The following is a 268,904-nucleotide window of genomic DNA, read 5'->3' on the forward strand; positions in this document are numbered from 1 at the left end:
TCCAATTCCATTCTCAGGAATGGAGATTTGCGATAATTCCATTCCTTTCAATTCCTCGGAATGAAAAGGTATGGCCAATTCTCACTCCTGGAATGGCTTGGCAACCCCATTCCATTCCTTTAATCCCATCAATAAAAGAAAAGGGACCGGTAACCGTGCTGGGTAGCCCAGCAGTGCTATAGAGGAGGTTGACATTACCCATAACGGACAAAGCAAAAAGACGAGGTTATTTCGCCCTTGACCGTGTGGCACCCAGACCAGTCCATTCCAATTCCATTCCACCTTGCGAAAAAAAAAAAAAGAAAAAGAAGCCTAATTCCATTCCATTCATAGGACAGTTTCCGCCATTCCATTCTAATTCCCCTCCGGGCTGTGATAAATCTGGAATGATTCCGGAATCATTCCAACCCCAGAGTGGCAACTCCGCAACCCTGCTGTAGACACACCGAAATTTTAACAATTTGAACGAACCGTGCAGCCAGTTGCGATATTATTATTTCTGGTCCTGCGCAAAAAATCCCAGACCTCGCAGCATGCTTTGTGGTGCGGTTGCAACCGCCGTTTAATCCAACATGCACCGGCCGCGTCCGCTCACTCCTTGCTTCCCCTCCCCCCTTTTCGCCCTCCTCTTCTTTTTTTATTTTTTCAAATCACACGAACGACTGACTGCGTGCGCTCGTGTCACTTGGAGCAACAGCAACCTGATCCCGAACTCGCACTGTCGGCGGCGCGTCCCAGCAAAACCTCGCGGAGAAAACTCGTACCCTCCTCCCTCGGTTGCCGCAGGAGGGCGGAGTCTCTCCTCTCAACCTCCCCTTGGCTGATCCCGCTCGCGGCGCAAACGAGGGAGCGTCGCGACGTTCGTAACGTCGAACGCCCAACGCAGTTCCAACGCGTGCGGGCTACAGTGTTGGCTTTCCCCCCCCTTTTCTCCCTCTCTCTTTCCCTTCCTCTTCACGCACTCGCTGGTGTTTCTTTCTCTATTTTTTTTGTCCCTTTTACTTTTTTTTTCTCGTCTTCGCTCGACCGTCCTTCGCGAAGTTCGCACGCGAGGAGTATTCGGTCTGTGTGATCGGTTGTCTATCCCGTGTGAGCGCGCGAGCTCGCGCAGCCGCGTGCAAGTTATTTTGGTTCAGTTTTTTTTTCTTCCCCGTGTGGTGTGCTGTTGGAATGTCTCATATCTTCGTGGTTTGAAGAAGCAAAAAGGTTCGAGGTAGCTGTGTGGTTTGGTTTGAGTGGTGGAAAAGAAGTGGAGCTTTCTCTGTTTTTTGTTTGGTGTCGTGAGGATTTGTTGTCGACGGCGGAAATTCGGCGGCGTCAGCGGTGGCTGGCAATGACGACGTCGTCGACTATGATCTCGACGGCGTCGGATGTGGAGTGCGATGTGCTTCGTAAACGTCGGAGGCGTCGAGAGTGAGAGGGTTCACGTGAGGTAAACGTCTTTGTTTTTGGGGAAGCAAAATATGTGCGGGGAAGGTGCTCTTGTTTATTCCGGTGGCCTTGTCTGCATGTAGCGTTGCGCGATGTATGGAGATGAGTTTTCAGGCCTCACAGTGTCTCTTTCAAATATACTGCATCATGCTACACTCTTTATATATATATATGTAAAGAACAACACATAACACATTCTAGAGAATCATACCGCGATCACTCATTAGTCATGATGCAAACATACATTACTTTTGTAGAAAAAGACGGTAAATGCGAACGCTGTGCGGCCAGTCAAAAGTAGGTGCTAATTCAGTGCCACAGTGATCTTGTTGGTATGCAAAAAAAAAAAGAAAAAAAAAACTGAAAAGGGAAAATGGATATTTGCAGAAAATATCCGTTACTCCTCAGTTTTTCTTTCTTTTTGATAGCCTACAGTTACTGTGACTTCTTCCCATTGTCTTTGCAACCGCAGTTTTTTTTAAAAATATCTACATCGTATAACGTAGCTTATATCACAAACTGTGGGTTCGATATTGATGAGGTGGAATAGAGCGAAAAGGTAGGGAAATATCTTACCGTTCTGTCAAAACCTGTTAGAACACAACAACGTACTGGAACAAAGAGAAAGCTTCTTGGTGAAAAACGCACATGTGCATGTGGATGGTCGGACGTTTGTATAGCAAAGTGCCGCTCGAAAAGCAAATAAAAAAATCGATCAACTTGGACATATCGATAATTCCACATGACTTGTACTCTTTAAGATAACTTCACCGCATAACACGCTCGGAGCAAACCGCCATATAGAACTGTCTCTCTTTCATGAAACGTTGGAAGTTAGTGACGTACGCCTTTTTGTGGCAGTTTTGATGCATGCTAATTGCCGCAAATCAATCCTCAAATCAGAAGCGACAACTGCCATTCGAAGCAATAGTTGGCGCAGAACGTGCTATGCGATGAAGTTCCGCTTTTGGTTTGTGCGGGAAAGAAGTTCTTTTGCCTTCCCTCGCGACAGTCTACTGACTATGTCTACAGTCTAATGAGGGGGGTGGGACAAAGAAATAAAATGAAAGAAACGTGTGCAACGTCTCGTTCATCTTGTTTCTTCTTTTTTTCTTTCCTTCCCTCATTCATTTGTTCTTTCTTGTTTTCATGTATCGTTAATTCGTGTGCAACATTTGGTGGTAATGTTTCTGGAAAGAAGGGAATCTGAAAGGGATCACACGCATACCTAAGCAGAAGGTTATCGAAGTGCATATTTTCGAACAAGAGTTTACACTCACATCCTCTCACATCACTCTCCCGATATCAGGAAAATTATATCGCAAGATACTGTTTTTGTACCTGCGAGAACTCCTTTTTGAAGCTGACAGAGCAATGCAGACTTGGCTCGTTGATTCATGATTCAACTGGAACTCAAACGCTTTTAAAATGTACGACCAAACAGCCCGGTTTTTATCGCTTTTTAATAAAACTGGAAAGGCTGCAGCGCAGTGGCCTATAAGTGAAGGGAGCGGTGTTTTTGAAGATTTTGAGGGTTTTTAAGAAATGGTCCTTGTCAATAAACTTCAGTGCTGTCTCGTGTGATTAGCCGTCTTTTCCCGTCTATCCCTGCGCCAGCCTTTCCAGTTGAGTGACAGAGCAGTTCACGAAGACATGCCACAGTCCGAGGTTCGTCTGTGCATGCAGCGTGCATCGTGTTGCATGTAAAAACGAACTCTTCCTTGGTACACATGCTGCGCTTGATAACGCATGGTTTAGTAACTGAATTGTTCGAATGCACAGTTTAGTGATGGCTTTGAAGTAAATTCTTTGAGGGTCCACTTGACATCGCGAGAGCATGCTAATTCGACGTTTCAAAGCGTGTTAGAGAAGCCTTAAATCCTTGCAACGGAAAGCCGGTTTCGTCACCACCACCACCACCATCACCTTATAGATCCTTGCGATATTATCACGCGTGGGAACCTCAAAGGAATGTGACCACGGTGAAACAAGTACACGTTTACGAAACAGAATTTGCTATCTGTACCCCAAACACAAAACTTTCCCAAGAAGCACAACATCATGACCCAATATCAGGCCGATATTGGCAATGTCGACCCAGTATAGGACCAATACTGCACTCTCAAGACAGCACTTCTCTGCATAGCACGCTATGTGCCAACCGTTGCCAAGAATGATAGGGTTATCGCTCCTGATTCAAAGCGAGAGGGGCGTACGTCTTTATGTGGCAATTTTCGTATATCTAAATTGCCACAAAAAGGCGTACGCCCACATCTCTTTTCGAATCAGAAGCGATAACCCTATCATTCGTGGCTATGGTTGGCGCACAGCGTGCTATGCGGTGAAGTTCTGTTTTTAGAGTGTGGACCAACATGGGACCAATATTGGGCCAATATAGCCAATATTGGCCCAATATTGAACCAAGTTGTTCTGCTGCTTGGGATCATGAAAGCTAACCATTGCACAGACTGATACCGCTGTCACTCCTGGTTTGTGGAAACGCCTTTTTGTGAAAATCAACGCTACTACGCATATACAAAAAGGCGTACGCTTCCCGTTTAACACAACAGGTGTTAAAGAACGATGTTATTCGGGATTATGATTGTTGTGAAATACTATTTCAAGAGTTTGCTTGTGGTTCCCTGAGGACATGACAACGAATTCCTCACTGTCGTATTTCCTTGCAGTTAGTGACTGCACAGCGTCAACGCGTGCAGCAGCTGCACGTTCACCATGCAACACCATCATCCGATGGCGGACGGGTACGGCGCTCTTCCCATGGACCTGCACGTGTCTTCACAGGGGTACCATCCTTACTTCAGGTATGTCCCGTCCATCACTGAGCATACATCCTATAACTCAAACGCTTTTACGCGCGCGCGGTATATATGGGTGCATAATCGCTAGCACTGCTCTCGAGACGAATCGAATCCGAATTCATCCGATCCGACGTTCTCAGAACAGGACTTCACTACCTAACAGGCTCAAGGCACAGAGTGCACTGTATAGAATGATAATAATTGTCGCTTTTGCAGAGAGAACTTCACTGTATAACACACGCATAGCCAACCATCATCCTGATTTAGTGAAAACAGGAGGAGGAGGAGTATCTCTTTGTGACGTTTACGCAGCTACGTAAACTGTCACAATTTTTTTTTTTTTTTTGCGTGAGAGTGAATCTATGGATACCTGGTACTCTATTGTCGAGCGGCCTGCCTGCCGGTTTGGCGGCATATTACCCGGACCGACTTTACAGAGAGCCGTGCGTCTACGGGTTATAATAATATAATTATAATCTGGGGATGTAACCATACCATTTCGGGGACTAGTTTACATTCAGCGTGCCAGGTGGTTAAGCTCTGTTTCAAGTGTGTGTTCGAACAAAACGGCGTGCATTCAGAAAGAAGTGAGCGGAACGTTGAGCAATGGAATGAAAAGCCTTGACGCAGTCCAACAGTTTGTCTCATGGAAGGTCGACATTCAAGTACCGGCGGTATAGCGAAGTTGTGAAAAAGAGACAGAGCGAACGAGGGACATATTCCACGAACATGCGCTTCTTGCATTGCAGAAATGAGGAATGTTTGAGATACCTTTGATCACTAATAACTACAAATGTAGGCAATACACATCTAGTCTGGTTTAAGAAAAAAAAAAAAGTTGCACTAAATGTTGTACGTTAGATCGTACGTAATTTTTTTGTGAAATACGTACTTGATTCATGAAATGTTCGCTGTGTGACAATATCACTCGTATATACTCCTGGCACAACTGTTTTGTTACCTTTAAACTGCACAGCACTTCTCAGCAGAACTACAGTGCTAATACAGATAACTTATGTGACGTTCCCTGGTCTGTTGTTCCAAATATCCTCTCCCCACGCCCCCACAAACACAGAAACCAGCTAGAACGTTCTATTCCATCTCCTCGTCTTCTTCCCCTTACAACCTATTGATAGCTATGATACTTATACATGGTTGCAAAATACTTAATCCTCCACGGTCACTGATGAACAAGTATATACCTTTCGTGACTGGCGTACCTTCATCAGCTTTGTACTTATCCAACCGCACGTAGCCGGTTCCCGATTCATAATATCCATAATGGGTAATCCTGCTCTGCATTCATAACTATTCTCCGATGTCGTGTTTTCCCCCATATTTGCCGAGACTATACAGTTGCGCACATTGTGCAAAATGTAAATCCACGTTTCGTGAAGGCCTCCAGTAAAGGCGCACGTGCGTTCGGTTTAATCCGATTTGAGCATCGTGTCTACATGTCGGTACCATATCCGGATGACGGCACACAAAAAATGGCTAATCCACGACTGACCCCCCTCCACTGGAATCCGGATTTGCGGAATCCGCCTGATTCGCGGATAATAATGAAACATATATTATATACCGGGTCTACGGAGAAACGGAATCTACTTCTTTTTCAAAGTCACGTCTTGATTCTTGTGTCGCGTCCCGTTGGCGATGCTATCGCGTTATACGTGGTGTCACGCACCCTCCTCAGTTCGAGGGGAGAGTTTACGGCTCATGAAACGCACTGACATTAGTTTGCTGACACCGTCCTCTTCAGGTACACCTCCATTGATCTGAAAAGAATACTTCACCTCATAGCACATTCCTACACTCTAAAAACTGAACTTCACTGCATAGCACGCTCTGCGCCAACCATGGCCACGAACGATGCACTCTTTAAAATGAACTTCACCACATAGCACGCTCCTAGCCAATCATAATCTCGAATGATATCGTTTTCTGCCCTGATTTGTTGAAAACGGGAGGCGTACGCCTTTTTTGTGACAATTATGAACAGCATAAGTGTCACAAAATGGCGTACGCCTCCCGTTTTCAACAAACTAGGGCAGATAACAATATGATTCGAGATGATGGTTGGCTAGGAGCGTGCTATGCATAGGCGCCGACTGTGGGGGGGGGGGGGGGGGGGGGGGGCGGGGGCCCTTGCCCCCCCCCCCGGAACATGAACTAGGGGGGGCGCCGCCTCCCCCGGGAAGTCCCGCTAAGAGACTGACACCAACCTTTGGGGCTCGGCGCGCCCGGGTCAAAAGAGCGAAGAGACACCAACCCAAAAAATGCATCTTGCAATTTGTAAAATATGTATCCGCCCACCATACTCATTATCACAGTAGAAAGTGAGGCGAAGAAACACAGAGGATGACACAACACATAGCCTGAATTTCGCCCAAAGCAATCAGAAACGAAGCAGTCGGAAAGGTACCAGCAGCTGCCAGTGAGGTGTAACGGTAGAATCTTCGGAACGCATATCCGTTGGGAGCGGGTTCAACTCCCGCTGCTCCATTTCATTGACCATATTCATAATATTGCGCGCATTTCGGGTCAAACACCGAGGATTCAATGCATTTTGTTCCTTTTGCAGTCAGTTTTCAAAGGCGTAATGCCTTCAGTTGTGCACATGTTCACTGTTTACGTTCTCTCTGTTTTTTCTTTTTTCTGTTCTTCCTTTCTCTTATTTTTATACCAGTTCTGCATACATCATAAGATCCCGCCAGAGTGTGTGATTCTTCAGCTTTAGTTTTGTGTTCTTCATTTTTACTTTCCTTCTTTTTGTTTTCTTTTGCTTTCTTTTTTCTTTGCTTTTTTTGTCTTCCCCATTTCACTCTTTTTCTTTTTGGAATACAACAACGACATCCATCTGGCTTACCTTTCTTTTTATCTTAATAAACATATCCCCCCCCCCCCCCCCCGCCAGAGTACTTATTTCGCGGTGAGCCCTTGGCCCCCCTGGGAAAATGAAAACTCTCCGCCTCTGGTGCTATGCGGTGAAGTTCATTTTTAAGAGTGTAGGGTTATGTCGCTTCTGATTCGAAGAGTGAATCTGGTTCTGATTCGGGCGACCGCCCCCCCCCCCCCCCCCTTGGGACCGCCACTGAACATGACCCAACGAGCTACGTATATGTGTACTATTTGTAGACAACACTACGGGCATGAATTTACAGCAACCTAATTAAGAGATTTGGACTATGTAGTCATCCTGATCGTGATCATCTTGCTTTCTTGAAACGGGAGGGGAACTCCTTTTTGTGACACTCGTTGAAGTTGAGGTTTATTCTGAGATGAAGATAATGAACATCATGATACATATGAGGACCCAGACGAGCATAATCCTTTTCCGAAGGATCATCCCTGATAACAACGCAGAATAATATGTTACACAGATTCACGTGAGCAGAAAATGATAACCATGATAAAAAAAAAAAAGGAGTACTACAGCTACTAGAATAACACAAACTGTATAGTACTACAATAGTACAAACTACAATAGCTCCGCAATAGTACAAACGAACTAGTATATGTACAACAGTGGAATTGTGTATAAAGGAAAGCTTTAGTGCTTAATATTTGTTTTGAACAAGGGTAAATTCACACAGCAGTTTAACTCTGGTAAGATTCCAATCTGAAACGCTAAGAAAAAGAAACGACAGCTTTCCGAGATTAGTTTTAGTGACGGGTAAATTAAGTATGGCCACTGTTCCTGCTCGAGTAAATCTGTAGTAGTCAAAAGCTCAGAGTAATTCAGCACCGGTGAGACAGTACGAGCTATAAGAAAAGTGTAAGTTATATTTAGTACGCTGTAAGAAATCAGTTGCTGCACATTAAGTATGCCGGAACTGAACATTATATTCGATGTACTGTATGCGGTTGGTATGACATATCAAAAAATATTCTTATAGTTCGATTTCGCAATACTTGTAAGGAGTGTAAGTGGGACGTATACGTCACGCCCCATGGGCACAATAGGCAATATGAGAATGCATAAATGCGTAATACAAATTCAGGAGGACTGAAAGGGGGAAAAGTATTGCCTTCCTTTATGAGGGTACTGATACCGTATGAAATTTTCTGAGAAATTTCCTGATGTGTGATTGAAATCGTTGATGTGGATCTAAGTTAATGCCAAGAAATTTTGCTTCATCATGAAACATTAGCGGTGTGTCTTGCAAAAATAGTGAAGGGGAAAAAAACTAACTGTCGCTGGGGGGTGAGCGAAGTGTCGTACAGACCGTCTTGCTCGGGTTTAAACTTAATAGATTAATGTTACACCAGTGGACCAAGCTATCAATATCTTTTCGTGGGTTTAAATCTGTAGTGTTGTCTGAAGCCTTGTGTAGGTGCTATGCAGATGCTGTGTGGTGCCCGAAAGTAAGCTCCGTGAAAGTGGTAAAGAAAAGTTTAAGAGCGTACAAGCTCCATGGTGTAAGCGATTTTCTTGGGACTCTGGTCACGAGCCTATTTTTGGGGGATGGGCAATTTGCTCGCGACTTCATCTGAAGATGCGTCGAACGGGGAAGCCGTGTAGTTCATCTACAAGTGTGGTGATGTGTTAAAGGTACTATGAAGCGGCAGGCAAGCTGTTAAAGGGAGGCTCCTCAACAAAAACGTGTTGAGGTAACAGTGCGAGATCAATCCCTACCTTCAGACAAATGCCGGCACAATTCCCCCTGAAGTCTGCCCAGGTCAAACACTAACCCCATGTCCGCCACTCCTTCCTGCTGCCCTCTCTCCATTTGTCCACGTCTGTATGCCACTCATAGCCACAGTTGCCTCGCGGCGATAACACACACACACACACACACACACACAAGAAAAAAAAAATCCGTACCGTTCTCAGTGAATACAATTTCTTACACCCAAGTGGCACAGATAATTAGAAAAGGAATGTGTTCCTTTGAGCGATTAGGCGCTCCTCCACGAACAAGCAGTCCAGCAACACTGGGCTTCACCTCACCAGTATTCCTCGTGTGCGGCTTTCTGTAAGTTTTGTTTTTACCGCTGGCGAATATTTTAGAACGAAATCGAGGAGGCAGATGACTGGTCATCCACGTGGGAGGAAGAAGTTACAAAGCACGTGCCTGAAAAACAGTCGGTGGCCCACACGAGACTATACCGGTGACGTCACGCATGGTACAAGAGGTAGGAGAGGGAACCTTCAGAAGTTTTAGTTTCGTTTTCAGCTTCCCAGCTCTTTTGGCAACTAACGATTCCTCGACTGCCAAGCAAACTTTATTTCTCATTTCGGAAGAATGTATCGAACTAATTATAATAGTCATTAGCATAACAGCCATTATAATAGTTTAATAGTTTCGGATTGTCCCGGAGTCTCCCTTTAATATTGGCGGCGGCATTTGAAAGCTTATTCCGAAAGAAACGCACACTGCAAATTTTATGTGCGACAGAAAACTAAATACTTTTGAATCATGACTGAAATTGCGGTGAAAAGAAGCGGAGCGACGCCTGGTGGGAAACAATCGCCCATTCGTCGAGCAACAGTGTTACATGTCCCCCAACCCTCTATCGGCTAAGTCATGGGCTAAGTAGCCGGCTTCTTGAACTTCCTTTGAAAAGTTTGTTCAAACGAGATAGTTCCTGACATATGTGCTCTCAATATGCAAGAGCATTGGTACATCGTGGAAATGTGTAACATAACTGTTTGCAGATTCATCATGAGAGTCACCTACGCAAAAACGCACCACGTCCGGCGAACTGGCGTGGTTAATTAGTTAGGTAGTTCCTGTTCCTTAGCCCTTTTGAGACAGGGCGGGCTCTTCGTTAAGAGCCTCAGGGTAGGTCTCTAATCACCTCCCACATGGACGGGTTGGTATGATGGTAGCCGGCCACAGATGTCGATGTATACTCCCATTGTTATTGGCATGTTTACGTTCGCCGCCCTGCATGGCGGGAACTGCGGAGTTCATGATGATGTTCGTGTCGGGTCTTATAGACAGGGTTGCCCGGAATATTAAATCTGAATTTTCTAAAAAAAATACGAGGTGGATTTGAACGAAATTTGTGGCGTTTGTATACTGAGCACCCAGACTATGCCAAATGAGCCAGCAGTATAAAATTGTATACGTGCTGTTTTACAGTACCTGTAAGCGTATACTATCATGTATATACGGTTTTATAATTGCCATACCTGGTGCAAAACGAGAATATTACGAAAAGGAGGATGCACGAAAACGCAGGAAAAGAAGAAGAAGAGGCTAGATTAAGGTCCCTGACGAGAGCAAACAGCCTATCCCGAGATCTTCGGCTAAACCCCCGAACGGGAATGGTCATGGGCCAAAGAAGGAAGCAAGGCATGCTTTCAACACGTTGGATTAGACTCGATTTGAACGCGGGCAGATCAGATCGCGTGTGTATTTTTAAGTGGCCTAACATTATTTGGGATGGGTAGCGAGATGTTCGGCTATACTCATCCAGAAGAAGCACCTTTCTCAAGTCACTTGCGCGCCTCAAACATTTTCTACCACACGAAACCTGGAATTCTGAGTCGCGATAATAAAGTTAGAAAAGCGGCAGTGCACCAGGTGTCGACATGGAGGCTATACGAGATGCCTGAGATGCATGTTGGAATTCGTAAGAGTTAGCACTCGCAACGTCTCAGGTATATACCGTCTTCGTCAGCTGATGTCAGCTGAACGTCTTCGGTTCTGCCAGGCATCACAAGAGCCATATATATACCTATGTCAGCATACTGTACTCTGAAGCTGGGCTTACACGTGGATGCTAGAACCAGTTTCGTTCTATTGTCTTCCTGCGTTCTGTGGCGCCATCTCGTGCGACACGCAAAGCTTCACAAGACGGTGCCACACAAGTGTTGCATCTTGTCCGTCTATACGAACTTCTTTCCCGTCTTGACTTGAATGTCATGAATGTGCAGTCACTGAGTAGTTATTGAGGCAAGCGATACCTTCCATTCGGAATGCAAGTGCCATTCACCTTCGGAGCTGCTGGGAAGTCTTGCAAGACATCTCTTCATCGCTTCTGCATGGTTCTTTTGAGAACGACAAGGCAGGGCTCTGGAATATACTATCTCAATTGTCTATTACCATTTTGCCGCTCCACTGTCGTATAGTACACGTCAACTTTCTGTTGGAACACCTTGAGCTTCATAAAGTGACTCCTTGGCTTCGCGTGTGTTCTCGAGTGCTGACGTCGAACCGTCTGTTTGTAATATTGATACGGGCAGCACAGCGTGATGATGGCAATGGTTAAATGAGCAGAATGAGAATGGTCGTGCGTGACACGCGCCCGTCCCTGCCGACACCGTCGTCGTCCTCGTAACATTGCCCCCCTCCCCGAGGCGTGACCTCCGGGACACTATAGATGAAGAATGCCATGCTGCCGGGGGCACAATAGATGTACTCGACGAAGAGCGAGGCGACGGTGTGGTCGATGATGGGAATGGCTCGATGCGGTGACGTTCGAAAGATGGACGGGTGGGCGACGATGGGACGATGGTGGAATGACGCTGTGCTGCCTCCACAGGGTCGGGGCCGTGGGTATCCTCCACTGAGCGCTGTCGTCGCGGGCGTCGTTGGGCGTCTTCGAGGCTGGGGGCATCTTCGGGGCTTTCGGCATCTTCTGGGCGTCGTCGTCTCGTCATAAGGTCGGGGCTGGGGCGTCGATGGCCACGACAAGAGCGCTTGCGAAGGAGGATAGCCCGCACCTCCACCAAATGATACGGGCAGCACAGCGTGATGATGGCAATGGTTAAATGAGCAGAATGAGAATGGTCGTGCGTGACACGCGCCCGTCCCTGCCGACACCGTCGTCGTCTTCGTAACAATATCATGAGACCTGCCCTGCAACTGCATCTCATCGACGGTTACAGTGGTGCCACGTATTTGGATTCCTGGGAACTCTGGCTATATCAACTCAACAATATCCCAGATGGTTTAGCCTCACTTGTCTTCCCACACGCCCGCGATGAACGAGTTATAGGAGTTACAGGCGCTAGAAACGCTTGGGGCATACGATTCTGCTCACGTCCAAGAAGATGGTCAGTTAACCCAACTGAAAATGCATAACCAATCCGGTTATGCACTTTCTGGTGCCGTGTGCACAGTCCACCTTCTTTCACCTTCAACGTGCGACACCAAGCGTCGCTCCAGACTCGGCAGAACACGTCTTCGTTCTGTTCTTTTTCCACCGCGTCGTCGAAGGTGCCTGAGGCGTACAACCATGCCGTGACGCTGCGCTTTGTCCGAGTGCAGGCGATAATTTCATTATCATCATTGTTCAGGGTGATGGACTGCAGCTACTGACCACGCCGACTTTTTAATTCATATGATGACCCATTGATCAGGTCTTGACCTGCCTCCTCCTGTTCAAGGTGTCGCAGATACTGGTCAACACATGAGCAAAGATTTGCTATGCCGAGGTACTCTGAAGCGTTCGGCAAACTGAAATTGAACTCCAATTCAACAAGGAACCTGCATTTCATGTTCGTGGGGAAAGTCATCGTTTTGTAAGCCATGTGGTCGGGCATTGTGCGCTGGATTATCCACTATTTTCAGTCGGAGAGTATACTTATTGAATGAACCAGTGTGCAAAGCTCGGTAGTTGGTAGACTTTTGACATAGCTGTATCAGCGCATTGAAGCGCAGTAAGTAAGTGTTTTATTTGTGGATTCAGCATTCATTGACGTCCCGTCCCTGTTTCAATGCGCTGCTATGTCTGAAGTACTTGTTTTACGCCGAGAATTCAAACCCACCTTCCCAATGGTCAACCTGCAAGTATAGTGGATAGCTTAAAGTGACCCGGAGGTACCTAGGTTCGAATCCCGGTGCCGGCTGTGCTGTCTGGGTTTTTCCAGGGCTTTCCTCAGACGGGTTTCAGACCCGTCAGACATATGTCGGCACAGTTCCCTTAGAAGTTGGCCCAGGACGCACATTCTCCAGGGCATCAGTCGTGACGTTGCCCACCTCTGTGAGGCCGACAACGGCGAGTCCTTTCGCCACCACCACCACCACCACCACCATCTACGTTACCTAGTCAAATGGGTAGCGTGACCACTGCGGTCACTATTATACTTTCGGTGTGCTAATAACAATACAATGAGGCTGTGTCGGAACCGCGTTGAAATGCGTGAAACGTATACGACGAGCATTTTAAGAATATCTCACAGGCAAAGGAAGTTTCCCTTTCTCCTCTTAACAGCCACGATTCTCAATACGAAGCACGTATTGTAGTCGTATAATACGATGTCTCTTATATATGTACAAAGCATTGTCGCGAGGCGCATTTGTATACGGGGGGGAACGTTGTTGTAGTACACAATCAATATCGGCTCGGAACAGTGCAACGCTCATTCTCCAGACATGTGCGTACCTGGAATACGTGAAAAGGGTGACAGTGCTTCGTCGCCGTATGTGACACTGCACTGCAGCTGCGATTTCCTGTTGTATGCTCCTGCTGAGGCCGCGTTATCGTTTTCACCGTCTGCTTGTACATGACACTATACAGCCAAGGCTCCATTGTAGTGTTGATATTACTCGATTACCTTGGGTTCGTCGCATTCAATGAATTCGTTGATTGCAACCTCTGTCTGCGGCAGTTACCGAACTCCGTGTGTGATGTGGTACAACTTAGGTTTGTCTTGTTCGACTTTGGTGCCTCCAGAAGGCAGTGGTGTGCTTTACGCGAAAAAGCTGAGCAGGTCATGGTGAAGTTAAATTTGCGTATCCACGTGTTAATTTCGCGCATTTTTCTAAGCTTAACGGTGATGTAGAAGAAGAACATTATCGTCACATCTGTTTTTGCCTTCGCCGTTTCCGAACATTTCGTGACACCCGGACCTCACCCGGACACCGAACAGAAGACTACAATTTCCGAACTGTCCAGGTGAAATCTGGACACGTGGTAACCCTATAGATACAAGATACTTGTGATATACCTAGAGAGGGCGGCAAGATGCTTCAAGAAACAAAAGAAAAAGGACGAAGGAAAATAAAGCACTGATAACACATAGCCCAAACAGAGAAGTGCCGTGATTGGACAGTTACAGCATTCGAGCGGCTTTGACGTTGATCAGGAGGAAATTATATCCCTTTACGTAGTTGAGTAGGCACTTGGAATTTCGCCATTAACTTTAAAGGACTCGTGTGAGGCGAAAATATTGCAAGAAATATAAGGAGGGGAGAGAACACTCTCCGTGGGTAAAAATAAGACTCTGGCCATCAGCACCCTCGCTGGAATACTAGTGTATACCCCAGCGTCAAAGTTCAGCGGTTTAGTTCATTTTTAAGAGTGTACACTCTAAAAACGGAACTTCACCGCATTGCACTCTGTGCGCCAACCATTGCCGCAAACGATATGGTTATCGCTTCTGATTCGAAGAGGGAGGTGGGCGTACGCCTTTTTGTGACAATTTGGATACATGAAAATTGCCACAAAAAGGCATACGCCCCCCTCTCCCTTCGAATCAGAATCGATAACCCTATCATTCTTGGCAATTGTTGGAGCACAGCGTGCTATGCGGTGAAGTTCTGTTTTTAGAGTGTACCATAGTGGAAATTATGAGATGGAAAATAATCTTGATGTCATTCGGTGGATCGCTTCTGGAATATCGTTTGTGGAATGCACAGTATGAAAACACCCGTTTCACGTACAATATATGGAGTTTGTCAGTAAACGCTTAAAAATCTTAAGGAAAATGAAGTCACCACTTAGTGACACATACAGGGTGTTTCAGTTAAGTCCCCGGGCTAAATAATTCGCGAATGGGTGCACCAATCGAAGAACTTTCTTTTTTACAAGTATCTGTCCGATACCATCTACACGCTGCGCACCGTGTGAATGTGTGCGAGGCGCTCATTATTTAAATACAAATTCGAATGAATTCCGTGAAAAAAGATAACTTCTAAAGCAGGGCGCTGTTGGCACTGAAATGAGTACTACCTCATTTGGGGCCTTCAGTGGACACCTTTTTGAGAAAAATCTGCCACCGAAGCGGGTCATTTGCTGCAGTAATTAATTGGTTTCGGAATACATATTTTTGTCGCGGCTGGTCGCGGCGAAGCGCAAAATGACGTTATTCATTGGTGTAAGGAAGTATAATTCATTGGCGGATAAGGGAGTGGAAGAGCGTCCTTTTGCGCTTCACCGTGACCAGCCGCGACAAAAAATATGTAAACCGAATCCAATTAATTACTGCAACAAATCACCCGCTTCGTTGGCAGATTTTCCTCTAAGAGGTGTCGACTGAAGGTCCCAAAAACGGGTAGTACCCATTTTAATACCAACGGCGCCGTGCTTTAGAAATAGTTTTTTTTTTTCACGAAACACATTTGAATTTTTATTTAAACAATGAGCGCCTCCCACTCATTCAAACGGTGCGCAGCTTGTAGGTGGTATCGGACAGATACTTGTAAAAAAGAAAGCTCTTCGATTGGTGCATCCGTTCGCGAATTATGTAGCGCGGGGATTGAACTGAAACACCCTGTATATACGCATACCACACAATATACATTCATGTTGGACCTCACGTTAGACTTATGGAATTTGCAACAGAAAGAAGACAGTTATGCAATTTGGTATGTTTCAAGGCGTCAGCATTGTGCTGGTTCGCCATATTTTCCGCCATTCTGTATACAAACAACAACAGCAACAACTTTATTTTAAGATGATGAATGTGTATATACATGTCATTGGACTTCGTCTGAATGTAGAGAACCCTATCATTTGTACAGCGATGACTAGTGGCTACTTTATGCTTCCAGTATTAAAGAACATGCGCGGTATGTCGTGGCAACCCTCTGGCTGATGCTTCTGTCCGTTTCCGCCAGCAATCAGTTCTTTTTCACAATTTGTAGCATCCCATATAACGTATCTCTCTATACTAGATCCCGTCGTTCTTGGCTTAGTGCCATTTATGCCAGAAACAACAAGCTACTTGGTTTCAGTTTTCTTAGGGAGAGAGGGAAGGCCAGTCTAAGTGGCTGCGCAGTTCCATCTGGTATCTGTTGTAGACGGGGACCTAGAGCCATTCATGCTCGCAACATGTAGAAAATGATCTAGAATGTATCATTCCGGCCGGCAGCACCCTCCATTCCTGTCGATCCCTGTGGTCCAGTGGTTTTCCGAAAGGGACGGGTGGAACTATCGACCGTCAGCTAGGCTGTACCAGGCTACACGTCGTGTGCTGTGAGCTGGCGACCAACGTGTTACTCTTATGCCTGTTTTAAAGGTGCCCTCGACTACAACCTCTGTCAGCGTTATGATGGCACAACTTAACATGTTGCATAAGCACATTTACGCAAACGTCCTTATTATGTTTCCTGCTTTGGGCGCCGGGAGCCATGATGTCGCTGAGTGCTCGCGGCAGCTGTCTTCGCATTTCAACATGGAAAAAAAAAAATTCACCGTAACGCTAACACATCCGTTAATAGCTACGATGTCAGTCCAGATGAACTTGGACGTGGAAGAATTCATGTGGTACCAACGAAGACGCTGCGTGCGTGCACGGAGATAAGCGTATTCGCAGCAGTGAGGTGCCTGCTAACGCTTCATGAAAATGGTTCGGCAACGGTTAGCAGAGGACGCTCATGTGTCTGAACCGTATACTTTTCTACGATCCGTGATTCTATATAGGCTACGGAATTCGTACGGTATTTTCATGAGTTTCGGATGTTTCGAACAGACACCGTCCTTCTCCTGGACTGATCCCAGTACATCTCCCTTCACCAGAGCGCTGGAGTTTTCACTTTCTAAGGTTCCTATAGGTAGCCCTAGAAAGGATCATTAGAAGTGACTGACTGGCGGGTCAGTGTTTAGATTTTCTGTTAGCATGGGCACTGTGCACGCGCTCGACCTGCGCCTACACTGTGATCTGCGAACCATATTCTAGGTGGCTTATACGCCTGTCAGACAGTATTCTAAATGACAGTTAACCAAAGAGGCTTCCGATTTTGAAATGGCCATTATGAGGTATCCCCTGCCAGACCAGCCGTAAAAGAGCATCTTGTTGTCGGCTCTTAGCGCCATCTATAGTTCGTTTCTGTTTGATTCTGTACCCCCATATGCTGAAGTTGTCATCTGACCAAAAACCTTGCCAACGTGGTTATAATCTGCACCCGGACTCTTCCTGTCACATTTAGATGTCTTATCTTTCGCTTGACCATTGTAATAAGCGATGTGGTCGGATGCTGTTGTCAAGAAGTTGCCGTTTCGAATCGCAAAGGCCGTTGGGGAGTTCCGTTGGGCGCAACGGACAATTTTTAAAAAGGGCTTCAACGCTGCCGTCTGACAGTGTGTGTCAAAGATCATTCCTTCGGAAAGGCCAATTCCCCAAAAGCCTTTGGGCTTGTCTTCTGACAGGGGTATTGCTGACTTAAGGCGCAATGCGCTTGCATCGAATACTATAGCGCATAAATAGCTTTCAAGCAAACGTGGTACACGAACGAGCTTCTGCACTGAGCTCAGAAGAAAAAAAAAGTAAATAAGTAAACAGAAATGGACGCGCTTTGTTTGGAGAGGGTGCATGGTAAACCCAGCGCCAGATGGCCGAGGCTCACTTGAGGTGTGTATGTTCCCCGAGACGGAGAGTAAGAAAAGTGCGCATCAAGGCAGAAGGAGAAGAAAGTATATCGAAGAACGGAGGAGATGCAAAGTCGAACTTTGTAACCAGTTTGAGTGGCCTGTTTGGCTTACGAGGGGGAATTTAATACGTGTTTAGGAGAAGAGGCACCAAAGCCGGACGTGCTTGGAGCCCCGTTTGGATTTTGTGTCTACGCGAGCTTTCACTTTATTTATTACCGACGAAAGATTGGAGTCTCGCTCGAGCTGTAATCACCAGGTGGAATGCCATATGAGGTGTCTTGAGACGCGCTACGATGTACAAGGTGTATCAGCTGGGGAAGTCGTTGCTCTTGTCGAGCTGGTGAATGTCCTAGGGTACGTAACGTGCCAAGCAGCTCAGAGACAAGGACGGGACAAATGGACCTACCAGCTGCTCGGAGCTAAAACGAAACTACTCGAGGTACACAGTTTGGTTAGTTAGTTAGTTAGTTAATAAATTAATAAAATAAAGTAACCTTGTAACACACACCTGTACACAGTTTAAATATTTTTTTTAGTTGCGAGTAACAGTCGGGTTCTCCATTCCTGTCGTCCTTGTCTTTGAGGTAGGAAGGGAGTTGCCTCAGGACAGAAGCCGCCGATATTTCGAACAGAGACTGTTCTTCTTCTGGGGAGAAGAACAGAGGAAACAGAACAGTCTCTGTTCGAAATATCGGCGGCTTCTGTCCTGAGGCAACTCCCTTCCTACATCTCTACCGGTTCGCTGGATTTCTACCCATCTACTGTCAGACGTAAGACGTCATCTAAGGTAAGACGTTATGTATCGTCACCCTATAGTTCAATGTGTTAGGGGACCTCGGACATTGTTTTGCCGGTAGTTAAGTGACAGTTGTTGACAGAAATTCAGCAACCTGATTGACCCGGGGGGTAAAGTCACAATTATGGAATAAGATACACAATGAATGAAGATCTTCGAATACTGTACATGCTGCATGCAGTATGTAGATGTAGGGGGACACAGCGTCGATCAGTGGAATATGCGCAATATTGCGCGTATACATACTGTTGCGCATAGCTGAAGTCGTGCGGTTATATATTTGCGCGTGACACGATTCATCCATCCGGTCTCGTACCTCATCTCTCTCATTATCGATCACAGCACACAATCATAGTATTTTAATCTATACATTCTTCACTGTCGCGACTCAATTTTAGCAAGCCGCGATCACACCGTCACCCATATAGACCTATAGAGACGACGAAGAAGAGCCCAACAACGCCCAAAACGTACCGTCCCTTCTTCTATATAACCCTTCCTCACTTGTGGTGTTCCTCCTACGCCCGCGCAAGCGTCATCCTTGCCCCCGCCTAACCGTAATCTCAGACTATTCACCTTCAACGGCGACCAAACACGTTCCACCCTTCACTAATAGAATACCTGTCCTCTATATTCATCCACTATACATGTTCGGCTCTGTATAAACGTTCCGACTATGGCATAAGGCCACACTCTGTACAGCTCCATAAGGCCCCTTGGGTGCGGCCACAGCGTAGGAGCGCGCAGGCCAAGGTAGCTTTACGTTCATTCACGCACCGCGAGACTTGATTAGAACAACGTTCTGCAGAGGGCAGAATAATACCGGCATCTCGAACGGGGTATAAATTACCGGCGACGATTATAGTTTGGGGTGGGGGATTATAGGGCGTTATTAATTGATAACGACTTCTTTCTTACACGATGTTGCAGCTTGTGTGTGTGTGTCCGTCTCGTGTAATGGTATACGGGTTTCGTTGGTGTTTTTCGTTCGCTATACAGTACGCCGACCGTGGGTGTGGAGAGTGGTATGGCAAAAAAGGTGTGTATTTGTGTGTGGGCTCCGGAAAGAGGTGGTGGTGGCGTATGGCATCGATGGAGCACTGTTCTGCGTGAGCCGGCTAATGCGCGGGCTTGGTTTCGCAATGTTGGTTGTTGCGCCATGCTGTGGTCAGTACAACGAAGAATATGTGTGTGTGTTGGACGCGGCATTCAAACTCGAAGCTGTACTGTTAATGATTGCGTGGTTGGAATCTCTTGAGCTCTCATTCTCTCGGTTGCGACTGAGGCGCTAAAAGAAAAGTATGAACAAATTAGCTTCTGCAACGCACAAATGGGAAACCCAGAACAGGACTTCACCTCTCTGCATGAACTATATACTTCACGCCAATATTGTTTGTTCAGGGTGTTTATCCTCTGTTTCTTTTCGCGTTCCTGTGGTTGTCGTCGGATGTCCTGCGGTCGTCCTGCGGTTGTCGTCCAACGTTGTACAACTACAATTGTACATTGTCGATATCATGTGCATTGCCTATATGGCCATGACATCTTCTACATATCTTTATTGGATGCTATCCATCTAATGTCTTGCTAATGTTACCGGTTTATTGTGATGCGTCAGGTGCACCATATAACCAAGACGTCCTATTATCCACGGGCACCAGAAAATTACCCAACAACACACTCGATTTTGACGATTTTGGTCCCCATTTATACCATGCACTAGCTAACCAGGGCCATACCAGGAACGGTCCAGTCCGAAACATTCCCAGACCACCCACTCTGATATAAGGCCTTCTTCTTAAATGCGCAAATGATGCGCGGGTGTTTTATTAAAGGTGCAGCAGATAACAATCCCTCTTGGTCAGAGGCAACCCTGCCACGGCCACTGAGGAACCCGCGAAACAATTAGGACTGACTCTGAAGAAGCTGTGACGGGAATCCGCCCACAAACGGAAGCAACAGCCACCGACCATCATGGACAATGCACCATTAAGCAAATGAGACGGGGCGCCCACCGTCTCTGCGTATTATACTTTTCGCGGGAGGTTACGACGCCCACACAGCTATGTTATCTTATTCCGTGCACTGTGATGAACTGCAAGTCCTGAATGATGCTGTTTACATCGCTTGTTCAACATCCGCGTCCAAGTTAAGTGGGCTTCTCTGTCCTGCCGCTCGTTTTCCTGCGATCGCTGGGCAGCAAAATGGAACGACCGGCTTGGAAGGAGTTACTGCCGCGAATATATTAAACCGTATCGTTCTAAGCGGGGAAGATGCTTCAGCTTTATTAAAGTTTCTAGCCGCACTTGTCGCACGATTCGTTTGTTATGGCTTCACATTGAGGATGCGGTTATATTGATTTTCTACCAGGTCGTTCCGTTATAACGAAGTTGACGGGACCGCGGGAAATTTGATATGGGCGGCAGTTCGATATATGCGGAATGCTAGAAAAATAACAGTGACGGGTAGCCTCAGAAGCGCACGGACACACCGGGTATTCAAGCAAGAAAATAAATCTTGGTGGACGAGCACCTTGGCACTCTTGTAATTTAAGTGCAGAAAAAGACGTTAGCTGGATTTGCCATCGCTCGAATAATCCCATTGGAAACACATGCGTTTTGGCCGAGACTACGCAAAACTTCCAATGCAACAGTGTCGTTATATAAGTATAAGAGGCTTTAGCTTCTCAGGATTTTCACTTTTGAGTGGGTAGGGAGGGTTTTCACTTTTTGAGTGATTATTAGCACTTTCTACGTAACCTAAAGACCACTTTGGAATCCGAAGTATGTCATGAGCTGCTACAATACAGTCAGAAATGTCGAGTGTCAGCAATCAACTCAAGTGTCCTTCTGCACACCCGTGTGCGGGGTCAATTTTATGAACTTTAGCACATGACGTTCGACCCCACGTCACCAGTGTATATAAGTGCGTTCCTTTTGTCGGGTTTGTCTCTCAAGAAGACACAATATAGCCTTGGAGGGCGCAAAACGTGCGGAGCCGCACTCCGGATGCGGCACCTTACACGAAAGGTTAAAGGGATTGGGACGCTTTCATACATGTACTTCATTTCATCATGGACGCATTGTACTGAATGCCAGAATACTGAGGAAAAAAGAATCAATCTTCTACGTGTCGTACTTAGCGAGATACAAGCCCTCGAACACACTCCCGAGCGAAGCGCAGACGTCACAGAGCTCAGAGCTGCGCCCATTCACCATTGGCAGCCGTAAGCACGTGACTTCTCGTGCGCTGCCTCACTGGCGGCGGCGAGCACTGTGATGTCAGAGCCGCATGAGTTTCGGTATTGGCGGTGCCCATTTTCTCCGCTTCTATATTGCCCTCTTCGCTGCGAAACTTTCAATTCAGATTAACATCGACGCAAAGAACCGTCTTTTACGTTTACCTGAGATAACCTGGGATGACTTGTCGCAACCCCTTTACTCTTTCCACCGTGTTAACTCATTCTATCCTTTCGGTTTACATCAGGCTGCGCGCGTCATTTTTCACGCGCACAAAAAAATGAGAGGTTTATCGAAATGAGGGAAGGTTCGCATGTCTTCCCCAACAGGAGGAAGTGTCACGCAGCAAAAGCAAGAAATTTATAATCACTGGCTGATAAGAGGGAAGTCAGTTTTTGTAAGAATAAATTGCCGAAAGCGCGTGTCTTACATCATTATAGTCTCGGCAAATGTCTTCCTTTAAATTGGGAAGATCTCGGTTAAGGTTTCCTCGTTGCTTCTGTGCGGTTTGCGCCATACACAAAATTCCTCATAACGGTAGGGTCGACGGGGTCAAGATAACTAGGTCTCGTGTTTATACTTGAACTTTTATGACGGAAAATTAAAGTACATGGCTGCCAGCAAACCAGTAAAAATCAAGAAAATGAATGCCGAGAATGTTATGGCGTTCTAGCGATTGCGTCATCTATCTTCTTTTCCCTGCGCCATGTATCATGCAACCTCGGTTATAGGAAAATAAAAGTGGCCGTGTCGCCAAGTAAGCTCTTGTGATTGATGAATGTTGGCTACGTAGAGGCAATATTCGTACCACGAGGCAGCTCTAACGATTCATCAATAGCTTATCTCACTCTTGTTGGGTAAAATTAAGGTTATCGCTTAATTGGGAAACCGGCTGAGACGGGAGCTTCATCCTGCTGTTGCTTTCTTTCCTTCTATACCTTTCTGTCCGTAAGGAAAGTGTGGTTTATAGGATTAAAACTATAGGACCTCTGACGTTCAAAACGGAACTCGGCCCATTTTTTTATTTTTATGTTTTTATTGTCACGCAAACTGTTCGATGTGTCTCACGCGAACAGCCTTAGCGAGTTTCTCTTTCTAAATACAATCATTAGAAAAAAAAGAAACAAGATAAGTACTACATCTTGGTCTCTTTCCACTTTTCTGAAATGAACCCCGCTGCGGAAAACCTCTGTGCGTGGCACCACGGTCGGATGCCCTTCGTCGTCGCTGTCATGGTGACGTCAGGAGTGGTGCAGGCACGGAAAGCGTTGCGGTGAGGGTCAGCATTATTAGCAGGTTGCGATGGACACTTCGTATGAAGCACAACGAGGAATAATATTACGCGTAGTAATTTATGCAGGTACAAAAGCTCACCGTTTACGAAAGGACTGATTGCATGTCAGTCCAGTCAGCAGTCCGGGTACCGACCAGAGGGCCTAGTATTTTTCTCGTTGAACACGACGGCGCCCTTTCAGTTCAGGTCGTCGTCATGTTTAGCGGAACAGAAACCGGAACTTGACGACAGTGTCGTCACGCCAGCGATGTAGGGCTGACTATAAAATTCAGTTTTGAGTAATTGGCTGCGAATTTAATTGAAATATTGGCAAGATACCCTGAGCATCATAGGAATTAAGCCACGTGACAGGTTCTATACTCTAGAAACAGAACCTCACCGCATAATACGGCGGGAACAAACCATAATCCCGAACGACATCGTTCCCTGTCTCCTGATTTGTTCGAGAACGGGGGCGTACGCCCTTTTGGGACACTTTTGGAGTTATGTTAAGTGACACGCAAAGGTGTACGCCCCGCACTTTCCAGAAATGAATGGCCTAGCGTGTTATGCGGCAAAGCTCTGTTTCGAGGGTACAGGCAGTTTATGTATACTGCTTGGATTGAACGACTTCTTGTTTTCAAACCCAGCACAACAAGTTATACATGTGTTATTTAGAACACTTAATATTTTTGAACATCAGCATTCATCATCTCACAATAAAGTTGCTGTTGTTTAATTTGCTTGCACGGTAAAACGCGTCGGCGCGATGACGTCTCGTGGCAAATAATGCCCAGTTCGTCAAGCAACACTTGTTCCCGACTGCTTTGCTGCTCCTGATGGCTACGTAGCCGACACGTAGCCGACTTCTTTCGTTTTAGACACATTGTTCTCCGCATGCAATGTAGCAGGTCCCCCAAACTCACCTCGGAAAAGCGTGCAACGAAGAAGGCCGCCACTAGATACCCCACTGTTGCCGTTCCGGATCACTTCAGCGCGCTAAGTTTAGCGGCAAAATGTTTTTGTTGTTTCTGCGAATGAATCGAGATTTTATATGTCCAAATAAAACGCGTATAACAACTTTTTCTGTCGTGTTTCACTTTTCGGTCCCGTTTTTAAACGTGTTGAGCGATCGGAAGGATCTAGTGCACGGCTGCGTGCATCACATAGCGTACCTGTCGTACCAGGCGCCGCAGGCGCTGCAGTTGTCCATTTCTCCTTCGGTGACTTGGCCTGGCTTGGATTGTGCTTCAACTGGATCTTTAGCGCGCTACAATCCCCGCAAGCCAACGTCTGGTAACAATGGGGTATCTAAGGGCGGCCTCCGGCATTGCACGCATCGGGATAGGAACAAATACATGGGAAAATGGCGACCTTGGGGGACCTGCAATGTAGTCTTGCCGCCATACTTGGCGAGCAATGCGAGGTCGGTGACCACTTGGACACAGTGTTGCTGTAATTTTAAATTTTATTTATTTATTTTTAAACTATGAGTGCATTAGGGACGAAAACTGTGACGTAAGAGGCTCATGCTATCTGATAGATAAATTTTCTGAGATTGCACCTCTATATGGGTTACCTTGAAGAGTGTATTTAGTCGGCACCGGATCATCGTTTGTGCGCGCGAACCAAGCTGTAATGGCCGTATCCCGCACACGTAGATAACGTGCGGCAGACGAATTAGACAAACCGGGAGGAGGCTCTCAAAGACCACTTAGGCGGAACCGCGGCCGGATTGAGACGAACCGAGCGGAAACGTCTGGCAACATTTTCGCGCGTACGGCGCTTGGGCACGCACGCTTCCTCAGATTGCGTTGCAAGACGGCGAATATAAACACAGAAGGTGTTACAGGGAGACTCAGCCTATACGAAGGTGAAAGGAACGACCCAGACGTTCGTTACTTTACGCTAAGTGACCATCTTAATGCTTTCACACAGTTGCGAACGAGTTTTTCTTGCGTAGGTATCAGTGTTTAGCTATAGAAATGTTGTAAAGAGATAGAGCTAAAAAAAACCTGTCGGACGGTAGAATAACATAGCATGGTTATAGCCTATCGGCGCAAAAAAAAAAAAAAAAAAAAAAAAACACGAAGGGGATAGAACGCAGACGACACGCCGTTGACACTTGCCACCGCTCGCAGAAGACAGCAGTTTGCGGACCATAGCGATTGTCGTAGTATCTACATTAAAGCATGGCGCGGATGATCTTTTTGCAATTCCATCCGCACCCGCAGTGCTGGCATACTTTCATGTCCGCATCATCACCGAAGGCAAATACAGAACGATCAGATGATGTGTTGGACGCAACTAATGATAATTGATGATCATGGTCGGATCGGATGCAACAGGTCCATATTGCAGAGACACGCTCTTATCTTGCATAAACTCTTTTGGTTCCTATTGCTTGTGTTGTACTGCTGATAATAATAATATAATAATAATAATAACGCAATGATTATTTATTCATCTTTTATCCGAAGCCACAAGTCGAGTTTTCACTTGGCAAGTGCATAACATGCTGCATTGCGTGTTCTCAATATTTCTTTACTGCACCGATAGCGTTTTCTGCACTTTTCAGGAGCGTTTTAGAATGCGCTGGTTTAAGTTCGTAACAAAGTTCTACCATCATCTACCATCTAACGAAACAACTTCACCACGACAGCTTTCTCTTCCTTTGGCCGGTTCGCTGGATTTTCCGCATTTCTTCATTTAAGAAGGGTAGAGCCACACAATATGTGACAAAACAGAAACAACTAAAATATGTGTTATAGCGTGAACCCATCAAGCTTTTGCAGCGAAAAAAAAAAAAAAAAGAAAGCTTTTCTTCATTCAGTTATTACACTTTTGAAATTCTATCCGCATACGTGTCGTATTATGATACCAGCAGCGCTTAGATACGTCTGCTGCCTTGGGACTTTGATGAGCGTTATCCCCAATTGCTTTCGCCCCCTCTTATGTTGTCTGTCGACACTGCTGTCCGTAACCGGATTAGTCAAGATCCCGGCTCCCGCAGTTCCCTTTCCTTTCCCCCTTGACTGCTGCGGCGGGAACAGACATGATGGCAGCACTGCGTATGATGCCACCAGAACGCATCAGTGTCGCCGCGCATGACGCGCGGGCGTAAAATCCACTTACCGTAAATCAGCGATGGCGCACGCGCGGTTGAAATTGAAGCGGGGGCGGGAAAGCAATGAGGAGCAGCGCCCTAATTGAAATGCGCTATGTAGCAGTCTGTGATTTTGAAGAGTATGGATTTCAAGGCGACTTACTTGCTTAGAATGCGGCTGGGAAGAATTCTGTCTAAATTACTGGAGCGTGGACAGCGGCGCCGTTAAGATGGCGTGCTGAGACTGTCGTCTGCTAAGAATATGTTTCAGGCGAGTAAGGAGATACACGCGGCAAAAACATCCAAAGGGAGAGAAGATGCACCAGTCGATGTTCCTTCTCGATGGATCGTCGTTCGCTTTGGATATTTTTCCATAAATCTTTGACGATAATAGGGGGTGCTAGTGAGTCGTAAAAGCGTGAACCGTTCTGAAGAAGTAATACTTCGGCTCAACCGTTTAGAGAAATCGTATCGTAGGTGTGATCTGAGGGATTTTAGTGAACCGTATAGACCGTTCCGTTTCCCGCTGCTTCTGCACCGTCATCATTTGCTTGAATAGTTTAGCAGACGGTAAACATGAACTAGAGTGGTATAGGCATATTGCTATAGATCAAAAGAACGGAAACATGCTTCACGTCCCACATCTCCATTTTTTTTTCTTTTACAAATCAATCAATCAATCTCAAACATGTTAGGCTCCAGTCTAATCCAGCGCATGAGCACATGCGTCGATGCCACAACCTTCACAAACACGATTAACTAAAACTTCCCTTGTTCGAAGGGAACGTGGGAGACGCATGCTCAATTTACTAGCGCATAGAGCACACCCTAATTTGGACATTCCAGATGATGTCTGGTATATTATTTTTGTATTATTTGTGCATACCATCGGCATGTTAGAATCAGACAGGAGGATCCAGTTCGTGCTTGGAGCGTCAAAGGAAATAACACACACACACACACACACAAAAAGACGAAGAAAACTTTTTGGGTGGAACAGCACAACGATTCCTACCAAACATGCGCGCCCCGCCAAAATGTGACGCGGATCTATACAACGGACTCGGAAAGTAAACCTTGTTACCGTAGCATTCACGCTCTTTTTCTCCAGCTCTCTCAGTGTCTCTTCGCCCCTTTTTTGTGTTTATTTTAAATTAATGCGGGCAGAAAAAATGGAATTACTGGTGTATGAAGGAAGCAAGAGAGCCCGCGCGGTTGGAAGGAGAAAAAAAAACATATGTAACTGGAAACAGTTCAAGAAAAAAGAAAACAGCGCTGAAAAAAGTAGTAGACGGGAGGGGAAGAATTACGGGGCTACTCATGCTGCGGCGGCGGTGGTTGTAGTAGCGCGTGCATTTTTTTCGGCGGCGTCTGTCCTTCCTGTATCATTCCACCCCGACTTCATTTGCATAAACAGTTTTGAATGGCATACGCCGAGAAACCCCAAAGTGAGTTACGGAACATTGCCACCGTATGTTTTACGCTTTCATTGCTTTTCCTTTTGTATATATATATATCTCGCTTTCCCGCATACTTGCTTATACGTATATATTTTTGTTTCTTCTCATTAAATGTACTGCGGGGAGAAGAAATTATATTTTACTTTGTCTCCGACTGCCTCGCCCCTGCGGAGCCATGAAGGCTCTAAAGGACTCCGCACCGTACTCGTCTCTAAGGTTTTTGTTTTCTTCTGCAGTGGAACTTACAGGGGCTTGTCTTAGTGTTATGATCTGTGACGCCTTTTGCTTCCTTTGCGGCTCCTTTCCAGTGAATTCGGCTCAGTGTATGTATATCTTGGTGCGGTATATTTAGAGAGGGGTCCGGGGACGCCGTCACGAAAGAAGACGTGTTGGAAACGAAGTTACACGGTGGTGCAGTTGTAGTGGGAAGCGGTGTGGGACCAGAAATTGGATTGAAAACGGCGCGTCGAACGCGGGTGCAGTATACGTGCAGTCGATACCGTGCTCTAACTTAGTTATACCATCTCGCTTTTAGCAGGCGGTGGATTCTTTATGTTGTAGGAGCATCGTATATATTGCGAGACGCATGTTGTCTGCTGTATCGTGCGCTTCGCGTTTCAGCAAGAACAGCCTTTTTATGGGACAATATTTTCCTTGGACGCAACTATAACAACCCCAACAACACCGAATATCCGCTGGATGTACAAATAATGTCCTGATGGATTCGTACGTCCGATGGATATCACTCGGATGCCCATCGGAAGTAGGAATTCGTCAGGACATTATTTGTACATCCAGAGGATATTCGGTGTTGTTGGGGAACAGGTATGATAACTGACAAGAGTTAATGTTCGAGCTTTTACGTACGCTCCTCCTGGCATTTGTGCGCGGGGAAAACTTTGAAAGTGATTGGTTGGTTGATCGATTGATCGAAAAAGAAAAAATACGGAAATGTGCATCCTCGCAGTGTCCGGACAGGCTTTGCCGGGATACATAAATGATGGAAGAAGAGGTAGAAGAACGACCCTTAAACGCAGCGGAAAAAAGCAAATCGAAGGCAACCCAAGATGTCAAAGACGTAAAAAAAAAAAAAAAAAAAAAAATAATAAGCGAGAGAGAAGACGGCTTGCGTCGTAGTTAACTTGAACATCGTTCCAGCCTGCGAAGCGCGAAGAAAGCCACCCTGGCAGCGCCTAGCAGAAAACAACGCCTTTATTGGGGGGGGGGGGGGGGTTACCCCTTTAACTGTAAATAGATGACCAAGACACCCTCCTCCGTGTATTTCTGCTAAACGCCGCCAGGGTCCGCGGGCCGGAACGGCGTTCAAGTTAACTCTTATGCGAGCTGTACACATGCTCTAAAAACAGTGCTTCATCGCATGACACGGTACTACACTCTTAGAAATGAACTTCACCGCATGACACGCTCCTAGCCAACCATCATCTCGAATGATATCGTACGCCTTTTTTGTGGCAATTATGAACAGCATAAGTGTCACAAAAAAGGCGTACGCCTCCCGTTTTCAACAAATCAGGGCAGATAGACGATATCATTTGAGATGATGGTTGGCTAGGAGCATGCTATGCGGCGAAGTTCATTTTTAAGAGTGTATAGTCAACTCCCGAATGACGGCCGTATCTCCAATTGATTTGTTAAAAACAGGAGGCGTATACGTCAATTTGTGACACTTATGATGTGGTGTCAGTTGTCACAAAAGAGGCGTACGCTCCGCACTTTCCACAAATCAGGAGCGTTGCCTGTGTTGTGCGGTGAGGTTCTGTCCTTTTTTAAAGCATTATCACCTATATACTGTTGCGTACTTATTCTCTTGAAACTTCATTGCACCTTCTTATATACACTCCATGAGGAAGAGAGAGAGGGGGAAACAAAGACAGCGAAATATATACGTATGCGTTTGCTTGCATTTTTTTTTTCTCGCTGAATAAAAACCACGTGTCTCTCCACCTTAATAAACGTTGTGCGCACATTATTCATCACCTCCCCGAACGGGCGCAGTTTACCGGACATAGTACAGGATTGAATTATAGACACGAATTGATATTCATAACACGCGACGGAGGAGAGATGTACCGTTGTACACAAATATCCCCCAGATCATGTACGTATATGTGTAATCAATATAGGGGCACTCAGACTGAGTCGCCACGCAGTTGCCTTGTATGTTTTTGTACCGAGCGCCGCATAGCGGTGTCTTTGGGGAGCAATTTGAAGAGCCCGAGATTTGGCGCGTCTCTGCCGCGATAGAGCGTGAATAAATGATGCATATTAATCCAGTAAAGTGCACCGCGCACACGTCTAGCTATAACCGCCGTGTCTTTTGGGGAATCTTTGTTTGTATTGCGCGTGCAATGCATGCACGTGCGTGCCACAAATATATCTACGGCAGCCGAAGGAAATGACATTTGCGGTTGAGTGATGGAATGTCCTGTCCTGGAGCATATGGAACCAGTGGTTCGAATGCTGCTGCCGTGTCGTTCATTTCGTTTCGCCGATGGCTGTACACTGTAGGCCTAGTTACTATAAGGGTTGTGGTTTCCGTGTTCGCGTTTGTGTAGTATTTTAAATGTGGGAAAGGGAGTCTCTGAAGGAACGTAGCATTTTGCAGCGCTGAACAGTACGTGCGAAACGCAGGACTTTAGGACGTTAGTAATGTACCACGCAGGAAACAATGTTGAGGTGAGCGAGCATGCATCTTTGAGATTCTGCCAATAAATGCCTGAAAATGGTTCAAAACGACGCAGGAGGGGGGGGGGGCATTTTTGATTCCGAGAACGAGAGGGACACCGACAGCATAAAACACCTCGAACACAGTTATGAGTCCCAAAACGGCATGTTATTTTTAAGCTATGGCGAAATTAACAGCTCTAAAAACAAACGAAGACACGGAGGCACAGTTAGCGCACTACCAACAAGTTTATTGTGCACGAGAGACAGGCTTTAAAAGCTTCAGAAACTGCCCTTCATTTGTGACGCATTGTTGTACCAACAGGCCCAGTTTGACGCTTTACTTATTTTGAAGCTGTTTTTACGTGTTGTGTTGCCGGTGTGCACCTTTGTTTTCGGAATAAACAGTAAACATTTTTTGGCATGTGGTATCGTTTCTGCACCAAAGCAGGACAGTACCCTTCACGACGTTTCTGGATATGTCTCAACTGTATGAGCTTTTTGTCCAGAGGCTCCGAGAGCTGCGACGCGTCCGATAGTTGCTACTACATCAGTGAAGTATATCGTACGCAATCGCCTCTTGCGTACGCAAGGGATAGAGTTGGTCATGGCCGCTGCCAGGACTTTTTCCAGGAAAGGGGGGGGGGGCAGGGCAGAAGGTGTCGGGTGGTGGTTTTCTCGGTACGGGATTTGCATCTAATTCTGTGCGTGAACTGCGACCGCAACTACATTGAAAAAATGGCTAGGAATCAAGCGAGCTGGTGAAGATGATGCATAATGTAAATGTGTTTGTGTCTGTCCTTTCGTGTTCCCTATAGTCTCGGGGTTTTACATTATGCAACTACATTGTTTTGGCTCAGAAACCCTACGTTTCTGGAACGTAGAGAGAAAGAGGAATCATAATTTGTGATTGTGTTGCAACGGCAATGTTTACTTGCTGAAGCCAGATGGGGCAACGGCCCCCCCTTGCACCCCCTTCCATCCCGTGACTGCGCCCATGACGTTGGCGGCTGTGCGCATGCGCGAGACGTCAACAAAACTTTGTGCATTGCGCAGAACCACCACGCTATTCCTTAGGCACGCAAAAGCAATAGCGTACGATATACTAAAACACACAAATGAAAGGACCAGGATCCTATTCAGGGTACAAACAAATGAAGTAACTATGAAGACACTATTTACATAAGTACAACAGTTGGATGATACAGAGAAACTGTCGGCGATCCCCCCAGCCTGCTCATCGTCGGTTGAGAGAAAAGACGCCAGGGCCACTCTGGTCTCCGCTTATATCTCTTCGGTCGGCACGAGAAAACATTCCCTGAACCCTTTGTTGGGCGCGATAAACTATGGCAGTGTCTTGGAGTGAATAACGTCTTGCGGACGGGTCCCCCAAAACAAGGAAAGGCGACACCTTCGTGGAACTGAGGGCCATCTGCAGCCCATCCCGGCGACGAAACGTCTTCCACGAAGACTTGCGCAGACCGTGTTACACATACACTTTTCTGCTACAGTGCAGGAACGTAACAAGAGCTTTTGCGCATTGCGAAGAACCACTACGCTATGCCTTACGTACGCAAAGGCGACAACTCACTATTCAAGCTTCTGTTTCCAACTTTTAAGGCGAAAGCGCTTGTCTTTCCTGCCTGTGGCGATGAACCTCCCCATTCTCCAAAGCCAAAAATAAAGTTATTGTTGTTGTTCTTGTCTCAGCGTGCACATAGAGGAATGTGACTGATACCACAGAACTGATCGTACCCGATGTCCCAATATGCTCGAGGCGAGAAAGAGACAAGGAAGAGGAATCTTCACCTTGCGTGTCTCTCAACGTTTTATTTTATTTTATTTTATTTTATTTCATTTATCTCACATCCTCTAAGGTGGACCCGCTTTTATATCAAGCGCACATAAGCAAGGTCACATATCTTTCCTTCCTATTGATGACGGAACATCGATAGCCGTTGGCACCGATGGGAGCATATCACCTGTCCATATAACATCCGATATAAGGTCTCGATCTTTTATCACATTTTCCTCCTACTCTCCAAGCATGTTATGCACGCTGGGTTCTATGCATGAATAAGTGCGCGACAGCGAAGGTCGCGGCAGCTGCCAGAAAGGCCAGGGGCTAAAATGCATTTGGAAACGATACGATGTATACTGGAGAGGCTCTGCGGACAGGTATTTTCCATGTTCCCACATGGCGTTACCATTAATTTCAAACCTGTTGATAGCGAACTCTTTGCACGCAACGTGTATTTTAAGCGTTGAACTTTGTAATGCATGGTGACCAAAAAAACGTCGGTGAACATAAGTCGTTACCGTCTTGAATAATGAACAAGGGCGAAACTCTCAGCACAGATAGTATACCTATATCGTAATTTGCAGGCACTGAATCAATAATTCGGAGAAACGAAACGTTTGTTTGTTTGTTTGATTGATTGATTCGAAAAAGAAAAAGTGGAGGTGTTAGCCCTAAAACACCCGGGACTGGCTACTTCATGCACATCTAAGCCTGACCAACGCTCAAGTTGCAATGATTTTCAGAGTCGGCAGCTGAGGAGAATTGAATGAGGAGTCAATGAGGGCTGGTGGCGGGAATCAGATCCCCAACCTCTCTGATTGCTGTCCAGCTGTGCTTTAATTACCATTATTTGTTCTGTATTTTTAGTGTCATTTTCACCTTTTTTTATTTTTTGTATGTGTGTCCACTTATATGTTTGTCCTATATCTGCCCATCTCTAATGCTAATGAGCCCTAAGGGTAACAGAAATAAATGAATAAATAAATAAATAAATTACACTATGCCGACTTCCCGCTCTCAATACACGTCTCAGCGCGAAGCACGTCTTCGACACGTGACCAAGCGGTTCTCAAGCCGCTGATATTTCGCCGTTGCATCTTCGGGCATTGTGCCAAACGTCTTTAAATACGGTAGCTTTAAATCTAAAAGTTTTTGGGCCTAAGACCTAAAAGGCTGTTTATGACCATTGTTCGCGCGGAATTTGTGGCGAAAGTCTTTCTTTTTTTAAAAATTTCATTACATTTTTATTGATAGCCTTTTGAAACTTCGTGACAGTGTTTAAATTTCTTTTTCTCGCATTGTTACTGCGTTGGTTACACAATTTCGGCGTAAAGACAGCCTGTCACGTGGTCTTATATATACCACGCTGAAAGCCAATCTTCCCGCAGAATGATTTCGTTACCACTCATTATTTGTGGAAAGCGGGCGACATACGCCTTTCTATGACAGCGATTTATAACTGCATAAGTGTCACAAAAAGGCATACTCTTTCAGTTTTCAACGAATCAAGGGAGAGAACGATGTTATTCCGGACAATGGTTGGCTAGGAGCATATGTTATACGGCGAAGTTTTCTTTTAACAGTGTACAGTATACACATTGGCCCTATAAAGCTATTGGCGCCGAGAAGTTTAGGAGTCGCCCCCTGGTGTTCATTGAACGAACCGTGTCGTGGGGAGATTTCGTTGGGAGATAGTATTCGCACATTGCATTGCGTATCAAGGCATTGCACGTGTAAGAAGCTGTCCAGCGTTGATCTTACAGGTCTGATAAAGCATGACCAAAGCGACATGTGTGTTCCATGTAAGTCGCATTTTCATTCCAATCTAACAGTTTTTACTGTAAGAGAAACGAAACCGAAACGAGGATCCCCGCCGAGAGGAGGCACAGTTGCGCCCCTAGTGAGGGTCTCGCCGCCACGCCATTCTATAAGCTCTATAAGCTAGCATGGCATCCGCATGCGTACGCATTAGGGTTGCAATCTCAGAAGATTTAATAAATTGGATAGCCTGGGCCCTCAGTAATGTTACGTCGCAATTTTCGTCCCAAAAGGCGCTCGTAGTTTTCCAGAAACTTAAAATTGAAAATTACGGGCAACACTGTGTCGAAGTGGTCACCAACTGCGCATTGCTCGTCAAGTACGGCGGCAAAACTGCATTGGATGCGCATAACACTGTGTCTGAAACAAAAGAAGCCATTCGGGAACACATGGGTGACATAACCCCGCAATTTTTGTAACTACCCTCAAGCGGGTGCTTTTCGCAAAACCGCCATCTTGTCCTGGTCACACGTCATGGAAACGTCATTTTGAGGTCACGTGACTTTGTTTACATGTCGTTATAGCATTTGCTGAGATATAGCGTAAGCTATACGGTGCCTCTTCCGCGACATGGTAGCCTATTTCTCACTAGTTTAAATAGATCGCATCGGCTCAGTGTGTCATAATGCCCGGTCGTCATCGCATCTTTGTCAACAGTAGGCCTCATGTACAAAACGGCGCGTTTAATGCGAGATTATCGGATAAAAATAATTACCTGGGCCGAAAGACGTCCAAAACGGTGCACACGCACGCCTGGTTTACGAACGAATTTGCCTCCGATCATGGGCGCGGCCATCTTTAAGGTCACGTGTGCGTTGACGTTTGCTGTGACGTGCGACCAGGACCTGTCCAGAATGCATTGCGTTCGCCCAGCACGCTTTCGTCTATGCCGCCCTTAGCGGTTTTTTTTCTTTTTTTTCTGTACCTCCTTTTTACCTCTGTACCTGTGTCGTCCCTAATTGTGGACTATACGTCGCTCGATTCTGGTTGTTTACCCCCTTTTTCTGCGGAAATAAACAAAGTGAAAGTGAGCAATACATTGGAGGCCACCCTTGTGGTCGGGAACGTAAATCACTGTTGCTTGACGAAATGAGCATTATTTCCCAGGAGACGTCACCACGAGCCGTTTTACACATAATTTAAAAATACTAAGCGTTCTCTGTCGCATTTTGTTACTTGTTTCGCTGGTTTGACAAGCAACAAGCTGTTAAAGTACTCCGTAAACATAAACTACCTAGAACAGTCTCTGTTCGAAATATCGGCGGCTTCTGTCCTGAGGCAACTCCCTTCCTACATTCTACCGGTTCGCTGGATTTCTACCCATCTACTCTCTGCTTCCTGTACGGTACATTTAACGAATCTAAACAATGCTTCGCTGGCAAGGCAACAGCGACACCTCTACTATAGTTTCGGGCGAATTTACTCTGGACGCATGATGCAAAGCAAACATTTACCCCGTTTAACGCACCCTTCCGCCACAAGTGCTTGATACTGTGCGAGCACCAAACAGAACTCAGCAGGGGAGGCCACTCAGCGACGATTATTTACGAGCTCGTAAAAACTTTGCCCGCCCTTCGTAAAGCTCCAGTCTGCGTCGACTGTTCATAAAACTCCATAATCGGTCATAAACTTGCTTTCAGTGCGCCATACATGTTAGGTATACATGCGAATGCCGAATATAGCAGACTATGCTGCAGATCCGTCTTTTGTGTTGCTCTTGGATTCTCTTTGTTCTCACGGATACACGCGTTGGGCGTGTCACCCGCAGGAACTGTAAACGTCTTTGACACCGGGACGAAGAGAGGTTTAGGCTTAGCGGGTTGGTTTCGGTTTCGGAAAGCCGTTCCATAAACTATAGGAAAGCGTAAGAGAATGCGTGTACGCTGTGCGGGTAAAGGATATTTACGAGGTTTACGAGGTTTTAAGAGTTTCTCAAGACCCCTTGGCTTGGTGTTACCCCGCCTGGTATATGCCTGACCCCGCGGTTTTCGATATCCGAGTTAAAAAGAAGGGTGTACACTAACTCATTTTTGGGAAGTACACCCTTGACCCATATATGACTCCCTTTGGAGTGTACAATTACTCTCCAGTAGGGAGTTAAAGGGTCTCCTCATTCCCTAAAAAAATGTGTACTTTAACTCATTTTCCTTGTCACATATATCACTCCCAGCTCAGTGGCGTTAGCGCTTGAGACAAGTTGACTCTCCCACCTGCTGCCACTGTGGTGTGCTTGAGAATCTGGAGCATATTCTTCTTCATTGCTCCCACTACCAACCTTCCCGAACCACACTTTGCGAGTCTCTTCGTCAGCTGGACTTCGCTCGCCCCTTCTCCCTATCGAAATCTCCTTACTCCCTTCAGGGAGTGAGGAGACCCTTTAGCTCTCAACTGCATGGAGAGTAATATTACTCTCTGGTAGGGAGTAAGGGAGTAATATTACTTCCTGAAGGGAGTGAGGAGAGTGAGGAGATCTTTCTGAGAGTAATGGTACTCTCCAAAATGGAGTGATATGTGCTTCATACTCGCTCACCGATTCGTAGTGCGCATGCGTGACATTTACAATCATGGGTATGAAAGATGCTGCTCGGTCCTGCTCTTTTCACTGGGCCTTCCAAATGTGTGCCAGTATAGTACTAGGCTTTCTTCAGAACATGAAAAATACAATGACAAGCTATTTTAACTGGTATACATATACCATCAGGTTCAATCAGATCTTCGCCTTGAAAGGGAACGGCCTATACAAGAATGCTCGAATTAACGCACGGCGAAAAATACAACGTAAAGGTATCAAAAACGCAACATTTTGAAACCTTATCAGTATCCAGTCAGTTAAGATTTTTGCCTTTCTCGCGGGGGCCACCCTACACTCTTAAAAATGAACTTCACCGCATAGCACGCTCCTAGCCAACCATAATCTCGAATGATATCGTTATCTGCCCTGATTTGTTGAAAACGGGAGGCGTACGCCTTTTCTGTGACAATTATGAACAGCATAAGTGTCACAGAAAAGGCGTACGCTCCCGTTTTCAACAAATCACGGCAGATAACGCTATCATTCGAGATTATGGTTGGCTAGGAGCGTGCTATGCGGTGAAGTTCATTTTTAAGAGTGTACCTCTGGTTGAGAAAGAGAGAAAGAGAGAGACACGTTCAAACTCTCTTCACCACGATTGACAGGAAGTTCAGAATTCTAGATACGCGTGAAGTCAACGTGACTAGTCGAGCAGAAGCGCACTTTTACAACATTGACATCGGGAGAGTCAAGAAATAAAAGCAGGAAAAAAAAAAGAAAAAAGAAAACGGATCTATACACTCACAGAGGCTTCCGTATCCCGCGACTTTTTTTCTTCTTAATTGGGATCCTGCTGCCGAAGCGCCTCACGTTTCGCATGGTTACTCTTTTGTTTTGCTAGCTGATAAGGGGACACTTATTATTCTTTTCGGCGCCTAGGTCTCGGAATCTTATCGGAGCGCGTCCTTGGCGTTATGTTAAGAAGGTTTCAGATGTGGCTGTTTCAAAATGTTTGCCTTTTGTGTCATGTATCTCGGTTCGCCTCTTTGTTTTGCGCAGCTGCTACTTCTTTTTCTTGTTTTAATAAGTGACACGAGGAGAGAGGATTGTTTGTCGCCGTGGGAAACGTGTTGAATGTCGCAAGGATGAAGCACGAGTACGTGAGGTGTTGTCTCAGCGCATGTCACGAATGAACTACGTACACTGTACGCTATGCAAGCAGGTCAGCTTCCTGCGCAGCTCCCGGGTTTCTCTCTCTCCCCTGTTGCCTGCGGAGCCACCTGATTGGTCCGTTCTCCAATTAAGGGGATAAGATTTCAAGGTTGGGGCTCAGGTGTTTTTGTTTTCTTCCTGTGGACCCATATTGGTCCTCATATTGCTGCCTTGTGATTGGACAGCAAGGATGGGCATAAATACATTTTTTGAGTATTTAAATATAAATACAAAATAAGTTGTTGAAAGAGGTATTTAAATACTCTGCATAAATACTTTTCGATATAAGTATTTAAATACATAATATAAATAGTACAGTATTTATATACCCTAACTACTACCATAAATACTGTGAGGACTATGCCATCTGGAAATAATGATGATCATAACAACAAATCAGCAAGGAACAATAGCATTTATTTGTTAGATTATCATAGCAATTTTAATATTAGAAGATTCTCGATAACTGCACCTTCTAGGTATCTTCTGTTCGGCACGTATATATTATATGCATAGATTCGCAAAGGCGACAACCTCTCCACAGGTGCCGATGAACAAAGGCTTGTATTAAATTTGACGAAGATGCTTCGCACGGCAAGGTAGTCGGGTGGACCCGACCGCTGTGGGCGCTGTCCCTAACAACAGCGAAAAACTCTCCATCTATAATGGTTTGTCGCACGTGCGTGCTTGCGAAAACACAGCATAACGGCACGGCTCTCCAAACACTGCTTTGCCCTTCTTACCGAAAGGTCAAATGCAGGGTCACTTTAAGCTATGAGTCGGTACCTTGAATGCTTAGGAGTATTTATAAAATATTTAAAAAAATAAATACTTATTTAAATATAATTATAAATACATTTTTCAAGTCTGTATTTAAATACAAAATATAAATACATGTATTTATATTTTAAGTACTATTTTAATTACAATGTATTTAAGTACTGCCCATCCATGTGACAGATACTTCGTCACGTGATTTCGCCAACTTTGCCCTCTCCCCCGCGCAAAGACAAACTATCGTAGCGCGTTGCTTTGCGTACGCAAGAAAATAACGGGCGTAATAACGTAACTTGGCGTGCAGACGTGGACAGATGGAGAGAGGACAGCAGGAAGGAGCGGGCGACACTGGGGTTAGTATGCGTCGTGGGCCGACTTCGGGGAGAACTGTGCCGACATTCCTCTCGAAAGTCTGCAGGAAAACCACAGACAGAACAACGGGGATTCGAACCCGCTTCACATCCCTGTCTGCTCGCTTTCCACGCCGAGATTGGGAGGTGGTGCGGGTTCGAATTCCCGTACCGGCTATGCTGTCTGAGGTTTTCACGCGGGTTTTCAGGCAGGCTTTCCGGACAAATGATGGCACAGTTAACCTCAGAAGTCGTCCCAGGACGCATGTTGTCGCTCGTATATCCCACTCCTTTCTGCTGTCCTCTCTCCATCTGTCCACACCGCTCATAGCCACGGGTGCTTCGCGGCGCTAACAGGGATGGGAAACACGCAAGCTACACTCTTAAAAATGAACTTCACTGCATAGCACGCTCCTAGCCAACCATCATCTCGAATGATATCGTTATCTGCCCTGATTTGTTGAAAACGGGAGGCGTACGCCTTTTTTGTGGCACTTATGCTGCTCATAATTGTAACAAAGATGGCGCACGCCTCCCGTTTTCAATAAATCAGAGCAGATAACGATAGCATTCAAAATGATGGTTGGCTAGGAGCGCGCTTTTGCGGTGAAGTTCAATTCTAAGAGTGCACTTTTGCTGTGATGGTCGCTACGGTTGACTGTCTCTGGCTTCTCTAGTTTCACAATTCCATGGTGGTTCGCAGCAGTGCATTGATGATGACGCTATACTGCCGGTTCTAGTGAATAAGCTTCTATGGAGCATCGTTCGAATTACATATCTTATACTTTGCTAAATTAGCTCAAACCGTTTTGTATGGACGCAAGTTACGAAAATGCGAAAATTCTCTCAGTATAGGTGTCATTTTTGGCAAACCATAGGAATATTTATTAACCTGCACCAAATGACATCACAATGAAATCAACACATATCATAGGCGGAAACGTTGACCTCAACTGCTTCAGTGTTTACTATTGGTTACTTGAAGAAGTCGGAACGCAGCCAAAATGGTTTATTTATATTTTGCGCATGATTTGAATTTGGTTGGGTATTTAAATTTCCGATACACGAAAGTCACTCTCGTAACTCGACAGATGGCGCTGCGTGATCGTGAAAGCTGAATATATTTTCGTTAAACTCCCCCTTCCTGCTTTCCCATTCGAGCGTAAAGAGCCGAACTGGTTTCCTACACGTTGCTTCGGTTCACTTTTTTCTTTTTCTTTTCTTTTTTTTTTTTTCATTCGTGGATTTTACGAAACTTTTTGTTTTTCGTTTTTCGGATGTTATATCGGCAGTATACGACCGGAGCACTTTTCAGAAGTGGATAAGGATCAAGGTCGAGAAGGAGAGGTTACGAATGTCGAGGTCGTTGCGTTTTGGGTGTGTTTCAGCTGGAAATGTCAGCTGCTTCCACGCAATGGCTGGCTCGACCTCTTTTGTCAGTTTCGTTTTTTTTGTCTTTCTCTCTTTCCTGTACGCGCGGTTTTCTTTTTCTTAAACTTCTGCAAATTGGCATGACCAATGTATGTGACCGTTGCACCAATGTTTGTGTCGTACCCTGCAGTTAAAGGAACACAAGTTTTGTTGTGTGTCATTAAATACTGGACATGTCGGGTCTCCCTCCAGAAGCTGATCACCTAAGCTTAAATAACAGTACATTCGAAATGTAGTCAAGAAGATATTGACATTGACTGTGAATTAAAGCGCCTCTTTTGTGGGGTAGCTTCACCAATCATCATGGCGGTTACCTTGGTATACCGGGAGCACCCCAGTGAAGGCTACTGAGGGATGCACGCATGTTGTCTGTGGTGGGTAGTTCTCAAGAGGGACAGCACACCCCTCACTCTCCTGTGCCACCATCATCTCTCCCCCCCTCGCCTCTTTCACCCTTCCCTCTTTTCCCTCCCTGGGTGCACCTAGCCGCCATTCCAGACTGACCGCACCTTTGGCGTCGTTGAAAGATCCGCTACTTGACGTTACGTGTTGGTATCACCTCCAATTCGTTACTGCCTTTCTTTTTCCCGTACTTTTCTCACATGTACACAATCGCCAGCTGAGAATCTATAACCAAATGTGCTCCCATTCCTATTTCTGATCCCATGTTATTAAGGGCTTAGAAGGATGCTCAACCTCTATATGCACTCGATGCGGTCTGTACTTGCGTACCGACATCGTGGTTCGTCGTGCCCTTCCTTGCCGGCAGCCTTCTTCAAAGCGATGGCAGGACGACGAACCATAACCACGAAATATAACGTACCAGATTTTTCGTTTTTTTGACACCACCCGCCGAATGTTCAGGTCAGCCGAACACACAGCCTTCCCGCCTTTCTCCAAGAGGCACGCTTAACAGCCGGCGCTTAACGCTTAACAGCGTCGGCACACGTCACTGTAATCAACAACAATACTAAGGTCGTGCTAAGGTATCATTTATCCTGCCCTATCTTCCTCAAAAGCAGCGCCCTCTACAACCATGCGTTCCAAAATTCGTGACTGTATACCTTTTCATCTCTTCTTCCGTTCGTTTTTCTTTTTTTTTTACAAGGTTTCGTTTTCGTTCATGAAGGCGTAAAAATCTCGCTCCGTAAAGTAAAATAACGCGAGCATAAGCTTCCTTCACTTTGGGACAGCCATATCGTCATCGACGCTTCCTGTTGGAGCGTACGTGCGTGACGCCACTTCCGCAACTCTCCTTATACCTGCGCGCTTGCCTGATTGATGTAGGTTTGTGACGCCTCGGAAGGATGGGTTAGGACAAATATACAAACGGAAAAAGGTTTGTTTGGATCACAGAGCCTTCATAACGACAGACGTCGTTGAAGTATATCTGACTGAAGGCGCCATGTTCCATGCTGAAGATATTGTTTCACGAGTTGGCTTGATATTGTAGATATTGTGGTCAGTTTACCTGTGAACTGTTGATACCTGACAGGTCAGTACAGACGATCAGTACTCAGTCTTATTCTAAGAAGAAAATCGAAGAAGAAAATTTTAGTGGAATGGGTTGCAGTGACAGAGATACGGGAATATTTGGAAGTTCTGATGCCAACAATAGAAAGGACAGTGAGTCAACTGTTGCGTCTTCGTAAGTCCTCGTCGTGATGTCACATGCTAATGTCACATGCTGTCCTCCTAATGACTAAACAAGCTATACCCGCTTCTACTTGATAGAGCCATAGTTTGATTATGTTGCAACACCCCCTGTAAAAGTGCTTCCACGTAAAATTACCAGCGACCCGATCACATAACCCGATCTTAGCGTTAAAGGAAATGAAGGCCATATTTTAACCGCTACATGGGGTCGGATATAATGAGTTAAATGATAAAAGACAGGGCACGCGGAAATTCAGCTCTCGAACTGGTGGCAAGTCCGACACCCCCTCAACTGGTTTTCCTCTTCGCTTCTCTTTGAAACGGCGAAGAAACAAAAACCTGCGTAGAAACCGGAGCTGCTTAATAGATCGACTTCGTTGAGATTTCTTCCTTCCATCCTTTAAAAAAAAGGTCAGGTTATTTCCATTTCTTTCGACATTGAGGTCACCACGTTATTCGGATCCGTTCAGAAAGTTATATAGTGTTGGGCTGTTGAACTACAGCGGTGACTTGTGAAACACCCATGGTCGCCACTACCGCACCTGATATGTGAATGTACACATTAGATAATGTTGCACAACTTTCACCCCGCGCTGGTTTCGGAAAGGATAGTCTCTCTTGACCCCTGGCGCAGAGAAGTGTCAGTCATTATCGATCCGGAGTAAACTTGACTCTTTCTTCCTGACGAAGACTGAAGCTGACCTGAGGCATCTGATTTAATTTACCTTTACTGTATATCGCTGGATTTTCCACATTTCGACGATACTGTCCAAGCAGCACGACATCTTGGCCCAATATTGGATGGATATTGGCAATGTTGGACCGGTATTGCCAATATCCAGCCGATGTAGGACTGGGATGGCGTGCTGCTTGGGTACTACCATGGTGCACGTAACGCAGACGCTCTTCACTGATTTGCTTGGTCACAATTTTGCTGTCGCAACCGTTGATCTTATCAGGTGGCAATGAACGTACGCGTATCGAACGCAGGCTCGTTTAAGTTTCTTCAAAAAGGTACAGTTTCTGTTCATCAAAAGCCTATGTCCGGTCGTTCGAGTGACTATCCGCAGATCATTGCACCATCTCTCTCCGCATGTGTCTCACCCATTTCCCTGTTCTATAGAGCTCCCCTTTTACACGCCTATGTCACGGAATCAAAGAAGTCCTAATCCGGTACCCTGTTATATACTATATAGTGCAAGTTCTGCGCAAGGCTCCGACGACAGGTACAAAGGCGTACGCAGTTCAACGGCGGAATTTTCGTGCCTCCCCTTCTAACTGGTTTCAGGATACACTTCTAATCCGGACCTGTGTTATCTACAAGGTGTCCTCGACATTGACGTTTTTTTTCTTCTTCTGAGTTTCTCTCTCGCTGTTTTTTTATTTATTTATTTTTTCTCGGTGACCTTCTGGCTACGCGTAGGAAAGCGCAGATGTATTCGAACGAGGAAGGCTGTTATCGACGAAGTGGCGTAATCAGGTTTAGCAGATAAAAAGAAAGAAAGAAAGAAAGAAAAAAAAATATTCAAAAGGTCCATCCGGTCTCATCCCCAGGTTATTATTATTACTGCGTCTTTTTAACACTTCGGTGTGTGGTCGGGCAAAAAGGATATTTTCAGAATACTTTATTATAGCGTCTTTCTTTCTTTCTTAGCAATCCAAAACAAAAGAAAACATGTAAGGAATGGGACTGCAGAGGGTATATAAACCCCGCGACGCAGTCCCAGATACAAAATATTACAAAGTGTCACTGTCTTGTGAGGATACAGCAAAGTAACAACAAGCATACTTCGAAACAGCAAACATAAATCTGACAACGTCGAAAATTATGGATTGCCGTTACCCGAGTATAGAAAAGAACACTGTGACTTCCTGTTGAAATTTACGAATCGAGACAGACTGACAAAGGCAAAAAAAATTCCAGGCCTTGGTACAAAAAAATGCAACACTAGATTGCCCGAAATTGATTCTGGGATGATGATGATGATGATGGTGGTGATGATGATAGGAGGGGAAAAATTTAGGTGGTTCTGAGATGAGTTGCACAGCTTGATAACTGATTGTGCGCTTCAGTCTCTGGGAGGTGCTGGGTTGGACTTCTACGGCCGGCTGGTAGCCGGCCTTGCTGGGTTTTCTGCGGTTTTGCCTTGATTTGCCGATGAATGTCGGCGCGCTCCCATGGAGGACTGCGACCGGTTCATATGTGAACGACGGTGCTTCGACGCCAACTTGAACTCCATGACGACAGACCATTCAGCTTGTCCAAAGTCATCGGCCCATGAAGCACCCCTGCGCGTTTCGTGCCGGGCTCTTCGCTCCCTCTTTACTTTCGTTCAAGCTACCGGCCTCCTTGAAGAGCTCCTCTAAACAGAACTCCACCCTGTCACCTCTTCGCGCTCGCAATTAATTCATCCTTTTTAGAGTGCACTCTAAGAAAAATAGTTAAATAGGGAGTAATAGTTAAATAGGGAGTAATTGCAGCTTCTAGTCCCCTAGGTTGCAATTACTCCCTATTTTAGTCCCCTAACTTCGACATTTACTCCCCAGGACTGCAAATTTTCACTGAACTTCGCAAATGGTCTTCCGGATGCAACAGGCTACGTAAATATGTGCTCTTGCTCAATTTGATGGCGTAAAGCTTTATAACTAAGCCAACTTAGAAATTTTCCACCCGCACAGAGTAATTAAGAAACAGTTAGGGCTTCTTTCTTCGCAAATGTGCCCTATGCATGTCGCAAGATTTTATATCACTCGATATATCACTGTTGTCGGTTTGATTCGAAGTATTTTCATGCATGCACACCGATTTTGTACATGGAACTGATAGAACAGAGCGTGAAATGCAGTCTCCACTCTGTGACATTCATTTACTCCCGTGCATTTACTCCCGGAAGGGACTATTTTTTTGTGGCAATGCATTTAGTCCCCAAAAAGAGTAAAATTACTCCTTTTTTTTCTTAGAGTGTGGGTTCCGACCGGGTTAAGGCGTCGCGTTCGTTGGTGGTAGCCAAGGTCGTGCTGAAGACTGGGAGGTGGTGGGTTCGAATCCTACCACCGGCTGTGGTCTCTGAGGTTTTCCCTGGGTTTTCCGAAGACTTTCCAGACGAATGTCGGCGCAGTTTCCCCTGAAGTCTGCCCAGGACGCATACAAACCCCCCGGTCCTCCACTCCTTCCCGCTGTCCTCTCTCCACCTGTCCACGTCAGAGCCGGGTCCACGTCTGTACGCCGCTCATAGCCACAGTTGCTTCGCGGCGCTAACACGGACTTAAAAAAAAACTTTTCCATCATTTATTGTCGTTGTTCTCCCCTCTAAGATCTACTAACTACGTACATCCCCACTTCTTTCAGCAGTTCTATCTGAATGTTCCCACGATTGCACGCTGGACATGGCCAAAGTTGTTTCGCGGTGCTAGGACGGCGTGAAAATGGTTATTGCGTTTTCTGTTGCACCTTAGGTTTCCTTGCTTTTTGGTAGGTTCGAATAGGCGTGATTCTCTCTCTGTGGGTATGTTAAACTCCGATGAAGGCTCCAACTCTTCTATAGCGATACTGCGTTGTATGCATCTGTTACTTTTCGGAACAAAAAATAAAAATATAGGAAATGAAATGTGCACAGGTGGTATTCACTGTCGTCTGTGTAAATGGCATCCACCGCTTTTTGCACCGGCGGACCTTATTTTTCTTTCTCTCCCTCTCTCTTCTCGTTCCAACGTGATTTAAGTTTCCGGGAAGGAGCAGCTGCTGTTGAAGTCTGTTTTGTCGGTGTAAAATTCGTACTCTGAGTTTGTCTACTTTTTTTCGCTTCGGGTTTCCTGTATCTTATTTTAAAGCTCCTCCAATCACGTGATCTCAGTAAATTATTTATTGCATTTATATTCATATTTATTATTATTTACATTAAAAAAAAAACTACAGTACTTGCAAAGTTTAAACGTAAATCACCGTCCAGGTGGTCCACTTCGGAATCGACATATAGCTCAACGCGCTGTTTCCACTGTTGGAAGCAGTTCTCGAAGTACTCTTTCGGGAACAGTAAAAGGCGGTATCATCACATTTGTTTGAATCTCCAGAACATCCTGTGAAATATTTCCTTTCAACAACGCTTTGATTTTTTAAAACAATTTTTTGAGTCACCAGAGGTGACTCCTCTCTTTGCCATTTTTCCTTGTAAAAAAGAAAAGCAAATAATCAACATGCAGTTGAAAGGAAAAATATTCCAGGACGTTCGGGACTCATATATTCCTAGTTTTCTTTTTCCAATCAATCAATCAATCCATCAGTGAACCAACCAATCAGGACGTTCGGGAGATTCAAGCGAACGTTACGAGGCAGCTCTGCTGCTTCAGAATACGAATTCCAAAAATTTTGCTCGAAATTTGCTGTTTCCGAAGGGAACTAGCTACCTCGATGGTGATTAATTTTCAAATTTGTCAGTATTTTTGGTTTCTAAACACAAATCCATTCTTGATAGACACTTTTTATTAGTCCTCGTACAACAACGTTGATGAATAGTACAGCAAAAGCTTCGGAAATGCCCGTCTGGTTCATAAGCTTACACAGAAAAACTCCTTGCAAGCTACGTAAAAATTACGTGCCGCTTTAATGTCACAATAACACGCATGAATTATCCTACATCCAATCAGCGGCGATACCTACCAATTCCACTTCACCTCTCGCATGTTTGCAACATAAATCTTTCACTTCATCTTTGCTCTAACCTATTCTCTTCCATGGTCGCGATAGAGTCAGTGTTCATCGTGTGTACAGCCATAGCCCTGCCAGGGTCGTAAAAACTGACTCTATCCCACCTCGCGTGAGAGGTGCTACTTTAACAGCGGGTGAAATATTTATGCCGGTTTTATGCGCGCTCATATCCCAGAGTCCGCCGCCCGCACACAGTGCAACCGATGTGCTGTTGGTAGTGTGGTGGTCATATAATCTGTTGTCCGTTTTGCGTCTGCTTCAGGAAGGCGATCTGCGGAGGTGGATATGCAGAGTTCAGAGTGGCGGTAAAAACAAAAATAAATTGTTGGTGCTGCAGTGGGTGGTAAAATGAAAAGAGTTGTTCAATCTTGCGGCTTATGACTTTGCTCAGAATTGCGATTTACGTGTCCTTCTGAGTCACTAAAAATCCCGTCAGGCTTAATAACGGTGTAACCTTATCAGCATAAATGTGATAGCATAATTATAAGTTTCTAACACGACACCATGTATTGCTTTGCTGGAAACGTCGGCAAAGCCGTATTTGGAAACTTGATAGTAAATTGGCAGTAACGAAGCTTACTTGAAGTGTCGGAAACTGGGTGTAGTACTGCATGACGTAATCGCTCGGGCTAATCAGCAATCAGGCGTAATCGCTCGCCTATCATGGAGTTTATCCACCAGCTAGCCCGCATCTATCTTATTTAAAATTGTGAATTTAATGTAAAAACATGGTAGCCTCCTATGGTCTTGGTATTGATGATCATGTTGATGTTAGCAAAATAAATAAATAAATGATATTGATCACTGATCCGTCTGAGTATTGCGTGTGTGTTTTCATAACTTTAAGTAGACCAACCATATTGTCGTGTTGCCATCTTGATTGTATAAGTATTGATGACTAAAAGCTTTCTTTTGTCATTCCAGGTACCTCGACTCATCCATGGTCATGTAAGTTGATCACTATTTATTTGTTGTTCGGTTACGTTTGCACGGCGTAACCATGTAGGAAGCTGATACAGTAATGGGTATAGGCATGTGTGAATATTTGAACTTTTCGAATGCTGAAGTGAATAAATCTATATTCGATTCGCTTTCGTATCGGATACGGATTTCTATATTCGAATTTCGAATGGAATCGATGTCTGTTCCAAGCCGAATATATTCGAAGAGATCCACAAGGGGCATAAGACAAATTATGTTTGCTAAACATATTCTCGCCAAAGCAAAGTAAGACTCCATACTCTGATATGTATCGCGCGTACATGTTGCACACATGTTTATTCAGTAAATGTGCTTCATGTGTATATACGGCCATGACGTTATAGAACTATTCTATTCGTATTCGATTCGGTTTTATAACTATTCGCATTGTATCATCATGGCCATCACGGGACATTCACCATCACATCATGGGGGAATGATGTGATGTGACGCTGAAGCTGAAGTGGAATTTGAATTTGACATCGAATGATGGATTATGATGTTCATGTGACGTGATGGGCTGTGAGTGTGGCCCACCAGAGAGAGAGAGAGAAATACATGATGACGATGATATGGGGATGACTTCCGCTCATTGAGCAGAATGCTACCCCATTGCTATTGGGGGAAAATGAGAGGATGGTGATGAGGATGATGCTGACGACGCTGACAGGGTTTTAGAGAGAGTCGATCAGGCCGGTGGTTTGCAGGAATTTGATGAAGGGTCGTAAGACGGACATCTGCGTTCGTGTGTCCCATGGTCCCAAAATGAGCCCACCATGATGCGATGTTGAATGGAATTCTAGAAGAGTACCGTCCTATATGACCACCTGTCTTGTGCTTGCTTCGGTGGCTTCCAGTAGCGTATCCGTAACAACAACAACAACAACACGAGAGGGAGGGGAAGTTTTTGATCCCTCGCCTTCGTTTTTTTTTTTTAAAGTTTCTTCTCTCTTCCATTGCCCTTCCGTTTTATTTTCCTCTGGTTCCGCGTTCCCTACTTATTTCTGTGTCTGAGCCCTTCCTTTTTCACGCCTCTAATGGTTAAGCGTGTAGTTTTCAACACCTGAGTGCTAAGGACACTATATCGCTTCTTTCGCGCGACTATATAGCATTCCTCAGCGATCGGTATGGCGGTCACGAACCTTTTGGGCGGCGGAAGACCAACATGAGAGAATAGGAGAGAAAGAAAGAATTATATTGAAAAAAAAATCTTGAAAGACGAAAAGAAAAAAGAAAAGTTAAGCGAGCGGTGTTCTCTTACTCGTCAGGGTTGTGGAGACAAAGAGCGTGAGGTGAAACAGTAACCGCATAGTAATTTCCACATTCAAAAGAGAAAAAAAAGGAAAAGAAAGTTTAAAACAATAGGAGAGAAAAAAAAAGGAGAAAACAGTGCGTAAAGAAGACAATGAAAAAAGATATATGTTCGAGGAGGACAGCGGGGCGAAGGGAGTGGATCGTTATCGTTAAGAAAAGAAAGAAACAAAGAAAATAGAAAGCGTGAAGAGGAAGTTGTAGTGAAAGTGCATTGTTTTGCAGGTGTGTACCGCATAGTGTAGTGTTGCTGCAGGTTGCTGGCATTGTGTTGCCACGCATGAGGCGGTGTAACATGTATAGTAATAGTTACTGTCGATAACGAGTATACGACGTGTCAACGCGACTGTGCGATTGTTCGGTGCAACCTTTAGTTGACTTGTGAAGAGTGCCGCAGTCTCAGAGATGTGGAGGAGGCAGGATGTTTCTGAGGTGTCACTTTGCACACTTCGTGCATGTAGTAGGTAATCCAAGCGGCGCAGTTTACAGTCACGACGCTGCCCGCCTTGCGGTACCTACTACTCGGGAACTGATTTGTTAATGATATTAGATTAGGGGGAGTAAGAAGTTGTTTTTGTTCTTGTGAAACACCTAGGCTTGACTAGAAAATATCTAATGTTTTAGAAGAGGGGGGGGGGGGGCAAAATTCCCTAGTAACTGCCAAAGCCTACAAGCGTATACCCAGCTCGTTAAATCCCTCTCGGAAAACAGAGAGAGAAAAAGGGAAAATAATTCGAATATGTATCCAAATAGCTTAGATCTGAATTGGATGCCACGACGTTTTATCTCCGAAGGTATACTGTGGGCTCCGCAATATTTCTTCAAATTGGACAGCAGCGAACGCCGGTTGCACAAGATCCCAGACCTGTCACAACTCCACAAACCTCGTATCGGTAACATAGGTGGCGCAAATGCTTTGACCCTTTAGTCCCTCCCCTTCGCCCTCCTCACTGGAGTGAAAACATCGACGCACTGCTACAAGTGCTCTTGTTTACGCTAATTAGGAACACGCGAGTCAGCCTCACGCAATGCTCTCATCCGTTTTCCCTTCCTCTTTGACAGCTCGATTTAACTCGTGGGAAAGGGAGATACGAGAACAGGATGTGGGACACACAGAGAAGTGGCATTTTAAATTTATTTGGCAAACCTTACGGCGCTGTAATTAATTAGGCTGACACCAGAAAAGGGCTTAGGAGATAAAGGAGACCAGAAGACATAACCGGAATAATTAACGGAGTCGGAAATGGAATATGTTAGAGAGAAGCGCAAAGGAAGATAGAAGTCTTTACATTTAATACCAGGCTAGGGACTTTCAAACAAGTACGAAATGTATTAATAGACAGGTGTGGCCGTAGGTAAATACAAAAACTGAAAAACTAAACGCGGTTAAACGTTTCTCATTCCTTTTACTGTTTTTATTCATCTTTTCGCGAGCATGCGGTCTTGGTGTTTTGTTCTGCGACGTTGCAGATGGGAGAAGGGTGGGCTTCCGCTGCTATAGACAAACAGACAGAAATTTGTGTGGATTTCACGTGCTCACAAGAGCCAATAGGAATGACCGAGGCTCTCTCTCTCTCTCTTACTTGTGACGTCAGAGCTGAACGCCGACGTTTCTCCAAGAATCCATTTGAGAAAGCATTCGCCCAAATTCCTGCTGGGTTTGAGCTATACAGTGTCCTCACTAAAAAACTGAACACGAAATTGGTGGTAGTAGTTTTGTAATAGAACCTGTAAGGTTTCTATCATGCTGCGTGCCGTTCTATTCCACTCTCCAGCGACACTCTCCAGAATATTCCAGCGGAAGATGCATAAAACGTCATATACCGAGCTGCTGCCACGTCAGCGCGAGTGCTCACCGTCGTCTCTTTTCGTGCTCTTCGGCAACCATGGGGAACATCCTGCGGCTCGGCCACAACATATTCGGTAGCAGACGACATGGAATATACCGTGTGTTTATACGAGCGACACCCTCGCGGAAGGTTCTAGTGGAAGGAAAAGCGAAAACACCGATAGTTACGTCCCGTGTTATACGTTGAACATTCACACGGGTGCCGGAATATAACATCGGGAGTGTAGTATATACTGCGCACTTCGCACACGACACTTAGCAGACGACGCCGTCAGCGTCTTTTCCTGTCGTCTGCTACGGAATATCTCGTGGCTGTGTCGCAGGATATTCCCCACGGTTAGCAGTGTGCGTGTAGACGCGACGCTGAGCGCTCGCGCTCATGCGACAGCAGAAAGCTATGACGTTTTTCACATCTTCTGCCGGAGTATTCTGCGGAATGCCGATCGTGTGAATACACGGATAGTGTCGTCTGCTATGTGCTGGGAACGCCACTCCCGACATTCCGGCGTGATGCGAATGCTCAGCACGTGACGTGGCGGAACTTCTGCCAGGTGTGCAGCCTTTTGATGTTTCTTCCATTAGAATATTCCGTGGGGCTGTCGCTCACTGTGAACATACAGTACACCTGGCGCCCGTACAACCAGCTAGCTGAAAACGTGTGCTTCCGCTTCATTTCTCACTTCATATTTTTAACTCTTCAGCGACGCTGCGCTATAGTACCCGGTGTGTTCCGGAGGGAATATCGCCTTTAAAGAATTGCATCCACTTCCGTTCAGCATTGTGCCGCAACAAAAGGTTCACAGGAATTCTTGTTTACAATTGTCTCTCCTGCCAGCGCACCGCCTCACTTGTCTCGCAAAGGTGTCGAAATGGCTAATAGCCCTTGTCTGTGCGCGGCAGAAAGGACTACCAGCAGTTCCACTGTCTCGGAGCGGAGTGACCATTGTGTCCGTGCGCCGCGCGCAACTTCTGGTTGCGTGTTCAATGCATTGTTCCCTATTCTTTCGCGTAATACGGTCCTGTGGTTTTCGAAATACTTGGTTAAGGTAGCGGCACTAGGCTATGCAACGAATTTGTAGCAGATGCGCCGACAAGCGGAAGTTCCAATGAAATGGTATGTTCCATACATCTCATTCCATGCATCGTCGTTAATATACATATATAAGGAAAAATTTGTATGCAATAGTAAAAAATAATAAAAGACAGTGCCGCTGTCGAGACGTCGACCCTTTTTCAGTTAATTTTTAATTTCTCCCTATTAAATAAACTGGTGCTCATAACTTCCCTAAAATCTGTTGTCTGCGTCTTTTTCCTTCCACAACTATATATATATACCTCACGTGGGCAGGAGGATAGCTTAACAGCGTTGATATCAACAATGTTACAAGCAACCTTCGGACATACACAGGACATATCGGACATTAGAGCCGGGTTCACGGGTTCCCCGTAGTGTAGATGTATTTCTGTCGCTTGACGTTTAATATCGTGAGTAGGCAACTTGAAGCACGCCTGCGAAGTTTTAAAACGTTTTTTATCGTACCTCTTCCGATCGTACAAAGAACATTGGTGTGGTAGCCTAAAGAGGAACGTCAGGTCGTTAGCCGACGATATTTCGAACAGAGGCGGTTATTGTTGCTATTGTAGTCGTCTTCACCGCACTATCTGCCTGAGACGCGGAGAAGCCACAGTAAAGGAGTGGTGGCCTCACGGAAACCATGACAAAAACTGTGCTAAGGAAACCTCCCCCTAATGGGCTTATAAATATATTATACGTGTTTATCTATGCAATTTCTTTAAAAAAAGTATCGCTTATATATAACCTATTGAAATTGTTACGTAAACATATTACAGTTATTATCCCTCGTGACTTTTAGTATTGCGTTTCCTTTGTCAAATGCACAATTCACACACATGAAGAAATGTAGTATGCTACATGAAAGCTTGTGTCATTAAATAAGTTGAAAACTTCAGCGTTGGATTTTTGTATCAAATGCCCAACGACGGATACTTGATGATGATCACGCATGAGGTGCCTCATAGCAGCTGTACCTTACCCCATTACATTTAGCTGATTATACGGGTGAGATGTGAATCAAACGGATGGAGCACACACAGACATCAAAGCACAACTTGTAACGGAGCGAGTGCAGTGTAACAATCTAGGCGCGTCTTTCTTCAGTGCAGGACGTTTCTGTACACGGGAATATAACGACCTAACTCGTCGGTGGTAATGATGCAGCTAAGAGAAACATTTGCTTCTAAAAAATAATAATAATAAAAATAAAAAATAAACAAAAGAGGACGAAAAAGATCCTGCAAATCATTACGTACATGCGTATGACTTTTCCTGCGTGAAATGGCCAATGAAATGACGTTTCCGGCGTGGAGAAGAAATATTGCGTGAAACTATTAGCTATATCACGTAAATGAAAGAGGGAAATGAGTAAAAGGGGAACGAATAAAAGAAAAAGTCTGCGTGTGATACGTGGCACCCCTTTTTTCATTGCGCAGCGCAACACATCTTCGCTGCAGTATATACAGCGAAGGTAAAGGGAAAGCAACAGCAGGTTTGTTGGAGACACGTGCAGTTTTTTTTTTTTTTTCTACCCTTAACACCAGGGCGGTCAGCTCTGAAAATGACTTCACGTGCCGGTCGCTTCTTCCCATTTACACGTACAAAGTTCACTTTCAGATTCATCCCGGCGTGCAGTCGAGCGTCAACTTACGAGCGAACTTTTTCTTTCTGCGCTGCAAGTTTTCTTTGTTTCTTCTTCTCTTTCCTTTCTATAGTTTGCTTCCTGCGTGCGAGTCAATTAGAGTTTCCTTCATTCTTACGAGAGCGTGGACAAAATAACCCTTTCGTACATTTCACGGTTGCCTCGTAATTGTTCCAGGAGGAAAATCTCTCGCAATCATATGCCTCATTCGAGGAGGTATAGTATTTCTCTGTGTGTCGCGGAGACAAAGAAATAAAAAAGAAAAACAACGCACTCTTTCGATTCCGAATTTTTATCCACCAGGGGTCAGTTTCACTGGATTTAAAGATGAAATATAGTTTAATTTTTCACCGTTTGGGGCCACGGCGCGAATAGTTACGTTTTTTATTTTTTTATTTTTATTTATCTGTTGCCAACATACACAATATAGCTACTGCAAAGAATCCATACGGATCATAGCATGTGCGATCCGTGTTAAGCACAAGTTATAAGTGGCTTACTTGACGGCCTTTAGCAACTAACAGCAAGAAAAACAATATAGTGTATATACACAATACAACATGGAAATACATGCATACATGAGGGAAAACATACTTATAAGCGTGATATATACAAAGCATAAGTGACCACATAACACAGATAGCATTGCAATAATCCTTCTCTTATTACTCACGAGATAGATGTCTCCTGACGGAGAGTTGGAAATTATTAGATATTACAACCGAACTCGGTAACGAGTTCCACCTGATTGCGCCATGATGTCCAAAAAGTCTTTTTCCATATACATTTGTGAAACGCTAGATTTGAAAGTGATGTGCACGTGAAGTGCACGAAGTGAAGTGCACAAAGCGAATACGAAGCGAATAGATAGATAACGGAACCGAACACACGTACGGCATATACGGACGGATATACTAGCTAGCACATAAACGTGATATATCCACGCGTATTCTCGTATGAAACAGCACTCACTTTATTTTATATCCTCTCATTCTGACGTCGTTTAGGCTTGCGATTGCAGCTTCGGAACTATTCCAACATATCCGGTTTAGAAAGAGAGATTGCGTCGGTTCAAATTTCGCAATTCGAATCGAATGTGCGGAATTCGCGAATTTCGAATTCGCTTCAGTATTCGAAAAATCTGAACATTCGCAAAACCCTGGTTCCGCAGTTTCTTGTTTTTTTTTTGTTTTTTATTCAGAGTCTAAGCAGGGGAACCGCGAAAAGTCGCGCTCGCGATTTGCGTAATTTCTGCCACATTCGCAACCATGCGTGGCGAAAGGGGCAGCCGCCTTGCAATAGACTTCGCCTGTCGCCGTCCAAATTAGACGGCGCTTCTCCGCCTTCATAAAAGTGCCGCTCTGCATTTTTTTGTTTTTGTTTTTTGTTTCTTAAGGAGAATAAGAAAGGGTTATGAAGCTGCGGCAAGATTTATGTGTCTCGCCTCGGTAAGGTGGACATGCGTTTCGCTGTTGCGGAAAAGTGCGCGTCGTAAAAGGGGTACCTGAGAGGAATTAAGTTGGAGAGAAGTTCACACTGTTGTTTAAGGAGAGTGGAAGGCACCTCCATTTTTTTTTTTTTTTTCAGCGCGTGATATGAACATAGTATATTCAGGAACCTTCACGCAAAATATCTCCTTCGCGAAGAGCGCATTTCCTGAAAAAAAAAATAAAAAAATAGCTTGCAAGGGTACGCTGAGCGGCGGTGACCTCTCAGAGCTCCTTTTGGCATTTTGTAACGTCAGGTCTTCCGAGCACTTTGATTGGCTGCCAGAATCGTCTTAGAGAGAGAAAGGACGAAGAAGGCGTTTGGGCAGATGATATGACGTCATAGGCCGGCAGCAGAGAGACGGAGCTTTTGCCACCCGCGAGACTGAAAACTTTCTTGCACTTTTTGTTTTCGGTCCCTTCCATGCTCCTTTAAGTGGAACAAGAAAGGGTTATGAAGCTGCGGTAAGATTTATGTGCCTCGTCTCGGTAAGGTGGATACGCGTTTCGCTGTTGCGGAAAAATGCGCGTCGTAAAAATGGGCCCAGAAAGAAATTCACACTTTTGTTAAAGCACCGTGTGTATATAAGGAGCAGGTCGGGTGTCTACATGCGGGGGATACAGGATTTGCACGGTGTTTACCCGCCGGAAGAGTAACTACGCAATAAAGCCAGGCAAAGGATTGGCTCGGCATTTTCCCCCCATAGTGCCGAAAGCATTGAAATGTCGGCAGCTTTTTGGGCCACTGGTGGTGGTAACGTTTTGGTCACGTGGTCCTGTGAAGCTCCGGACGGACCTACGCGGTGGTTGGCCCGCGGAAAATGCTATATAGCTTTAATAAGAACTGTCCACTGTTCCATGAGTGTTGTGCGTGCTACATTTTCATGAATCTTGCGGGCGAGGTAGACAATGTGTAAAACGTGGACAACGAAAATATCGGTTAGAATCTAATATATTCAATATTTCGGTGGGGTCTTCAGCTCTCAACCATGGTTCCTGCACTGCACGATATACAAAGATTCAGCCCCAAAGCAGTACTATGCCAATAAATGTGCGAGATCATTTTTAAAACGGTGGACTGCGTTCGCTACGCGTGTACTTTGCCTTTACGAAGGCGTGCGAGGTTCTCATTTTAATCTGCACTGTGGGGCAGTGGCTGAAAACAAAGCTCTCAGTTAAGTAATTTCTACCTATGCGAACGTCTTCTTTGTTGTGTGCTCCTGAACGAAGGCGGGTTTATTTTTATACCGTGTGCTCTCTAATAGAATGTTCAGTTGTTGTTGTTTTTTTCTTGATTGATTGATTGATTGAAAGAAAGAAAAAAAATGGGGATTGTAGCCCTCATCACGAGGGCCGGCTTCTTAAATATGCATTGTATGCATTGCTTACATATAAGAACAAAGTAGAACGTAGCACTTATTCAGGGTTTTTACTGCATATTTAGAAGATTCTTGGTGCATATTTCATGAGTTTTTGTTGCATATTTATTCGCGTTCTATGCATGCGAATTCAACCTGGATGCTCTTGTTACTATGAACGTAATGATGATAATAATGATGATGGAATTGAGTGCGACCACATGACAGACACCTGCGTTCGACCCGTCCCGTTTTTCAGTGGTACATTCATTGCTGCTGTAACGCAGGTCTATACACCTTTCTACCGGATGACCTTGTTATGGAGTACGGTATGAACACGCCCTATACTATTAAAATTCCTTCGAACTAAAAGGGAGTGATATTTCAAAATGTAGCTGCATCTTGCCTTATTTTTGTGTTCTTCATACTGGAATACTTGAAGGTAATGTTATGATTTAAAAGATATATTTGCGGCACTGACATGACTGAGTGTTGATTTGATGGTAATATGCGACGAGAAATACGGTCCGCAAAATTGCAATATATGCGGGAGGCGGGGGGGGGGGGGGGGACGATCAATACTATATATTGTATATTGTATTGTATTCCTTAAATCCCCATTTTTTTCCTTTTCTATCACATCACATCACATATATTGTATTTCTTTTTTTTTTTTGCGTCCATACAGGAGTGGAATTCCCTGCCTCCTGAATGTGTATTATTTCCAAATCCGGAGCGTTAGACTCTGATTTACTTGTTAAAAACCTCTCCTGCTTGGACGCCAAGCCGTCTGCAATATTTGTAAACAAAAAAATACGACCGTTGTTCGTTGTTTTGACGTATAGGCTTTAACGTCTTTCCGATCATTTACTTGGGTGACGCTTGATAAATTTCATGTAACGTCTCGGTGTTACGGAGCATAGCGTACGGGAGTATATTGAGCCTGAAAATCTGCAAGAGCAACCTCCGACCTCTACGGCTTCTCCACCATAACAATGAGTTCAGAAAATCCCAGAGCGCTTAGCGGCGCTTTGAACACTGGGAACTTGCTGATAACAAAGGAGGAGAAGATCTCCAAGCTGTTTCGGTTCCTTCTCTCCCGGTTGATTGTGCACGACGGGTCAAGGTCAGCGAAAACAAAACGTGAAGGACAGTTCTCCCTTCCTCGTTCCAGTTATCTCCCAGGATGCAACGCGTGCGCGAGGAACACTGGGATTTTCTGAACTCAAAAACGCTCCATCAAACAAAAGACAGCGGTCAACGTATAGAGTGGTTCTTCAGATGCTGCTCTGAACTCTCAACTATAGTGCGGCCACTTACCAGTCAAAATCGTAAACTCGTTAACGGGATTCAGATCACAGAAGTCATAAAAGTAAATTCTACATAGGCCGAAAACCTCGCGGACATATACATCGGAGAGAGCCACTTCACCCTGTCCAATTTTTTTTTTAGGAACGCTATACATCTTCACAAATTAATTTAGTGATATTCTAAAACACAAAATTTGCACGCAATAACTAAAAGATGCTAGGCATTGACGACAGTTGCCATGCATCCTATCTCGCAGCATACAGCGTTCCGTTATTCGGCGCATTCTCACTATTTCGTAGCCGTGTTTGGACGGCGAACGGTGTCATCTGTATTCGTCGAGGCTCCGTTCGACGTGACTGCATTCGACAACGCGGCTTCCTCCTTTGCCACTAGCCATCACGTCGTTCTTTTGGACCCTCAACAGCAATAGAGCAAGCGCGTCGCTTCGACAGACGTGCTCGGGGTTCCTAAACTGCAGATCGAAGGCCTGCCATTCCATAGCAGACGTCGATTTTGGGGAGCGGCTCTATCGTTTTCCAGTTCCTCTCGACGCTAAAGTTAAAAGCAGAGAGCCGCGCAGCGAAAGTTTCACCCACACGGAAGAATATTGAGAATATTGTTCCGACATATTAGCACGGTCACGTGCACCAAAGGGTCTTTTGGGAATCTACAGATGGCAAATGAAAAAAAAAAAAAATCAAACACGGTTAGGACTCCTGTAACGCGAATTGTAACGTCAGCTGTGTGTGGTTGAGCGAGGACGAATTAAAGTTTGTATACTGTTGCGAACCTCGTCCAGGTTTGCCGTGGTAGCGTAGTAGCCGAGACGAGGAATACGCGAGGACACGTCTGTCAAGAGCGAGAAGAATAAAAAAATTAATGGCAGAGAAATGGCCCAGTGGACTAGGCAAGACCGGGATTGTCAAGGAAGAAGTGGCCAAAGGCCACGAGCACACACGCGAGCTCCTTTTTGTTAGCCGAGTTCTTCGTCGTCGACGGCGCTGAGGCTTCCGATGCACGAGCCCAAGGTTTCCATAGCACAAACGTAACAGCTCCTCCGCCGTCGGAATAAGATCCACGCAGTCGATCTGTCGAAGAGTCCACCAAGGCGAAGGCACCTCGCACACAGTTGTCCACAGCAACAGTCAGCACCACAACAGTTCGGCTGCACGCAGACCACCTACAAGAGCAAGCAACAAGCAGACCCGCTCTCCGAACATCAACAAAATAAGTGGCAAGGCCACTCCGACCCAGGCCAAGGAAATCGAATGGCACAATACTAAAATCTAATTGGTCTCTTGAAACAGATTCGTTTATCCCCGCCTGATGAACTAACCCTGAAAATTGGGTGTCTCGCTTAATACTCAACCACAATCATGTTTTGAGAAAGTCTTGAGTCCTGTACTCTCGCCACCAGCCACAGGAGTGTCGGCTGACCAACCTTTTTTTTTTTCTCTTTTTCCAAACCTTCCGCTGGAAACAAGGTATTGTAGGTTTGTCCAGCAACGTTGAATGATAGCTGGACTGCCGAAGGCAACTAGACGCATCTAGACTGATCTTGGCGGACCTACAACAGAAGATACTGCACCGCTGTAGAACGGTGCTTTGGACGGGGGAAGCCTTTACAGCAGGCCCTAGCTTTGCGACTATCCTTAAAGGTGCATTATCTTTCAGTTCAGCTGGAGACACTGGTCTTATCGAGCCAGTCTGATTGCTCGATTCCTTTGCAGTCATGTGTGCAGATCCTTCTTTATTCGTAGTACAGCAAACATCCGCAGTCCTTGTGTCTAAATCAGTTACATCGCGGTACACGTGTGAAGCTTCCGACTGAACGCCGAGGACGCTACCCTCATTGGCCTCAGCCGTATTCGATACAGCCTTTGTTACTGAAGCCTGCGTAATTCTTTCTGGGGTTTTCCCCCAACACAGATCTGAAGCTATTTCTCAGCAGAGCTGGAGCACTTTTTCAGCTCTTTTTCAGCCAGCTTTCTGGAGCAGTTTCAGTTAACAGAGTCTATCGATCTCTTTCCAAAATCAGCGGTTGTGACTTTCAGTGCGATAACTCCACAATCATCGGTGTGCCCGCCACGAGATGCATCTTATCTGCTACACCGACTTGAACTACGAGGGCGAATCAGAAAGTCTTTGCCCCTATTTTTTTAATGCCAAATTACGGCTGTAAATGCGAAGTCAACATATCCATTCCCAGCGGTGGGCCTTTCTTGAACCGGCCCGGCCTTATCTGCCGGTAGCTTCGCGGCATGGCGCTGCTGTCAGTTGTTGAAGATGGCGGTTGTGCTTCACGCGTCCACGGCGTACGAGCAACGAAGTGTTATTCGTTTTCTGTGGAGCAAGGGACGAACGCCCATCGAAATCACGTCGAGACTGGGAGGTACCCGGGTTCGAATCCCGGTGCCGGCTGTGCTGTCTGGGGTTTTTCCTGGGTTTTCCTCAGACGCTTTCAGACATATGTCGGCACAGTTCCCCTAGAAGTCGGCCCAGGACGCACATTTCCCCAGGGCGTCAGTCGTGACGTTGCCCACATACGTGAGGCCGACAACGGCAAGCCCTTTCACCATCACCACCACCACCACCCATCGAAATCCAAATGGAAATGCAGCCCACGCATGGGGAAAGGTGTCTCGCTTTGAGAAGTGTGAGGTGGTGGTGTGGACAACGCGGTTATCATCCACGACAATGCGAGGCCACATGTGGCAATCAGAACCGCCGACAAGCTCCGGTCATTTCACTGGGAGATTCTGGACCACCCACCATACAGTCCGGACCTCGCCCCAAGTGATTTCCACGTTTTCGGTCCGCTGAAGAAGTTCCTGGCAGAACAGCTTTGCAACGACGAAGCGAAGACAGCAGTCCGACGGTGGTTCCGCAGTCAGCCGGACGAATTCCACATCAGGGGCATCTCAAATTTAGTGCAGGGATGGGACAAATGTCTAGAGCGGTGTGGGGACTATGTGGAAAAATAGTGTAAGGTACGTAGAATAGTACGTATATTATATTTGTAATTACCTGTATGTACCTTATTTTGGCTGATAAAAAATAGGGACAAAGACTTTCTGATTCGCCCTCGTATCTACCACCACGGTCCACCACCTCGTGCGTTGCCGAAACCCTGCGTATGGCCCTGATGCGCAACCGTTCACGCGCTGCACCCTCTCCCCCCCCTGTTCCTGTTCCGCCCTCTCCCGTTTCAGAGCCGTTTTCGTGCGGAGCTACGCGGACCACGGAACTACCAGTAGGTCAGCACATAACAGCTGCCGCTGTAAAATGCGTTACCTGTCGCCGCCTGGTGGCAGCAACTCGTTATTTCTGACTTTAGGGGCGTGATCTTCTAGATTACACTGACCATGTCATAATTCGCTACTCTTATGTAGGGTTCCATGCACATTATCCGCCATGTCCGCGCCCATAGACACACAAAGCCAGCGCTTATAATGCCTATCCTGTACTCCTTCGCGATGTCGTCTGTTTCAGGTAACCGCAGATGATTTTCAAATACAGGCTTTCTGTGACTTCAAGTATGGCTGATGGTGGTTCGTTCCCATAGCTACAGTTTCTTTATCTAGGTGGCGTAGGCTATAGGCGCTGTACATCGGCCCGCTGGACTTCCATCATGATTGATGGAAGTCCAGCCAGTACTTCCACCAATGTGCGCAGAATATCACGACTATCAAGTTGTCAACTTTCGCAAGAGCGCATACCCCGCTGGCCATGCACTACTTGCACAAAATCTAAAGTAAGCTATAGTACAAGGTATAATAGCAATTGAAGATGCAATAAACGGGCCGGTGACAACAAGCCAGCAAGGGACGACATGGTCGCTATATAACCTATAGGTCGTGCTCCTGGGATCGCAAGTCCTTTGCCGACTCCATTGGGAAGAGCTAGTGCCGACACTTGCCGCCGCCACCGCCGCCGCCGCCGCCGCCCACGCAGAGCGGGCACATTATTTATTTATTTGTTTATTTCACAGTACCCCAAGGGTCCTAATGGACATTCAGGAGACCACTCTCTGTGGTCCGGCTTCAGATGTAGCCTATGTTGCGTGCTCACGTCGCTCACATTACGGATTGTCGTTTAAAGCGGATTCTCGCTATATCAGGGCTATGATTCTTTTGTGCTCCATAGGGCGGGTTTGACGCTTTTCGGCATAATTTGCGCATTTATGCTGGTTTCAAAATGGGGCGGTGTTCCACTACCCATCCATATAGACACCGGCCCCGCTCTACAAGTATAGGTTTCCTAGCTGTTGACTGTAGACACTCTAGCTGACAAGTGCGCTATAGTGCACAGTGCACAAGTGCTTGCTACGCACTGTAGTGTGGCGCATGAGATACGCTCTGCTCTATACATACTACTCCACCACAGTTGACGCTAGGTGTGTGGCGAACCCTCTGTGTCACCAACTGGCTAAGGAACAATGGCTCTTCCCTTCCCTTCTGCAGCAAGTTGACCGAGAGTTGACTTACGCCTTACTGCAATCTTTAGCGAAGCCTTCCACCAAAGCTGTTCCACGGGCTTCGCCTATATGTGTGCCCTGCAGCAAATGACAATACATGGGCTTTTGAATGCGGGCTCCCCAAACTGCCGAGTCTATGGGTCTGTTCAGAAGATAGAACGTACCTTGCTTGTCGACATCTTGATGTCTTATTGAGTAGCGTTTGAGAGCGGCAGTCACTGTATACGCGTTGTTGCCAGACCAAAAAGCGTTCTTCTGAAAGAGCAACTCTACTGTCTCATTTGGAGTCTTCAGACCCAGACATCACTCTTCGTGTACACCAGCTCCCTTTGCATAGTGGTTAGGATGACCGCTTTCCGCGCTGTTACTAGGAGGTGACGCTGGTTCGGATCCATCCCCGCACCGGCTGTGCTGTCTGAGGTTTTCCCTGGGTTTTCCGGCAGGCTTTCCAGACGAATGTCGGCACAGTTCCCCCTGAAGTCGGCCCAGGACGCATACTAACCTCCTGTCTCCCACTTCTTTCTGCTGTGTCCTCTCCCCACCTGTTCACGTCTGTACGCCATTCATAGCCACAGTTGCTTGGTGGCGCTAACACACACACACACACACACACAAAAGAACTCTTCATATACTCCAAACTGAGAGAAAAACTCGAAAGCACGTATAGACACGAGACAGTCAATGCAAAGCCGGCGGGCGTGTTGCCATTATCTGACGAAATTATTTCAATGATCGGAATGCCTCCAATTTAGAAACCTGCACCCTTTCACGGATGCACGCAGACGTAGCCACCCGGAAATCACGGGCACGCAGTCATAATTGGCCACCAACAATTCTCATTAGAATATTCCGACCGTTCATTACGCGCGACCACTTTTGATCGCGTCACGATACACGACTATCGAGCCTATCAGCCATATCACGAGAAACAATATCGCCTTACGTATTACTCGACTCGGATGCTCGCGATTGAAGCACGAATCGCCGTTTTATTCTTTTCGACCGACTCCACACACCTCGCGCTCTTTTAATGCCAGATGCTACGTGGCTGTTGCTCGGCCCCAGTAATTCGGCTATTATATTTGATGATCCGTCCGCGTTCATTATTTACCTGCATATTAAAGCGCCGACCCACCCAGGTTCGCGAAGTCATGAAGCCAAGCCGGGTTCGTGCAAAACCTCTTTCGCCCATCCCTTTAATCAGGTTGAAAACGCAGCACGGCTCTTGACACGGCGCGGTCCTGCAACACCACTGTGCGAAACGGTCTCGTAATTATGATGAAGTCTGGACGGACTCCGTCCTGGCGTATGGTTATTAACGTGACGTTTCTGAGCATGCGCAGTTAGGAAAGTCGTGACGTTGATCTGCCGAGTTGTCCTTGAAAGTTGCTGGGAACGATGGAAGAGTAATAAGTTAATTAAATGAGTCTTAAATGCGGTTATTTCAGGACGGTGGTGCAGATTGCAGAGATGATGATGAGAACGTCACGATTGTGCAGCTGTCGGTTGCGGCTTTATTCTGATTTACTGTTTGATTATCTATGTGTGTGCGTGCAGTGCAGTGCACCCGGAATTTCCGTCTATATCGGGAGCCTAACTTGTACTTCGTGCTGCTTCAAAAAAAGAATCATATGTACTTGGATAATTTTCATTCCATGTTCAGCGTGACTTGCACAAACGCATTTAGTTATTATTCTACCTGTATACTATTATTGTAGTTATCACTTATATATTTCTCAGTTGTCTCGCGAAGTAAACCACCAATTATTATTAACTTATATATTTATTTATTTATTTATTTGAGGTTGTGTGTTTCGTCTTTAGTCCTCTCTGTCTGTTCCGGCACTTATCTGTTTCTTTTTATCTTTTTTTTGCACTTTATCTGTTTCACCACTGAATTCCGTTGCTCTTAATCTCTTTACGGTGTTATATACGTGAACGCTCCGTTTCTTGGGTATGCCTGTCACACGGCAAATTGAATGTCATTCACAGCGAATGACATTCGCACTGAATGACATTCGTTCCGTGTCACACGGTGAAACCAAATGGCTGTACGTGCGAACGGCATTTGCTTTTCCCTCTCCCACCGACCGCGTACCTTCGTCAGGAGAGAGGTAGCAAAAACAACAGCGATAACCCGTTAGGAGAAATTAAAGACGAATGAAAAGTTGTACTCCGAGATTTTATCACGAATTTAATAACTTTTGACAGAAGGGAGGAAGGCTTAAGACTGTTTTTCAGATAACTCTACCCTCGTTCCCAGTCGACTCCCATGCCAGTGCGATTGACACATCGCACATAGGCTTCTCAGTTGTCTTGGCTTGTGATACTTAGCCAACTGGGCCTCGTCCAAAATGCAACTATCTTGCGAAATAATCTAGTGATTCGCTAGATTCGAGAGAAAGAAATAAAAACATGTCGAATGTTCCTGGATATACCTTCATATGTTTTGCCCTAGTGTCTTGATAATCGACAGTGATATCATTTGCATTCTTTTTCTTCGTGTAGCCCGATGCAATACAAACGAATGACATTCACCCTGAATGTCATTCAATTTTCCGTGTGACAGGGTGTTTTCAAGTTCAAGTTCACTTAACGTTTGTACAGTTCGTTACAGCGAATGTAAAATTTTACAGAAGGAGTTCCCAAAGTAAACTGAATATGTTTATGGGAGACATTTTCCAATGATATGGCTGATATCGCGTGGATCAATATTGGCGGATTCTGACCTGAAACTTTTGTTTTAGTCCTTCTTATCAGCTCTGAAATCATGAAGGATCTTAAGTTAAGTCTCCCGACGCAACGTGCAAAGTTCAAAATATCTCAAATCCCCCTTTTCTGAGATTATGAATTATTATTCATAAGATAATTCATAAGTTCAAGATTCATAAGTCTTTGCAAGAACTAAAAATTGCAATCATATACTGCCTGGACGTAAGAAGAGGACTAGATCTAAAAGTTCCAATTATTGATCCGTCTCCTTGCTTTCCTACGAAAAAAAAAAAAAAACGTCTTGCTATTGGAATGATGATAGCTTGCATATGCTAATTACATTGCATTACCTCGTCTTGCTTGGCACACAAACCTTACCAGAAATTTCTTTCTGCATTCTAATAGGAAGGCAGGCGGAGACGATGGGACAGGAGCAGCCGTCGTCCAATCACGGTGAGCCATTCTAATTTGTATTCTGATGATCCAGCTGATGGTGCAGTTCACACATTCATTTCACGGGTCGTCGTTGTAAGGTTTGCTTATGTCGTAGTGGACACTGCATAACGGAACAAATGGTATACATTTATTACATTTACTTCATGATATATGAATACAATAGTATCCATAGTGTTGTTTTTCTTTTGTGTGGGTGTGCAGCGTTTTCAAGGACGTGGCTGTATTCTCTTATACCGCACGTTTGTCAATGCGGTTACGACCGCGTTCGTAACATTTCTGTTGGTTCAGACGATTCGAACGCAGTCGGTTCTTTGCGTGTTTTCCTGCACACGTTCTGTACCGTTACACAACCTCGAAAATAGATCTCGAAAGCATCGCTTACGAGCAAAGAATAATAATAATAATAACAATAAAAAGCTGAGGGACCTATCCTTTTTCGCGTGCAGCTGGATCTGCAGTAACTGACGAAGGCTGGAGCTCTCCGCGAATAGCAATTGCGTTTCCCAAGCACGTCGGCGTCGAAATGCATTAGCCGATAGGGTGCGCCAGTCTTCCGTGGGGGAGAACGAGGCTACGGCAGCGCCACTGACGCATGGGTCACGTGGTGCTGTTGACGGTGCATGCTGAAGATTTGCATGATGCGTGCGTACCTGCTTCGTTGTACGTGGGCTTGTTTTTATCAGCTCGCGCGTTGGGTTCAAAGCACTTGGCTTGACGCGTGCCGCAGTGCCTACCTTGTTTCGTTGTTTCGTGTCTTACGAACTACAGAATTGAAACGGCTGAACGCCATAAAGTGTTAATGAACGAAATGGCGTTCACCAGCACGTTTATAGCGTTTTACGTCCGTTTCAGAAGGAAAAAAAAAATATACGACGGGTTTAATAAGCAGCCTTCAGCACGATCTGTTACGGAACTTCCTAATCGTTTCAATGCGGCTTGGAGTTTGTGACGGTTGGCCCAAAAAGGGTTTCTGACACCTCGCCAAAGGTTATGTCGTATAAACGTAAAATATGCTGAAATGCATCGATGTGAACCTGCATTCTATTCTCTACAGCAAAGAGGGTAATACACGCGTCGAAACTCGGCGGTTCTGACACCGCGGCAGCCATCTTCGCCAATGAGACAGCCGCGTGTGAGGCCACGTGCTTCCGACAACCAATAGGAATGGCTGAGGGTCTCACACCTCTGACGTCAGAGCTGGATATGAAAGTTTGTCGAAGGGTTCATATCTCGGGAACTGCGACTAGTAGAGAAATGATTCTTTTTTCGTGAGTACTCTGGCGTGCAGTATACAGTATACACGTAAATGAAACCTGTCTATGAGAGCATCACAACCCCTTTAATGTTTTGTAAACATTGCAAGTAGACATTGTTGTTGGAACTCGTAGTTCACGTTCCAAGCATAACTCCATCTTTAAGCTTTTGTATTTTGATTTAATACCTCACATCTGTCATGAGCTTGTTTATATGTAGTATATTGTACATTGTAGTGTGGACATTTGATTTTGTGTTGTCCACTTCGTTACATCTTCGCTTGTCGTTCTCTTAGGAAACATACTAAGTCGTTTTCGCGATGCAAATTTACCTCGTAAATTCCGGCTCTGAGTCTCACTGAGGTCTGTAACTTCAAAAAGGACGACTACGAAAATACCCACGAACGTGCACATCTATCCCCCCCCCCCTGGAATATGGCCGCTTATACCACCCTCAATATTTACGCTATACCCCCTCCCCTCATATAGCCAGCTCAGCACTCCCGCCGAAATCTAATTAGCGCCTCTAACTCGCTCGCTCCGTTTCCAAGCACACCGACGGCAAATATTAACAACTACACGCACTCACACGTAACAAATACACTCACACTGACGCATATCCTGGCCAAAGACGTGCACAGGCTGTAGCAGCAGAGGTATCCCCCGCATCCACCACGTGATCTACATAAAAAGTAAAGTAACATGGGCGCTAGCACCTTCCCGATATCCGCCAGTTCGTTCGGCCATTCTTACATATTTAATCAACCTTAGCCCAAAGAGTTGTTCGCGGAAAGCTCCACTCATTTCGCAATTCTCGTTAGTACAGGGGGGATGGTATGAAGCGGCGCGCAAGCGGGTTAGCTCGCACGGCACGTAGGTCCCATAAGCGCGCGGATAACCCGTTCGCTGCCGGGGTAATTCGACGCGGCACGCGGCTTTATGGCGACTAGGAGCACGCTTGAGCGCCGTTCCCGTTGTTCTGGGACGTGCGAGCGTGATTCTGCAGCAGGAGTTAGGGCAGTTCCAGAGGGTCCAGAATAGGGAGTCGTCTACTCGTGTGAATGAGTGAGAGGGAAGACGTCACTTGCCTAGGAAGTGTCGTAAAGCGACGTTTAGGTTCTCCTTATTATGAGGGGGAAATGAAGGGGGACGGCGAAGAGAGAGAGAGTGAGTGAGTGACATCGTTGGGGGTGGGAGTGTATAAGGGGTTTATGGTGTTTACGTGAGAGCGGTGGTTAAGAGCTCTGTTTATGGTTTTCGGCGCAGTATAGACGGCTGGGTTGGATTGTGTGTGGTTAAGGTGCGTGATGGTGTGTGATTAAGGAAGAGTAGAGCAGAGGGTGGTGTAGAATGTAGAGGGTGTGCGAGCAAATCGATATGAAATGCGAGAAAAATGGGACTTGTGACTTTCAACCTTTTTTTGTGGTGATACTTCTATCGCACCCGTTCTTCGCAGGTGACGATGGAAACACCATCGTTAAACAACCATTACCTGATGAGGGATGCCTTTTGCATTCATGCTCGCGTGGGACGTCAACGAGTTGAATCACGCTCGTCAAAGCAGCAGCCTAAACGTGGTGGCACGCGACGTGCTTTAACAGTTACCCTTGTGTGGTAAGCTGTAAGAAGATGGCGCGTCATAAAATGAGCCCAAGATCACATTTAAAACTAACGCAAACAAGCAAGCGCCATTCTCGCCGTCCTATTTCTCTCCGCAATCACAGCCAGGAAGTCGCAGCTATCGCATGCACAGTCGCGACATGCGAATGTCTAGTCAGTGACCCTTCCGGAATTATTAAATACCTTGTGCCGAAGACTCCCCGTCGGGTTATCGTTCGAATGCCGTGGCGCCGCAGATTTATTTGAAATGCTTCCTGCGTTACGCAACGCGAAGACCATCTCCTTTGTCTAGGAATGCCGTAAACCCGGTGTCTCATAAAATAAATCTAAAAAAAAAAACTTCGATCGTGACCCTTCGACTTACGTTTATGAAAAGGAAAGCAGCATTTTCTCTGTTTTTATTTTTTTCTTTTGAACACTCGTAAAGTTGAAGAATGTCGTCTACTCGACTGGAAACCGGAAGATGTTAGGGGACATTCCTCGTTTTGTTTTGCTGTTTATCGGCTTCAAGTAGAGATTATGGTTTGTGGCCGAATTTGGTCTACAGATAAACGATGGATTTTATATATACATAAAAGAAGCTCTTTATGGATCAGCGCCGTTTCCCGAACGTGTTTCAAGTTTTTATAGCGCTGTCTTGCCACGCAAGATACTACGCGCAATTTTTCGTCATTGGCGTGCTCGAAGTATTTTTTTTATACGTGATAATAAATGCTGTGAATGAAATGACTCGCATAAAGAAAAAAATGTAACCTGTATTTTTTATGGGATAAAAAGGCGCGTTTGGTTTGGTTATATATCGTCTGGTCAATATACCCGCCCCCAGCCAGTAGAGTTTTTTTTTTTTTTGTGTGTGTTCGTGAATTAAGTTTTGATAAGAAGTTAAAGAAATGTACTTTAGTTCCGTTTCAGCATGTACATGGGTACAGCGGAACTTGCTCGCATCCTGTTCGACAGCTAAATGTCTACTAAAAGGATCTTTTTTTAGTAAGGCCACTTTGAAGGCACGTTAACAGCAACAAACATGTTAAAGTCACATACCGGTTATGTACCGTTTCTGTATACATGGACGACTTGAACGTGTGCTCGTAAGTTTCCAGCAATCTTCCGGCCATCTCTTAGATTTATCATCAAGATGAAACGCTACGATAGCATTGCGTATTCGAGAGCACCACAGAAGCCATTATTTTGGGGATTTTATCCCCAGTGGTCAAAGCAAAAGCGAGCGTGTATTGCCGATATGATGTAATGCGCATGTTTTCTTTTTCTTTTTCTTTTTTTGTGAATCCGCCGTGTTCGATTGTGTCAGAAGCTATCCGCTGCCGACAGCATATTTTTCCAGAGGGATTGAATAGGATCATCGATCGTGATATTCTGTCAGATTTATTTGGAACACGGTCCGCTTATGTGCATAAGTGTCTCGCGTGTTTCTGTGTTCAGAGGACGTTTACTGTAGAGGCCCTCGCAATCTGCGTCATGCATGCGTTCACGCACATAGAGACGGCAACGGGCTTACTTGCGGGCTTACTTGGGCTTACTGAAGAATAAGCCTCAAAGTATATCGCTTGTGTTTCTTTTTGTATTGCTCATATTTGTCGTTAGTCTGTCGGCTTTTCTGTCCTGGTAACATTGCATCAAGAGCAAAATAATAAGACGTACCTACCCAAGCAGCGCCACACATCTTCGTCCAATATTGTGCGCTGCTCGAGATACTACCGTACTATATAGTATTGCTTCCCAGCGCGATTTCACTCATGATTTCAATCCATGTTAGGGGGATAAACCATTTGCGTTGGTGCTCAGGTTATTGGAAATATCGTACCAGCGGCATGATGGTACCTGAGGTCGCGCTGAAGACTGGGAGGTGCTGGGTTCGAATCCAACCACCGGCTGTGATGTCTGAGCTTTTCCATGGTTTTTCGAAGACCTTCCACAGTTCCCCCTGTCTCCCGCTCCTTCCTGCTGTCATCTCTTCATCTGTCCGCATCTGTACGCCGCTTATTGCCACAGTTGCTTCGCGGCGCTAACACAGAATAAAAAAAAAGTATCGTATTGTATCGTGATATAATAAGGAGTGTTAGTGCATCGGAAAATGTTCACCATAACAGTTCCGAAAACATGATAAGTCAATCACCATCTTTCTTTGCAGCGAGTGGCATCACATTGCTAAGATTGGATTTCATGGCTTCTTTTATGGTACCGTTTTCGTGCCCCACATCACCACCAGCAATATCGGCAATGCTGGTCACACGCTGGGCCGATGTTGAACCAGTATTACCAATATCCTCCCAGTATTGGCCCAAGGTGTTGTGCTAATTGCTTGGGTTCGTGTTTTTCTCTTTTTATTTCATTTCCATTAACGTCTGCGTTACGAAACACCTAAACTATCCGCAGTCCGCTTGCGGAATATTTCGTATCCTCCGCGTCGCTCAAGTTCAGTTTCTTTTTTGTTTTTTTTTTTGTTTTTACAGCGGCAGCTGTAAAAAAGCGAAGCGCGCTGTCAAGGTGGCGTGATGCGACGTTGGGTATCACGTGAGGTGTGGTGAGTGGAAAGCAGAAGACAGTGGCACAAGACGCCAGGCCTTTCGCCAGGATGGCTCTGCCGAGGAATTTTCTTAGTGAAGGTTCTTGTCTTGTGTACATGCAAAACGAACTCGTTCAGAAAAGATCGTAAAGATTCCTAGATATCTGAACAAGGTTGGAGTTGCAATGCACTTGTAAGAGATAATTTCGAAATATTAACACATCATTTATGTTTAGAAGTCTCAAACACAGAGAAAGAATCGTGTTAAAGTCTGCCCACAATGCGTAGTAGCAACACAGCTGTCGCTGTATTTCAGCTGCGAGTACCAAAGGTTGCACAGGTAATCTCGGAACTTTCTTCCATGGATTTTGTTTTTTTCTTTTTTTCTCTCTGTCGGTCGTTGTCCTGCGCAGTTATCAAGAATGCGCTATCGTTTCCTTGCTTGAATGATAATTGGAAATGAAGTATTTTGATACGAGTGTCTAACAGATCAGCACCAACAGTGGGGACACCGTAGGCGTAGATGAACATACGCTAGATCTGTCGTAAGGAGTGTTGAAAGCAAGTGGCATAGATAAGAAGAATAAAATCTACTAAACAACAGAATCGTTCTTGCCTCCGGCATAGAATGATTTCAACAAGGTAGTACGGGGGCGCCCCCCAGTGTGTATATCTAGGAGGTGCTCAGCCGAGTGGAACTGTATTGAAAGTGCTCGGCCATTATTTCCGCCCCTTTTCCCCCGCTGCAGTTCATCGTTATTCGTTATCAGTGGAGCTTCTGAGAGGCAGAACGAATGACAGGAAGTCTTAAAAAGAGAAGTAAAGCGGATAAACGATGCCGTCCTACGGTTAGATAAGCAACCGAGGCTTTTCCCGTACAAGGAGAGTTCCTCGCGCTTCAGCTGAAATATCCGACCCTGAAAGGCGAGCAACGAGTGGACACAAGGCACAAAAGAAAACGTAAGGACTCGTGAAGAAGTGGGGAAATCAAAATGACCCAAGCAGCACAACATCTTGGCTCCGGCTGGATATTGGTAACATTCGTTCGATTCATGGAACAGCAAATAAATCGTGATTATGGCGTGAGGTGATTCATACTATAGAATAGTATTGCCGATATCTAGCCAATACTGGACCAAGATGCTGTTCTGCTTGGGTCATAGGAGTCGTGGAATAATGTGGAGTATATTGCGCGGCACTGGCACACTGCCGATAGGGTAGCTCACTCAGGTATAGGGTATATAGGGTATGCTGAACTCAGGTCAGCTAGGCGAGCGGGAGAATAATGGTTGACCGTCTTGTGTATTTGGCCAGCTCAAGGCCACCTGCTAGGGTGGAGGGCCTCGTGCGTTTTCTCCAAGAAACGGGACTTAGTAGACCTCTCCTTGTTTGTAAACAAATGACGTCATCGTGTTCGACAGCGCCACCAAATTGGTAGAGTTGAACTATAGGCTCGAAGCTAGGGGCGAACAAGGTCGGAACAAAGCTACGGTCTTGAGGAGATTACGATGGTCCCTGAAAGGGACGCGACCTTCGGTCCTACTTTTCTTTCAGTATGGGGCAGCGAACAAGTGCCCATTCGTGGAACCCAGCCCTCCCATTCCGATTTGTTTCGGTTCCGATCTGTCTACCAACGTCACGATGACGTTTCTCGGGTAGAGGTCTATTGCGCGAAGACCCGTCTACCGTACCTTCCATCCACAGTGCACTTTTTTATACTTTCGTTTCGTTTCACGAAGAGCATACCCCTCACCTCTTCATTTCATATCCCATACTGCCCAATGGCTTTTCGTGACACGGCCAGATTCCAGCCCTCACATTAAGAGCTCTCTGCCTGACTGCACTGTCTTAGTGCGTAATTTTCTAACGAAGAAACAATCCAGACATAATCGTTGTTGGTAGGAGGCTATGTAGTGGCTGTGTAATGGGCTAATAACATTTACGCCTCTTGCATTGTGACGGAAGGGCGTTCGCTGAACCGGGGCCTGGAAGGGGTAAAGCCGCACCCGTGCGTGGCACATGCATCATGTGTACCCCTTTCCCTCTTTTGCCCCCCCCCCATCCCCTACCGTCGGACAATGAAGATGGATGACCATTTCCGGTCGCCATTAGTAGCTGGACGCTTGGCCGGGTGGAAAATCAGGCCGACGCCTTTGCTTACCAGAAACAGAGGAAAACGAAAGCATAGACGAAGCATGGACATACCTCGCGATGTGCGCGTTATGGTTGCACGCTTCCCTCATTTTGTAGTTAAGTCTTGTTGGGCTGTCGCTGGAACGAGCTGTTGGTGACTAATAGTAATCTGAAATTGCGTCGGCGGTCACAGCACTCTACTATTCGACATCAAAGAAGCCGATGGTTGCAAAAGTGTATATATGGTATCGCGGACATGATACAAATTTTGGTGAAAGTGCACGGATTTTATCATCTGGTATTTTTCCTTAGTTAAGCTGCAACACAACAAGGGTTGGAGGAATAGAATAGAGAAAGAAAAAAATTGAAACGTAGGTCGTGGAAGGCTTGGAGAGACCGTGCTTCCTTTCACTTCTGTTGTTCAGTTTCTTGCAAAAAACAAAACAAAAATAGTTTCGTTTGTATCTGCAGCGTGTGTTTGCCACTGTTTGGTCCTTCGTAACTGCAGTACCCTGATCGTGCCTATATACTTGTAAATTGTTTAAAATTTTTGATTCCCCGCAGTCACTGCACACAAAGCCCAGTATAAGCGTGTACATCGTGCCACGAATTCTAAATCAGAGAAAGGAAAAGGAAAGAGCGACGAAAACAAATAAGAAAAAAAAAAACATACTACTGGTCAGTACCTGTCGTCTGCTATGAAGGATGCGCTGGTGCGTTTCGCACGTCGAGCGAAAGATGGCGCCAGGTGCGTTTGTTGTTGTTGGTTGTTGCTTCGGCTTTTAAAAGCGACCGTCATTAAGTGACCAACTTAAGCAGACGACGAGGGAGCCGCGGACTTCGATGCGGGGCATGAGGGAGCCACGAACCCATTAATCAGTTCCCCTATCGGAGGGCGTCATTAACGTCGTCTGCGACGTCCCTTTCGCGACGTCTGCTACGAATTCCGTCCGCCGCTTTCTTTTTTTTTTTTTGTCTCTCCTGGGTGTAACTGCGGGAGCTTCGTTCTCTAGTAGCCAATGATGCTCGTAAATGTTTTAAAATTGGTGACGATGTACCAACAATAGCGAGTGTTAATAGACAGTTGATAACCCGCTGTTTACTCTTGCCGCTTCTCTCCTCCTCATAAACGCTCTTTTTTTTTTCTTAAGTGTCGTATTAGCGCCGCAAAGCAACTGTGGCTATGAGCGGCGTACAGACGTGTACAGATGGAGAGAGGACAGCAGGAATGAGTGGGGGACAGGAGAGGAGTTAATATGCGTCCGGGCCGACACTTTTCAAGGTAACGGTGTCTTTTTTCAATCCACGAAGAGCAATTCTTGCAGTCGAGTGCCCCTTTAAAGCACGATAAGTACTACGCAAATGCAGAAAATATCTACGTCTCATCAGTTACCTCCACTCTGGTATTGAATTGTGTCCGCTTTGTGACCTCTTTCGCGTATCTTTTAAGGCATCTTCGAGAACATGCCACTGTTTTCCCCGACTGCAAGCGACATACAATCCATCTCCACAACTTTTGAATACGTCCATGATACGTGGCTTTGGAACATGTTTTCAGAATCCATTTAATGCTACAGCTTCCACAAAGGACCGGCACATTAATATCGACTCAAGGCCCGCGCAAGATCGCAACTTGTAAACGGTCGACGCCACCCGCGATAAACATCGATTTCTTATCGTTTCTTATGACAGCCAGACGGTCCTTTTGTGAGGGCGACCGTTTGTCACGTGACAAACGATCACCTGTCGAAACCTCGCGAACATTGTTTGCCCCCTACTTCATGAATAAATGCAACCGATTCATGTCGCCGACTTTGCATGAGGAGCTATGGGTTTGAATGAGTAAATTGATCCGCTTCTGTCTTAGACAAGGGTCGTCTCTCATGTATAATGTAGGATTCAGATGTTACCGTGGTCCATTACTAGGGCGAGTATAGAGAATGATTGGCCTGTTTGGAATGTGTATGCTGTTGGGCGAAGCGCCTTTAATGGGGTCTCGTGAATATGCGTGTCTCACCGGCGGAACGTCTTAATGATTAGGTCTGGAGGTATACGGCATATGCTTGCCGTTGTTAGACGAAGCCCGATTGCTGAGCAGGGGAAATTGTTTGTACTGTCCGTTTTGCAGTGAACGATTTCTCTGGAATTTTCTATATGAAGGCACATGTGGGAGTTAAGGTCTGCGTCATGAAGGACGAGGTTACATTGTGCTGTCCGTAGTTCTCCCTGCGTATTACAGTGGATTTTCCAGACGGTCGTGGGCATAGTTCTCGTCGAAGTCGAGCCAGAACCACACTCTCGGAAAAAAAAAAAAAAGGTGGAGTAGTTACACCTTTTAGGAGGTTATAGTTGTCGCATATGTTGTGCCTATAAGGTTACAACGTTCGACCTGCTACCTCACTCCCAAAACAGAACTTCACCCAGTGGCTGATGCCAGTGGGCGATCGCCCCCAAAACGTCAGTTTATACATTGCATTTCCCTCTCCCCCTCCTCCACTACGCGCTCCGACAATGAAACCGCCCCCCCCCCCCCAAACCGAGGGTCTGGATCCGCCCCTGACTCGCATAGCACGTTGACCGCCAACCATTGCAACGAATGACAGGGTTGACCAAGGGGGGCGTACGCCCCTTTATAGAAATTTGGATATATGATAATTTCTTTTACCACCCTTTGACACCCTTTATCCGACGCTATGTTGACCTATAGGTGGCAACTATAGAACTTACCACCTTTTCACACCCTTTTTTTCTTAGAGTGCATCATATACAACTCTTTGTTGTCGTTGTTGTTGTTTTTTCTTGGGTTTTCCTCAAACACTGCACAATTCGCTGTGAAGTCTGACCATGCAGTTTGCAGGGCGTGCAACCGCGAGGCAGGCAGATCGCTCGGTAAGACATCTGTCCTCCTGGTGAGGAGTGACCCGGTAGCTGAGAGTAATACGCAAACTCTTCGGGGAATCTTCGTCGTATAGACCGCCTCCTGTGGTCTAAGAGACCACTTGAGTTAGACGGTTGAGCTATCTATGACACACAGTATATAGGCGGAAAAGCTAATCAATGGCGTGTCTATAAACCACAGCAGATTTAGGCCGCTGATACGAAGGAACACGGAGGCCGTAAACGCTGATCGGTATATCATGGGGAGTAGGAAAAGTCAATAATCCACGCGGAGAAAACCTCTCTCTATAAGTACAGTGAGAACACATTGAGGAAGGACAACTGGGTCTTCTCGCTTCGTCTTGAAACGGCAGAGGCTCTCTTTTAAAGCTCAGTTCGGCGACTGCCATTTCAGCTACCATACAATAAATAACAGCGAAAACGAGATGGGAATCAAGCTTTAATATTTGTTGTAGCGCAGTCACAGAGCTAACCACGCAGCCCGTGCGTCGCTTGTAAATTTTACATGGTTAGCCTCTACCGCGCATGAGAAGCATTACTTGTGATGTAGGCTGTCATATTTTGTTATAAAACACGTAAGGTAAAATAAAGGTGTACGAAGATGGATGGGACACGTGCTTGGGGCTAAAAAAAGGAAAAAGAAATATCCTGCTATTACCGGAGCCAACCAGGCGTTGCCTCAGCGCCAGTAGTCTCTCCTTCTCTTTTCTCTCTCTCTGTACACCTACTATAAAAAAATGACACGCCATGTTTTTATTTATCCCGGACCGCACAACTTCACTGTTGTTAGAGGGAAACTTCACTTGATATACCCACGCGATCATATGATAGCATGTACCAATGCATCCCTATGAGTGTTGTTGTTGTTCGCGCCGATATAACCCGGTACAGATATTCGTAACAGATGATAGGAGGCCACTTCGGAGCCACCTATTTCCAGAGGCTAATTGCAAGATACATGGTCTACAATTCTACATCCCAGGATTCAGGGTTCCTATCCTGCTTGTACACTGTGCTATCTGGGGGTGTTCCTTGGCCTTTCCCGGAGGAATGTCGTCGCAGTTTCCCCGAAGTCGGCCCAGGAAACTCGCTAACCTCCCGTATCTCGCACTCCTTCCCAGTGGCCTCCTGCCACCTATCCACGCCTTCACACCCATTATATAGCGACAGTTGCTTCGCGGTATCCAAACGGAATCAAGAAAAAGAGACGCTTACGGGTGATTTTTTTTTTTTTTTTTTGCTGAACGCCTTTTGCAAAGTGCGCTTCTCGTGAATTACACGTTTAATGGTAAAATAATAGCCGGTATACTCTATACATAATGACACAAAACAATGAAATATCAACGCGTACTTAGTTTTTTCCATCTGTGCAACCGTGTGACGCTAAGCGCTCTGCCGTAAATGGCTTTCAGGAATCACGTTGCTACTGACGGAAAGAGAGAAAGGGGGGAAAACGAAGTGGGAGGCCCAAGTGGGAATTGTACAATTATTGTGCAGTGATCCTTCATAAAACGGCCACACCGCGCCGCGAAGCCACAAGCGCGCAAAGTGACTTCCTTTATTGTATTCTGTCACGCAATCGACGCAAACATTGCCTGTATGCACATGATGCACGCGAGGGAACGTTGATGTTACTTCTGCTTATCTGTACACCATCGTAAATTGTAAACAACATGCGGTGGCGTTAATTATATAGGTGCGTGACGTTGAACTGTGTGTCGTAATTTGATGTCCTGATTAATGTGGGTTTCGCGCACGTTAAAAGCGAGACCATTTTATCTTACGCGTGTGCCCGCCTCGCGCTGCTTGACTATCACTTCAAAAAGGAAAACTTGCTACAAGCAACTCGCTTGTATAGCCTACACCAGCATTACATGATGATAAAGTTATCGCACTTGATTTGCTAAAAATGGAAGGCCTGCGTCTGCTTGGGACAGCTTGCAATGGTAATGGTAACTTTCATAAAGTTCACGTGACAAAAAAGTCGAGCGGGAATAATTGGTACCAACAGTCTCCCATGGTATCGTCCATAACATTGTGTATCGTATATACTGTTCGAGCTCGACCATGCAGTTCGGCAAAAGCAGACAACTGTGCAGCAACATAGGGTGCCTCAGAACTAGCGCCCTCTGCATAGGATGGAGACAACCACGTCGTCTGCTACGAATTTCCGCCATCTTGACGCCCACGCGCAGCTCGCGCCACAGCGACATCTTCTTACCCAGCCTATATGCTCGATAATGTTCGAGCATAGGTCGGCCTCTGTTCGAGCTCGACCAGTTCGGCAAAAGCAGACAACCGTGCAGCAACAAAGCACACAGCGACATCTGTAACCTGCCCTATGCCACATCGGAAAAAGCAACGACTGCACGTCAAAAGTGAAACGAAGGCTTAACGTAAGGCCGATAGGAAAACGGTAATACTTTCAAGACGGAAAATCCGCAAGTGAAGAATGCTTGGCATGTCCGCACAGTTCGCTGTTTTGCTGGATCCTCGTCTCAAAGAGGCCCGCCAGGGGCGCCCGAACAATCCATCCACCCATCCATCCACCCATCCATGACATAACTTCAGGAGCTTACATTGACACCATGGAAGATCGAAATATAGCAGACGCCGAAAAAGCCATCAAGTGGCTGGGGACGAACCTGCACTTCTTGTTCAGGTGCCGCTCAGGTGCCGCTCAAGTGCGGAACACGCACTCACTCTCTCTATACACACTATATCCTACATTTTTTTCCCATATACACGGAGACATATACATACGAGGGGTGTTCAAGTCAAACCGGGACTTTCTGTCTCCTGAGTGTACAAATGGCTCGCGCTACTTCTTTTTCGTAATTTTCACACGCGACAGGCCTCCGCGTTCACCACGTGGTGGTCCTAAGTTTGTGCAAAACAGAAGACACGTGCTGGACAAGATGACTGACAACGAAATGAGCGCGCACATCGAACAGCGAATTGTCATGAAGTTTCTCGTGAATGAAGGCGTAAAGCCATCTGAAATTCACAGAAGACTTCAGGCTCAGTATGGCCACGATACACTTAGCCGCAGCGAAGCGTTTGAGTGGCGCAAACGGTTCCGAGACGGCAGTACATCAGTGCAGTTGCAGCACGATCCCGGCCGGGGCGGCTCAGAGCCCAGTGTCAGAGTTCCTGAGAACATCCAACTTGTGGAGCGCCTGATCCTCAAGGACCGACGGATAACATGTCTCTAACTGGCTCGAAAGACGGATCTTTCTGTGTGAACGTTGAACATTATCATTCATGAACACCTCCAGTTTCGGAAAGTTAGTCACTGAGGGTCCGAAGTTGGGGAAGTCGGAAAGTCACTACCGAGGGCACTACCAAGTCGGGCACTAACTCGGAAAGTTAGTGCCCGTTGGGTCCCGAGGCAGCTCTCCGTGTTTGACCGGCAGAGAAGGCTGGAAATCTCCCAAGAGCGAAGGTACCGTTTCGACACTGAAGGACAGCCGTTCCTTGATCGAATCATCACGTGCGATGAAACGTGGGTGCACCATTTCATTCCTGAGTCTAAACGCCCATCAAAACAGTGGAAGCATCCGGGCTCGCCAGCTCCCAGAAGTTCCGAAGCACCCCGTCTGCGGGTAAGGTCATGGCCACGATTTTCTGGGACAAGGCTGGCGTTGTTCATGTTGATTTTCTGCCCAGTGGTACCAACATAAATAGTGCATATTACTGCCAGGTTCTCAGGGATGTGCATAAGGCGCTGAAGCAAAAGCGGCCGGGCCTCATCACCAAAGGAGTCCTCCTCCTACAGGACAATGCACGCCCGCATACCGCGCATCTCACGACACGCACCTTACAGGAACTTGGCTGGGAGTTGCTGCCACATCCCCCTAACAGTCCAGACCTCGCCCCCAGCGATTTCCATCTCTTCGGGCCGCTGAAGGCGTTCCTTGGGGGCCGCCACTTCAGCTGCGACGACGAGGTCAAGAATGCGGTCCGATCATGGCTGCTACGCGCCGGTAAGGATTTCTACGCTGCTGGCATCCAAGCCCTCGTGAAACGCTGGGACAAGTGCATTAGTGCAGCTGGAGATTACGTTGAAAAATAAAACTAATTTCTCGCCTGTAAGTTCACTTTACTTTTGCGAAACATGAAATGTCCCGGTTTGACTTGAACACCCCTCGTCTTATACATATCGGCACATCGGAGCAACAGAGGACAAGGCAGCGGCATCTGGTGAACATGATTAGGAGTAACTGTTCTGAAGCTCGAACCCACAAAACTAACAGTCACACACACAGCAGAAACCTCAAGACGCCTAGAAACATGAAAGACTAGAATATGAACGTCTAAAAAGCCAGACAAATTTTAAGGAACATTTTAAACTAAGCATTTAGAGCGCGAACAAGGGGCACGGTGCATCAGCTCCCTCTATGTTCATTGGCGCATGACATGCTATACGTGTAACATAACTGTGGGAACTAACTGCATGTCTTTCTGTGATTGGACGAAAGGAAACCACCTTTTGGACAGGTGATTGACAAGCAGCTACGAATGGGAGGCTCTATACTTCCTCGACGGTGATGGAGCCGCGTAAGGAGAGGGCACGACCTCTGCCGGAATGAAAAGGATTGTATGACTAAATCATGCAGTTGAATTGTTGGTCCTTGGCTCGTATGTTGTTGAAACACACCAGCTTGATGCTTTGACCTTCATGATGTAATATGAATGTCTTCCGCAAGAGTGGGTTTGCCAGACATATGGCAGGAACTTTGTTCTCGGAGGGACAAGAAGTCCCCAGCAACACAGTATATCCTCTGGATGTACGTATAATGTCCTAACGGATTCGTACATCCGGAGGATATTCGGTGTTATTGGAGGTGAGAACGTGAACTTTTGTTTTCCTTCCTGACACCACTTTTTTTTTTTTTTTTTTTTTACGGTTGACTTTCGCGAATTTAATTACTCGTTATTTACAGTTGACCGCATAGCATAGCTTCCGAAGTTGGGCCACGTATGACAGCCCTCTTCTTTTATGTACACAAGCTCATTTCACTATCCCTGTTTGTTTGTTTCTTTGTTTGTTTGTAAGAGTAGATTTTCCTCCGGGACACTAGTCTCCTCTCTACCCTAAGATCTGCCTGCGTACCTGTGTGCTGTGGTTTTGCCTACCGTTCTGATGTCTTACTGACTCCACTGACTATCGACCCCATTTAGCTATCGTTCATCACCTCATCATCAGGACACATCTCATCCTGCCCCATTGTGCCTTGGGGTAGTGGGCCGCACCTTACGTGGCGAATTTCCCCATTCATGATCGTTAACTTATCTGTTGTTGTTTGTAAAAAAAAAAAGGCGAAATTGAACTCGTCTCCCGATGTGTTCACACTCCTAATTAGTTCTTGTCCATTAGTTCCCACGTTTCTTTATATGCACATTTTCATGTTTTCATAATTTGTAAGCAGTTTGTCGACACCTGTCACGTGATGTTACCCAGCGCAGCCGCACAACTATAGACTGTACGTCTAAAGCATGCTTTCTACATTGCTTTCTTACTTTTTAATTTGTTCTTGGGCAGCCTGTCCACCCGTCGTTCTTCCAGTCACTGTTCACGTCTCAGTTTCTTTTTCAATCAATCAGTCAATTAATCGTTTCCTGTCCGTATGCTATTTTGAAACACTGGAGTACAAGAGTCGTCATCTAAGCTGCGGTGTGACGTCATGTCATTGAGAACTCGTCTTGCTCCCCAGAAAGAGGCGGCATATACTATAGGCGCAATAATGCACGGCGACCTCCGCGACCTTTTCCCGGTCACGATTTTTCTGCTTCCCCGGCCATGTGACGGCTGAATGTACAACTTTGTGTGCGTAACCGGCGCGGGTGTATATGCCTAATGCAGCGAGCTATGTCTGGAACCTCCCCCTTGTGTGTGGCTCATTTGCGGCGCGTGCCGCTTGTCGGCGGAAACACTTGCCGGAAAGGGATTGCACTTGCCGGATTCTGAGAGGCGAAGGGAATAGATGAGTGATACTTTCTCTTTGTACGTTTTCTCTTCGGAGCGCACACTCATAAAGCTAACAACCTGTTAGCTTGAGATGGAAACTTTTAACGAAACATACATTGAACAGTTCTGAAGACAACTGTAGACAGGCTGAAGACAACGCGGTATGAAAACTGGATAACATGGAACTGTATCCATGGGAATAATTTGAAACATGGAATAACAGGACGGAATAACAGGATGACACAGAACTACCACTGATAAGATGACGTATGTCATATCCATATCCATATTCGTATCCATATATACATTATGGAGAATATGGAACATGGGGAGCCCAACCTGTGCTTGGGCAGCAAACAAACAAGGTCGATGCAGACGACAGCTGTCGTCTCTGTCGTCCTTGTTCGATTCTTGAAAAAGCTATACATACTCATGGCACCGAAAACAGGTGTCCGGCGCTATATGGTGACGTACGTTTCAGTTATACGGTTATCCATATATACAGCGTACGCAGGACACCATGCCATAATAGTGACTTGGTGGACGTATATATATGCCGTGTATCTCAGCTTCTGCACATTTCTCCGTGTGTGTGCAATTTCAACGAAGCCGCCGTCCCGAACAGATGCACGAGACTCTCCTCATTTTTACCTGCCTACCGGGTCCATGGGAAGATTATTATAATTACGTCTTGTTATTTTTTTTTTCCTGCAGACTCCCGCTTATTATCTTGCATCCCCTCCTCTACGCTTTTTTCCACCACGCGTATTATTATATACGTTTCATGCTCTTCTAATATACCTTTATTATTACGTAATATATATATATTTTTGTGTTATTTCCTCTCTATAACATTTCGTTCATTTCTTTGGAGCGTATATACGACAATGGCCATGCATTGAGACGGCGAGTGTAAACGTAGCAGAGTATTACGGTCATTTTTTCCCCTTGGCATCGGATATTATTTTATCTTAGTCGTTGCATGCATATAGAGTTCGTCTCAAAGGTATAAGTGGTTTGTTACCTCGAGGCATGGGTCGATAATAGCCATATGGGGAGGAATCTTCTATATAGTCTAAGACTGTTCTTACTTTTTAGTTTCTCTAACGTTTTTCTCCTCGTTTACGTTCTCGCGGCAGTTTTCTCTTGTTCGCTTGTTTGTAATTTAGGCCTAATTATGGGCTGAGGATACGGGGAGTGTCTAGACGTATCCAGTGCATGTTCATCGTCTTCATTGACCTTCGTTTTCTTTGCATTTTTGCAACTGAAGCGGCGGCCCAGTGGGAAAGGTTATGTTTGTATGAGCCTTCGTGTCCATATGCTGAGAAATGACGACGCCCCATTGTTGGCAGACGTGTATCGAGAGAGCTGACAGGGTGCTGACATGTTGTGGCCACATTCTTCAAAAGTGTGGACGGGACAAGCGTGCAAGGCGCGTCGTCGTCGACAATATTGGACCGATAAGGCGGGTATTCTCGGGACCTGGACATAACTTGATATGGGAAGACTGCTTTAATCTCCGTCGCATCGTTATCATATACAGTAACGACGATTACAGAACGGGCAGTTATAAAAACTTATATTAACGATACTGAGGCTACCTCGGCTATACGCCGTAAGGATGCTATAAGCTATAGGAGGAGGGTTCGGCTGTGGAACAAAGTGAGAGAAGCCCTCATCAAACACGCAAAACAGATGCTATCACGCGTTAAAGGAGCACAGAGACGCGCCTTCCATATAGTTTGTTTTGTTTTGTTTCTGGCTGCGGCATGTTCTGCATAGTGACGTAGCCAGGGGGTATAGAAGACTGGAAGTCCTACTTTTGGTAGTGCATTTAGGAGAGGGAAAACGAGGGGGAAATCCTCCTCCCCTATAGTAAAGTTCCCATAGAAGCCCTCTCGAAATATTTTTCTCTGACAAATAAAATTGTCTCCTGCGAGAAATCGATGAGCACGCAAGTGACCTGCAGTATATATATATATATAGCGCGCGTACTATGCCTCTGTTCTGGACATTCTTCGAAAACCCTCCACTGGTAAGAGAACGAGAGAGGGAGGAGTGGTCCATCGTGACGTCACCTATCCCCCTTGGCGGGCCGATCACGTGACTCGTGACGTATAGACCGGCGCAACAGAAGGGAGTATATAAGCAGCGCGTGAGCTGAGAAGGAATATACGGAGAAATGGAGCGGGGAACTAGTCGACGTCACACGAGCGCTCGAGCTGCTTTCGCTGCTTTCCTCGAGTGTTTCTTTTTTCTTTTTTTTCGTTTTTTTTTGTAAATTTGAGTTTGTAGCGACTATGCACCGCATAGCGAAACTGCTTGCCATGGTGACTCCCAATGAACAGCTCGACGAATAAAACGGAGTTTCGAGCCATGTTAAATTGCACCTCATTGTTACATAATCCATGTTCCCTGAAATATGTTTAGTCGATCGAATCAAATTAACACTGCTTCTTCGCATTGTAACAGTAATATTTGCGCCATAGTAAATGAACGATCGACATCGACGCCGTCATCTCAAACTGGTGTTATCACGACCGCGCCAACCACGTTCTAACGCAGCCCTCTTTCAATTTATTTTCGCTCACTTCGAGTATTATTCAATTTCGCGTACCGGATATCCATTACCCGATCCCTAATGCCTCCACCGCGGGGATATACGGGCAAGCAAAAACTCTTCCCCCGCCCGCCTCTCGCAACCAACATATATACGGTGTACACCTCGCATTTAAAACTTCCCTTCATCTTCGCAAGCAGTTAACGACGTCTTCTACGAAACTATATGGACACATAGGTGGATGGGTTTCACGAGGAGGCTTATAATTCGCGGTGGGTGCTGAGATTGCTTTTTAATTTCGTCGCTCCCGAGTGTTGAGCTAATTGAGTTTGAGCACGTGCCCAGAATGCTGCTCTCCTTCACTTTCTCCGGAGAAGTGTGCGTAGCAACGTGATCGTCATCGATGATGAGGATATATATGTGAGGGGAGGGGCCGCCTTGTGGGGTGTATATACCGCGGTATGGTCAGTGCTTTACACTGCGAAGCTTCCGCGCAGACAGGGTGCTTCATTCGAGTGAGATCACGAACTTTCTGTTACTTTCCTTTTCCGGGGAGCGGCATCAGGCACCAAGGTCGTGCTGATGCGTGGGAGGTGGTGATATATCGAATACTATATACCGCCGGCTGTGCTGTCCGAGGTTTTGTCTGTGTGTTTTTCCGGTAGACTTTCCTGACGGATGTCGACCCAGTTCCTCCTGAAGTCGGCACAGGACGCATTCTAACCCCCTTCTTCGCCGCGCCTTCCCGCTGCCCTCTAAAAATAGAGCTTCACCGCATACAGCACGCTCTAGCCAGCCGTAATCCCGAATGACAACGTTCTCTCCCTTGATTTGATGAAAACTGGGGCGTACGCCATTTTTGTGCCAATTATGAACCATATAATGCCCAAAAAATGGCGTACGCCCACCGTTTTCAGCAAATCAGGGGAAGGAACGATGGCACTCGGCAATTGAAGGGGGGTTTCACTCGTATCGATAACTCGCCATTGATGTACCGCATTGCTTCTTTCCTCATACTGTTGCGTGTATACTCCGCATAGCCTTCTGCCCCAGCGTATTAGTCTAGAAGAGCACGCACATCTTTAGACGGAACTGTATCACACTGCGCGTTACCGCCGCCATCGTCGTATAAGAAGCACTATACAGAGGTCCGTCATATGCGATGGGAATGCGGCGTATAGGGAAAGAGACGTTGCCGTCAGTGGAAGGGCACCGACTGCAGTCACGTGATTCTCACGTAGTCTATATAGGAGAGAAGGCGAGGAGGTGGCTGTGTTACGGACGGACACAATGCAACGGGACAAGCCATATACTATATACGGTATGCTTCCCGCTAGGGGAAAAAACGTATTCTCGCAGTGGATATACCTGGCCATTTTGACAGTATACTGGAAGCGACGCTTACGATGCAGCGGCGTCCCCTGCTCGTCGACGTGGTCCCGTACCTCGGCCGTGCTTCATTTGCTCCGATGCTCGTCGGCGTCCGTCGGATTACGATGAACAGATCCTGTGGCGGTTCTCACCCTTATCATTGGTCCTAGACGTAACGTTATCCTCATATTCACCGCTCAGCCGATCCATCGCAGTTCTGCTTCATCCGTCTGCACTCCAAGAAAAAAAAGGTGTAAAATAGGGAGTAATTGCAGCTTCTAGTCCCCTAGACTGCAATTACTCCCCATTTTGTTCCCTAACCCCGACATTTACTCCCCAGGACTGCAAATTGTCACTGAACTTCACAAATGGTCTTCCGAATGCAACACTCTATGTAAATATGTGATCTTGGTCAATTTGATGGCATAAGGTTGCATTAGCGCTTATTTCTTCGCAAATTGTACCCTAAGTAAGTCGTAAGATTTTTTATCACTCGACATATCACTGTTGGCTGTTTGGTTCGAAGTATTTTCATACATGCACACGAATTTTGTTCCTGAGACTCTTAGAACAGAGCGTGAAATGCAGTCTCCACTCTGTGACATTCATTTACTCCCGTGCATTTACTCCCGAAAGGGACTATTTTTTGTGGCAATGCATTTACATACTCCCCAAAAGGAGTGAAATTACTCATTTTTTTCTTAGAGTGTGACTGCTTCATCGCGGGACATTCGTCTGAATGTCCCTCACGATAAGCAAGAGAACCATGCAGCCCCACAGAAGTTCTCCTTTGGAGGATAAGGACGATATAAATAAAACAATACTACAACAACTAAATGCTTGACCGATACCTTTCTTTCGCGCCCCCTCATCATAGACACCATCTTCCCGATTATTTGATATCAGGCTCATCCGAATATCAGTTTGAATATACATTTCTTTAGTACGTGTAAAAAGAAATAAGCAGAGAGGACACTGCTTAGCTGTCACAGTCTCTTTATAGGATCGCATGTGCATTTTAGGATGCTGAACAGCAGGACGAGATCGCAGTAAATATCTGTAAACAAAGAACCGGCACGACTTTGACGATATTTCAAAGCATGTGTCACTTTAGCGTCTCTTTGTTTCCGTCCCTTCTCTTCATTAGCTGTGTAGACCTAAATGCTACACAGTAACCCGCTGCCATCTCCATTCATTTCCCCCCTGTATTTACGTGTATAAATGCATTATCTCGCACAGATTATTGTCAACAAGCATATGCCCGCTATCCTCTTACTCTGTATACCACTCTTAAAATGGAACTCGCTGGAACCGAACCAGTGCACATGGTACAGCTTTTTTGTGACAATTAACGTAACAAACATACTGTTACAAATAAAACGTGCGCCTCCCTTTTTCAACAAATCAAGGGCGAGAACGATGTCATGCGGGATGTGATGATTGGTCTGGAGCATGTTATGCGGTGAAGTTCCATCCATGATGTTTTAAGTTCCATCACCATCTTGCACCACCACCAGCTCTATTTTAAGTATGCGCACTCACTTTTTTTTCGTCTTCTTGCCCCCTGTAGGCATCATGTCTTCTTTCTTTTCTTCCGCATATATATCGCTGACTTTTGGGCTTAGCAACCATTAATCATTGAACTTTCCGACAACTTCGAGGGCATGTCCCGGCCTCAAATCCTTTTCGTATCTCATTTATCTTCCTTTATATGTGACTGTTAGCGTTTACAGAGCTATAGTATATAGTACAAGTCGCTAATAGCATTTGCAATCGCTGGACGCTTCACAAATTTCACTTTTGCATGCGCGAACGTGTGACTTGTTTTAACGTTTCATAATAATCTGGCGTCTTTATCAGTAAAGCTTCGATTACGCGCAGCAACGTCCTTCATCAGTGGAGTCATCCGAATTAATGACCGTTCTTTGAGATCCGTTGTTTGATTTTTTTTTCTTCTTCTTCTGATATTCCACACCGTTTTCTTTCTTTTATTTTTCCTTGTTTAGAAGTCGTGCGCAACCGAAAACATCGTTAATTTTGTGCATGAAAGGACATATTCTTGTCGAGGTGCCCTCTCGCCGCAGGATTAGGTGAGGGTGAGAATGGCTGGTGCGCCCCCCATGGTGAAAATCCAAGGTTCTCGACAATGATCAATGGTTCCCTTGAAGAGAGACGTACATGTATAAACAGTGAATGCACTGCTTCCATGTGAAGTTTCGAAATATTCCGGTAGCTTACTTACGTAATCTTATTGAAGTCACGGTACAAGAATAGCTTTTTCTTTTTTTCGATATGTAGTAGTACTGTGAGCTTTTGCAACGTTGCCTTTGGACGATAACGGTTTTGCGTGAGAACGCGCTGTAAATAGGGAGATAATAACGTTGATTCAAAATACTACTGCTTTTCTTCGTTTTCTTTCTCTCTCTTTTTTTCAATACTCGTGAAAATACTACTTAAGAAAAGTGCGCGTGTTATACACAGAAAAATACAGTACACCTTTGGGACACAAATTTAGGGAACACCGGGGTGACGCATCTCTGATTGGAGCGAACAGCAAACGGGAGCGGACACACATATTGAGAGATGGATAGAATTAGCCACTCACCCGTTTCTTATTCTGTCTCTTCCTGGTATAGCTAGCAGGGGGCCGCTCCGATGAAGAAATGCGCCGGTGCCGTGTTTCGTAAACTTTTATCCCAAGCTGTACTCGTAAGAGTATAGCTTGGGAAATGCACTTGCGCTATTACGTTATTAAATGGCTACGATATACTGGCGAAGTTCCAGTATTCAAAGCTGTCTGGTCATTCAGATAATTGGAGCGACCTCAGTCTCCTCTATTGGGTCCCCTTTGTTTTTGTTTTGTCTTTTCCCCTTCACTTTTAAAAAATGAACTTCCTCGCATAGCACGCTCCTAGCCAACCATAATATCGAATGATATCGTTATCTGCCCTGATTTGTTGAAAACGGGAGGCGTACGCCTTTTTTGTGACTATTATGAACAGCATAAGTGTCACAAAAAGGCGTACGCCTCCCGTTTTCAACGAATCAGGAGATATATATCGATATAATTCGAGATAGTGGTGGGCTAGGAGCGTGCTATGCGGCGAAGTTCACTTTTAAGAGTGTGGAACATCCGCAAACTCATCGTACTATCCCTTCAAATGTAATCGTATCTAGTTATTCCGAAGTTCAGTTTTTAGAACGCAGTTTTATTATAAGATCGGACACGTATATAAGCTAACCCCCCCCTTTTTTTTTTCCTTTTCTGGTATTCAGCATACGTCCAAAGCATCACATCGTATACAGCACAGAGTGTAGTTTTCCCCACAAACACGAGAACCAAGTATCGCATAAAGGCAGCGCCACCACAAACAAGTTATTGTTACGTATGAAGGTCTTTCACACCGCGGGGAGAAAGCTTTCTTCGGTACAACACCCACTGTACGCGCGCAAGGGTGTTACCTTGGGGCGCCAGTCTAATTGAATTAATGTGTTCCTTTCCCGTGATGATGATGATGATGGTATACACGTAATAGAGTAACCTCTAGGAGAGACGCATGGGCCACGACTGCACCTTCCAGAGAATGAGTGTTGTGCTATGTTTAGGGTGCGGAGCGGAAGTGATCTTATTATAGGTATATATCGGTCTTGCAGTGATTTAAGTAGCTCTTTGTATGCAGGATATAATGTATGGCCACATACAGGCTTACAGGAGAGATCATCGCAAAAATACGCTGTATTCTCGATGAAAGTGAAATCATATGTGCACCGTTAAAAGGGATAGTTGACTGATTCCCGTGCTCGGGATTGTGCAACATTGGGTCGACTTCGTGGGAAACTGCGGCGACGTTTGCCTCGCCGTGTCCGTGGAAAACCATGCTCTAAAAGCATAACTTCACTGCACGTCCCCGTTTTTGTGCACAAGAAGTTTTCCGGATTCTAGCGTATATGTCGCACAGATTTGCGCAAGAATTCTCGCATAATAAATAATGTCCCGTAATTCTGCGACATCTATAATTCCGTAATTCCGCGTAGTTTTCTGACACTTGCGTGCCTAACGCGTTTTTTTCACAGATCAGAAGTGATACTGCTATCATTTTGTGTGATGATGGCCTGTAGCATGTTATATGGTGAGGTTCTGTTTTGGTCAGCGCCAGTAATTTCCCCAGAAATCGACCTTGGGGTGGGGGGGGGTAGCTTATTTAGTGACTGTAGGGGGGGTATATGAATTTGCAGACGAGCTGTATTGGGCAATCTGACAAATTTCAGGAGGTATTGCAAAGAAAAAACACCACAGGGGGTGTAGGGAAATTCCTCGTGAGCGCACGGTTGCAAAGAAGCTACAATGAGTGGCGTTGTGTTGTGCTATAAAGGGTTTGCGATCCCTAGTCAATCAATCAATCAATTACGTTCCACATCGAAGCACGAGCGCACTCTTTCAAACGATCCCAATCGGGCGCAGCAAAAACACAAGAAGTGCGCCTCTTGGCACTGCCCCTTTCCACGGTGGGCCGGCCGTCCCAGCGCTCCGCCCACTCAAACAGGCGTGTCTTGCGCGCGCGTCACGCGGTCGCTTACGTCACGACTGCCATGCGTGCAGCTATGGCGGACGCGTCTGTGGGCGCCTCGACCGCGCAGGATCGCAAGGTATGCTTTTCTACCCTTATATTCGCGAGTCACGCGTCTATACCGCGCGTGCGCGGTTTTGCACCCCACGCTCCGGTCACGCGTTCGAACCCCAACCCCGGACCGTGTTTGTTTCGAAGCCGAACAAAGGACGAAAAGTTCGCTGGAGCGCTCGAACGAGAACGCGTATGGGGAATCGGATAGCGATTTGAAAAGCGTGGTGGCGCCACTTCGGCTCCTGTTGCCCCAAGCAGACCTGCGTTTTTACGCGTGACGTCACTACCGGAAGTGACGTATTGGGAGTTAGAGAGCGGTAGCTGGTCACGTTTTGATTTTTGACGCTCCGCTTATTGATTGCTACGTGAATGGATAGGGGGGTGTTTTAGCAGGTTATGGACGCTGAATAGTGGGAGGGGTGACGCGTGTTTGCTGCAAGTGTATGTGTGTGGGGTTTCGTGATCGTGACTTGCGTTGTTTGTGAAGACTGATGCGAGTGCAAAACAGCTGTCTTTGGAGTCGATGATAGTTAAACTGGAGGCGTAGTGTGCACAGTGCCTCTATACCTCTTAAAATGGTCACTTCTAACAGAGGTAAAAAATGTATATGCGTTTTCACCTCTAAAAGTAGAAGGTATAGGATAACCTCTAACGAGCTAACCGAGAACTGACACGGCGTTGCACAACAGCGCGTTATACTGGGATGTTTGTTGGCTGTCAAGATCGAAAGTACGCCGAAAATACCCTGAAATTAATTCTCAAATCTGCTCTTTGTCTGCACTGTACGCGGTAATGTTTGTGGACAGAAATGTATGAAATAGGATGTGACCTCTTCGTCTCGCGGCACAAATCTGGAAGTATTCCGCTGACATAGTGCACATAAGACCATCATACGCGTTACCTGTTTATACCTATTTACCCGTAACAGTTTGTTTTACGGGTTACATCAAGTGTTACAACGCGAATTATCATGTGAACCAAGTTCAACGGTCCCTATAGTGCATTTAACGCTTAACTCTACTCACTAAAGGGAGTTATGGTCACTGAAACATTCATCACGTCACCAACTAACGTGTGTAAAAAAAATATTTAGTGTTAACTTCAAGTTTTGGCAATCCTTGATCTCAGTACAAACTTTAACCAGCGTCCGTGAAACCGGGCTGAACTGTCTCAAACTTAGGTGACGTACTTCTCCGACACTTGCATTGTATGAGAAGATCATGCAACCCTGAAATTGAGCTGCTTCTAAGCATACGTTTTTAAAGAACTCTCACAAACGCGCTGAACCAAAACATTCACAAAAATATAAAAGAGAGAGAGAGAGAGAGAAAAGAAAAACCGTTCCATCCCAAATGGGGCTCCCAGTGCGTGAAACTCCGCATATAGCATTCACAGCACCACACAGTTTTGAAGATGCACTCTTTAGTGTTGTCAGCAGCAGGATCGTTTGTTGGATTTATCTATGTACCCGGTTAATTATACTCCATCTAAATGCAGCCAAGTATAATGGACACGGACCCCCCAACTTATATGTATATTCACCTGTTTCCCAGATTGCCAAAGCTGCATGATATATGTGGCGCACAGGATATCTCGAGTCGTTTCGATTTGGTGTGTGCATTTGCCACGTGTGGCAGATGTTTTCTGTCGCTAATTGCGCCTAATTGCCAGAAATTGGAGCGGGAGTCGGCGGTTTTTATCTCTTTCGCACAGCGGATGGCTCTGGAGTGTTCTTTGGTCGGGCAACCATGCGCCTTTCGCGATATTGGTGATGAATGTATGCGTATAATAACGACGTCAAAGAAATATAAAGTGTAAACAGAAACTGAAGAAGTGTAATTTGGGTTCGTTATGCACGCTTCTCGTAAGTGTGTATTTCGCGACATAGCAGTTTATACGTACTTACTTGACGGCGAATCCAGCTAATGGTGGCTAATGACTACATAACCGGATATGGAAGTTAGCTATACGTATTTTGCTGCCATTCTGGTGCTCCATTGCACTTTAAAGAAGTAACTTTACCATAAGGCCCATGTCGTTAATCGCTCATGCATGATTTATGAAGAGAACTTTAGGCGTGGCACCTTTCTACGACAATTAACAGACATGCAAAATGTCCCAAAAAGGTGTACGCCTCCCGTTTTTAACAAAGCGGGTGAAACAACAACGGCATCCTGAATGATGGTACACTGTTAAAACAGAACTTCACCACATAGCACGCTCCTAACCAACCATCATACCGAATGATATCATTCTGTGTCATGATTTGTTCAAAACAGGGGGGAGGCGCCTATCTGGGACAAGATAATCTGTCCCAGATAGGCGCCTCCCGCCTGTCTTGAACAAATCATGACACAGAATGATATCATTCGGTATGATGGTTGGTTAGGAGCGTGCTATGTGGTGAAGTTCTGTTTTAACAGTGTACACTCTTGGAAATGAACTTCACCGCATAGCACGCTCCTAACCAACCATCATCTCAAATGATATCGTTACCTGCCCTGATTTGTTGAAAACGGGAGGCGTACGCCTTTTCTGTGACAATTATGAGCAGCATAAGTGTCACAAAAAAGGCGTACGCCTCCCGTGTTCAACAAACCAGGGCAGACAACGATATCATTCGAGATTATGGTTGGCTAGGAGCGTGCTATGCGGTGAAGTTCATTTTTAAGAGTGTACACTCTAAGAACAGATGGTGATGATGGTGAAAGGGCTCGCCGTTGTCGGCCTCACATGGATGGGCAACGTCACGACTGACGCCCTGGGGGAATATGCGTCCTGGGCCGACTTCTAAGGGAACAGAGAACAGAACAGAACAGAACTTCACCACATAGCACGCTCTTAGCCAATCTCCATCCCGAACGACATCGTTCTGCCCCCTGATTGGTTATAAACGGGAGGCGTACGCCTTTTTGGAACACATATGCAGTTCCAAAAAAAGGTGCACACCCCGCGCATTCCACAAATCAGGAGTGATAAAGGTATTCTGTGCAACGGTTGGCCTTCACCGTGCTATGTGGTGAAATTTGCTTCTCGAGTGTGAAAGCAGAACTTCACCGTATAAGGTTATCGCTTCTGATTCGAAGAAAGAAAGGCAGAGGGGCGTACGCCTTTTTTGTGGAAGTTATTATATGCCCAAATTGCCACAAAAAGGCTTACGCCCCCTATCTTTGAATCAGAAGCGATATAACATGTCATCGGCTGCAATGATTGGGGGCACAGCGTGCTATGCGGTGAAGTTCTGAGTGTAGGATAGCTGTACTTTAGCGACATCTTTAGGAAACAACTGTTGACGCTGTCGTAGCCTATCCAAGATTTGTTTGATTTCATTGGATTTTATTTATTTATTTATCGTGCATCTCCATAAAAGAGAAATTAATATCCGTCGTATAGTAAAGAATATGATCTTTCAAGCAAGATACATCTGAAATAATTTGAAGCGTTTATTACTTAACATTCGCTCTGTGTGGCTAATTCAGTCGGTAAGTATGGGTCGTAAATGGTATGCTGCACGTGTCACCAGCAATCTCATCGCGGGAAGAATTTTTATTCTAGCAATAAATTATTAAATATAAATTAAATTATAAAATATAAATTGCTCAAACGTATAACAGCTGCCTTTTGAAATTCGAGACATATGGGCTTCGTTATTCGTTCATTCTGTTTACATTACGCCTATGGGTACAACAAAGCAGTAAAGTGCGTCCCCACTGGTGCTGGGTACTTGGGTACTAACACTTGGTTCTGCAGGGTGTCATCGGAGACACCTCAGGAAAAAAAAGAAAAATCCACGTTCGCGCGGTTGTGAACACCTTCACGTCGCTCCAGTCCAGCTTTTCGTTTGCATTGCTTTGTTGTTGTTTTCTGGAAATTAAGCTGCACGAACATTAACCACAATATGCTGGTCACGGTGGCAACACGCGAATACGCAGTGAAGGGTAGTACTTGAGGTACCAAGTACTCGAATACTACTTTAAGTACATTTCTGAGTACTTCTATACTTTACTTCAAGTACATTTTGAGTACCAGTGCTTTGTACTGTGGTTAAGGTACCCGTTTCGAGTACTTTCCCATCGAGTACTCAAGTGCCCAACTTGGACTGTTATCGGTTGACTTGGGTCTTTTCCCCTGAAATTATGCCTTCTTGCATATTGTACCCAGATATTAGAACCGGAACATAGATCACTGGGGCATCAGTCAGGATATATACGTTGCAGTAGCACAACAAATTATGACATCTGGTTCAGTTAATATTCACGAGCAAGCAGTTCACTATAGCAGGGATCCATAACTATATAGCACTTGCAAGAAAACCAAACTTTTGCCAAACCATCAAAGTATAATTACTTTCTCACTTTTTGGGACTACCAAACGGTGAAACGCTCTGAAAATATAAACTAAATTTGTACTTCATGGGTATACTTTAAAGTGGTTTGCCAAGTACTTTGCTTCAAGTGCATTTGCAATTTGGTACTTTGTGCCGTACTTAAAGTACCAGTGACGTCATACTTGGTACTTTACTTTAAGTACAGTTATGAGGTACTTCGGCCATCAGTGAACAACGAGAACGACGAAGAAAACAATGAGCGATGTCTAAGTTCTGAAAAATAGGGACGCTTTAGCTCGAAAACGTGATATATAGCGCCCCACAAAAAAGGCATATCCCTTGCACGCATGGTAAACGTTGTTTGTTTGTGTGTGTCATGTATAGAGTTTCACCGATGGCCTGCGCGTATGTATGAGCCCAATAGGCTAAGCACGGCACACTCTAAAAAACCAGAACTTCACCACATAACAGGCTGAAAGCCAACAACAGCACAGATTGACACGGCTGTCACTCCTCATATAGACGGGAGAGCTATGCGTGCTCTTTTTTATGTGACCATTAGCAGAAATGGAAAGTGTCGCAGAAAGGCGTGTGCATTCGTATTCAACAAATCCGAACAGTGCTGAGTATATATATATATATATATATATAAAGTAAAAAAAATAGCCGAAGCTCAGTAGCTGCACGTTGAGCATGTGTTTACAATTTGATCGTGCACTCCCAGCCAAGGACAGCTGTTTCGCTCTTCTTGGAGCTCGTCAGCCTGGCGTAGGGAAGTGAGACGATCTTTGGTCGGCACAACAGTGCGTCTCGGCGAGACGTCAATGTTCCACGGTGACGACGCCACCTGTGGAGGCCGCAGTGCAAGCCAGCAAGTAGATATAAAAAGTAAAAAAATAGCCGAAGCTCAGTAGCTGCACGTTGAGCATATGTTTACAATTTGATCGTGCACTCCCAGCCAAGGACAGCTGTTTCGCTCCTCTTGGAGCTCGTCAGCCTGGCGTAGGGAAGTGAGACGATCTTGGGTCGGCACAACAGTGCGTCTCGGCGAGACGTCAATGTTCCACGGTGACGACGCCACCTGTGGAGGCCGCAGTGCAAGCCAGCAAGTAGATATAAAAAGTAAAAAAATAGCCGAAGCTCAGTAGCTGCACGTTGAGCATATGTTTACAATTTGATCGTGCACTCCCAGCCAAGGACAGCTGTTTCGCTCCTCTTGGAGCTCGTCAGCCTGGCGTAGGGAAGTGAGACGATCTTGGGTCGGCACAACAGTGCGTCTCGGCGAGACGTCAATGTTCCACGGTGACGACGCCACCTGTGGAGGCCGCAGTGCAAGCCAGCAAGTAGATATAAAAAGTAAAAAAATAGCCGAAGCTCAGTAGCTGCACGTTGAGCATATGTTTACAATTTGATCGTGCACTCCCAGCCAAGGACAGCTGTTTCGCTCCTCTTGGAGCTCGTCAGCCTGGCGTAGGGAAGTGAGACGATCTTGGGTCGGCACAACAGTGCGTCTCGGCGAGACGTCAATGTTCCACGGTGACGACGCCACCTGTGGAGGCCGCAGTGCAAGCCAGCAAGTAGATATAAAAAGTAAAAAAATAGCCGAAGCTCAGTAGCTGCACGTTGAGCATATGTTTACAATTTGATCGTGCACTCCCAGCCAAGGACAGCTGTTTCGCTCTTCTTGGAGCTCGTCAGCCTGGCGTAGGGAAGTGAGACGATCTTGGGTCGGCACAACAGTGCGTCTCGGCGAGACGTCAATGTTCCACGGTGACGACGCCACCTGTGGAGGCCGCAGTGCAAGCCAGCAAGTAGATATAAAAAGTAAAAAAATAGCCGAAGCTCAGTAGCTGCACGTTGAGCATGTGTTTACAATTTGATCGTGCACTCCCAGCCAAGGACAGCTGTTTCGCTCTTCTTGGAGCTCGTCAGCCTGGCGTAGGGAAGTGAGACGATCTTGGGTCGGCACAACAGTGCGTCTCGGCGAGACGTCAATGTTCCACGGTGACGACGCCACCTGTGGAGGCCGCAGTGCAAGCCAGCAAGTAGATATAAAAAGTAAAAAAATAGCCGAAGCTCAGTAGCTGCACGTTGAGCATATGTTTACAATTTGATCGTGCACTCCCAGCCAAGGACAGCTGTTTCGCTCTTCTTGGAGCTCGTCAGCCTGGCGTAGGGAAGTGAGACGATCTTGGGTCGGCACAACAGTGCGTCTCGGCGAGACGTCAATGTTCCACGGTGACGACGCCACCTGTGGAGGCCGCAGTGCAAGCCAGCAAGTAGATATAAAAAGTAAAAAAATAGCCGAAGCTCAGTAGCTGCACGTTGAGCATATGTTTACAATTTGATCGTGCACTCCCAGCCAAGGACAGCTGTTTCGCTCTTCTTGGAGCTCGTCAGCCTGGCGTAGGGAAGTGAGACGATCTTGGGTCGGCACAACAGTGCGTCTCGGCGAGACGTCAATGTTCCACGGTGACGACGCCACCTGTGGAGGCCGCAGTGCAAGCCAGCAAGTAGATATAAAAAGTAAAAAAATAGCCGAAGCTCAGTAGCTGCACGTTGAGCATATGTTTACAATTTGATCGTGCGCTCCCAGCCAAGGACAGCTGTTTCGCTCCTCTTGGAGCTCGTCAGCCTGGCGTAGGGAAGTGACACGATCTTGGGTCGGCACAACAGTGCGTCTCGGCGAGACGTCAATGTTCCACGGTGACGACGCCACCTGTGGAGGCCGCAGTGCAAGCCAGCAAGTAGATATAAAAAGTAAAAAAATAGCCGAAGCTCAGTAGCTGCACGTTGAGCATATGTTTACAATTTGATCGTGCACTCCCAGCCAAGGACAGCTGTTTCGCTCTTCTTGGAGCTCGTCAGCCTGGCGTAGGGAAGTGAGACGATCTTGGGTCGGCACAACAGTGTGTCTCGGCGAGACGTCAATGTTCCACGGTGACGACGCCACCTGTGGAGGCCGCAGTGCAAGCCAGCAAGTAGATATAAAAAGTAAAAAAATAGCCGAAGCTCAGTAGCTGCACGTTGAGCATATGTTTACAATTTGATCGTGCACTCCCAGCCAAGGACAGCTGTTTCGCTCTTCTTGGAGCTCGTCAGCCTGGCGTAGGGAAGTGACACGATCTTGGGTCGGCACAACAGTGCGTCTCGGCGAGACGTGCCGACCCAAGATCGTGTCACTTCCCTACGCCAGGCTGACGAGCTCCAAGAAGAGCGAAACAGCTGTCCTTGGCTGGGAGTGCACGATCAAATTGTAAACATATGCTCAACGTGCAGCTACTGAGCTTCGGCTATTTTTTTACTTTTTATATCTACTTGCTGGCTTGCACTGCGGCCTCCACAGGTGGCGTCGTCACCGTGGAATATTGACGTCTCGCCGAGACGCACTGTTGTGCCGACCCAAGATCGTGTCACTTCCCTACGCCAGGCTGACGAGCTCCAAGAGGAGCGAAACAGCTGTCCTTGGCTGGGAGTGCACGATCAAATTGTAAATATATATATATATATATATAGTGAAGCTCAGTTTTCATAGTGTATACCGAATGATATACCGTGACTATCAGAGAAGACCTGTTGGATGCTGAACTTATTTATCCTCTTGCAACTATCTTTCTTCTTTAAAGGTGTAAAATATTTTAGAGTACTTCTTAACCGACGTACTACTTCTTATATCCTCGAGTTACCCAAGATCGTTACCCAAACACAAAGACGAAATTCGTCGAACATCGTGACATAACCTTCGTTGTCTTTCGCGGAAGAAACGAGGAATGTCGCGATCGGTCACGCATTTTCAAGTCGCGACACATGCATAATAAGCTCCTCGTGAACATAATCTATCACATCGAGCCCAGTTCACCCTTCGTTCATTTTTTTAAGTCTGTCTGTATAGATGTCCCAGCAACCCAGATGTCACCTCTCCCTGTGTGCGATTGCATGTCGTTTATCATCGAGAAAAACCTTCTGGATCGCTTCCGCAGCATATACCGCTGGAACATGTGCAATCAATAACATCAATAATCCCTCTCTTAACCTTAATCCTCTTAAGAGGAAGAGAGAAGTCCGCAGAGGGCGAACAAAGAATGCCGTGTACACTCTGCAACTGCCCAGTCCACCAACGTTGGGTCCAAGACTGAGAACAACGGCGACCTCTATGTTTACCACGAGAATCCGAAAGTAAAACAAGAAAATACTGTTAACGTATATTTTTTCTTCAGGGATTGTACAGGCGCTGGTGGTCTGCCATTATTGTTCGAAAGAGGTGAGGGAATGGGCTTATATATATGTCGTGATTGAACGATTAAATTGGAGACGGTGATTGTGTATGGCGTGGCGGATATACGTCTTAATCAATCACGTGGTATACGCGGCGTGGTCTTTTGTCTAACAACAGATAATAGGGCCGGAAGGCCATTTGGGGCATTATACTTTCACGAAGTGGGATTGATGTCGGGATTTTAGTGTGTAAAACACTCCGTGCGTCGTACGTGGCGAGATTAGTTAAATAACCGCCATTGATCACTGCTCGTTGAGTTCAACGTTGAAAAAACGGTATGTTGAGGACGAGTACAGATTTCCGCACTGAGGCAAGTGGTTATTTTAAAAGAAATGATATACTCTGAGTAGGAGGACGTGTTGTCATCCATTGCATATGAAATTTTCTTGCTTTCTGTTTTCTTTTTGGCTAAATGACATGAAATATGGATTTTCTGGGACAAGTTAGGAGCAGAAACATTTCCTATTTCTAATTTCTTCTATATACTTGTGACTGCATTCGGTGAAGATCTTGAGATTGGGGCATTTTCTAAATACATAAACAGAAAGCGGTACACACACATTTGCATAAAGAGAGAGACCGCTATAGGGTGTGTACATTATGTACTTACATAAATAATCTTGTAAGAACCATGACGACAAGATTGATAATGATCATTTTAGAGTGTTAGTAGACCGTTGATAGTGTCACTATGAAGTTATCGTGCATACCAGGAACCAATGGCGACATGCATGACCAAGAACCTTATCTGTTGATTGGGTTTCATAGACTCGGTATGTATACTTGGGAAGCTACGTTATCAATGGTTATCAAACACTCTCCATTGATAACAATAATCACCAGGAGCGACTGGAAGTGGACACAATAAGTAATTTGTCATGATGTTTACTGCTCCAATACAGCAGCAGCACAAACAAAATGGCATCAAGAGAACAAGACAACGTGGATTATTTATAAATATACATAGCAAATAAGTAGGGCAATAGAAATCAATTTTAATTGGAGAAGTATTCTCTAACCAATCTTTTGGAGGATTATAGTATATCTATATCAATTAACACTAATGAGCGGAGAAAGGGAGTGCATATCACAATATTATCAATATCAAAGACGCAGTATCGCAACATTGAGTAGACTGTGTAGAAATGTCGTTGATACGAACAAAAGAAAACCAGATAACATTATTGTCAAGTACGGCTAATATCTCATCAATCTGTCTTGTGCGATACGCTATATAAGACCATCATGAAACAACCGGCGTGCTACGTGCCATAGCCTACGTGCAGATGTACCGGAAATGACGTATACACGTATGTGCACGAGTCAGCTTTCAACCCTGTGGCGAAGTCGCAAGTTTACGCATACACAGAGTGACGGGCGTATAATTTACCTGTTATGGATGAACGTGAGTGTGGACACATATGCACTGCGATGCATGGTGGTGTCCATCGTTCAAGGCACAATGGCCGTCTGTGGATGAGCGCAGGTTGTTGTTTTATGAAACGATTCCCCAGAGGGCGTGGTTTCCGGTGGCGTGCCAGGTGGTCGCTGTCGCTCACTGTTCACTGTTTCGACCTATTCCTTGTGTACATGTTTACGTTGGACGTTGGAATTGCATGATTCGCTAACACTTCTGTCGCCCATTGCTCGACTGCAACCACTTAGTTTCGTTATCTCCTCACTATAGAGAGCCACTTGGAATCAATGTAGCATCCGATAACATTAAAAGAAAAAACAGCTGTTTCATATACCGCCGATGCCTCCTGTGTGTAGCGGGGCACGTCATCGGAACACAGTGTCTGTCTGGATGAGCTCAGGTCGTATAGGGCTGGAGATCTGTCCCCCACTGCTGGTTATAATACTTATTCTACGCATCCCTTCAGGTAAAACGTCTTCAGGGTTTCTTTGTCGTGGACGCGTATAGCGGTTTAACCGAGGACGATTAGGATCTTGACGCTTGCGTGGCGAAGTGCTTTTGCTAGTTAGTTGGCGCCCGATGCGATAAGAAAAAGAAGTTAAGTTAAGTCTGCACATTAAAAAAATAAGAAGACAAAACGCTGTCGGCACAACTGATTTAGGGGAGTATGTAGCTTGTCTCCAAGAGTTAGTGCCGCTTACTCCATCTCTTGGGAGTGAGCAACAGTTACGGGGTTGTGCCAGTATCTCTGCATGGATTTCAGGTGTCGATTAAAATTTGGCCATTAACGGGGTGTAGCTATAGCACCCTCGGGTTGTTTATGGGCACCTAATCAAATAAAATTATTATTATTAGACTGAGTAAAGGAAACATGTTGCCTTGCTTCCTTGTTAATCCTTCTCTTACTGAAAACGACAGCTCTTTGTTTGTCCGTTTTTAAATGTTTATTCATACAGCTATATGCATCCGGTGTAAGGCTCGAGTGGTTTATTCTTCTGCTCATGCACACAGAGTATTCTAAACCTGCGATTCCTAGCGTAATTTCAATCGTTTTATGTAACCCAATTCAATACGGCGGCGCGCGACACATAACACTTATCCTTCGGTCCCGACACATAGCTCTCATACACGTCCTCCTCGCCCGGTAATAACGGATATTAAGAATTGAATTTGGCGGAATTTATTGCATCTTTATGGGACATACATCCGGTCCCACGACGATCATTTCACCCGCCGCCTCCCGGACAGTTTTCCCTTCCACATCACCATTATTATTTTAGGAGGCTCCGTTTTGATTGGCACTTTTTCTACTTTTACGATCTTAACCTTCCTCCACAATTATGACGAACACACTTCCTGATTTTTGTCTTTCTTTCTTTTGCGGTTTGCGTAGTCGCTACATCACTTTCTCTTTGAAAGTGTTAATCATATTTCCCGTGTGCTTACCGCACTCCCCTCTTTTTGTGCTTTGCGTTTTTGAAAGGTCTAATAAAAAAAGTAGAAAAGTATACACACTGAGTAGCACTCATCGTTTCGTTGTAACCTTGTTAGCGGGACGTCCGACTACCCCGGTAATAAAGTCCCTCTGCAGAAGGAAAAAGAAAATCGGTGCAGTTTGGAAAATCGAATTACGGTACCGTGTGTCCACCTTGAATTTTACATCAGGTTGTAATTTTGTATTTACCTTTATTACGTTTCCCGAGTCGGTTCAGTGTACGTTACTGCTTCGCTTATGTCGTCTGCGAATTAGCCGGTCATGTCGAAAAACGGGGATAGAATTGAACGAAGGGTCTCAGCGGACGTATATTGGTAGGGATATATTTTACATATTTTGCAGGATGGTGTATAGAGTCAAACTTTGTTACAACGCGGCGTATAATCCCCTGTTTGAAGCGTTGCGTCATAGTTACGGAGTGGTTATAACGCTACCGACTGAGTATAACAAGACCAACTATACGGGCATTACATATACGTACAATATATACTACTATTCTATCGATGTTGTCAGCCTTAGCAACATCACAACTTTGCATGTCGCGCTGATGGCCACCGTTGCGTAGAATGATACCTCTATCACTTCTGATATGTGGAAACGGCGGACGTACGACTTTTTATGGCAATTAACATAGATGTCACAAAAGAGCGTATGTCTCCCGTTTTCAAAGAATCACGGGAGAGAACGATGCCATTCGCAATGATGGTTAGCCTATAGGAGCGTGTTTTGCGGTGAAGTTCTGTTTTAATAGCGTTCGCTGTGCACAGCCACAGTTGCGTCGCGGCACAAAAAAACACACACATAAAAGAGATCTCTGCCTCAAAACATTCGGACGTAAGAGACCATCTCTCATTCACTAAAAGTTTCACATTCTTCGTTCCATTCAGATGGAACGTCTCCCTCGATGCGCCGCGTGTAATAAGTCCGCACGCTGTAGTACACACACTCACACGCATCACATAGTAAGCAGGAGCCCTTTAATGTCTAAAGGTTGCCCTCGTGAGGTGAGAAAGGGCGTCTCTTCCCACCCACCTCGGCGAACCTTTTGTCCGCGTACGTTCTCTCGGTTACACGTGCTGGTCACTTGGTATGCGATGCGACGTGCTTTCGTGAAGAGGAATACCAACAACGAACAAAAAAAGAAGAAAAACGAGAGAGAAAGAAAAGAAGTTGTAGCTTCTCCGATCACGCCGATCGGCTTGTGCGTGCGTGTGCTACGTGCCACGCCCTTCCCTAAACGTCACTTGACTCTCATCACGAACACAGATCACGTGGCCGTCGAACTAGAGTACATATAACGGTGTCCGTCGTGATGAGGATGACGATGCTGATGGGTAAATATGTGTGGCTCGTGTGTGCGTCTCGAAGGTCGCGGTCCTTGTTTTTCCTTTTTCCTGCGCTATGTACGGTCGGTCTTATATGACTGGAGTTGGCAACCGACGCTATATGCACGTGCATTGTTAGGCGTCGTTGTTGATGATGATCGTATAGTTATCTGAGGAAGCGTATACCGCGTCCGTCTGACGATCGGCAGCACTGGGCGAACAAGGCGTTTTGTATTCAGCCGTTGCTTCCAGTGGATGTGTAGCTCTTGAGCGTTGAAAGGCGAAGGAAGGAAGAGTAAATTACCCGGAATTGAACGGCCGTACGAGTAAATGTGAGAACGCCTTCGTGAGTCCAGTTTGTGTAGCGTGGATAGGGCGTTGATTTTTTTGAAAAAAAAAAAGAACAGGGGGAGGGAGAAGGAACGTGCTTCTTTTCTTTGGGGGAAAAAAAGTTCTGAAGAAACGAAAAAGTGTACATGCGATATATGTTTTTCTTTTTTTCTGCACCGTCTGAATGTGGGAGCACTATATAAAAAAAAGGAGAAATGGAGAAAAAAAAAGAGAAGGCATGAAAAAGAAACGAAAAAGCGAGGAGGGTGAAACAACGACAACAACAACAAAAAGAAAGTGTCAATTTTAACGAGCGTCTTTGAGGCTTCCGCTGAAATGGCGTGGGTGTCCACCACGTCCGTACTCCCACCCGTAATAGATCCAGGTGAAAGTGACGAGATAGAGACGCCAACGGCGCGACCTACAAAAGGAAGGCGCGGAACTACGTTTTCTTTTGTTTCTTTTTTTTTGTGTGTGTGCGTGTGTGTTTTATGCTGTTAGCCTTGCCTTTTCGTCATGTAGCCAGACAATGGTACAGATCAGGACAAAGGTTTACGGAACACCAGAGCGAAGTATTTCTTGGTCGAAGCGACACCCTATAGCAGTGAACAGGAGTGGACTCACATACTGAGACGTCCATGGAATACCCAGTCCCCTGTCTGTAAGTCTATCAGCTCCCGATTTGCTGCGACGGTATCGCTCCGATGACGATATACGGTGTTCCTTAAATTTTTGTCGGGAATATACCAATGCAGTTCCAGTGCTACAGGACAAGTTTGAACGATGCTCGAATTTCGGATTAGTGGACTCTCATGAGATAACGCGGGATATGAACGCATGTGGGAAATGGAACAGGAAGAAGAACATGAAGATATAGCTCCGTCTTGAGAAAGTCTGAGTGATGGGCGACACAGAAAAACAACCAACGACACAGCTTTTCTGTGTTGCCCGTCGCTCAGGCTTTCTTAAAACGGAGTTTGTCCACCAGCTCAGAAAATTCGTCTATAAAAATGCGCGAAGCGGCGGCGAACTCTCCCAGCTCTCTCTGGCGTGCTGTGACGACAGCTCACGTACCAAGCACTTTTATTGGCTGTCGAGAATCGTCTCCTACGCCGAGAGAGCGAGCCGACCTGTCGACTGCTCCGTTTCAGACGCGAGACTGCGGCGTCAAATGCAGCCACAAAAACAAAGGAGAGAGGAAGGAGCGCGCCTCACTATTGGAAGGATGAGATGACGTAATAGACAGCCGAGAAGGCGTCGGTGGCAGCCGAGGGAAACAGCTTTTCTGACGTTGAAGGTTAATATTCAATGTCGAGAGGTAATTAAATGATTGTGAACCCAGGTAGCACAACATCTTGGCCCAATATTGGCAATACTGGCCCAATATAGGTCTGATCTTCGCCCAATATTGGACCGACATTGTCAATATTGGTCCAATCGTGTTCCAATATTGGGTCGACATTGCCAATATTGGTCCAATCGTGTTCCAATATTGGGTCGACATTGCCAATATTGGTCCAGTATTGGGCCAACATGTTTTGCTGCTTGGGAAAGCTCTTTCACTCAACAGGGTTGCACGTACCAGCTCGCGTTTCTCAGTGGTTAGCGTGCTGATTATATCGCATCCAGACTGGGACGTACCGGGGTTCGAATCCCGGTGGCCAGCTGTGCCGTCTGGGGTTTTTCCTGGGTTTTCCTTAGACGCTTTCAGGCATATGTCTGCAGGGTTCCCTTAGACGTCGGCCCCGGTTGCACATTCCCCTTGATCGTTAGTCGTGACGTTGCCCACCTCGGTGAGGCCGACAACGGCGAGCCCTTTCAGCACCACCACCAGGATTGCGCGTTGCAGACGCACCTTTTGTGCATCCCAATATGCATCCCAGGACTTGTAATCTTAATTTGTACAGCTGACGTAATTTTTATTTGAGCCCTTCTATGCTCTTTCAAGACCGAGCCGGTGAAGACAAGTCTCCTTCCTTGTCCTTCCCTCTTATGGTTTCTCTTATGTACCTCTTCTTTTTCTATTTTTACCTCGAGCGTCATGGAAAGCGAACGCCCAGATACTTTCGATTGTCAGAACGACATAAATTTAACGACTTGGAAGACGCCGGTGCGTCTGACAAGCAGCAGCTCCGCCTCTTACACATACATCTTAAAGGGAATAACCGAAAAGGCATAGAAGAACATTGGGCAAGTTCCTGCCTTCAGTGACACATAGGCCGGCAATCAGCTGCCCCTTCGAACGAAACCAGAAAGATTCCAGTTTCTAGAGAACGGTGTACATGTAAGCCTCAGCACGTTTGTTTCCACGGGCTCTGCCGGAGTTTCCTGCGGAATATACGGAATTTTCGCAGTTGCGGTACAAAGGGCATGAGTCTTGTGGCGAAGTCTGGACGGATATTCAGTGTAAGTGGACAGTGTAACTTCCGTCACGGAGAATTTCACTGCCTGCGACGTGTGCGGTGTGCTAGAATAATACCCCTGTCAGACGGGCGCACATACGGCCTTATCTGTTACGGTCTTAAGCCCATAAATTGTTACGAGACGGTCAGTCATACGTCATTTGCGACTAAACTGAGATGAAAGGGCAACGGAGCTCCCGCAAGACAGTTTACGGTGTTCCTCCGAAACTGTCGAAGTCTCGTTACCAAAGGCTCTGGACAAGATGGCGCAGATTTCCTTCACTTCGAAATAAAATGCTTTTATGAGACGTAATGTTCTGCGGACATTTCTCGTGCTCAATGCCTTGAGTTTTTCTAGTGAATATTTGGACTTTGCTTCTCATTATATCTGGTCAGTTCGTAATGATACCCTCGAACCACTGCACTCCGTGCCGTCTGCATCCAAAACTGTGCGCGCACAACAAAGCATCGAAATTGCTTCAAAACAAATATCGTTTGCTGTTTTTCAAATTGGCTAAGTGCAAACCAAATGTTGCTTCCGAGTACTAACAGTAAGAACAAATGTGATTTAACTACATATCATTCAACGTTCGCAGATGTGTTTAGCGGTGTATACATACCGGCAAAACGCGTTCATGGATATACCGTCTGCAGCCTCCCAGAGTTTAAGACCATATTTCAGCTGTTGCCTTTTCTTAATGCCGTAGCATTAATGGCCGTATGCACTCTTAAAAATGAACTTCACCGCATAGCACGCCCCTAGCCAACCATAATCTCGAATGATATCGTTATCTTCCCTGATTTGTTGAAAATTGGAGGCGTACGCCTTTTTTGTGCCACTTATGCGGTTCATAATTGTCACAAAAAAGGCGTACGCCTACCGTTTTCAACAAATCCGGGCAGGTAACGATATCATTCGAGATGATGGTTGGCTAGGACCGTGCTATGCGGTGAAGTTCATTTCTAAGAGTGTCTGTGCCCGTCTGACAGAGGTATAACATCCCTTGTTTGCCGTTCGACCTTAATACGTTCATAAATCGAACCTAACTGTCAGGACACAAGGGACACTGCAACTACAACGCCGTTCAGAGTCATAGTGATGCCCATTAAGCTAATCAAATAAATTGACACAAACAATAAATTAACACGAACGAACTGCCCTCACAATTTACGTTATAGTTGATATCGTCTTAAAGGGGGGGAGGTATGTAGAGTTAAAATACGCGCTTTATGTTATGATGTTTTGTGATAACTGATCACCAGGTATGTAAAGCAGTATTTGCAAAAAAGAAAGAAAGAAAGAAATGTTAATTGTTAAACATTCGGGTGACGTCATTCTAGGTCCAAGATCTAGCTATACAAGTCTACTCTTCTATTTCTCTACGGTGCCCAAAACGTTGTCCAGCAACTCAGAGCCTGTCCCCGAGAAAACAAAATACGAAGAAAAGCGCGCTGTTAAGGTAGTCGAGAAAAAGACAGGTTTATATCTAAAGTTGTTTACTCTATAGGCCCTGGGTAACCTTCAACCGTGGGTCACAAGGAAAAGGTCGCCGATACAACTTCGATTCTCACTCTGCTTGGGGCCCCTTCGATCTCTTCTAATCTCCTGCGTCGCGAGGTTGATTGATTTCGTTTGCACACTTTATATTTATTTAGTATCCACTTCATCGTTCTTAGTTGTTCGGTTAGAGGACTGACTGCCAATGCTATTTGTTCTGACTGTGTTTTCATTATTATCCCTTAGGGCATTCTGCTCGGAGCACATAGAGCTATGCTTGGCTGTGCGTTTTTGTTTGTTCTTTATGGAAATACGAACGGAACGATTAAATCGCTTGCGAGCTTATCCGTGAGAAAATGCCATTTTCCCATGAATGTCTGTCGCCTGCCCGTATGCGCGACGATATGTCTTAATTATACACTTCGCTTCGCCATTTGGATCGTCTTATCATCGAAGCGAATTCTATTTCCAAATGATCATCCGGCCGATCTTTTAGCAAGCATACCTTCTGTGATAACAAATAGACTTATTCAGTGGCTCGCTAGGGATATTTCAAATGGGACGGCCCACGGCCACGATATTCACGGTTGCGAAATTCGCGGTCTTGAAACAAAGAAAATGCCCGATTGCTTCGTATAAGATGACATGCCGTGTTTAAAAATCCGGTGTCATGGCTTCACGAATTTTCGATGTTTGTCGAAGTTGCTTCCGCGAATGAAAGAAAAAAACATTATTAACTCAGTCCAAGTACGGTGTGTGCAAGGTAAGGTAAGGTAAGGTAAGGTTAGGTTGGGTTGGGTTAGGCTGGGTTGGTGCGGTTAGGTTAGGTTCGCTGTTGTCATTTTCGCGCGCGCGAATGTGCTTTTTAGAGATCTTATTTTCAATCGGGGGACCTCGAACCTTTCCAGCAGTTTATTTTGCGACGGGGATTTCGATCATTTTATTTCGACGTACACCCTTTCAAATTGGTATTCTGTACCCCCACGTCGAGAGAGAAGGGGAGACTGAGCACACGCACACACAGACACAACTCCTTCTCTCAAAAGAAAACCCGCATCAATATTAAAAACAGTGGGAGTCATTTTGTTCGTACATATACAGTCGTATAGAACTCGCAGAGTGGGACTGTAACTGTGCCAATACTCCGCCGACAATATCGTGCCGATGCCAACCGTACATTTATAATTCGCCCCCTTTTCCTTCGCTCTCTTTAATCATATTCTAGTTTCTTCCAAGGTCTCCCGCATTTGTTCGAGAATTTTTCATACGAGCTGCCTCTACTCTATTTCTTTTTTCTTTCCCCCCTTCGTATAGGCTCACTGATTGCGTTTGCCGCAAATGCGCATAGTATTCTTCAATGCCTCCCTGCCTACATAGATACATGTATATAAATGTATGCGGCGAGGCATACAGAGGTATATTCTTGTTGGTACGAGGGGTTTTTAAAAGTCTACTACTGTGTGATAAATGGTGGGGTCGGCTTGCGGACGGTTGTACTTCGTTTCCACGGACGGCGGGGGGTCGGGCACAAATTGGGAACATTTCGCAATGCAGTGGCTTCGTTATCATTCTTCTTTTCCTGCGGTGTGCCCAAAGGAGGCGACGCCGTTTGGAGGCCCGCCTGGCGTTACAAGGAAGGCGCGCGTTGTCGAAATCCGTTCGGATAGTGATGTCGATGGCGATCTGCTTTTTCTTTTCTTTTTCTTTTTTCTCGTCTGCGCTTCCGGGTCGTCGTAGAATGGGATAGCTGTCCTTCGAGCCTCGAAGCCGGATTCGTATGTTGTATGTACGTGTGTATTTCAATTTTAACACTGTTGGTGTGGATAGATAATTTTTGCACGGCTGTCGTATATACGCTTCTCGGTCGAAATAAACGAAGATCCGCTCGAGCATTGGAAAAGTAAAGTGCGTCACACAAGATCGAATGCGTTGAAATGAAATCTGAATAGACCTTTTTACAAAAGCAAGCGCCACCTGTGGCAAGGCAACGGCTCATGGGAACTTACAGCGCCTTAAAGCATTATAAGACGGCCAGAGGCGGAGGTAGAGGAAGAACAATATCATTCCTGGTGTGCGCAGCAGCAGCGTCAGCCAGGGTAAACCATAACCGAAGCCAGACGACAGAGCAGTGTCCCTCAAAGCTCCCATGCTGCTTTGCGCTGCGCGCTTGGGGGCGCGCGCATCTTTTTAAAATCGTCGAATCGTATTTAAAATCGTCTATTTATAATCGTCTATTGAGATTGAGAGACGAAAACGAACTAACGAAAGTTTTATGTTCAATGAATTATCGTGTGTTAGTCCTCTTTGTTCAGTGCATGTGCTTGTTGACAGTGTAACGCAGATATAATTAGCTATAAATGCCTGGTATCTCGTTCGATATTCATTACCTCACTTGCGATCTCGACCATCTCCGCACTGGGCACACAGCTAATGTCTGCAGTTGTGTCATACGTGCCTTTGTGCGTCAGTCATTGTACACGCGTAGCAGTCTTTTTTACGAAACGACTCCCTTGTGTATGGACGGTCCGAGACGAACAGTTGACTGCCAGCTCAGAAGAGACCCTAAAAACAGCACATTGCGTGCAAGGGAGTTTGAGAAGAGAGATGATCATTAAGTGACACGGGAAACAGAAGCAGCTTCTCTCTCGGTGGCGCTGACCGCTGGCCATAAATCACAGATTATATCCTCTTATTGCGAGCTTCCTCGGGATCCGCAGATTAGGGCCAGCAGCGTTTGTTCCTTCTTCTTCTCCTTCTTCCTACATATATAGAGATAAATATCGGCTCACGAATGCCCTTTCAATATCTCAAAAACAAAGAGGAAAGGTCCCAAAAACAAGGACAAGAAAAGAACGAAGTCTTTGCCAGAGTAGATAAAAGGAGACACGAAAAGAATGCCGACGATAAAAAGCGTGGCGGATGTAGTGACGAAGCTGGCGCCATCTGGCGCGGCTTCTCGTGTCGTCTGCTCTGTGGCCATTTTCCCAGCAGACGACAGACCTGCCGAAGAAGCAAAAAGAAAATAGAAGTGTGGTGTATGTAAGGTAACAGGTGGTTCTGTCTCGTTTCCGTTTGAAGCCGGTGTCTCCCCCCTAATAAAAAGACGGGGATTCTCATCAGAGCGATAACGTCTAGTGGTGATATAATAGCTCGGCGCTAAAATCGGACGCAATCGGAACCTTGATCTTAGGGCGTTTGCTCGGAAAGTTTGGCTTGTCGAGTTCGTTAGGAGTGCTGCGGCAGGGAGATTTTTTTTTTTTTTTTTTTCGTTGGCACTTAATTGCGAAAATATGTGATTTCAGTTGGTCTGGACTCATGAGCCATTTTTTGTGTGTGGTTTTTCAGACATTTATTTTATTATACGTATTGACAACTGGTGGTAGCTAATTAACGTATTAGCTGATAGTGACCACGTGCTGCCCTCGGTACTGTCAGCACAAACAAAACACACGCAAACACTAGGTGGAGCCTTCCTCCGAGTGCATGTGCCATGTCCATTTCGTCTAAACGACCCCCTTCCCAGGTACATCTAAAGTCTGCTCAGTTTAGTATCGTTCGCGTCAATTTCTATTATATTTTATTAGCGAACCCGCGTAGCAGGTCGCATGAAGGACACTCAGCGTCATCTATTCACACAAACAAACAACAACAACAACAACAAACGGTGATCCTAAAATTTGAAGATCGAACACGGTTTCGTTGTCTTTGTTCCCACTGCTTGTGTCTGTTAGGGACGGCGTAAGTAGAGTTACAGGGGTCACTGTAGAGCCCCTGAATTTTTGAAGGGGTCGCAAAATTCCCGTGGAGGTGAGCCGCCGAAGTGTTATCTCAGGTGCTGCATGCGAATAAAATGCCACAGACCTTTTGCCTTTGCCTTTTTTTGGTACCCGAGCATGAATCTGTGGTGGCGGAGGGGGATTGAATGGGGCGCCGGTTGGGGGTCTGGGGTCCCCCTGAATTCAGGACGTTGCGCCACCCCTAGTGACTGTGATGCGTCCTTTTTTTTTTTTCTGTCGTTCTTTTCTTTTTCTTTTCGTATAAGGCAATGCAAGAGTAGAGCGCCGATTTATTTGCATTTGTTTCGTAATGATTCGGTAACTTTTGTTCATACACTCTAAAAACAGAACTTCACCGCATAGCACGCAATGGTTGGCGCGCAGCGTGCTATGCGGTGAAGCTCCGTTTTTAGAGTGTACACCAGACAAGGAAAGGGATCTATAATTATTACGAGACCACGGACAGTCTGCTCATTCCTTGTTATACGACAGTTACTCCCTATCGATTAACTTTAAGCACAGGGGTCGCATTTTATGCGTATATAGACGTTCCTTCTTCCATGGGTCTCCCTCCCCTATTTATTTGTTTTTATTTTTTCTCTTCCTATCTCCTCTCGAGTTCGAGGTCAGCCGATCTCTCCGTAAATTGGTAGGAAAAAAAGAAAAAAAAAGTTCATTTCGTTGAAGCCGCGAACACAGACGGCAGAAACGCTATGCAGGTGTTGCCCGAGTTTTCTATTTCACCCTCTGTACATCTGTGCTTATCAGTATTCATGAGAATCTCGCCCTTTTGTTACAAGCGCGTGATTTTTCACTTTCTGTACAACCTTGCACTCCGACTTGAGGACATTTATTATTTCGCCGCGTTCCTCTTTCTTACTTCTATATGCCTATTTATTTTTCGCCGAATATTAGATGACGTAATTCCTCATCTGTGTTTTCTTGTTTAGTTCTTTTTTTGCTTTGTTTTGTTTTCGTTGCTGGTCGCAGCTGGTGGGCTGATTATGGCCGTTTTGAAAACCTGCCACGGAAATAACAGCGCGCAGAGGTGGCTGCAACGAATAATTGGAAAAAATGATTGTGAAAAGATAACTGAGATGGTGAGATAACGAACACTGTGACTTCCTGTTGCTCGAACCACATGTGTGCACCATACGCACTGTCGCGTGTGATATTAAAACTTCGCGAGTGTATTTTGTGTGTGAGAGAGACCCACGAATTAATTTATTTCGCGTTTTATTTTATCATTTATTTATTTATTTATTTATTTGGGTTTATTTGCCTTTATTGTTTTATTTTGCGTTTCGATTGAGATAAATTTTGCGACCATTTTATGCCACGGGATGTTCCCATGGTAATTATGCTCCTCAGCTAGCAATCATTTTTTCGACACTATCTGAAGGCATGTTTGTTGTTCTTATTGTTACACTACTTTTGAAAGGTAAAGGTCCTCAGTGCGAGAGTTAAAAATAAGTTGTTTGGTTTGGTGCATAGACAAATGACGACACACACACACACGCAAAGGAAATATCTTAACGTTTATGCAGTTTGACAGTTTAAACAATGTAATAATGGATATTTTTGGCCGCTACTCGTTTGAGCAATTTTACAGCAGATACTAACGCATGACGAGCTCCCGTGGCGTAACGGTTATAGGATGATCGCTTTCAACGCCGATACTGGGAGGCGAGGCGGGTTCGAAATCCCCTCACCGGCTGTGCTGTTTGGGTTTTTCAAGGGGCACAGTTCCCCTTGCTATCGGCCTAGGACGCATGCTAACCCCTCTGTCCCCCACTCCTTCCTGCTGTCCTCTTTCCATCTGTCCACATCTGTGCACTGCTCATAGCCATAGTTGCTTCGCGGCGCTAACGCGCAATTAAATACTAACGGATGATCTTTCCATATATACGTCTCCTGATACACTGCTGTTATCGTCTCTTTTCTGCTTATGAGTGGCTATACGCCTCTCAATTTTATTTGTATGTTTGTGTTTGTATTTGTTTGTTTATAATCATAACTCTCTATATAATATGTAAAAGCACTATCACAAATTTCTGTTTTCAGTTATTAGTGAAATACGACCCACATAGCGATCCAGTTCTCCTTGAACTCCTCAATCAGTCCTATAGAAAAAAAAAGAAAAAGAGAAAAGAAACAGACTCACATTTGACACATTTTTTATACGATTACCTTCCGCACTGTGAAGTTCACATGACGCTTATACATACCCGCGGTCAAGCATTTCTTCTTCTCTCCTAGTTGGTGTCCATTATATGTTCTTGTCCCGGCTACGCCTTGAGATAAGAGGAAAAGGTCAGGTCGAAGCCGTTGGAGGCAGCGCCCTCTCTAATTCCCTTAACGCCGCGCACTCATTGCCCAACCGAATGCATTATTATACGCTGGAATATACTTACTCAAGCAATGCACTTCGTAAATGCTAATGCCCCTTCCAACTACTTTCCTTCACGGAGCTGTTGCTGCAGCGCTGTGGTGGTAGTCGAGTGTTGTTTCATAATCCGGCACGATACTTGTCCGTCTTATGTGACAGTGTGTTGCCTATAATGTGCCTACCTGCGTAATGAGTAGTTGAATTCTGCATGATGCGTTGACCGGCAGCACGGTTTATCATGCCGCGAATTTAATATGGAGAGGGGATCTGATGTGATTTGAGTGGAGAAAAGGGGAGTGAAATCTAAGCATTATATAGCGTCCTGCATGATCCGCGGATAGCCCGCACTTTCCAGAGGGTGCGGGTATCGGGTTGGACGCGGGAAAGACATTTTCCGAAAAGGGGAATAGAATAGAGAATGGGGGGGGGGGGGGTGATCGCCCAACTGTAACCCCCCCCCTCCGTGTCTGCCTGTGGTAAGGAGAAACTGCGGATTGCGGGAGGATGCGGCTTTCATTTTGTACGGGCTGCTGGTCGCATGCGGGTCTGGCACGTGCGGGTACGGGCCGGATGTAGGTCAAACAATTCGGCCCCGCGCAGGACACTATCTATATACAACAACCCATTGTACCATGTTATTCAGGTGTGATAAGCTTGCGACGAGGTCCAATCCGCGCGTTACACACTCTTAAAAATGAACTTCACCGCAAAGCACGCTCCTAGCCAACCATAATCTCTAATGATACCGTTATCTGCCGTGATTTGCTGAAAACGGGAGGCGTACGCCTTTTTTGTGACAATTATGAACAACATAAGAAAGTGTCACAGAAAAGGGGTACGCCTTCCGTTTTCAACAAATCAGGGCACATAACGATATCATTCGAGATTATGGTTGGCTAGGAGCGTGCTATGCGGTGAAGTTCATTTCTAAGAGTGCAATATCAAATACTCCCCTCAAGGTTGTTTGCCATTTGAAAGGAACTGGATGAAATGCATTGCGTCTACAATTAATCCACAGACCGACTGATAATGGCGTCGCTCATGACCAATGCTGTCCCGCAAAGTAAAGCCCTCAGTTACATCATCATCAGCATCGCGTGTATGGGGAAGAGACGGGTAGGCCGGTGAAGCCAACTTTAAGGCGAGATGCCCGTCAATTGTAGACACAATGTAGACAAATAATCAAAGTATTGTCAGTCATGTCCTGCCTTAGTTGCTTGTTTGCCATTAACACGCCAACAATCATCATCATCAGTATTGTCTGCCTACTCTATACATCGCAAGTAGAATGACACGCGACTTGTTCGCATTATCCAAACTCCTTCGTCGACTCATTGTCTGTCAGCTCCGCATCCAACATCAACAGGGTTATATATCCCTCTCTTAAACACCCGCATATCTCGCGGCGTGATATTATCCGACTTTCCTCGGAGCGTATACGAACCCATTCTGCAATGTAGAACATCCACAAGCATGAGCTATAGAAGCTAAAGGGGCCGCCCTCGAACGGGCTCTCTCTCTCGTTTCTACGTGGTCAAGAGTTGAGAGCTTCTTCCTTTGCGATGTTCCTGTTTCTTGCGCGTTTCGTTTTTGTTGTTGTTAATTGAGCACCAGTCAGTGTTTAGGGCGCGTGGGTGGATACCCGGATTGACCAGCGGACAACCACTCCCAAGTTGGTTTCCGGTCTGCACCATGAACGGGCGGGCCTCTAGTCAGACGAGACCTTAATTGAATCTTGCGCAAAAGGGCCTAAAGTGTTCTCCGTTGTGATGATGTGCATCCGTTCGGTAGTGACTGTTGCCTAGTGTGCTGACCCATTTCAAGTGCGTGTTGATGTGAGAAAAATGAAAAAAAAAAAAAAAGGGAAAGAAACGAGAGCAAGAAAAACGCTGCATGCGAGATGCGTGTGCTGTTTGGAAGTGAGCAAGGTTTAGAAAGCTTAGTGACGTTCAAAAAATATGCCTAAACGGCGTTCGAACACCTACGTTTTAATGTCGCTGAATTGAATTGGACGTAGATTTAATATGGCAATTATAGCATCAATTATTTTTTCTAGAAACGAAAGTGACCATTCAAAGGGTACAGGTGCTGTACTTAAAAAAGCATCTATAGTCGTGTTCAACTTAAGAAGGAAAAGAAATCTAGTCCGTCAACTACATACGCCGTTGGAGATAAGGAGGCGCAATAGTGCGCCAGGAGAAATATACTGCAGCGCCACCATGCACCATCAGTATACTCATGGTGGTGGTAGTTATATATACCTAATGAAAGGCCGTCACGACTAACGCTCCGTGGGAACGTGCGTCCTGGGCAGACTTCTAAGGGGACTGATGGTGCACGGTGGCGCAGCGGCAGTCTTAACCGCCAATACGGAAGCAGAGTGAGTATGATGGATTACATTAGCTGTCGCAGGAGGGCGCGTGACACCCCTGTGTCTACAGCCATCCTATCTGCGGCGCAGTGATATTTTGAGATCTGACGGACTAGATTTCTTTTCCTTCTTAAGTTGAACACGACGATAGTCAGTTTTGACTGTAAAATCATCCGAATTACGTTACACCCGTTTCTGCACATTAGTATGGTCAAAGGCCGGGTTCCGTCCTCCAGCACGCCCCACTGTAATCTTCTTATCTCCTTCCTACTCACCTTACTCGTTTTCTACCTGACGCTCTGTTTGTGATATTACCATATCTTATTTTGTTTTGCATATCTCTGATCAGGTATACAACAAGCTACACTTGATTTAACATCATATTCAAAGTTACGGAGACCGCCAAGAAAATCGTCTTTTGAGTGTTCTGCGAACGAGGTTGCGGATAGCCCATACCTTCCTCACGCACAAATTTTTACCCTATGGAGAAGAGCCACCACGGTGTGCGCACTGTGGTGAACTCCTCTCTGTCATGCACATACTTATCACCTGCCCACACCACGAAACTCATCGTCAGCATCATTTCACAGAGTTTTATACATATTTTTTGCCTCTTCATCCAGTGCTATTGCTTGGTGATGAGGCTATTATCCCTTTCAGTAGAATTTTTACTTTTTTAAGAGACACTGGAATTGTGAATTTTTTGTAGTTTTAGGCTTGCACTTTATATGTTGTTTCTCTCCTTTTTAAACATCGCGCCTATTTTTAACTAGTTTCGTTTTAATCAAAGTGTCGGCGTATCACCTGTGTTGTCGATGCGCCATTAAAACTCCAATCATCATCATCATCATCATATCTCTGATACAACACTGAAACCGAAAATTCAGTGGCGAACATCGAATGTGCTGCTGACACACCTTTACCGTACACGTAAACTCCAGGACGACAGTGCCCTTGCCTCCCCTTTCCACCTTTCTTTAAACACCCCTCTTTCCGCGATAATAAATTAGCTTTTAATCCCAACGTATACTTAACACGATGAACTTGCATAACTTTCTGTCGCCCGTCAATACTCCCTAATTATAGAGCGCGACTTTCTGGACAGATTAAACCACATCTTGGTAACCACCTGGCAACCGATGCAGATGACGTCATCCCGAGTGCTCTGAACAATTTTCTTAACCCATCACCCTCTCGAACACGAGTGGGCATACTCTACATTTCTTATACGCATAAGTAGGACCTCAAACATTTATAAACATTGTTTGCATATACAGCATACGATACGTCAGATACTATAATTACACTATATCCCTCAGATTACCTTGTGTCTATATACCTGACGCATATGCATACTCCCTGGAAGTACATTATATGTATATGTATATTGGACATGACGATAAGCTACAGCCAATGATCACGCGTCGTACGCGGATATGCAATCATTAAGGACAGTTCTATACGTTTGAGCAATGGCAAGAAGCTTAATCTCATAATCGTCGATCGCCCGCTATTTTCTACTCCTCCCCTTAATCCGGGATCTAATACCTATAGTTATCCTCGAACCAGGATTATGGGGGAACATAGTGGGCATAGATGGGGCTGTAGTTGGCAATATGAATATAAATACGGTTGCACACGTCACAAGTAAATGCATCTACGCGTTCCTTACTATTTTCCTTCTTTGTTTTACTTTTTTCTTCTTCTTCTTTTCTTCGTTTTCTTTTTTTTCTTTTTTTTGAGTTGTGCCTCGGTGGCTTGGACTTGGTTGTGTGTGGGTAGGGGAACGATGTATTGCTCTCTGAGGATACATTCGTCAGACGAAGGAGGGGGTGGGGGGTGGGGGTGGGGGGTGGATATAGCTTCTACGCATATGGGAAGGAAATGTGAGCGTTAAAATGTGTGAGCAAGCGTGGAGAGCGCCCCCTATTTTTCTTGTGGTTTTCGCGAAGGAGGGTGTAAAGCTGGTGTGAAGGTGTTATGACTGCTTCTTTTGATGGTGTGTGTATTCAGTGTGCTGAACGAGTAGCGGTGTGTGAAATGGTGTAAAAAGGGGTGGTAGCACCTTTTTTTTTCCCCTGCATTTTCTGGTGTTGCGAGTGACAGGTGCGGTTTAGTGTCTGTGGAATATTTCTGCATTCGAAACCTCTTTCTCGAGATCGGCGGGTTGAAAGTATAACTGAGGCTGAAGCTGAACACATACACAGGCACAAATACGTAAACGTAAACAAATAAACATACTTACACGCAGCACAAACAACACAGACTGAAGAGGACAATTGCTTGTTTGTGTTGTTAGTGCTGGGTTTAACTATGTCCTGCGGCTACTACCTATACCACATAGTGAAACACAAATCCTCTAACGCTTAGTAATGATAGTGTCAGCTTCGTGGCTTTACGTCGTGAGGCAACTGTCCAACGCCTGGAGCATGGAATAAGGAAGCCTACAAACAAACAAAAAGAAAAAAGAAAGAAAGGCAGTGACGGTATTGGAACCCACACTCTTAAAGCAACTTCACCGCATAACATCCTCCTAGCAAAGATCGTTCCCGATTCTTACTACATATATTATTCTCTCACTCCATCTTTTTAAGGAGTAGCAAGCCGGCACTTGCCTAGCTGACATCTCCTTTTGTGTGAATAAACATATACCCCCCATTTGTTGAAAATAAAAAATCCAGGTGTACGTCTTTTTATGACACTTACACGTTTAGTTTAACTGTCAGGGAAGGGCGTATGCCCCACTCTTTCAAGAGTGATAACGGTACAATTTTTTCAGAACTTTAGCCTCGACAGTGTTATGCTTTAAGAGTGGATACTTTTTTTATCATCAGGCAAGTGCGGTAACATCTTTTTTTTGTTACAAACAAACAAACAGAGAGAGAAAGAAAACAGGCAATCAGTTAGATGTTTAATTCATTTAAAACTCATTTTCATTCTGATCTAATCCAATTTAATCATTCGTAACCTGCTCGGCACCTGATTATCGACGTACACTTGAATCTCTATTTAATTAAGCAATCACTTAATCTTGGGTTTTACTGCGCAAGCCACATACATATTGTTTCCAAGTTGGCATCTTTCCTGCTTACGAGGTCTTTCAAAATCACGTGGTCGAGCACTACACTTGAGCTCGGAAGATTACACGTATACGTTCGACATCACAAAATCAGATGCACCCTCGCAATGTCGAGACAATGTCGATAGTCATGCAATAAGTGCGTTTGTCTATAGGAAGAAATAGGAGTATTGGCTGGTACTGCTTGTGGTGCGACTCGCTTTGGAGCTGTGCCACATCCGCTTCTATTGCATCACCGCGTAAAATCCGCATTCACGTAACGCTCCCTTCTCGTGTCGCCTATTCGTCTGGGACGACGTTAAGTATAGAAAATGTGTTTTTCGCAATAACTTTATTCGATCGATCTGTCAAGACGTATTATGACGCCACTCTGCAAAAATACAACAGGGGACGTCCTGCGTAACCCTGGAAATAGTATTATAGTACAATAGAAATAGTATAATTGCATAACAGAGTCTGGGCGTCACAATTTCGCTTTTAATAGATCAATTGAACAAAATTATTCCGAAAAACATTTTCTTGCTCGAGATATTTTGGCTAACGATAAATTTCTTCAAGGAGAACGCCGCTATTAGAACCATTACCTCTTTGGCCTAAGAAGTCCCTTGTACTAATTCATTACGATGTTTGTGTCTTGAATGAATCTACCGTTCTAATGTAAGTTCATTTTTTACTGCGAATACGGTGCCTGGCAGCGCCATCTAAGCTATGGATGACAAGTGATCTGTTGTACTGTGGGTGCATTTGAATACCACGTGGGGAGAGGTAGAAGTACCCCCTATCCTATAAGGTATTGTTAAGAGAAGCATAGACGTTGCATAGGCGTTCATGAATGATTGCAATGCATGCCCCTATTCTCGAAGTCTATTCACTCTCGAATGTTTGTACAGCTGTAATGTTTGGTACCGCTTCACAGTCTATTTGGCCAAATTTCTCTTCCGAAAACATCTTACATATTAAATAAACGAGTTCTAAATATTCACACTGCCTCTGCACCAAGGAAGCCCTACTGATAGCAACATCATGGTGACGTAGCTCAAGGGCACCAATCGGAGCGCAGCGTTAGGCGATTGCCTCCGAGCTCGTCTGCTTCGCGTTCGCATCACTAGTAAGTGAAAAGTCCTCGTAAATACACCGATTTTCGCCAATGAGTGTGAGTTCTGACGTCAGTATGTCGCGCGGAACACGGTGTTCCTGGCTGTACGAACACGTCCTGCGCTGGCACAGAAACGATCGACATTCCACCAGAACCGATCACTATCTCCGCGACTTGCAGACGCCGCCTGCCCGCCCGCATAGCCGGCCGCAAGAGGGCGCTCCCTGACTGGATTTTGTCCGAGTGACGTTTTCTCCGATTTCCGAAGAGGGAATTCCGCCATACTCTCAACACCCGGCATCTACTCTTGCCGTGCATTGCATCAAATTGCGCAGAAACCACCCCACTAATTCGTGTGGAATTTTCGACATTATTGTCGGTGATGAACAAAGACTAAAACGAGGCTATTTTATCGGAATCGACCGGGATAGATGCGGCAGTCCCTTTAATTAAGCGTATGAAGTAAATCACTTTAAATCAAAGGGATACAAGAGCGCACAAGCTGCGCAATGCACTGAAAGTATACACTTTCAGACTTGGACATATGGTATAGACAGACTATATGACTAATGGATTTTAGATGTATATAGTGTGCATAGTTATATAATAGTTATATAGTTGCATAGTGTGTATAGTGCCTGTGTTTTTGCGTGCCGTATATAGTCCTTTAGTGTTGCCATCGAATTAGTGTGTGTTGAGTACAGCTTGTGTATTACGTTCATAATAAATTTTCCCTTAACAACAAGTACACTTTTATGTATACTCTATTAGTATAGAAAGACAGTAGCGTTATAGACAGTTTACAGTAGTAAGTAACAACAACAATGGATGCTGACGATGACATGGGGTGTTTCACACAGTAGTATGGAAATTAGTAGAAAGTATACTCTTAGAAAACAACTTTACCGCATAGCATAGCCAACCATAATTCCGAATGGCATGATCCTGTATCACTTGTTTTTAGAGCGTACAGAGTACTGCAAAAGTACGAAGTCCTGCATGACTCCTTCCAATATAACTGGATATTATCTAATCATTTAATATCGGCTATCAAGGAAAATCGAAACACAACTTCCGTCCTCGGCGTACACGTATACCACTTCGAAAACGTGCTCGCTCTTTCCAAGCGATTTTTATTTTCCTCCGACTGCCTCGTTGGCTTTAATGGCGCCGCAGGTATATATTCCAATAGCGCCGAGACACATGTAATGAATGGACGGGCCCATTAGAGAGCAAAGGGGAAGGGGCGAATGCAAATGAGTGGCTGTCGCCGTTTTTAATTGCCCCACAATGGAGCCCCGCACTTGCACCTGCTTCAAAAGAGGCCCCGACCGACAGCGTGCATGCTTCTTCTCTTTGCCGTCAGCCACCCTATAGCGCCTATCTCGGTCCTCGAGCTTCGCCAACTGGATTCAGTTTCAACTCAAAGTTTTTATTTTACTCTGCGGCACCTTTTACTTTCGTATATACACGGTGAAGCCACGTGACATTTTTTCTTTTTTTTTTTCTCTCGTTGAGTCGTATCAAAAGATTAGTATAGAATCTTTGGGCGTTGCGCCAAGCGCGTTTAAATGCGCTAGCGTTACGGCAATTTTTGTTTTGCGAAACTCTTTTTGGAAAGCTATTAAATTTCAATTGAAAGCCTTTTCATGTTTCGCGAAACAGTTTTGTTTTAAATGGAATTTACGACTTTCCGGTCCTTTATGTGGCTGACAGTCAAGAAATTTCATGTAACGTTCTGCCGTTACGGTTTGGTGAGGCGTTAAATAAATTAAATGAACGCATTTAATTTAGTGTGTAATTGATAGTTACTAGCTAACTCAAGCAATAAAATGAATGTTAGATAAATTAAATTAAAATTCGCCCAAATGAATTCTACGTTCAAAACCTCGCCGACTTCTCCAACGCAGCGATCTCCCTTATTATTATTTTTTTTTTTTTTGTATAGTTACTGTACAGTGGTTCAATTTCAGCCTACCGCAAACACAGTCCGATGATCACGTGGCCTTTTTAGTCACGGACGGACCTACACGCTAGTTGGCCCTGTAGAGGCTATGGCTATGAGTTTAATAGCGAGCTTCAAGTAGAGCAGAAGGTGGGCATGTTTTCAACATTCCACGGCGCGGGATTTAAAAAAAATCATTTACGCCTGAAAAACAATTAAAAAAACAAAAGGAAAAACAAACAAACTGAAAAGTGAAAACTACCTACGATGATAAGAAACAATCCTATCTTCGTTTCTTTTTTCTTTTTTGACATTCAGTTCGAGACCTGCTCAAGCCTCGCAATGCCCACCTAAATCTACCTACCTAAAATACCTAAAATTTTTGCGACACAATTACAACATACGTCCTACGTGCAGATAACCAGCCCCTGCGGTATACTCTTGTACTTTTCCATATTTAGCAGCCATATCTAAATAGTGAGATGTATAGAGTCGATAATTATCTCGGTATAGGCGTATGAAGTATGAATGCTATAACCCTTGAACGGTGAGAAATTTATTACAGGCATCCGAGAGTCCGTTGTGTAATTATCATAAGCACGAACGACCTGTGAAGAGAGAAAGAAAAAAGAAAAGAAGCCCCTTGGCGATCTGAGGTTTCCGTTTTGATTATTTGTTCCTCGCAGCTTTAATTTCTGCTTCGTTATATATATATATATATATTTCTCTTTCTTAATTCCTTTTATTTCCTCTAAGAAGGGAGGGCATGTGAAAATGGTACCTCGTAAAGCGGATGCTCGTACAGGATGCACTGGCTCATGTGCCTTTGTGGTCTTTGTTACGAATCACGTATGCTAATGCAATTCGTGCCACACCTCGAGCATTTTTTTTTTGTTACAAGTTGGTTAGTGCACGCCTGGAAAGGAAAGGATATTGCGTTTTTCCCCTTGCTCCCTGGGAACATTTCCGTCTTAATTGGTCTCACAGTCACTGTTGTTGTCGCGGATGCTATCGAGCATACTTGGACAGTATCCAAGGTACACCTATTTGTCTGACTTCATCACACGCAAACGCACGTGCGAATAAAAGGGAAATTACGGGTAGTATAAGTAAATTATTTAAAGTTGTTTTCGCGGATCTGATAAATTGACTTTGCGCCCTGGGTGCCGTTTCTGAAAGACACAGGTGCTGCGGCCATCTTATAAAACGCGAGGCTTACAATTATCTAAAGAGAGCGAAAACCGTCCTGATTAGCGTCCATCAAGTGTTCTGGAGCTGCTGAGCTGACTACATTTTTGCTACTCTCCCTCTCTCTCTTTGGAGCTGTCATTGAAGTTCCACGTGACCCCGAATCATTGCCTCTTATGCAATCCTTATATCACCTGATTTCTCAATCTTTCTCCACCTGGGTCGTTATAGCAGCTGTACCGTTTACGGACCTGTGTCATTAAAGGGGTTGGGACGCTTTCATACATGTTGTTCATTACATCATGGACATATTGTACACTCTTAGAAATGAACTTCACTGCATAGCACGCTCCTAGCCAACCATCATACCGAATGATATCGTTATCTGCCCTGGGGCTTAATCGCTTCACCGTCGTTACGGTCGTTACTAGCTAACGAGTGGCGGGAGACTCAAAATGGTGGGCACGTGACACATCGCGTGACACATTCGCGTGACGTGTACCACGGTCTACACGTATCGCGCGAAGAGCGCCGTGCACGTGTTTTATCACGTGCCCACCTTTTTAAATTTCCCGCCTTCCTTTTTGAATTTCCCGCCACTCGTTAGCTTGTAACGACCGTAACGACGATGAAGCGATTAAGCCCCCTGATTTGTTGAAAACGGGAGGCGTACGCCTTTTTGTGACACTTATGCTGTTCATAATTGTCACAAAAAAGGCGTACGCCTCCCGTTTTCAACAAATCACGGCAGACAACGATATCATTCGATATGATGGTTGGCTAGGAGCGTGCTATGCGGTGAAGTTCATTTCTAAGAGTGTATTGCACACCACACCAGAATATTGAGGAAAAAAGAATTGTTCTTCTACGTGTCGTACTTAGCGAGATACAAGAGCTGGAACACACTCCCGAGCAAAGCGCAGACGTCACAGAGCTCAGAGCTGCGCCACTTCTCCATTGGCAGCTGTAAGCACGTGACTTCTCGCGCGCTGCCTCACTGGCGGTGGCGAGGGCTGTGATGTCAGAGCCGCATCAGTTTCGGTATTCGCGGTGCCCATTTTCTCCGCTTCTATTGCACTCTTCGCTGTGAAACTTTCAATGCATGGTTCACGTTGGTGCAAAGAATCGTATGTTGCGTTTATCTGGGACAGCGCGGGATGACCTGCCGCAACTCCTTTAATCTATACAACAATAGGGAGTTTTTAGTATACCGCTACCGGAAAGCTACACTCTAAAAACAGAGCTTCACCGCATAGCACGCTGTGCAGCAACCATTGCCACAATTGATAGGGTTATCGTTTCTGAGGAGAGAGAGAGAGAGAGAGAGACGTACGCCTTTTTGTGTCAGTTATTGTGTATCCAAATTGACGCAAAAAGGCGTACGCCCCCACTCTCTCTTCGAATCAGAAGCAATAACCCTATCATTCGCAGCAATGGTTGGCGCACAGCGTGCTATGCGGTGAAGTTCTGTTTAGAGTGTACCGCGTCTAGCGCACACAAGCAACAGATAAGATTCTGAGTCACGCACGCTGTCATTGGATATGGTAGGCACGGTATAACTTAACGGCGATGTTATACCAACGGCCCCCAAGCAGCACAGCGTCTTGGCGCAATATTGGACCAACATTGGCAATACCGGCCCCATATTGGGGGCCGGCCCAATATATACAGCCCGTTGTGCTGCTTGGTGGTGTACTAAAACGCGCTGTTATTGTACGGTAATGAAGACAGGCGTGAAATTAGAGAGTTTTAGCAGACCGTTGATAACGTGGCTATAGCGTCTCACCGTATCAACCGGAACCAATCAGTGGATAAGATTCTGAGTCACGCACGAGTGCGATTGGTTCCGATAGAGACGATAACTTTATCAACGGTATACTAAAAACTCACTAATGGTTTCTTATCTCTGTTTGAATGTAGCGGAATTCGTCATGTCATATCTCGGCACTCTCTAAAGAAATTCAGAAAATTGGGGAGTAATTACAACTTCTACTCTCCTTGAACACAGTTACTCCCCATTTTAGTCCCGTGAGCCCGAATTTACTTCCCGAGATTGCAAATAGTCGCTAAAATTCGCATAAACTTCAATTTACTCCTGAAAAGGAATAATGGTTGTGGCAATAATGCGTCTCATCTCCAAAAATGACTGAAATTATTAGTTTTTTTTTCTTTCTTCTATGCCTTATATAGTATAGGCCTAATAAATTATCTTCCCGCTTTGGTTTCTCCGCGTGCGACGACGCACAGGCAGTTCGTGTGAGAGTTCACGCTCCGAGTGCACCTCAACGCCCACACAGAAATGCTAATTTCCACGGAATGAGCCTAGCCATTGTCAGCACCTGCGGCAGCATAGAAATACGCCCTTATGGTGTGTGTGTGTGTGTGCGTCTGTGTACGGTCTTACATCTTTCGCCATCCCGCTTTCTGCGAACATCGCGGGTTCGGAATTAATGGCCTGTATGTGCTAGGATGGCTTTTTTCCGGGAAAGGTACAACTCTGCGCAGCCATAATAATTTGGTGAAATGATCCGCGCATCAAAATGTTTCGTTTTTATACGTTATTCCTAACTTTGGCGATGTGCACAGTAGGTGACTTCGAGGGTATAGCATATACAGTAAAGTGAAAACATAGTTGAACAGCACCAACGGCAGGTTTTGAAAAAAAAAAAACGGTGGCATGGCCGCTTTTTGGTGGGAGCCGAGGTCGTGCTGAAGACTGGGAGGTGGTGGGTTCGAATCCCACCACCGGCTGTGCTGTCTGAGGTTTTTCCAGGGTTTTCCGCCGTCCTTCTAGACGAATGTCGGCACAGTTCTCCCTGAAGTCGGCCTAGGACGCATACTAATCCCCCTGTCCCCCACTCCTTCTTGCTCCCCTCTCCATCTGTCAACATCTGTACGCCGTTCATATAGCCACAGTTGCTTCGCGGCCCTAACGCGGAATACAAAAAAAAAAGTTGAATAGCATCTTGCAGCCCCAAAGGCGGAAAATGCTCCTTATACTTTGTATTGCCAACTGTAGCATGGGACAAGCCTAAGACGGCAGACGGGTGTTTTGTAAGAACACCGTTCCAAATGGTGTGTTCAACAAAAAGCGGCAAATGGCATATCCTTCGGAAAACATCGTTTCAAAGGGAGGGCTGTATTCCATTTGAAACACGGTTTTAGGTGGGTGTTTTGCAGGCATCTTTTTCAACACTGTTATTAGACCCATCAGTCGAGCCGGCAGAATAAAAAAAACAACAGCAAAACGGTCTTTTAAACGCTAATATGTGGAAAAAAAAATGTCTATGTCTCTCTATTGTATCAATGCATTTTATTTTATTTTATTTTTCTGTCGCTTTCTCTCACGTTGTCAGACAGTCAGAGCCACCTGGGACTTCCTCGTCGTCACATACGTTGGTGTTGAGGAGCTGCCGGACACACAAAACACGAAACTTTTAACAATTTTTCCTTTTTTTTTTGCCCCCAAGCCGTTCTCTCCCCCCTTGGTACCTTAGTCGGTTACTCCCTTCGTTCTGTTTCTTTCATCACATGCGGTCACATGAATAGTCTTGCGAAATCCTACGTTTTCTTCCCTGCGCTTGGGTGCGTGGTGCCCCCAGGGTGACCAGCAAAAATAGAACCTTTAATGCGCAATAGCGACAGAGTTGTCAGCGACCTGTCACATGCGATCTGTGCCTTTCAAGGTACAAGAAGTCGCGAACAGTTATGTTGGTTGCGTCAATACGGCAACATACTTTCTTTGTTTTTGTTTTCTATTTTTTCTTTTTGTGTAATTTGTGCAAGCATCACGTGTGCTGCATTAGGCCCACATCAGGCCATTGGTACATTGTAAGGTACAGTGTGATAGTGCTTCCTCTTTCGTATTTTTGTTTACGTGTACTCGGTTCATCTCACACTCAAGAGATTATTTATCGATTTCGTTGTCGTTGAAATAATCGATGCAGATGCTTATGTCTATACAGTATAAATACAGTGATTTCTGAAAATACGATAGTGGTGCAAGTATTATGTGCCTGACTCGACATCAATGGTGATGTCGTCGGGGGCATCGTGTTGTTGTACGTGTAGAACTTTTAATGACCAGGAGAATAAACTAAAGAACAACATACGCGGTAGTCATCAGCACCGCCTCTCTAAACCTTCTTTCTAAACCTCTTCCTTTCCTTACCTTATCTCCTTTGTTCTTAACTCTTTTTTCTTTTCCTTTTCTCTTCTTTTTCTTTCTCCTTTTCCTTTTCTTTTCATTTCTTCTTCTCCTTTCCCTTTTCCTTTCTTTTCTTCTTTCTTTTATTTTTCTTTTCTACCCCTTTTCTCCCCTTTTCTTTTCTTATTTTTCTTTTCGCCCCCTTTTCTTTCCTTCCCCTTCCCCATCTTTTGCCTTTTTTTGTTTGGAATAGCAAGCCGACCTTCGTCTAGCTGACCTTTCCTTTCTTCATATCCCCCCCCCTCTCTAAACCAGTGGCGCATATGCAGATATCACAAAAAAGAAAAAAAAAAGGAAAAAAAAAGAAAAACGCTTTTTGGACACACTATCAAGATATGGGCCAGTAGGCGCAGCACAGTCGTACTTTATCATAAACGCAGATATACGAGTAGAGATGAAGATTGCACGCTCCATTTTACCAGTTTTAATAAATGCTTCAGAGGGTAACAAAAAAAAAAAAAAAAAAACGGGTACCACGTTTTTAATCTTCGTTAGCTCGGGTCGCTGCGCGCATTTGTCATTGCATTTGGCTACGCATACAACTGGAAGGAATAAAACCAAGATATGCAGACAGGGAATGCGGAAACGAGTCTGAAAAGGCAGAGGGAATAAGGCGAGCCGCCTGATTAATTTTTAGAGTTCGCACTTTTACAACTGGTTGATCTGAAAAGCAAATTAGCGCAGCCCGGCCGGGCGGCCCTGAGGCTACTCATCTTCTGTGACTGTAATTAAAACTGAAGTAAGAAATAGTGCTTCGTGGTCGGCCTATTAACCTTGTATGCTTACTTGGAGCGTGTTCGGTTTTTTTTCTATTTTTATTTCGTGCCTTCATCCGTCAGAGATAACCACGTGTAGAAGGTCTAAAATGACCTTGAATTTGAATGTTACAATTTCGGGAGGAAGAAGAGCTGAAACGTTGTCGGTAATGCGTGTTCGAATTTCAAATGCGTTGCTTAGGCGTATGTATTTGAATGTAACGCGTTTGAAGCATCGTGGCTTACACTGGGCGGCTTTCGTTCTGGACGACGATGCAAGCGTTCGTAAACATTCGCCTATTTAGCATCACCGCGTGTATTTTAGTTTGAGTCCGACCGTTTTTATCGCCTTCATTTGTATAACTATCAATATATTTATTGGGTGTTACAAACGTGTTTGCATTTGCCTATATAGTTCTGTTTCTCCTGTGCACTGTTTCGACGAATTGTTTTCATTTCATGGAACTGGTATGTTATTCTATCTCGGATCTGCAGTAGGTTAAGTCGCAGAGTGATTACTTTGGCTTAGTAGTCGCACGTCTGCAGACAACCAATTAATTAATCAATTTATTTACTCCGAAAAGTCCCTGTGGAGGGCGTTACCCCAAAGCTGTTGTTACCGGGCCCTTAGACGGAATGTCATGTCAACATGAAGTCATGTTTGCGAACTACAACTAAGGGGAAAAAAAAAACCCCGGAAGTTACCTGGATGTTTGGATCCTTCACATATTTTCGTGCCTTCACAACCAGAAACCAAAGTACTGTTGCTCCGCGCCACCATCACTCACCGCCTCCTCTCACCCATCGTGTCACGTGACCATTGGACGCGGCTCGGTTATCCCGGCAACTCGGGTGTACGACAAACAATCTGTACGCGTCGCGCGTACCGTGCACGTGACAAATTGCCCGTCACCTCCCCTCCTCCTTCAAATGTCGTCTCTGTCCTTTCTTTTTTGGATCCCCATTTCCATCCTCCCACTCTTAGCATCCCTGATGAAACTGCTGATGGCGATTAAATTGTTCGCGTGTGGCTTCTTCTTCTCTCCGTAGCAGACGACACGTTTGCACACGTTTCGTTTTTGCGTTCTGTGTTTCTGCTTCGAAAATGTTCGACCTTTCCAGAGTGGCAGCGGCTGCAGGGGTTTGCGTGTGGTCATTTTTTGGCCATTACGTTTGACCATTATACTGGACGCAACGGTCGAGGATATTGGTGTTGACGTTGTGGTTTGCTCTGAGCGGTTCTAGGGAAGCGACTGTTTTGGGGGACAGTGAGAAAATCTGTACTTATTCCATGCGGTGACCAAGTTGATCATGTGCTGCGGGATTTTGCCGTGAGACAGTCGAAAAAGGTAGGGTAGAGCTCCTAAGGCCGCATTTGTGCCACTGATGCCACCTAATGTATTGGTGGCCATTCTAGAGAGCAGAAAACTGCTTATTATTAGAGCCCAAAGTTTTCGGGAACTATGTTTTTCCCAATTCGGAAGGTAAAAATCGGGGAAATCAACACGCGCACTAAATTCATGCGAATTCGGATGGAAAAACTTTCAGTATGCTAAATTCGAGGAGAAATTGGGCTGTATTACGCTAAAGAACTGTACTGGTTTGGTACAAAAGGGTGATGTAATTGCGTTTACTGCCAAGCAAGCTAGTGTGCATTCCGTGCATTCCTTGCATTCCGTGCAGTGTGCAACTTGCCGGGTAAAAATCGGGTTTCACCCTAAAGAGGCAACCTTCAATTCGGGTTGCCAATTCGGGGAAGAAACGGGTTGAACCCTAAAACTCCAGGCTTTACTTATGATGTAGCTGCACACTCTCACACTTTATATCATTTGCTACAGATATAGTATATGTAGGGAGTGACTTTTTCGGGTTAAACCCGATTCCGCCCGGTTATTCCCCCCCGGGCTGACCTCCAACCAATTCGGGTTAAACCCGATTTCTCCCCGAATTCCAGTCACTATGAAATCCTCAAGTGACGTTTCCACTGAAGACGAACAAAGGTCGCCACGTGTAACACATGTAAGAATGGGTCGCTTACGTTCCCAGCAATACACCCATGTGTGTCAACACTGTCTATGCCTTCGGGGATTATCGCTGGTAGGTCACGATCCCGCAAAAAAAGAAAAAAAAAAAGAAAAAGAAAACACATTAGGAAAGGACTTAATAGACAAGAGGAGAAACAAAAACACCCGATAACACCCGAAGGCACAATTATCGCCCGATTTCTCCCCGAATTTCAGATTTAAAAATAGCGCCCGATTTTTACCCCTCGAATCTCAGAAAGGCATTTAACCCGCAAAAGTCTCTCCCTAAGCATATGTCATCACTTACAGATTTACCACATATCATCTGCTTTCACTACGTATCACATCACTACACACCATAATACTTAATATCGTCTGCTAAACATGCACGACATGTCATCTGCTATCACTGTACACTATACCGACACACAAGTTTCCTTTCTTTTTTTTTTTCTTTTTTGCTGAACAGAAAAAAAATCGATATGATAGACTGTTATATGGTCCGTCGATTTGTTGCCGACTTCAGCTTTCGCCTTACTTGCAGTTCTTCAGCTGTATACGATGCAGATTTCTTTTCTTTGTTTACATCAATCTCCTTTTACGACTACCTACCTTGCCGAGAAAAACAACAGACTTTTTGAAAACTCTAAAGAGTATACGGCAACACCGATGCACACACACTCTCTTTTTCTGAATCACTAAAAATAGATGAAAGTAAATAAATAAATAAAAAAGATCAAGAGAAAGTAAAACCGCTCAACACCGTGAAATGCCCATGACGGCACATAACACCATCGTTCGGGGTGTCAGGCGAGATTTTCTCTGGGCGATAAAGTATGAAATACGGCAACCACGGTTTAGCTTTTGCGGGAAAGGAAGTGGAGGGAGAGAGGCTGGTTAAAGGTGAAGGGACCCTGCTCGGATTATACGCGTTTTTCGGCCATAATATGTGACATTTGCGTTATATACAGCCTATATTACCTCTGTCTACACGTTGGCGTAAGAGAGAAAGCTTCCGCTGTTCTTTCGTTCTTTTTCTTTTTTTAACAGAGGGATCGAGGATGGACTGTCATCGGGAATTGGTCGCGGTGAATGCACGCATTTTTATACGTTGAACGCGGTAGCCGGAGTGGAGAGGGCATGGGGAAGGGGAGGAGAAGAGTTACGTGGGGACGCATCGTATTGCAGTGGAGAGAATGTGGACCAGTCGATGACGTCAGAACAAACGTTATGTCACTCAGCGACACCCGTATTTTTTATTCATTTTTTTAAAGCGTAACTGACGTGACAGTGTATATGTGGGCATGTAGAGCAAAAGCCACAGCACGCATACACAACATATACTTTTTTTTTTCATCTCTTATATCTTTCTCTATTTTCTGTCTCTATGAACACAGACTCCAGTGTTTACACAGAAATGTTCGCAGATACTCCTCAATTTTTGAACTAATTAAACTAGATCGAAATATATAACTTCCTACAATATCCGCCATAAAATTAACTGGAACGTCCCGCGTGTCCGGACCAACAACGGATGCCAATCGTTATCATACCGCTTACCTGTTTTTTTTTTAATAGTTCTTAAATTTGTTGCGGTTATCTTTCCCTCTTGCTTGTATGCTCATGTATGCTGGGATCAATTCTTTTTTCTTGCACGTCAAGTGTTTGGGAGCTGGGAACTAGTCAAGCTAGCTGTAGCGTTCTTTTTCCAGTTTTCCCCCATCAAATATTATTTGACGAAATAAACATTCAATTCAGTTCAATTCAGTACTCGTCTACACAGCATCTGTTACTTGCAGTCGCCTTGGAGAGTTCGTGAACGACGAGTGCAATGTTCAACGTACGTTGACACAGAAAAATAAATGGCTTATACCTTAGTCAGACGGCAAACCTAAGGCCGTTAGGGGAACGGCCTTTACTTGACCTGTAGTCCAACCATCGTTTCGAATGACATCGTTCTCTGCCCTGATTCGTTGAAAATGGGAGACACGCTTTTTGTGACAATTATGCAGTTCATCACTGCCACAAAAAAGGCGTACGCCTGCTGTTTTCAACAAATCAGGGCAGAGAACGATGCCATACGAAAGTATGGTTGGACTACAGGTCAAGTAAAGGCCGTTCCGCTAACGGCCTTAGCTTTGCCGTCTGACTAGGGTATTAGTATTCAACTTAAGCAGAAAGCGTACACTGACTGCCTATGCAAGGAAGAGTGACAAATTAAAAGACATACACAAAGCGTGTCGGTTAGATTTTCTTTCCTTTTTTTCTCTTTTTGATGACCCGCAAGGGGGAGAAATAACCGTCGCTACGAAGTGTAGGAAGAAAATTCGAGAAAAAAAAATTCAAATAGAGTACCTAGATTTAAATAAATATCAATCTGTCAACATAAGGAAAAGAAACTGCAGAGCTTAGTCATAAATCAAAAGTTCACAAAAGTAACACAAAAGAACTACAAGTGGGAACTTCCCTAAGTGTGTAATGCTTGAATTCGCCTGTGCACACCTGCACTGTTCAGCGTGTCGTGACCTTAAGTGCCAAGCTGTCGCCGTCTCCTGCACCCTCATCCACCTGCCCCAGCTAGCACTGTTACCACTCTTCTTTCACCGTCCTTATACTCTCTCCTACCGACACGCATTCACAGCGTCGCACTACAGTACACACTGTTAAAAACAAGAAAGAGACAAGTCACAGGAACTTCGTAACAAAGAGAGAGAGATGCACGGGGGCAAGCGTATTTTTAAAATCTTTTTTTTTCCCTCTCTACAAGGGGCCCGTCTGATTTATTATCGGAGGGGGAGGGCCCAGGATATTTTTTTTCTTTCTTGATCTCTCTTCTAATGCCGTCTGGAATGCTCAGCTAGCTTCTCTTCTCAAGGTAAGCGAGGCGACCAGACGGTGCTACTTGGAGGGAGATGTGCAATCTGCCCTGGAGGCAACCATAGAGGTCCGTTGCAGGCAGCCAGCAATGGACTGGAGAGAGATACCTCGGTGTACGTGAGGCATATACGCCCGTGTACGTGGATCGTGTACCGTGCTATTGGGAGGGAAGGGCATCCCCCATCGGCCGGTCCGCTGAAAATTTCTAGCACGTACTTCTGCGGTTGCACGTGCGTGTGTTTAGACAGTGTGTTGAAAGTGAACGGTGTTTTAATTGGCGTTGCGCTGAGGTAGAAGTGATTTTTTTTGTGCGTCATAGAGGGTGAGGGTAGAGTTGCTGTGGTTCCTGCTTGAAATATTGCGAAGATTGTGTAGGTCGCCGTTCCTGGTACTTGTGTCGCTCGTAGATGTCACGTACTTGGTGTCAAGTTCGCTGCACGAATGACGTCCGCTATATTGATAGACGCATGCCTTTCTGACATATTTCATCGCACCCCTATTGAAGTCGTCCCGGTACTCAACCATCCATGCGCAGTTATTAGCAGAGAAAGAGATAACTAAACAGTATAGCCACGTCGCTGCTCGCTATTTGCGAGAATAACAGTGAATAATTCTGGAATCCCGGTGTTTTAGAAAATGCTGTTACGTAGGAGTGCATTTCTGTTGTCTTTCTCTTCATGATCTCCTTCCTTGCGAGGACTTCTACGCAACCCCATGTATTTATACCACGACCTGAGGGCTTAATCGCTTCATCGTCGTTACGGTCGTTACGAGCTAACGAGTGGTGGGAAATTCAAAAAGAAGGGCACGTGACACATTGCGCGTGACGTATACCACGCCCTTCACGTATCGCGCGAAGAGCGCCGAGTGGTGTGTGGTGAACCTTTATCACCATCTTTTAAAGGATATATAAACTTTTAGACACACTGGCTATTTAAATGCCTCGTAATTTACTATTATTTTTCAAGTTTCTCTATAGCATGTTGTTTTAATATAGCCGTTTTTCTCTGTTACATCGCTTACCATACTTTTGGCGCACTGTGACAGACGTAACTTGTGCGCCACAAAACCCCCATACACCATCATCATCATCATCATCATCTCGAGTCTCCCGTTGCAGAGTTGTGCAACAGGTGGATGCCAAATCACTCACATTTGCATTCTCAGCTGAATATTTCCTCTGTCCTCGACAGCCCGTGTGTAACACATTCCTTTAAATGGGCGTTCTACACGGCTTTTCCTCGCCGAGAGATTAGATTAAAGAGCCACGATAAATGCAGGTACACGAGACTCGCCTTGTTTCGATAAGTATCTCTTCGTTGCGACGTTTCAATTAGCACACTTGCAATCTGCACGCAATCAGCCACCGTACATTGTCTGCGGCTTGCCTCGCCTTGCAGACGATCAGACACACGCTTGTCGTCCCTGAAGCGCGCGCCTCAGCGCTTTATGAGTGACACATTTCGAATAATCGAAGCTCAACCTCAAGCTCTGTATAGCCGGCAGTGCTGCGCGTTAAATGTCGCGGACAGTATTTTCTTCCTTCGCCATGTTTTCGCTGGCGCATTGAAGAAAGCAATGTTGCGCCTTTCAAGGTAGAGACAAAAAATAAGTAACTAGAGAGGAAGAGAGAGAGAGAGAAAAAAAAAAGAAAAAAAAAAAAAAGAAGAGGTCAAGCGAATCAGAGATGCGTGCGCTGTAATTCTCCAATCGCTCGTTCTAATGCGTGAGTGGTTCTGTTAGGGTTCACATTGTGGTCTCGGGCCTTTTCTTGTTTAATCTACAAATGTTCACGGCCTGTAGTTATACTTTTGCAATTAACATTCTCTATACAATTAACGTTCATAAACGTTGCATTGAATCGGCCTGTCGAAGCCTTCTTTTTCCTTTTTTTCCCTTTTTTTTTTTCAATAAACGTCATGAGAATATTCCACATTAAGTGAAGGTAAGTAGTTGTGTGTAGATTGAGGTTTCCCGTAATGTGCAACGACACAACATCTACGTATATACCAAATCAACATACTTTGAACGTACGAGCGATATCGTATATTTGTGCGTAATATACAGGGTGCCTTTTTTTTTGTTGTTGTTGCACATTTTGAAAAAAAAAAAAAAAAGCTATGAGAGCAGAATAGGTGCCGTTTCTGCAAGTGAATTATACGTCCAGGTGGATGTCCTTTCGAGAAGAGTATTTAACATTTAACTACTACAAGACTAAAATTCATTGATAAACTCTTTAGTTAGGTGTATTCGGACAAAAAGGGAGACAGCGGGATGGGAGGCAATCCGCGTTGAAAGCCATTTCCATTTATTTTTAATTTGAAATTTAATTTAATGTTTAAATTAAATAGATTTTTTAAACCGTTTAAATATCTATTCCCGAATTTTGCTATACGAATGAGCCGAAACCAAAACCCCGCGCATCGGCAGCGCGAGGAGGACATGCCCTTCACGTCGGCGACTTATCTGGGCCGCAAAAGGGTCGATCCGGCTAGCAGATCAGCACCTACTCCAATCATATCCATCGCTCCAAAGCACGTGACCCTGTGACGTGGATTTGGCGCTGTCCTCCCTGCGCTCCTGAGACGTGCGGTTTCGGTTTCGCCTCACATGCATGGTGAAATTCGGTGGTGGATAAGATGGCGAAGACACGGAGGAAGTGGGTTTGAGTCCTACTACCGGTTTTGCTGTCTGACGTTTTCCCTGCGTTTTCCGAAGACTTTCCATACCAATGTCGGCCAAGGACGCATACTAACCCTTCCTGTCCCTCACTCCTTCCTCCTGTCCTCTCTCCATCTGTCCACATATGTACGCCGCTCATAGCCACGGTTGCTTCGCGGCACTAACACGAAATAATAAAAAAAAATATTTCGACGCACGAGCTCGACCCTAGAGCCTAATTAGCTAGACCCTAATTAAAGGGTTACGTTATACATTTTTGGTAATTAGTCACCCAGCAGTTGCATACTTTCTTCGGCGGTATGTCCAGCTGACCCTATAACCCACCCGTACAAACGAGTAGTGCTCTCCTATATTTTTTTAAAACATAAAAATCTGTAATGAATAATAATAATAATAATAATAATAATAATAATAATAATAATAATAATAATAATAATAATAATAATAATAATAATAAACTATATATAGCGTAAAACTCACTTCTCATCCACTACACTTCATGGGCTACCTGCTTGCCTTATTTGTGATTCTTTTCCCTCTCCCGCCTGAAAGTTCATTCTCATCCGTTTTTCCGTGTAGGAATCATTTCCACGTACCACTCCATGTTTCTTATCTAAAAGAACGCCGGTTCTGTTTTCTTCTTCTTACTTTATTTTATTTTTTATTTTTTATTTCGTGAATTGGAAGTAGTGTCGCAGACATGGGTTGATTCCCACGGAACTGGTAACCGCCTAGAGACATTCTTTCAGTCCTCCCTGGCAACTATTCTTATCTTGAAATGTCTTGGCACGAAAACAAAACCGATGAATATAAAGAAAAAAAGAAAGAAAAACGCCGTGCGCGGACCACCCAAAAGCCGTAAAATCAAAACTGGTTTAAAGTTAATATCTCCCTTACAGATAATAGAGCTCTCTGATGCTTGAAAAGTGGTTGCGGATTATTCCGGAGATGCATTTGAACGGTGCCGATAAGTGTCTGACGCAAGATCCCGAGGTAACTCTTCAGTCTAACTGTTCAATCTACAGATGTATTTCTAGTTTCGAAGTCCAAGTTTCTTATCGAGTTCTTTTTTTTAAAGCAGTATCTCGATTAATTCCCAGATGCTGATAGCCGCATTCTGACTAAGAACTGCACGTTTAAGCCCTGCCCTACTCCTGGTCCTATTGGCTGCAGTACCTAGCAGCATCGCTCTGCGTCGCGCAAGAAGTAGTGCGCCGACGCCGAAACTATAAGCTCTACAGGTGGCGTTGCAGTATAATTTATCTGGCGCAGTAACCTTGTTACGGTTCGTTTACGGTTGTACGGACTACGTTTTATTCCTGCTTAGGCTGAATGCGAGTATAGTTGGGAGACATAGCAGAGCGTGCACCTCTTTATTACAAGCAAAGTTCTGCTTTTCGTTTTTAATTGTTTCGTATTCACTAACGTGTTACTGATATTGCCGAACCACTTACATTACGTCACAAGAAAAAAGAAAAAAGAACCCTGCCATGCCTTCCGGAAGAAGCTCTGTCATATACGGAACAATGCGAACTCGCTAATGCAGGCAAATAGCCGAAGAAAATAATAAGATATCCGCATTGCAAGCCACAGATGCCACTAGCGCAGTGATGCGTGATACGAATATGAGCTTTTCACCTGCCTCAGCTTTCACCTCACTATAACTGAAGACAACCGTAATTCCTAGTCTGGCAAGGTGATCCTTACCACGCACGAGCGCAAAGAATCAATTCGACATCTCCCTCCCTCTCAAAACGAAACCGGAACTAGGAAGATGCTCGCAGACGGCCGACTATAAATTAGCCTTCAACTTTGAGCAATTTAGCCTGCACGGTTGGAGTTGAGCGACCCCTTTCTAAATAATGTATAATGAATACGAAAGACGACCACATTACTGAGATAGCAAAAGGTGATACGAAAAAAGAAAGAAAAAAAAAAGAAAAAGAGAAGAAAGAAAACAGATTAAGAAACATATGCGACTGTCGCACAACACGGGTTCAATGCGGGAAGCGGTTCGATACTTACGGGTCACCGTTATCAATCGTTTATCTGTTCTTTTTCCAAAAAGAGACATATTTCAGTCTAACGTGTTTGCAATGCAAATTCATTTCACTGAGCGTTGTCGTCTGCGGAGCTTGAAAACGCAGACGACATTCTGCCGCCCGCTCGCCGAACTGAACGGCGATAAATCTGTTCCTCAATTTATGCTTTAGGTTTTTTTCGCGGCGCTCCTTATGTGTTGTTCTTAGAAGAGTGTTGACACTGGTAATTGTTTATTCGACTAAGTTTGATAAAAGTTATTGGGCTCTAATGTTTGACATTTTTGAATACTCTGTTACGCGTCGTCTGCATTGTTTGCGAGCAGACGACATATAATAATCTCTTCTGTCCACCCATCGGTATATATTACGTGTGTGGTATATTTCCTGAAATATTATCGTCACTCACACCATAAAAACTCACCTTTCTTCCCTTCATTGATCCATCTCTTCATTCACAAAGAAAAATAAATACATAAATAAAGCGAGTGAAGCATCTTCGCCAGTTTCCGTCAGAGGCGCTGCTGCTCTGTGTGCTACGGCACGGCAAGCGTTGTTGGCCTCTCGTCTCTCTGCTGGCACACTCTCCCAGGCCGTGGTTGTACAGCGTGGCCGATAAATCTTCCCTGGCCTGACCCCAGAGGCCGCAGGGTCTTCCCCCCTTCCTTCCCCCATCGTTTATAATGTTTGTGTGTGTGCTTTTGTTGTTGATGACGTTTTGTTTTGGCACTTTGTCCGGCCTGCCTTAATTATCGCGCCATTCAGGTGTCTACGCCCGGACACAGCGTGCAGTTTAATTGCATTGTAGGCCTTGAAGCGACCGTTGCCTCCGTTTCTTCCTCCTTTGTTCTCTAACATTATCGCATATGATAGTATTTGGTAAAGATTTAAGCCTCTCCGAAATTTCGTGCTCTTTTCTCGTTTTGCATAACATTATCTTAGAGTGCACCGAGGTACTGTCCACCGCGAGGCACTGTGGTTGTTGTCATATGGCGCGTCCGCGGTGCCTGTGCGTTTTTTTTATTCGTCCACTCTTATCATCCCGAGTGACATCGTCCTAAACTTTTATTTGTTGGAAACGGTAGGCGTGCGATTTTGTGACACTTATGCGGTTATATTAAGTGTCACAAGAAAAGCGACGCACAGATGACGGTATCTCACAAAGTTGACCCTCAAGGTACACCCCTACTCAGGGCCCCAGCGATTGCTTCCGAAATACGAAATCGCGCATCGTGTACTCACGACATTCGTTCGTAAAAAAACATCTGTTCGTCGATCCCCGAAGCGGATTCCAGCGGCAGGGCTCCGTTGCTGCCGCCCGCGCTTGATCCGCAGCAGGTCTGCGGCGACTGCCGCGGCTTTCACTTGAACGCGCGCGCGGACATGCGAATGCGCATGCTCCGTGCAAACTGTGGAAAGAAGGTCTTGGTCTTACCTCCTGCAAGATAGAGAGAGGTAGATTGCTTGCGAATCTTGTTTTTGTATGAGGCAGTAGAAGACGGAAAGCAATGCATTAAATTCAGGGAATGGAAACGGGCGAGGGAAAGGGATGGGAATGAGTCTGGCGACGTGGTGCCATCTGTCGGTGCTCGCGGGAAACTGCACCGGTCAAGCGTTGCTGCTCCTGGCCGTTTGGAGATATGATTGGGAATGAAACTGCCCACAAGGGGTTGCCAATAATGGTGCAGTTTTGGCCTAATGTTTCTCTCCGTGCTTTACCAAATCGGTAATGATTTCAGTTTAGACGTGCCTTGTAATGGCGTGTAATGGGTTAGGATGTGGCGGCGAGGGTAATGGGATATTTTGTAATTTAATAGGGGCACAATGGTTACTAAGTAAAAGGTCTGCAACAGGGAATTTTGAACATACAATCATGCATACCTGGCTGACAGTTTTGTTGTATTAAAAACAGCAGTTTCACCTACGTGCTTTCCATAATTGTGAACAGTGTTGTACTGTTTTACTTATTTTTCTTTTTCATTCGCAGGTAAGCAACCTCTTTCGCATTGTGGCCTTGTGAATGTGAATATGGTGAAGTGAAGGGTGAGTTTTCTGTTTCATTTCAAACAGTGCCTCGAACCTTCGCTTAACAGTGACACGTACTGGTGACAGATAATAGTTCATAGTCCGCTGCCAACCGCAGATACAACAGTTGCATAACGAGGTCGTTTTGCTTAGCCCCTGTGAATTAGTACAAGTTAAAACGTTGCGTTAGTATCCGGCATAAATAAGAAGGGGAGGGTAGCGGTGGAGTAAACCGTTTATACATCTGGGCCGGTGCAGACGGATACCTTAGCGGAAGCGCGAAGACTCGCGTATACTAGTCAGGTCTAAGGTCACTCTAGCATGTTGATTTCTAGGCTGTGGCTCGTTTATTCCAGCGCAAAGTTAAACAAATATCGCGTATCCTCGTCCACCATGAAAACATGATAGAAGAGGGTTCCGTTTTTATTCAACATCCGTGCTGATTTCTCTTGAAGAATGTAACAACCGCCAATATGCAGGGTTGCCTACGATGAACTGCGGGGTTTTTAATGAAGGTATAGAATGAATAATAAGAGTGTTTGGGGGCACAGCTATACAATATACAGCTATATATAATGGCCTATACCGCTTGCTAAGCCTTGTCTGTATGCGGGTTTGCGTACCTATTTTTGTAGCGTTTTTACACTCTTACAGCATAACATGCTCTTCTGTTGTTACATTTCTAGTAAATGTGCCTTCTAGAATTAAGAGAATTAACAGAATAGTGGTGCGGCATATTCAACATCCGTGCTGATTTCTCTTGAAGAATGTAACAACCGCAAATATGCAGGGTTGCCTACGATGAACTGCGGGGTTTTTAATGAAGGTATAGAATGAATAATAAGAGTGTTTGGGGGCACAGCTATACAATATACAGCTATATATAATGGCCTATACCGCTTGCTAAGCCTTGTCTGTATGCGGGTTTGCGTACCTATTTTTGTAGCGTTTTTACACTCTTACAGCATAACATGCTCTTCTGTTGTTACACTTCTAGTAAATGTGCCTTCTAGAATTAAGAGAATTAACAGAATAGTGGTGCGGCATACATCTTTCAAAGCGTTCACAGATTGACAGACAGCTAAAGGAAATTACGAAAGAGGGTATTGGCAACGCATAGGAAAGAGCGATTTTTCATTGTTCATAACTTACTGAAACGGACCTGGAAGTCGAAAACTTGAAGGCGTGAAGAGCGGTGGTGGTCGTGGTGGCGTGAAGAACAGGAATGAGTGTGACGCGCCCTCAACCAATAGTAAAGCTCTGCTGGATCAAGTGCTCGACTATTGGTTGAAAGCGCGTGACATTCATCTCTGTTCTTCACGCTTTCTTCACATAACGACCAATGACAGGCGAGACACAAAGTAATCGAGGTCGACTATTTTGACGAGAATAGGGCCCCTGTGGTGGTATAACTGTAGAAAGAGGATAGTAACATTTCCTTGAGTTTGAGGAACACACAATACGAAGAGGACAACGCAAGACTCAAACCAGCTTTGAAGCTTTAATGCAGAAGGTATACGGTGAGAGGAAGCGAACAACAAAATGAGGGGAAAAAAAGGGAGAGTGAAAGATCGTTGTGTCTGGCAAGGCTGGCAACCGTTGCAGTTAGGGCCAGTCAGAAACAAGAGGAAGCGGACAGGACAAGAGCTTAATTTTCTGCGCATGCGCAGAAACACACACAACACGATCATACAACAGGACGCATACAACAGCTCATGGTTACAACGTGTTATCAAGAAATTTGATTTCGCTGTCAAAACAGGTGTGTCGAAGTGTCACTTATTTTTGGCGTCTGCCTGTTACCTGCGGTGTTTTCTGCGGAGCGGAAGGAATATCCTATAAAAAGGGTTCCGCGTTTTCCGCATTTGCCGAAAAATGCCGAAAACATGCGCCGAATATTCCTTTTTTGGAAATGCGGCATGATCCGAAAAACTTCGAATTATACTCTTGCATATGGCGCTACATGCCGAAAATGCCCGACTACTGTTGTCTTCCTCCAGGACCTCAAGTACGCGTGGAACCTTCCAACAAAGGAAAGGAAATTATTAGCGTTCTCAATGTCCCCCTACCAAGCTACTCTCCCTCCTCAGTGCTTCTCCCTATAGCTGTCGATTTTTCGGCAGCTATTTTTGGTGCAAACGTTTTAAAATGCCGAAAATATTCGAATTTGACTACATATATAAATGGCGGAAAACACCCCGCCGAATCTACCCAGAAATGCGGAACCCTACCTATAAACAAGCGTGGAAAGTTGGGGTAGTCGGTAACGATGCATGGGGATAGAGCTGCAAACCAGACGAGGAAGGACAGAAGTAAATACACCAACAGCTCACTCGCGACTGAATGTTTCAAAACATCAAACAGGAAACATAACAGGAAGTGAACAAACATCGTATAGGAAATACCCTATTGACTTTATGTTGGGTAAACTCTGCATGTCCGCACCTCTAATGGTGCCAATGCACATACAGGGCGCGACCAAGCGTATAACGCGTCAACTTCTCAAAGAGTATTGGATCCAATGATCTTTGAGAAGTTGACACATTACACACTAGGTGGCACTACACGCATGTTCAATGACCATTGGTTTCAACGATCGTTGAAGGTTGCACGCGTGACAGGGGTATATAAGAAAAAGTTTGAGACGTGTATTCTTCCTTTACGGCTAATGTTTTCGATCCAATCGCTCGAATTACTCGAAATTACGGTCGCGCGGCACTAAGCGCGGTCTCATAGGGGGAGCTCGAGTGTTTCATGTGGCTTCCAGTCACGATCCTCCCATAAATAAAAGGGCGCTGCACTCCGGCAAATTTATTTTCCGAAGGTCTCGCGAATGAAAACGTTTTCATTTTCTTTCGTTTTCGTCTAGCCCATTTAAGTTCCGCGTCTTTTACCGATCGCTTTTACGATTGTTTCTGACGCGGTGGGCTCTTTCGAAACATTGTATAGTTCATCTCCGGCAGTTTTGATTTCGCTAAATGGGAATGGACCAATCAGACGTGACGCTCGACTTATCTAATGTCTGATATGACGTTCGGGTCGCATTTGTACGAAGGTCAAGGTTTTCCTATGAGCGGTCTTTCAAACGGTCAGCGATATGAGAGAGAGGAAACCGAAACTAAAGTAAAAATATTGTGTTTCGTAGATTCTGTTTTAGTTTTCTCTTCTGTATCGGAGATGATAGAATGCCCAGAGATGATAGAAGTGAAAACAGGATGTCTATAGCCCTTATAGTTTTTTTACTGAAAAATCTGTATCGAAGAAAAAAAGACACCCTGTATATACCCCGGGTATGTAGTACTTACGATTCCTTGAACTTGCTACCATTGCTTGCTACTATTACTTACTAGCTACGTTATCGACAAAAACAGTGAAAATTAATTTTGCACTGAGAAACGTCAGGCCCTGACCTTTCTCAGTGCAAAATCAATTGGTGGCGTATTTCGTTGGTGCATACCTCAACACTCCAATGATTTACGGGTGTTCGTGATCGCGCTAACGTACGAGTACTAACTAATGCACATATACGGAGCTGGGCTACATTATGAAAGCAAACAACGAAAGAAAGTGCTAGAAAAAAAAAAGTGAAAATTCCTGCAAAAAAAGAAAGAGGACACCATATGCGCCTTCATAGCACAAGCGACACCCGAGCCGTCGGTAAATCTCTGATATTCCCCGTAACCACGGTGTCAGTGAAAATTTGTGGCGAGCCTAATTTGTCGGAATGAAAAATCATGGCAACGATAAGCCCGCGGCATTAAATAAGGCGAACGAGGACATTATCGCTCGTCGCTCTCTTTCTAAATGGCTTAACTCCTTTTTGTTCCGGTTTCTTTTTTGAACTCAAGAAACAAAAAATGGAACCATACTCGGCGTTGTGGTGTGTATAGTATATAGGGAAACGCAAACCGCGACGAAGCACGCGCATATAAATTCACGACAACGAAAGAATCGCATTAGTGGGTCCCCGCTTTGACAATTTGCATACATATGGCTGTTACAGCGGTCGGCTTTTACATATTCCCCCATAAATATAAGCCCGCTGTAAATCATTCTATTACATGCGTGGGCGTTTTTGTCGATGCAGCTTCTGCTGCCCATTCCGGGTTCTTTTTTTCCTTGGGCCGCGTATTCTTTATATTTGTTTACCTCGCATATGATATCCGTTTTAGGCTCCCTTTAACTCTTTCAGCCCGTTAATGTGCTCCGTGAAAGAAATGAACGGGCGTTTGAACGTCAGGTAATGGACGCTATGGTGATTTGAGGAGAGCCGCTCTCGGTACCGGTTGTATTGAGATTGAGAATATTCGGTGCCGATGGGATACCGGTGAACCACCGGTTAGGCGGAGTAGATACAGTACTTACACGATCGTTGATCGTAACACCGAGGCTGCGCTAAATACCTGGAGGTGGTGAGTTCGAGCCGTACCATTGACTGGGCATGGATTTTCCATTAAGCTTTCCAGGCGGATTTGTGCACAGTTCTCCAAGAAGTCGGCCCCGGACGCATAGTACACATTTAAAGCAGACGATTGGTTGATTGGCGGCGTGTTATTGCCAAGAGCTCTGCCTGACGTCTCATGAAAGATGACGAGGAGGTGGTGGTGACGACACCTGCATGCTTGCAAACAGAACTTCACCGCACAGCATGCTCCTATAGCCAACCATCATCCTAAATGACATCTTTCTCTCGCACGGTTTCTTGAAAACAGGAGGTGTACGCTCCTTTTGTGACACTTACGCAGTTATGTTATTTGTCACAAAATAGCGTACGCCCAGCGCTTTCGACAAATCAGGAGTGATTGCGGTATCATTCCTTTTAAACATTGGCCTCCAGTGTGTTTTGAGGTGAAGCGCTGTTGCAGGAGCGTAAATGGGGTCTTGAATACGTATCGATAAATATCGATATCTGATACAGAATATCGATGTACATCGACTAAACCGTCGGTACTTCATCGATATCCGCGAGAAAAATATCCATATTTATCGATTACACATAAACTTTCCTTATATGCTACTCTATATTGGGGTAAAATCCGTCCCTAATACTAACCATTCTGTCCCGCACTCCTTCCCACTGTCCACCGTCCATATGTCCACGACTACACGCTTCTCATGGCCACACTTGCTCCGCGGTGGTAACGCGGAACAGTATTAAAATATTTAGCACTGCGCACCAGTCCTCGCAATGAAAAAATCTAAGAGACCGCATTACGTATAGGTGTGGGTAAACCTAGCGGCGAAGAACAGTTCGTTTTCCAGTGGGCTCTATAAAACAGGGGCGCCCTGAGGCACTTCTACATTTTGACCCCTCCCCGTCTGCGTGCATGCTCAGAGGGGGATATGGGTGTGTATTATGCTCGCAGTTTTCTTACTGTTACTCGTTTCTTGTGCGCACGAACTGCTCACAAGATGGTTGTCTCAAGATTTTCATCTATGAATACAGGCTAGTTTTAAACGCCTTTGTAAGTACCGAAAATAAATAGGTGCGTTGCTCAAGATTGGTGGCCCTCGAAGCTGTCCGCATTGGCTTCGCGAACGGATTAAGAGGTAAATGTTACTATGCGCAATCCAGCTTCTTCTTCTTCTTCTTCGAGAAAAAAAGAAAGAGAAAAGAAACGCACAAAAAAAGAAAAAAAAAGAAACACACAAACGAAAAAGGCAAATCTTATCATATCCTGATCAGTGCGTGCAACTGCAACGTATAGAAACAAGGCTCCAGGCACATTAGGAAAAATGTCCCAGGAGTCCCTCTACACTTTAAAAACAGAGCTTCATCGCATAGCACGCTCATAACCAACCATCATAGCCGAACGACAACGTTCTCTCCCTTGACTTGATGAAAACGGGGGGGGGGGGGGCGTACGCCATTTTTGCGGCAATTATGAACTGCATAATGCCACAAAAATGGCGTACGTCCCCAGTTTTCATGAAATCAAGGAAGAGAAGGTTGTCACTCTGGATGATGGTTGGCTAGGAGAGTGCTATGTGGTGAGGGCCAACAAATTACAGTTGCCCATATACGTGAGGCCGACAACGGAAAGCCCTATCACCACCACCACCACCACCAACAACAACAACAACAAATTACACAGAATGATATCGTTATCACTCCTGATTAGTGAAAAGCGCGGGGCAGTCCATTCTAAAAACATGATCTTCACCGCATAGCACGCGGTGCGCCAACAATTGCCACGAATGATAGGGCTATCGCTTCGGATTCGAAGAAAGAGAGGGAAGAGGGGGGGGGGGGGGCTACGTCTTTTTGTGGCAACTTGGATATATGGTAATTGCCACAAAAAGGCGTACGTCTCCCTCTCTCTTCGAATCCGATACGATAATTCTATCATTCGCGGCAATGGTTGGCTCACAGCGTATACTATGCGGTGAAGTTCTGTTTTTAGAGTGCAATGGGCCTTCCTGTGGCACTTACCGTGTACTCACACGAGCGACGTCCTCACAGAAGATTCCAGTAAAAAAAAAAAACGGAAACACTTCCCACAGAGTCGCAGCTCCGTCGAAATGTTGAGCATTCACGCGGTGTCGGAATATCGGGAGTGGCGTATACGTGGCGCACTTAGCGGACGACACTTACCAGACGACACCGTCAGCGTCTTTTCCTGTAGTCTGCTGCGGAATATCTTGCGGCAGGATATTCCCCACGGTTAGCAGTGTGTACGTGAAGACAACGACGTCGAGCGCTCGCATCACGTGACAGCAGAAATCCATGACGCTTCTCGCATCTTCTGCTGTGAGTATAGTCTGGGAAATGTCACTCGTGTGAATACGCGGTTAACATAACTGCATAAGTGTCACAAAAGGTGTATGCCTTCCCCCCCACAAGCAGCACAACATCAGGAGACAGGAGGATATATTATTTTGAATGACTTGTGGCTCCGGGAGGTGTTATGGGGCGAAGTTCTGTTTTGACAGTGCAGTTGCCTCTTATTATAGCGCCATTCAGACATAGAAGAGGATACTACAAAAATGCATTTAAAATACGATACTAAACACTGGACGAAGAACGTACTTAAGATTCACATCATAGCTTGATTCATAGCCTGATAGCAAGATTTATTCATAACATAGCTCGGTCAAGGCCAATCATTGCCCAAATTGCACAATTGCCCAAATTGCACAAATCGGGAGCGACAGCGGTGTCATTTTGACACCGCTGTCGCTCCCGATTTGTGGACAGCGCGGCGCGTACGCCTTTTTCTGAGTGATTAGCGTGCTGGCCATGTCACGTCGAGACTGGGAGGTACCCGGGTTCGAATCCCGGTGCTGGCTGTGCTGTCTGGGGTTTTTCGTGGGTTTTCTTCAGACGGCTGTCAGACATATGTCGGCACAGTTCCCTTAGAAGTCGGCCCAGGACGCACATAGCCCCACAGCGTTAGTCGTGACGTTGCCCACCTCTGTGAGGACGACAACGGCGGGCTCTTTCGGCAATACCACCACCACCACCTTCTGACAATTAACTATAACGTAGCTGCATAAGTGTCACAAAAAGGCGTACGCCTCACGTTTTTAACCAGTCAGGGCAGGGGACAGAACGATGTTATTCGTGATGGTGGTTGGCTATGAGCGTGCTATGCGGTGAAGTTCTGTTTCAAGAGTGTACACTAAAAATAATCGGAAAAGAAAGTAATGAGAGTAGAGTAGTGAATACTTATAACGCTTAAAGCGTGTGCGTTATTGGCTCCTAGTAAGATATGCATTTTTCAATGTTGGTCAGTCAGACTGCCTCTGTCTATTTGTCAAGGTCAAGTTTGAGGTCATAACACAGTACCAGAAGACTGATTCGACAGGGAAAGTAAAGAGGAATGGAAAGGCCACAGAAAAAAAAGTGAAACTGAACATGCCATGAAGACAAACGTCCAAACAAAAAGTAATTAAAGTATTGAGGAGAAAACACTTAAAAAGTATGTGAAATATAGGGCAGATACCTTTCGGAAAAAAGTACTCAGAAATATACTGAAATACTAATAAAAATATTTAAAATAAAGTACATTGAGTACGGTAGCCAAGATACGTACAAGTCTGACGTCATTTCTACCAGCGCGCTATGACGTTGTGACTGGGCGAATAAACGAACCGACACGGTAACTCAGACCATTCGCCGCTACTTTACAGTACCGTAACCCAATAATTATAATATAATAATAAAATATTTATTTATTTATATATAATATTTATATAATATATTTATTACATAATAATGTAATAAATATTGCTTCGCGGCGGTTTCATTTTAGTCGCGTGCGAAGCGTTCCAAGAGGGAGGAGCTGCTAGAAAAATCACCTGGCGGATGGTATGGTAATGTATATTGTGTTCTTCTCTGCTATAGATTCTCTCGTTTATCTTGGGAAGAAGAGGCGTGACCGCGCGTGTGGCCAAATTAATTTTCGCCTCTCACCGAGCGGATCCTTATCGGCTCACGAAGTGTAGGGGATCGCGTTGTTATCGAACGCGTTATCACACTGTTAAAATATCATTATGGAAGTACATGGAATATGCACTCTTGCAAGAGAGCTTCACCGCATAACTACCTCCCAGTCAGATATCATAGTGAATGACACCGTTCTCTGCCCTGATTTGTTGGAAATGGAGGGCGTACGCCCATTTGGTGGCACTCGTGCAGTTTCGTTATGTGTCACAAAAAGGCGTGCGACCTTCGCTTTCCACAAATCCTAACATCATAACGTGAATTTCAGCACATAGCACTCTCCTATGGCCAATCATTCATCCCGATTGACATCATTGTTTTCTCCTTATTTGCTGAAAACGGGGGCGTACGCCTCTTCTGGGGCATTATGCAGTTCATAATTGCCACAAAAATGGCGTACGCCTCCCGTTTTCATCAAATCGAGAGAGAGAGAACGACGTTATTCGCGATGATGGTTGACTATGGGCGTGCTATGCCGTGAAGTTTTTAGAGTGAAGGGATATCATCAAAGGTAACAAAGGTATCACGTTATGTGGTGAAGTTATGTTTTAAGAGTGTGTGTATATAACACACTAGCCTACAGCTCCTCATTACCTTCACTGATTTCTCTATTTCGATATAAAACTGGCTTCATGTGCATTTATTAATCGTCAAGGAATGATAAGAATTACTGCTGGCGCATACCTAGACATACGGTCATATCGAGTAGAAAAGAAAAAAAAAGAACTAAATGCCGAGACATTCTAGAGAAAAAGGTCGGCTTATGCAAACGTCCAATTAAGTATAGACTCCCCCAGAGCATTTTCACAGTTGTTATAGCCGGACTTTCTTTATACTAACTCCCCTCTGTTCTCAGCCTGTCTTTCCCTTTTTCCCTATTTACTTTTCCCTTTTTTCTTTCCTGCAAAGCAGTCTTTGTTGGAGTTCGTCTAATTCCTTATGCTGGCCACGTCGCAATGGGAAAAAGTAGCCCCGAATCTTCTTCGTGTGTGAACTTACGAAAGAAGCATTTTCTTCTTCTCGCCATTCCCCGATTTCGTATTCTTCTTTCTGTCTGAAAGAAAAAGGAACCTTACATCGAGCGATTAAAGTAGAACGTGCACGGAAAGAGATACGCAATTGGAAAAATTTACGTGTATTTCGTGCGATCGCTGCCACTGAGGACCAGTTGATTATGATTGGAACTATAGATTGGATTATAGTGATGGAAACTAACTGTTCTGAGGCTGGAACGCATAAGCGGACGAACACAACACAAGCTTCAAGGTGCCCAAGAGCATGAAAGGTTGGACGTCTATCATGTCCACCGGATGACGCTGCGTCGTCCTGTGTTGCATATATGTGTGTGTTTGAAAGGAAACATGTGCACCCTAAAATAAAATAAAAAATAAATAAAAAAGAAAAGGATGTGAAAAGGTGGTAACTTCTATAGTGACCACCTAGGTCAACATAGCGTCTGATAATAGCAGGTAGAACTTTGCAACCTTTTGTGCACAACATATGCGACAACTATTACCTCCTAAAAGGCGTAACTGCTCTACCCTTTTTCTAAGAGTGTGGGAGAGAATTTCGAAAGAGCGAGAGATCTCTTCCATTGATTTACCCCTACATCCCCCCCCTGACACCCCCCTCCGGCCGAAATCTGGGAGACACCCCCCTAACATTTTGTGGGATTCCACGCTATATTTCGTCAAAGAGCATAAGAATACATGGGAGTAGTTTTCATGTTGTGACGTCACGCACCCCCCCCCCCCCTGCGTATCCCGACACCCCCCCCCCCCCGGGGACGAATTTCTGGGTGAACCACTGAGTGAGGCCCCCACAGCGAGTCGTCGGTAAGCCGGACCAGTGTGGGCATACAACATTAAAAGAGAACTTCACAGCATAACATGCAAGGGCGTTCGCTTTTTTTTTTTTACAGCGGTAGCTGTTAACGAGAAGGTATCGGGGAAAACGCTGTGGTTAATGGTAATGGTATGTTACACGTAGGGTTTTGTCTGCGCAGTGTGGCGACATGTTGCACATACCACAGGGTAGGACTGCGGATGATTTGGACCACCTGGGGTTCTTTTGACGTGCGCCGGGAATCTCTGACACACGGTGCTGGAAGCAATGTTTACCTCCCCCACCATGCTACCGCCCTCGGCCGGGATCGAACCCGCGATCTTGAGCTCAGCAAGCCAACACGTTTCCGACTGAGCTACCGAGTTTTTTTTTTTTTTCAAGAACGTTTTATTTCACACTGTTACAGTTCAAGACGTAGATGTCATCTACAATGGAAGATGCGCTATGTGATTGAGAGGGATGACACAAGAATACATGCTTGAGATGAAGTATGTACAAAAGTGTGTGGGTGTGATTTGAGGACCAGGATCAGTTCATTAATACCGAGGTATTATCACAAAACCCTCCGCTTCTACTTCTTCTCTGTCTCCCTCTTCTGTTTTCTTCTGTTTGTTGACTGTCGGTTTCGGTGATGCGAAACGAGTTAAAATAATCTACAGCTAATAAAAGCAGTTTTGACATACTCAGAGACGGGGTCCCGGGAAGTGTCCCTATTTTTCGGCGCTTCCTGTCCGGCTTTCATCCCGATTTTCGGAATATTTTTGTCCCGCTAATCCCAGCCGTACACATCACCACTCACTTCACAGATCACAAGGCAATACTCGTCACTCTAAAGTAGTTGTGCATATATCAGTGTCATATATATAAAAGTGTCAAGATCCACACACAACAGCTACCGCTGAAATTCACGTTACACAATCGTAACCGTCCTGTAATTTTTTATGACACCTGTATAATTACGTAAATTTTCACAAAAAGGCGTACGTGCGGCGCTTTTCACAAATCAGGAGTAGCGAAGCTATCGTGCTGGGCAATAGTTGCCCTTCTCAGCGCCCATCACCATATATAGAAGCGTCACACCAGACTTCTAAAGTTGCGAAACCATCGATTCGTCGCAGATGCATTACGCAAACATACTTAGAGCAACGTTGCTTTTTCTATACCGCATGCCGTCTGAGATAATGATACGTGCATCTTGGCGTGTTTGCTCGGGAGTGTTTTTACTTTTGTTTCTCTAGCTCCTGTAAGCCAGCTTTCTCGTTCGCCGCTAGCTACGTGACGGGCGTTTTATTGTTGAACGCGTAACGAGACCCTTTTCTTTTTTTTTTCTTCTTTGTTTCACTTCCCCTCTTTAAATTGCACTCGGAATGTTTCGTTTGTTGGTCTTCTTGTTTGCGCATCCGAGGAGTCCCGTTAGGATAGTTCGCGTGATGTGCATTGTAATGGGAGTGAAAGTTGTTCTCTTCGCGTGCTTGTGTTTCGTGCGCGTTCCTCTATACGATAAAATACACACACACAGGGCATTGCGTGGTAGTGCGCGACGCGGTCACGTGATGCGATCGTGGCCGCGCGTGTCGTTTGTGACAGCTGCGGAGGTTCAGAGACAACAAATATTAATTTGCTGTGCGAATTAATAAGCTGTGCGAATATTAATTTTTAAAATCGATGCGAATATGAAGCGGAGAGTCATACTTAGGGTTTCTGGTTTACGACGTCCAATTTTTCAGAAATTCGGAGTGAGGGGGTCATTTCGCTCATCGCGATTCGGTGGTTTTCGGTGGAAATGTTTTGAACATGAAGACACAAAAAATTGCCGAGAAACGAAACTTCCCATCCTATCATCTTAAAAAAAAAGAAAAAGCTGTTGAGCGCAATATTTTATTTACTTTGCTTCTCTTTCATTTACTTTTTTACTTTTTTTCCTTACAGTACCAAGTGCTAAGACTAGAACTTGTTGTAATAAATCGCTAGGTACACGTTAAGGGATGCAGGTGGCATTCCTTATGGTTATACGCTATGGTGATATCCCTTACGGCGGCCACTGGTTATATACGGTTTGAAAGACAAATCGCTTCCACTCGGAATACGAATCGAGAATCCCATATCCAATATGTAATAGTTTCCAGTAGTAATAGTTTGTAATAGTGTATGTAATAGTAATAGTGTAATAGGCGATAGTTTCTTGGATTATACGTCATGAGACATCTGTGATCGCGACCGACGCCGCGATGGACGGTTCTTTGTTTAATTTTAGAGTCACTAAATGCACTTATTTAGTGACTCTCGTTTAATTAATTACCACCTCGTTTACCACCTTGTTTACCACCTCGTTTAATTAATTACCACCTCCACCCCTACAGTGCTCTGGAGGAAGACGTGCGTGAGCAAATGTGTACCGTGCAACCAAGTTGCTCACATTTACTAAAGAAGTGGGTTACCTCTCTCTCTTTTTTTTTTTTTTTTTGCAGCAGCAGGACAGTGAAAAGCTCGATATACTGAAAACCTTTCGGACGCATGATAAAGACGTGTGCAGAAAAAATCAGACGATAAACGCCAATCGTTGACACCTGAAGTTGAACAACGACGTCACGAAATCAAACCACCAATTACGTTATTCCATTTCGACAGCTGTCTTGCTTTCTCGACGACTGCCGATTTCAATTGGACGTATGCAATGTTTTGATGTGATTTGAATAACTCGTGCGTACATCACAGTTGATTAAATCGACCCGTGGTGTAGATAAGCATGCGAACCTAATACCTTTTGTGCACTTATAATTACCCGTTGTTTACTAGTGATACAATGATACATTATATTTATACTACTTACTCTGTGAACACCTCCGTCTGCAGAAGCGTGCGTGTCATCGCTATAGTGCATCGCTGCATTCTTGCTGATGCACAAATTTGATTTATGTCCCATCACCAGGCACCGCGCACATATGCAAACCTGGCTCGCTCCTCACATAAGCTCCTCACGCATGACGTCACCCAGTCCACGTAACACGTGATCTAGAGGGGCCAGGAGCGGTCAAAAAAGCTTCAGGGCCCTTTTGACCATACTATGGTGCTTCCCTGTAAAGCTTCCCCGTCCATCCATCGCATCGCTTCCTGCACGGGGTAAAAGACGATCTTTCTCTCCTCCTTCCTATATTTTCTCCCCCTTTTTAAGAAGAGGGAGGACAGTGGAGGAGGGGAACCTTCTCTGGACCTTTCTGTTGAGTGATGGACCTCACTTGACCCCGTAACCTCAGGACGGGATGGACAGTCGCGGGGTGGACAGTGGTCATCAGCTTGACCAGCTGTGATAGTGCGCCCCTCATTGCGCCATAAGTGCTCGTGTGTGAAGAAAGATGGCGTGATTTATAGGCCGCCAGTTTGTCGGTATGATTCAGGCGAATTTCTTGTTCTGGTTCTCTGTCGACGAGGTGTAATGTCATCCAACTGTTATGGGAGGAATTAAGGCCTTCTCGAAATACGTACGTCGGATTTGGCTGAACTGCGTTATCTTTGAGTCGTCTTATGTATCCATGTTTTTCATGTAAATTACACTTATACGCATGGAAGGGTTAGTTCCGGACATCGAGATAGAAAAGCAAGATGCTTCCTGTGAGCAAATTGCGTTGGATTGTATAAGGGAGGCGGTTGTTGGTGAAGTTTATCCCGTATTAAACCATTTCTTGGGAATTATGACCGCGCCAGAACTTCTCGTTGAAGTGTTCGTAGGGATATGCACAACTCTAAACAGCTAAATGTTCCTTTATATAGGGCGAAACACGTGTCCTCTGGTGCCGTTGCATCGTTCCATGAGTATCTGTTTCTCTGCGTGCAGCCATAGAAGCCAACTTAATCTGTCATTTTGAATTTCAAACATGTCTAGTGTCATTTACTTGTTTCTTTAATGGCTTTTCCCCCCTCATTATATATATATATATATATATATAGGAGAAAAAACAGCAGGAGCGCTTTGGCTGCATGTATAGCATGTTTGTAAGTCAAACGTCGCCATGCCAGTACTGGACAGCTGTTTCGGCCTTCTTGGGCCTCATCAGCCTCATATATATATATATATATATATATCCACTACTAACTTTCCTTCAGCAAACGAGGAACGCACCCATTGTCAACCCTAAATGGCCACCAAACACACAGAGAGACTCCTTCCAGTGAAACCTTATTTAATAAAGGCTACCTGCAGCCACCTAAATGTCATCTTTTTTCTGTAGCCGCTGAATTTTTTATGGTCTCGAGGCGTGCGCCCCATAGATAGCTGCTGAAACCCATTCCCAATACCATCTCGAACTCAGGGTGAAAGCACGCAGAAATTGAAGTGACCGCGTGCCCAGCAAGGCGATGGAGCCCAGACTTTAAGGAGTCCGAGCACGATCGCCGTACTGTTGCCGTCCGTTCCATTCCGATTGGCTGTCTCCCACACGGGCACTTTTATATAGAAAGGTGTTCCTTATATTGTTTCTGCTAAGCCAATTTATATATGAAGCGCCGTCGAGACGAGCGCGGAGTTGGAGAATGCCATGGCTGCACAGCATTCTTTATGAAGAACGTCGCAAAGATTGATCTCTGCAATCTTCACCCTCTACGGATGACGAGAAGACCTGAGGAGCCTTGGGGGAATCCAGGAAAAGTATTAATTGCAATACTCAGTGCGTTATTTTTGGTAGGGTTCCGCCGACTTCGAAGTTGGGGACGTCTTTTTTTTTTTAATTCCGCGTCAGCGCCGCGAAGCAACTATGGCTATGGGCGGCGGACAGATGTGGACAGATGGAGAGAGGAGGACAGCAGGAAGCAGCGGGAGACAGTGGGGTTAGTGTGCGTCCTGGGCCGACTTTAGGGAGAACTGTGCCGGCATTCGTCTAGAAAGTCTTCGGAAAACCCAGGGAAAACCTAAGACACCATAGTCGGTGGTAGGATTCGAACCCACCACCTCCCAGTCTACATCACGACCGTGGCTCCCACCAAGGAGCGGGACGCCTTAACGCGCTCGGCCATGGCGCTGGTAGTTGGAGACGTATGTTTATGAGCAACTCAGAATGCATGAAAACAACTAAAAAAGAAAGAGAGAAACAAACGAAACGGAAGAAGTATTTTGTTAACTCGGGGATCACTTTTTTTATTTCCGCGCCCTTTGGCTCAATTAGTAAAATATTTATTACCCGAATTCAAGCAACTCAGGGTAAATATCTCTCATGGGTCTCTGTTTAAACTGAGACATATATTGGATAACGATCGTCTAGTCAGGTGGCTTGATTCTTATCTCACTAACCGCAAACAGCTTGTAAGTATTGGCCATGAGGTATCCTCGCATTTGTCTGTTCTTTCTGGAGTGCCACAGGGTTCTGTGCTGGGGCCACTACTCTTTCTCATCTTTATGAATGATTTATGCGTAGAATATCCAGGTGTACAGTGTCGCTTTTTTGCCGATGACTGTGTTTTATTCACAAGAGCGTCTGATAGTGCTGGTCAGAACTGTATGCAAGCTGCTCTCGATTCTGTTTCTAAATGGTGCGACTCGTGGCAGATGAATTTAAACGTACGAAAATGTGTGCAAATGACTGTGTCTACGAAACAATCACCAATTTTGTCCTCGTATGTTATAGATAGCGTTCCACTCACAAAGGTTTCCAAGCATAAATCCGTCATCCTCGCGTCAAACCTTAGTTGGACAGCGCATATTTATATTGTTGCCAAAATGTCACGCAAGCTCTGGTTCCTGAAAAGAAATATGTGTCATTGTACTTCTGTGACTAAACTGACAGCATACAAAACTTTAATACGTCCCCTTCTAGAATATGCCGACATTTTGAGGGACCCATTTACCCAAGTCCTAATTGATTGTGTGGAATCTGTCCAGAAAAAAGCCTTGCGTTTTGTATATAATTCGTACGGGAGAGATACCTCCGTCACATCGTTGTATGAAGCATCAGACCTGTTACCTTTAGCCTGCCGCAGACAAGTAAGACGTCTTCATTTTTTTCATAGTATTGTAAATGGTAAAAGCGGCCTTAAATTCGACGAACATCTTAAATTCAACGAGAGTCGTACCACCAGGCAGAAACACGCTAACCTCATCAGTGAGTTTCGTTGCAGAAAGCAGTTGTTCAGTTGTTCTTTTTTTCCTCGCACTACTCGCGAATGGAACAAGCTACCACCACACCTGACGAGCATTTCTTGCTCCGCAGCTTTTTCTAAGGCAGTTATTGACCAATTAAGCATGTTGAATTAGGCGATCACTTGTTTTCTTGTACTATTTTCGTTATGTTAGGCTCTCTCTGAGCCAAATTGATGCTGTGTCCCTGTGTTGCTCCTTGTGCTCTCTCTGCCTTGGCCCTCAACTGATGGCCGGCAGTATTATCCAAATAAAAACAAAAAATAAATAAATAATAGGTGCTGACGCCAGGAATCGAACCTGGGTCCTCTGATATCCGGTTCGATTCTTGGCGTCAACACCTCTTTTCCCTGAGTTGTTGGAATTCGTTAATTTCTGGGCGTTAGTGGCTTACGTGCCTGTGTCGTCCCTAATTGTGGTCTGCCTCGGCCAATTCTCGTTGTTTACGCTGATTACCTGTTTTTCTCATTTTGATCTTCATCAGATTGATTTCTACCGTAGTGTGTGTATATATATACCTATATAGATGACGTGCGCCCCTTCGTAATCGACTACGTTTCGCTGCCGCGCAAAGCGTGCTGGTGGGCACCTATCAACCTTATCAGGCTCTTCCGCCTATCAGCCGACACGTTTTTGCCGCTTCTTATCCACCACAGCAAAGTATAACCCCGAAACGGTCTTCTCGTTACGTCACATGTTTGTAAACATGTCCATGTCCATGTTGTTTGTTTGTCGTATATAAGAGGTCGTAAAATGTACATGGAACGATAACCCCTCATTTGTACAATCTACACTCAAGTCCTTTGTGTACAATTCAATTTTTTAGTTAAAAATATTCCTTCGGAATATTGTTTTCAACGACTGCAATTATGTTTGGTATTATTAACAAGGCGCAAAACAAAGGTGTTAAGGTGTTAAATTATTACTAAATGAAAGCAATATTTTGACATGCACTCTCAACATTGGTAGAAGCGTGAGCTAGAGCTAACTGAGCCAAGTCTGTGGTGTGCTACAACTTGCTTATTCGTTGAAGCTCCTATGCAATCGCCCATAAACAATACGGAACAACCGCGGCGAAACCGCATGCGGTAGCGTTCCATTTTAAGGACATAAAACACAAACATTCCCACCGTCACAAGAGTAAACAAGGCCACCGTTGATTTACCACATCCACTAGGGATTTGTCCATGCATCTACTCCTGTTTTGAGAAACCGGTCGCATTCAGTTGTTTGCATTGTCAACGACACTAGCGACCACTTGGGACAGCGCGGGGAGCTTCAATACGGGACTGGTTTGAAACTATTTGCCAAACTTCAAACGGTAAAGCATGCGTAGTATGTAGAGGGCGTGTTCGACGACAGAGGGGTCTCTGGGGTCGAGGATTGCTTCGTTAAATTCGCAGTCGGACGGACACGCTAACGAACCGGAAAGGGAAAAGGGGAAGGACAGGACACAGTGAGGAAAGAGACAATTGGGTTTTTCATGGTGGTGCTGGTGGTGCGAGTATAGTTGTAGGGTGTGTTCCTTTGCGATCGGACTTTACTGTTTGGCGTTTAGGCGAATGCGAGCAAGCGTTGGTGGGAATGGCGGTGGAAGATGAAAATGTGTTAAGCATCAATAAAGCAAGTTCCGCACACACAGGGTGAGACTAGATAGAGTGAATAAATACTAATTGAACGTCTGGTATAATGGGTATAAAAGGATAAAAGGACATAAAATTATTAAAGTATGTGACATCTATAAAAAGTATGAAATAATAAAAATATAAGCATGAGTCGAGTTTATTAGACATACGGCGTACATCACGTGGGACGTGGAGCTAAGGTTGTTGTTCTGGCAGCATTGCACTTCTAAAATAAGTACGGCATTATTACGGCTTCATCTGGCAATACCTCGCAGTTCCACTGTTTACCACAGTTCCACCACGCGTTTAACCCGAATAATAGCACCAGTGACGAATAACGAGACCACACTCATGTTTGAGACGAAGCCTCGAGGACAGTAAGTAGCACTCAGTCAAGAAGACACCTGTATGCAACAGAAAAAAAGAAAAAAAGAGAGAGAGAGAGAGAAGAAAAAAGGATAGAACCCTGTTGTCGAGCGCACCTGGAATGTGTTACCTCATTCGTGAGACATGTTGTCTTCATCATTTGTCCGTCCTTGTTTTCATCACGACCTTAAACCTTGTCTCAATGCAACCAACACGCCCTTCTACTCCTACCTTTACCTTGTCCCTGTCGCCAGACATAACAGAACACAAAGCATCCTCGTTGTCTTGCGCCGAGCTGCAGCAATTTTCCTCCGGGAACTTCCTTGAAAGTAGGCATCTCCTTGGTATGACTCGATGCGCAGTGAAGAGGCATTTACAGGTATAACCATGTTCTCTTGGCCTTGTTGTTGACTTTTGCATACTCAGCCTGTAGTACTTTCGCACTGACGGTATCGTGCTTTGTTATCGCCTGCTACCGTCCAGCTTTTGTTTCAATCGAGAGTTTTAGTACATCGTACGCTATCGACTTTGCGTACGTAAGGAATTGTGTTGGTGGTTCTGCGCACTGCGCGAAGCTCTGTTTCTGTTAGCGCAGAACTGTCAACGCTATACCTTACGTACGCAAGGTCGATAGCGTACGATGTACTAAAACTCTCTAGCGTCTCGAGCTGTGAAGCTTCGACTTCGTTCCACCCGTGTATATATTTTATTTCATTTTTTCGACCGGTGTGTGCTTTACTAATTTCTCGCATTTTCAATGTCATAAACGAATTGCTACGGTTCCATTTTGTTCCTTTTTTGTTCTTTTGTACTCCGCTTACGTTGTGAAATAAAATAGGCGCAGACTATAAGCAGGCCACAGCAAATACCAGCACAAATCAAAGCGGTCCTGTCTCGCTATGTCAACCTGCCCTAAGCATCACGACTGTGCAAATACGTGCAGTTGGTGAGGGTAAACACAAATTTACGCGCCACTGCAGGACAGAACCTCCCTTGCGTGAAAAAAAGAAAACAAGAAAGAGGCAAATATGCAGAAAAAGAATAAGTACGCCTGATCAATACTACTGTTTTGTTTCCCTTTTAGTTTAGTTTTTTTTTTGTTCGCGCATGTGCCTCCTGTTGTTTTTATTGCAGCTCAGAACTCGACCCGCTCTCACTACATAGACCTCGACTCTTTTTTTGTATTTTTTTTTGTATATGCGCGGTTTTTATTTCGTTTATTTTGCGCTTCTTTTCCCTTTTTACGTACAGCAGTTCGGGTGTGTCCTCAGGCAGAGAATTCTCTCTTCTTCTTTTTTTTGCCTCTGCGGGGCTTTTGCGTTTCCCCGCTCTACAGAGTCAACCATGGCGGTTACGGTTGAGTACAGAAAACATTGGGGTGGCAGTGCAAATCACGGTGGTTGCCAGACTCCATCACCGCACGCTTTCGAGAGCGTATAGAGCCGAGCAGCTCCGCTAAAAGCGTGCTAAATAAAACATAAATACGCGAGCGTATAAGTGCAGATAGAATGGGGCGAGTCGGGGGCAGAAAGCTAGCAGGTTGTTGCCAGTTTGCGTGCGGTAAATATTGGGCGGATTTTGGTCTGCCCCGCTTGGCGTTCCTTCTGTTCTCGGCGTATAGGCGTGAATGAAGGTGGCTTTTCAAGGCGGCAAGCGCGTCAGGGCCGCTTTCGGGCTGCTTCTATGTAGTATCTGTGCTATTGTACATGTTTAAGCGGGCCAAGAATTTATACGACACCAATTGTTTTCGGACGTACGATGTCGAGGTGAAATCGTTTCTTTTTTTGGGAGCATTCAAACGATCTGGCGACCAAACGTTGTTGGTTTGTTTGTCAGTGCAATCTTTACAAACTTTACTGCTGAGGCTGCTTTACGGATACATGTTGCCGTTAGCTTCATGATTGCAACGTTGAAGACGATGTCTATTCTTTCATGAATGACGTGCAAGGAACCAGCACTACTACTTCTTAATATCAATCAATCAATCATATTTTTATTTCTACAGGTATTTCTAACACTGGAGTACAACATGACGTTGGCTAACGTGCTGTTTCGTTGGAACCTCTTGAATCTTTGGAACTTAGGCACTACTGCTCGTTATCAACATTAATAGATTTTTTTGTTACTTGTACGGGTATTTCAGAAAGCGGAGTACAACACGACACTGACAAACGCGCTTTTGCTTGATTTGCCTCTCACCTTTTTACTTTCTGTCTCAAAATAACGCAAAAATACATTATTTTTGGTACGCTCTACGGCAGATAAATAAAAAGGGAAGAGAAAATAAAGGAGATAAAGAGAAACAAGAAAGAGAGATTCGCCGCCACCGAACAGCATCTACCATTTTCTTTTCTCTCTGACTAGTACTTTTGTTTTCGGTTTCATCCGGTAGCAGACAGCGGAGTCCCGCACCGGTTGCCAGCACTCACGTCGTTTCATCGCTGTTAGTAGCCGCGTCACGTTCGGACGGCTTCTGCGTGCGCAGAATGTTCTGGAAAAGGACGCAGAAAACAAACAAACGGTTATATAGCCGCAAGCCAGTGCGATCCAACTTACAGCCCCGGGCTCTCTATTCTGCCATATTGTTTCTGCCCGAGAATAATATGGCCAGCGTGGGACGCCTTTTTCCGGATTGCCTCTGCTTATCGCCGGGGGAGGCGCCATAATCACGGATTGATTTTATTAGCCGTATATTAGTGGTTATTGCACCGAGGTTGACGTGCGATGAGGATATGTATGGCGGAACTCAGATTCTGAGGTGCGATGGAGGGGGTTTGAGGAAGGGAGGAGGGGATAGAAGATGATGTATGTGCGCTACCGTGCGGCTTTGTTAGGGTTAACTCGGTTAGGGCACGCAGGCGGTCTACGAACGAAGCAACGAGAAAGTCGCACTGTTCCAGGTCTCGACGATGGGTAGAATGAGTGTGTCGCGTATGACGTCGAGCTAGACGAGAAAAGAAACGATAATTATTTGTGCCTTTTTGTTTGTTTGCTTCAGTTGCATTGTATCGTATTTCTTTTATTTCATTTCATAGGCAAATGAAGGTCAGGTACAAAAGGTAGAAGGTCTCTGACGATAGGCACCTGGCCCAATACAGCAGTGCAAACAAATACAGATAGAAAAAAAAAAGAAATTAAGAAGTGTATCACGGGATGAGATTTGACAGTTCACCAATAAATGTAAAAATGCCACTGCTGTAGTTTTTGTGATTTTTGCCACATTTGCATTGAACGTGTGCTGGCGATGCATTTACTACGTACGTACCCATCGTTGGTGTGTATGCGGTCCTCTTATTTGAAATTCTAGATGGACATGCTCATCGATGTGTGTAATAGAATGGACGCGAAAGGACGACTGCGAGATAACAAGCTGAAGGAATCGAACAAGAAATAACGTTCATGTTCTTTTTTTTTTTGTTTTTTTTTCTCGCCCCGTTACACACACACACATACGTAAATATGAGACAAAAACTAAAAAAACGATGCGTCTACCGTCCGTAGCCACGGCTGCAACGGAATATCTGCTAAGATGAGAGGTCAGAAATATCTGCACTACACGTTTTCCTTTTCGTCGACCCTCCCCGTCACCCCAACTCTGCAGAATGCGTTATGGAGCTCAGGCCCATTTTTGACTTCATATTTGCTTCTTCGTTCCAGTTTTTCCTCTTTCTTTCTTGTTCTTTTGTGAACATGTCCCCCTTTCTAACGAAAGAAAGTCAAAAAGAAAGTCAAAAAAGCTTCGGAAATGTTTATGGAGGGCCCGTTGTTGTTGATGTTGATGATTGTGTGGCTTGCCGTGTACCGCTGCGGTCATTGCTGTCGCTCCATTTCACATTTTTATATATCCCTCCTTTATTATTTTCTTTTTGCTTTCATAATATCCGCGAGACACGGGAAATAAAAAATAAAAAGAAGGAGAGGAAACCGCATATAGGTGTGTATTTCTTCGGTATCTGTACTCGCGGAAGCAGACGACATTTTTGGCAGACGACGTCTTTGGCGCTTTTTGTGTCGTTTCCACACAACTGTCCGTTTATGAGAGCTGGAGGGGGACGTTAGAGTGGTACATATATATAGGCTTATTATGTACCTCTTTTGTGATGTCGTCTGCTTCTACCACCACTTCGTTGGGTTTTGGTTTCGATGTCGCTTTGTTGTTGTTTGTAGCGTGTCGGCGACGTATGTCTTGGGCTAGAGCAGAAATGATGTGTTCGAGTTTGTTTTTCTGCACCGCTGAGGGTCGTGCGTTGGGTGTTAAAAGGGGGCGAATATCTCAGAGGGTCTGCTGGTGGCATAGGATTGGTTGCAGAGGTGTGTCTTTGTGGTTGCACAAGTGCGACGTACTGTGGAATGTCTGATATCTTGACTGGAATATCGCTCGCCGCAGTAGGTGGATATGAGCTTTTGTAGCTTTTTGCAACTTACGGGATTGTGTACGACTGGGACTTCTCGTAACGCTTCATAGTCTGCAATTTTGTCGTATTCATCCTAGCCTCTTCTGAAAAGGCGGAATTTCCAACAAATTGGCATAAAACATGTCCTTAGAGGTCTGAGGAAAATTGCTACAATGCGCTAAGCAGAGCTGAATCGTACAGGAAGCGCCGACAGTAGAGGAGAAAGCTTCCTTGGAGTCACATATGCGGACCTTCAACAACGGCAGTATACGGAATTTCGAGCTCTTTGGCATGTAGGGGCCTCTGTACGGATATAAATATGTCGCTCGCGCGTTGATTGTAATTTGAAGTAAGATTTATTTCATGTGAAACGCAAAAGGAAAAGCCGTGGTTATATGGGACTTCTCACTGCAGAGAGCTTATTCGTTGTAATACTGGAAATAGCGGATAGTGCGATCAATTTAGTTGTAGATGAAAATAGGAGTCTGGCTGCATAGGATCACTGCACGCTGTCCATGCGAACCATTCCTGCAGAAAAGAAACGGGAAGAATTGAACTTGATGCAGAAGAGTGATGGAGTCGAAACCACATTCGGATAACTTTCACCTTTTTTTACCTCTCGAAAGTGTACTTCGTTTTCAAGTAAGGCATCATTCTCTACACGGGACCAGTGAACAAATGCTAAGTGCTAGTTCCAGTGAGTGTTGTACCATTAGTTACAGTCACATCATTATTACTTTTTTTTCTTTCTTAGCGACACAAAAGGACGTCCAGGACCATTTTGATCCAAAGAAGATAAAAAATGACTGTACGTTTTCTCGTGACACTTGTATTATACTGATTGCCCTGCGTCAAGATATATTACATCGCCATTTCTTTACCACCATAGCATGTTAATATGTAAGACTTCTATTGGAAACAGCCTGCGCGTAGAGTGAACTACCCATGACGTACAGTATGAAGTACAATGAAGTACCCGACTTCTTCACTCGTCTATTGAACAGAATTTCACTGCCCGTTCCACAGCGCCACGTTCCTCTGTGAAATACAACACGCGGAACAACCTAAATTCCCTCTCGATGCTGCCTCTGTCCTCCCCCCGGTCACTCTTCTCGCATACCTTCATTACAACGCTTTGATACCGACTGTCCACTTCACTGCCCCCTACCGCCAAATCTAGCACGGTCAAACGCCTTCCCAGCAGCAACGCTGGGTGAGAAACACGAAGCAAAATATACAAACGGAAGCAAAGAATGATCAGGAACCTCTCTCTCTCTCTCTCCCTATTAACAATTCCACAGCCTCCCACTTATTTGGAGAGAACGAAGGCAGGCAAGGCTCGGTTCTGCTCTATCAGGGTGGACTTAACTAGGGACTGGGCTTTTATTTGGTTTGCGACGCGCTGAGGTGGCGAAAAGGGAAGAGGCAACGTGTTAAGGAGCTTCCGTTGGGAGTCTGGGCCGCAGGAAAGGAAGACAATTTCCTTATTAGGGAGAGTTGAAAATTGGCAGGGAGTTTCGGATGCGTAGGGGGGCGCAGTGTGTTCCAGGTACTTTTCTTTTGTCTTCTTCTCGACGCGCTTTATGGAGAACCTGTCGAATGCAGGATGATGATGGCCACGGTGATGATAGAAGGGAAAGGGAGGGTACGGGAGGGGGAATGAGAAGGGAGGTGATAAGTTTGATGGGTTCCAATTTTCGTCTAGGAATGAGGAAGTCGCGACGGAGGCAAATGGAGTCGTTAGCTAGGGTGAATTGGTTGGTTGGAGGTGATTTAAAGTTGCGGCGGTCTATTTTCGGATGTAGTGATGCGATAATTTTGGCTTTCTTGACGCATGACTCAAAGGAATAGTCTAGAGCTGTCGACTGATTCTCAGATTGGAGTTTTATTTATTATTTACATTATTTATTACATCATTGTTTAATTATCTAGATAAACAAGAAAAGCGAACGGCACGTTCACATCTCGGTGAATCCGGTTCCAGTTTCACGCGGACGTAAGCTTGGAATACCAGCTAACTTGGTGGACGTTACTAGGGTGCGGGGCCGTTATATAGACGATAGACGGGTGCTTTCAGACAAGATAAAACCTAATCAGTTAGTTTGGTCTCGAACCGGGTGCTTGATTGCTTGGCGGGACAGACACCGGAAGTAACCAACAGTGACGTTACGGCTACAAATGCGCTGGATTTAAAATTCAATCGTGAATAATTGACTGCGAATTTTATTGAAATATTCCGCAACACTGGACCTGAACATCGTGTCAGAGCATGTGACTTGATTTGTACATGTTTGGTTAGTTGGAAACGTCGCTTTAACTTCTCTGTGAGTTCCACTGAATGACCTACTTTGGTCACACTTTTGTGCTTTTGCTGATTAGTTATAGCTTGTGTGTAAATTTGGACAACGGGCCATTTATGATTTTGTCCGATACCACTACTATCGAAATGAGTCCTGTCTACTTTGCTGTATGCCGCTTGCACTGATTTCAAGTTAAAGCTTAACATTTAAAGATATAGCTGGCATCTTAATATGCAAACGTATTGTATTTGCAGTTTCTACGTCCTCGCGATCACTTTTCAGTACATTCTAACTTCACATACTGCATGTTTCAGCAGCGCACGGTGTGCCGCGTCGAAGTACAAGTCCTTCTCCACGCGGTACCGGGAGCAAGCTGCATTTCATTGATAACCGCGGCTATGCAATCCCAACCTGCAGCGCACTCCTTCAAAGCAGAACGTTCTTTTACAGCCTTTAGTTAGCATATTCTATACTGTAGTACTTCAGCCGACGGCACATCCTTCAACCTGTCAATACTGCTGGTATCTTCATCAATCGAAATTGACATATGAGAAGGAAAAGAAAAAAAAAAGAGAAAGGAGACAAGGAAGACAACGGAACAAAAAATAAACAAAACGTGGGACGGAGTCACGCAAAGAAGAACTCACGAGGCAAATATGAGACTACGCGCAAAATCCCATCTCCCCAACTTTAATGGAGCTGTAATGCCATAATATATGGCCCTTAAAAAAATATGTACTTCTTTTTATTTCCTTTTTTTTTTTTCACGCAGTCGTCTCCAATCTCCGCAACAGTGCATTAAAAAAAGGAAAGAGGAAAAAAGGAAATATCCAAAGCGCGCGCGCGTGTGTGTGTGTGTGGGGGGGGGGGGGGACCCCATCACCTCCACAATAATACCGTTATGGAAACAGCTCCGCGTATAATGTGTCCTCCTTCTGGCCACTGTCCATTTTCAGCCCTTGCGTAAGATACCGCCGCGCGGAGGCGCTCTCAGCGGATTTTTCTAACGCGTTTTATTTCAAGGTCATATTTCATGCGGTTCGCTCGACTCTACATCATATCTGGCATGCTTTTATTTCCCGTTCTTTTTCGTTTTTCTTTTTTTTTTTTTAACGTAGTGGGTTGTAGCGAGGGCTCTATGTGGGGGCAGGTTAAGGGGCGCAGGGGATACGAGATGGGAATGAAACTTTTTTTTTCTTCGCTATTTCTCTCATGTTCGGTGCAGGAAAAACACCCTAACTGGAGTAGGGGGAGCCATGTGTCGCGTGCGGTTACACTCCACTGTGAATGCCCGCCTGTTGAAAGAAGCACGCATTGGCATTGAATTGGGATGTTTCCTGTGTTCCGCCGTTGGTGAGAGGCGCTCATCTTCGTTGCCCGATTCATACCCTTCCACGGGATGGTGCCGTTAGCACTACTGATTTGTTCTGTGTCACAAAAAGGCGTAGGCCTCCTGTTTTCAACAAATTATGGGAGATTACGGTGCTATTCAGGATGATGGTTGACTAGGAGCGTGCTATTTTTAAGGGTGCACTTACGCAGTTAAATTAATTGCCACAAAAGGGCGTACACCCTGTGCGATGGCCTTCTGCCTGTTATCCAGGGAAGTTCTGTTTTTAAAAAACGACGAAACCGTGCTGAAGACGGTCATGTTGTACGACACCAGTATTGACCTCCACTCTTGATCACTACGACTAGTACTACGACTATTACGATTATTACGACTATTATTACTATTACGATTATTACGACTATTGACCTAAACTGTTGACTACGACGCAACACTCTGCACGCTTAAAATGATCTTCACCACATAGCACGCTCATGGCAACCATCACCCACGTGACATCGTTCTCTCCACTGATTTGTTGAAAACGGGAGGGCGTACGCCTTTTTGTGGCACTACTGCAGAAATGTTAATTGTCACAAAAAAGCGTACGCCTCGCGCTTTCCACAAATCAAGAGTGATAGAGGTACCACTTTGTACAGTGGTTGGCCTTCAGCGTGCTATGTGGTGAAGCTTTGTTTTAAGAGTGTAGAAACAGAACTTCACCGTATAGCACAAACCATTGCCGCGAATGATAGGGTTGTCCTTTCTGATTCGTGGACTGAGGTGGATATATGATAACTGACACAAAAGGCGTACGCCCTCTTCTCTCTTCGGATCAGCCCTATCGTTCGTGGTCGTGGTTGGCGCAGAGCGTGCTATGCGGTGAAGTTCTGTTTTTAAAGTGCACTACGACTGATCTACGAGGCCGGTGGTACACTCTTAAAAATGAACTTCACCGCATAGCACGCTCCTAGCCAACCATCATCACGAATGATATCGTTATCTGCCCTGATTTGTTGAAAACGGGAGGCGTACACCTTTTTTGTGACACTTATGCTGTTCATAATTGTCACAAAAAAGGTGTACGCCTCTCGTTTTCAACGAATCCGAGCTTATAACGATATCATTCGAGATTATGGTTGGCTAGGAGCGTGCTATGCGGTGAAGCTCATTTCTAAGAGTGTTGGTGAAGAAGACACGTCAACGGTGGTGGCGCTGCTATATGTTCGAGACGTCTCCCAAATGTACGTACGATGTCCATTGAAGAGGTCTTTCAATTCATTTCCACCTTTCGTTCGTCTGGATGTGAAAAAAATGATGCAGAATCTGTAGAGTCCGTAGCCGGTATACTCTCTAAATTATTTTACACCATTTGGGTGGTCTTTTCCTATGACGCACATCTTTGTGGTGTAAGTTGCGCAGTGTGCGCAGTAGTTTTTTTTTTTTACACCTTGCATTGGCTATGGGCGGTGTTTTCATAAATTGGCACTATTTTTAACCCGCAGGCTCAACTGAAACGTGTAAGAACAGTGTCGAAACTGATAGTTTTAAAGTTTCAAACGGAATATATTCTCCTGAAAATGTGTTTTCCTAAGAACATGCCCTTTAAAATTGTTTTATTTTGTAGAGTGCACTATTTAGAAGGGTGGCTTGCAAAATACCGTCCTATAATGGTGCGAAATTTACGCCACAAACGCGCGTGCCATAAGACAAAAACAAAATATTTACACCCGAAATACGTAAAAATATAGATGTGGCGTTGCTATAAACATAGACGTCTTCCGTTCGAATTTTTTAGCACGCTGTTTTGACGTCTTGTTATAATATAGCCTAAGGTACTGCCTTCTTCCATTGGTGCCGTTGAATTGAAAAGGCGTCAATCACAATTACCTCCGACACCGCGCACAAGACGCTGCTGGTTGTGTTCGGCTGTGTTGATTCTGCACGCTCCTCTGAGTCGTGTCCGCTAAGTACATAGAGGCCATCGGACGCGTTTTTATTCCATTATTGTCGGTCCATGTTTTGGTTTTGTACGTCTACTGCAGCCTCGTAAATAGGTGCGCGAATAGCGAGGTGGGGTGGGGTGATGCTTTTTAGGAGGCGTTTATTTTTGTGCGTGGGAGGGGTGGGTGTCATACACCCCGAGGGTCATCGTGACAGGGGAGCCAAAGTGAACGTCAACATGCAGGGTGCACGATCTAGTCGTGCTTTTTGAGGTTGGCTGTCATATCGTATTTAGTGTTTTTCTTCTTTTTTAAAAAAACGCATTTTCTTTGTTGTGGTTTTTATTTGTTTCGTAGGAGTGTACCACTGAAGAATGGTTGTGCGTCGCACTTCAATAGAATTAAGACTAAAATTGGTCTTGTCCTTAAGTAAAAACCGACGCGGGCACGCATGAATGAAGAAATTAGCGTACCGATGTGAAGCCTGTAGGCCTACACTCTAAAAACAGAGCTTCACCGCATAGCACGCTCCTAGCCAACCATCATCCCGAATGACAATGTTCTCTCCCTCGATTTGTTCAATAGGGGAGGCGTACGCCTTTTTTGTGACACTTATGCTGTTCATAATTGTCACAAAAAAGGCGTACGCCTCCCGTTTTCAACAAATGAGGGCAGATAACGATATCATTCGGGATGGTAGTTGGCTAGGAGCGTGCTATGCAGTGACAGTTCATTTTTAAGAGTGTACTCTCGGAAAAGTGGACTTCACCGCATAACAAGCTCCTATCCAACCACCATCTCGAATAACACCGTTCTCTCCCGTGATTTGTTGAAGACTGTAGGCGTGCGCTTTTTTGTGGCACTTATGCAGTTATGATGATTGTCACAAAACGGCGTATGCCCCACACTTTCCACACATCAGGAATGATAACCGTATCATTCTGTGCAATGATTGGCCCTCAGCGTGTCCAGACTCCAGTCGTATAACGATACCCACTTTATTATATAACATATTATAACATACATATAACATATTATAACGATACCCAATTATGAGCAGCATAAGTGTCACAAAAAGGCGTACGCCTCTCGTTTTCTACTAATCAGGACAGATAACGATATCATTCGTGGCAACGGTTGGCGCAGAGCGTGCTCTGCGGTGAAGTTCATTTTTAAGAGTGTAGGTATCTCGTCCACTTACTTATCTCAGTGTCCCGGGTTCGAAATCCAGTTGAACACGCCAGCTTCTTGGTGATGCGCTACAAACTAATTCATAGACACCGCCCAGTCGAGTGTCATAGTTGTCTAGCGGCGTAAAGCCACCAATTGTCGGTATCACCTTCGCAATACTCCCGCACCCTTGCTGCATCACCCTTTCTAGGCCGTCTTCATTTGATTTAACAGTCCGGTGCACGCGCTATTGTCACGTGATTTGGAGCCAATCACGTTACTCTCCCAAAACTCATATTCATATAAGGTCGTCGCCTTGTCTGGGAGGTCGCCCGTGCCCTCCCTTTCCACACAGCCCTTTCATTTCTTCCCCACGCTTCCCTAAATAAATAAAGCCGTGCCCTTACGCGCCCCCTTTGTTACACTTCGCGGGTTTACTACCAGCTTTATTTTATGCTCATAAGTGGGTTGCCGGTCTCTTGTTGGCTCATTTTCGGACCCGAATAATTCAGTCTTCATCGCTGTACTGGCAACATTGTGTTCCGTTATAGTGCTTCCATGTTTCCATATTCCGTTGACAGTGTCACTATACGTGGATTGTCTACCGGATTTTTGTATAAACGGAATTGCTACAGCTCTTGACGATAACAGGTGCTTAGTGATGCGCGCTCTTTGTTGAAAAATACGATTTCGTGAGGTAACCTCTGTGGGGGGGGGGGGGGGGGGGGGGGGAGTCTTTAATTTTTTGTTGGCCGTGAATGTACCATGTACCATTGTGGTCGTAAACATTAAATGCACCGCTCTGTGTGCGGTACTTCCAAAGTTTTCCGGGACGTCATCGATCCGCACAGTGGCGCATTGCATGCATACTGGTGCCATATGTCAGAACGTCCGCGGAACCAACCGCTCTCTTTAGATCACCTTCACGCAAAACTTGCGCCGCATATGCCGAGCGTTGCTCTTCTCGTACTCTCGTGGGATAACGTGAGCGTCGAGTGCTAACGAGAGATTGCAGTTTGTTCATATATAGAGGAGAGGAGGGCTGGGTCACTCTTAAAACGGACTTTCACCACGTTCAAGGCAAAGCATCGCATAAAATGACACTGTTGCAAATGCAACGGAAGAACTATCATCAGCATCAGCATCGTCATCGTCATATTAAAAGCCCTAAAATAGACGGCGGACGAGACACACAAGGTAGCGCAATTCAGGTGGCGAATTCAATTTCTTCTTTTTTTTTTTTACATTCAAACTCAAACTCAGCTCAAGGTAGCGCAACAGGTATCATCATAATGAAAAAGTGATATGCTAAGTCATACCGCAGTGCGAGACGTTCTAGAATAAACATGACTGCTCAACTGGCTGTCTCTCTCTCGACTAGTCTTATTAGATACCGTTATTAATCGTCATTTGTGGAAAGGGCGAGGCATACGCGTTTGTTGTGACAATTAACATTTGTGAAAAGTCACAAGAAAAAAGCGTACGCCTCCCGTTCTCAACAAATCAGAGGAGCGAACAATGTCATTGGGGATGATGGTTGGGTACACAACAGGAGGCGTACGCCCTTTTTGTGACACTTATATCCTCCATAATTGTCACAGAAAAGGCGTACGCATACCGTTTTCAACAAATCAGGGCAGATAACGTATCATTCGATATGATGGTTTGCTAGGAGCGTGCTATGCGGTGAAGTTCATTTCTAAGAGTGAATATACTGTTACGCCCTATCGATACCGTCTAAAAAAAAAAAAAGACTTATCTCATAATCTGTTGACACACAAAAATTGTTTTTTGTTATGTTATGGTCCCTCGATGAGACTCACCGCACGTGAAAAGCTTCGAAGACGGAACCCATAGGACAAACCTTGCGGCCATATTACACGGATTCACTATAAACGAAGGGCAAAGAGTGATACCTGTTTGCACTGGCAACATGACGAGGCGGCTCCCATTCAGCCGCTGGGCTCTATAACGAGTTTATCGCCATTGAAAGGACAGAAAGGGTTGTACAAAGCGTTACGACCCCCGACCCCTATAACGATGGAGATGGGCGGCATCAACTCCCCCTTTTCCTCTCTGCCTGTATGCCTTCATCGAGGCTTGATTACAGGTTTAGTGGGGTTGCCTTGGGGGTGTTCATTCAGCGGGTGCATTCGAAATGCACCCGCTTTGAACGCGGTGGATGTAGTGGTTCATGGGTGGTTTGACTTTTCTGTAAAAATTCTAGTGTGGATTTTCGACTACGTACTTCTTTTTTTGCTCTTTTTCTGCCGTGTTTCTTTCTCTTGTGTTCTCTCTCTTCTGATTGTGTTATTGTAATTTGTTTTATCACTATTGTATAATGATGATAAAACAAATGTCACAAGAAAAAGTAGTAAGTGGAGAGAGGAAACGTCAGCTCGGACAAGAAAGCTCTTTGAAACATTTTTGTTACTGGCTATGTCGCCAAGAGTGCTCTGTCGCTTCTGTGTGCTCCTGGTTTGCCCTCGACAGGATTCCAATGTGCCTATATGCTGTTTGCACCACAGAGGACATTCCTAAAAACAAACGAACGACAGCAAGTAATTTATAGAACAAGTTTTAGGAAGGCAAATATAACAAAAGTGTCTCGAAAGTCAAAGTCAGTAACATTGCTGACCCACAGCAGCGAATCAATAAAAAAGAAAACAAGAAAGATAAAATCGAATGCTATCTTACGTTTATGAAGAACTAAGCCAGCATCGACCTGAGTCCCTACGTCATTGGCTACGTAACGCCGCCGCGCAAAGCATGCCGGTGGGCACTATCAGCTTTATCAGCCTATCGGCCGACGCTTTTTTTCGCGCTTCTTGCCCACCACAGCAAAATATAACCTCGAACCAGTCTTCTCGTTACGTCACATGTTTGTAAACAGAGCGTCGTCTATAGGCCTATCGACAAATTTTTTTTTTTTTTTTTTTTTCAACCTTTGAGTCGTTCGAAATCTGCGGTGAAATCTCGGCCCACAGCATCCGATGTGGAATGTTTGTCACATAGGCCAAATGCATCTAAGAAACTTGTCTAGTGTCGCCAAACTGCTATCGCCCTCGACCAGGTTCGAACCCGTGGCCTTCATACCAGTGAACGTGCAGCGAATCAAAGTGCAGTGAAGCCCAACGTCACCACATAATTCTCTCAGAGTCAGAGCCTATACGATACTCTTAAAAATGAAGTTCACCGCATAGCAGCGCTCCTAGCCAACCATTCTCTCGAATGATATCGTTATCTGATTTGTTGAAAAAGGGAGGCGTACGTACGCCGTATTTGTGACAATTATGAACAGCATAAGTGTCACAAAAAAGGCGTACACTCTTAAAAATGAACTTCACCACATAGCACGCTCCTAGCCAACCATCATCCCGAATGACAACGTTCTCGCCCCTGATTTGTTGAAAACGGGAGGCGCACGCCTTTTTTGTGACAATTATGAACAGCATAAGTGTCACAAAAAAGGCGTACGCCTCCCTTGGAGGTACGCCTTGGAGCAGGAGAGAGAACTTTATCATTCTTTAGCAATTGTTTTTATTGTTATCGCAGAACTTTATCGTGCACTCTTAAAAATGAACTTCACCGCATAGCACGCTCTTAGCCAACCCTAATCTGGAGTGATATCGTTATCTGCCCTGATTTATTGAAAACGGGAGGCGTACACTCTTAAAAATGAACTTCACCGCATAGCACGCTCTTAGCCAACCGTCATGTCGATTGATATCGTTATCTGCCCTGATTTGTTGAAAACGGGAGGCGTACGCCTTTTTTTGTGACACTTATGTTGTTCATAATTGTCACAAAAAGGGCGTACGCCTCCTGTTTTCAACAAATCAAGTCAGATAACGATATCATTCGAGATTATGGTTGGCTAGGAACGTGCTATGAGGTGAAGTTCATTTTTAAGAGTGTACGTCTTTCCTGTGACACTTATGCTGTTCATAATTGTCACAAAAAGGGCGTACGCCTCCCGTTTTCAACAAATCAGAGCAGATAACGATATCACTCCAGATTATGGTTGGCTAAGTGCGTGCTATGCGGTTCGAACGCCCCCCCCCCCCCTTCCGTCATTTTTAAGAGTGTGGTGGGCTAGGAGCGTGCTATGTGGGAAAATCACGTCGATCGAGTGTCGTGCACCGCACATTTGTATCAAGTAGAACGCAAACCTGAAAAGCTGAAAATGAACGCGGCAGCCAACCAACAACAGAAGCAACGTGAAGCCCTTCCATCAACCAACCGATCTTTCGCTAGAGGATAGTTCGCGCGCGTTATCAACCGACACTAGGGAACACTAAAGCTTATCGAAAAGAAAGAAACGAGAGAAAGAGAAGCGTCGGGCCGCATCACAACGACTCCGCCATTTTTGCTGCGGTATTAGGGGCACGCCCCGGACCCAGCAGTACGTGACCCGGGGCCGGCTCGATAGCGCGAGGGGCGTGGCGTCCAGGCAAGCAGCACGCGCGCGGAATGGGTGCGCCACCCCTCTTCACTACCTGCCTGTTTCAGCATCGTCGAAAGATAGGCTGCACGGAGGGCGCACGCGCGTTGAATATTGAGGGAGAGATGCCCTTCTTCCCTTCGCTTCCCTATCCACGGCGCTCTCGCTTTCTCGTTGAACTTCCCGGCACGTGCTGGATGTCTCGCACGCGAGCTGTTTCTTGCGTTTCCTTTCGTGCGCTCCTTCAAATTTTATCGTGGTGTATCCTTTGGGATCATTTCTAATCTTCGTGCTGATACGTTCATCACTCCCTTATGGCTCTGTTTCGCCTCGTAGTAAAGCTATGAGTTTTTTTTAGAAAGATATGTTTTTAGCGAAGGCACCTGTTGAGTATTCTCCTCGCGCAAAGGAAAGAGCAGTAACGCACTTGACAAGTTTCATACAGATAAGGTTTGCGCAACATGGGTCTTGATGACGTATCTCTTCGCGGGGGTTTTCATTCCGTATACTTTTTCAATCCTCTTTCGCTCATGAGAGCAAAGTGTAAGTGACAAAAAAGAAAACAATCATCACTTACCTTGCGCTAACGCCTTGATCGTGCACGAAGGAATAAAAAAAAAAAGAAAACGATGCGCGTGCTCGCTTCCCTGCTTCCGCTTTCGCACGTGTTCCGTAACACATCTTCCACCTGCAGCAGGTTCTGTACCCCCCCCCCCCCCTTTACCGCCATCATCACGCGGATGAGTCTGGGAGAGAAGGAAAATCAACCACTCTTTCCATCCTCTTCCCTCATTTCGTCTCCCTCTTTCTCGCTGGGGAACGGGGAAAAAAAGCAAAGGGGAAAAAGAGGGCGAAGAGGGCAGGGCTCCCGTGCCTCTCCCTCGCTACACCTACAAAACTGTTTCGTTATTCGCCTCGTGCTCGACGCGCCGTTGGGAGCCGCCGCGCGCGCGTGCTTCGCTTGAAAACGCCGCGGCCGACGTCGGCGTGCTTAACGTCGTCACTTGCGGTCGTGCTTCGCTCGGCGCCCGTTTGGATTAAGGAAGAAGAAAAAAAAAGTCGACCTCGACGCGAGGCGCATTTTCGTCCGGAGTCTTCTCTCCCTCCCTCCTCTCTTCAAACTGGAAGTCGTGAAACCTCGGCGCGGGGAGTTCGACACGTCGCTTGGACTTGAAGGAATCACGTACGATCGCCAGCGCACGTCCGTGAACCGTGAGAAGAGGAAAAGAAAAAAAGAGGAGGAAAGGGCAAATAAGGTTTAGTTGTGCGGTGCTGAAGTCGTCGTCGTCGTCGTCTTGGACGTGTGGTTTTCACGTCACGACTTTTTGTATGCGTCATTTTTTCTTTTTCCTTTTTTTTCAAGGACGGACTGTGACTGTCAACGGTGTTTTGAGTGGTGCGTGAGCTGGTGGTCTAAGTGACGAACAGATTGCGATCGTATCGTGCTCGCCGAGGCTGTGTGGAAAAAAGAGGTTGGCGTGCGTATGTGTGTGTGATCGGGGTACCGAAGTCGGGCGTGACCCACCGTCTGGGTCGGCGTTCGTCTGCTCTGATTTTCTGGTTGCTTCTGTTTTTTGTTCGGTTAAATAATTTTCCTCGTTGTTTAATTTGTTACGGATCGTACAGGTTAGCTGTTTTCCGTCGTTCCTTGTAAGAGGCGCTCCTCGGGTGTTGGTTAGCGCTGTTACTATATTCTCTTCGTTGTTCGGCTTAAGAGGTCATCCCCCTCTTGATCCCATTTCCTCTTTGTCAAAAAAAAAAAGAGAAAAGGTCTAAGGACTGTTTTCCAGTTACAAGTTTGGTTTCTTAAAAGTCGTCATTCAAGTACTCGGGGTTTGACGCACTTATTTGTTGCTATTTAATAGCTGTTATCGAATTATTTTGTTTTGTCGTTGAGATTATTCTGTACATTTCTGAAACAATAATTTGTCGTAACTTTGTCGTTGGTGGTGCTAGTGAAAGGGTTAGCCGTTGTCGGCCTCACAGAAACTTTGTCGTTGAACACCCATTCGAACTTCACTGGGTCCACTTACTACTTCTGCAGTTGTTCTGGCACTTCTTCGTCTCCTCTCAACTCTGTCATCTACGTACAATGTTTCCTGAGACAACTTCATTGGCTTTCACTACTTACCGCCGTACGAATTCTTTTCCGCTGAAATATTGCCGATAGTGGACTACTACTATCTTCGCCGTTTTGACCTGTGACTGTTGCGGAACTGTTCTTCAACCACCACCACCACCGTCATCATGTTGATGTTGAGACCACAACCGCATTCAGCAGCAGAACTGTGCTACTCGTCTCCTGCCTCTCAAGCGGCTGTGATGCCGTACGGATCGCATTCGTGGTCCGTTCCAAGCTGGTATGAAACATTTCCAAGAATCTTTGTGCACGGTTGTGTTTTTTTTTATCTAATGTTAGTTGCATGTGCGATTGTGTGTGTCCTTTCGTATCACATGCACTCAAAGGAAAAAAAAAGTAATATGGGGAGCAGTTACAGCTTCTTGTCTTACACTCTTAAAACATAAATTTACAGCATGAACAGCAGGCAATCATCCCATATGACATCGTTGTCCCTTAAAATTTGTGACATTTATGCGGTGTGCTATGTAACTTGTCACAAAAGGGCGTATGCCCCGATGCCCCGATCCGCGTATGCCCCACGAATCAGGTGTGATAAAGTTACCGTTCTGTGTAACGTTTGGCCCTCAGCGAGTTATGTAATGTTCTAAGAGTGTAGGTTGCAATTGATAATATCAAATGTAATTATTTATAATTATATATTAATGTCATTTATATTGATCGATAACCCAGTAGGCGTTCTCTAGCACTGTAAGAGAGTCCCTAAACGTCACATGAACTTCCGTGCAGGTAGTCCAAGAAGGGACTGAGTGTTGTGGAAATGCATCAAATTTCCAAAAGGAGTAAAGTTGTTCTTTTTTTTAGAGTGTATACGCGCGTTTATAACATGCGCACATAAAAAAATGCTACGCGCATGTTAAGTTTTCTCGAGAGCTCGGCATGTAAAGTTCATTTCGAGATGCAGCAAAACTGAGCAGTCTCCGTTAAACTGTTCGGACGATTTCGATAGTGAGGTCGAACTTCGAAATGAAGAGTGTGCGCGCGTGAAGTTTGCTTCCGCTGTTTTGGCTATATATGCCCTCTTCACCGACTGAACTTCACCTCGTAACCACGCTCTGCTTAGCCATTACGAAGAATGATTCGCTAATCGCTTCTGATTTGACGTATACGGCGTATACCTTTCTGTGGCAGCTAATGCATATCAAAATTGTCACAAATAGGCGTACTCCTCCCCCTTTTTCAACAAGGAACAAGTGGGGGAAAAGGATGGCGTCATTCTGAGTAGGTGTTGGTTCCGAACATCTTATGTAGTGGAGCTTTGTTTTTAGAGTGTGTTGTTAATGGTCAAATCGACGCATCCAGACCTAAGTTGTGACGTACCGGCAATAACTAAACAGCAACAATGTGCTGACTTTTCAAGTGACTTCCGATTCATTTTACAGCTTTGAGTGCCGAAACGCAGGCTTCGGGTTGTGATCTCTATGCGCGATCGAAACCTTCCTAAACTTTTGATTCATTTCACTCCGAAGAGCTCGATTTATGATTTTTCTCAAATTCCGCGAGCTTACTAATTTCTGCTGGTATTTAGTGTAACGTTTGCTTTATGCTGTTGATAACGGCGTCTCGACTGCTGCAGAAGTATCGCACACACACAAAAAAAAAAATTTGTTGCACAAGTGTTTGTACCAATTCAAATTTCGTCAGTGTGGTCTTCCCCGCATCAAACGTCGTACTGCAGTGTAGTCAGCTTTGCAGGAAGTGCTGTGCATACGAAAGGTGCATGTCGCTGCAAAGCGTGTTGTGGGGTACACCCAGGACGATGCAAGGGGCTGAATGTGATTAGCCTTATCACTCGTCTTAACAGGTGCAATCGGGGAATGCCGAAACTGCGTCAAGTACGGTCAACAGAGGTGGTAAAAAGATAGAACATTGAAACTACTGTGTTTACTGTGATGCAAGCTTTCGTGCTGTGAACTGCATTTCGTCAGGTCCCTGACGAAATACAGTCCACTGCATGAAAGCTTGTATCATAATAAACACAGTAGTTTCAGTGTTATATCATTTTATCACGTCGTAACGGCTTGAATCTTCTGGTGAACTCATTGTAATTCGGCCATATAGCTCCTCTGCCACAAATGTCTTGAAGCTTGTGAGTGAAAACTAAGGAAGTAATTGAAACATTGGTTGTTGAGAAAAACAAAAAGAACGAGCTGAGCAGATCCTTCCTTCGAATAGCCGACATCGTATAAAAGGGCGCCTACGAGATTTATAATAAATATCATTTCACCAAACAAGAAAAACATACTAGCAATATATATACGATATGTCAACAACAACAACAGCAACAACAAGAACAATATATGATGAAAAAGTAATGATGCATATTGGATATGTTTCTTCGTGGTAGCCAGAAGACCCTACCCCACTTCAAAGATGAATATGTCAACAACTGACGCGCTCCAAATATGTTTTAAACACTCGTCACCAATTTCTTATATCTTCCTGATCTTGCATAACTGCCGTGTAAATAAAATTATCCAATGAATGGTCTAGCATAAACTTCAGCCAAGAATAAGCGAGTCTACTTTTTCAAAGAAGGTGACCCCACCGAGTCGGGAAAAAACGATGGTCATACTCCATTTCCGGGTACATGCGAACTCCACTCAACTTTTCTATTGCAATGTTCCGTACTGTTGACGGCGATGCTATAATCTAGGCACCCCATGCGCTAAATTGCAAATAAAAGCACCGATATATATGAAAGGCCCGATGACGAGGAACCGCTCAACTATAAGTTACTCAATTGCGAGACATTGAGTTTTGTTGTATATATTTTATCGCGAACAAACACTATGCACTGTCATATTAAGCGGGTGAACTCAACGATAGAGGCACGTAACACGGAAAATTACCCTTCTTCCTTAAAAGTTTTTCGATTAGTGAAATTGCTAATTTATATTGCATTGTTCCATCAAAACCCCTCAGAGCACATATTTACGTAAAACATTGCATTACAAGGGACTATTCGCGAAGTTTTAGACTATTTGCAGCGCCGGGAGGGCCAGGGAGCTAAAATGGGGATTAATTGCAAGCAGAAAGCAATAATAGCTCGCTCCCCAGTCCGCTCTTTTGTTTCTTAGAGCATATCTGTACCGTATCTCTTCTGTAGTGTAAACGAGTACCTTCTTCAAACAACCTGCGTATATCTTCCGGAGCGTTGGCCTTCCCTCACACTCCCAGCGTAATTCCATTAAAAGACAAAATAAACGAGGCATCCCCTTTATCTCTTTTTCTTCTTGTTAACAGGCTAGTGTCGAAGCGACTTGTCCTTTGCCTTCTATAGCTCTCTTATGTCAACGTCCGATTACACATCTACGATCTTCGAGGCTTACAAGACGATACACACACCCGCTGTCAGAGGAAGTAACACGCAAGCCCTCACATGCACCACGTCGTTCTTGCTCTCTCTCTCTGTCTTTCTCGGTTTCTCTGTACGTTTCTTCTGCTTTGAAAAAAAAAAAAAGTGTAGCTGGAATGTCGACCTTCGACGTTTTCCAACTTTACGGCTGGGCGTTTTCGAAAATGTTGGCCGCGTGGACGATGGTCGTTCCGATAGCAGACGACACTGGCAGTTGCTCTGTGGTCATGCCGTTGGCCTTTCGACTTTTTTTTTCTATCTTACTAAGACGCCTTGTTGTTGTTGTTTGTATCTCTCGACATTTTCGTGTTAGCTAGTGTTCTGGATCGCAGTTTACAAGACGACGAGACTTGTAAGGCTGGGCGTTTCGACGGTGAACGTTGAATAGTTACTGCTACGATGCACTGCCTGGTAGTAGCTTTTAGTGAAGGCCGTGAAAATCGGAACTATGGGAGGACTACACTGTAAAAATAGAACTTTACCGTGTGATACGCTATGATACAGTTATCGCCTGTGATTTAGAGGAGACAACAGGGGTACGCCGTTTTGTGACAATTAACATTGTCACAAAGAGACGTGCGACTCCTATTTTCGACAAATCAGGAAACAGAACGATATCGTTCGGAATGGCGGTTGTTCGCGAGCGTGTTATGTGGTCAAGTTATCTCTTTAGGGTGGATGTAGAATTAGGGATAGCAATGAAAACTAGTAGAATAGTAGTAATATAGCAGCAAAAAATCATATTGTTTCTTTAATGGTTAGGCCGCACGCACTAAGAAGAACCAACTACGTTAAAAATGGAGTGTCATTGCACTGCAATGAAACTTCTATAAATGGGAGACCCGAAAACGTGGCGGATTAAACTTTCTTGCATTCGATTAAAGCAGATATGTATGCTACACTTCGGAGCAAGTCAACTCCTACAGGTTAACTCCGCCCACAAATCACTCGTGTGTGATTAGCCTATGCGAGCGCATGATGCCTCCGAGTGACAACGTAGTGCGCGCGCATGCTTCAAACTGTTGCTTGTACACTGATCATGTTCCGAAAACACTCGTCGGATACGACGTATTTGAGAACATTTGTGTGCTTTTGAATGTTCATAACAAAACTCATAAGTCGACGTCCTCGTCCGCATGGCGTCGGCCATCCTCTTGTATGCCCCACTCTCAATGCGCGAACTACATTCTCCGCTGGCGGAGATATACCTCTGTGACTGTAGCTCTTACGTTGTCTCGGACTATGACTCCTCTCATTAGTAGGGACGCCAATAGACGATTTTAAAAAGATGCGCGCGCCACCAAGCGCGAGGCGCAAAGCAGCATGGGAACTTTGTCGTCTGCTTCGGTTATGGTTTACCCCGGCTGACGCTGCTGCTGCGCACACCGGGAATGTTGTTGTTCTTCTTCTACCTCCGCCTCTGGTCATCCCATAATGCTGTAAGACGCTGTAAGTTCCCATGAGCCCTTACGCGCCACAGGTGGCGCTTGCTTTTCTAAAAAGGTCTATTGCCTTGTGGTCTATTGCATTGTGGTCTATTTTTGAAGCGTGATGTGTGCAAGCTAACGCTTGTCCCATCCTACAGTTGGTGATACAAGGTCTATTGCCTTGAAATTGAAAGGACGCTTGTCCCATCCTACAGTTTGCAATACGAGGTCTATTGCCTGTAGCACGCATTTACTTGGAATAATGCTAACGAGATATTTTCAGATTGTTTTTCCTCGCTGGGTTTTCACATCTTTCATCTTGGAAGGCGGGCCCTGAGTCAGTGCGGTTGAGGAAAGAGAGTTGTCCAAGATGGCGGCGGCCCACCCTAATTGCGAAAATCACGCACGTTCGCGCCTTGAAATTGAGTTTCGGCCTCGGATTCATCGCCGCACAAACGGAGAGAGTGAGCTTCCGGCGGAGAAAGATTGCGCTAAGAAAAAGAAAGAAATAAGCAGCGAGGCACACCATCAACGGAAGTTAGCAGAAGTAACAGAAACGGAGCGCAAGGATGTCTTCTGCTAAGAAACAGGACGGAAGCTACTTTCGCTTCGTCGGGTTCAGAAGGAAATGTGTTTTCCACCAGACTTTCTTGCTGAGTGCAGAAATTACGGAATGAATAAAAGAGAAGTTTTTTGTACTTTAGTTCCCCTTTAAACAAAATGCGCGTGAGGAACTGGTGATGTTTGGGGTGTTTCAACGTGTTTCGACGCCAGGGACGATACTCTATCCCATTGCTGGCGGTAATGGTGTCAAACAGAATAATGGATCCCTAGATAACATTTCCTCGAGTGTGAGGAGAAGACACTCACGGAAATGTTACCTATACAAGTTCATGACACCAGCTCGCTTGTCTCTTACTTCTTTGCTCAACTGGAAAAATTGAGTTGCCTCACAGAAAGGACAGAAGTCTTACGGTGTCCGAAAAGGTCAGAAGAGCTTTGAGGGCAGAGCGTTGGTGGGCCGAGACTTGACCATGGACCAATCAATTTTGGAATTGTGATTTTTGACTGATTAGATGAGTCACAAGAAATAGCCAATCCATCTTCGCCTACTAGATCTGTAACCTTCGCAATGTTGACATTGTGAGAAACTTATATCTTACACAACTGAAAAAAACAAACAAAAAAACTTCAAAACATGTTTTTGTTTGTTACAAAACCGCGCGTTGGGTTTTTACTTCGCCGACTTTAGCGAGCTGTATGAACAGCTGAACAGTGGCGTAACCATACCTCCAAGGATCTGGGGGGAGGGGGGGGAAGCTCGATGCTTCCACACCAGTGGCACTATCGTTATAGGAAAGTGCGTGAACGTGGTAGTCCAGTGTCTTTTATTGGAACGAACTCGCTGCAACATATCATATCCTTAACAGTTACGATACATTGTGATGAAACTCCCCATTAATCATCTCAAAGTAAAGTTACTGTGCCTCGTTGGATGCTGTCTCATGCAGTTCTCTCCTGATTGGCACATAAGATCAGTATCGGCAAGAGGACAGGCGTTTCGCTGGAGAGCCGCTAGATCTTGCGATGATATGTAATATGCTAATCTTAGAGGGCTTGCGACAGGTCATCCCACGTTATCCCAGATAAACGTAAAAGACGGTTCTTTGCACCGATGTGGACCTGCACCGAATGTTTCACGGCGAAAAGGGTAATAGAAGCGTAAAAGATGGCCACCGCGAATACCGAAACTCATGCGCCTCCTGACGTCACAGCCCTCGCCGCCGCCAGTGAGGCAGCGCACGAGAAGTCACGTGCCTACAGCTGCCAATGGGGAATGGACGCAACTCTGAGCTCTGTGACGTCTGCACGTTGCTCGGGAGTGTACCCGAGGGCTTGTATCTCGCTAAGGATGACACGTAGAAGAATAATTCTTTTTTCCTCGGTATACACTGTTAAAACAGAACTTCCCCACATAGCACGCTCCTAGCCAACCGTCATTCCGAATAATATCATTCTGTGTCATGATTCGTTCAAAACAGAGGGAGGAGCCTATCTGGGACATGCATAATGTGTCCCAGATAGGCGCCTCCTCCCATTTTCAGCAAATAAGGACGCAGAATGATATTATTCGGAATGATGGTTGGCTAGGAGCGTGCTATGTCGTGAAGTTCTGTTTTAACACTATAGTGTCGTGCAGTACAATGCGTCCATGATGTAATGAACCACATCTATGAAAGTGTCCCAACCCCTTTAAAGTTCCCTGTCTTTATCGCGCGGGGACTGATTTACTACAATAAGCATCTAGACGAATCTTGTCTCTCCATATTTCTTACGAGTTCATCGAATATTCGAAAGAATAGTATGCGAAGTTAGCGAGAGATTCGCTACCCTTTGGCAGTTGGTTTCTGTTTAACGTATCGACACCGACAACCGTCACGTATTTTCTTTCTGAATATCGTAAAAATTATTTTAATGGCGGCGCCCCTTATTCTCAGACATTATCATTCCATATATAATATGCCGCTCTTTATTTTTTATTGTTCAGGGCCATCCGTACTAATTACTGTATAGTGTATCATTGCAGGTGATAGGAATGCAACGCAATAAAAACGTACCACGAACATGCAGGCGGAACGTAGGGAACCGAGTAGAAGAAATACGAATATATCAAAGAGGAACCCTCGGCAATATGAGGCTTAGATGTGGAAAGGGAGCAATTACAGAGAGAGAGAAAGAGGAGAAAGTATGTTCATGTTAGCACTTAAACTGATTGCAGCTCTACGCATTTAGCTGCGCGGCTGGCCTGAATAGTAATTAATAAACCCAGCTGTCTTTTTTTTTTTTTTTTTTTGCAGCGCCACCAGCAGTGACCCAGCCAGTATAGCCTTTTTGGGTGGGGCACAGCAGAGCTTAGGTACAGCAATTAAATATACTGTCGTCGTGAAGTGTTTGTGGCGTTTTTGTCGCCTGCAGCAGCTAGGCGGCGTTTTGGGGGATAACTATTGTAATTAGTGGTGCTTTCTCGGCCGAGAGCGCTCCATACATCTGCAGGGCGGTGTTGTCTCCGCGTGACATCGCAATAGGCAGGTTTAGATAAAAAAATATCTGAATGTTTGGACATTGTGTCAAATGCGTTCAAATGCTTGAACTTTACAGGGCAGTCGTTGGTGGTAAATTTTTGATCACGTGGTCATTGTCACGATAATGCTACGAACGGGCCCACGCTGTGTTCGATCCTAAAGCTATCGACTTCTGGGCATGCGCAGCAAGTGAGGATCTCTCATTTCTTTGGGTCCCTGAAGGGTTTGCGTACGCTATTCTAACCCTCACTAATATTTGTAAGACGTTATACACTGTTAAAACAGAACTTCACCACATAGCACGCTCCTAGCCAACCATCATTCCGAATGATATCATTGTGTGTTTTGATTTGTTGAAAATGGGAGGAGGCGCCTATCTGGGACAGATTATCTTGTCCTAGATAGGCGCCTCTCCCATGTTTTGAACAAATCATGACACAGAATGATATCATTCGGTATGATGGTTGGCTAGGAGCGTGCTATGTGGTGAAGTTCTGTTTTAACAGTGTAGGCGCGTCACCTCGGGTAGTTAAGCCTCATTATTTATTTATCTACATAATCGCAGAGCCAAAAGGCGTTGCGTTGCTTTTATGTGAAACTTCACAGTATGGGAACTGTGCTACTCTATAAGTATAAAGTAGCGCAGTACCCCATGCTGTGAAGTACTAATAGTACTATTAGTTTCACCTGAGGAAAAAATGCTGACGTGATTGATTGTTTGATTGATTTTAAAAAGAAAAAAATGGAGATGGTAGTCTCGAGCCACTCGGGACTGGCTACTCCAGGACGCGTTATTTATAAAAGAAAGGGAAACTACACGAATCTCGACGCTTTGAAACGCTTTGAAAGAATAAATGAGAACATCATCACCTAGCTTAGCACCAAAAGCGAAGTCTCAAGGCACTAAAAACAAAGAGCGTCACCATGCTGACGTGACTTCTTTGTTTGTTCCCTCTGATTCTCCATGCTCATGACTCTCCCCTCCTAAAGATGTCGTTAGGTTGAACGCCTGAACAGTAACGAGAGAAAAAGAATTCGTACATGTGTGCCCTACATATTGACTTGATTTCAATGAAGTATTGAAGTATTGATTTCAGTGAACATTTCGTAAACAAGTGAAATAATTATTCTATTCATGTATTAAATATTGCCCCATCTGCATGTTCTATAAGTTAATTTGATTTCTAGTGAACTAATGAATATCGGTTAGTACATTGTTTTTGGAATATTGTTTACGGAATGTAGGATAGCGAGTGACACCGTATTTTCTCGAACTTAAGAGCCCGTATCTCCAGAAGCAATGACTTTGACATTGAAGAAAACTTGAGCGCGGGGGCACTTGACGAGGCTCCGGTCAACGTCACAGTTAATTGGCGCTCAACTAGCAGTAACAACCCCCGAAATAAAGAAACCAATAAGGAGAGATAGAGATAGAAGTGCTATACTGTGTCATTGCCCAGTCCATAAATTTCCTGGGGAACTTTTTACCTTCCAATCTGACCTTTACACCTCCCCCGTTTTTTTTTACATCCCCCCCCCCACACACAGACAGAGGACATTAACTTCACTTACGGCTACACAATGACGGTCCCTGGACGATGTCCGTCGCTGTAGGTTGACGAAGAGAACGAAGAAATAACCGAGAGAGAAAGAGAGAGAGACAGAGAGGGAGACGTAACGGGAAGGGCACATTAACGGTGACTAAGATATTTATGCGGCCAAAGTCTTTCTCGCTGTTTTCGGACCACGTTTGCCGGGAGAAGATTTTGTGGAAATGGGCTCCTAATAGCCAGGCAAAGTGTCCTGCGCTGTCTTCGGAAAGCTACGTGTATAAGATTTACGATTATTTCCGCAATTCTAACCTAACAGCTCTTCGCTGTTCTACACCTTCGTCTCTTACTCCCCGTTCACCTAAGGGTAATTCAGAAAAGGAATGTGATAAGGAAGCACTGAGACTCTGTTGGTCCATTAAAGGAGGGCATACAGATAGCAGAAGAAGATATAGTATTTACTTTTTACTTTGGAGAGTTTTATGGAGAACGAGTAAAGTTCTAGTTAAATACAGATTGTCTCTAACTGTGAAAGGTGCGCGACAGTTCTCTCGTATTATATGCTCAGCACTGTAAAAAGGCGATTACAGGAAATTGCGTCATGACCTAGCTTGGAAGATGTGCACGGCGACGTTACCAACAGCTTGCGCCGCCATTCTGCAGCAACAGCAACAACAACAATAAATACATGTAGTTACGACTTGTGAGGAAATTTGCCACATAATTTGTGGGAACATTGGTTAGTACGATATATGAAATGATGAGATGATGGACGAATAATGATACCACATCAAAATCCTTGGTATGATATCAGGCCTTCATGGTCAGATAATGTCAATGCACAAAGGCGCAAAAGTCACCATATGATCCCAGTTCTGCTAAAGAATGTAGAGGTGGGAGAGCAGCGTATCTTGGAAATTCGAAGAATAAAAGCACTGCGAGACGGTGCTGCATCATGCTGGGACAGTGACCCAGCACACATACCAAAGCGAACGTAGCCTCAGCGACTGTATTCCAATATAGATCATAGTCCATAATCACATGCTCGGTGTCTGTCAAGACAGCGCGGTTTGAGCGTGGCACCGTGTTCGAGTCTGCGTTTAAACGGCAGCATGAAGGCCACAAAATTTTGTGTATATCACAGATACAAAGTGCTGAGGTAACTGATTTGGTAAGACGAAGGGCAACTCGTGTTCCGCGGCACGCTTTCATAGGAAACAGTATGTCTTGCCAAACAGACATTGGCTATCGAGAAATTTTCCATGAACCAGCTTACGATATATTACAATGCCAAGTAAACGACTACACTCCATCAGATACCATCCGTACTTGAAGAAGTGTAAGTCTGCTACGCAAAAGATTGCACCCAGATAAACCAAGTGAAGCTTCAGGGTTTTTACTATTAATGCTCGTGTCTATCTATGCTACACAGGACATTATCCCTATCTCCTCCTTTCATTCGAACACACTTTTACGCGCCCGTAAGCCTTAAATGCATTTTCACGTCGTTTCCTCCTCCTCCTCTCTCCCTTCTCCCCTCGGACACTTGAGAAAATGTAAAAAGAGAAAAAAGAACGGGAGTGCCACCACCAACAGCAACCTTCCTGTCGGACCCATTGGTTTCGACCCATTTGGCCCCATTACCCTTGATTACGTAGTGGCGGTGCTGCCCTACTCGGCTTGGCTCGGCTTATGTACCTTTTAGAACAGACGGGAGGGAAGCGACACTTACCGCGAAAGGTTTTCCGGGTTTTATGGGCCAATCAGGCTCGAACTGATCAAGCTAATGGTCACTGTGTATGGGGTGGAAAGGAAGGATGAAGGTTACTTTTGTTTGTTACTCTTTTGTAGTTGTTTTTTGTTGGGAGGGGGGGGGGGGGGGCAGTGGATATTGCGCCTAACTGGGCGGTTGGCAGGTCATGAGCCTTTTTTTGCCTTTGCGCTCGAGTGTGCTATTATATATGGCAGAAAGCCTTTATGGCTCCTCTTCTTGTTGCGCCTGGCGGAGTGTTTAAGTGGGCGCAGCTTCTTGTGGAAGTCAATAAAAAAGATTTATGTAGTCACTTGTGCTGATTTATACGGAAAACCTGTTGTTTGAAATATGAAGAGGACGATGCGAATAATACATGGTAGAGGGCATGTCGGATCGGGTGAAAGGCTTTCTTTTCTTTCCATTTTTTTTTGTTCGGTGTTACAAGAATATCTTGTCGCTGATCGTTTGCATCTGTACTGTTTTGATCTCAAGATGTTTGTCTTCGGCATTGCATGGTCATGCATTGTATTATACCGCTGTCACACGGGCATTTGAATGGTAATTGAAATATATATGTATTGACATTCAGTATTAAAGCTCCAAAATCGTTTCTTCCATTACATTTGCAAGTCATTATATAGACGCATTTTGTCTACTACAGCTCATGCAGATAGACGAACGAATACGCGTAGCGCAATCCGGCATGTAACATGTGAACGTCTCAGGAGCACTGGATTGGGCCATGTGGCAGCGGCCCAATCATTGTCAATCATTGTCATTGGTGCTTGAGATGTCCAGTGGCCAGTTATTTCAATCACCATTGGAATGGCAGTGTGACATAGGTATTCTCTTTCATTGTTCGTTATTTGTTTGTAAGAAAAAAAAGAGGATCTGTTTCATTGTGTTTTATGCAATGTTAGCGAATTTCCTGTATAACAGTGATGTGTACCGTCCAATGAAATAAAAAGTTGAAACGCCTCGTCTCTTGACATCAATTTCGAATGGTTTTTACTGCGAAATTTCAGGTTCATCATCATCAGTCAGGCGACCATATTGAAGAAAAAGCTTAAATTACTCTTTCGCGACCCATGCACAATATTGACGTTTATTGATACAAACGTGACGTCATGCGCTACGAATATTTATTCTCCCTTTCTATAGTGCGCGGATATTTGCGTAAGAAAAGAGAAATATTGCTTGGCACATTTTACTGCGAGGAACCTAGGTACCTCCAAAGAGTCCTTGCGTTCGTTGTTATCGGGTTGATGAAAAATACATAGACCGGCATAGAACCTCCTTAAAAATTCACTACCAGCATCCCTCCACAGTCTATAAGAATCCGCTTTTTCGAATTGTTCCTTCGAGACTGGCTTGGGAGAAATATTGCTCTCAGCGGACAAGAAATAAATAAATACGTGAACTCCGGGGGTCAGAACCGCCGGATTTTTCGTTTACGACATTTCCGCCTTTTACGTCTCTTTTTACGTTCCAAGAATATCCAAACATCCATAAAATTTAAAAAATAAAATACTAAAAGGACTGTGTATCTTTTAAGTGTGTTCCAACCTATACCTCTCGACAGTGATTTGAATAAGGATGCGTGCGTTGTAGCTTTGATTCAGAGCCGTCGATAAGGAGCCGTTGGTTTATCGGTTATTCCGTATAAAATATATTCGCGCCTGTTTACGACTCTATCTTCTGAGGCACTGTATATAAAGAAAATGAGAGGAGACTGTTATACTGATCCTTAAGATCCAGCGTGAACAGTTTCAGCGGAGGTGCTGTTTAAGAGTGTCTCGGGTGTTATGGAGTCAATGCACGCGATTGTTGTATGGGCCATATACGCACATATTTATTTGTATTTGGGTGTTTGCGCTTACCTCGAGTGGCCCAGCATCATTGTTTCCTGGGTTTTATGATGTCGGTTACTTCAGCGTATCTGCACTATAACTCAGAAAGGGTGGTTTATCTTTAAAATATATGTCTCGGTGGGCCGTATAGAGGGTTTGTGCGGTTCTAATTCACATCATGGTAACTGCGCGCTACAGCCTTTTCTGGGCAGCATTTTTAGTCTTTTGATATTTGTGGATACGTCTCGTTGTTAGTTGCCACGACGAATGTGGTATCGTCGTTCCGATAACAAGAAATTGTTCGAAGTATTTGCATGGCATTCTCAAAATTGCATTCTTTCCGTTGGCGGCGTCTTTCTGGAAGTCGGCTTCACCCCGCGCTTGAAAGCGGTAGGCGAAGCGCACTTTACGACGCTATCATATCGTTTTTGAACGAGCTAAATGCCGAAAATAAATTCCTACTCAGAAGAAAAATATATTTAGAGCAGTGAGGGTTAGAGAGGAGCTACCGCAAGAGCGACTTGGCCGGCTGTTGATATAACGCCACGCTCAAACTAAATACCCTACCTACCGGAACCGATCAGAGTGCGGCGTGAGTACAAGTCTTGTCCGGAGACTCGCTACGGTTCAGATAGGGTGTAGACAATGAATTTCAAATTTAAATGGATTTGTGTAAGCCTGCTCCCAACTATTAATATTAAACGGAATTTCTTGTCAGCCGGCGATATATCATAGAATTCGTGCACTTCTTAGCATTCTCCCAAATGCGTCAAATCCTTTGGCGGGAAATTTTAGGCGACACTCTCTTCGAAAGCACACTCAGGCGATTACGTGCTGTTGGCACTGTCACGTGACAGTACCAGCACGTGACTTGTAAAGCTACGGACGGACCTACACGGCGGTTGACCCTATAAAGCTACGTCAAAAGTGCCTTCGCGAAGAGACAGAAAAAGAGAGAGAGAGAGAGAGAGTGGTATTCAGTTTTGCTCTCGAAGCGATGTGGAGTACTCACGAGGTGTGGAGTAGCTGGCATGGGGAGTTTTGTCGCCTCTGGCGATGAAACTCCCCATTCATCATCTTCAAATAAAGTTGTTGTTGTTACGTTAGAAATAACTCCATAGTATTTTTATAGACACCCATTCAAAGAGAGAGGGGGAGATGGTGCTTTTAATTCATCCGTCTGACCCTTCTTAGTCTTTGGAACTTGCGCCCTCGGGATGGTCAGCAGAAACACTTTGTTGTTGAGCGCTGTAAGAAACACTTTGTTGTCTCCTTTGGTGGCATCATCTTTGTATACTATTACCGACAGAGGTGGGATGTATAATATATTGTGTTTGTGTGTTTTCAGTATCCTTGAGATGCGCAAGGAGAAGAGCCGTGATGCGGCTCGTTCCCGGCGCGGCAAAGAGAACTACGAGTTCTACGAGCTGGCCAAGATGCTGCCGTTACCTGCGGCCATCACAAGCCAGCTGGACAAGGCCTCCATCATCCGACTCACCATCTCCTACCTCAAACTCAGAGACTTCTCACAGCACGGCGATCGACCATGGTCTAGGGACCTGCCTCCTACTTCTTCCCAATCTTCAAAGGCACTCAAAGGCAAGCCCTGAAAAAAAGTTCTTCTTTGCATGTAGAGGACCGCCGTTGATTAAAATAGTATTACGTGTAGGCGTCAAAGATTGGAAAACACGAAGGTATTATACTATGGACTGCAATGCACACTTTAGAAACAGAGGGGGGGGGGGGGGTAATGGCAGGATCGGCTCGCCATTGTTGGCTACACAGAAAAAAAAAAAAAAGACGGAAGAAAGAAGGACGGACGGGTAGAGGATACAGGATGAAGGGTGGAGGTGCGTAGAGTTTGCATGAGTTCGTCGGGGAGGGCAAAGAAACATAACTTCACCGCAGAGCAAGCTGTGCGCCAACCATCGCCACGAACGACTGGGTTATCGCTTTCCGATTTCAAGAGAGAGAGAGAGGAGGGGGCGTACGACCCTTTTGTGTCAATTTCGATATATGATAATCGATACATGTGATGGTGGTAGTGGTGACAATGGAACTGCTTGCCGTATAGTCGTCCACGCTTAGGGGGTGAACATCACGACTACCGCAGGGGGGGATCGTGCGTCCTGATAATTCATTCAAAAAGGCGTACGACCCCTCTCTTTTCCAATCAGAAGCGATAACGCTATCATTTGTGGCAATGATTGGCACACTGCATGCTATGCGGTCTGTTTTTAGACTGCAGAAACGCTGGGGAGTCCAGATTTCACGCGTGCCCCACAAATCCCCACGTCACCCTCCCCCATATCCCCCTATATTATACTTGACCCCAATATCATCACCATCATCATTCACCGGAATTTTAGAGATACATTTAAAAAGATACCGTTCAAAATCTGCAAAAAAAATAATAGAGTAAAGAACGAATTGCACACGTGTGTCGTTTGTTGCAATATTTTGTTCGCGTTTGCTAATGGAAACTGACAACAATTTATAGTTGATTGATTCATTGACGTTACGAGAAAACCTACGCAGCATTGTATGCCTAACCCAACGTTGGGTAGACTGTCCTATAGTAGCCTGTTATGTAATCAATCAGTTAAGAATCGTAGAGCAATTCAGTGTTACCTTTGGCTTTGCGATGACTGCGAGTAGCTGGCGCTTTTGCCTCGGGCTGATGCCTTTTGCTCCAGATACCCTGTATACTGAAAAATAAACAATTTCAATTCAGTTTAATTCAACTAGTGAGGCAAAGAAATGACACCTGGAAAAACAAAGGCATAGCTCGCCAGTTTTTTTTTTAAGCTTTTGATACCTGATCCTCCTCGCCTCTCTGAATACACCGTGTTCGTTGACGCAGTCCCTCGACCATCTAACCTACGTTCATAATCCAATATTATCAATACAGTGCCGCGTAACAATCACTATAACCGAACTGCTCACCGCATGTTTGAAACGTCAACTGCCTCTACGTAACGCTCGGCCTTTTTTTATTTTCCGTTCGCTGTTATTATTTTAATCATAGTAATGCGCAAGCTTCAAGAAGTCCTTTCCCCCCATTTCCGCCTCTTCCCTTTCCCGATAGCGCGTACCGCTGTACGTGGGCTTCTCTTTTTATTTTTTTCCTGTCTTTTACGAGCGTATCTGTCACATGAGCTGGGCGGTTCCGCCATGTACGGCGGCTGCGACAGCAAATGGCTGGCAACCTTCGTTCCATTCTTGCTGACCAGTGTCCACTCCGCCAGAGCGTTATGGCCCGGAAGTAACGGGACGCGGACATAGGCGGCTGAAGCTGCGGCATTCGCTGACGACACCACGTTTTTCTCCAGTGCAGTTGCTTCTGTTTTAGTTGAAGCGGAAGCGGAATGAAGGGAATGCTGTCAGCCTCTCGAAACATAAGTAGAATGGTGTCTGGGAGTAATTGAGGAAGTAACGGGGAAAGGAAAGGAGCTTTCGAAACGAGGTTAATCAGAGCAGCGAACATCGTATTTTCATAATCGCAGCTATAGGCTAACACCCGTCGTTTAGTCTCTGCAGTGTTGCGAGGAAACAAAAAATAAGCAGCGGCATCTTTGGGCACTGTGCCAAACGCATTGAAACGCGGTAGCTTTATAGGACCATCGTCGGCGCTTATTTTTAGTCCCGTGGGCGGCGTCACGTGCTTCCACACAGGCTGCAGACGAACCTACACGGTGGCTGGCCCTATAGAGGTATCGGTTGAGAAGAAGAGGAGGAGGAGGAGGAGGATTTTTTTTAGTGCGTGGTAGCGCCGCGAAGCAACTGTGGCTATGAGCGGCGTACAGACGTGGACAGATGGAGAGAGGACAGCATGAAGGAGTGGGGGACAGGGGGTTAGTGTGCGTCCTGGGCCGACAGGAGGAGGAGGAGGAGGAAACACAACTTTTCCACAAATAGACCAAACGCATTCTTTCGTTACCTGCGGTCATGCTGGGGGGGGGGGGGGGGGGTGCTGGGTTCGAATCCCACTCCTGACTACACTGTCCCCGGTCTTCCATGCTCTTCCCGCGGCGTAGTTCCCTTTGAAGTTTACCCACGCCGCTAACTAACACCCTTGGCTGCTGGTCTTTCACGCTGTCCTTTTCCCTCTTTCCCGTCTGTACACCGCGCATAGCCACAGTTGCTTCGCGGTCGAAACACGGAATTACGTCACGTGATTCTAGTCAGCTGATGAAAGAAGTTCGTCGATATCTGTTGGTCGCTGTGCATGGTCGAGAGCGGCATTGCTCCATGTGAACTAATACGGTGCTATAGGATGGACGCTTAGCTGCACTTACGTGTACAGAATATTTGGACTATACGCACACGATGCAACTAAACGATTGGCCACGTGTCTCAGCTTAAGACAAAGATTATCGTGACGCACGGGGAATTAATACCGGTGATCGAGTAGGGCTTCCGTATTTTATAAATAGGGAAAGAAGGGGAGATTGGTCAGATATTGAGTTCGCCTGACTTTCTAAAATCCCTTCGTAGTGCATTGTGTTGCATAGCCAATGAGTCTTTCAAGCTAATGAGTTCTGTCCCAAGTGCTCAGCTTAGTCGATTTTTTGTTGTTGTTCTATTTCAACGATTTTTTCGATTGGTAAGCGCAATTCGATAGGCCCCGGAATCGAACTCTGCTGCCTATAAATGTCTATAAATCAGGATTTTGAACTAAATTCCACTCGTAGTGCCTATATCCCCACATCTGTCCTGATCTTCTTTTTGTGTGTGTCTCTAATGTGTTCAAGCATATATACGCGAGGTATAATTCATGTTAGTTCCAGTTAATAGTAGTTCATCTGTAGTTCATGTTTAAAAAGAGGGGGAGCATGACCTGTGAGGCTTTCCTTGGATAAGTGCAGTTCCCCAAGAAGCCGATCGATGGCGCGTATGTTCCCCATTTCTTTTTTATTGTTGTCTCCTCATCGGCAACGTCCTCTGATCATAGCTGCAGTTGTTTCGCGGTGCAAGCACGGTATTAAGAAAAGAAAACGAGTTGTTTTTGTGTGTCAGTGTTCGGTTTTTATTTGATATTGCTTTTCCTGATTATAAGTACACAACGTCTCCGAATGTTTAGATCTGCTTGTTGCTGTCTTCGATACCGCGTAGCTTGACGTTGCCCGATTTTTTTTAGTGTCTTTTCAGTTTCTTTATAATTCCTTATATTTTATGTTTCTTATCTATTTCTGTGTTTTCAGTTTTCTTCTATTTATTTGCATTGTTCCGGATACCTTCTGTTTCTTCTATCGCGTATTCTACCTTTCTTGATAATATCTGTTCAGGCGTAGCTGGAACTCGTTATGAATTCTCACACGCACGTCGTCTGCTGGTGCTCTGTTCACACAGACTGGTCGCGACGTATCCAATCCCCATAATTTCGACTCCGCGCATGCACAAATCGCCGCCACCTTTCCAGTCTGCCAACCATGAAAACATCGCACCCGTCGCTTGGTTTCCAAAGCGAGTAAAGCCTACCGTTCCGGAACCGTAGCGACACCTGGTGGCACCACTCAGGTGGACCGTGTCCGCGCTGTTGGTAACCTTGTGACCGCTAAATTGCCTACTGCTAGCCCCCATACGGTGACCAACATTGATTGGGTACTCGTTAATCCGTTGGTGGCTCTCTTTTGTGAAATGCGCTTTTACACCGATTAAGCTGTACGCTTATGATAAGAAGAGGGGCCCGATTCTCGTTAAGGACAAGTGGACCGTTGATTGGGTCATCTGGTAAATGGGTGTGGGAATATCGTTAGGGCCTAGGGGCAGCGAAAATATGTTTATTGGTTGCCAGGGTGACGTGGTCACGCTTAGGAAACAGTGTACGCTGGATAAGTAGTGCGTTGTCTGTTCGAGCGTCCAGTATATGAGAGCTACGTACCTAAATCTAACCTAGCCTTACAGGTGGGAAACATAGCTGGGCTTTTCGTGTCGCTTCTTTATGTACATGCGTGTCAAAAAGTGTGTCGCAAGTGTGTCACAAGTAAGTGTCACAAAAAGGCATTCACCTCCCGTTCTCAACAGTTCAGGGATTAGAACGATGTCATTATGGTTGGCTACGAGCGGTCAAGTTCTGTTTTTAGAATGCACGTTGCACATAGCCATAGCTGCCTCGCGGAGCTAATGCTGAAACAACAGACGAGACGGAGTCTACTTAAAAGGGTTGTGACACTTCGATACATGTGCTTGATTGCATCATGTACGCATTGTTCTGCGCGCCACAGTATTGAGGAAAAAAATATCTTTTTTTTTTTCTACGTCACGTAGTTTGCGTCCAACTCTGACGTCAGAGGAGCGAATTCCTTCGCGATGCGTATTGGTTCTCGTAACCACGTGATCTGTTCCACGGCTCCTCACAGGCTCTCCGTGATGTCACCGCCCGAATTAGTTTCGGTATTCGCGATGCCGATTTTCTGCGCGTCTATTGCCCTCTTTGCTACAGAACTTGAATGAACGTCCACGTCGACGCATGTAAAGCTACCTACTCATTACCAGGCGGGCGCCCGCAACGGGAGAAAGGTTACCTGGAGGTCACCGGAGGCCGCTTTCAGGCGTCGTCCCCGCAGCCGCACCATACGCGACTGACGACAGAGACCAACTAACCAAAGAAGAAGTCGACGGTTCATTCCCGTTTCCGACAGCGATGTTGTGCAGCGCTATCCGTGAAGCGCGTGCGAAAGTCTCGTACCGTTCTCGTCAGCATGTCTCGTGACACGGCGAACGTCGGTGTGGTCACTCCGCTCGCCGTGTTGTAACTGCTCAGTCGGAACGCACATCAACAGTCTATTACATTTAAACGGCTTAACTCAATAAATAAATACTCGTTGATGGTAACCAAGGTCGTGCTGAAGACTTGGAGGTGGTAGGTTTGAATCCTACCACCGGATGTGCTGTCCGAGGTTTTCCCTGGGTTTTCCGAAGACTTTCCAGGCGAATGTAGGCCCAGGACGCATACTAACTCCCTGTTCCCCACTCCTTCCTGCTGTCCTCTCTCCATCTGTCCACATCTATACGCAGCTCATAGCCACAGTTGCTTCGCGGTGCTAACACGGAATTAAAAAAAACTTGGGAGGGGCGAAGTGTCGCAACTTTTTTGATGCATTTCGCTTCACAGTGGCAGTGTTCCAACGAGGAGAAGTAGAATAGCTCTAAACGCGGCCATCGATTTCATCTCAATGCAAACTACGAACATCCTGGAAAAACAAATCCCAAGTCACACGTGAATGCAGAAGATGCAATCATCGAGCTCGTCTTTCGCATTCCCTCCCAAACGTTACACTTATCTGCGATTCCAGCTTCCTGCCGGGCTCAGCGCACTATCCACGCAATCCCCTTTTTATGGAGAGGCTAGAATCCTCCGATATTTCCCCGCGATATCCCGCCAAAACATAGCGCGGGAAAAACAGGGAAGTTGTCGGGGGTCATACAATGGCAGCGGGATATGTGTACTTTAGGCTGCCTCCCTCCCACACTCACGCACTCACTGGGGCCTACGAACAACAGTGAGCTCTCTATCTCTGCCGGTTTCGCTGAACGCCCGTTGCGACAAAAACCTCGGATTCTGCATTTCCGATGCCTTCTTTCCCGACCGCTAGAGGGAACTGCAGTTGGCGAAAAAGGGAAAAATACGGAAAACCTAGGGTTTAACGCGAGTTTCCGGAGCTGACTTTTCTTCTTTTTTTATTTATTTCTTCGATGATGATGTGTTTTCTGAAGTGGGGAGGATGCTATCGGGAGCCTCTAATCTGTTCAGATTTATTGGCACTTAAAGAGGAGGACGAGGACGCATAAAGGTTAGGAAAACAAGAGGAAGTGGCGGGGGAAGAGGTATAGGGACTGTAGAGGGAAAAAGGGGATGCCCAGCCAAACAATAAAGTCACAAAGGCCTCTCTTCTTCTTCTTCTTTCGTTTTTGTGTGGCCCCGCAGAGCGAAAGGCTGCTAAAGTCATCGGGGAAAGTGAGAATACACACGTGAAAGACAAAAACTAAGCTATAAGCTAAAATTTTTCGGATTCCCTACTTTAAAAAAAAAAAGGTTGGGTCTCTGACGTAATAGTCGCTTCGTTGCTTCGCCCCATTTGACGGAGCGCTCCGTTTGTTTAGATAGCGTGGTGATGATTCGAGGGATAAGGCGAGTAGGCACTCTTTTTGTTGTTACCGCTATTAGCAAGTTGGTCTGGTGTATGTGACGACAATGGGATATAGATGGCATAGGAGGGTCTGTGAAAATTGGGTTGGAATTGGCGATTATGTTTTTGAGGGAAAATTGGCTACGGCGGCAAAGAGGGGGGGGTAGGGTGAGCTTGTTGTGATTGGATGTGGGGTTAGTGTGTTCTTGGAAAAGGAAAGGAAGCTCCCCTGCGCAGTTGTTACTTTTTTTTTTAATCGGCGATAATTGTACGTTTTCTTTGCTATTGTAATTGTATAAACATCGATGCTAAGTTAGTTTTGCATCTGGAACAAAGCTTACAAGCTTGTATACGAATTTGGAACTTTTTTGTACCGCATAAACTACAATGCTACAAAATATGTACCAATACTTGTTACTACTGCTAATCTAAAGTAAAATGTAATGCATAGAAGCTTGTTCTGCATTCGAGTAGTGGGAGCACTCGTTGCCGCTGTACTTGCTACGACATCTCTAGAAACACCTTCCCTCTTCGCCTTTTGAGCCTTTCTCATTATTTGTGGTATAACCGACTGATTGATTAGATAAAAATGTATGATAGGTTGGTGCTCATGCGATGAGAGGTGGTGTTATGCATCGATGACGAAGGTTCGCAGCTGTCGAACATGACACATGTTAGGTATTTTATTTGGTATTTGATTGACCTCGCAATTACTATAGGAGACTCCAACGAACTGTACTGGAAGATGTGTTACACTAATTATAACGTTAACTCTTGGAAGGTGACCCTTGAGGTGTTCCTACGTCTTCTCTCTCTCTTTTTTTTTTTTTTTTTTGCGGATTAGCAAGTCGACATACCGTTTAGCTGAACTTTTCTTGAATTTTTTTCTTTGTTCTAATTAATATACCCCCCCCCGGGGGGGGGGGAATAGCGAAGGGGATTTTTCTCCGAAGGACACGAGTATTATGAGACAGCACGTCAATATTATTAGTTATATCTTTTTCCTGTGCAGTACTTTGCAGCGATCACCACCATAACAATACGGTCAAGACTTATACGCATGACAGCCGATCATAATGCATCCCCTCACACTCGCAGCGAATTTCCAATACTTTCGCCGTTTTTCGAGTACTTTTATACTGTAATACACTTTTTTTCTGCTGCGTGAAAGAAACAAAAGAGCACCACTGTTTCCCAACAGCTTGGCCGGTCCACCCATCCGTCCATCCAATCATAGCTTCATCGGTATGCGTCCCCCGCAGGCTACTACATCAAATTGTTTCTGGTCCCCGTCCAGCTAAATGTCCCTTCTATCCTCCCCCCCCCCTACTGTTTCATTAGGGTCCTCACCTCTTATGACTTCGACCCCCCCTCTCACGGTGACCGTTTATCGACTTCATCATATGTTCCACTCTCCCTTCCCCTATTTCGTTCAATGCGTGGACTTATCTGTCCATCCACCTTAGAGACGGAGCCCCATATTTATAATCGCCTACGATGATGTCACTCCGCTTCTGTTTTTGGCTGGGTAATGTGTCCCGATGTGCACGGTTGACTACCCCTCGCGGACCTGCCCGTTCCCGCATGTTTCGGTTCGCTTCGCAACGCCCGTACCTTGGTCTGCTAGTAGATACATGGAACTTGTTTTTTTTTTTGTGTGTGTGTGTGCCTTCTTTCCTGCGTTATTAGCCATTACTCTGACATGCGCACGGTGCCTTGCTCGAGTACGTGCTTGCAGGTTTTGTGTGTGTATGTTAGATGTTCTGTATCCGAATATGACTTGTGTCCGAGTAGACTTGTGTACTCGTTTTCTTTGTTGATGGCTCGGTATTTGTGCTTAAAGTTCGCTTAATAACCCTGACTGTTCGTTGATTGGTTAGTTGGGATACCACTGCTCTTCGTTGGTGCACGTCTCCACAACCTTTTTGCAGGAACAAAGCAATGTTAGGTTATAAGGCCCTCGTAATGCGTTATAAAATACAATCCGTGACGTACGCTCTTGAAAGAGAACTTCACCGCATAACACGCTGTAGGCGATCCATCTTTCCGTATACGGAAAGATATCATTCTTTTTCCTGATTGGTTGAAAACAGGAAGGGGCGTCAACCTTGAACATGCATAATGTGTCCAGGATAGGCACCACTTCCCATTATCAACAAATCATTCGTGTAATGTGGTGAAGTTATGTTACAGTGATTGCGTCGAATGACACAGTTACCGCTTTCAATATGAGGGGAGAGTGGGTATATTTTTGGATATAAATTTGAAAATATGTTAACTGCCACAAAAAGGCGTACGCCTCCCATTTCCAACAAATCAGGAAAGAGAACAGTATCATTCCGGATTACGACGAGATCTGACCGTGTTGTCCGGTGAAGTTTTGTTTTTACAAAATGTACTGCGCTCTGAAAAAAAAAGAAAAAGAAAGAGAGAGAGAGAAAGAGATTAAAATGCTGAAGTAATTACTGCTTATAGTCCCTTAGACTGAAATTATTCTCCATACCCTGAAATCCAGTCCCCAGCACAACTAATAGCAACTTTGCATAAACTACCGTGCATTTTGTACCCAGATGGTCTATTGGTTGTGGTAGTCCCTAAAATGACTAAAATTACTCTCTCTCTCTCTCTCTCTCTTTTTCAGCTTAGAGTGCATGTACCACTACTCGCTCACCACGCAGCATAAAAGCGGACCAAAATCTAACTATGAATTAGCTAATCAGCGGGGCATGTTAATTAATCGGTTTGTAAGCACGTGCCCATGCATTGCAACCAATGCCCATGCACTGCTCGGGTGATTCCCGACGTGTTGAGAAAAATAAGCCTCGCTTCGATGTTTTCACTCTACATTTTGTGTGAACATTTTGAACGAGCAATTTGCACGCAACAATCTCAACTTTTTACAAGAGCAAAAGTGAAAAGCAAACACTGGTAACCAACAAAGGACCCTTTCGCTGCTGACCCTGAGTACAGAGGATGGAAACCCCCCTTCGTCCCCTCTCGGGGAAGAAAGATTTGTGGCCAACGGGGTGAGCTGGTCATTTTCCGGTCAATGTGGCCCGATGACCAGTCCGCCTTTTAATCTCGGACCCAGGGGTCGTTACGGCCGACCGACCGGACGCCGCTCTACAGAGAAGCGGAGTCGTGGGGTTACCGTGAAAGATTCATGAACGTTTAGTTACTTTCGCTGTCCTTCTGCTATCGCGTTAAACTGAGCGTACGGTGTTAAGTGCCCTCTGTTGTCTCGATACATAAATAACGCCGCTTATCGGGATTTTGCGCAGTCAGGCCTTTGGTGGCCACTTTAGGAGGTGAAGCGCGTGTCGTATATAGCGGACAGTATTGAAGACGCGTCACGGTCGCCGATGCTTTTACGCTGATTCAGCATGCTGCGGGTATGACATACGGTCCTCAAATATTTACGTTGATATCTCATACGTAAGAAGCAAGACACAACGTGCAGCAAGTAGCGGATATTAAGTTGCACGTGACCTTCTGACGTCACCTTCTCAAACACTGCACTCCTAAAGGAGGCACAATAAAGGTGAAACGGCTGCCCCGTGCTGGTATGGCGACGATTGAGATATAAACTCGACCAAGAAGCACCCTTCAAAGAGAACTTCACCGCACAGCACTCTCCTAGCCGACTGTCATCCCGAATGACATCGTTTTCTCACCTGATTTGTTGAAAACGGGAGGCGAATTCAAGCGATAACGACATATCAACCGGACAAATTAAACTGCATTACACGTTAGTCTCAGTGACACAGTGCATGTCTCACACAGACACAGTGCATTAGACACAGTGCATGTCTCATTTCATCTGTACACAAAGGAAAATTGACCGATGCGGATTACTTATTATATCATGAGACAATTGGTTCCACGCACAGACTCCTCGAAACAAGAATGGCAGCCTCCCATAGTTCGTTTTCAGCCAGCTCCGGCCCTCGTGCGTTGGCTCGTGCGTTGGATGTTTTATGGAGTGCTTCTGGATGTTTCTAGAGTGTATAGAACTGCCGATCTGTCACATCTTCACTGTGAACTTCATCTTCACATGTGAACATCTTCACTGTCGGTAAGGCATTTCAAGCCAGGAAATTGGAGAATTTAAACACAAATCATGTAAAGTAAACACAATCACGTAAAGTAAAAATTCGAGTCACCACAAGTGGACACAAGACGCGGACTGCACGCGTCAATTCTTTAAGCCAATTTCATCAATGGACGTTGACAGACAACGAAGCAGCAATGTTTCGACGATTTGGGTCGGTTGTTATTCAGCGACGAAGAGCGGCCACGTTTTTTTTTTCCCTCGAAATTCGACCGGGGCACATACCGAGCCATCGCTTCCGCTCCCTCATAACTTCTATTAATCGTCCCCCTCTCCTTCAAACGACATAACAACCATTTATCACAGTCAAACTTGCTCTTCACACGTGAGACGCGCCCCCTACTGTTATAGATGTCGCTGAAATCGCTCTTCCAGCGATTTCCCTGACCTTTTTCTCAATTTCCTGTCTTCGATGGCATTTGCTGAGCTGTCAGCCGCTTTGACAAATGACTTGCACGCGCCTTACGTGCCGCGTTGTACGAATCGCGCTATCATCCAATTCTCGTTTCGGCAACATGGTCGCCTGCTAATCTTCGTCTGCTTTTACTTGCGCGCATGCGAGCTTTGTCAGGATGCCGTGGGTGCGTACGACTGTAGCCCATGTGATCTAAGCACCAATGCTGGAGATGCGACGAAAATGTTGTGTGTGTGTAATTGAAGGTTTTATGGCGCAAGGGCAACTTGGGCCAAAGAGCGCCAAATCAATGATTTAATGACTATGAATGTTTACAATGTTGACCAATATAAAATCTTCTGTTCTCATAAAAAGCATGGTAAAAACGTAAATGCTATTACTTGAAAACTGTCGTTACCTGTGAAATTCATTTCATTACAGGACTAGAAGTATTTTATCAACTTTGTAGAGTCTAAAAAACCAAGGATACTGTCATAAGAGACAATCCCATCGTCACCTAGTAAAAGAGATGGATGATATGGTAAGTGATATCGATAAAATATCGGAAAATGAGCGATGCGGTGGCGGTCATACAGCGGACAACTGATAAGAATATGCAGTACGGTCAGTGGTTCATTACAGTGTTGACAGACCGGTTGTTCCTCGGCCCGGAGCAGATAATTATGCGTTAGGTGGGAATGCCCAATTCGTAATCGTGTCAAGATTACGTCATGGTGTCTGTTACCATGAGTGAAACTTCCTCGCTCTCTTATGACTGGCTTTACCAAGTGCAACTTATTAGCTGCTTCTTTGTTCCACCTCTGCTGCCACTGCGACAATAATCTTTGTTTGATGGTAGCTTTGTAATCTTGAAACGGTATTTGCACTGTGCTCTCTGCAACAGTTGAGGTTGTATCTCTCGCTACTCTGTCAGCTAGTTCGTTCCCAGCAATTCCAGCATGGCTTGGGACCCAACAGAAGTGAATCACATGTCCATTTTTATGGAGTTTATGAAGCAGCAGCAAGAGATGATGAAGAAGAGCGTTCTTTGTTGGTTGCCGCGTTTTCATTGCCATCATGAGGCTCTTGGAATCTGTGTAAATCACTGCCTTCTTTGTTCTTGCACTTTGTATCATTTCGAACGCTAGTAAGACCCCGTACATTTCAGCTGTGTACACACTCGCACTTGGGTTTATGCGGATTGAACGAATATTGTTTTCTTGATGTACGGCAGCTGCAGCTACTCCATTTTTTGTTTTTGAGCCATCTGTGTAAAACGCTGAAAAATCTCTATAGTTATGCTTAATATCCAAGAACTCTGACTGTATCACCAACGAAGAGGTGGCCTTCTTGTCAAACTTTAGCAACTGAAAATTGCATGAAACTTTGTGTTTGGTCCAAGGAGCATTTTCAGATTCGTATGGAAATGTATCCTGGGGTGTAAGATCAAGTCCCCACAGTTGGGCAATATGCTCTGCTCGGAGAGCGATGTGGGGGATATATCGTGGTTTATTTCGAAAAAGGACATTCGTTGAATCGCTGTTCAGAATGGATCTACAAGGATGGTCTTTCAGAGACGGAACCTTTCGAACGTAGGTCAGCGTTAGGAAATTCCTTCGGTCTGTCAATGAAGGCTCATGACACTCGACATACAGACTTTCTATTGGAGAGGTGCGGTATGCACCACTTGCAATCCTCAGAGCTGAGTGATGCACCGGATCAAGGCTTTTCAAGGCAGACTGTCGAGCTGATCCGTAGACGACGCACCCATAGTCCATCTTTGATCGTATTACTGATCTGTAGATGCGAAGAAGAGTCGTTCTGTCTGAACCCCAAGTTTTGTGTGAGAGAACTTTAAGAATGTTTGATGCTTTCTGAGCACGCACCTTTAACTGTCGTATATGCGCTTGAAAAGTCAATTTGGTGTCGAAAACCAGGCCCAGGAACTTATGTTCCGTTTTCACAGATATCCTTTCTCCATTCAGGAGAAGGGTAGGCAGAGGGAACACGCCCCGCTTCCGTGAAAAGCAGACGCAGGCAGATTTTTCAGGTGAAAATCGAAATCCATTTTGGTTTGCCCATTTAGTAAGGGAATTAATGGCAACCTGCACTTGTCTTTCGCATACGGTGAGATTACAAGAAGCAAAACCTATTTGCAGGTCATCCACATATAAGGAATACTGTATTGCACGTGGTATCACATTGGCCACTGAGTTAATTTTAAGTGCAAAGAGTGTTACGCTCAAAACACTTCCTTGTGGCACTCCATTCTCTTGCATAAACACATCAGAAAGTGTATTTCCTAAACGGACTCTGAAGACGCGGTTACATAGGAAATCTTCGATGCAGTAAAACATATTTCCTCCGATTCCACAGCCTACTATGTCTTGCAGGATCCCGTACCTCCATGTCGTGTCATACGCTTTCATGAGATCAAAGAAGACCGACAAGCAGAACTGGCTCTGTACATGAGCTTTTCGTACTTGCGTTTCTAGACGCACTAACTGGTCGACAGTGGACCGATGACGCCGAAATCCGCATTGAAAACTATCTATTTTGTTATCCCGTTCTAGAATGTATACTAAACGATTATTAATGAGTCGCTCAAATGTTTTACAGAGACAACTCGTTAACGTAATGGGACGATAACTTTCTGCCTTGCTGCGGTCCTTTCCAGGTTTTAGAATTGGAACAACAATAGCCGTTTTCCAGTCGTGTGGTAATTTTCCTTTTTTCCATATTCGGTTGAAAAATTGCAATAACGACTGGAGAGAGTTACATGGCAGGTTTTGTAACATGCAGTAATGTATATTATCTGGTCCGACTGCCGTGGCTTTGCAGCCCGATAACACTCGTTCCAGTTCATGTAAAGTGAAATCACTGTTGTAGTCGGTCCTCTCTTTAGGGACTTTAAGTTTCTTTCGTTCCTCTTTTTCTTTGTGTTTTAGAAATTCACGACTGTAAGCGGCAGAACTTGACACTCTGAAGAAATGTTCTCCCAATAGGTCGGCCTGTTCTTTAATGGATGTACTATTTGGGTCAGCTGCATTAAGAAGAGGAATAGTATATGTTCTATGTTCGCCATCCATTTTTCTTATTTTGTCCCAGACGACCTTTGTTGGGGTTTGACTGTTGATTTCTGTAACATACTTCTCCCAAGACTTCTTCCGCGCCTGTTTTCGTACGTATCGTGCTTTCGCTTTTACTCTCTTGAAAGCAATAAGATTTGTTGCCGTAGGATAACGTTTTAAAACATTCCATGCCTTGTTCTGAGCTCGCCAGGTTTCGCGACATTCTTCGTTCCACCATGGCTTTGGACGTCTGTGTAGTCGTCCACTAGAACGGGGGATGGATTCTGACGCTGCATCAAGAATTATGGTTGTAATATTCGCATTTTCCTCATCAATTGACGACTCCTTGAGCCTTTCGTGATCGATTACAGCGAGTGTTTTATACCTTTCCCAATCTGCAAGCTGGAACTTCCATCTACGTGGACGAACATTATGAGCTGAGGATGGAACACTGGTCTCCAGGAGAATGGGAAAATGATCACTTCCGTAAGGGTTTTGGATTGAAGTCCAGGTAAAGTCCCCAGACAGAACTGGTGATGCAAGAGATAAGTCAATACATGAATATTTCCTGTGGGTCATGCTATAATATGTAGGGTCACCCTCGTTCAAGATACTCATATTCGTGATGTCCAACACTTGTTCAATCAATCTTCCACGCGTATCCGTTTTGTCACTGCCCCATAGTATATTATGAGCGTTGAGATCTCCAAGAATAAGAAAAGGGGTTGGCAACTGCCTGACTAGGTCTAGAAAGTCGTTCAGTGTAGGACGGCTGTTTGGAGAGACATAAAGAGACACAACAGTAGTCAAGCGTTTTAACTGTGCTCTTACAGCGACAGCCTCCAACTGGGTGTTAAGATTTATTTCCTTTACGATAACGCCTGCGTTAGCGATGATGGCAACACCTCCACCCGTGTTGCCTGAACGATCCTTTCGATATACTGTGTAATGCTTGAAAAGTTTAGTGTGTGTACTATTTAACATAGTTTCTTGTAAACAAAACAGATATGGCCTATACTTATCGAGTAGGCCACAGATGTCGTCATAATTCTGAGTTGCGCCACGGCAATTCCATTGGAGCACAGCAACGGCCATTAAAAGGACTACCAGAGAAAGACTGGACATAATAGCCATACCTTTAACGCAGTTATGTCGTGCCATCCCTTGAGGGGGCAGTAATGCGCTGTTTTTCTTTTCTCCCTTTGTTGATTATTTGTCGTGGCTCTTTTGGTGGCAAGGATAACTCGGTACTGCGCTGTGTGCCGGAAGTACCTGTATCCATCACCTCCTCTTCCGATGCAAGAGACACACGATCAGAACTCTGCTCCGATCGCGATGCTCCATGTGAGGCCGCGGATTCATTCCGCGATGTGGGAGTGGCTGGTGTCCCACTCAGCTCCCTTTGAGGAGTTTGTGGGACAAACTGACCCGGGCGTGCGGCCGCTCCCTCACGCACTGCCTGGGCGTAACACGCTGTTTTAAAAAACGATACCCGCTTTCTGGCTTCTGCGAAAGATATGTTCTCTTGTACTTTTAGTGTGATGATCTGTTTTTCTTGTTTCCAGTGAGGGCATGAACGTGAGTAGGCAGGATGTTCTCCTTTACAGTTTATGCAGTGTGTGTTATGGTTCGTACAACTTTCACTGGCGTGATCTGCTTCGCCGCACTTAGCGCACGTCAGTTTCCCGCGACACACTTGTGAACCATGGCCAAAACGTTGACAGTGAAAGCATCTTCGAGGATTAGGTATATAGGGGCGTACCCTACAGACCATATAACCGGCCGTTACTGTTTCAGGCAGAGTCGTCGTGTCGAATGTAAGAATGAGATGTTTTGTGGGGATTTCGTTTCCCTCTCTGCGGATTACGATTCTCCGTACGGCCGTTACGTTTTGATCCTGGAAGCCCTCACAAATGTCTTGTTCTGATATTTTTAATAGTTCTTGGACTGAAATGACACCTTTCGTGCTGTTTAGGGATCTGTGCGGTGAAACAGTGACTGGAGTGTTGTTAATTCCCGTTATTTTCAAGAGGTTTGTGCTTTGTATGACATCGTTAACTTCAACAAGTAAGTCCCCAGAAGCCATTTTCTTTGCCTTGTACTTTGGTCCTAACACATTAGTGAGCACTTTACCTACGACAAACGGGGATATTTCACCCACGGTGTTTTCGGTACTTTCAGAGTGGATGACGAGGAACTTTGGAAAAGAATTTGCTTGTTTCCGTTGCGATGGAAAAAACTCTTCGGTGCGTCCTCTCTTCAGAGGCCGATCATGAGTTGCGTGCTTTTTGGGTCCCATACAAGTAGGTTTGTTTCGGCGGTGGTGCCGGCCGCCCACCACGGAGCCCAACAAGGGAACGTTATCGGAATATTGAACGTTAGCCGTACACTTCCGCTATAACACTATGCATGATAACCAAGGTAGATTACCTGCACAGGGTTAACCCTTGCTGCCTGTGAGAATGGTAAAGGGAAGGAAAGGATAATAGGATAGATGGGAGACAGCTGACAGGACAGAGACAGACTAGAGAGGGGGACAGGAAAAGGCAACTGGCTGATTCCCTCTGGTTGGGTCAGACCAGAGGCACCGTCTGCAAGAAGCTGGAGCCAAAGTGGAGTGTTGCCTCCACTGAGGGGCCGCAACGGTCCAAAACCTCAGCATTGGCTCAGCCACCAGGATCTCCTTTTCCTCGGTTACGGCTAAGCCACGTACAGCCGTCACGTGGGTGGCTCCAAACCACTTGTGCTCGGGTCCGTGGTGTCGCAACCCACCAAACGCCTGCGACAGCAGACGCCCCTGCGGGGCGACGAAAATGTTAAAAGAAAAGTTCGGTCGCTGACATCGTTGAAATAAACATGCCAGGCAGGAGCGTTTGACTCCAAACAGCTTTCCTTTGAGCCCTTTCGCTGGAAATCGACTTATTTCCAGAGTTATTCGTATCTTATCGTGACAGACGGCAGAAGGCCCGTGCCTACTGAGAGGAGCAATCGGAGCATCTCCTCATCGGCGCGCGTGACGTTCACGTGACGTTCAGCCTCCTCTCCTACACCTCCTACTCCTCACGTATTCTCTGCAGCTAGACGCAAATAATCCTGCAGCAGCAGGAGAGAACGAAGTCAGGCGCCAGGGGAACGACCGCATTTCGTCACCCTGACGTCACGCATACGTCTCTCTGCGCTCAAATTTCAAACCAAATGATCAAATCCAATTATGTATAATGTCGATAATAAATTATAAAGCTCGAGTTAAGCAGGGATTCTGTAAATCAGGGAATATACTACCCGTGGAAACAGATGTCTACGAATTGGGGCTTGGAGAGCGAACTACCTTTTTAAGGGGCACTAAAGTGCAAAAATTCCTCCTCACGGAATGAAGGATGACGTTACCTTGAGACCAACACAGAAGGAGCGGGATTCACCGGTTGCGTCGTTTGCGATTTATGATCGATAGAAAAAACGCAATTTACGCCTTCCCTCTCCCTCTCCTTCTCAAGAAGGCCGACAATGTGGAGCGGGCTCTCATTGGTCTCCTCAAACAATTTGTCCAATCATCGTGGGATATCGTTTGAGGAGACCAATCCGAGGCTTCCCCGCATCGTCGCGCTTGTTGAGAAGGAGAGGGAGAGGGAAAGAGTAAACTGCGTTTTTTCTATCGATCATGAATCAAGGACGACGTAACGTATGGTTCCCGTTGCTTTTGTATTGGTGTCAAGGTAACGACAGCTTTCAATCAGCGAGGAGAAATTTTTGCGCATCAGGGCTCCTTTAAGGCGTACAGAGGCTATGAAGAGCTCCTGAAACGCTTAGCTTTCTGCAATTCTTCGCGCTCTAGCGCCGCCATGGGTATGTCTATCCTGCTTTCTTTTTAAAGCCCTACGATTTGAACCATATATGTGCTAACATGACTGAAGTGGTCATGCACGGCTTTTTGTATCAATGTGGATATGTTAATTGATACAAAAATGCTTAAGCCTACGATTTTCAACGAATCAAGAAAGGTATCAGTCTGAAAGAAACAGAAGAAAATGGTGGTCGTTTCTGAGCGTGGCATTGCGGTGAAGTTCTCTTGTCCAACGTGAGTTACGTGTTCCCGAGTTCGGGACAGTGTGCACAGTGACAATGGCTCGCTATGCGATTAAAATTGGAAATTGATGTAATTTGAACGCATTGTATATAAGCTATCTGGGATGCTTCTGCCATTTTCGCTGTACGTAGACATCGCAGTGCAGCATCTCCACTCCGTCTTCGTAAAGCAATGCACATTCTCATCAGATTACTGAGATTTATTCATGTTTCTCAGTCGTTATAATATGTCAGTTTAGCGGAAGAGATGCAGCTTACCCCGTAGCTTACGATTTTATTTCACAGTCTCACGTTAATTGAATTTGACCAATAAATCGAATCAAATCAAATCTAAATTTTGCTTCAACCCATTATCCTTCCCGTCTCTTGAGTAACAAACACCCATTACCGTATTCTGCAACCGCGTCAAAGCACACTAGAGTGAACACAATTTCCCTGCCCGCACGTAAACTGGGGCCGCGAAAGTAAGCCTTATATTAACTGACCACGTATTTCTCATACCCCCAATGACCAATGACGTGTCACCCGGAAAGCTGGCCACCAGTTTCATTTCTTCCGCCATATTTATTCTTCCAAGAGCTTACCTATATATTGCCCCCCCCCCCTTTTTTCTCCATAAATATGTGTTCTCTACTTCATTGCATTGAATCCATCACTGTCAAATCAGTCGACTCGCTTCGCTTGTCACCGCGAACACGTTGCGGAACACGTTGGTTCCCAGTGCTGTATAGTTGCCACAATATAGATACGCTGTCCCCTGTAGTAACGCTGTAAGCTTCGAAGACGCTTAATGTAACACCGTGGTTTTGCACTTGTGGGTGTCTTGGCACCCGCAGCGTGTCCGGAGAATGATTGGTGCGATTATGAGGTGCGGAAGAATGGAGGCAATAAATGCGAGAGTTTTTCTCTCTGTAAAGGAAACGTTAGCTGACGCTGCACAAGGCAAAGCGTATGGACTGTTGCTGTGCAAGAGTGCGTTTGTGAGGCGAAGAGGAGAAGGAATGGGGAAGGAGATGAGTATAGAGGAAGAGGAAGGAGGAAGAGGAGGAGGAGGATAGAGGAAGGAAGGAGAGGAAGAGGAACTGACACGATTGGGTGTTAGTTGTGTTTGGTGAACTTGAGAGGACAGCGTAGATACAAGTCGCCGCTAGCGAATGGGCTTTATTGGCAAACAGAACCGTGCGTATGTTTGTGCGAATGACTTGACGTGGCGAATATCGTTTTTTGTACTTTATTTTCGTATTCCATTTATATTGCGTTTCTACACAGTCGTTGCGTATTATACAATCCAGTAAGAAGTATTAGTGACGTTTACTGAAAGTCAGTAATGTCAATGTCAACACCATCTAGATACAGAAGGCCTTTCGATTTCCTTCCCTCCCTCCTTCACTACGTGGACATATGAAGGAATTCGTCTGCTATTGCAATTCGCCATTCTGCGAATTCAAGAACTCTCAAATGATTGCAGCTAATTTTGAATCTGTAGACAAAAAGTGCGACACGCTTTCCAGAAAATCAGTCTTGAGAAAGACATGGGCCCGTTTTGCGCTTTATTTCAAAGATTTCCCATTTAGTGCGCGGGGATCGTTCAATCACTACTCGCAGACGACGGTGGTTCGTCTCCGTGGCTACGACCGCTGAAAGCACGTTCGTGATTGGCTACGGCCGTTAAAAACACGATCCTAATTGGCTGACTCTTAGTTGTTACTTCACGTCGACGAGTAAGCAGGCTTTCTGTATCTTGGTGGCGTTGGTAATGTACAGCTCGTATCACTTCGGCTTCAAAACGAGCGAGGAGCTTTGCAAGTCAATACACTCTAAAAATGGCTATACACTCTAAATATCACCGTAGGAGGCGCTCAGAACTGACCACCACTCAGAATGGTATCTTCCTCTTTTTGTGACACGTACGCAGTTATGTTAATTGTCACAAAAAGGCGTACGCCCAGCGCTTTCCACAAATCGTGAGTAATAACTGTTTCATTATGGGCAACGGTTGGCCTTCAACGCACGTCGTCCACCTGCTAATGTTGCCAGATCGCTCCACGTGCACAGTTTTTCATCAATATCGACGGGTACAGGTCACTATTAAGTTACCGTCCAATATATTCATAGGTGCACACAAAACGGACGCTATACCTGTGCATGGCGAAAATTGACTATAGCTTCTTCTCCTGTGCAGCGCAGTCTCTATAAAATGGACGACACCGAGAGAAAGAAAAAGTGTGGAAGGCAATATGGAGAGGGACACGGGAGGAGAGGGAGGGGATAAAAGAGAAATAAATAAATAAAAAGGGAGGACACGGGTCTCAAGCTCCGAGCAGCCGTAATCAAGTTAATCATAACGCGGGGTCTGCGGCAGCGAAGTGCTCCGCGACTCCCCGGGGATTTTGGCTCTTTTATAAGGTACCGTCGCTCCTGTGCTTCGCCAACGGCGGACACCCAGCGACAGATAAATAACGGTATCATCTCCAGAGATGTATATATATATATATATATATGTAAAGAGGTGTACGATAGGTATATACACGTAAGTAGATCTAAGGCAGAGTGGGTCGAAAAAAAGAAAAGGTGGAAGAGAGAGTAACGGAAAATCGGGGCACAAAGAGCTCCTAATAGGACGTTCGAGGCTGTGATGAAAATCGTGTGCGGGTAGCTGAGGGAAGGAGGAGTGAAAATTTTGTGGATGGGGCACCACAACAATATCTTACCCCGCACCGCGAATGTTTATTGCTGTATACTTGCAGCGTTATCTCGTTCTGGTTTTATCTCGATAGTGGTGACGACAGTAGGGAAGAATATGGATTAGTAAGCACGTAGCACATCGTAGTAAGCACACTTTCTAAGAAAGAAAGAAGTAAATGTGGAAGTAATTATGTCTTCTACTAGACTAAATTGCAGTTACTCCCCATTTTGGTCCCCTGATCTGAAATTTACTTGCCAGCACCGCTAATAGACCCCTGCCATCAGTACCCAAATTCCTAATAGTCTCATTAATTTAGTCCCTAAGACGACCGACTGCTGCGGCAATGCACGTAGTCCCCAAAAGGACAAAAAAAAAAGAACTCCTCCCTTTAGGAGTGTAGAAATGGTGCGGTTTGTGAACTCGGCTAATAAAATAAACAAATAAAATAAGTTGTATATATATATATAGATATAGCACCAAGAAGTAACCCGCCAAGAAAGCACCGCGTCCATCAAACCCGCCACTACATAAAAAAATAACAACAACAACAAAGGCCGCGTGTAAACATAAACACACCAACGATTTGTTTTATATCACAGAGATAGATAAGAAGAAAATCAATCAACCTATTATTTATTGCGATTGGTTTACTGTTATGGCTTTATTAGCGCCAACTCCCAAGGTGGTCAGTCTGGGTCATTCTTTTCCTGCAGCCAACAAGGGGTTGTGTTGCAATCGGGAGAATGGCCCCTCATAATGCCCCATTGTACTCTGCACTTCCTCCCGGCTTCCATTGTGCCTCTGATGGTAAGATGGGCGGAAGGAAGGCAATCAAACCAACCTCTATTCCCCCGAACCGTTCTTCTTATCAGACAATGCGTTAGGTAGTTCGCCAAGTAGTTGAATTAAAGTTTCTCACCCTGTCCCAAAAGCAAAGTAAAAAGAGTGAAGTGCCATAGTGACCGTGCCGGGCAAAAAAAAAAAAAAAAGATTCAGCACTGGACATGAAAACGAAGTTACTTCTTCGCAGTTATCTTTCGCTTGCTTCGATGACTTCTGCTGAAATTTAAAGTGCGTGTGGGTAATGTTTTATAGCAGCGTTATAAGGGACTAGAATCTGTCATTGGGACGGCGGCGCGAAGCGGTTACTGTTAGCAGTTATTTATTGATACAACTATTACGCAAGAGAACCCTTGTAGTTTTGCTGCAGAAGAGTCGTAGAGATAGTGAAGCTCCAATGTTTGTTGGTAACGTTGTCCTTAGAAGCAGCTATCACGCAAAATGCAAATTATTTCAGTACTATTTCAACCGCCTCAAAAAAAAAAAAAAAGGTACAGGAGGTTCTTCAGTCTTACATCCTAAACACAGAATTTCACCGCGTAGGACACTGTGCGTCAACCATTGCCACGCATAATAGCGCTATCGCTTCTGACTCAAAAAAAAAAAAAAAAAAAAAAACGGGGGGTACGCCTTTTTGTGGCAATTCGGATATATCATAATTGACGCAAAACCGCGTATGCCCCTTTTCTCTACGAATCAGGGGTCGGATTCACAAACGCGAACGTAAGTTACGTTAAGATGCGCTAAGACGTCGTAGCCTGCGACGCGCGTACGACGGCGTCGTAAGCGCGATTCACAAAGCTATCGTAGTGGAGAGGGTACACCCTTTGACGAGAAAGAGGAAGTTGCCACATGCAACCAGGAGAGAAACACGCAACGGGTGCGAGACTATGTTTTCACTATGGTAACGATGACGAAAATTTGTAGTCCCACCAATAAGAGTCGCCCCGTTAGAAGAAAACGAAGCTGTTCGCCCCCAAATGTTTTGTTACTGCACGCGTGCTCTCGGTCCTTCGGTAGCCATAATGGATGCCATGCAATCACAGGCGAAACGCGTTCGATGACACAGCAAATATATTCCCAGTATGTTCGTCTCGGGGAGGGGGTGGGTGAGGGTGTTTTGTAAGCGGTGTGTGGCACCCGGTTTTGCAGCTTTTATGGCTTCTTTTGCCTTTCTTGCAGACAATTTGGAGGTGTGTTGGGGGTGTCTTCGCGGGGTGTAGGGGATGCTTGAAAAATCCCTGCGACCCGATTTTACGGAGCACAAAGTTGAAGCATTTGTTGAAGGTTACCAAGCGAAAAAGTGCCTCGATGTCACTTCGGGGAGGGTCTCGAAGGTTCTGTGGCGAAGTGCAACGCGTTGTTGCGTATTACGGAGTCTTGGTTTGCCGTCTCCACATCCACCGCTGCCAAATAACGCCGCCATCTTTCCTCGTAAGACTGCTCGGGAGCTCTCGCAGGATTCAGCCGTAAGCTTGCGAAGATTTTGCGACGCGCGCCCTTCGTGAATCTACACTTCGTCGTGACTTTCCCGTACGACGGAGATACGACAGATTCCGTCGCACGAGCTCTTTGTGAATCCGACCCCTGAAGCGAGAACATTATCATTCGTGGCAACAGTTGGCGCACAGTGGGCTATGCGGTGAAGTTCTGTTTTTTTTAGAGTGTAGGGGCAAAAGTACTCGCATTCTGAATGCATTGTCTGACGGCGTTGGACCGTCACTCTAAAATTACCGCGCACCGTCGTAATGTCGCATGTACGTCCATCGTCCACCCTCGTCCACCATCCACCTCGTCCACCCTCCACCTCGTCCACCCTCGTCCACCATCGTCCATGCACGTCCATCGTCCCATCCCTCATCGTCTTCAAGAGGTGTTCCGCGTTGCGCGCAAACAACGCGCGAGACCTACCGAATGTCACGTGCGGAACCTCCTGTCCGTAGTTATATTAAGCGCCGTGCTCACGTACGTTGCCTCTCACCGTTACTCATATGCACACTGTAATTAGCTGATGCTTTTTGATGGCTATGTTGAGTAAAAAAAAAAAGAAAGAAAGAAGCACGCCCGTAGCTCCGTGGTAAAGCATTATGACTTGTGAAACCGAAAATACACTGGTTGGTTTGGTACTCACTGTTTGGTACATGCGGATTTTTTAATGCAGAATTTAGAAAATTTCGGTCTACGCTTCAGTGAGAATACATTCTGCGTTCAAGACCTTCGGGTGAACTTGTGTATACCACATGGCGCAGGCTTCCCCACACTGACACTCTACGTGCTGTGAAGCACGCTTTACAGGAGGCGGCAAACTGGGGGTGTGGTTGTGTTATTGAAGCAAAGTAGAGACTCTATGTGTTTATCATTCATAGATCTATGTAGCCTGCCCCCTGCTCTGTGTCTTCGTTTAGATTTCATTGGAGCATCTACGTTTGCACTGCCATAACGTCTAACACTGCAGGAATCTAAAACGAGCGTCATAGCGAGGAAGTTTTCTCTACCGATCAATTATTTCGTGCAGTACTCCAAAATCCCACTGTCTGCAATCTTCGAACATGTCCTAACGCCTTTTCACTCACACAATCAAAATGGAGGAAGGTATGCTTTCACGTCTTCTTCGCGGACGCAGCCGTAAATTCGATGCCACGAATCCCTCCCCACCCTTGCCAATAAAATCCACCTCCGCTACACGTATACTGTGGCATACACTTATAGGATGGAGAATGGCGTCCCAATTTACCGTGGGGAAAAAGTGAAATTCAATTTGAAGGAAGCGGACGACAGTCTAGACAAAAATAAGGGACAGCAGCACAGATGGGGGAGGTGAGGTTGTTGTTGCCGGATCCCTCATGTAGTAGTCATCGTCTGGAAGTAAGGAATACAGTAGAGAGCTGAAAGGGAAGATAGGAATGTTAGAAAAGGGGCGTAAGTAAGTTTAAGGTGGGGGACTCACAACATTTGGCTGGGTCGTTTCTTTGTAGGCGCGATACCGTTTGATATGGCTATTGTATCCTCCGTGGGAGCTGTGGGAGGAAGTCACAGTGGAACGGGGCACAGAGATGAAACACAGTGTGTATAGTGAACGTGAATACCTAAAAATGATACGCATGCTCTTTGAGGAAGGAGTACGGCTTCGAACATATTTAATAAGGCTAGGGAAAGGGTATCTATTCTTTTTATATTTTTTGAGATTTCGTCCGCTGGGAGCATGTAACAACGTGTTGCTATTGAAGAAATGCGCAAAACATAAGGGTTATGGTGACCCCTCAACGGCTGTACGTTGTCGGGTCCAGCATCCCCATATTTTTCATTCTAATCTAATCTCATAAATAGGACGCCATCTTCAACAACCGCGGACCTCATCTTGTCGCCAGCAACTACGTCAGTCATTCTATACTGCCAATCATATCAACGCACACCTTGCTACCCGCCGCTAACAAGCTTTCGTTTGGTAGTGACACCCCCTAAATAGATCTTCCGTACAAAAGCAAATCCATATCCCCCCACCCTATCCGCCGAAACTACATCCGTGTATATAAACCATCGTAACGAAAACACACCGCTCAGCACATTGCCTCGCTAGGGGAAGACTTATCAGAACGTTCACGCTCCAATCATCTTCTGTACCCGCTTCTCTCTTTTTCTTTAACGTTTCTTCTTTCTTCGCGCAACACACAGACACAGACACACACACACACACACATACACACACTGGCGAGGGAGTCAAGTCCAGTCTAGCAAGCACCAGACTGTCCTCTTGAGCTGTCCACGCATCTTCCCCTGCCTTCTTCTTCATCTTTTTTTTTATCTCTTTTTCCTCTCCCCGGGGACCGAGCTTTGACGCGGGTCCACCAACTGTTCGTCCCGTGAGACCAGATTCTCAATTAAGTGTGACCACTACGGCTCCAAGTGGCACGCGGTGTTTCTGTCTTGTGATGGTCATAAGGTGACCGAAAACGGCAGAGGCGTAAAGATTTTATGTGGGCACGGTTATTTTTGCTCGGTATATACGGCGGTTATCTGTACGAACTCTATTATTTTTTTATTATTCTGTGCTTGAGTGTCCAGACATAAGAGAATGGGTGCCGCGTGAGAGAGATATGCTGTGTGGGATGAAGTAGATTTTGTTTTATGGTCCGTTTATGGGAGTCGTGGCTTAGGGTTAGATTCTTTCGATATATTTTCTTTTCGTTTTACTCTGAGGAATTTTTGTTCGTGCGTGATATCTTGCCTTATCGCGGTCAATTCAAGATGCAAAGTTCAAAGGCGTGCGCATAAAGGAATGCATGAGACGGTAGTCGCTACATTGACGCATGAGCGGATCGCTAGAAAACTATTCCGGTACGCAATACACGGCGTTAGTTATAAGAAACACCTGGCTGTTTCACAACATCTTTTCATATGGTTTGATTCCTCGACTTCGAATATTGGCGTACGATGCACTGCCAGTCGGGTCATCCGACAAGCTGTCCACCAGTCAGTGTGTGTGATCGTTCCACTAACAAATTCTATCTCCGTTCTCCAACGTACTTATTTAAGGAACTAACGATATTCTGTCAATGCTGCCCGTATTTTCTTTCCAAATTCTTCCACACACAGAGACATACACCATGAGTGATACAGGCCAAAGGATGGTATTGATGTTTCCTGGGCGGCAATCCACTTGAACAGAACATGCTCTCAGGATGATATCACCACGTGCTTTGCAATTGTCTGGTCCCTTTACAAGGGATGCATATCGAACGACCGCGCACCCGCTTTGTGAGAAATTGGAATCGACACCCTCAGAGGCAAAACCACATTTTCTTTGTAAACCGGTTGACAAAGGCTTTACAAAATAAATAAAAACAAATAGGGAATAAAAAACGCCAAGTACTTGCCCTATTTTTCCCTGCCTGTGATGGGGTTTGTTTGTCCTGTTTACGCATGAATTTTGCATAAGAGGGCGGCGGGATAAAAGGTTTGCCTTGTGTAACCCTAGACAACAACGACGACGACGAAAATCTTGTTGTTGGGCTTCCCCCTTTCTATTTTGCGGGTGTTCGGGCGAAAGCCAAGGAATTCGATTTGAATATTTTAATGGCCCACATGGTCAGAATGTGAAAAAGCTCGAGCTTGAATTCCGGTGTATGTGTGTGTGTTTGTACCCGAATATTGATCGTGTTTCGGGTTTGTTTTGTTTGGTGTTCGACGTGTGGTGCTCGCTTGAAATGGCGAACGCGACTTTGGGACGGGCTTTTGAGGTAGCAACAACAAATACGTGTACGCAGTAACTTTTTCGCCCCTTTCTGGTGTGATGCTCTCGTCCTGTTGCACGCACCTTTTGTGATATAAGCTCGACATCCTTCTGTATGGACTATTGTGCACACTGCAAAGAGTGTCATTTGATAGTGTGTATTCTACTGAAAATATCATTTCAGGGTGGTGCACCCCATTTAGAACACGGGCGTTTTGCAAACACCTTTTTCAACATTGTTATTAGGCCTTTCACCTTAGCCTGCAAAATAAATAAAAGTGTTTCTTTGCAAAATAATCCCTTTTACAAGCTGAATGGTGTGATAAGTGAAAAAATAAAATAAGACAAGATATCAAATGAAATATTATTACAGAAGCACGAAAACAACCAACAAACTACTTTGTCAGCGAAATGTTTGTTGTATAATCTCTCTCTCTATTTTTTTTTTTCGTTTTGAGAGATCAATGTTTTATGATTTATTTATTTACAGGTCCTCTCCGTGGTCGATCGATGGCAAATTTCGCCATGGATATCTTCGAACAGCATCAAGGCACACATATCTTACAGGTAAGCCCAACCGATGCGGCCCCTTTTTGCTGCCAGATACAGGTTCCTGTAGAAGATATTGTGGGGGTGGCGCGTCGGGTTCGGGTGTCATTTTTGACTCCGGTAGCATGGATGGATACAGAAAAAAGAAAAGAAAAGGAGCCCGTGCGACCAACTGCTCCATGACGCTTGATGTGTGTTAGCACTGAGTGTCGAGCAGTGGGCTCGTCTTATAAGGTGTCCTCGTATGTCCTTGAGGGAGCTCGCCAGAGCATAGAGCACGGGTAACAAGTTGGGCGCGGGTAAAATATTTGCAAAAAAGAAAAAAAAGGGACAGAAAATATTTAATGAGCCGCCCAAGTTGAATCCGGGTACATCAAACCTTCCAGACACGTAATCCACCAGGGACAGTCCTGAGGAGTATCCACAGGCCATGCCAATGTTTCTTCTCGCCGGTGGTGTCGAATAGTAGTAGTAGTATCAGTAGTAGTAGTAGTACAAAAGATGGATGGGGTGCTGGAACGGGGTGGCTGCCCCACACCTACAGCTTCATTTCTTTTGTGGGGGCTTATGGAGATCCCAGGTTGCGGTTATATATACCAGCGGTTATATATACCGCTGTCTTCTAAAGAGGCACAGAGCACCTTTAGTGCTTCATGTTCTTGCTCCTTTGTCGACCACCTTCCCATGTCGTTGCAGAACGAGAAGGTTCTGTTGTCGAGGGGCTGTAGGGCTTCTTGAATGGTAAAATTCGCGGCATTGCATCAGGACATGGTGGTTATCTTGGGGAACCCTGCAGCGCGTGTACAAGTTCTGGTGACGAGCCAAGTGCGGATGAGATTGTGAAAAGAACGCGGATTGCGGGTGGATGCGGGGCTCCATTTTGTAATGAAACGCGGATTGCGGGTCAGGCGCGGGTCTTGCGCAGGAGGGTGCAGGTCGGAAGCGTGTCAAACGATTTCGTCCCGCGCAGGACTCTTGCAATGTGTTTACTTGACAACAAATTATAGTAGCAAATTTTCTCACTAAATGTATTTGTTGCCGTTGTTCATGCAATACAAGACATACATGTTAGACTTGTTAGTAACATTTCTGATTGGTCACTGATTTGTTTTCAGTCATTGGACGGCTTCACGTTCGCTCTGGCAGCCGACGGAAGATTCTTGTACATATCGGAAACAGTGTCCATCTACTTGGGCCTTTCTCAAGTGCGTACTGTAACATCGCTCATACCGCAACTACTGTGATATCAGATTTGGAACGGGAGTAACCAATTTCACTCCCTCGCAGGTGGAAATGACTGGTAGTAGCGTGTTCGACTACATCCATCAACAAGATCATGCCGAGCTGGCCGAGCAACTGGGGATCAACCTGTCTCAGTCTCTGTCTTCCCCTTCCGGTGGGTCAGGTGGTTCGGACGATGGTTCATCGACGCCAAACTCTCTCGATAGGCCTGGTAAGGGGACGAATCATCTTGTACGTAAGGCGTGACCGTCGTGTAAGGTCATGTCTACTCCTAAATGTACCATGTACGTCATAAGTGTACGGCGGAAGGTCCTTGTCCGTGGGCTAAGGAAAGTTGCAAGCCATTTAAGACTGAATTCGATCTGCTGTACTGATAGTGATACATTAAAATGGATTCTGCGTCCTGTAACCACCTCAAATACAGCGTGGTTTGTTTCGTCCAACGGACTGCCCCATGCTTTTCTCGTAGATGTGTTTGACTTCCAGAAACGAATATAACTCTTTCCAGGCAATGTAGGCTACTCTGTGCCTGTCCGATGCAATGTAGACAACTCTGTGCCTTGCCGAGGCTGTGTGTGACCTATCTCGATGTCTTTCTTTAGTGTTTTCTTATGAAGTAACAGTGTCCTGGTTTTGTTTGGCTCATGGACTGATGAATAACGCAGCTCCTGTGATGACTCTCGGTGCCAGCGCAGCATACAAGGGTTTGGAACGGTCCTTCTGCATTCGCATGAAGTCTACCCTTACTAAGCGAGGCTGTCACTTCAAGTCGTCGGGCTACCGGGTAAAGACATCAGCATGATTTAAAATAGTTCCGTTGGGGCATTACGACAACGTCTATGGTCGATATATGCACTCTTGTCGTAAATCTAGCATTGCAGTCGTTCATGCACATCAGGCCTAACAAATACGTCGGATATTTTATTTGTGTAGGTAGTACTAGTGCTGTGCCATTTACGGCCGCAGTACGCGTTCTCACCAAGCCGGAGTAACAAGCAGCCACCCAACCTCATGGGCATGGTGGCCATGGCGATTGCACTGCCTCCGCCCTCAGTCAACGAAGTACGTCTCGAGAGCGACATGTTCGTCATGCGGCTCACATTCGACTTTCGAGTCGCACACTGCGAACCCAGGTACGTCACCAGAATGCATTGCATATCACGTGATGGGGTATAATGCGTCGTCATACAAGGCTTTGCTTTCCGCACGCAGGATATCGGAACTCCTGGATTACACACCTGAAGACATCACAGGAAGGAACATGTACTCTCTCTGCCACGGCCAGGACGTTCAGAAGCTTAGGAAGTGTCACGTTGATTGTGAGTTTTTGTACAAATAGAGAAAGATTTTTGCTGATGTTTTTTTTAGAAGGGTTGATAAAAGCTTATGTCCCGCGTAGTAAGGTCCACACGGTGTCCCACGTAACCTGAACTAAGCTTTCAACAACTGGTACATTGCGTGCGAATAAAGCTGGCCGTATAGTGTTGACAGTCGACGTGGCGCTGGTCACGATATATCTTGTATTGCCTCTAATTCATTAATTAACCTCATCATCCCGTGTATGAATTAGAATGTGGTAGAGTGCGTTCACAAACCTGGCATTCCGTTTTCTCTTCGTAGTTCTTTTTTTTTCAGGCTCTAAAGAAAGTCTGCGAAATTTTAAACAATACAATTTGAATCATTTAATTAGAATTTCTTAGCATGTACGCTACGAACCTTTATCTGGCCTTCATTTCAAAACTGTGCACTGTCATCATGTACTTACGCGATGTTAGCTAATTAGTAACGTAATTATTGATTTGCTTTCAGTAATGAACAAGGGACAAGTAATGAGCAGCTATTACCGGCTCATGAACAAGAACGGCGGCTACACCTGGGTCCAAACGTGCGCTACAGTCATCTGCAATAACAAAAACTCGGAGGAACAGAGTATCATATGTGTCAACTATGTCATCAGGTAAGCATCGACTCCGATGGGACACTTTTGCTGGTCACGGATGAAACAATAACGTCGGGTCATTGCACGATGTCTCTTCGAGCAGTGGTATTGAGTACGAGAACTGCATAATGGACAGCAGCCAGCTTCGCGGTGCAAGCGACGTCAAGCCAGATGACCCCAACAACTCTGAAAGAGGATCCACGCCTGACAATGATGGGCGAGGTAAGAGACAGTTCGGTTCGTTTATTTGAAGAGAAAATTTGGCTCGTTTTATGTAATGGTTCGTTCTTGGTGAGGTTTCGGATCATATTTGTTACTAAATGAGAGTGGACATTGAAGATCGAATGTGCCTCCACTACCTAAACCTAAACTACCTACCTTCCTACCTAAAGTACCTCCAAGTACCGAGGTTTCACTGCAGTCATCACAGCGTTGTAAGAATTTTGCATTGCAATATAATTATCATAAAGAGCGGCGAGAATGCAGGCGAGCTGGTGATAATTGATCTTCATAACGAACCCTGAGACTGGGGAAAAAAACACACTAAACAGGAGTCTCAAACACACCTGAAAGTTTATTCCATCCCACACAGGTATATACATCAAGGGAGAAAGTGAGGGAGAAAAGGGTAAAGAAACATTTTCAACTGCTCCGTGTAGGTAGCAGTCCTTCTCTTTCCTACACGGAGCAGTTGAAAATGTTTCTTTCCCTCCTGTTTAGAGTGTTTTTTTCCCCAGTCTCAGAGTTCGTTATGACGATAATTATTAGTATTAATATTCTACGAAATGCTTAAGATGTTTATATTGGTGTTGGCGAAGAAAAAAAATAAAAATAAGGATAGAAATGCTGAAGAAACATCTGCTATCTTGGCGGCTTTCGTGTTGGCTCGTAAGAAAGATCGTTATCGGAAGTCGACCAAAACAAATGCTTCATTACCATTGCTTTCAAACTGGTCGCACAAGTGGGGCCGCGTTGCGACCTTCACCAAAACATCTTCACTACCGATTCCCGCTTTTCCTCGCTCGCTTTACTCGTCATTTGATCATACATATAGAGAGACGCGACCCAAGGCACGCCCAGTAGAACATGTTGTGACCAGTCTGGAAATGCGAACCGACAAATCGATTGGCAATGTTTAATGCCTTCTAAACTTTTCGTCCTGCGGCTATTTCGTGCGATTTGTCCCGTTGCGTTGCATCCGTCTGTCCGTCCGTCCGTCCGTTTGTCTTGCATCGCTACTGTCGCGTCACTACAGCTTTCCACTTATCCTCAGTCCCCCTCTCCCATCGCCCATAGCAGATTCCTGTGACTACGACGGTGGTGGTGGGTGGTGGTATCGTACAGTTCTAGGCAAATACGTCAATGCCTAAAGACTGTGCGAGTGCTGTTCTAGCCGACGTTCGCGCTGCAAAGGAGAGCGGGCAGAGAGTATGCAGAAGTATTGGAGAAATGTGAGAATCAAGCGCGAGATGTCGCTGGCGAGAGCGACTTCCTACCATTGCCGGTACGATCGTATTGAAAAGTTCACCGACGACTTCGGACGACAAAAATGTGTTCTACTTTGAAGGCTGCAAAAATTGCTCCTTCCGTTGCGTCATTCTCAAGGACACTATGTCACGTAGATGACGTTCCACTCTTTGAAGGATTTTGACAAGCGTTTATCAAGGCTGCTCGCAATCCTTTATTTCTTTCATTTTTTTTTTTTTCGTACACCCAGAAACGTCCAAAAATACCGTCCAGAATACCGTACGAATTCTCCGCGTGCGCCATCAGATTTTGCACACTGCCAGTGTATTCACCTCAAATGAAAGTGTTACACGAATGAATGCCAAATCAATTGATGGTGGCACGCATTAATCACGCAAGTGGTCCTCCCACCCAGACGACCACTCGCCTCGAGACCCGGAGCCCAGGCCTTCGCCAAAGTCACACGAAACTCATTCTCTAGGGGGCCAAGACGGCACAGCCTCAGCGGATCACCTTACGCAGCTTGGCACAGTCAACAAGGTCGAAGCCCTCAGGAGTTCCGCTAAGGTAGGCAGTTCGTGTTTGCACTGATTCGTTTTGAGAGGTGATAGCCGTAATGGGCTATGAAGTGTGTGTCGCATTTCTGATGATGATTGCATAACATTTCTTGCTGCAATAACACAGGTGACGATTCAACTTAAATTAATACGCTTTTGAATGCAGACTAACTTTCAGCATTTTGCATTCCAGCACAACAAACGAAAACGTTTCTATATGTTCCTCTGTAGAGAGTGAAGTATTACAAACCGACGTGTAATAGCATTTGACGCTACATTTATGCCATATCTTTAGAAAAATATGTTACAGTGTCCAACTTATTGCGGAAAGTTCGTACAAGTTCGACACTCAGTTCGCACGATACAGCAGATATCACGCTTACGCGCAACGCACGAGCTGGGGCCTCTGACAAGGTTCTCTCGCGCCTGGTGGCGAGATGTGTGGCCGGTCGGACAAACCATTATCTGTTTGTAGGGAAGAGCACGCATGCACACAAGAGGCCGATTCGCGTTTCGGTTCCAGAGCAACACTTCTTTCTGATCGAATGTGCCTAGCGTTGACCTGGATCACGTTGTTCTGTAGCACGATATTTCTCGGTGACGCGATCACAGATGCATGTGTCATGAAAATTGTGTTGTTGGTGAAACGTGAATTGCCCTCTACACGTGTACGCTCTCCCCTGCACGCATATAATGGTTTGTCGGACCGGCTTCAATATCACGCTATTAGGTGCGAGAATTCTGTCAGAGGTCACAACTCACGTGATGCACGAAAGCGTGATTTATGCTGTACATCTGTGAGAGATTATGGTCATGCTCATTTCAGTGAAGGATACAGGAGGACAAAAAATAAAGTGCTTAATTATGTTCTCCTTACCTTAAAGTGCATAACCATCTAGGGTAGTTTTTTTTTTTTTTCTCTTTGTTCGCCGAAACCTCATGGAATTTTACACTGTGGAAGAATTGACCCTTGTATTTTCCCTTATTGTGCTTTTCCAAAAATCGGTGGCAAAAGTCGGGTTTTACGTTAGGGACTGCACAGTACGGCAAAATCGGTAGAGAAGCAAATTTTCGGGTGCAAAATAAATAAAGAGCTCATGTCGTATTTCAGGCGAACACGAGATGCCGAGCGGTTGTGCTGAATGTCCAGCACTTAGCGTTTTCCAGTACCCGTATCGGTGGTTGACTTTGGCTAGTTAATTTTCGGGAATTTCCAGGTTTCACCTCACGCGACAGTGATGCAGATCTCGGGGGGGGGGGGGGGGTTAAAAACGGGCTTTACCGGGTTCATCCACGAAACAGAAGCCTCTGTGGAGGAACATCAAGTGAGCATGCAGTAAATCTCTGCGTTGTGTTCCTCAAGCGTGACAGCTCCCTTGGGGAGAGAAGTCGGGGAATCAGCCGGCGAGTCGTACCAGTGTTTTATCGAAGATATCTGTTTACATGCTCCTTGCAAAAGGAGTACAGTGTACTAAGGTTTGCCTCGATACCACAGATACGAGGATCTCGTGCAATGGACTCTAATTATGCTCCGGTGAACTGCAACACGTACATCGACCCTTACCAGGTCAGCAGCTTGCAAAAGATGTCGCAATATTGTCGCACACTATCAGTCCGTAGCTTCGCACAGTTTGAATATCCACCAATCGTTATGGTCCGGAATTCCACGCACGCACTTTTGACGCTCTCGCTTCTGTCATCTGTGTGACCATGCACGCCTTCTCTGTTTGTACTGGGTCTGCATCCGCAGTGAAACAGGCATGACGACGCTATCGAACTGTGCACGCACTTACACTCGTGTTCAACTTAAGAAGGAAAATAAATCTAGTCCGTCATCTACATACGCCTTTAGAGATGAGACAAATAGCGCACCAGGAGAGATACTGCAGTACTTCAGCGCCGCCATGGGGGAGGGCTCGCGTAGTGTCATGCGGCCGGTCTTAACAGCCAATACGGAAGCAGAGTGAGGGTGATGGATCACATGATCTGACGGAGGAGGGAGCGTGACGTCTCTGCGCCGAGAGTCCTACCTGCGGCGCAGTAATATTTTGAGAGCTGACGGACTACATTTCTTTTCCTTCTTACGTTGAACACGACTATAGAGAATATATAGATGCGCCTCCTGCATGCTGTCATCTTGGCCTCATAGTTGCTTGTCATTGTGGTTTTACAGGGTGATTTTGGGCGAGGGTACGCATGCGTCCTACAGCAACAAACGTTATCCTTGTTGTACTTTTGTAGTATTGTACTTCTATGAACATTGCACTTGTAGCTGCAGTTGTGATTGACAAGCGACTTTTGTTTTCTTTCCGTTCCCCACCCTTTGTTCCTTTTATCCACTTCTCCCTACAAACATTCCCGACACCGTAATCCCTCTTTTGCCTACCCTCGCTGTGCCCTCTCAGCAGGATGTTGTCTGTAGTGTAACAGACCCATCACCCGCCCCTATCCCTAAGAACCTCCGCAAGCGGCCGGCCGAAGACGGCAACTGTCGCAGCAGCCCCAAGTCACGGCCAGGCAGCCGATCTAGTCTTCAGCCACTGCAGCCCAGTAGTCCCGCTCGCAGCCTACCATCCTCAGACCAGCCGAGCGCTCCTGGTTTTCTTCACCGAGACGAAGACAGGGGTGCAGGATCCTGCTCCCCTCCGGGAGCTTGCGATGACTCCTGTGATGGTCCTGACGGCCTGTCGCGACCCTGGAAGGCAGGCGGCGGAAGCTCGAACCAGAATTCTACCGAGGCCTCCAGCTTAACGGTGAGAGAACTCGAAGACGCGATGAAGAAACACCTCCCTGAATCGAGAGGTCTTATTGGCGGTCCTTCGCCACCTCAGAGACCTTCAGCAGCGACGATCCAGTGGATCGGAGGCCCTCAAACGACGGGAACTGCAGGACCCCCTCCGCCGCTGCCGGCGTCAACCTTACTTCGCCAGCTGTACGTTAGCAGAGAATCGGTGATACGATCCGGTTCTCATGTTAGCGGTTCATCGCGGCCGACGTACTACGGAGACGTTCCGACACCACCTGAAGGGCCCTGGGGCGCGGCAGACGCGTTCATGCTGCCGGGCAAAGACGGGACTCCTTACGGTGTCTTACCCTACCCCGGCTACGTCGATGCACCTCCACCCCCATTTTCCGCTGTCACTCCTCCGTCGTCTGTCTCGCCAAGGGATAGCAAGCTAGGCTTAGCGGAAAGCCCGGCATTCTCGGAAGCAGCAGCGGCGGCCGCGGCGGCGGCGATGCCGCACATGAGACACTACGTTGCGGCAGCGGCAGCGGAACTACCGCTGAAGCCACAAGTACTGGTGCATCCTGGTGGACTGGACTATGCGACGCAACAAGAGCAGCAACTCTACACCAGTGGCTTTCATTTGTACGGCAAACCGAACGGTGGTTGGTACGCGCAACAACCGAACTCTTAGTCGTACTAGACTTTCTTTAAAAAAAAATATCCAACACCGGTGTTGAAGATTGAGGCAGCTGATGGTGATGAGTTCGGCTGCTATGGAGACTTTTTGTGTGGCTTTTAAAACTAGGTGGAGCGGGTGTCTCAGTTTCGGCTGCTAGCCACGATGTACACCAAAAGTACATTCCCATTGTCATTCCACAATTACCATTCTGTGATGATCATCAGAGATAGAGGGAGTGATCTTAGTGTGCCCTTTAGTTACCCTGAGGGATCAACTTGCGAAAACTGACGAAGGCCTATATTTTTTTTCTATTTTATGTAAAACAGAGTGGCTTACGTGTCGCAGGAACTTAAAAAATACAGCCACGTAAATATTTTACTGATACAGTGCTGTTTCAATATTTCCTCAGATTTTTTTTTTTTTTTGAAGATCAAAACCTGTACTCAGTGTTGGCGGAAAACGAAAAGGAGAGAAATACCATTTTGATCGCGAGACCGCGAGGGTTTACTTTCTCTCTGAAGATGTGCTACCCCATACGATTACTCGGTTCACCATCCATTCCTTTTCTCAATTGTTGCATAAAAACAATAAAATAACGAAAGAATAACCTAAGGAAAGATTACCCGCGATCATATGAAGTATGAATACTTTGCAAACCGGGAAGAAATCAACAAAATGGTTTTCAAATTGAATGCCTGATTTAATAACCCAATCGCTTTCCCTCAGTGCGTGATGTAAATAGACCCTGTAAATGAACCCACTGCGTTGGTTTATAGGCGTTTTTTTTCCTTTTCCTTTGTTTCCTTCTATTGTTCATAGTATCTGGTGGGAATTTTTTTCACTTTGTGACCAATTCGCTTCAGGATGGAAATCTGGATCCCCGAATTTTTTTTGTTCGTGTGCATAATGTTTCCGTGTGGAGAATATTGTGATATAGAAAAGAAGTTTATATATTACTCAAAAGAAAAAAAAAACTATCTATGTAGTAAATATATAGATCTTATGAAGCAGAAACACCGCACGAAAACGGAAAAAAAATGAAACAAACAAATCTAATGTTTTTACGAGACTGAAAACATGCATTCACGTTCTGTTTCCAAGAAGATTTGGATGATTTTCTTTCTTTTTTGAAAAGTTTCGCAAAATGTGCTGGAGCAAGTTCGGCACATTGCGGAGAGCCTGTTTGTGTGCATCGACGACTTGAAGCAGATGTAGTGAATTGAGTATTGTCTATGTAAATACACTTAGCAGCTTCTCTTGCTCCCAGCATTCTCTTTGCCCCTCGGCATGTCACGAAAAAGTCAAAAAAGGTTCTCGTGAGTAGAAAAAAAAATTCTATCGACACAGGTTACGTGTCTTCTTGCGACTGGAAGGCGTGGAAATAAACAAAAATGTTGAGTGACTCCCGTTTTGTTGTGTCTGATTTTACCAATATTGAAGTGGCATCGAAGTGGCGCGAAGCGGTAAGGTGCATGTTATTTCGTCCTCAAGAATAGGATAAGTATTTTTTGTATTTTATGGAGTTGTATAATAGGTCTATCAAAAGTGCTTTTCAGGAGTAATTGAATTTGGGTTGGAACAATGTTGGTCGTAAAATGAATTGGATTACAGTTACAACTACAGAATCGTAATTCCGACTGAATTACACCTATAGTAAAAGGTTACACTGGGTTACGTTTATTTCAATATACTGGGAGTTTTTTTTTATCTGCAGCAGATTTAGAAATAGAAAAAGGCTATGAGAGCAGCATGGGTGCCCTTCTTTCAGTTGAGTTACCACACCCTTAGAAATGAGCGTCACCACACGCTAAGAGCGTGGCATGTCGTGGTAGTCTGCTAGTAGTGGTAATCGGGTAGTCGTGGTAGGTCGCTAGTAGAGTCGTCCAATGCCGTGGTCGTCCTGAGTGACGTTGTTCTTTCCCCTGATTTGCTGAAAACGGGGGTGTACGCCATTTTTGTGGCATTATGTAGTTCATAATTGCCACAAAAATAGCGTACGCCCCCCGTTTTCATCCAATCAAGGGAGAGAATGTTGTCATTGAGCGGGATGATGGTTGGCTAGGAGCGTGCTATGCGGTGAAGCTCTGTTTTTAGAGTGCAGGCGGACATCCTCTCGAAGGGAGTATGTAACTACTATATGACTAATCACCTAAATTCATTAATTAGGAGCATTTGGGAAAAGTAGGGTAGCAGAAGCGGAGACAATCATTGCTGGAAGCATTTCTATTTCATCAAAATACTGAAACGAGCACGTGCGTTGAAATATCCATCGCCTAGGATTGCGATGCAGATGAGCCGAAACCAAAACTGCGCGTCGCATATCAGACATATCAGAATGGGAGAAAATCCTTGAACGCATTTCTATTTGATACATTCCCGAAACGAGTACGTGCGTTGAAGTATCCATAGCCGAATATTGCGATGCAGATGAGTCAAAACCGCGCGCTTCATAGCAGAGATAGTAGAATGCGAGACAATCCGTGTTGAAAGTATTTTTATTTCATAAAAATCCGGAAACAAGTATGTGCGTTGAAGTATCCATCGCCGAATATTGCGATGCAGATGAGCCGAAACCGCGCCCCTCATCGCAGAGATAGCAGAATGCGTGACAATCCTTGCTGAAATTATTTCTATTTCATAAAAATTCTGAAACGAGTACGCGCGTTGAAGCATCAATCGCCGAATATTGCGATGCAGATGAGCCGAAACCGCGCGCCTCATAGCGGAGATAGCAGAATGCATGACGATCCTTGTTGAAAGTATTTTTATTTCATAAAAATCCTGAAACGAGTACGTGCGTTGAAGTATCCATCACCGAATATTGCGATGCAGATGAGACGAAACCGTGCGCCTCATAGCAGAGATAGCAGAATGCGAAACAATAAAATCCTGAAACGAGTACGTGCGTTGAAATATGCATCGCCGAATATTGCGATGCAGATGAGTCGAAACCAAAACTGCGCGCCTCATAGCAGAGAGAGCAGAATGGGAGGAATGGGAGACGATCCTTGTTGAAATTATTTCAGTTTCATAAGAACCCTGATTACATGCGTTGAAATACCCATCACCGATGCAGATGAGCCGAAACCAAAACCGCGCGCCTCAGGAGCGCATAACCTTCGTCGTCAGCGGCGGCGGCCTATCTAGACCACAAGGCCGATCAGCCAAGCATTGATGAGCACCTACCCCAATATTATCTCCATCGCTCCAAGACACGTTTCCCTCTGACATGGAATGAGGGCAGTCCTCCCTGCGCTTCTGATGCGGGCTGTTTCAGTTTCGGCTCATTTGCATAGCACAATTGGGCGGTCGATATTACACCGCACGCGCTAACTTTTTCACGAGCGCCCCTAACTAAACAGTTCATGGATTTTGGGTAATTAGTCATCTAGTAGTTACATACTCTTTTCGAGGGGATGTCCGCCTGACCACATAACGCACCTGCAAAAACGGCATCTATGCTGCTCTCATAGCTTTTTATTTAAAAAAATCGTAAAGACTGAAAAAACACCCTGTATGTCCCTTGCTATCTGAAAAAAAAAGTTAAAAATCCCTAGGTCAATGTCAAAGATGATAAAGTTTGTCATCGTCCAAGAACCGAGGAACGCGACCTGTCGCGTTTGTGCAGACCATGCAGAACGATTGGAGCATCGTGCTATAAATCATTTTGGTAATTGGTTGTTGCGTTAAGCAAACAGACGTTGATTTGAGGCGTTGTGTGTGTATGTCCCTTCTTGTCCCCCGTGTCGGGGTTTCGCTACTATGAACACTATCTCACCTGCTGCTGCGGTCGCATAAGTAGCACTGTCTTTCCTTGTGACACACGCGTATAAGACGTACGGTCTGGTCCAGCTCGATGTTAATGATGTTCTAGGGGATATGGGGAACGTGAAGCGGCCATTTCGCGAAGGACCCATTCTATCCAGGCAAAACGTTCAGATGCCGGCTTTCCTCTGTGTTCTTTAAACAATGGTGAACGCAGGTTCAACGAGGCTGCTTAATACGCGAGTTTCATTGTGAAGCACTATGAATATTCAAAAAGTGAGTATGCGGGTTCATAATGAAATTCATGCATATCGAATCGAATTATTCGAATTGTACAGCTTGGGAGAAAAGTTTACAGAACACACATTTCTCCATTGGAGCGTCACCCTAACAGCAAACAGGGGCGGACGCCCCCCTCCCCCCTCTCTCTCTTTGCGCCTCAGCTAAAAGTATCTCAAGGTGTCTATCACCAAGCTTTGTTTCCTAGCTTGGGTACTTTATTAATACCACTGCCACACGGGCGTTCTTGAATTGAATGATATTCGGAATCTGCTTTACAGTGACTTTGGATTAAACTGGATGGTCATCAACTCGATGGAGACTCCAGACGCATCATTGAAGCTGTCGACGATCGTGGAAAAATGCCTGTGGCAGTTTCATGCTCAGCGAGCAAGCAAGTGGTGCACAAAAACTCGCAATAAGGCGGCAAATGGGAGCAAATGCGAGTTAATAGAGTACAAAATTACGTGTAATCTGAGCGACCCCGTGTAATTAGTATCATATGTTTACTTTTTTACTCTCCACCATAGCACCTCGCAACGTCGTGCATACGCAAAGCACGTACCCTTTGAGCCGTCTGAAAGTTCATCTGCTTCCGTGACACCAACGAAAAAGAAGCAAAATGCAAGCATATCAACACAGTGCGCGAAATAAAAGTTCAAAAATCATCTTTTGCACTAGGTTTTGCTTGTCTGTGCATATGTTTTGATCCTACAAAAGCTTTATGTGCAGAAGTCGCTTGCCACGCGTGGCGCCATCCGACGTGTGACGCGTCAATCTCTCAATGGGCCTCGAATCGTCCATGTTGCAGAGGTCAAGTGTCAATGAACATCGAAATGGCGGACGGTTATCGCTTTCGATGGCCATTGAAACGACCGTGTGGCAGGGGTATAAGAGTCCCGCGGTGCTTCCACGCGCTTCCGTGTCTATGCTGTCATTGTTTTTGTGGGGCTTCCGCCTATATCGAACTGCCACTCATATCGAATTTTCCCCGGCCCCGTTGACTTCGTTCTAACGATGCGATTAGTTGTCACCATCTTTTTTCAGTGAATGTTGTATGTATGTTTATGCCGCAGCTGGATTAAAGGGGTTCGGAACTCGCAGTTACACCGTCGTACATGTTACTCTTATGAAACATTTCACTTGTAAGAACTCGTCGAGTGTGAGTACGATATCGAAAGTTACAAAAGGTGTTGCTTTCTTCTACAACTAGCATTTCAAACTCCCAAACGTCATTCCTCTAATTTCACACCGTGCCTTACAGGATGTGTAGCAGCGTGCTCCGCGATATTGCTACCTTGGCCACTGCGACTTCATTTGCTTGACGAACATTTTCTTTCACAGTTTTGGTTTGCTACATGTGTGCAGAGTGCATCATGCCACCATTGTAACACTGGTCGACTTTGATTCCAATGTCGATTCCTTCTCCGGGCCTCCCTTTTCGCGTTCTTTTCGCTCTGGTTTCTTCCCTATGTCCGCATGACCTTTTCACATTTCTGTGTATAAGGACGCCTTTTCTTGTCCTTCTTTCCCAATGATTTCATATTACAGCGTGGCCTGCCACCTACGTTAACTCCCCACTACTACTACGAATGCGTATAACAGCTAGTGGCGCTTCGAGATGGCGCAACGAGGATGGACATGCGATCGATGCCCTTCAAGCGTGGAAGGAATGGGTGGCTTTCAAGTGGAGAGGTGGCGCTGCACATGCTGGGACTTCGAACTTCCGGACCGAAATTTTACTTCGAAATTTTACGGTGTTACTTTAACGAAATTCTTTTCACATTGTGAGTTTATAATGTTATCGCAGCCGCGCACAATTCGATATGGTAGGTACACATCACGGCATTTGGTGGCAAATGCCTATACACACCTTAGTTCAATTTTGTTTTACGCTGATGACATTTGTCCAAAGTCGGAGGGTACCAGGGCACGCGATACATTTTATGTCACTTTTCCGCACAATTAGTGCAGCTAAACGCTGAACATTCGCCCATGTTTGCCTTTAAGGGGGCCGTAAACAGGTGTACAAGGGGCGCATTTCTCTGCGTTATGTTATTGCAATTTAGGCAGTGAAAGTTCCTTGCAAATACCAGCGCTTAAAACCAAAAGGGGCTTGCATACGGATGAAATATTCACTGCACTCTTTCGCTTTGTAGATCCTCCCTGCGCTCTAACTTTACGTCATTTTGATGTGGCGCTTTCCTCACCAATTACGATCAAGGGTTCTACGCATGAATTTATTTCACTTGCCGAAATTGACTAGATGAATTCGAGTCTTATTCTATTCGAAATCTAAACAGTTACAACCTCAACCTGGAAAAGAAATGCGTTCAATTTAGATATCATACGCGCACTACGTTTTTACCGTGCCTTAACACGCAGCACACCGCGAGCGCGAATGAATATCCGGCGCTACAGTTCCGGATAAGTTGCGCGATGGGTCATCTTCGTCATCTTGGAATGGCTCCGACGACTGGGATGCAGTACTTTCGTTTGAGCCACGCGGCATCGCGTCACCAGCTCGCGTGGCACAGTGGTTAGCGTGCTGGCCATGTCACGTCGTGAGAGGGAGGAACCTGGGTTGGAATCGCGTCATATGAGAGCAGCCCAATAGACCTCTCCCTGTTTGTAAACAAATGACGTCATAGTGTTCGACAGCGCCACCAGTTTGGTAGAGTTGAACTATGCTCGAAGCCAGGGGCGAACAAGCCCCCGCCCGAAAGCCAAAATCTTCAGAGGATTACGATGATCCGTGAAAAGGACGCGACCTTGGGTCCTACTTTTCTTTCAATAGGAAGCAGCGAACAAGTGCCTATTCGTAGAACCCAGCCCTTCCCTTCCGATCTGTTTCAGACTGTCTACCAACGTCATGATGACGTTTCTCGGTGGAGGTTTGTTATTGAGGTTTGCGCCAGCCGACGATGTCGGAGATGTCATAATGCTGAATTTCTGGACCACGGAGCACAAAATGTAGTTCCACGCAAACAAACGGAGCATTCCGCCTCACAGCTGATGTGGAAGCTTGTTTATTGGCTGGTAATTTGAGACGTAATGTTCGGAGCTAGGCCCCCCGATTGGACGGCAAAAGATACGTAGACATGTGACGTATGCGTCGTGGAGAAAGGCGCGCAGGTTACTCATATTCGAAAGCATGTAAGGTCTGAGCTGGCACGAGCCGAACGAAATGTATATTTGGGTATTATGGCTTGCGTTCTTTCATGGGGTACCATTATTTATGAAATGTTTGCCGCCCTGTTTACGGGCCCTCTAAGAACGTTGAACATGTGCTGACGCTATACGACACCAGCAGAACTTCGGACCGGAAGCGTAAACCCACGTGATATTGCAACTTCCCTTGCGTCATTTTGACAGGAAATTGCAATGGTTGGAAGTAATATAATTAGGAGGACCCGGAACTTCAGGCACAAAAACGATTGAAAAACACCAAAATAGGCAATACAATGCAAAAGTAAAGGCATGTTAATATGCTCTTTGGCCGTGTTGGTTTTTCAGAATGCCCAATCGAGGAAGACTCGCTCGTTTAAAGGCTACGGTGCCATACAAGCTTTTGCATGACCACAATTCTGTGACAAAAACTTAAAGCGTGTTTCACCCACATACTCCCATAGGCGCAATGCATAAGGAATGCAAAATCACCTGTAATTTGTTTGGTTGATGTCACTCTGCGTTTGTTCTTTAGAGATACGTTCTTCAAGCACCAAGGGTGATTTTTATCACGAATTTGTCGATGATTAACGCTATCATCGAGGTTCCATTTAGGGTAATGATAGGGTAATGATCAGGCTGTGACAGACTGGTATCGAAGTTATAACGAATTCGTGATGAAGCCTGTATAGTAACATGGTGATTTGCACAGGAAACGTGTACAGTTGCTTTGTCTGTAAGGAACAAAATTCTGTGTGAAGGTTGCTGTGTCTTTTTCAGTTTATTAGCATTAGATTATTAGTAGTATAGAATGCTGACATATTCGATCCTTCTATTTGCTGGCAGTAGCTGTGCTGCTTTTGGTTAACGGATGAGCTAATTTCGGTTTTGTTTTGGTTTTTGGGGGTGAAGCGGCCATGTCACGTTTCAGATCTGTTGATCCTTCTGCCTTGAGAACCAGCTGAGAAATGTCCAACGATGGCTTGGGACCACATTGGCCGTAACGTAGCCACTGGGAAAAGACAGTGACGTACGTAATAATGCACATAAACAGCGACATACCGAGGAAGAGAGTTTCTAATTCCCCTAAACTTCTGGTGCTTCATCGCATTGTCATGTGTAGATGGTTTGCCCCACTAAGTGGTCTTAACTGCTACTAAGTGGGTGCCTGAAAACGGCGCCGGTGCAGGTTTGTCCGTCCTGACGCCATGGAAGCAGAATGTGCTACAATATTTCAGTCCCTGATCAATCTCAAATGGAATCTCTCTTAATCAGCCTGTAATCAGCGACTTTCGTGGCACCCTTTTAAAGCAGAAGAGACAAGACGCACGTGGCCCTACACTGTTCACCTAAACGAGTGAGTGACGAGCAATCTCTCAAATCTCTTGACTACCGGATGTCCTAACGATTCTCAAGCCGCGATAGGAACTGCGTCTCGTACACTAAAGTATCGTCTTCAGAATGCAGGACCACGTCTGGCACCCAAAGAAGTCTCAACGCTGCGCTGATTCTCAAGAAATCGAACGCACACGCAGATGACACTAAAGGAGAGCGGATGATGCGAATTGAAACTTTTGTGACTTCCGCGGTATAAACATACAATCTATCAACTGGCCAATTGTGTCGCCCTCGTAGAACACAGACAAAAGCTCTCGGAAGACTCAAAACATAATAATAAAAACGTAACTAACTTAATATTCCCTAGAGGGCAATCACATCGTCAAAAGCTGGTTTTCAACTGCGGCCTGCCCCGGCTGCCGAAAGGTCCCTCAGCCGAAAGAAATGACTATAAATAGCTTTAACGTGATTTTATCGATGTTTCCGACATGACGGTTGCAACATACACATCGTATCTCTATGTCTACACCTGCACCACAAACCATGGGCGTTCCCAGGATTTTTTCAAGGGCGGACAAAGAGTTTTCGGTGTGTGTGGGGGAAAAGCATTCAACTAATAGACATTAGATAATATAATACAATGACGACACTTGAAACCTCGACATATAATACTATGACGACATCTCAATATAAATTGTGACGACCTGTGTGTAAAGAGGGCAATTTCCACAAGTGACTTTGGAACTCCAGAGGGGGGCCCGGTCCACCCATGCCGCAAACAGACCAACAGATGCATAAAAACATGCATCTGCGCAAGATAACGTGGTGCATATTTACCCTGAATACTGCTACCAGCCCTCCAACGCCACAGATGACAACCAGAAATCCAAGGGGGTTACCTAGCAGCAAGAACGATGCAGTAGATGCGATCGAAACCAAAAGATCTGCGATAAAAATCTAGGCTTAAGCCACAGTACTGTCGCAGCAAAGGCCTACAAACCAGGCAAACTGCAAAATCATGTACCTCTGCTAAGTCTGTCACTATGGACGTTTGCAGATGGTACACTATGATGGACGACCCGCCGCTGGTCCTTACGAAAAGATCTAACTTCTATGGCGAGACCAACGAAGGGATAAATATCAGTGAGATAGGCTTGTGTGTAGTTCTCACTGGTAACTATAGGCTTAACCCCTGGGCATCCCACGTCGCATTCTACTTTCATCCCGCCTGGATAGAACTTGCTTGCCAACGCACTTCCCGGAACGCTGCCCAGATTCTTGCTGTTACAGAGTCGGACTTCGTAGCCTTCGACTGGGCCGAGAGCGGGATCCCAGCTGACCAATGCCCCTCCATAGGCGTCACGGGACCAAGTGACATTGCACGGTGGATTCGGCTCTGCAACAACATCACGGTGAGCTGTATTAGCAATCCAGCACAAAAATGCCGACCCTATACCCTACCACAGGTTGTCTCTGTGGAGGAGAGGGTACAGTTTGGAGCCCACTCAGCAATAGGGGGTATTCGTAGGCCCGCATGGTATGCATAGTACTCCACTTAGGTTCACAGAAGAAACCACATCTGCCTCACGTTGAGCTGTTACACACCTATTTGAGGGAGAGGCCACTGAGGCTGGTTCACGAGCAATAGGGGAGAGAGGGAAGGTGGAGAGCTATGCAGACGAACTTGCATAGCGTGTAGACAACATATCGGGGTTATTTCGTACATCTAGTACATGGTTTGTGTTCTTTACAACATACCTTCTGGTGTCTGCGCAAATTCATGCTCAAAGTCAGGCGACTTCGGCTTGATCGTCTGGTGGAACACCCTGATGAGAAGACGTCTGGAGTGGAGGTCCACGTGAACGGTGTGTTTCCTTTGGGCGGCATTTACCTCATCAGCCCGGCACGCCTCTATGCACCCAGTGTTTACCGTGCAAGATTGTATGACGAACTGGTTGGCGGTGTTTGATGCGGGCTGTTGCCTACCGAGAGATGTCCAGCGGATGCCTACTTCTGTCGTCGAAATAACCACGGGCATGTATTGCCATTCTGAGGGGAAAGGCCTCATGAATTTCTTTCGCACAATATGTCCTCTGTGGCAAACACAATATAGATACTGAAAGAATGGTAGAAACAGGCCTTTTCGCACCCAATCTGCGAAGTCGTTACAGCGATTCTCGGAGACTGACGCGTATTGGGCTGCTGAGAAGAGACAGTCATTCCATTCTTCGACGTCTCATGAAACCCCTGGCTTCCGGCCAATGGACAACTGTCCTCCCCCCATCTATGCTGGGAAGAGTTGATCCAACACTTCCACTTTCCGCATGCCACGAAACACCTCTCGTGAAGATGCTGAATTAATTCATCGAATACGGCTCAATGTGGCTTTTACAGCTCAGTGCGTTACCGCTTGAGACAAGTTCACTCTCCCAAGTTCTGTCACTGTGGTGCTCAGAAGATCTAGAGCACATTCTTGTTCATTGCTCACACTACCAACCTTCCCGAACCACACTCTTCGGGTCTCTTAATCATCTGGACTCTCGCCCCCTCTCTCTATCAAAATTGCTCGGTCCCTGGCAAAATCCAGCCCACCAATGCTTTGCCCTCAAAGCTCTTTCGACCTTTTTGGACACCATAGGACTTCGGTCCTTATTGTGAAAGGGTTCATTATTTCATTCCCCACATCACCAGCAGCAGTGAGATAGAGTATCGCCCCCGGCGATGAAACTCTCCATTCATCATCTGTTAAAAATAAGGTGGTGGTTATCAGTGACACAGTAGCTGTACCAGTTTCGTGCAATGTCCTCCTCTTTTCTATTTGTTTCGTGATAGACAGTATGGACGCAACATGTCACAACAGTTGTAGGTGAGGTACAGCTATGCTTACGTGCATTGATAGAAGCAAACAGTGCAATCAGCGACAGATGGTGGAACGTTGATATGGTAGGCATTTAGTTGTACGATCGATGGTCTCGTCCTTCGAATGTGAATGTGCTGGTGATGACACTGCCGATGCTTTCTTCTTCCTCCCTCTCTGGCCTTAATCACCAAGGAATGTGCCTTGCCTACTACTGAGGTGTGCTTACTGTATTACTACTGTCGTCACTACTGCAGTCATGACCGTAGTCATTATAATCAAATCATTAAGGGCGTGCTAGAGGAGCGGTTCTGAAGTATGTATTTCATGCTAATGGAAAGCCTTCAGCGATCTAGAAACTACACATCTGGTCAGGATGACGATTCTATGTCACTTGTTCGGCAAACAGGAGGACACCCTTCCTGTTTCTCGTATTTCTCGGCTCTCATTAGCCCGGTGTTTCCTTTGCACACACTGTGGTGTGTGTTGCTTCTGTGGCTTTCGTCACCCGTTTGCTGCAATTTTCATAGGGCGTGTTGGATTGGATTGGAAGAAAGAAAAATATGGAGAGGTTAGTCCTGACCCAGTCAGAACTGGCTACTCCAAAACGCGTTTGTGGATGAAAAAAAGGAAAGAAAAAATGTTAGCTACGAAAAATAGAAGAACAAACAAACAAACAACCATAAACAGGAAACAAGAAAGGGGTAGAGTGGGTGTAGCAGGATAAAGCATAAAGGAAAACGGGGGAAAGGAAAGGGGGAGACGTTCGACGCCGAGAAACACTCACTGCACAATGTCAGATATAGTGCGAACACAATGTCATTGAAGTTTTCACAGAGTGTCAAGCAAGCCCAAGGCAGTAAGGAAGTCCACAAGAGCGCGCAATGCCGGCACCTGGTGCTGGGCAGGCCAGCAGCCTAGAACCTTCCCAACGGGCAGGCCCTTCTTAGGGCAGGTTCTTAGGGCAATCTTAGGGCATGTTCTTACATACAGCACTTTGCTTCGATGGGGTAATTTCGCCAATAATCCTGTTGGTTACCGGGTGCAAGGAGCATCCCAATGACCACTGAGGGATACTCGCATGTTTTCTGGTGGGAGTATTTCTGTTGGACTAGCCAAATCCCTGAGCAAGAGGGTTAGCACACCCCTCCCTCTCCTGTGCCACCATCATCTTTCGCCGCCCTCTTTCACCCTCTCTCTACTCCCTCCCCTGCACTCTTAAAAATGAACTTCACCACATAGCACGCTCCTAGCCAACCATCATCCCGAATGACAACGTTCTCGCCCCTGATTTGTTGAAAATGGGAGGAGGAGGCTATTTTGTGACCATTATGCACGGCACAAAATAGGCTCCTCCTCCCGTTTTCAACAAATCTAGGGCGAGAACGTTGTCATTCGGGGTGATGGTTGGCTACGAGCGTGCTATGTGGTGAAGTTCATTTTTAAGAGTGTGGGTGCACCGAATCGCCACTCCAGGGTCGGCTGACCGCCACCTTCCCCCTACATCACCCCACCACTCCACAGCACTTTCCCTCAGAGCGCTTTAAACCAAGCGCTGTTTTCTACGCTTGTGTTCATTGATTTGCAAAACAGAGCGCTGTTTCGGCAGCTCAAGTCTCGCGAAGCGTCATTGGGTGCGTTATGTAGGCGCCCCGGGACGCGAGTGTTTCAGACTCCACTCACTTAACGGGACACAAGCGCCACTCGCGCACCTGGGTGTGCGAGACTCCGAGCCGCTTTTCGCGCTCCCGTTTCATTTCGGTATATGGAAGCACACGGCAAGCGCCCGGGGGCTTGAGAGTTTCAGTGACGTACTTTCTGTTGAGCGGCAGCGGGTTGACCTTCGAAGCGTGGGCTCGTAAGCACAACACGGACTTCATATCTTACCCAATGCTCCGATTTCAGTAAACTGTAATAGTTAACTGTTGTCATGCTTTTTTATTAGTGGACAACTTCCACACGAATACCGGCAGTTATTCGCGGGAAATGCGGTGCTTTAATGCAGACACCTTCACGCCATGCAGTCATCTTCACAGTAAATAGCTCCTATGGGGTCTGTTAAAAATTCCCCTCTTTTCTATTTCATTCGCTGTTACAAAGAAAAGTCTTCACAGCCGCCTTCGTCTCTTCCAACGTTGTTATAGGTTCAAACTAAGGCAACGTGTCCTCCGTCTGCGCACTGCATGAGCAGACAACAGGAAGCGGCATAAGCGAGAGAGCACTGTAGCGCTCCAAAGTTTCTTTTCGCTGTTTAGTGACCGCTCCGGCTGTCTTATACTCCCGATTTGCGCGACAAAAGGGAGGCGCCTACTTAACGCACCCATTGCCGACGTGAGGCAGCGCCGTTTCATCTTATGTTGATTCTTGATCCCCGTAACCTATGCGGACGTACAAGCTAATTACCTGGGCTAATGGAAAATTCGACGCCATGTTCAAATCGCCACGGCACCAACACAACACCGCAAACAATCCCGCGGCCTCCGCGAGATCATGGATAAAACAGACACTTGATAGGCCAGCACAAATCAGCGTTGGAAATGAGCGCTGAAAGAGTTGGCAGGAGCTCTTAGATTGCGAGCTTATCATCGATGCTGAGGATGTAACGCCAAGTATGCTGTTACAGTGGCCTATACTCTGTTCCTGGTGGCCTGTGTAAGCTGTTTGCTAGGTTTGGAGGTATAAGCCCTCGTGTGCAGGTAAGGTTGAGCATGATCGAGCATGTAAATCAGTATGTACGCCAAGAGCATGTGATTTACTGTATTCTGCTGTCCTGTGGCCGTCGATATACTGGTCATACCGGCCGGTGTATTAATATCAGACTTCGCGAACATGCCGCAGCTCCCTCTCGGGCCATTTAGCCTTACATTGCAATGTGTGGAAATGTGAACCTGAGTTTAATCACACTGAAATCACTAGTACTTCCGGGTGTCTAGAGAAGTCACTGAGGCGTACACAGCATACACAGTCTGGGAGGCTAGTAGTAGTAATAATTAACTGATAAAAAAAGAAAAAAAGGAGGAAGGACTTGGAGCAGGGTGGCTGCCCTAAGGGCGTCTGCAACTCCATCTGATTTAGGTGGTTTATAGGTTTATGATATGTGGCTGCTTGTAGCGGCTGTATATATATATACCGCTTTCTTTTAGGCAGACACAGAGCGCCCTGAGCGCCTTGTCCTTTGTCTTGTTCCTTTGTGGGCCATTTCCCCATCACTTTGCAGTAAGAGAGTGGTCTTTTGTCCAGCGTTTGAAGTGGCGGACACAGTCTTTCCCTTGCGTCTTCTCGTCCTGGCCAATATAATTACGTGTAACGTGCCCTGGGGCACTTTGCAGGTGTCGCACAGGCTCGGGGCCACAATACCGAGTTGGAATTGGGTGGTGGCAGTATATAGCGCGCCGAGTCGAATCGGGTGAATAGCTGTGTAGAGGCTTCGGCCGATGTCATGTGGAGTGATTGTCGTGAGATCGGGGTCTATGTGAGACAGGAAATCTGTGTACCGGAAGGCTTGCTTCCAGCTTTTCTTGGACAGTCTGATTGCCGAGTTGTGAAGGAATGTCTTGGCGTCCGATCTTGTGAAAGGTATTGCCGATAAAGTTCTCTCAATGTCGCGATACTTGATGCATCGAGAAAAGTAAGCAGAACGCGCCTATTGGACAGCGCGAAGCACGGTGCTCCCCGCTGACGAATAGGCGCGTTCTTCAGCGTGGCCAATCACGGCGAGCAGTTATCTTCACCACCACCACCACCACTGTCCTCTTGATTTTCTCGACGTACCAAGTCTGGTGCCTGCCCTAGTCCAAGACCTGCGTTAGCGAGCCATCCACTTCGTTGTCAGAAAGAGAGACTAAGACAGTCGTTAAAAGCATGCGCCACATTGGTGGTGGAGCATGCGACCTGATTGTGAAGTCCAGATCTGGTGCTGAGAAGCTGAAGTCCCTGGGCTCCCTTTACGGTGAAGGGCAACATGACCGAGTTGGTCTCGCTGGAGTACAACTCTGTCACAGTTTCAGTCATCTCGGTGCCAGATGGCATCCCTGATGTGGCGGTGGAGTCCGTTCTTACTGAGTAAGGTCCTCCCGAGGAGTCGACGCGAGAAGTCGAGGAGGAGGACGAGGATTAGTTTCCACGCCGCCATCACTAATCCGTACTGCCACCACTAGACACGCGTTCCGTTTTCTCTGGGGCGGTTCGGTGGGGCGGGTCGTGAGACCCCGCTTGCACCGTACACGTGACCAGGGCAGTTTAGCCTTGCCAGTGGTGCTCGACAAGTCCACTTCGTAGCCATATCGCACGTGAAGCACTGTACGGCCTTCTCGAATGCTCTCGCCGCTGGCTGACGTCTACTCGACTTTTCCGTCACATTCAGGGGGAGTGGCAAGTCATGTTCTAGCCAGCTTTCTAGGACTGCACTGTCCTCCGCAGCGACTCTCCCGTGTTTGGATTGTTCGCACGGCATGGGCTGTACGAAAAGCAAACTCTGCTAGAGAATGTTATCTAGCTTGTGGGATTGTAACGTGCACTTAGCGTCAGTGCAAAGGGGACCTCTATAGGTAGTTCGCCTGCTTTATGACAACATACAGAATGAGAGATTGGCTTTCTTGATAAGTTTTGTACAAGCTAACGTAGAGTAGTCTAAAAATGTGTTTTAGGCGCCTAAACAGGCACTAAAAAGGGCCCAAAAAGGCACCGGAATAGGCACGATCAATATTGCACTACCATCACTACGAGCGAAGTAAGCAAATTGTTCTACGGTAACGTACCACTCTATAGCGTGCAATTCAGAGAAAACTTAAAAAATGAAAAATGCAACGAGGCGTGGTTTGTGCACCGTTTATATATATAATGAAGTTCACCGATCAACATAAGGCGGTGTCAGGTAGCACAATGTTCTACTATTTGGAGGCAGGCAGCCGAACGCTTGCACGAAATCACCAATTCCATTCACTACATCGTTCACTATTATGGTCAAAAACTCTCTGAAAATTTTGTCACGGCACCAGCGGTGCAATACGTAACTCATGTAAAATATTTGGCTCCTAGACACTGTGACTGCACCCCAGGAGGTCACTGGTTGATGCCACCCTGGGACCTTTGACACATTGGCAATGACTTCTAGTTGTAGCCTGATTGTAGCTAACCAGTCACTTTCATTCCGACACTGCCAAAAGCGTTCAATCAGGCTGGCACCAGAGGGACTTAGCGAAGTAGTATTGAGAAAGAATTCCCAGAAAAATCGAAATCCGACTCCTACAGCGGCAACGTTTACGAGCTTCTCCACTCCTGCCGTAAAATTCACCAGAGAGTACATTGATGGCGTTATAAACACGTAAGGCGGGTCCAATGAGTACGAAGCGTACTTCTTCAACAACTCGTAGTTCTGCCTTGGAATACGAAGCATTCTCTGCAGGGCATTAACCTTCACCCCGAACCCCTCCACGGCCAGGTATCTGGTCCAGTAGCCTGTCGCATTCAGAGGAGGTGCAATGTCGTGCAAGTGGAGTTCAAAAGGAAAATAGGTCTTCACCGTTAATATCCTCTTACGTATCACTGCGGCGTCCTCTGGTGAGAAGACGTCAGAGATATGTCGGATCATTTGCTGGGAGATGTCGGAGTATAGCTCACGAACCACGAGGTCTTTTCTAGGGCTCGCAAAGCGTTCAACGACAGCTATGTACCAGAGCAACGAGAGATTGTTCGTCGACTCCCTACAGAAATCTCCGGTGTTCGAGAAGTTCTTGAAGTCTCTGAATCGGTAGTTCCAGTGGTGAATACTGGCTTCCAGCATCAGGAAAGCCAACGCGGTCGGTTGCGGCCCACTGATGACGACGAAAAAGTATTTCTTCAAGATGGTCAACGGACTGTGGAGGATGACCTGTGGTATTTCGTAGCCTTTGTACATTTTCCAAACAGATTCCCAAGTTTCCAAAGGCAGGCCTCGAACAATCTCACCCAGTACAGATTTGTTTGAACTTAACGTAATGGCTGGGCCGTTGTTGAGGTAAACATCCGCTGCTAAATCAGCCAGTTCTTGCAAGGTCACGTTAGTGGAAACTAGCTCGTTAATTATCTGGAGTCCGACTGTCATTTCAGCGCTCTGGGCATCTACCAGGCAAGTTTTCTCTACTCGTAGGATGACCGTGCCATTGGCTTCGGAAAAATAAAGGCCAGGGGTGACGCCATAGAGGAGAAGAAGACGTGTCAAGTAGTCAAACATGTCTTCCACCTTCGGGTATGGCTTTGGCAGTATGGTTCTCAGCACAGCCCTTACAGCGCTACGAAATCCCATGTCTTCTGCAGAAAAAGCAGCAAGGCACTCACGGTAGTAGCTGCCGATGGTCTGAGATGCCAAGCTTGTACTTTCAGCTAGCGTGTACGCTGGAGTGTAGACTTCTTCTAGAAGACGCTTCTGAAGCAGGGTTGCAGTTTCCTGGCGGTCCCAATTATAGCAAACGTAGCTGTAGAAGTTTTTGCAAGGGTCGAAGCTCCTGTTCGAAGTCTTCCACAGAAGGCGTACCAGATCGGGACAGCAGAAGACGTCTTGAACCGCCGCAGATTCCCATGTCAAATATGCATAGAACAAGACGATAAGTACGGTGGCTGCGGCTGTGACGACGAAAGTAAGACACACTGTTAATCCCGGTTTGCATTCTGACAAACGTGCAGAAGCCATCGTGGACGCGAGCAAGGAACGTGCACGGTCAATATCTTCTTCATCTCCTTCCGCTGAGCCCTTGGTTGCGCGGACGAACCGTCACACTAACTACGAAACAACGATCACATCACCAATACACTTCGACCAAAAAACATTCACCGGAAAGTACAGAAGACCACGTCACACGAATTTGCTCACGCTGTGTGTGATAACTTTTCGCACAATTTTCTCAAACACTGTACTTGCCGTTGTTGTTGTTGTCGTTGCTACCTGCCGTGTTTCCATCAGCTTACAATGCCACGTTCCCTACTCATGAAGACCACGGTTGTCAAGTAACTGAGTAAAAGTAACTGAGTACGTGTTTTTTTTTTTGTATCTGGAGTGAAATACCAGACACATTGTCATTGAGATACTTGGTAACTCAGTTACGTTTTTGGGCAACTTTTACTATTATACGGAGTATTTTTTTTTCTCTTTAAAAAACGTGATTGACAACCGTCATCAGCAGGTGGCGCAGTATTGCGTATTGCTATGCAGCCTAACCTGAGCGCTTTGTAATCATTCCCAGCACTGCAGTCTGTATTTCTCAAATCTAACCATGGGTTGCCATTGCCAAGCAGTGCCACGGTGGAGTTGTTATTTAGCCTGGGGTGTCTCGTCAGCAGAAATCTTGAAATCTGCATGACGGAGAAGAATTTTGAAATGACTCTTCCCCTTCGTGCAAACACAAGATATGCAAGTGGCGCGTTCTGCTATGCAACCTATCCGAGGTGTTCTTTCCATAAAGTCACTCGAAGGTGACCTCGTTCATCACCGCGCTGATTTTGATTTGGTTTGTCTCTTCCACTGATCTCTATGTATAATACAATCGAGATCAATGGTCTCTTCTTCTTCTTCTTCCAAGGAAAAGATGGCCGTGAGCCACTAAGGGAGATTGGCCAGGACAAAAGGGCGTAATTACGTCTGTGTGGTAGTGATGGAGATGGTATGTGAGGCCAGGTTAGGCGCAGGTACTAATGACATATATAATATGACGTATGACGACCATGCATGAACAAGTATGTATGTATGTATGTAGGAATGTGCGTACGTGAAAATGTATGAGAAGAGGGAGAAAGTGCCTAGAAGCGGTTGGAGAGCACAATGTACGGCACGAGACCTGCTACAACATACCTATTACAGAGTGCAGTATGGGATGCTCCGAGAGACAGCACTCGCGCTAACGAAAGTGGGGCTCCTAACAAACGCAAAGGGGTCCAGATATACCTCTGGCGTAATTGGCCAAAATGAGAACAGATGAGCAAAAAGTGTTCAGTTGTTTCATCCTGCCCACAATGGGAGCGAACAGGGGACAAAGAGCGTCCAACACTATGAAGGTAAAAATTTAACGGTAGCGCCAGGCATCGAGCTCGCGTCACCCAGTCTTCTGTCTACCTGGAGCTACAGAGGTTAGGGTTCCACGAAAAGGAAAGATGTTCATAGGGCGGTCGTGGAAGGGCAGCTCGAGACAGGCTTGTGAGGCGTCTAGACCTGGCAACAGAAGTATACGCCAAAGAACGGGGAGGAGAGGAAATATATCCGCAGAGAGGGGCATTTTACCGAGGGTGTCAGCGGTTTCGTTAAAGGTGAGCCCACGGTGGCCAGGAATCCACGTGATGACGACGTCGCGAATGCGGTGCGGGGCAAGATGTACCAAAATGGACAATAATGACTCTAAGGACGGCAGCAAACCTGAGGGCGACGCCAAAGCTGAAATGACGGAGAGGGAGTCCTTGTGTGAGACCGCTAATGCTACTGAATGAACTCATTTTATGAGTTTGTGCTTCAACTGCTTTTCGGTACCTTTAAGGCACGTTTCAAATTTTTCGAATTTTAAATTAAATACCGCGTAAGTCATGAAGCACAGCAACAAGAGCAACTGTATTCATATTCATATATAGAGAAGCCGAATACTGCCTTTGTTGCGGTGGTGATTGACTGTGCTGGAAACGACACACGGACATGACGTTCGTTGTCGTTATTTCAGATGTAGAGTTTACGTCTTTCCGGTGGGTTGTGTGTGGACGACACTTATGAAATTCCAGGTAACCTTTTCTTGCCATGCGGTCCATGTAGTGGGTTCATGTAATTTAGTTATCATTTTTTGATTAATTACTTAAGTAAAATTCATTAACTACTGAATTAAATTAAAATTCACCAAACCAAATTCTACGCTCAAAACCTCCCGGACGAGGAGAGCTCTCTCACCCAAAATTTGAAGTTCCTCACCCCAGCTGCTGCTGGCACACTCTTCCAACGTGGAGTGGAGAGCGAAGACCGAGGTACGTGCGCGCTGTTGCTAGACGGGCGTCAGGGGTCCTGGTGACGTCACGTACTCTTGCAGAATTCGAAACTATGAAGTATTGCGTCAAAATTCGAAAATTTCAAAAAATTTCGTGGAACAGCGTAGTATTCATTGAGGCCATTTCGATTTCAGATACTGAGCCTTTGAGCGAGGTTGCTTTATAATGCGAAATAAATATTTTTCTTCTTCATAATCTTTTTCTGCAACTGCTATAACTCAACATCTTTCTCTGCTTCTTCCCTCATCTTCCAGAGGGGGTGTTTGCCTGAAGCAGACAACTGCTTTACTTTTCGATTGGTGCAATCCAGGGTTGCGGAATGGGATCATCCATTCCGAGGAATGGAGATTTGTGATAATTTCATTCCTTTCAATTTCTCGGGACGAAAAGGTATGGCCCATTCCCACTCCTGGAATGGCTTGGCAACCCCATTCCATTCCTTTAATTCCATCAATAAAAGAAGAGGGACCGGTAACCGTGCTGGGTAGCCCAGCAGTGCTAGAGGAGGTCGACATTACCCAGCACGGAAAAAGCACAAAGACAAGGTTATTTCGCCCTTGACCGTGTGCAGGTGCAAAGGGCGCGAGGGCAAAAACCAGCGTGTTGAAACCAAAACTACCACAGGGGCACCCAGACCATTCCATTCCGCCTGCGCAAAAATGCCCAATTCCATTACCATTCCATTGCTAGGACAGTTTCCGCCATTCCATTCCAATTCCATTCCGGGCTCTGATAAATCTGAATCATTCCGGAATCATTCCAACCCCGGAGTGGCAACTCCGCATCCCTGGTGCAAACAGATTATACGGTGAGCACTTTTCTAAACCATGGTCAGCGTGTGATTGGAGATGCGCAAACCCTTCGACCATTTTACCACACAAAATGTCTCTCCATCGCATGTGTATAGGAACAACAACTATACTTTATTTGAATGATGATGAGTGGAGAGTTTCATCGCCAGGGGAGACACTCTACACTCTTAAAAATGAACTTCACCACATAGCACGTTCCTAGCCAACCATCACCCCGAATGACAACGTTCTCGCCCTAGATTTGTTGAAAACGGAAGGAGGAGCCTATTTTGTGCCGTGCATAATGACACAAAATAGGCTCCTCCTCCAATTTTCAACAAATCAGGGGCGAGAACGTTGTCATTCGGGATGATGGTTGGCTAGGAGCGTGCTATGTGGTGAAGTTCATTTTTAAGAGTGTACCCCACTGCTGCCGGTAACGTGGTAAAATGGATTAACGAATCGCCTAACGGTGGAGACCGAAGTCCTACGGTGCCCAAAAAGCGCTTTTACGGCACATCATTGGCGGTGTGACGTCCCTCGCCGTAGCCGAAGGGGACGGAGCACAAAATTGACCAAGAACACGGGATACACGCAACGTGGGCACCCGCAGAGGCGAGAAGGAATAACAACCACACACTTCGTTAACAACAACAAGACGTGATTTAATGGACAAAACTAAACACTACGCCATTATTCAGTTCGTATGATGGATAACACAAATCGCGGCAACAACACACATGATATCAGGCGAACACAGCTTAAATATATGACATGATATGCTTTAAATAAATGGTTACGGTTATATGGTGGTGGTTTAAATAAATGGTTACGCAAATCGCGGACAAACAAAACTCGAGAATCATGGGCAAACGTGGGAGAGACAACAAGACGGCAAGAGTGACTGACCCTGATTTTGCGCACCCCGACGACACCACATCTTCACCAGGCCATGGAAGATGGCGTGGCAGACGAGCTCTGAAGACGACTTCGGCAGTGACCTACGCGGCGGGCTTTCCATGCTGTGGCTTTCGGTTGCTGCTTCCGTCGATCTTCATCCGCTCTGGTCTCCATTCTTGGTCCACGGCCGGGTCAAACAATAGCGAAGACGGCGACTTGGCGGCAGGCCTTCGGTCCCAGGAGCTCGGCTACCGCCCTCGTCAATCCGTCTCTTCGCTCGCCACACCGTCGTCGGGTGCACCTCTTTCCTGTCAGTCACCGCCAGCTGGGCCTCTAGGTCGTAACTTCGGTTGCCCGGACGTCAGCGCTGGTGGAAGCAGACTTCGACGACGAACCCTCAGATCGGAGGTGGGTTCCAGGCATCAAGGCGCCGCCGTCGTCCATCTCCCTCCGGGCATCAGTCCGGGCTCCCGCTCTGGATCACATATCGATGTCTCTTCGCTGGTTCCGACCCTCGACGCAAACTACGACTGACTGTCTAGGCGACTGTCTCACTCTCCCCCTCTCTCGAAGTCATCCATGGTTTATATAACCTTCTCGCGCCATGGCACAGTCCGAGTCAGTCACGTACGCAAAACCAAGAACACATGTGCGTCCGACACTGCATTCCAAGAACGCTGTAATTTCCAACGCTTCCGTTAACATAGTTATGCTGCCTTCTACACAAAGCAGCCTCTAGGGGAAGACAACACTGTCTAAGGGAGAGCAGATGTCACCCTTCCCACGCAGAGACACTGCGTACATGTCAACTAAAGTTTTATGGCTTTCAACCGTGGGGGAACACGAGCTTTTGCGACCGTTTGAAAGCAACAGGGTGCGCTGTTCCTTTGATGTTAGAAAATTGGAAAAAGTTTGTGAAACCGATTTTATCAGGAAGCTCGGACTGTCATAGCGGCCTGGGTTTGGCCATGGGCCAAGCAATACGAAGACAAGGCATTCATGAATAGCGTAAACGCGGCCCAAGTTTACTACAAAAAAAGGCTATTACCACGCAGTTACTACTTGAAAAACGTATTCCAGCATCCCTAACTTCGAACTTTATGTCGACGTACTCTGTGGTTCACATGGTCAGAAGATATTTTGAAAGTGAGCAGGATACACACGGTATCATCAGTGTGCGCCTAGCAGAGAATATACAGAAGGTCGCTACACAAGAAAACAATAATGGCATACAGAGTTTAAAAATACACAATGCAACAAGGTGTGGGTTCAACGGTCAACATGACGCGGTGAGAGGTAACAAAACGTTCTACTGTTTGAAGGTAGGCTGCAGCCGAACGCTTGCAAGAAATCATCAATTCCATTCATTACATCGTTCACTGCTGCGGTCAAAAAGTCGAAGAAAACTTTGTCACCGCACCAGCGGTGCAGCACGTAACTCATGTAAAATATCTTGACTCCTAGAAGCTGTCACTTCACCCCAAGAGGTCACTGGTTGATGCCATCCTGGGACCTTTGACACATTGGCAATGACTTCTACTTGTAGCCTCGTTGTAGCTAAAAGGTCATGGTTGGACTCACACTGCCAAAGTCGTCCAATTATGCTGGCAGCGGCAGGACTAAGCGAGGACGTATTGAGAAAGAACTCCGAGAAATCTCGATATCCAACTCCTAAAGCGGCAATGTTGACGAGCTTCTCCACTCCTGCTGTAAAATTGATTATACAGTACAATGACGGCGTTACAAATGTGTACGGCGGATGCAACGAGAACGTAGCGTACTTCGTCGACATCTCGTAGTTTTGCCCTGGAATGCGAAGCATTCGCTGAAGTGCATTAACCTTGACCCGGAACCCCTCCACGGCCAGGTATCTGGTCCAGTAACCTGTTGCATCCACAGGAGGTGCAATGTCGTGCAAGTGGAGTTCAAAAGGAAAATAGATCTCCACCGTCGATATCCTCTTACGTATCACTGCAGCGTCCTCTGGTGAGAAGACGTCAGACATATGTCGGATTATTTGCTGGGCGATGTCTGAGTAGAGTTCACGAACCACGAGGTCTTTTTTAGGACTCGCAAAGCTTTCAACGACAGCTATGTACCAGAGCAACGACAAGCTGTTCGTGGACTGTCTACAGAAGTCTCCATTGTTCGAAAATTTTTTGGAGTCTCTGAATCGGTTGTTCCAGTGCTGAAGACTGGCTTCCAGCATCAGCAAAGCCAACGCGGTCGGTTGCGGCCCACTGATGACGACGAAAAAGTATTTCTTCAAGATGGTTAACGGACTGTGGAGGATGACCTGTGGTATTTCGTAGCCTTTGTAGATTTTCCAAATAGATTCCCAAGTTTCCAAAGGCAGGCCTGGAACGATGTCACCGAGTACAGATTTGTTTGAACTTAATGCGATGTTTGGGCCGTCTGCTGCTAACATCTAAACATCTGCTGCTAAATCGGCCATAAAAATCCAGGCTTAAGCCATCGTACTGTCGCAGCAAAGGCCTACAAACCAGGCAAACTGCAAAATCCTGTACCTCTGCTACGTCTGTCACTATGGACGTTCGCAGATGGTACACTATGATGGACGACCCGCCGCTGGTCCTTGCGAAAAGATCTAACTTCGATGGCGAGACCAACGAAGGGATAAATATCAGTGAGATAGGCTTGTGTGTAGTTCTCACTGGTAACTATAGGCTTAACCCCTGGGCATCCCACGTCGCATTCTACTTTCATCCCGCCTGTATAGAACTTGCTTGCCAACGCACTTCCTGGAACGCTGCCAAGATTCTTGCTGTTACAGAGTCGGACTTCGTAGCCGTCGACTGGGCCGAGAGCGGGATCCCAGCTGACCAATGCCCCTCCATAGGCGTCACGGAACCAAGTGACATTGCACGGTGGATTCGGCTCTACAACAATATCGCGGTGAGCTGTATTAGCAATCCAGCACAAAAATGCCGACCCCATACCCTACGACAGGTAGTCTCTGTTGAGGAGAGGGTAAAGTTTGGAGCCCACTAAGCAATAGGGGGTATTCGTAGACCCGCATGGTATGCATAGTACTCCACTTAGGTTCACAGAAGAAACCACATCTGCCTCACGTTGAGCTGTTACACACCTATTTGAGGGAGAGGCCACTGAGGCTGGTTCACGAGCAATAGGGGAGAGAGGGAAGGTGGAGAGCTATGCAGACGAACTTGTATAGCGTGTAGACAACATATCGGGGTTATTTCGTACACCTAGTACATGGTTTGCGTTCTTTACAACATACCTTCTGGTGTCTGCGCAAATTCATGCTCAAAGTCAGGCGACTTCGGCTTGATCGTCTGGTGGAACACCCTGATGAGAAGACGTCTGGAGTGGAGGTCCACGTGAACGGTGTGTTTCCTTTGGACGGCATTGACCTCATCAGCCCGGCACGCCTCTATGCACCCAGTGTTTACCGTGCAAGATTGTATGACGAACTGGTTGGCGGTGTTTGATGCGGGCTGTTGCCTGCCGAGAGATGTCCAGCGGATGCCTACTTCTGTCGTCGAAATAACCACGGGCATGTATTGCCATTCTGAGGGGAAATGCCTCATGAATTTCTTTCGCTCAATATGTCCTCTGTGGCAAACACAATATAAATACTGAAAGAATGGTAGAAACAGTCCTTTTCGCACCCAATCTGCGAAGTCGTTACAGCGATTCTCGGAGACTGATGCGTATTGGGCTGCTGAGAAGAGACAGTCATTCCATTCTTCGATATCTCATGAAACCCCTGGCTTCCGGCCAATGGACAACTGTTCTCCCCCCGTCTATGCTGAGAAGAGTTGATCCAACACTTCCACTTTCCGCATGCCACGAAACACCTCTCGTGAAGATACTGCATTAATTCATCGAATACGACTCGATGTGGCTTTTACAGCTCAGTGCGTTACCGCTTGAGACAAGTTCACTCTCCCAAGTTCTGTCACTGCGGTGCTCAGAAGATCTAGAGCTAATTCTTGTTCATTGCTCACACTACCAACCTTCCCGAACCGCACTCTTCGGGTCTCTTAATCAGCTGGACTCTCGCCCCCTCTCTCTATCAAAATTGCCTCGGTCCCTGGCAAAATCCAGCCCACCAATGCTCTGCCCTCAGAGCTCTTTCGACCTTTTTGGAGACCATAGGACTTCGGTCCTTATTGTGAAAGGGTTCATTATTTCATTCCCCACATCACCAGCAGCAGTGAGATAGAGTATCGCCCCCGGCGATGAAGCTCTTCATTCATCATCTCAAAATAAGGTGGTGGTTGTCAGTGACACAGTAGCTGTACCAGCTTCGTGCAATGTCCTCCACTTTTCTATTTGTTTCGTGATAGACAGTATGGACGCAACATGTCACAACAGTTGTAGGTGAGGTACAGCTATGCTTACGTGCATTGATAGAAGCAAACAGTGCAATCAGCGAAAGATGGTGGAACGTTGATATGGTAGGCATTTAGTTGTACGATCGATGGTCTCGTCCTTCGAAGGTGAATGTGCTGGTAATGACACTGCCGATACTTTCTTCTTCCTCCCTCTCTGGCCTTAATCACCAAGGAATGTGCCTTGCCTACTACTGAGGTGTGCTTACTGTATTACTACTGTCGTCACTACTGCAGTCATGACCGTAGTCATTATAATCAAATCATTAAGGGCGTGCTAGAGGAGCGGTTCTGAAGTATGTATTTCATGCTAATGGAAAGCCTTCAGCGATCTAGAAACTACACATCTGGTCAGGATGACGATTCTATGTCACTTGTTCGGCAAACAGGAGGACACCCTTCCTGTTTCTCGTATTTCTCGGCTCTCATTAGCCCGGTGTTTCCTTTGCACACACTGTGGTGTGTGTTGCTTCTGTGGCTTTCGTCACCCGTTTGCTGCAGTTTTCTTAGGGCGTGTTGGATTGGATTGGAAAAAGAAAGAAAAATATGGAGAGGTTAGTCCTGACCCAGTCAGAACTGGTTACTCCAAAACGCCTTTGTGGGTGAAAAAAAGGAAAGAAAAAAGGTTAGCTACGAAAAATAGAAGAACAAACAAACAAACAACCATAAAAAGGAAACAAGAAAGGGGTAGAGTGGGTGCAGCAGGATAAAGCATACAGGAAAACGGGGGAAAGGAAAGGGGGAGACTCTCGACGCCGAGAAACACTCACTGCACAATGTCAGATATAGTGCGAACACAATGTCACCGAAGTTTTCACAGAGTGTCAAGCAAGCCCAAGGCAGTAAGGAAGTCCACAAGAGCGCGCAATGCCGGCACCTGGTGCTGGGCAGGCCAGCGGCCTAGAACCTTCCCAACGGGCAGGCCCTTCTTAGGGCAGGTTCTTAGGGCAATCTTAGGGCATGTTCTTACATACAGCACTTTGCTTCGATGGGGTAATTTCGCCAATAATCCTGTTGGTTACCGTGGTGCAAGGAGCATCCCAAAGACCACTGAGGGATACTCGCATGTTTTCTGGTGGGAGTATTTCTGTTGGAATAGTCAAATCCCTGAGCAAGAGGGTTAGCACACCCCTCCCTCTCCTGTGCCACCATCATCTTTCCCCGCCCTCTTTCACCCTCTCTCTACTCCCTCCCCTGGGTGCACCGAATCGCCACTCCAGGGTCGGCTGACCGCCACCTTCCCCCTACATCACCCCACCACTCCACAGCACTTTCCCTCAGAGCGCTTTAAACCAAGCGCTGTTTTCTACGCTTGTGTTCATTGATTTGCAAAACAGAGCGCTGTTTCGACAGCTCAAGTCTCGCGAAGCGTCATTGGGTGCGTTATGTAGGCGCCCCGGGACGCGAGTGTTTCAGGCTCCACTCACTTAACGGGACACAAGCGCCACTCGCGCACCCGGGTGTGCGAGACTCCGAGCCGCTTTTCGCGCTCCCGTTTCATTTCGGTGCATGGAAGCACGTACACGACAAGCGCCCGGGTGCCTGAGAGTTTCAGTGACGTACTTTCTGTTGAGCGGCAGCGGGTTGACCTTCGAAGCGTGGGCTCGTAAGCACAACACGGACTTCATATCTTACCCAATGCTCCGATTTCAGTAAACTGTAATAGTTAACTGTTGCCATGCTTTTTTATTAGTGGACAACTTCCACACGCATATCGGCAGTTATTCGCGGGAAATGCGGTGCTTTAATGCAGACGCCTTCACGCCATGCAGTCATCTTCACAGTAAATAGCTCCTATGGGGTCTGTTAAAAATTCCCCTCTTTTCCATTTCATTCGCTGTTACAAGGAAAAGTCTTCACAGCCGCCGTCGTCTCTTCCAACGTTGTTATAGGTTCAAACTAGCCAACGTGTCCTCCGTCTGCGCACTGCATGAGCAGACAACAGGAAGCGGCATAAGCGAGCGAGCACTGTAGTGCTCCAAAGTTGCTTGTCGCTGTTTAGTGACCGCTTCGGCTGTCTTATACTCCCGATTTGCGCGACAAAAGGGAGGCAGGGCCGTTCCATCTTATGTTGATTCTTGATCCCCGTAACCTATGCGGACGCACAAGCTAATTACCTGGGCTAATGGAAAATTCGACGCCATGTTCAATTCACCACGGCACCAACACAACACCGCGAACAATCCCGCGGCCTCCGCGAGATCATGGATAAAACAGACACTTGATAGGCCAGCACAAAACAGCGCTGGAAATGAGTGCTGAAAGAGTTGGCAGGAGCTCTTAGATTGCGAGCTTATCATCGATGCTGAGGATGTAACAAGTAGGTATGACTAGGTATGCTGTTACAGTGGCCTATACTCTGTTCCTGGTGGCCTGTGTAAGCTGTGTGCTAGGTTTGAAGGTATAAGCCCTCGTCTGCAGGTAAGGTTGAGCATGTTCGAGCATGTAAATCAGTATGTACGCCAAGAGCATGTGATTTACTGTATTCTGCTGTCCTGTGGTCGTCGATATACTGGTCATACCGGCCGGTGTATTAATATCAGACTTCGCGAACATGCCTCAGCTCTTAAAGGTTCCCTCTCGGGCCATTTAGCCTTACATTGCAATGTGTGGAAATGTGAACCTGAGTTTAATCACACTGAAATCACTAGTACTTCCGGGTGTCTAGAGAAGTCACTGAGGCGTACACAGCATACACAGTCTGGGAGGCTAGTAGTAGTATAATTAACTGATAAAAAAAAGAAAAAAAGGAGGAAGGACTTGGAGCAGGGTGGCTGCCCTAAGGGCGCCTGCAACTCCATGTGACTTAGGTGGTTTATAGGTTTATGATATGTGGCTGCTTGTAGCGGCTGTATATATATACGGCTTTCGTTTAGGCAGACACAGAGCGCCCTGAGCGCCTTGTCCTTTGTCTTGTTCCTTTGTGGGCCATTTTCCCATTACTTTGCAGTAAGAGAGTGGTCTTTTGTCCAGTGTTTGAAGTGGCTGGCACAGTCTTTCCCTTGCGTCTTCTCGTCCTGGCCAATATAATTACGTGTAACGTGCCCTGGGGCACTTTGCAGGTGTCGCACAGGCTTGGGGCCACAATACAGAGTTGGAATTGGGTGGTGGCAGTATATAGCGCGCCGAGTCGAATCGGGTGAATAGCCGTGTAGAGGCTTCGGCCGATGTCATGTGGAATGATTGTCGTGAGATCGGGGTCTATGTGAGACAGGAAATCTGTGTACCGGAAGGCTTGCTTCCAGCTTCTCTTGGACAGTCTGATTGCCGAGTTGTGAAGGAATGTCTTGGCGTCCGATCTTGTGAAAGGTATTGCCGATAGAGTTCTCTCAATGTCGCGATACGTGATGCATCGAGAAAAGTAAGAAGAACGCGCCTATTGGACAGCGCGAAGTACGGTGTTCCCCGCTGAAGAATAGGCGCGTTCTTCAGCGTGGCCAATCACGGCGAGCAGTTATCTTCACCACCACCACCACTGTCCTCTTGATTTTCTCGACGTACCAAGTCTGGTGCCTGCCCTAGTCCAAGACCTGCGTTAGCGAGCCATCCACTTCGTTGTCAGAAAGAGAGACTAAGACAGTCGTTAAAAGCATGCGCCACATTGGTGGTGGAGCATGCGACCTGATTGTGAAGTCCACGTCTGGTGCTGAGAAGCTGAAGTCCCTGGGCTCCCTTTACGGTGAAGGGCAACATGAGTTGGTCTCGTTGGATTACAACTCTGTCACAGTTTCAGTCATCTCGGTGCCAGATGGCATCCCTGATGTGGCGGTGGAGTCCGTTCTTACTGAGTAAGGTCCTCCCGAGGAGTCGACGCGAGAAGTCGAGGAGGAGGACGAGGATTCGTTGCCACGCCGCCATCACTAATCCGTACTGCCACCACTAGACACGCGTTCCGTTTTCTCTGGGGCGGTTCGGTGGGGCGGGTCGTGAGAACCCGCTTGCACCGTACACGCGACCAGGGCAGTTTAGCCTTGCCAGTGGTGCTCGACAAGTCCACTTCGTAGCCATATCGCACGTGAAGCACTGTACGGCCTTCTCGAATGCTCTCGCCGCTGGCTGACGTCTACTCGACTTTTCCGTCACATTCAGGGTGAGTGGCAAGTCGTGTTCTAGCCAGCTTTCTAGGACTGCACTGTCCTCCGCAGCGACTCTCCCGTGTTTGGATTGTTCGCAGGGCATGGGCTGTACGAAAAGCAAACTCTGCTAGAGAATGTTATCTATAGCTTGTGGGATTGTAACTTAGTCGCCGTCTAAAAAAACGTGTTTTAGGCGCCTAAACAGGCACTAAAAAGGGCCCAAAAAGGCACCGGAATAGGCACGATCAATATTGCACTACAATCACTACGAGCGATGTAAACAGAAATTGTTCTACGGTAACGTACCACTCTATAGCGTGCAATTCAGAGAAAACTGTTGCGCGGAATTAATAGGCTTGTATTAACTTCCGTAGTCATTATTCGGTTGCACTGCAACGGTCCCACGGAGACTGTGTTAGAGAGCACACTGAAGGATGCTGCACGTGTTCGTAGCACGCAGAGTTTAAAAAATGAAAAATGCAACGAGGCGTGGTTTGTGCACAGTTTATATATATATAATGAAGTTCACCGATCAACATAACGCGGCGAGAGGTAGCAGAATGTTTTACTATTTTGAGGCAGGCAGCCGAACGCTTGCACGAAATCACCAATTCCATTCATTACATCGTTCACTATTACGGTCAAAAACTCGCTGAAAATGTTGTCACGACACCAGCGGTGCAATACGTAACTCATGTAAAATATTTGGCTCCTAGACGCTGTGACTGCACCCCAGGAGGTCACTGGTTGATGCCACCGTGGGACCTTTGACACATTGGCAATTACTTCTAGTTCTAGCCTTATTGTAGCTAACCAGTCAATTTCATTCTGACACTGCCAAAAGCGTTCAATCAGGCTGGCACCAGAGGGACTTAGCGAAGAAGTATTGAGAAAGAATTCCCAGAAAGATCGAAATCCGACTCCTACAGCGGCAACGTTGACGAGCTTCTCCGCTCCTGCCGTAAAATTCACCAGAGAGTACATGGATGGCGTTATGAACACGTAAGGCGGGTCCAATGAGTACGAAGCGTACTTCTTCAGCGACTCGTAGTTCTGCCTTGGAATACGAAGCATTCTCTGCAGTGCATTAACCTTCACCCCGAACCCCTCCACGGCCAGGTATCTGGTCCAGTAGCCTGTCGCATTCACAGGAGGTGCAATGTCGTGCAAGTGGAGTTCAAAAGGAAAATAGGTCTTCACCGTTAATATCCTCTTACGTATCACTGCGGCGTCCTCTGGTGAGAAGACGTCAGAGATATATCGGATCATTTGCTGGGAGATGTCGGAGTATAGCTCACGAACCACGAGGTCTTTTTTAGGGCTCGCAAAGCGTTCAACGACAGCTATGTACCAGAGCAACGAGAGATTGTTTGTGGACTCTCTACAGAAATCTCCAGTGTTCGAGAAGCTCTTGAAGTCTCTGAATCGGTAGTTCCAGTGGTGAAGACTGGCTTCCAGCATCAGGAAAGCCAACGCGGTCGGTTGCGGCCCACTGATGACGACGAAAAAGTATTTCCTCAAGATGGTCAACGGACTGTGGCGGATGACCTGTGGTATTTCGTAGCCTTTGTACATTTTCCAAACAGATTCCCAAGTTTCCAAAGGCAGGCCTGGAACAATCTCCCCCAGTACAGATTTGTTTGAACTTAACGTAATGGCTGGGCCGTTGTTGAGGTAAACATCTGCTGCTAAATCAGCCAGTTCTTGCAAGGTCACGTTAGTGGAAAGTAGCTCGTTAATTATCTGGAGTCCAACTGTCATTTCAGCGCTCTGGGCATCTACCAGGCAAGTTTTCTCTACTCGTAGGACGACCATGCTATTTGCTTCGGAAAAATAAAGGCCAGGGGTGACGCCATACAGGAGAAGAAGACGTGTCAAGTAGTTAAACATGTCTTCCACCTTCGGGTATGGCTTTGGCAGTATGGTTCTCAGCACAGCCCTTACAGCGCTACGAAATCCCATGTCTTCTGCAGAAAAAGCAGCGAGGCACTCACGGTAGTAGCTGCCGATGGTCTGAGATACCAAGCTTGTACTTTCAGCTAGCGTGTACGTTGGAGTGTAGACTTCTTCTAGAAGACGCTTCTGAAGCAGCGTTGCAGTTTCCTGGCGGTCCCAATTATAGCAAACGTAGCTGTAGAAGTTTTGGCAAGGGTCGAAGGTCCTGTTCGAAGTCTTCCACAGAAGGCGTACCAGATCGGGACAGCAGAAGACGTCTTGAACCACCGCAGATTCCCGTGTCAAATATGCATAGAACAAGACGATAAGTACGGTGGCTGCGGCTGTGACGACGAAAGTAAGACACACTGTTAATCCCGGTTTGCATTCTGAGAAACGTGCAGAAGACATCGTGGACGCGAGCACGTGCACGGTCAATATCTTCTTCATCTCCTTCCGCTGAGCCCTTGGTTGCGCGGACGAACCGTCACACTGTCTACGAAACAACGATCACATCACCAATACACTTCGAACAAAAAACATTCACCGGAAAGTACAGAAGACCACGTAACACGAATTTTCTCACGCTGTCTGTGATAACTTTTCGCACAATTTTCTCAAAGACTGTACTTGCCGTTGTTGTTGCTACCTGCCGTGTTTCCATCAGCTTAAAATGCCACGTTCCCTACTCATGAAGACCACGGTTGTCAAGTAACTGAGTAAAAGTAACTGAGTGCGTGTGTTTAGATGCTTTTTTGTTTGTATCTGGAGTGAAATATCAGATACATTGTCACTGAGATACTTGGTAACTCAGTTACGTTTTTGGGCAACTTTTACTATTATACGGAGTATTTTTTTTTCTCTTTAAAATACGTGATTGACAACCGTCATCAGCAGGTGGCGCAGTATTGCGTATTGCTATGCAGCCTAACCTGAGTGCTTTGTAATCATTCCCAGCACTGCAGTCTGTATTTCTCAAATCTAACCATGGGTTGTCATTGCCAAGCAGTGCCACGGTGGAGTTGTTATTTAGCCTGGCGTGTCTCGTCAGCGGAAATCTTGAAATCTGCATGACGGAGAAGAATTTTGAAATGACTCTGCCCCTTCGTGCAAACACAAGATATGCAAGTGGCGCGTTCTGCTATGCAAACTATCCGAGGTGTTCTTTCCATAAAGTCACTCGAGGGTGACCTCGTTCATCACCGCGCTGATTTTGATTTGGTTTGTCTCTTCCACTGATCTCTATGTATAATACAATCGAGATCAATGGTCTCTTCGTCTTCTTCTTCTTCCAAGGAAAAGATGGCCGTGAGTCACTAAGCGAGATTGGCCAGGACAAAAGGGCGTAATTACGTCTGTGTGGTAGTGATGAATATGGTATGTGAGGCCAGGTTAGGCGCAGGTACTAATGACATATATATGACGTATGACGACCATGCATGAACAAGCATGTATGTATGTATGTAGGGATGTGCGTACGTGAAAATGTATTAGAAGAGGGAGAAAGTGCCTAGAAGCGGTTGGAGAGCACAATGTACGACACGAGACCTGCTACAACATACCTATTACAGAGTGCAGTATGGGATGCTCCGAGAGACAGCACTCGCGAAAGGGGGGTCCTAACAAACGCAAAGGGGTCCAGATATACCTCTGGCGTAATTGGCCAAAATGAGAACAGATGAGCAAGAAGTGTTCAGTTGTTTCATCCTGCCCACAATGGGAGCGAACAGGGGACAAAGAGCGTCCAACACTATGAAGGTAAAAATTTAACGGTAGCGCCAGGCATCGAGCTCGCGTCACCCAGTCTTCTGTCTACCTGGAGCAACAGAGGTTAGGGTCCCACGAAAAGGAAAGATGTTCATAGGGCGGTCGTGGAAGGGCAGTTCGAGACAGGCTTGTGACGCGTCTAGACCTGGCAACAGAAGTATACGCCAAAGAACTGGGAGGAGAGGAAATATATCCGCAGAGAGGGGCATTTTACCGAGGGTGTCAGCGGTTTCAAAATTTTCGAATTTTAAATTAAATACGGCGTAAGTCATGAAGCACACCAACAAGAGCAACTGTATTCATATTCATATATATAGAGGCCGAATACTGCCTTTGTTGCGGTGGTGATTGACTGTGCTGGAAACGACACACGGACATAACGTTCGTTGTCGTTATTTCAGATGTACAGTTTACGTCTTTCCGGTGGGTTATGTGTGGACGACACTTATGAAATTCCAGGTAACCTTTTCATGCCAGGCGGGCCATGTAGTGAATTCATGTAATTTAGTTATCATTTTTTGATTAATTACTTAAGTAAAATTCATTAACTACTGAATTAAATTAAAATTCACCAAACCAAATTCTACGCTCAAAACCTCCCGAACGAGGAGAGCTCTCTCACCCAAATTTTGAAGTTCCTCACCCCAGCTGCTGCTGGCACACTCTTCCAACGTGGAGTGGAGAGCGAAGACCGAGGTACGTGCGCGCTGTTGCTAGACGGGCGTCAGGGGTCCTGGTGACGTCACGTGCTCTTGAAGAATTCGGAACTATGAAGTATTGCGTCAAAATTCGAAAATTTCAAAAAAGTTCGTGGAACAGCGTAATATTCATTGAGGCCATTTCTATTTCAGGTACTGAGCCTTTGAGCGAGGTTGCTTTATAATGCGAAATAAATATTTTTCTTCTTCATAATCTTTTTCTGCAACTGCTATAACTCAACATCTTTCTCTGCTTCTTCCCTCATCTTCCAGAGGGGGTGTTTGCCTGAAGAAGAAAACTGCTTTGCTTTTTTTCGATTGGTGCAATCCAGGGTTGCGGAATGGGATCATCCATTCCGAGGAATGGAGATTTGTGATAATTTCATTCCTTTCAATTTCTCGTAACGAAAAGGTATGGCCAATTCCCACTCCTGGAATGGCTTGTCAACCCCATTCCATTCCTTTAATTCCACCAATAAAAGAAAAGGGACCGGTAACCGTGCTGGGTAGCCCAGCAGTGCTAGAGGAGGTCGACACTACCCAGCACGGAAAAAGCACAAAGACATGGTTATTTCACCCTTGATCGTGTGCAGGTGCGGTGCGTGTGTACAAAGGGCGCGAGGGCAAAAACCAGCGTGTTCAAACCAAAACTACCACAGGGGCACCCAGACGATTCCATTCCGCCTGCGAAAAAATGCCCAATTCCATTACCATTCCATTCCTAGGACCAGTTTCCGCCATTCCATTCCAATTCCATTCCGGGCTGTGATAAATCTGAATAATTCCGGAATCATTCCAACCCCGGAGTGCCAACTCCGCAACCCTGGTGCAAACAGATTATACGGTGAGCACTTTTCTAAACCATGGTCAGCGTGTGATCGGAGATGCGCAAACCCTTCGACCATTTTACCACACAAAATGTCTCCCCATCGCATGTGTATAGGAACAACAACTACTTTATTTGAATGATGATGAGTGGAGAGTTTCATCGCCAGGGGAGACACTCTACCCCACTGCTGCCGGTAAAAGTGGTAAAATGGATTAACGAATCGCCTAACGGTGGAGACCGAAGTCCTACGATGCCCAAAAAGCGCTTTTACGGCACATCATTGGCGGTGTGACGTCCCTCGCCGTAGCCGAAGGGGACGGAGCACAAAATTGACCAAGAACAGGGGATACACTCAACGTGGGCACCCGCAGAGGCGAGAAGGAATAACAACCACACACTTCGTCAACAACAACAAAACGTGATTTAATGGATAAAACTAAACACTACGCCATTATTCAGTTCGTATGATGGATAACACAAATTGCGGCAACAACACACATGATATCAGGCGAACACAGCTTAAATATATGACATGACATGCTTTAAATAAATGGTTACGCAAATCGCGGACAAACAAAACTCGAGAATCATGGGTGAACGTGGAAGAGACAACAAGACGGCAAGAGTGACTGACCCTGATTTTGCGCACCCCGACGACACCACATCTTCACCAGGCCATGGAAGATGGTGTGGCAGACGAGCTCTGAAGACGACTTCGGCAGTGACCTACGCGGCGGGCTTTCCATGCTGTGGCTTTCGGTTGCTGCTTCCGTCGATCTTCATCCGCTCTGGTCTCCATTCTTGGTCCACGGCCGGGTCAAACAATAGCGAAGACGGCGACTTGGCGGCAGGCCTACCGTCCCACTTGGAGGCTCGGTCCCAGGAGCTCGGCTACCGCCCTCGTCGATCCGCCTCTTCGCTCGCCACATCGTCGTCGGGTGCACCTCTCTCCGGTCAGTCACCCCAGCTGGGCCTCTAGGTCGTAACTACGGTTGCCCGGCTTCAGCGCTGGTGGAAGCAGACTTCGGGGACGAACCCTCAGATCGGAGGTGGGTTCCAGACATGAAGGCGCCGCCGTCGTCCATCTCCCTCCGGGCATCAGTCCGGGCTCCCGCTCTGGATCACATATCGATGTCTCTTCGCTGGTTCCGACCCTCGACGCAAACAACGACTGACTGTCTAGGCGACTGTCTCACTCTCCCCCTCTCTCGAAGTCATCCATGGTTTATATAACCTTCTCGCGCCATGTCACAGTCCGTGTCAGTCACGTACTCAAAACCAAGAACACATGTGCGACCAACACTGCATTCCAAGAACGCTGTAATTTCCAACGCTTCCGTTAACATAGTTATGCTGCCTTCTACACAAAGCAGCCTCTAGGGGAAAACAACACTGTCTAAGGGAGAGCAGATGTCACCCTTCCCACGCGCAGACACTGCGTACATGTCAACTAAAGTTTTATGGCTTTCAACTGTGGGGGAACACGAGCTTTTGCGACCGTTTGAAAGCAACAGGGTGCGCTGTTCCTTTGATGTTAGAAAATTGGAAAAAGTCTGTGAAACCGATTTTATCAGGAAGCGCGGACTGTCACAGCGGCCTGGGTTTGGCCACGGGCCAAGAAATATGAAGACAAGGCATTCATGAATAGCGTAAACGCGGCCCAAGTTTACTACAAAAAAAGGCGATTACCACGCAGTTACTACTTGAAAAACCTATTCCAGAATCCCTAACTTCGAACTTTATGTCGACGTACACACGGTCAGAAGATATTTTGAAAGTGAGCAGGCTACACACGGTATCATCAGTGTGCGCCTAGCAGAGAATATACAGAAGGTCGCTACACAAGAAAACAATAATAAATGGCATACAGAGTTTAAAAATACACAATGCAACAAGGTGTGGGTTGGGTACGGTTTATATATAATGAAGTTCAACGGTCAACATGACGCGGTGAGAGGTAACACAACGTTCTACTGTTTGAAGGTAGGCTGCAGCCGAACGCTTGCAAGAAATCATCAATTCCATCCATTACATCGTTCACTGCTGCGGCCAAAAAGTCGAAGAAAACTTTGTCACCGCACCAGCGGTGCAGCACGTAACTCATGTAAAATATCTGACTCCTAGACGCTGCGACTTCACCCCAAGAGGTCACTGGTTGATGCCATCCTGGGACCTTTGACACATTGGCAATGACTTCTACTTGTAGCCTCGTTGTAGCGAAAAGGTCATGGTTGGACTCACATTGCCAAAAGCGTTCAATTATGCTGGCAGCGGCAGGACTAAGCGAGGACGTATTGAGAAAGAACTCTGAGAAATATCGATATCCAACTCCTAAAGCGGCAATGTTGACGAGCTTCTCCACTCCTGCTGTAAAATTGATTATACAGTACAATGACGGCGTTACAAATGTGTACGGCGGGTGCAACGAGAACGTAGCGTACTTCGTCGACATCTCGTAGTTTTGCCCTGGATGCGAAGCATTCGCTGAAGTGCATTAACCTTGACCCGGAACCCCTCCACGGCCAGGTATCTGGTCCAGTAGCCTATCGCATTCACAGGAGGTGTAATATCGTGCAAGTGGAGTTCAAAAGGAAAATAGATCTTCACCGTCGATATCCTCTTACGTATCACTGCAGCGTCCTCTGGTGAGAAGACGTCAGACATATGTCGGATTATTTGCAGGGCGATGTCTGAGTAGAGTTCACGAACCACGAGGTCTTTTTTAGGACTCGCAAAGCTTTCAACGACAGCTATGTACCAGAGCAACGACAAGCTGTTCGTGGACTGTCTACAGAAGTCTCCACTGTTCGAAAATTTTTTGGAGTCTCTGAATCGGTTGTTCCAGTGGTGAAGACTGGCTTCCAGCATCAGCAAAGCCAACGCAGTCGGTTGCGGCCCACTGATGACGACGAAAAAGTATTTCTTCAAGATGGTTAACGGACTGTGGAGGATGACCTGTGGTATTTCGTAGCCTTTGTACATTTTCCAAATAGATTCCCAAGTTTCCAAAGGCAGGCCTGGAACAATGTCATCGAGTACAGATTTGTTTGAACTTAATGCGATGTTTGGGCCGTTGTTGAGATAAACATCTGCTGCTAAATCGGCCAGTTCTTGCAAGGTCACGTTGGTGGAAACTAGCTCGTTGATTATCTCAAGTCCGACTGTCATTTCAGCGCTCTGGGCATCTTCCAGGCAAGTTTTCTCTACTCGTAGGATGACCGTGCCATTGGCTTCGGAAAAATAAAGGCCAGGGGTGACGCCATAGAGGAGAAGAAGACGTGTCAAGTAGTCAAACATGTCTTCCACCTTCGGGTATGGCTTTGGCAGTATGGTTCTCAGCACAGCCGTTACAGCGCTACGAAATCCCGTGCCTTCTGCAGAAAAAGCAGCAAGGCACTCACGGTAGTAGCGGCCGATGGTCTGCGATGCCATGCTTGTGCTTCCAGCTAGCGTGTACGTTGGAGTGTAGACGTCTGCGAGAAGTCGTTTCTCAACCAGGGTTGCAGTTTCCTGGCGATCCCAATTATAGCAAACGTAGCTGTAGAAGTTTTTGCAAGGGTCGAAGCTCCTGTTCGAAGTCTTCCACAGAAGGCGTACCAGATCGGGACAGCAGAAGACGTCTTGAACCACCGCAGATTCCCGTGTCGAGTATGCGTAGAACAAGACGATAAATACCGTGGCTGCGGCTGTGACGACAAGAGTAAGACACACTGTTAACTCTGGTTTGCATTCCGAGGAACGTGCAGAAGGCATCGTGCACGCGAGAGAGGAGCGTGCATGGTCAATATCTTCTTCACCTCCTTCCGCAGAGTCCTTGGTTGAGCGTTCGAATCGTCACAGAAACTACGAAACAACGATCACGTCATCAATAAACTTCGAACAGAAGGCAAGCACCGGAGAGCACAGAAGACCACATCACACGAATTTTCTCACACCTCTCTGTGATAACTTCAACTTTCTCAAACACCATACCTATCATGCTTCCATCAGCTTACAATGTCACGTTCCCTACTCGTGAAGACGAAGGTTGTTAAGTAATTGAGTAAAAGTAATTGAGTACGTGGGCACCCTACCACAACCAACACGCTTTACATCTACTCGCATGTGTATTTATTTATTTGTTTAATACCCTCATGGAAAAGCACTACAGAGGGGAGTGGTTTTACAAATGATCCGTAATGATTCTATGGAATGTTTTCGAGTTGGTACAAAATAGTGAAGATGGAAGATTGATGATTCCAGTCAATGCTTGTTCTCGGTACAAACGAATTTGAAAAAGCGCTAGGCCTGCAGTGAGGTGTCCCTACTTTGTGCTGATGGTCAATGCGGGATGAAAAGTAATGCGGAGCGGCGAGGAGGTCATCCTTTAAAGTGGGATTGTGGAAGTATATGCTATGGAAGAGAGAAAGACGGCTAATTTTACGGCGTAAAGATAATGGCTGTAAGGATAATGAGACTTTCATAGTTGAAACACTGGCTGTGCTGTGTTAGTTCGAAAAGATGAAACGGGTCGCGCGGTTCTGCACTGCTTGCAGTTTATGAATTAGTGATGATTGGACTGGGTCCCAGACAGCTGACGCGTATTCGAGTTTCGGTCGCACAAGCGTCTTATATAGTGTTCTTATATATGCGTCTATATATTTAGGTTCACCGGGGCCAAGTAGAAATTTCTCCTTATATCCCCAAGAGCACGGTTAGCATTGTTGCAAATGTATTCAACATGGGTGTCCCATGAGAAGTCAGGTGATAGTAGTACGCCAAGGTATTTATAACTGGTAACAGACTGAAGATAGATGTTATTTATAGAATAGCGATTGTTAGGTTGCACTTTTCCGAGAGTTGGACATGTGCTTACACTTCGTAGGGTTGAGCGCCATACCCCATTGGTGACACCAAAGAGAAATTTGTGAAAGGTCAGACTGAAGGTTAGCTACGTCAGAAGGGCATTTGACTTCACGGTAGATTACACAATCGTCAGCAAATAATCGGACATGTGAGGAAACACAGTTTGTGAGGTCGTTGATATATATTAAGAGAAGAAGTGGGCCGAGGACTGAGCCTTGGGGTACGCCCGATGTTACAGGAAGAAGACCAGAGTCCAAACCATTAGCAGTGACGTATTGCGTGCGATTAGTCCGGAAGGACTCAATCCATGTCAGTACCTGCTGGTCAATATTATGACTGCGTAACTTAAGAAGAAGGCGTGAATGAGGGACCTTATCAAAGGCTTTAGAGAAATCTAAAAAAAGTCCGCCTGAGACCCACGGTCCAAAAAACTGTGGAGATCATGTGTAAGTGATATGAATTGAGTTGAACAGGAAAATGTTTTACGGAACCCATGCTGATGTGGGAAGAAGAAGCGATGTGAATCCCAGTGCTCAATGACAGATTTGAAGATAACGTGCTCAAGGATTTTACAAGGCACACTTGTTAGAGAAATTGGTCGGTAATTAGTAGCCAGATGTATGTTACCCGATTTGTAGACTGGAATCATCCTGCCAACCTTCCACTCGTATGGTAAGTCGCCGCTTATTAGGGATTGCTCAAACAGCTTTGACAAGATCATAGCCGAGTACATTTTAGTATTTTTAAGAAACTTAGTGTTGATGCCATCAATACCGCATGATGAGGTAAGTTTAAGGGATTCGATGATTTTAGCAACGCCAGGCACATTAATGATTAACTTATCCATAGGCGAGAAATTAAAATACACGGAAGAAACGGGCGCTTGTGGAACAGAGCTCGCAAATGTTTTAGTGAAAACCTCATTAGGGTAGTCCGGACACTCAATCAAGGGGACACCGCTGGGCTGCTGTAACTCGATCGCATGGTCATCCTTGTTCCTGAATGTATTCCAGAATATTTTCGGGTTGGAATTAAGCATATTCGGCAACGTTTGCTGAAAGAAACGTGACTTGGCATCCTTTAAAGCAGCTATGTACCGAGTTTCAGCGTCAACGTAAGCCGCCCAACGGGAACAAGATTTTGACAACCGGGCAGACCTGTACAGACGTTTCTTTTTGTTCCTTAGCCTACTAAGAGTTCTGCTATACCATGGTGTGCGAGGTGAAGTGATAGCCCTACGAAGTGGAATATGGGTGTTGGAAAGCCGTTGTACTTTGTATTTGAACATGCCCCAATTTGCTTGCAACGAACGTTGTTGAAACCCTTCCAAAAAACATCAAGGAAGGCCCCCAGTGCGTCATTGATCGCATCGTAATCAGCCTTAGCATAGTCGCGAAAATACTTTAACTGCCTTCGCTTACTAGCTCGCACAGCATGGGAATTCATTGTAAAATGAATGATTTTGTGATCACTCAGACCATCTAAACAAGTAAGAGATGATACAATATCGGGGTGAGTTGATAACACAAGATCAAGCGTTGATGAAGTGGTTGATGTTACCCTTGTTGGTTCATTAACAAGTTGATTGAGATTGAGTTCCATACAAAGATTAAGAAAATCGCCACACTCTGATGAAAAGGGCAAGACTAACGGCGGTGACGCAGCCCATAGTATGCT

At 45.7% G+C, this 268,904-nt stretch overlaps 2 protein-coding genes and 1 long non-coding RNA gene across 12 annotated transcripts; 1 reads left to right on the forward strand and 2 right to left on the reverse strand.

Annotated features, from left to right (window-relative positions):
• Window positions 1–840: 840 nt before the first annotated feature.
• LOC135396876 (protein trachealess-like) lies at window positions 841–228,011 on the forward strand. 10 transcript variants are annotated; one of them, XM_064628094.1, is made up of 17 exons: window positions 841–1,432; window positions 4,119–4,253; window positions 47,544–47,567; window positions 65,228–65,275; window positions 190,250–190,500; window positions 217,939–218,015; window positions 219,113–219,202; window positions 219,285–219,450; window positions 219,905–220,023; window positions 220,173–220,372; window positions 220,452–220,558; window positions 221,049–221,196; window positions 221,279–221,400; window positions 223,061–223,212; window positions 224,698–224,769; window positions 225,608–225,955; window positions 226,034–228,011. In XM_064628094.1, the coding sequence occupies exons 2-17, from the start codon at window positions 4,165–4,167 to the stop codon at window positions 226,619–226,621; spliced, it is 2,601 nt and encodes an 866-aa protein (XP_064484164.1). In that variant the 5' UTR covers window positions 841–1,432; window positions 4,119–4,164; the 3' UTR covers window positions 226,622–228,011. The 10 variants fall into 10 exon arrangements, with proteins under 10 accessions (XP_064484164.1, XP_064484157.1, XP_064484160.1 ...); XM_064628087.1 differs by having other exon boundaries at window positions 842–1,432; window positions 225,608–228,011; XM_064628090.1 differs by having other exon boundaries at window positions 842–1,432; window positions 225,611–228,011.
• On the reverse strand, window positions 191,533–215,236 carry LOC135396877 (uncharacterized). The gene is made up of 3 exons (XR_010423555.1): window positions 215,166–215,236; window positions 214,953–215,103; window positions 191,533–191,609 (listed from the first exon to the last, which is right to left on the reverse strand). It is a non-coding gene; the product is annotated as an uncharacterized LOC135396877 (long non-coding RNA).
• A 6,533-nt stretch (window positions 228,012–234,544) lies between the features above and the next one.
• On the reverse strand, window positions 234,545–238,165 carry LOC135398125 (uncharacterized). Its single transcript, XM_064629553.1, has 5 exons — window positions 238,047–238,165; window positions 236,918–237,208; window positions 236,184–236,555; window positions 235,997–236,103; window positions 234,545–234,833 (listed from the first exon to the last, which is right to left on the reverse strand). Exons 1-5 carry the CDS (start codon window positions 238,108–238,110, stop codon window positions 234,654–234,656), a joined length of 1,014 nt encoding a protein of 337 aa, XP_064485623.1. The 5' UTR covers window positions 238,111–238,165; the 3' UTR covers window positions 234,545–234,653.
• Window positions 238,166–268,904: the final 30,739 nt, after the last annotated feature.

Source organism: Ornithodoros turicata, chromosome 6, assembly GCF_037126465.1.
Source record: "Ornithodoros turicata isolate Travis chromosome 6, ASM3712646v1, whole genome shotgun sequence".
NCBI lineage: Eukaryota > Metazoa > Arthropoda > Arachnida > Ixodida > Argasidae > Ornithodoros > Ornithodoros turicata.

Coding starts and splice junctions, on each gene's coding strand:
- LOC135396876 (XM_064628087.1), top strand. CDS start 4,165: ATGCAACACCATCATCCGATGGCGGACGGGTACGGCGCTCTTCCCATG. Junction 219,203..219,284: donor TCTACTTGGGCCTTTCTCAA/GTGCGTACTGTA, acceptor ACTCCCTCGCAG/GTGGAAATGACTGGTAGTAG. Junction 223,213..224,697: donor CCCTCAGGAGTTCCGCTAAG/GTAGGCAGTTCG, acceptor TCGATACCACAG/ATACGAGGATCTCGTGCAAT.
- LOC135398125 (XM_064629553.1), bottom strand. CDS start 238,110: ATGCCTACCATATCAACGTTCCACCATCTGTCGCTGATTGCACTGTTT. Junction 237,209..238,046: donor GTTTGCTTCTATCAATGCAC/GTAAGCATAGCT, acceptor CTTTCCCCTCAG/AATGGCAATACATGCCCGTG. Junction 236,556..236,917: donor ATTTGCGCAGACACCAGAAG/GTATGTTGTAAA, acceptor ATGTTGTTGCAG/AGCCGAATCCACCGTGCAAT.